The sequence below is a fragment of the Rhinoraja longicauda genome, chromosome 1, assembly GCF_053455715.1.
Source record: "Rhinoraja longicauda isolate Sanriku21f chromosome 1, sRhiLon1.1, whole genome shotgun sequence".
Classification (NCBI taxonomy): Eukaryota; Metazoa; Chordata; class Chondrichthyes; order Rajiformes; family Arhynchobatidae; genus Rhinoraja; species Rhinoraja longicauda.
Genome location: NC_135953.1, coordinates 20,731,437 through 21,014,260, shown reverse-complemented (window position 1 = coordinate 21,014,260; position 282,824 = coordinate 20,731,437). Strand labels below are relative to the sequence as shown.

Below are 282,824 nucleotides of genomic sequence, written 5' to 3'. Positions count from 1 at the left end.
CGTAGAGTCTGTCCTCACCTTCTCCATCGTGGTCTGGTTTGGCTCAGCCACCAAGTACGACATCAGGAGGCTGCAACGAATCGCTCGATCAGCTGAGAAAGTTGTTGGCTGCAACCTTCCCCCCATTGACGAACTGTACACTGCAAAGGCCAGGAAGGGAGCGGGCAAGATCATCTCTGACCCCTCTCACCCTGGCCACGAACTCTTTGAAACGCTTCCCTCTGGAAGGTGACTCCGGACTGTCAAAGCAGCCACAGCCAGACATAAAAGCAGCTTTTTCCAAGAGTAGTAGCTCTACTCAATAACCAAAAGTCTGCAGTCTCTTTTACCTCTGGTTTATTTCACTCACATGTTTAAACTGTAATGTTGTATTCTTAATGTTTTAATGTTTTATGCTTTATTCTTAATTGTTTACTGTATGTTCGTGTTGTTACTTGTGAGCGGAGCACCAAGGCACATTCCTTGTATTTGTATATACTTGGCCAATAAACTTATTCATTCATTCATTCAAAATCATGAAAGATAGAGAGATAGAACAAAGATGATTTGCAAAATAAAACCCAAAAGTGACATTAAAAAATATTTTTGCGTAGCCTGTATTTAGGGTCTGGAATACACTGCCAGGGCCGTACTGGACATGTACAACTGTAGCATTCAAAAAGAAGCAGGATAAATGGAAATAATTCACAAAGAGGGTGGTGGGTTTATGGAACAAGCTGCCAGTGGAAGAAGTTGAGGAAGGTACTATAACAACATTTAAAAGACATTTGATCAGGTATGTTTATAGGACCGGTTTAGAGGGATTTGGGCCAAACATGGACAAGTGAGACTAGTGTAGATGGGGCAGTTTGGTGAGCATAGGCAAGTTGGACTGAAGGGCCTGTTTCCATGCTGTACGACTCCTACTTTCTATCGTCGTGCAGTGGGACTCTGGATTACGCTCAGTATAGACTTGATGGGCTAAATGGCCTTCTGTGCTGTAGCCTAACGTCAATGACAAGACCTAATCTGGAGGTTTAATCAAACACTAACTTCAGTCTGAAGAAGGGTCTTGGCCCGAAACATCACCCATTCCTTCTCTCCAAAGATGCTGCCTGACCCGCTGAGTTACTCCAGCTTTTTGTGTCTATCTTCAGTTAAACCAGCATCTGCAGTTCCTTCCTATACACTAACATTGCCACAATCTGCAACCACCTCCATGCATTCCTTGTGCGTTTATTAGTATAGTGCCCACATTACTAGTCTTGCAATCCATAGAACTAGGTTAATGAGCTGGAAACATGTTCAAATCCCAACACAGCAGCTCGTGATTTATTTCAGTTCATTTAATAAATCTACAATCCAATCCCAGCATTGGATTTTAGTTTAAAAAAACCTTTCCAGTTCTATTTTGTCTTCTTGGAAAAAGAATTCTACAAATAAAAACCTGTAGTTGCAGGAATTCTGAAATAAAAATAGAAATGGTGGAAATACTCAACATTTAGGCCACATCTTTAGGATGAAAACTAAACTAACATTCAAAGTTAACGACTTCTTGGCTGCAGTTGGGGAGTAAGAATATAGATAAACGAATATAGGAGCAGCAAAATGCAGAGCTGAAAGGGTGTGAGGGAGTAACACTCTCTCTGAGGGAGTGAAGTCCTCACTGAGGGAGTGAAGCTCTCACTCAGGAAGTGAGGGAGTGACGTTCTTACTGAGGAGGTGAAGCTCTCACTGAGGAGGTGAAGCTCTCACTGAGTGAAGCTCTCAGGGAGTGAGGGAGCGACACTCTTACTGAAGGAGTGAAGCCTTCACTGAGGGAGTGAAGCTCTCGCTCAGTGAGTGACGCTCATACTGAGCGTGCAAGGGAGTGAACGAGTGAAGCACCTGCTGAGGGAGTGAAGCACTCCCTGAGGAGTGAGGGAGTGACGCTCTTACTGAGGGAGTGAAGCCCTCACTGAGGGAGTGAAGCCCTCACTGAGGGAGTGAAGCACTCCCTGAGGAGTGAGGGAGTGACGCTTTTACTGAGGGAGTGAAGCACTCGCTCAGTGAGTTACGCTCTTACTGAGCGTGTGAGGGAGTGAAGCCCTCGCTGACGGAGTGAGGGAGTGAACAGGGGTGCAGTGCTGCCGGAGTGCCGAGGAATTTAACAGCGGCCGCTCTGGCACCAGTGACAGCTCCGGCACCTAAAAAATTAGCGCTGTAGCACTGGTAGTGAAGCTCTCGCTGAGGGAGTGATGCTCTGAGTGAGCGTGTGAGGCCCTCAGTGTGGGAGTGAGGCCCTCAGTGTGGGAGTGAAGCCCTCGCTGACAGAGTGAGGGAGTGAAGCACTCACTGAGGGAGTGAAGCTCTTGCTCAGGGAGTGACGCTCTGACTGAACGTGTGAGGGAGTGAAGCCCTCGCTGACGGAGTGAGGCCCTCACTGAGGGAGTGAGGCCCTCACTGAGGGAGTGAGGCCCTCAGTGAGGGAGTGAAGCACTCACTGAGGGAGTGAGGCCCTCACTGAGGGAGTGAGGCCCTCACTGAGGGAGTGAGGGAGTGAAGCCCTCACTGAGGGAGTGAGGGAGTGAAGCACTCACTGAGGGAGTGAGGCCCTCACTGAGGGAGTGAGGGAGTGAGGCCCTCACTGAGGGAGTGAGGCCCTCACTGAGGGAGTGAGGGAGTGAAGCACTCACTGAGGGAGTGAGGCCCTCACTGAGGGAGCGAGGGAGTGAGGCCCTCACTGAGGGAGTGAGGCCCTCACTGAGGGAGTGAGGGAGTGAAGCACTCACTGAGGGAGTGAGGCCCTCGCTGACAGAGTGAAACCCCTCCCTGTAGGTGTAATAGAGTGGAGACCATCACAGAGGGTGAAGATGTGCGGATTGCCATCAAGGTACTGGGGAGTGTGGAGCACATCAGGGACTGGAACGTTGCTGAGGCTGGACATGGGTAAAGCCAGGTGTAATGCGTAATTAAATAAAAGGAGCTGCTGGGCTGTGAGTGGGAAGAGGAGGGGAATGGGGGAATGATGCACAGTCCAGGTGGCTGAATCAGTGCTTAATGTTCCACTACAGGAGGGTCTATGTGGAATATCGTTCTGGATCAGGTTTGTGACCGGTTCACACAACACTCAGCTTGTTGGCTAATTTAGCACAGGGTAGGGAGAACTGTTTCAGCAGCTTGATTCTCCCTGGGTACACAGTGGGAACCTGTTTAATCCCCTTTGCCCTGTGCTTCCTGACAAGCGTGCTCACATGAAGAGAAGGCGAGTGACCTCGAACTGTACGTGTAAGACAAAGCAAATAGTGAAGGATGGAGCTCCCTGAGGCAGGCCAATTAGAGAACGTACCCTGGTAGAGGACGCGGTGTGGACAGTATCCAGGAGTGCGAGCGGGAGACACTGTCAAACACAATCAAATCTCATTGCACGCAGGCACTGAAATGAATTGTTTTGCCTATTCATGTTAATTCATGCCTCTACAGAAGAAAAAACCCACAGATCCTGAGTGAAAGCAGAGCCTGGAAGGACGCACTGATTAATAATTCATAACTTTGATTTAAATTCCAGTTTGGAGTTATTAACTTATTCTACATGTTTCAACACTGCTCCCCTGTGCTCGTGTGTATGCAACCGCAGGAGATGCAACACCTGTCCCTTTACCTCCCCCCTCGGCTCTGACCAGGGACCCCGACAGTCCTCTCCGGCGAGGCAGAGATTCACTTGCACCTCCTCCAACCTCATCTACTGTATCTGCTGTTCCAAGTGTGGACTCCTGTATATCGGCGAGACCAAACGTAGACTGTGCGATTGTTCAGACCACCTTGGCCTATGTGATCTCCCGGTTGCCAAACACTTTAATTCCCCTTCCCATTCCTACACTGACCTTTCCGACTTGGACCTTTTCTATTGTAAGAGTGAGGCCAAACGTAAATTGGAGGAACAGCACCACATATGTTGCTTGGGCAGCTTATACCCCAGCGATATGAATATTGATTTTTCTAACTTCAAGTAACCCTTTCTTTCCATCCCTCCCCACCCTAGTTGTCTTACTAGGTTTACTGTCGTCCTGTTGAGTTCCACTGTCAGTATAACTCATTGTCACCGATCCCACGACCAACAATGGACCATTGTGAGCTCCACATATCCTTGATTGTCATTGCTTTTTGAATATCTTCCATTCATTTATCCTAAGTACCATCTATATCTCTCGTTCCCCTTACCCCCGACTCTCAGTCTGAAGAGGGGTCTCTACCCGAAACGTCACCTAGACCTTCTCTCCAGAGATGCTGCCTGACCCGCTGAGTTACTCCAGCTTATTGTGTCTGTCTGCGCTCACAAAGGCAGGTTGACATTCTTTGGGACCTTTAATTTGCATACCCGTCCCTCCCTCCTGTATCTGTAGAACATCAGGTCCCACCTCCCACTCCTCCCCCAGGGCAGCATGGTGGCGCAGGGGTAGAGTTGCTGCCTCACGGCGCTTACAGCACCGGAGACCCCGGTTCAATCCTGACCACGGGTGCTGTCTGTACGGAGTTTGCACGTTCTGCCCGTGACCGCGTGGGTTTTCCCCGAGATCTTCGGTTTCCTCCCACACTCCAGAGACATACAGGTTTGTAGATTAATTGGTCTGGTATAAATGTAAATTGTCCCTAGTGTGTGTAGGATATTGTTAATGTGTGGGGATCTCTGGTCGGTGCGGACTCGGTGGGCCGAAGGGTCTCTTTCCGCGCTGTATCTCTAAACCAAACTAAACCAAGCAAAATGCCTGTGCCCTGGGCCTTCTGCTGACACCCACGAGCTGGTCGGTCGGTGCACACCGTGTGTTAATGAATCCCTCAGAGTTTCCAAATTGAAAGTCAGTTTATGAAATCTGGACAAACTGCCTCAGATATTCTTCTGACGTCTTTCAAACTTCCTCTTCACAACTGCAGCAGCGAAGAGCAATGTAATTATAATTTAATGGATAGAATCTTTCCCGATGACCTGTGTACTCTGGGGCAGCTGGTTGTTGTTGGAGGAAGCACTTGGCGATGGACTTAGGGTGCTACATTGTTGCGAAAAGCACTTACAGATCGCTGTGAAAAGCACTTAGTGACCGAAAATGTTGCGAAAAAAGCACTTATTGAACCTACATTTTTAAAGTAGTATTTATTTATTGCAAGTCACTTAACATACACAGATCAGCATGGGGCCCCTATGCTCGTGGCCCCCTGGGCAAGTGCCCATTTGGCCCATGCGTTAAGACGGCCCTGGGGGCTGGGAAGAAAGCTAGAAGAGAGGAGGGGTTGGGCAAAGCGTGGCAGGTACAAGGTGGACACAGGCTTTTAGTTTACTTTTAAGATACAGCGTGGAAACAGGCCCTTCGGCCCATTGACCAGCAATCCCCGCACATTAACACTACCCGACACACACTAGGGACAATTTATACATTTATACATTTATACCATGCCATTTAACCTACAAACCTGTACATCTTTGGAGTGTGGGAGGAAACCGAAGATCTCGGAGAAACCCCACGCAGGTCACAGGGAGAACGTACAAACTCCGTACAGACAAGCACCCGTATTCAGGATCAAACCCGGGTCTCTGGTGCTGTAAGGCAGCAACTCTACCGCTGTGCCACCGTGCCACCTTGTGCAGGTGAGAGGCAGATTGAACCCATCAAACCTTCTCTTGGCAATCCTCCAGGGCCATACCTTTGTCAGGGTCCTGTCTTAAAATATAGCCAAATTGAACCTTGTTTTGGTTTCATCTTGGCAGTTTCAAGGGCTCTTTAGAACAAGAAGGAGGTGTGCAGAATTGTACACTGCCTTCTCAACCTTGCCCATTCTTTCACTGTATTGGCATCAATCTAGGCTATAAATGAGAAGAAGGGTCCTGAGGAGGAATTTATTTAGCCAGAGGGTGGTACATCTGTGCAGTTCAGTGCCACAAGAAGGTTAGGGTGGCAGGGTGGCACAGCGGTCGAGTTGTTACTTCACTGTGCCCGAGACCCATGCTCAATCCTGACTGTACGGAGGGTGCTGTCTGTACGGAGTTTGTACGTTCTCCCCATCACCGCGTACAGGTTTATTGGTTTGATTGGCTTTGGTAAATTGTCCCCAGTGTGTAGGCAGTGCTAGTGTGCACTGGTCTGTGTGGCCTTAATGGGGGCCTGTTTCCACACTGTATCTCTAATCTAAACTAAACTAAACTAAACTAATCCCAGGTTTTATCTAATTATACAATCGACTGTATGTGCCCAGGTCAGGGAAGGCAAATCAGCTGGAGTTCTTAATTATCATTTAAATTGCCAATTAAAGCAAAAGGAAATGGCTGGCTGACAGAAAAATGTCACGATAAATGGGTCATTTTTGGATTGTTATAATAACCTAGAAGGATGCCTTTAAATCCATTGGGCCTATGCCAGCTCCCAGGGCAGCTTTTCCAGTTGTTCCATTCCCCCACCTCCTTATCTCCCTGTACTTATTTGCAACTTATTCATGCTCACTCTTTGAACTATTAGGTCGCACCAAAGGAATAATTTTCAGTTACTAATTAACGCAGCAGTGCATCTTTGGGATGTGGGAAGTAACCAGAACTCACAGGGAGAATATGCAGACGCGGCACGTGTTGCCTGGTCCCGGCAACTACTATCTACCTCATTGGTGACTCTCGGACTATCTTTGATTGGATTTTACTGGCTTTACTTTGCACTAAATGTTATTCCCTTATCATGTATCTGTACTCTGTAATTGCTCGATTGTCTTTCCGGTGACTGGTTAGCATGCAACAAAAGCTTTTCACTGTACCTCAGTACACGTAACAGTAAGCTAAACTGAACTGAAACTGAACTGTCCAGCTTCAGGTTTCTGGGCACACACATTTCAGAGAACCTCACATGGTCCACCAACACCGCGGGACTAGTCAAGAAAACACAGCAATGGCTGTATTTCCTGAGAACACTGAAAAAGGTCGGTCTGCCCCAACAGCTACTGATGATCTTCTACCGCTGCACCACAGAGAGCATACTGACATACGGCATCTATGTGTGGTATCTCAACTGCATGGCAGCGGATAGGAGAGCTCTTCAGAGGGTCGTCTGCAGAGCGCAGAGGATCATTGGGACACAGCTACCAGGCCTGGAGGACATCTACAACGCACGCTGCCTCAGGAAAGCCGCCAGCATCTACAAGGACTCCACACACCCATGCCACCGTCTGTTTGAACTACTTCCATCTGGCAGACGTTACAAAGCCTTCTACACCCGCACCTCCAGACTAAGAAACAGCTTCACCCCTAGAGCTATAGCTGCTCTGAATCAGACCCGCTGAGAGCCCCCCATGACCTATCTCTGCCCCCCAGGGTCATCTGGCACAACTGACCCTGCATGAACCTTTTTGCACTTTACCTTGTTTCCTTTTTTTCCCCCCTTCTTTTGTTGTTTTTGTTTTTGCCGTGTATTATTTATTTTATAGCATCGATATGGAAGTGGCATTCTTAATCTCGTTGCACTTGTACAATGACAATATTGTATTGGATTGTAAACTCTTTTCCTGAGCAATCCCTTACCCAGCTGTGTAGATGGGGAGATGCTTCCTCCTTCTCATTCTGCCAGTGCCCAGTGTGTGATGCGCACAATTTAGCTTCGGACTGCTTCCCTTTGTCTGCCCCCTTCCCCTGACGATCATCGCAAACTGCAAACAACATCTGGGCAAAGCTTGTTACACCAACACATGAAGTCCCGGGATTATCCTCAATACATTGCACTGGTATCACGTTACACAATGACCTGGAGCGTCACAGAACTCCACAACACGGGCGTAAACAGCTGGACCTCATCCAGAGTCAGAATCCCCAGGCAGAGGTTGAGCACATGACATGCGATCTGTGCTGTTCAACAAAGAATCTTGCAATGCTCTGACACTCGCATTGAATAAATCTCCATCAAAATGCAGTAATTAACTACTTAATCAATCATTAATCCAGCTGTACCCTATCTGTGGTTAAACATAAAACATTTGTTCCGATGCTTTGATGGGACCTGCATTCCAAATGCTATTTTGAATCTGCCTGTCTTACCAACGGACAGAAACTGTTTAATTTATTTCAAGCACTTATAGCAAGTGATTTACTGATTGAATAATAATTTAGATAACGCTCAACTCTAAGTTATTTTTAGAGAGATGCAAAAGGCTGAAGTAATTCAGCCGGTCAGGCATCATCTCTGGAGAAAAGGAATATAGACAATAGACAATAGGTGCAGGAGTAGGAATAGGTAATGTTTCGGATCCTGAAAGATCAGCTATTCCTTTTCTCCAGAGATGCTGCCTGACCCGCTGAGTTACTCCAGCCTTTTGTGTTTATCTTCGGTGTCAATCAGCATCTGCAGTGCCTTCCTATACCACGGCTCTTTTTGTTGTCCAGCTCATACCTACTGTTTATCGGGCAACTGAATCATCTACCACAACCAGAGAGCAGTGCTGAACTACTATCTACCTCTTTGATGACCCTCGGACTATCCTTGATCAGACTTTGCAGGCTTCACCTTGCACTCAGTTGTACAGGGCCCTGGTGAGACCGCACCTGGAGTATTGTGTTCACTTTTGATCTCCTAATTTGGGGAAGGACATTATTGCTATTGAGGGAGTGCAGCGTAGGTTCACCAGGTTAATTCCCGGGATGGCGGTTCTGACGTATGATGAAAGAATGGGTCGACTGGGCTTGTATTTTCTGGAATTTAGGATGAGAGGAGATCTTATAGAAACATTTAAAAATTCTAAGAGGATTGGACAGGGTAAATGTAGGAAAAATGGTCCCGATGTTGGGGGAGTCCAGAACCAAGGGTCACAGTTTAAGAATAAGGGATCGGCCATTTTGGACTGAGATGAAGAAAAACTTTTTTACCCAGAGGGTTGTGAATCTGTGGAATTCCCTGCCACAGAAGGCAGTGGAGGCCTATTCACTGGATTTTTTCAAGAGAGAGTTAGATTTAACTCTTAGTGTGAACAGAATCAAGGGATATGGAGAAAAAGCCGGAATGGGGTACTGATTTTGGATGATAAGCTCTGATCATATTGAATGGCGGTGCTGACTCGAAGGGCCGAGTGGCCTACTCCTGCACCTATTTTCTATGTTTCTACTAAACTTTATTCCCTTATAATGTATCTATACATATGTATCTATACACTGTAAGTGGATCGATTGTAATCATGTATTGTATCATGTATCCGCTGAATGGTCAGCATGCAACAAAAGCTTTTCACTGTACCTCGGTACACATGACAATAAACTAAACTGATGTATTCTGAACTGATGTATTTACACCTGAAATTACCTTAAACACAATTTAAGCACCAAAAACACACAATCTTGTTTATTGTGCCAAAGGCACCTGTACAATTTATCCTTCAGTGCCATCTACAAGTGGGGACGGAACTTACTTTAGTTCTGCATCCAAATCTGTTAGCAGGCAACTGGACATTCCTGGCAACAACCAGTGAGCAGTCCTGCGCTACCTCTTTGGAGACCCTTGGACGATCGTTGAACGGACTTTACTGTACTTTATCTTGCGCTAAATGTTATTCATATTATTATTCCCTTTATCATGTAATCTGTTGGCTGTGGATGGCTCGATTGTATTCACACCGGCCAACATGTCTCAACTACACTAGTCCCACCTGCCCGCGTTTGGCCCATATCCCTCCAAACCTGTCCTATCAATGCACCTGTCTAACTGTTTCTTAAACGTTAGGATAGTCCCTTTCTCAACTACCTCCTCTAGCAGTTCGTACCATACACCCACCACCCTTTGTGTGAAAGGTTACCCCCTCAGATTCCTATTAAATATTTTCCCCTTCATCTTAAACCTCGATTCACCTACTCTGGGCAAGAGACTCTGTGCATCTACCCGATCTATTCCTCTCATGATTCGCATCATAGCAATTATAAGTTCGTAGGATATAGGAGCAGAATTAGGCCATTCGTCCCATCATGTCTACTCTGCCATTTAATCATGGCTGATCTATCTTTCCCTCTCAACCCCATTCTCTTGCCTTCTCCCCATAACCCCTGAAACCCTCACTAATCACTAATTAGTAATTTATCTCTCAATCCTTCTTGTGGTGTGACCACTGCTTACTAAAGATTCACAGCTTTAAAAGAAAATGTTCAAGGACGTGGCTTAGTTTCTACTTTAGTTTAATTTAGAGATACAACGTGGAAACAGGCTCTACTGCCCACTGACCATTGACCACACTAGTTCTATCTGACACACTAGGGACAATTTACAGAAGCCAATTATCCTACAAATCTGCACGAATTTGGAATGTGGGAGGAATCCGGAGCACCCGGAAAAACCCCACATGGTCACAGGGTACAAACTCCATATAAACAGCACCCGTAGTCAGGATCAAACCCGTGCCTCTAGTGTTGTAAGTCTGTGGCCCTACCACTGCGCCACTTGTTAATTGAATTTACGAATAATTGTAGATTTTCATAAAGGGGTTTTTGCAAGTGTGACCAATTTAAGTAAAAACATAGATTTTTCATAAAGGAGCTTTTACTAGTGTGTCCAATTTGTGTTGAATAGATATTGGTTGTATTGACTTGAAACCTGAGTGAGTAGACTGAGAGCAGACTGAGTATGGCAGCATGGAGCCGTGAACAATCTTTGCTCAGATAAGCTCTGAATGGTTTTTTTTATTGGTGGAAATGGAAACTTGGAGTAACGTGGACTTGGCCGGAAGTGGCAGAAGGCAGATGGTTAATGGGGTATTAACCCTTTGTTGCACTCAACCTCTGCTGACTGCAAGATAAAATGCATTTCCAGAATAGGGAATGTTACTGATCCCACCCGAGCTGTTACATAAATGTTTAACAGACCACTTTTAACAGCACAAAAACCTATATTGACATGCACGTGAATGAGGAATTTTAGATTTGCCTTAAAGAGGCGCCTGAACTAAAGGCAAATGAAACTTAATCCTGACCAGCGTGTGGTGACACATTAAAAAAAGTCAAATTAGAGGCAGGACATTTACAGTAAATGGCAGGGCACTGAGGAACGGTGATGAACAGAGGGACCTTGGGATTCAATATTGATTTCTCTCACTTCAGGTAGCCCAGGCATCCCCTCTCTCTCTAACCCTCCCCCACCTAAGTTGCACGAGCTTCTCGTTTTCACCCTACAAATAGCTAACAATGGCCTGCTTCCTTTATCATCGTTACTTTTTTGCATTTCTTTAATTCATTGTTCTTTATCTCTCCACATCATCATCTCTATCTCTCGTTTCCCTTCTCCCTAACCAGTCTGAAGAAGGGTCTCGACCCGAAACGTCACCCATTCTTTCTCTGCAGAGATGCTGCCTGACCCGCTGAGTTACTCCAACGTTTTGTGCCTATCTTGGGGTTCAATCCATTGTTCACTGAAAGTGGCTACACAAGTGGAGAGGACAGTGAAGAAGGCCATGGGAAATAGTGGCGTCAGATACAGTCAGTGCTTTATGCCATTCGGACGGCCACGTTAATGGGCAAGCCTTAAAGGATACTGGAGCGACAGGGTTAATGTAGATGGGCAGTACGGTTGGCAAGCACCTGAAGGACCAGAGGGTCTGTTTCAGTGCTCTCTCAATATCTGAAAGGAGAAAGACAGAGTTTTATGTTTAATGATGGACATTCAGGAGGATGTTTAAATGTGTAGGAAGGAACTGCAGATGCTGGTTGAAACCGAAGATAGACACAAAATACTGGAGTAACTCAGCGGGTCAGGCAGCATCTCTGGAGAGAAGGGATGGATGGGTGATGTTTCGGGTCGAGACCCTTCTTCAGATGGATTCTTATGTTTAAATGGGTTTTCCAGAGATCGGGCCCCTGGCAGCTGAAGGCACAGTCACCTGCAACGGAGTCAAGAGTCAAGGGTTTCATTGTCATTGTCATTGACAACAGAACAATGACATTCTTGCCTGCAGCCGCAAAGCAGGCCCGGAAACACAATACACACAGATGAATTAAATTAAATAAAATACAATAAATACATAACAACACTGATAGTGTAAAAAAACTCGTCCTTAGTGCAACCCCCCCACTCACCCACTTTATGCCCCCTCAACCCCCCTTAGTTGGGGTGGCACGGTGGTGCAGCGGTAGAGTTGCAGCCTTGCAGCGCCAGACACCCGGGTTCGAACCTAACTACGGGAGCTGTCTGTACGGAGTTTGTATGTTCTCCCCGTGACCTGCGTGGGTTTTCTCCGGGTGCACTGGTTTCTCCCCACACTCCAAAGACGTGCAAGTTTGTAGGTTAACTGGCTTCAGTAAAATGGTAAATTGTCCCTAGTGTGTGTAGGTCGGTGCGGGCTCGGTTGGCCGAAGGGGCTGTTTCTGCAGAACAGATTGTTGCAAAATGAAAACATTTGGAATTAAGGAGGTACTAACTGACAAAATTATCACCATTAAACAGTCTGAAAATGGCGGAGTGTCAAAAAATGAAGAGTGTGGTAACAGATTGTAGGATGGCGTTAATCTGGTTGACAAAATGAGCAGGAAGATGGCAGATGAAGTATGCTTGGCACAGAAGAATGGGGACAGACAATATCAACTCATATTTTCATACATCTCTTACAACATAAGTGGCCGTTGAATCTAAGCCAGCTCTGAAAGGAATCCAATTGAATTCCCCCATTTATTTCTCATTGTCGGCACGGTGGCGCAGCGGTAGAGTTGCTGCCTTACAGCGAATGCAGCGCCGGAGACCCGGGTTCGATCCCGACTACGGGTGCCGTCTGTACGGAGTTTGTAAGTCCTCCTCGTGACCTGCGTGGGTTTTCTCCGAGATCTTCGGTTTCCTCCCACACTCCAAAGACGGACAGGTTTGTAGGCTAATTGGATTGGTAAATGTAAAAATTGTCCCTAATGTGTGTAGGATAGTGTTAATGTGCGGGGATCACTGGTAGGCGAGGACTCGGTGGTCCGAAGGGCCTGTTTCCGCGCTGTATCTTTAAACTAATTACCGTACTGTTCCTCATGTGCTCTCAATTGTTAACTGTATGTTTTGTGTTGTCATTTGTGAGCGGAGCACCAAGGCACATTCCTTGTATATGCACATACTTGGCCAATAAACTTATTCATTGTTCATTATTCATTATTATTATCAGTAACCCCTATCTCCCACTGATTTACCTGACAACAGCCCACATTATGGTTATGTTATTCGTTATTCCCTTCATCATGTACCTGTACACTACGGACTGAAGGTATTTATTCACAAAATGCTGGAGTAACTCAGCAGGTCAGGCAGCATCTCAGGAGAGAAGAAATGGGCGAAGTTTCGGGTCGAGACCCTTCTTCAGACTATGGACTGCTCAACTGTAATCATGTATTGTCTTTTCACTGACTGCTTAGCATGCAACTGTACATCGGTACACATGACAATAAACTAAACTACACTAAACTAAACTAAAGTAGTCAATGAACCCATCACATATCATTAGGTTTTGGGAGGAAACCAGAGTATGGAGGGGAATCCAAGTGGTCAGCAGTAGGACAGACAAGGCCCTCACATACAGAACATGATTGAACCCAGGTAGCTGGAGCTATGGGGCAATGGCCCTAACTGCTGTGTTAGTGGGTTGCCCAAGGATAACAGTCGGGTGTTGTGTTGGATGTCTCATCCAGATTATAGAAACCTTGGGGATGCATAAACACAAAAGAATACTGAAGGCACAGGACAAGTTGAAGTGTAGGAAAATAAGTGCAGATGCTGGTACAAATCGAATGTATCACAAAATGCTGGAGTAACTCAGCAGGTCAGGCAGCATCTAGGAGAGAGGGAATGGGTGATGTTTCGGGTCGAGACCCTTCTTCAGACTGAAGAAGGGTCTCGACCCAAAACGTCACCCATTCCTTCTCTCCTAGATACTGCCTGACCTGCTGAGTTACTCCAGCATTTTGTGATACCTTGGACAAGTTGAAGTCATTTTAAGCCATTTTAAGTCTTCTGTTTGAATCCACCCAAGAAGGCATAGACCGACAGTCAGAACATTTTTCCCAGGATGGAAATGTCAAATACTAGAGGGCGTAGCGATAAGGTGAGTGGGGACACGAGAGTAGCGCTTAAGAGGTGTTTGAGTAGGCACGTGGAATGGAGGGATATGGATCATATGCAAGCAGATCAGAGTATGTCCTGGCATCACGCTCGGCACAGACATTGTGGGCCGAAGGGCCAGTTCCTGTGCTGCACTGTTCTATCATCTATGTTCTAAGAATACTGGGTGGGATTGCCGAGGTCAGCGTTTGGTGCACATTCACTGCGGCCATCCCGAAGGGGATACAGCACCGGCTGATGAAACTGAGGAAGGGTCCCGACACGAAACATCATTTTCCTCCAGAGACGCCGCCCGACTTGCTGAGTTACTCCAGCACTTTGTGTCTATCTCAATAGACAATAGACAATAGACAATAGGTGCAGGAGTAGGCCATTCAGCCCTTCGAGCCAGCACCGCCATTCAATGTGATCATGGCTGATCATTCTCAATCAGTACCCCGTTCCTGCCTTCTCCCCATACCCCCTGACTCCGCCATCCTTGGAGAATTGGCCTCCACTGCCTTCTGAGGCAGAGAATTCCACAGATTCACAACTCTCTGACTGAAAAAGTTTTTCCTTATCTCCGTTCTAAATGGCCTACCCCTTATTCTTAAACTGTGGCCCCTTGTTCTGGACTCCCCCAACAATTGTTGTGCTCCCAAAGTGCAAGTGAGTAGGGGACTAGCTCAAGGGATGGGCTGGGCCACCAGATGAGTATGGAATTAGTTGCGTGAGACACAAAAGGTTTTACAGAGTCCGTAAGAGGCTTGTTGTGACATTGAAAGGGTTCCAGAGGAGTGCGGGCGGCACGGTGGCGCAGCGGTAGAGTTGCTGCCTTACAGCGTCAGAGACCCGGGTTCGATCTAGACTAGGGGGTGCCGTCTCTACCGAGCTTGCACGTTCTCCCCGTGACCGCATGGATTTTCCTGGATGCTCCAAATTCTTCCCACACTCCAAAGACGTACAGCTTTGTAGGGTAATTGGTTTCGTTGTAAAGTGTCCCTGGTGTGTGTCGGATAGTGTCAGAGTCTGCGCTGGTCGGCGTGGACTCTGTGGGCCGAAGGGCCTGTTTCCGCGCCGTATCTCTAAAATGAATGAAGATGAATATGGAATTAGTTAGTGAGGCACAAAAGTTGTTACAGAGTTTGTAAGAGGATTGCTGGGACGTCGAAAGAGTTACAGAGGAGTTAACGGGTTGTGGTGGGACCTGCAGTGGCACTTAAGTGTGGTGCTGGGAATGTCAAGGACAGTTTTGTTGAACCACAACACATGGAAATGCTGCGTTTTCACTGCAGTCGAGTGTCCTTGTGACCTAGTTTCTGAAATTGCAAAAGCATATAATTAGCAGCTTTAGTGCCTCTCTTGCATAACTGCTGACAGTCAGGGCGAACAGAACAACCTTCCCTTCCCAAAGTTCAGTGAACTCGGAGCCCTCTCCTGAAGGAGACCGGTGGAGCGGGTCAGATCCTACGCATTGCTCCCGGGCAGGTGTGGGCCCGTTGTAAGCTGCACTTCACGGGTGTGAGAGGCGCCGTCATTGTTCGCCGCTGGTTGCCCGCTGGGCCCCGTGAAGACCCTCCGCATCTGGCGGGGAAGCTGGCAGCGATCAAGCACCAGGCTTGGCCTCTGTGCAAGACAACGCTGTCAGGAAGTAATGGCTGAATGGATGTCATTCAGCAGTCCCCACTGCAGCATTTAAAACTGAGAAGCATTTGTTAGACCCGGAGAATCGAGTGCTGGGGGAGATGCCAACAGTTCCCTTCTGACAATAAATCAGCTCCCAGAACTACCGAGCTAGAATAAAATGGTAACGTTGGAAAGTAGCTGCATGGCATTGGCTGGCTCCCCTCCTTATAACGGCGGCACACTCTGTAACTGATTAGTTGGCGGATGGTATTCACGGGAAGAACTTTGGAGGACGGCTTCACTTCAGTGTGGTTGCTTCTTCCAATTGCTAGGTGGCCGATCACACCACTCTTCTTCAACTCTGATTGCGCTGGGCTGGAGCATGCACTGCACCGGAGCATGCACTGCACTGGAGCATGCGCTGGGCTGGAGCATGCACTGCACTGGAGCATGCACTGCACATGAGCGTGCACTACACTGGAGCATGCGCTGACCTGGAGCATGCACTGACCTGGAGCATGCGCTGGGCTGGAGCAAGCGCTGGGCTGGAGCATGCACTGCACTGGAGCATGCACTGGAGCATGCACTGCACTGGAGCGTGCACTGCACAGGAGCGTGCACTACACTGGAGCATGCACTGACCTGGAGCATGCACTGACCTAGAGCATGCGCTGGGCTGGAGCATGCGCTGGGCTGGAGCATGCACTGCACTGGAGCATGCACTGCACAGGAGCATGCGCTGGGCTGGAGCATGCACTGCACCGGAGCATGCGCTGGGCCTGATCATGCACTGGGCCGGACCATGCACTGGGTGTGGAGCATGCACTGGGGTGGAGCGTGCACTGCACTGGAGCATGCGCTGTGCTGGAGCATGCACTGCACTGGAGCATGCGCTGGGCCTGGCCATGCACTGGGCCGGACCATGCGCTGGGGTGGAGCATGCGCTGTGGTGGAGCATGCGCTGGGGTGGAGCATGCACTGGGGTGGAAACCTAATGAAACCTATCTCCTGAGCAGCTCTGTTGAGGAGGACAAGGTTGTTGTTTTCCCTGGTGCATCCTTAGGTCAACAACCAACTCTTTTGTCTTGCTAACGTTAAGGGCTGGGTAATTGTCCTGACACAATGACACAAGGTTCCCGATCTCCCGGTTGCTAAACACTTTTAACTCCCCCACCCATTCCCACACTGACCTTTCTTGTCCTGGGCCTCCTCCACTGTCAGAGTGAGGCCCAGCACAAATTGGAGGTGCAGCACCTCATATTTTGCTTGGGCAGGTTACAACCCAACGGTATGAGCATTGACTTCTCTAACTTCAAGTAACCACATGGATAGGACAGGTTTGGAGGGATATGGACCAAACGCGGGCAGGTGGGACTAGTGTAACTGGGACATGTTGGCTGGTGTGGGCAAGTTGGGCCAAAGGGCCTGTTTCCACAATGTATCACTCTATGACTATGACTCCAACCCTCGCATTCCCCCTCCCTCCACCCCTCCCCGCTCTAGTTCTCCTACTAGTTTGACTGTCCTGCTGATTAAATTTTACTCTGTTGTCACCTTCCCCTAGCTAGCTTTGATCTATTCTACATTTTCTTTGATCTTCATCCCCTTTGATCTCTCATTTTCATACCTTACCCTTCCTCCATATCTCAATGTCCCCCTCGACTCTCAGCCTGAAGAAGGGTCTCGACCCAAAACGTCACCCATTCCTTCTCTCCATCATTTTGTGTCTATCTTCGGTATACACCAACATCTGCAGTTCCTTTCTAAGCAAATATCAGAAATGGAAGCAGAAATAGGCCACTTGGCCCCTCTTGCTCACTCCAGCATTGAATAAGATTGTGGCTGATCTTTGACTTCAGTCGATCATCCTACACTAACCCCACATCCCATCATTCTGATAAGAGAGCGGTGAGTCTGTGGGATGGGAGAAGGCAATGCCTTTCACTCACTTATTAACTGGAATTGATTTTGGTAAAGTTGCAGAATAGTACCAGCCACAAACTCCAGCCTTCCTCACACAAGGGAACATGAATGCGTATCAACATCACGTAAGCATGGGAGAGGGGAGCTGGTAAACACTGAAAGTACTGGACACAGAGGAAAACGTCCATCAATACTGACTGATAGGAAGAGTGGTCACAGCAGGACATAAACACATGGGATGGGGTAGATTACAGCAGATACACACATGCACATACACACACACACACACATACACGCACTCACATGCACACACACACACATGCACACGCACGCACGCACACGAAGGGGGATATTACAGGACACACACACACATGGGAAGGGGGTGATTAAAGGACCTTTGAGTTGTGAATCTGTGAAATTCTATGCCAAAGAAGGCAGTGGAGGCCAATTCACTGGATGTTTTCAAGAGCGAGTTAGATTTAGCTCTTAGGGCTAAGGGAATCAAGGGATGTGGGGGAAAAAGCCAGAATGGGATACTGATTTTGGATGATCTGCCATGATCATATTGAATGGAGGTGCTGGCTCGAAGAGCCGAATGGCCTACTCCTGCACCTAATTTCTAAGTTTCTATATACCATACTTAGACACAATGAAGCCAAACTTAAGTACTTTCAATGGAGCAAAGGGGAAGATACAGAGTGCAGAATATAGTTCTCAGCATTGTAACACATCCGTTCCATAGACACAGTGCAAAGTCCACAATGGGGTAGAGGTGGATTGGGCAGCACCCTGGCTTATGAAAGGACCGTTCAGAAGGCTGAGCTGGGCATGTGCATTTCCTCTTGTTTATCTTCATTTGAACAGGAGCAGTTTGGTGCACTTTCAACAGGAAGGAACAGATTTACTCCTTCATCCCTCCTGCACAAAGGAAGCTCAACAACTCCGGCCTTAATGAGCTGCAAAGTCTGGACGACTGAAAGCAAATCTGAATCGGAGGCGTGAACATCATTTGTTAGCGTCCCCAGCTCTCCGTCTCTTGCCTAGTTCCTCAGGCCGGTCGGTACCACAGCCTGCGGAAACCCCTCCCTCCCCAGGGGTAGACTTTAACCCTTGCAACCCCAGTCAGGAAATGCTGATGGCTGCCCATCAGCAACAACGATAACGACTTCCATTTGAAGCTGCCGTTAATGCAGCAAACTTACCCAATGATTCAAAGGTGTGTCATCAAAAAGTTGGTTGATCGAAAGACTGGCCCTTTGGCCCATGAGTCCCCATTCACACTGGTTGTATGTTATCCCACTTCCACTTTTTAGATTTTGGACTTTAGAGATATGGCATGGATCCAGGCCCTTTGGCCCACCGAGTCCACGCCGACCAGCGATCACCCCGTATACTAGCACTATCCTACACACTAGGGACAATTTATAATTTTAGCGAAGCTAATCAACCTACAAACCTGCATAGTTTTGGAGTGTGGGAGAGAAACGGGGCAGCTGGAGAAAACCCACGCAGTCACAGGGAGAACGTACAATCACCCTACATACAGCACCTGTAATCAGTATCGGACTTGGTCTCTGGTGCTGTTAGAAACAGAGAAACATAGAAATATAGGTGCAGGAGTAGGCCATTCGGCCCTTCGAGCCAGCGCCGCCAGTCAATGTGCACGGTGGCGCAGCGGTAGAGTTGCTGCCTTACAGCAGATGCAGCACCGGAGACCCAGGTTCGATCCTGACTACGGGCGCCGTCTGTACGGAGTTTGTACGTTCTCCCCGTGACCTGAGTGGGTTTACTCCGAGATCTTCGGTTTCCTCCCACACTCCAAAGATGTACAGGTATGTAGGTTAATTGACTGGGTAAATGTAAAAATTGTCCCTAGTGTGTGTAGGATAGTGTTAGCGTGCGGGGATCGCTGGGCGGCGCGGACTCGGTGGGCCGAAGGGCCTGTTTCCGCGCTGTATCTCTAAATCTAAAAAAATCTAAAATCTGAGCATGGCTGATCATCTAAAATCAGTACCCCGTTCCTGCTTTATCCCCATATCCCTTGATTCCGTTAGCCATAAGAGCTAAATCTTCCCTCTTGAAAACATCCAGTGAATTAGCCTCCACTGCCTTCTGTGGCAGAGAATTTCACAGATTCACAACTCTTTTGGTGAAAAAGTGTTTCCTCATCTCAGTCTTAAACTGACTGCTGGTTCTGGACTCGCCCAACATCGGGAACATTTTTCCTGCATCTAGCCTGTCCAATCCTTTAATAATTTTATATGTTTCTGTAAGATCTCCTCTCATCCTTCTAAATTGCAGTGAATACAAGCCCAGTCGATCCATTCTTTCATCATATGTCAGTCCCGCCATCCCAGGAATTAACCTGGTGAACCTATGCTGCACTCAATAGCAATAATGTCCTTCCTCAAATTAGGAGACCAAAATTGCACATAATACACCAGGTGCGGTCTCACCAGGGCCCTGAACAACTGCAGTAGGACCTTCTTGCTCCTAAACTCAAATCCTCTCGCAATGAAGGCCAACATGCCATTGGCTTTCTTCGCTGGCCTGCTGAACCTGCATGCTTAGATGCCTAGGTTCTAACAAGTCAGACGTGTAATCTGTAGCATGCATTAAGGTTCAAATCCAGGCAGTTCAGTACTTTATATAACTGAATGCATTATTATTACATTTCAGCAAGTTTCCTTTTCAGATTCTCCATGTGCAAATGCCTCCCAAAGTAACTTGTTTTCCTCAGAATAAACCCACAAAGAAATCACCAGCTGAAGGAGTCAGGTCTGACAAACAAAAATCACAAGCATTCAGCTTGGGTTACGCATGTTTGGGATGCAGTTGCATACTTGCGGGGACCACTGTGGGGAAACAAGACCAGACCATTGAAAATTATAACTCATACATCTTCCTCAAGCAAGCAATATTAAAATAAACGTTGCCAAATCTGAGCACCAAATAGGCTGCAGAGAAGCTCAACCCATCCATGCCACTACATTTGTGCCAATTTACCTCAATACACTTCAATGCAGTTTATCCTATCAATAACCTTCTATTGGATTCTATCCAACTTCCTCTTAAATGTATACATTCCAACCTTCGATGTTCGATGTGATAGTTCCACATTTTCATTACTTAATTTCTTCATCGGATTTATCGCCAATGTTATTCAAATAGCTGAGTTTTTGGTTCTTCCGCTGTTGACAACTTTATATCTGTATTTACTTGAAAATAATTTTTGAGTTTTAACAGGGAACGTTGTTTTCCCTTGCAGAGGTATCCAAGTCTCCCGATTTTCCTGCTGGTTGCTGCTTTGATATAAAACAGTTTTTTTTTCCCCCAGCTCTATTTGCCTTGTGTAACAAAACTTGAATAGCAGTGTTTTAAATGCAGTCTCATCAAGGTGACATACAAGCAAATTGTTTCTTTCTAATTCAAGAATGCAGCCCTCTTTAATTCTTCAAACAATTTAAGACTTTGTAATGCTGGGTTACTTCAGTTTATGATTTGTGTACCTAGATTCCACTGTGCCTCTATCTCACATTCCACAGACCACGTGTTAGGCTTCCTCATTCTTCCTACTGAAATGCATAATTTCAATTTTCCACTTAATTTGTTCAGAAATTTGTCCCAAACAAATCTCTTTTTTCTGCTTGCCACCTCAGCTCATTATTGTTCTTTATAAAATGCTGCAACTGTGTTCATTCTGAAATAATAAATAGTGGTTCTTTTTTTGATGATCAAACTTTTAATTTGGGTTTACTGGGCCATTTTAATAAGAATCAGGACAGAAAAAGAACCCAGAGTAATTTTATAATATGGATATACACCAAGGAATGTCTCAAAAACAATGCATTGGAGATAAGCAACAGGACTAATTGCCTAGTTCAGGGTAAAAGGACAAGAAACATTCTCCCATCAATTCCTCCAGGATTCTACATCGGGCATCATTTGCACTGGACAGTATAAGAAAATAACTGCAGATGCTGGTACAAATCGATTTATTCACAAAATGCTGAAGTAACTCAGCAGGACAGGCAGCATCTCGGGAGAGAAGGAATGGGTGACGTTTCGGGTCGAGACCCTTCTTCAGACTGATGTCAGGGGGGCGGGACAAAGGAAGGATATAGGTGGAAATAGGAAGATAGAGGGAGATCTGGGAAGGAGGAGGGGAAGGGAGGGACAGAGGAACTATCTAAAGTTGGAGAAGTCGACGTTCATACCACTGGGCTGCAAGCTGCCCAGGCGAAATATGAGGTGCTGTTCCTCCAATTTCCGGTGGGCCTCACTATGGCACTGGAGGAGGCCCATGACAGAAAGGTCAGACTGGGAATGGGAGAGGGAGTTAAAGTGCTCGGCCACCGGGAGATCAGTTTTGTTAATGCGGGTCGAGCGCAGGTGTTCAGCGAAGCGATCGCCGAGCCTGCGCTTGGTTTCGCCGATGTAAATAAGTTGACATCTAGAGCAGCGGATGCAATAGATGAGGTTGGAGGAGGTGCAGGTGAACCTTTGTCTCACCTGAAAAGACTGTTTGGGTCCTTGGATGGAGTTGAGGGGGGAGGTAAAGGGACAGGTGTTGCATCTCGTGCGGTTGCAGGGGCAAGTGCCCGGGGTTGGGGTGGTTTGGGTAGGAAGGGACGAGTGGACCAGGGAGTTACGGAAGGAACGGTCTCTGCAGAACGCAGAGAAGGGAGGGGATGGGAAGATATGGCCTGTGGTGGGGTCCCGTTGTAGGTGACGGAAATGTTGGTGGATGATATGTTGGATCCGCTGGCTGGTGGGGTGGAAGGTGAGAATGAGGGGGATTCTGTCCTTGTTGCGAGTGGGGGGAGGGGGAGCAAGAGCGGAGCTGCGGGATGTAGAAGAGACCCTAGTGAGAGCCTCATCTATAATGGAGGAGGGGAAGCCCCGTTTCCTGAAGAACGAGGACATCTCGGAAGCCCTAGTGTGAAACACCTCATCCCGGGCGCAGATGTGGCGTAGACGGAGGAATTGGGAGTAGGGGATAGACTTTTTGCAGGGGACCGGGTGGGAAGAAGTGTAGTCCAGATAGCTGTGCGAGTCAGTGGGTTTATAGTAGATCTCCGTCACTAGTCTGTCTCCTGTGATGGAGATGGTGAGGTCCAGAAACGGGAGGGAGATGTCGGAGATAGTCCAGGTATATTTAAGGGCAGGATGGAAATTGAAGGTGAAGTGTATGAAGTCAGTGAGTTCTGCATGGGTGCAAGAGGTAGCACCAATGCAGTCATCGATGTAGCGGAGGTAGAGTTCGGGGATGGGGCCAGTGTACGTCTGGAACAGGGATCGTTCGACGTACCCGACAAAGAGGCAGGCGTAGCTAGGGCCCATGCAAGTTCCCATAGCTACGCCTCTGGTTTGGAGGAAGTGGGAGGAGTCAAAGGAGAATTGGACTGGACAATTGGCGTATCAGCAGCCTGACAGTGGAATGTGGGAACAGAGCAGAGCTGAGCTCCTGGACACAATGCAGACTCCACACAGAGACACCAAGATCAGGAGGTTGTAGCGTTTAATAGCCTGGTGGCAGTAGGGAAGAAGCTGTTCCTGAACCTGAATGTTACAGTTTTCAGGCTCCTGTACCTTCTTCCTGATGGCACAAGTGAAATGAGTGTGTGGCCAGGGTGGTGTGGTTCTCTGATGATGCTGGCTGCCATTTTGAGCAGCGACTCCGGTAAATCCCTTCGATGGTGGGGAGGTCAGAGCCGGTGATGGACTGGGTAGTGTTCACAACGTTTTACAGTCTTTTTCGCTCCTGGGTGTTCAAATTGCCGAACCAGGCCGCGATGCAACCAGTCAATGTGTTCTCTATTGTACACCTGTAGAAGCTCAAGAGAATCCTCTCTGACGTACCGAATATCCGTAATCTTCTCAGGAAGTAGAGTGCTTTATTTATAATTGCATCAGTGTGCTGGGTCCAGGAAAGATCTTTGGAAATATGCACGCCCAGGAATTTGAAGCTTTTGACTCACTCCACCATCGTCCCGTTGATATAAACAGGATTGTGGGTCCTCATCCTTCCTCTTCCAAAGTCCACAATCAGTACATTGGTTTTACTGATATTGAGAGCCAGGTTGTTGTGCTGGCACCATTTGGTCAATCGGTCGATCTCACGTCTATACTCTGACTCATCACCATCTGTAATTCGTCCAACAACGGTGGTGTCGTCAGCGAACTTGAAGATGGAGTTCGCACTGTGACCGGCTACGCAGTCATGAGCATAGAGTGAGTAGAGCAGGGGGCTGAGCATGCAGCCTTGAGGTGCTCCCGTACTGATTGTTAATGAGGATTGTTAATCGGCGAAACCGAACGCAGGCTCAGCAATCACTTCGCTCAACACCTGCGCTCGGTCCGCGTTAACCAATCTGATCTCCCGGTGGCTCAGCACTTCAACTCCCCCTCCCATTCCCAGTCTGACCTTTCTATCATGGGCCTCCTCCAGTGCCATAGTGAGTCCCACCGGAAATTGGAGGAACAGCACCTCATATTTTGCCTGGGCAGCTTGCAGCCCAGCGGTATGAACATCGACTTCTCCAACTTTAGATAGCTCCTCTGTCCCTCTCTTCCCCTCCCCCTTCCAGTTCTCCCACTGTCTTCCTATCTCCACCTATATCCTTCCTTTGTCCCGCCCCCTTGACATCAGTCTGAAGAAGGGTCTCGACCCGAAACTTCGCCCATTCCTTCTCTCCTGAGATGCTGCCTGACCTGCTGAGTTACTCCAACATTTTGTGAATAAATACCTTCGATTTGTACCAGCATCTGCAGTTATTTTCTTATAGTTAATGAGGAAGAGGTGTTTCTGCCAATTTGAACAGACTGTTGTCTGTGGATGAGGAAGTCGAGGATCCAACTGCAGGGGGATGCGCAGAGACCCAGTTCCGTGAGCTTGGTCACCAACATTTTCTTTTTAATTATCAAAAAATGTATTCAATTATTTAAAAAACAATATTTACAATACAATAAAACAAAACAGAACCCAGCACCAGAATACAATGCAAACAAATATACCAAATGAAACTATTATACAATTATATTACAATCCCCATCCAGGCTACATCCAATCCCCCACAATGCCCAGTGGTCCCAGTAATCCTCCAGGGTATGGTAACCAGCTTTTTGCTTTAAAACATTTTTTTTTTTTAAATCAAAAATATTTATTCAAATATTAAAATAATATATACAATACAATAAAACCAAAACAGAACCCACCACCAGAATACAATACAAACAAATATACCAAATGAAACTATAATTACAATCCCCATCCAGGATACATCCAATCCCCCGCGGTGCCCAGCGGTCCCAGAAATCTCCCAGGGTGCCCGTGGGCAGCGCATAGACCCTCTCCAGCACCACCCGGGCACGGACGTAACCTAGAACATTGGTAACCAACGTGGAGGGGATGGTGGTATTGAACGCCGAGCTGTAGTCTATAAACACCAGCCTGACGTAATTGTCCAAGTGGTCCAGTGCAGAGTGGAGAGCCAGTGAGATCGCATCCTCCATTGACCTGTTGTGACATAGAAACATAGAAAAATAGGTGCAGGTGTAGGCCATTCGGCCCTTCAAGCCAGCACCGTCATTCAAAATGATCATGGCTGATCATCTAAAATCAGTACCCTGTTCCTATCCCTTGGTTCCTTCAGCCCTAAGAGCTAAATCTACTCCCTCTTGAAAACTGTGACGGTAGGCGAAATGTAGTGGGTCGAGGTTCTTGTTGAGGTATGAGTTGATATGCACCATAACCAACCTCTCACAGCACTTCATCACCATGGACGCTAGTGCCACTGGTCGATAGTCGTTGAGGCACGTCACCTTACTCTTCTTGGGCCCTCTTGGGTATTATTGATGCCCTCTTAAAGCAGGTGGGCACCTCAGACCTCAGTAATGAGAGGTTGAAAATGTCCACAAAAACCCCCAGCCAGTTGGTCTGCACAGGTTTTGAGAACTCGACCGGGTATACCATCAGGTCCAGGCACTTTCCCAGGGTTCACCCCCTGAAGGATCTTCTCACGTCAGTCTCTTGGGCAGCTTGCAGCCCAGCGGTATGAACATTGACTTCTCCAACTTTAGATAGTTCCTGTGTCCCTCTCTTCCCCTCCCCCTTCCCAGTTCTCCCACTGTCTTCCTGTCTCCACCTATATCCTTCCTTTGTCCCACCCCCCTGACATCAGTCTGAAGAAGGGTCTCGACCCGAAACGTCACCCATTCCTTCTCTCCTGAGATACTGCCTGACCTGCTGAGTTACTCCAGCATTTTGTGAATAAATACCTTCTGACGTCAGTCTCTGTGACTGTGACTGTGACTGTGACACCATCAGGGCGTATGGGGGCTTGGGAAGGCACATCAGTGTTCTCCCTATCAAAGCATGCGTAGAACGCATTGAGCTCGACAGGGAGTGATGCTTCTCTGTCGCTTGAGCTGCCTCCTGGTTATGCCTTGTAGGTTGTGATGGCATTCATGCCCTGCCACAGTTGCTCAACATCCGCCCCATCCTCCAGGTTGGAGCGGAAGTCCCTTTTGGCCTTTTTGATGGCCTTGTCAAGGTCGTTTCTGGACTTCTGCGTCACCAGACCTGAAGACCCGAATGCCCAGGATCCGGTCATCAGTAGAATGCGGATCTCCTGGTTCACCCAAGGCTTCTGGTTCGGAAACACTCGGACAGTTTTGGTAGGAACACAGTCCTCCACAGACAGCACCCGTAGTCGGGATCGAACCCGGATTACTGGTTACCGTGCCACATGTGAAGTGCACCCCAGAACCCTGATGGGTTAATTTATCTGTTTTATATTTTGCACTATTTCCAAAGCAATGTTATTTAAAGTAAATTGCTGTTAAACTGAGAGGGATCGGTGGCACATAGGATTAGCATGGAGCGTCATGTTCAATGAAAATCATGAAGTTTTGCTGGCTTTACACGGGAACAGATAATAAATGCAACTTTGGAGCAACGAGGAACTGCAGATGCTGGTTTACACAAAAAGACACAAAGTGCTGGAGTAACTCAGCGGGTCAGGCGGCATCCCTGGAGACAAAGTGCTGGAGCAGTCTGAAGAAGGGTCCCGACCTGAAATGCCACCTATCCACGTTCTCCAGAGATGCTGCCTGATCCAATCAATCAATAGTCATTTATTTGTCACATACACATAAATGTGCAGTGAAATGAAAAATTACCCGCAGTTCAACAATAAGACCAATAAGAATAATCAATAAAAATGCAATAACACATACAATCATAAACCAACACCAAACAAAACGAAACATCCATCACAGTGAGTCTCCTCCAGTCACCTCCTCACTGTGATGGAAGGCCACAATGTCTTTTCTCTTCCCCTGCCGTCTTCTCCCGCGGTCAGGCTGTTGGAGTTGCCACGTCGGGGCAGTCGGGGCTCCTGACAGCACTTTGTGTCACCTATCCATGTTCTCCAGAGATGCTGCCTGACCCGCTGTGTTACTCCAGCACTTTGTGTCTCTGTCCATGTTCTCCAGAGATGCTGCCTGACCCGCTGTGTTACTCCAGCACTTTGTGTCTCTGTCCATGTTCTCCAGAGATGCTGCCTGACCCACTGCGTTACTCCAGCATCTCGTATCTTTCACAAAAGCAAGTTTGCCAGAATTGCCCACAACCTCAGAAAAAGTTAAACAATAATATTACCTTTGAAGGGGAGGCTTCTGCACATTATTCCCTTGCAATGAAAGCGACGAGAATGCCAATGGGTTCTAGCATTCAAAGGGCTGGTATCCATTCACATTCTTAATGTTGAAGTGAGCAGTTCACATGTAGAGAAAGGAAACAGAATGCAAAACAAATGTACTACTGGAAGACTCAGCGGGTCAAGCAGCATCTGTGGAGGTACAGGGGCACATGGCGTTTTGGGTCATGACCCCGTGTCTGTGGAGTGAGGAGAGCTAGAATAGGGAAGTGAGAGGGAGGGGTGAGAGAAAGGCTGTTGAGTGATAGGTGGATAGACACAAAGGGCAGGAGCAACCCAGCGGGTCAGGCAGCATCCAGGGAGACAAAGGACGGGTGACTCCTCAGGTCTGGACCCCTGGGGGTGGGGTGGGGTGGGGTGGGTGATGGGCAGGTGGAGTCAGGCAGATGGTAGGGGAAGGGGTTTTGTTGAGACAAGGGCTGGCGGGTAATAGGTGAAAGCATAAGAAAAGGATAACATTAGACAGATGGAGCTGGGTAGCGTAGGGGAGAAAAAACGGAAGGGAATAGATGCCCAGACCATCACACAAACCAACCCCCTTGCTATTGACTCCATTTATACCTCAAGCTGCCTCGGCAAGGCCAGCAGCATTATCAAGGACGAGTCGCACCCCGGCCACTCCCTCTTCTCACCTCTCCCATCGGGCAAAAGGTGCAGAAGTGTGAAAACGCACACCTCCAGATTCAGGGACAGTTTCTTCCCAGCTGTTATCAGGCAACTGAATCATCCCACCACAACCAGAGAGCAGCGCTGAACTCCTATCTTCTTCTGGTGACCCTTGGATGACCCTTGATCAGACTTTACTGGTTTTACCTCTTTTGTATGAAAAAGGAACCCACAGGTTCCTATTAAACCTTTCCCTTCTCACCTGAAACCGACACCTTCTAGATCTTTATTCCCCTTACCTGGGGAAAAAAACAATGAACATCCAGCCTATCTGTTCCCTCAAGATTTTCTTTATCTCTATTAGATCATCTCTCAGCCTCCTGGGCACCAAGTAATAAGTATAGCTTGCTCAACCTCTCCTGGAAGGTCAGGCCCTTGAGCCCTGGAAACATCCTCGTAAATCTTCTCTGCACTCTTTCCAGCTTAACGACATCTTTCCTACGGTAGGGCGACCGAAACTGAGCACAATACTCCAAGTGCAACCTCACCAGCACCTTGCACAAATTCTGTCTTATATACAACGACCTGCATCGACAAGGAAACTGAATGTGGTATCTATACCCTGCAAATGGCTCGATTGTAATCATGTATTGTCTTCTCGCTGGGTAGTTAGTACGCAACAAAAGCTTTTCACTGTACCTCGGTGCACATGACAATAAACTAAACTGAATTAAACTGGTTGTGTGCCTCAGGTTTTCTTATGCTTCATAGCGTTGTATTAAAATGGAGTTAAATTGAAAGCACTATATTTCCGTTATTCTCCACTGACCTGTAAAAATGACAACACTTGCAAAAATGACTCGACGTGATTGGAAACAGATCTTAGCAGTGAGTGTTCCAGTTGCATGTCCCAGTAGCAGGGGAAACACATACAGACATGCTGCACAGCTTATGGTTCTTAATAAATACCATTGCAGCTACTGTTTAGCAACATTCAAAATAGCTTGAGGGAATCAATATGAATGAATATACAAGAAAAGTATGCTATATGCACAATGTAAGCTTTAATTACTAGGGCAAGTATTAACCTTCACATCTGTGCGCATGTTGGATAATATCGTGTCTTTTTCAGAAAGTCACACTGGATATGCCTTACCGCAAAGCAGCGCACCATCTGTATATATCAAAAGCTATGTGTAGGAAGGAACTGCAGATGCTGGTTGAAACCGAGGATAGACACAAAGTGCTGGAGTAACTCTGCGGGATCAGGCAGCATCTATGGGCTTCCTTCTTCAGACTGAAGAAGGGTCCCGACCCGAAACGCCACCCATCCTTTTTCTCCAGAGATGCTGCCTGACCTGCTGAGTTACTCCAGCACTTTGTTTATATCACCGGCTGGTTTTCTACCGCCAAAAATGAATTAAAAGGCGACTTTTGTGGAAGAAGGGCCTAACTTCCAGTCATTGCTCATATTTGATTTGCAAAAATAAGTTGCATGTCGCCACAGAGGCAAATAAATCGGACAGTTGCTATTCTGCACCTCCTTCAGGCTTAATTCATTGGCAACCCAGCCTAATTCTGTGGTAAATTAACATGTATATATATAGCAGGGCTGGTGTTTCTGTGGTGCATTAATAAATACCTTATATATATATTTATTTCTCTGTGGCAGAATCTGTAAAACCCTACAAGTTTAGACAGAGGTACATGAAGTATAATCCTTCATCATGAACAAGGGAGGAGCATCATTAAGGCCAATAGTTATGTTGGCCTAAATATAAGGGTGGCACGGTGAAGCAGTGGTAGAGTTGTTGCCTTGCAGCACCAGAGACCCGGGTGTGATCCTGATTGTGGGTGCCATCTGTACGGAGTTTGTACGTTCTCCCCGTGACCTGCGTGGATTTTCTCCGGGATGCTCCGGTTTCCTCCCACACTCCAAAGATGTACAGGTTTGTAGGCTAATTGTAAATTGACCCTACTGTGTGCAGGATAGTGTTAGTGTGCGGGGATTGCTTGTTGGCGTGGATTCGGTGGGCTGAAGGCCTGTTTCCACGTTGTATCCCTAAACTAAAACTAAATAGCAATCGGTGCACTCAATGGGTTCTTAACCTCTGATGGAGTACCTTCACGGTGCATGAAGAGTTCAAACAAATAGTTCGTAGTTATTCAAGGGCTCTTCATAACTGCCCTCAGAGATTTCTGCAAAACATTCAAGTGGTACATCACATAATGAGATCTTTATAGGACAATTGCCTTAAAGTAAGTCTGAGTCTGAGGAAAGGTCTCGACCAAAAACGTCACCTATTCCTTTTTTCCAGAGATGCTGCCTAACTCGATGAGTTACTCCAACGTTTTGTGTTTGTCTTTGCCTGAAAGTAACATCGATTGTTAGACAATAGACAATAGACAATAGGTGCAGGAGGAAGCCATTCAGCCCTTCGAGCCAGTACTGCCATTCAATGTGATCATGGCTGATCATTCTCAATCAGTACCCCGTTCCTGCCTTCTCCCCATACCCCCTGACTCCGCTATCCTTAAGAGCTCTATCTCAAATGATATTACATTTATCCTTCAACTAATGCCAAAGGCAGACCATATTATTATTATCTCATTGCAATTTGGGTGTCAAGGCAGTGCATAAACTAGCTGCCAAGTGAGTTAGTTTACCACAGCTTTGGAACAGTTTTATGATTCATGGTCTTTTTATGTTCATGCTTTCACATGTTCCTTCTTTAGCTGAGCCGAAGCTCGTAGGTGAGACACAGCATCTCCCATTGCTAATTGAATTGCATTGTAGCCCACATTCCTAGAAGTCTCACCACAGGCAGAGAGAATTCCTTCATCAGTAACACGCAGTCAAATAATGAAACAAGCAGTGGCTGTGAAAAACACCGTGTAAATTCAAAAAGACAGATATGCATCGGAGGTGTATACCCTTGTGTTAGTAAATGGTAAGGGTATAGGATGCCCCACAAATCTTTTAAATCTGGTGACCCTTGGACCCCCCCATTTCCCATTCCCCTTATAGAAACATAGAAACATAGAAAATAGGAGCAGGAGTAGGTCATTCGGCCCTTCGAGCCAGCACCGTCATTCAATATGATCATGGCTGATCATCCCCAATCAGTACCCCGTTCCTGCTTTCTCCCCATATCCCTTGATGCTGTTATCCCTAAGAGCCAGCTCTAACTCTCTCTTGAAAACATCATTATTTGTCATTGCTGACAGAATATACATCAATCTTAGGTTTAAAATTAACAATTGATGGATCATCAATTGACATTTCCAAATTCCTGAAAGGCTTGACTTTAACTCTCGGGCTATGCCTGCTGACAGAAATAATATCTTTCCATCCATTCTATCCATTTCTATTAATATCTTGGAAACTGAAATTATACATAACCATCCAAGTTCAAAGGAATACATCTCTGGTTTCTGTATATTCCTTATATTTCATCCTTGGGGTCCAAGTATAATTTATTTGATACCGAGGAAGAGTCTCGACCCGAAACATCTATTCCTTTCCTCTGGAGATGCTACCTGACCTGCTGACTTACTCCAGCACTTTGTGTCTCTCATTTATTTTATCCAATTATTTTATCCAATCTTCCACTGAACATCATATAATTATAGAGTAATTTCGCATGGAAACAGGCCCTTCAGCCTGCTGAGCCTATCTCATCTATCAGGCACCTATTTGCATTAATCCGACTCTAATCCTATTTTATTTTTCACAAATGCCAACCAAGATCTCCCAGATCCTATATTCATCCACACACCAGGGTCAGTTTGCAGCAGCCAATTCACCAACGAGTATAGGATGCCCCACAAGTGCCCGATAAGTGCTCGGAAAACCGGAGCACCTGGAGGAAACCCACACTGTCACAGGGAGAATGTGCAAACTCCGCACAGACAGCACTAAAGCCGGTGTTGTGAGGCAACAACTCAGTTAACTCCTCCACTTTGCTGTTCAAGGTGTCCAGAACTGTTCTTAGAAACAGAAAATAGGTGCAGGAGAGGCCATTCGGCCCTTTGAGCCAGCACCGCCATTCATTGTGATCATGGCTGATCATCCATAATCAGTAACCTGTGCCCAACTTCTCCCCATATCCCTTGATTCCACTAGCCGCCAGAGCTCCATCTAACTCTCTCTTAAATTCATCCAGTGATTTGGCCTTCACTGCCCTCTGAGGCTGAGAATTCCACAAATTCACAACTCTCTGGGTGAAAAGGTTCCTTCTCACCTCAGTTTTAAATGGTTTCCCCTTTATTCGAAGACTGTGGCCACTGGTTCTGGACTCCCTCAACATTGGGAACATTTTTCCTGCATCTAGCTTGTCCAGTCCTTTTATAATTTTATATGTCTCTATATGATCCCCTTTCATCCTTCTAAACTCCAGTGAATACAAGCCTAGTCTTTTCAATCTTTCCTCATATGACAGTCCTGCCATCCCAGGGATCAATCTCGTGAACCTACGCTGCACTGCCTCAATTACAAGGATGTCCTTCCTCAAATTAGGAGACTAAAACTGTACACAATACTCCAGATGTGGTCTTACCAGGGCCCTATACAACTGCAGTAGAACCTCTTTACTCCTATACTGAAATCCTCTCCTTATGAAGACCAACATGCCATTGGCTTTCTTCACTGCCTGCTGTACCTGCACGCCAACTTTCAGTGACTGGTGTACAAGGACACCCAGGTCTCGCTCCACTGTTCTTAGCCTGTTGGCTTCAGATTGACCTCAATGAGAGAGCGTGTGGATGTGGCAGGTCTTCTTTCCCCTCACACTCCAGTTCTCCAGATATTCGGAGACCCAGGTTCAATCCTGACCTCGGGTACTGTCTGTACGGAGTTTGTATGTTCTCTCTGGGACCATGTGGGTTTTCTCCAAGTGCTGTGGTTTCCTCCCACATTCCAACGATGTGCAGGTTTGTAGATTAAATTGTTATTTTTAAATTGTCACATTTTTTAATTGTTCCTAGTGTGTAGGATAGAACTAATGCACGAGTGATCGCCGGTCGGCGTGGACTCGGTGGGCCAAAGAGCCTGTTTCCACGCTGTATCTCTAAAACGAAAGTAAATCTATTACATCCACAACATTATAATGATCCTCTTTCATGAGTCTCTAGGTCATCAATACTTCGAGCTGCTCATTATTTAGAAAGTTTTATTCATCTTGTTTCCAAAGTGGATGGCCTAACCTTTGCTTACATTGAAATCCAGTTGCTGTGGTTCAGCCTATCCTGCCCTTTCCTGACAGCCATATTGTCACAGTGAGGCCCAACGCAAATTGGAGGGACAGCACCTCATATTTCGCTTGGGCAGCTTCTAACCCAGCAGTATGAAATTGATTTCTCTAACTTCAGGTAACACTTGCTTTCCTTCTCTCTCCGTCCCTCCCCCAACCTAGTTCACCGGCTAGTTTCAGTATACTTCTGATTAATTTTACTGATTGTCACCTTCCCCTCAGCTAACAATGAACCATTTTACATCTCCTTGGCCTCATCTGCTTTGATCGGCCATTTTCACACCTTACCCTGCCATATCTCTCGCCTCCCTCTCCCCTGACTCTCAGTCTGAAGAAGGGTCTCGTCCCCCGAAACGTCACCTATTCCTTCTCTCCAGAGATGCTGCCTGTCCCGCTGAGTTACTCCAGCATTTTGTGTCTTTCTTTGGTGTAAACCAGCATCTGCAGTTCCATCCTGCAGCCTATCCACAATTCATTACTCACTCTTTAGAAGTTAATGTCTTCATCCACAGCCTACGGTACTGGTATCCTGAGACCGTTACACCTTGTTTTAGACAAGTGATATGGTGTCTCACTCACTAAGGCATCTGTTAATTTTACACCTTACGGCGATATCTTTGTTCGTCTGAAATTCAGAAAATATTGGCCCATTCTCCTCATTCTTGTAAGATCTTCATTCGTGAAGAATAGCCCAATCGCTGATGCAGAAAATATATATGTGTTTTACAATGTACACTTTCAATAAGACTATCGTCTTTGAGTGTAAAACACGTGCCTGATTTCAGAAACCTGCTTCTGTTAAACCTCCATTCCATAGACAAACAGAAGAGCAAGATTCTGCCTCTCTGAATCTGAGAAGTCTCTGAACAGTCGCTGTTTATTTTTGTTCTCCCTCTAAACACAGTCACTCTCAATACCTGGATATAGTTCTTCAAGCAACACCTGCAATAATCACCCCAAGGTGAAACCTATTCGGTTTAAAAAGGACATGTACTTGGCATATATGGAATTAAAGTTAAATATTTACATATATCACGAAGAAAAATATTTAACACCTTCTGCTTGACCTTTAAACTATGTTTCTTCAGCTTAATCACCCACATTATTTACCAGTCCTGTCACCAAAGGGCATTTCTGTTCACTTGTCAGCTCATTTTTCAGCAAACACGTTTGAAAAGGGGACCCATTGCCACACAGACTAAGTTCATGAATGGCCTCTACACATATCTCCCTTTAAAGTGCAATACCTACGTGATAAGGAAGTCACACATGGAGACAGGAAATGGAGGTCAGAGCATTTCCCAGACAGGGTCAGGGATAGCCACTGGGACACCAGCTTAAAGCTGGCTACGTTACACCTAATCCCATGGGGAGATGATACCTTGGCTTCGAAATGAAAACTTCATCTTGTTAGTTTTCCTTCCTCATCTCCAGAGGTTCCCGATTCTTTGCTGGGGTGAAGTTTGCAGGTCGTCTCCAGTCCTGAGCTTTGACAGTGGCTCGAATTAGTATAGAAACATAGAAACATAGAAAATAGGTGCTTCGAGCCTGCACCGTCATTCAATATGATCATGGCTGATCATCCAAAATCAGTACCCCTTTCCTGCTTATTCCCCATATCCCTTGATCCCGTTAGCCCTAAGAGCCAAATCTAACTCTCTTGAAAACAGTTTAGTTTAGAGATATAGCGTGGAAACAGCCAAGTCCATGCTGACCATTGATCACCCATACACTTGGGACAATTTGCAGAAGCCAATTAACCTACAAACCCCTGTTGGAAGGAACTGCAGATGCTGGTTTACACCGAAGATGGACTCAAAATGCTGGAGTAACTCAGCGGGGCAGGCAACACCTCTAGAGAAAAGGAATAGGTGACCCACAAACCTACATGTCTTTGGAGTGTGGGAGGGAACCGGAGCACCTGGAGAAAACCCACGCAGGTCACAGGGAGAACATGCAAACTCTGTACAGACAGCACCCGTAGTCAGGATTGAACCTGGGTCCCTGGCGCTGCAAAGCAGCAACTCTACCGCTGCGCCATTGTGCTGCCTTAATGGCGGCACGGTGGCGCAGCGGTAGAGTTGCTGCCTTACAGCAAATGCAGCACCGGAGACTCAGGTTCGATCCTGACTACGGGTGCTGTACTGTACGGAGTTTGTACGTTCTCCCCGTGACCTGCGTGGGTTTTCTCTGAGATCTTCGGTTTCCTCCCACACTCCAAAGACGTACAGGTTTGTAGGTTAATTGGCTGGGCAAATGTTTTTTTTTAAATCGTCCCTAGTGGGTGTAGGATAGTGTTAATGTGCGGGGATCGCTGGGTGGCACGGACCCGGTGGGCCGAAGGGCCTGTTTCTGCGCTGTATCTCTAAATCTAAAACTCTTAATTGGGGAGGGAGAGGGAGGGTTTGGGGGGGGGGGAGGGGGGTGAGGGTAGTGGGTGTCCACGTACAACTTGCACACAGAGAAAGATGTGCATTTATATCATCCTAAACTGCATGCAATCTGTGCATGGCGAGCTCTGGGAAAACCGGCTTCAGGAATGTGGGGGGATGGAAAAGTACTGCAGAGGTGGTTTACCAGAATGATGCGCAAGAAGAAACTGCAGATGCTGGTTCATATCGAAGAAAGACACAAAGAGCTGAAGTAACTCAGCGGGTTAGGCAGCATCTCTGGAGAAAAGGAATAGGTGATGTTTTGGGTGAGAAAGTAGCTAGAGGGATTAAAAGGTTCAGAACAAATCAGAGCTGGCACCGATGACCAAGGAAGGGTGGAGCCCAGAATGGTCCATTGTTGGCTGTGGAAGAGGTGATAACAAAGCGATATATGGATGCGCACAGTAGCACTAACAGGATGACTTGGGTTGGGGAGGGGCGGGGAGAGAGGGAATGCAAGGGTTACTTGAAGTTAGAGCATTCAATGTTCATACCGCTGGGGTGTAAGCTGCCCAAGTGACATATGAGGTGCAGTTCCTCCAATTTGCGTGTGGCCTCACTCTGACAATGGAGGAGGCCCAGGGCAGAAAGGTCAGTCAAGGGGATTTAAAATGTTTGGCAAATGATCGGCAAAGGGAGCATTGTAAATGTTAAAGTGGGGAGAAGGATGAACGTAGCAACAGTATTAGTCAGTGGTGCTTTTGGACAGAGTAATGTTGGAGAAAATCACCACTAGCACTTGACCATGTGAATGCAGTCCCAATTTGTAAGGAGCAATATTTAAAAAAAATTTTTTTTTTTTGATGGGCCAATAGAAGATGTCCTCATACTATGTATGCCCTCTTGGCCGAAGAAGGGCCTTGACCTGAAACGTCACCCATTCCTTCTCTCCAGAGATGTTGCCTGTCCCGCTGAGTTACTCCAGTTTTTCGTGTCTTATCTTTGATTTTTCCATCTTGGTAAAGGGTTCTGACTGCCAACTGTATCTACGCCTCCCATATACCTCTATCAGGTCATCCCTCAACCTCCGCCATTCCAGAGAAAACAGTGCAAGTCTGTCCGAACTCTCTCTGTAGCTCATACCCTCCAATCCAGAAATCAACCTGGTAAAGGTGACGTTTTGGGTCTTAATCCTTTCAATCCTTTCGTCACTTATTCCTTTTCTCCGGAGAAGCTGCCTGACCTGCTGGGTTACTCCAAGCATTTTGTGTCCATCTTCGATATAAACCAGATATCTGCAGTTCCTTCCATCACATAATTCTGGTAAACCTCCTCTTCACTCCTCTCCAAAGCATCAAAATCCTTCCTGTGATGGGGTGACCAGAGCCGGGTGCAATACTCCAAATGCAGCACAACCAAAGTCACAGACTCGTACAGCACGGGGAAGCACGATCGGCTTGTTATCAAAACTGAATCTCTTGGATAAAGAGGTGGGAGCAGCATCTGAATAAAGTTGGGAGCGGGACGGAGAAGAGATAGCCGGTGAAGTTTGATACCTTCCCCGAGCCAACAACGATCTATTCAACATTTTCCTTGAACTTCGTCCCCTTTGCCCTCTCATTTTCACACCTAACCTTTCCATATCTGTGTCCCACTCCCCTGACTCAGTCTGAAGAAGGGTCTCGTCCCGAAACGTCACCCATTACTTCTATCGCGAGATGCTGCCTGATTTTGTGTCTATCCCTGGTGAATTATTGTTTTGCATTTAGTTCATAAGTTTATAAATTCATGTCATAGGAGCAGAATTAGGCTATTCAGCCCATCGGGGTAACAGTCCTTTCGGTCCAATTTGTCAATGTCGACCAGTGTCCTATCTGCGGTAGTTCCACTGGCCCTTGTTTGGACCATATCCCTCGAAACCTTTCCTATCCATATACATGTCCAAATATTGTTTATAGTTCCTGCACCATCTACCTACTCTGACAGCTCGTTCAATATTCCCACCACCCTCCATTAACCATTCCTCAGCCTACATGCCCAATTGATCAAGGTACTGCTGTAATTTTTGATAACCTCCTTCGCCACCTACGATACAACCCACGAGTGTCATCTGCAAACTTCCTAATCGTGCCTTGTACGTTCTCATTCAATTCATTGATTATAGATCACAAAGAGCAATGGGCCCTGCACTGATCCCTGAGGCACGCCTCTAGTCCCAGGCCTTCAGTCCAAGAAACCAACCTTCTACCATCACCTTCTGCTTCCTTCCTTGAAGCTAAACCTTCCATCCAGTCGGCAAACTCATCCACGACCTCATGTGATCTAACCTTCCAGAGCAGACTACAATGTCGGACCTTACTCTCCATACACACTCCAAGTCCTATAAAGGTCAGAAGGAATATGAGTAGCATTAGGACATTCGACCCACCACGACCTCTTGACTCTTCTAGGGAATTATGGACTTGGACCCCAAGATCCAATGCTGTTAAGGGTTTTGCCCTTGTATCTTCTTCTTACATTTGACCTCCCAAAGAGCAACACCTCACACTTGCTCGGAATAAACTCCATCTGCCATTTCTCCGCCCATTTCTGTAGCTGATTTATATCATTAGTCCATGACCCCAGCAATCTTGGTGTCATCTGCAAATATACCAACCAACCCGTCTACATTAACGTCCAAGTGATTCGTATCTATATCACAAACAACAGAGGTCCCAGCACAGATCCCTGTGGAACTTCACTGGTCACAGACCACTGGCCTGAATGCAATCCTTTGTCTTCTGTCAGTAAGCCAGTTTTGAGTCTACACGACCAGATTACTGTTAATCCTGTGCATCTTACTCTTCTGGATCAGCCTACCATGGGAGACTTTATCAAATGCTTTACTAAATTCCATGTGGACAACATCCACCACCCTACCCTCATTGATCATCTTTGTCACTTCCTCAAAAAACCCAATCAAGTTAGTAAGACACGACATGCTGTGTACAAAAACCACGCTCTCTCTCCTTAATGAACCCATTTGTCTCCGAATGGCAGTAATGGGATCACAAAGTATCAATAGACAATAGGTGCAGGAGGAGGACATTCGGCCCTTCGAGCCAGCACCGCCATTCAATGTGATCATGGCTGATCATTCTCAATCAGTACCCCGTTCCTGCCTTCTCCCCATACCCCCTGACTCCGCTATCCCTAAGAGCTCTATCTAGCTCTCTCTTGAATGCATTCAGAGAATTGGCCTCCACTGCCTTCTGAGGCAGAGAATTCCACAGATTCACAACTCTCTGACTGAAAAAGGTTTTCCTCATCTCAGTTCTAAATGGCTTACCCCTTATTCTTCAACTGTGGCCCCTTGTTCTGGACCCCCCCCAACATTGGGAACATGTTTCCTGCCTCTAACGTGTCCAACCCCTTAATAATCTTATACGTTTCGATAAGATCTCCTCTCATCCTTCTAAATTCCAGTGTATACAAGCCTAGTCGCTCCAGTCTTTCAACATATGACAGTCCCGCCATTCCGGGAATTAACCTAGTAAACCTACGCTGCATGCCCTCAATAGCAAGAATATCCTTCCTCAAATATCCTGTCCAATAGATCTGCAGAGAGGGGGGAGTGTATTGGTTCCCCACCCACTGATGTGAGGGCTTCAGAATGGATTTGATGTCTTTTAAAAATACAAACCTGCTTCCAACCCGTGTTGAGGGACTGAACTTGTTCCTAAAGTTCATTGGCTGCAATGTACAGTGCTCGTAACCAGTAGTGGCACTGAAGAAAACTAGAAAGCACATCAACAATAAGGAACCGGAAGGAAAGGAATGGCCACTCTTGCATTTTAAAACAATATCTTTTTATTTTTGTGGAATGGAACAGTTCCATGTTAATAACAAAGCTTCGTAAAGGCAGACAGATATTGTTCAGTGCTAGTTATTATTTAATTCCAACAAGACCACCTGTGGCCTTTTACGGGCTTCAGACGGGCAAATTGGCTTAAGGGGTTGTTCCTTGTATTGGGAGCTAACCTCGTGCCACAGTGAGTGTGGACTGAGACAGGCAATGGTCCAATCCAACCTGGAACATAAATCAAGAACCTCGCCTATCGCCAGTATTGCTTGACATCATTAAACCTACAGAAAGTGAACTGAATATCAAATGTTAAGTTCGGTCGAAGCTACATATGTATATTTTGTAAAAAACTCAATAAATTAGATATATATCTAAGTTCTTTTTTTTTGTAAATCATGCAGTTTTCAAATATCGGAAAAGTATTTTTATGCATTAGGTACCTGGAATGTTCACATCAACAGCAATCGGTAAGAAAATAATGAAGTGTCTTCTCATTTTACAAAAATTACACCACTATAAATCTCCTACATCTGTATTAAAGAGTTAACAGATAATTTCAATCTATTAAATTAACTTTTCTACTGTATAAGAGCTTGATGGTCCTAATGAAAGATTAAAGGGGACAAGCAGGATTTTGAGTTGATTTCAATAGGATTCCCCTGCCTTATTTCTTATTTGCATTTTAGCCGCAGAATCCTATTTAAAATCAAAGTGGACTTTATGTTCGATTCTGGATTACAGAGTGTTATTCTGCTTCACAGGCAACTGCCGCCTGCCTACACATTTGGCCGTCTGTTTCAGCTATTTGTGTTTTGGCCGTTCAACAACAAGGGGTTTTACCTCAAATGAGTTCTCTGCGAAATTGCAGGTAACATTTAAATTGCACCAGGTGAGTTGTGCTTGTGGCACAGACCTGCATAAAGAGAAGGGAGCAACCGGCAGGTCACTGGTACATGACACGGGTCCCTTTACTCACGCAAGCTGTTCTTCTGCAAACGTTCACTGCCATTGCACCCTCTCGTGACAGCATTGCAAAACGCCAGCACAACACTGTGAAAGGCTTGGATAGAGTGTGGATACTGTTTCCACTCGTGGGAGAGTCTAGCACTAGAGGTCATAGCCTCAGAATTAAAGGATGTTCTTTTAGGAAGGAGATGAGGAGGAATATCTTTAATCAGAGGGGGTGGTGAATCTGTGGGATTCTTTGCCACAGAAGGCTGTGGAGGCCAAGTCAGCGGATATTTTTAAGGCAGAGATAGATAGATTGTTGATTAGTACGTGTGTCAGAGGTTATGGGGAGAAGGCAGGAGAATGGGGTTAGGAGGGGGAGATAGATCAGCCATGATTGAATGGCGGGGTGGACTTGATGGGTTGAGTGGCCTAATTCTGCTCCTATCACTTATGACCAGTGAACACTGTATTCTGTGTCTTGGTGCCGGTACGCCACGGGAAGGGATAAGAATGAAAGGGATTAAGCTAACCCAATGTGCTTTATAATGTTGTGCGATGTGCTGCTTGAGTGCTCCGCACTTGATTCACAATCTGACGTTTCCCCAGGTGTGACCAGCACCTGAATCCGCCCCTGCTTCGTGGCCGAGCTGGATCATGTCGTCTTGGACACAATCCCAGCCTCAGGCGACCGAAGTTTGTCCTGGTGCGATGGGGCACGGTGTGAGAATGGCACCCCTTAACCCCCCAGCCGCAAAACCCAGCGTTCTTTCACAGGGCCGACACTGTTGGGGCATCTCTGGGCAAGACACCCTTGCTCTCTTGCACTCTCATCAAAGGCAAAGCACAAACCTCCGCTAGTTAAGAAAAGTCAAGATAATTCTCGGATCTGACTACCGAAAAATGGGAGAAAAAAAATCATTGCAATCTAAAATAAGAACAGACAGTGTTCGTTTTACACAATGTTGCTAAATTCTCTTTTCCTCATTAACCTTAATGTCTAATCAATGGGTAATAAATTAAAAATTATAAACATGTATAACCAAATATTAAAGAACCTAGGTAACTAAAGCTGTGTACAGTAATTAGTAAATAAGCTATATACTTATAAATCTCTTAACCAAAATGATATGTTAAAGTCTATGAACAACTTTACAAATATACAATATGCTAATCAGATTGCAAATAATTATTGATTTTTGAACTATTTTACCCCTCGTTCGCTACAGAATGAGTTTTCTTTAATAACATCCGGATTAATACTGAATATCCTAGACTGCAATGATTTTAGCATTTTGCTTCCTCATTCATACTTGTAATTATGTTTTTTTTTTTTTGTTTCCCCCCCCCCCCAATCATAAGTATACAACTGTTTTTTTTAAAAACATTATCATACAATATTCATATTTATATATTTACAACTCTTCTGAAATCTGCAGCTTCACACAAATAAAAGTATTTAAATGCTCTCTTGTAAAGAAAAATAATTGTCTTTTGCGTTACTTTTTCTTATCACGACTTAGGCACAGAATGGTTGCTGTAGCAGGTCACAATACCAGAGGTCAATGGTTATCACCTCCAGACCTCTCTTTTTCTTTTTGCAGAACTTTCCATTTTGGGTTTTCCACATCACAAAGTCTCTTCATGCCAAGCAGTACATTTTTGTTGTTGTTGTTTGTTTTTAGATGAGTACAGCACTTGAGAGATTATAAGGCTCAATAATGGTGGGAAGTTACATTGGGGGAACGAGATCCCGGCAGCTGGTTCAGTGTATTTCCTTCAGTGTGAGTTCTCCATAGTTCATCACTCTGGACTCCTCCCTCTGTTGTCCCGTCTCATGTCCTGACGGCACCGTTGCACTGCTGGTGTTTTGGGAGGCACGGATCATCAGGCAGAGCATCATGGGCAAAGACCGAGTCGTCCCCAGAGGAGCAGGTACTGTGGGTGTCTTGGCAGGCTGGCGAATACTGCTCAAAAGGTGCTGACAGATCAAGGTACTCCTGCAATACAAAGGACATGAAAAACGTTACACCACAATAAAATGTACGGGAGTCAGGGGTTATATGGGGAGAAGGATAGCGGAGTCAGGAGGTATGGGGAGAAGGCAGGAACGGGGTACTGATTGAGAATGATCAGCCATGATCACATTGAATGGCGGTGCTGGCTCGAAGGGCCTCCTCCTGCACCTATTGTCTATTGTCTATTGTCTAGAAGGCAGGAGAATGGGCTTAGGAATGAGAGACAGATCAGCCATGATTGAACGGCGGAGCGGATTTGATGGGCCGAACGGCCTAATTCTACTCCTATCACTTATGACTTTCTGATCTCCGCACCTTGGGAGTGCATGTGGCTTGATCTTTGATTACTTAAATAAAAAAAAACACAAGAGTTTCTTTTTTAAGAACGGGTTTCTCGAGTGCATGCCTCAGAGATAGAAGGTTCAGGGACAGTTTCTTCCCAGCTGTTATCAGGCAACTCAATCATCCTACCGCAACCAGAGAGAAGTCCTGAACTACTATCTACCTCATTGATGACCCTCGGACTACTTGGTCGGACTTTTCTGGCTTTACCTTGCACTAAACGTTATTCCCGTATCAAGTATCTGCACATTGCGAATGGCTCGATTGTAGTCACGTATCGTACTTCCGCTGACCGGTTAGCACAAAAGCAACAAAAGCTTTTCACTGTACCTCGGTACACGTGACAATAAGCTGAACTGAAAATTGAAGGTTGACAAGACAGGACTGCTCCTGAGGTCTAGGAACAAAACCAAGGCTGATACCGCAGCGTGTTACTGAATGTGGACGGTGCATTGTGGAGCCACTACCTTTTGGAGACACCAATACAAAGGCAGTTCCGTGCCCAAAAACATGCGGGTTGCGTAGTTAAATTACCAGACTCTATCATTTAACATCTCAAGGAACGACAGACCTGCACTTTATCTTTTTAATCCAGACACTCTGATATGAGTCTTACCAATTTAGATTAATGATAGTAATTACAGTAGAACAGCCTTTCTCCACCATCAGCGCGAGGAGTGTACCTTTGGACAATGAGTCACACAATGACCACTCTGTGAGTTCTGTAATATATTTTCCGCAGTTTGAACGGCTGCAGTTTGAACGGCGACAATGATTTGCATTGTACAAAATCAGGAAATTGCTTTAAAAAAAATTAAATAAACCCGAAGCAAATCCCCCAAGGTAACCACTTACTTTCCAAATTATAGCAATTAATGGATTCCTTATGAGAACCATAATGTTAAAGAGTTAAGTGTGCTGACTATAGTTCTCACATTTTATTGCTGTGTGTATGGTCTCCTCTCCCCAACGCCACCCCCCCCCATCACATGATAGGGGGCAAGAACATCGTAAAAAGACAGCGCCACTGGCTGCAAACGGCTGCATCTCTTTCCGTGAGATGGCAGTGAAAATCTGACAGCCTTTCAGCTCCGGACTTGGCAACATTCCATCTCGGTTTCTGAGGTCGCAGGTTAACTATCCAGTCGAGGGCAGGTTATTGGGCAGGAGGGACACTGCATAAATCCCGGCGATAATGTTTTATGATCGCTGGCCCGCAGATTTGGTACTGTCGATCATTTTCAATAATTATCTGTCAAGAATTTGAACGGCGCACTAAATCAGCCTGGCCTGTTGAATGCCCCTCTGTGTGGTGCGTGTGTGTGTGTGAGAACCATTTTTTTAAAATTACGATTTACAGTAGACAATGTGTTGGGTGTACTGAGGTGAAAGTCAGTGCACAGATTTAAAACAACTGCAAATGTTGGACATCGACAGACAGGAGCATAAAGCCGGATCTCGGCAGCAGGCCCAAGGATGGCCGCGACAAGGGAAGAGAGATCAAAGTTTGGCTCCGTCTCTGCTCGGGCAGCAGTCAGAGGCTGAGCAACCCCGGCGGTGAGAAAATAACTCACACCCTCCCAAGCCTCTCCATCATCTACAAGGCCAAGCCAGGAGCAGAAGGCAAAGTGCTGGAGGAAGTCAGCAGTTCAGGCAGCATCTCTGGAGGGAATAGACAGTTCATAGTGACAGGAGCAGAATTAGGCCATTCAGCCTATCAATTCTACTCCGCCATTCAACAATGTTGATCTATCTTTCCCTCCGAACCCCATTCTCCTGCCTTCTCCCCTTAACCCGTCACCCGCACTAATCAAGAATTTATCTATCTCTGCCTTAAAAATATCCATTGTCTTGGCCTCCACAACCTTCTGTGGCAATGGGTTCCACAGATTCACCGCCCTCTGACTAAAGAAATGCCTCCTCTTTGCTTTCCTAAAGGGATGTCCTTTAATTATGAGGCTATGACCTCTGGTCCTGGACTCTCCCACTAGCGGAAATATCCTCTCCACATCCACTCTATCCAGGCTTATCACTGCTCGGTAAGTTTCAAAGCTGAGGTCCACATCGGGAGCACCAGATGCGGTAGATGAGGTTAGAGGAGGTGCAGGTGAACCTCTGCCTCAACTGGAAGGACTGGTGGGGTCTCTGGATGGAGGTGAGGGAGGAGGTGCAGGAACAGGCTTTGCATCTCCTGTGGTTGCAGGGGAGAGCACCTGGGGAAGGGGAGCGAACAAAAGAGTTGTGGAGGGAGCAGTCTCCAAGGAAAGAGGAGAAGGGGTGGAGATGGTGGCGACTGGTGGTGGGATCATGTTGAAGGCAGCTGCAATGTCTGAGAATGATGTGTTGGAAGCGGATGCCGGTGAGATGTCAGCAGAATGATGGAATTGTCGTGGCCTGGATGACCACAGCTCCCTAGAAGGGTATCTCCGTCCAGGACAAAGCAGCTAGCTATGGCCCGAACCATTCATCAACTCGACCACTGGTGCACGGTGGCTGTACTGCCTACAATCTGCTAGATGATCACGAGAATGATCCTAGGATTGAGTAGGGGAACATACGATGAGCGTTTGACCGCACTGGGCCTGAGTTTAGAAGGATGAGGGGGGTCCTCATTGAAACGTACTGAATAGTGAAAGACTTGGATAGAGTGGATGTGGAGTGGATGTTTCCACTAGTGGGAGAGTCTAAGACCAGAGGGCATAGTCTCAGAATAAAAGGATGTACCTTTAGGAAGATGGGGAGGGATTTCTTTAGTCAGAGGGTGGTGAATCTGTGGAATTCATTGCCACAGTCGGCTGTCTGTGGGTATTTTTAAGGCGGAGATAGACAGATTCTTCATTACTAAGGGTCTCAGGGGTTATGGGGAGAAGGCAGGAGAATGGGGTGGAGAGGGAAAGATAGATCGGCCATGATTGAATAGACTTGATAGACAATAGGTGCAGGAGTAGGCCATTCGGCCCTTCGAGCCAGCACCACCATTCAATGTGATCATGGCTGATCATTCTCAATCAATACCCCGTTCCTGCCTTCTCCCCATACCTCCTGACTCCGCTATCCTTAAGAGCTCTATCTAGCTCTCTCTTGAAAGCATTCAGAGAGAATTCCACAGATTTACAACTCTCTGACTGAAAAGGTTTTTCCTCACCTCTGTTCTAAATGGCCTACCCCTTATTCTTAAACTGTGGCCCCTGGTTCTGGACTCCCCCAACATTGGGAACATGTTTCCTGCCTCTAATATGTCCAACCCCTTAATAATCTTATATGTTTCGATATCCCCTCTCATCCTTCTAAATTCCAGTGTATACAAGCCTAGTTGCTCCATTCTTTCAACATAGGACAGTCCCGCCATTCCGGGAATTAACCTAGTAAACCTACGCTGCACGCCCTCAAAAGCAAGAATATCCTTCCTCAAATTTGGAGACCAAAACTGCACACAGTACTCCAGGTGCGGTCTCACTAGGGCCCTGTACAACTGTAGAAGGACCTCTTTGCTCTTATACTCAACTCCTCTTGTTATGAAGGCCAACATTCCATTGGCTTTCTTCACTGCCTGCTGTACCTGCATGCTTCCTTTCAGTGACTAATGCACTAAGGCGCCCAGATCTCGTTGTACGTCCCCTTTTCCTAACTTGACACTATTCATCTGCCTTTTTATTCTTACCACCAAAGTGGATAATCTCACACTTATCCACATTAAACTGCATCTGCCATGCATCCGCCCACTCACACAGCCTGTCCAAGTCACCCTGCAACCTCATAGCATCTTCCTCAGTTCACACTGCCACTCAGTTTTGTGTCATCTGCAAATTTGCTAATGTTACTTTTAATACCTTCATCCAAGTCATTAATGTATATTGTAAATAGCTGCGGTCCCAGCACCGAGCCTTGCGGTACCCCACTAGTCACTGCCTGCCATTCTGAAAGGGACACATTTATCCCCACTCTTTGCTTTCTGTCTGCCAACCAATTTTCTATCCATGTCAGTACCCTCCCCCCAATACCATGTGCTCTAATTTTGCACACTAATCTCCTATGTGGGACCTTGTCGAAGGCTTTCTGAAAGTCAAGGTACACTACATCTACCGGCTCTCCCCTGTCCATTTTCCTGGTTACATCCTCAAAGAATTCCAGAAGATTAGTCAAGCATGATTTCCCCTTCGTAAATATATGCTGACTCGGAACGATCCCGTTACTGCTATCCAAATGCTCCGCAATTTTGTCTTTTATAATTGACTCCAGCATCTTCTCCACCACTGATATCAAACTAACTGGTCTATAATTTCCTGTTTTCTCTCTCCCTCCTTTCTTAAAAAGTGGGATAACATTAGCTACCCTCCAATCCACAGGAACTGATCCTGAATCTATAGAACATTGGAAAATGATCACCAATGCGTCCATGATTTCTAGAGCCACATCCTTAAGTACCCTGGGATGCAGACCATCAGGCCCTGAGGATTTATCAGCCTTCAGTCCCATCAGTCTAACCAACACCATTTCCTGCCTAATGTGAATTTCCTTCAGTTCCTCCATCACCCTAGGATCTCTGGCCACTAGAACATCTGGGAGATTGTTTGTATCTTTCTTAGTGAAGACAAATCCAAAGTACCGGTTCAACTCGGCTGCCATTTCCTTGTCCCCGTAATAAATTCCCCTGCTTCTGTCTTCATGATGGGCCGAATGGCCTCATTCTGTTCCTACCACATGAAACGCGCAGACACTGGGCTGTGTCCTAGACCTCCCCACCCAACAGCAGTTGGACAGCAGTGGTGCAGAAAGGTAACTCGGGCTGTTACAGGGGCAATTATGGATGGGGAATGAAAGCTGGCCTTTCTAGCATCAGGATTTAAGGACGTGATGGACGGACGGACCACCAGTTGCTGGAGAGTCAGCGGTGGACATGTAATATGTTTAATAATTTTACAGAACATGGAGGAGTAATTGGAACATGAGATAAAAGGTGAAATATCATAAACAGAATTTTAATAATTACTAGATGGGTGTGCAACCATTGGGTGCAAATCTCTGCTGCGGGCGGTCCTGAGGGAGGAGGGGTGAAGGGAGGGGAAGGTGAGGGGAAGGGGGAGATAAGGGGGGTTGAGGAGGTATGGAGTGGGTGAGGGGAGGAGGGGGGCATGGAGTGGGTGAGGGGAGGTGGGGGGCATGGAGTGGGTGAGGGGAGGAGGGGATTGAGGGGGGTTGGAGTGCATGAGGTGAGGAGGGGGGTTGAGGGTGGATGGAGTGGGTGAGGGGAGGAGGGATGGAGTGGGTGAGGGGAGGAGGGGGGTTGAAGGGGGGGGTGGAGTGGGTGAGGGGAGGAGGGGTTTGAGGTGGGTGAGGGGAGGAAGGGGGTTGATGGGGGATGGAGTGGGTGAGGGGAGGAGGGGGGTTGAAGGGGGGGGGTGGAGTGGGTGAGGGGAGGAGGGGTTTGAGGTGGGTGAGGGGAGGAAGGGGGTTGATGGGGGATGGAGTGGGTGAGGGGAGGAGGGGGGATGGAGTGGGTGAGAGGAGGAGGGGTGCATGGAGTGGGTGAGGGGTTGAGGGGGGATGGAGTGCATGAGGTGAGGAGGGGGGATGGAGTGCATGAGGGGAGGAGGGGGGTTGAGGGGGGATGGAGTGGGTGAGGGGAGGAGGGGGGATGGAGTGGGTGAACAATGAATAGAGAACAAAGGGTGTCACCCTGTGGCCCTTTGGTCCATGCACCATTTTTCATCGGCACTCTCTCTGCAGCTGCAACACTATAACATTTTGTTCTGCACTCTGGTGCAGCAGAGATTTACGAGGATGTTGCCAGGACTCGAGCGGCCTGAGCTACAGACTGAGCAGGCTACGACTCTATTCCTTGCAGCGCCGGAGGATGAGGGGTGATCTTATAATGGTATACAAACTCATGAGAGGAATAGATCGGAAGTAGGGAAATCGAAAGTCAGAAGACATAGGTTTGAAGTGAGGGGGTGGGGAGGGGGGAAGATTTAATAGGAACTTGAGGGGTGACTTTTTCACACAAAGGATGGCGGGTGTATGGAACGAGCTGGCATGGAGGTAGTTGAGGCTGGGATTATCGCAACGTTTAAGAAACATTAAGATAGGTACACGGATAGGATGGATTTAGAGCAAGGGTTCCCTACCTGGGGTAAATTTACCCCCAGGGGGTAAATTTCCCCTACCCAGGAGGTAAATTTGAACAAAATAATAATGTTAAAAACAGTATTTTAAAAATTCCCCTTTGTCGGTTGCTTTATTATGGTAGAAGTGTAAACTCAAATTACTGGACAAAACAGGGTGGGGGTAAATTTACTTTCGAAAGGTTGCCACGGGTAAACGGGACGAAAAAGGTTGGGAACGCCTGATTTAGAGGGATATGGGCCAGACGCAGGCAGGTGGGACTAGTGTAGATGGGACATGTTGGTCGGTGTGAGCAAGTTGGGCTGAAGGGCCCGTTTCCACGCTGTATCACTCTGTGGTATTTTTCCCTTTGCACCACCTGTTTTACGGCTTGATTGTACTCGTCTAGGCTTAAACTCAGGGGTGACCGCGCTTTTGCGGTTGCAGCTCCTAGACTGTGGAACAGCATCCCTCTCCCGATCAGAACTGCCCCCTCCATCGACTCCTTTAAGTCCAGGCTCAAAACATATTTCTACTCCCTAGCGTTTGAGGCTCATTGAGGAGGCGCTGTGAACTGTTTGCGTGCTACTGTATGTTTTCATTTTTTTTTTCTATTGGAACCTAATCAAATGTACAGCACTTTGGTCAACGTGGGTTGTTTTTAAATGTGCTATACAAATAAAATTGACTTGACTTGACTTGACTTATGGAATGAATTGACTGGATAGCAGGCAAACAAAGGTTTCACTGTCACGCGAAACATGTCACAATAATAATAAGCCAAAAATGAACATATACTGATGGACAACATCCAGGTCTTCTCTTACGAGCAGCTCAACGTAGCTTCCCTGTTTCCACAACTGACCATCGCAATTTCAAACTTGCACATATATTCCGGCAATTTCTGAGTCTCCATCAGATGCCATTACACAGAGAGGTTTATACACACTGCAGTGCGGATCAGCTTACAGAGGTGGTGACACAATGTGTGAAGGGGAAGTTGTGCTCCTCTGAACTGTAATAAAACCCTGAGGAGTATTGATTTGTTGGCTGCTTTGCCCCAGTTTCCTGCACCAGGTTTACTGGCCTGGGTGCTATTGTGCTCTGAGGGGCAGTCTGCTGCCGTCTCCCTACAGCACAGGTCACCACAGGTCGATGGCGGCCACTCTCCTGATGTTTCAATGAGTTCATCTGGTGTGCAGCTGGGCTGTGAGTGAGTGATTGAGGCCCGGGTCCTCTCACATTCAAATCCCAGGCTCTGCCGATTCCCTTGGCCCGGCTGGAAGTGCAGGAGCTGGAAACAGAAGCATCCCACCCCTGTCTGGTGTCCTGGGCTGGAGGTTCAACCATAGACACTTGGAGGGGGGGGGGGGCCTAAGGTGGCTCAATGGGTTACTCCTGCTGTTGTAATGATGCTCCGGGACATCCCGAGCAGAAGTGGACCACTGACCAAGTGAGATGGGAGGGCAGCGGTAGAGTTGCTGCCTTACAGCTCCAGAGACCCAGGTTCGATCCCGACTACGGGTGCTGTCTGTACGGTAGTTTGTACGTTCTCCCTGACCGCGTGGGTTTTCTCCTGGTGTTCCGGTTTCCTCCCGCATCCCAACGACGTGCATGACAGGGATGTAATGCTGAGGCTCTATACTGCGCTGGTCAGACCGCGTTTGGAGTATTGTGAGCGATTTTTGGCACCGTATCTGAGGAAGGATGTGCTGACATTGGAGAGGATCCAGAGGAGGTTTACAAGAATGATCCCAGGAATGATTGGGTTAATATACGATCAGCATTTGACGGCACTGGGCCTGTACTCGCTGGAGTTTAGAAGGATGAGAGGGGACCTCATTGAAACGTACCGAATAGTGAAAGACCTTGAGGGAGTGAATGTGGAGAGGATGTTTGCATTAGTGGGAGAGTCTAAGACCAGAGGCCATAGCCTCAGAATAAAAGGACGGACTTACGGAAAGGAGATGAGGAGGAATTTCTTTAATCAGAGGGTGGTAAATCTGTGGAATTCATTGCCTCAGACGGCTGTGGAAGCCAAGTCAATGGATATTTTTAATGCGGAGAATTACAGATTCTTGATTAGTACGGGTGTCAGGGGTTATGGGGTGAATGGGAATGAGAAGGAAAGTTAGATCAGCTATCATTGAATGGCGGCGTTCACTTGATAGGCTGAACGGCCTAATTCTGCCCCTATAACATTAACATGGGGTTTATAGTGTAATTGGCTTCTGTAAATTGTCCCTAGTATGTAGGGTAGAACTAGTGTTCGAGAAATCGTTGGTTGGCTGTTTCCACACTGTGTCTCCAAAACTGAAAAAGATATCAGAACTGGGCAGCACGGTGGCGCGGCGGTAGAGTTGATATCTCAGGGCCAGAGACCTGGGTTCCATCCTGTCTACGGGTGTTGTCTGTACGGAGTTTGTATGTTCTTCCCATGATCGGCATGGGTTTTCTCCGAGATCTTCGGTTTCCTCCCACACTCCATAGACGTACAGGTTTGTAGGATAATTGGCTTGGTATAAGTGTAAATTGTCCCTTGTGTGTGTGTGTGTGTGTGTGTGTGTGTGTGTGTGTGTGTGTGTGTGTGTAGGATAGTGTTAAGGTTCCGGGGATCGCTGGTGGACCTGTTTCCGCGCTGTGTCTCTAAACTAAACTAAAACCTGAGGGTCATTGGGACAGGCGGGTAAACAGGCAGGAAAGAGAGGGATATGAACCTTGTGTAGGCAGATGGGATTAACTGAATTGGGAATAATGGGTGGCACAGACAAGGGGGGCTGAAGGGCCTGTTCCTGTACTGTTTGTTCCATGTTCCGCAGGGGATGTCAGGGAGCACCCATTGACACAGATGGAAGTGGAAATCTGCAACACCACTGGAGGTGCGCTGGAGAGACTGGGCGGAGGATGATGGGCAATCAGCACTGACCTTTGGTAGGCACAAAAAGCTGCAGTATCTCAGCGAATGGGACAGGCAGCGTCTCTGGAGAGAAGCAATGGGTGACGTTTTGGGTCGAGACCCTTTAGTTCCCACTAGGGAATTGACCCCCTAGTCTGAAGAAGGGTCTCGACCCGAAACGCCGCCCATTTCTTCTCTCCAGAGACGCTGCCTGTCCCATTTGCAGCTTTTTGTGTCTATCTTCCGTTTAAACCAGCAGTTCCTTCCTACAGTCCTGACCTTTAAAGAACTCTGAGCAGTGAATTTGTTGGATGAGCACAGATTTATGGAGAGCAGGGGAAGGTTGTGGAGGTGTGTGTTAGAATTACCAAGTTAGTCATAGAGTCGACCCATTTTTAGGTTAATTGACTGGGTTTAATGTAAATTGTCCCTAGCGTGTGTAGGATAGTGTTAATGTGCAGGGATCGCTGGTAGGTGCGGGCTCGGTGGGCCGAAGGGCATGTTTCCGTGCTGCATCTCTAAACTAAACATGAGAACGCAGCTAGGAATATAGAGTATTAGCAGAGTATTATCAGGGGTCTGAGGTGGCTGAATGGGTTGCTCCTGTGCCCGACGTGAGGTTCCGGGACCTAACTAGCAGATGTGAAACCACAACCCCAGTGAGATGTCAACAGCTTCAGGGGACGAGTGATGACAAAAGCAGACAGGAAGCAGAGGAGCACATTTAACGCGGTCGTTTCACTGACGGACCCAAGCTGACCTTGTGAGACTCAGTGGAGAGGAGGTCTAAAGTGCGGCACGGTGGCGCAGCGGTAGAGTTGCTGCCTTACAGCGCCAGAGACCCGGGTTCCATCCTGACTACGGGGGCTGTCTGTATGGAGTTTGTATGTTCTCCCTGTGACCTGCATGAGTTTTCTCTGGCATCTCCGGTTTCCCCCTACACTCCAAAGACATACAGGTTTGTAGGTTAATTGGCTTCGGTAAAAAATGGTAAATTGCCCCCAGTGTGTGTAGGATAGTGTTAGTGTGCGGGGATCGCTGGTCGGCGCCGACTCAGTGGGCCAAAGAGCCTGTTTCTGCGCTGTATCTCTAAACTAAACTGCATTAGAGACAGGAGCCGGCCATTCAATTCCTGCTGCTCTGCCAGTAAGTTACAGCTTCATTTCTGTAGCACCCATGACATGTTTGACTTGCAAGGCTAATCTGACCCGACGTCAGGAGAGATTAGGTCATTGGAACCTCAAGCGCCTGGTGAATGTCACAGCCGGTAGAGCTGCTGCCACACAGCACCAGAGTCCCAGGTTCGATCCTGTCCCCGGGATGATGTCTGTGTGGAGTTTGCATGTTCTCCCTGTGACCACGTGGCTTTCCTTCGGGTGCTTTGGTTTCCTCCCACGTCCCAAAATGTCTGAAGCATGTTTGTGGGTTAATTGGCCTCTGTAATTTGCACCCAAGTGTGTAGGGAGTGGATGCTTCATTGGAGACCTTCAGACTATCTTGACCGACCCTGCGCTCGGTCGGCATTGACTCGGCGATCGCTTCGCTCAACACCTGCGCTCGGTCCGCATTGACCAAACTGATCTCCCGGTGGCCGAGCACTTCAACTCCCCCTCCCATTCCCAGTCTGACCTTTCTGTCATGGGCCTCCTCCAGTGCCATAGTGAGGCCCACCGGAAATTGGAGGAACAGCACCTCATATTTCGCCTGGGCAGCTTGCAGCCCAGTGGTATGAACATCGACCTCCAACTTTAGATAGTTCCTCTGCCCCTCCCGTCCCCTCCTCCTTCCCAGATCTCCCTCTATCTTCCTGTCTCCACCTATATCCTTCCTTTGTCCCGCCCCCCTGACATCAGTCTGAAGAAGGGTCTCGACCCGAAACGTCATCCATTCCTTCTCTCCCGAGATGCTGCCTGACCTGCTGAGTTACTCCAGCATTTTGTGAATAAATACCTTCGATTTGTACCAGCATCTGCAGTTATTTTCTTATATTATTCAGACTATCTTTGATCGGACTTTATGTTGCACTAAACATAATTCACATTATTCCCTTTATCATGTATCTGTACTCTATGAATGGCTCGATTGTAATCATGTACTGTCTTTCCGCTGACTTTTTAGCACGCAGCAAAAGCTTTTCACTGTACCTCGGTACACGTGACAATGAAACGAAACTCAAGCTCAAGTAGATAACATAGAACTAGTGTGAACAGGTGATCAGAGGCTGGCATGGGCCAAGGGCTGTATTTTAGAACAGAAAGTAGAAAAGCGAGGTACAAGGGAGAGAGGTTTTGACAGAACAAATGCCCACAGTTTTTGGATTGTTGCACCTGAGAGCAAGGATGAAGCCTTTAAAATTAGAGTTGGAATTTGAGGAGTCCAGATCGTCTGTGGAAGGGTTCCAGGGGGTTAAAGGGGAATGAAGAGGCGAGACAACAGAGATTTGGGAAAACAAGATCGATAAGAGGGGGGACCGCATTGAAACGTACCGAATAGTGAAAGGCCTGGATAGGGTGTGTGTGGAGAGGATGTTTCCACTAGTGGGAGAGTCCACGACCTCCTACAATCCAAAGACGTACAGGTTTGTAGGTTAATTGGCTTCGGTAAAAAATGGTCCTTAGCGTGTCGGATAGTGTTGGTGTCAGTGTGGACTGGGTGGACTGCAAGGCCTGTTTCCGCGCTGTATTTCTAAAGTAACGTAAAATAAAGTAAAGAACTTTGCCTGTTTTGTCAGTAGCTGAAATCTAAGGAGTACACAGTACTGTGATACATGAGGGATCCGAGTTTGAATCTGAATTGAGGATATTGCAATGTTACCGAATCCTCTAAAATTCACTTTAGTTAATGTCAGCCACCCTCCCAACTCCTTTAAGGTGAACTGACCTCAGTCGACGTCACTGTCAGGACCCTGTCGAGATCCTCGACCAGCTGCTTGAACATTGGCCTCTGTGATGGAATTGCGTGCCAGCACTCTCGCATTATCATATACCTGAAAGAAAGGCCACAAAGCGATAATTAGACCAACAACAATTGTCTTCAGTACCTGCAGTGGAGCAGCTGCTGGGGTTGCTGCCTCACAGTGGCAGGGATTGTAGTTCGACTCTGATCTTGGGTGCTGTCTGTGTGGAGTTTGCACTTTAACCCCTAGGTGCCCATCAAGTCCACTCTGCCATTCAATCATGGCCGAACTATCTGTCCCTCCCAACCCCGTTCTCCTGCCTTCTCCCCATAACCCCTGACACCCGTACTAATCAAGTATTGATATCAGGAAAACCTATTATGAGGAATTGGTATCAGGAACACGTATTATCTGGGACATTTAAACACCATGGACACACCATCATCTCTGTGGGGTTATTAGTCTTTAATGGGTCCTGGTCATTTAAACACCAAACAGATAGTTAGAGACCAAGGGAATCAACAAGGGAAACTCTGTCTGTACCGCTAACCAAGGCGTTCTGTAGGGCGGGGGGGAGAACCAGTCCACGAGAAGGGGAGGGGGGGGGGAAGGGGAGAGCAAGTCATATCACATGGAATGTAGAAGCTTTGGAGAAGTTTGCAGAAGAGGTTTACCAGGATTCTGCAATGCCTCCATTGCTCCATTGGAGAGCATTATCTCGAAGGACAGATTGTTGTTTGTTTAGTCTGAAATGTTGGAGGTTGATAGAAGTATAGAAAATGATGACAGGTATCGAAACGTATAAGATTATCAAGGGGTTGGACACGTTAGAGGCAGGAAACATGTTCCCAATGTTGGGGGAGTCCAGAACCAGGGGCCACAGTTTAAGAATAAGGGGTAGGCCATTTAGAACTGAGATGAGGAAAAACTTTTTCAGTCAGAGTTGTGAATCTGTGGAATTCTCTGCCTCAGAAGGCAGTGGGGGCCAATTCTCTGAATACATTCAAGAGAGAGCTAAATAGAGCTCTTAAGGATAGCGGAGTCAGGGGGTATGGGGAGAAGGCAGGAACGGGGTACTGATTGAGAATGATCAGCCATGATCACATTGAATGGCGGTGCTGGCTCGAAGGGCCGAATGGCCTCCTCCTGCACCTATTGTCTATTGTCTATTGTAGACAGTCAGTACCTTTTTCCACAGGGTCAGATGGGCAAAGTTTAAAGGAAATGTGTGGAGTAATTTTCTTTTTACACAGAGTGGTGGGTGCCTGGAACACGCTGCTACTGGGGGATGGTGGTGCAGGCAGATACGAGTGAAGAGGCTTTTAGATAAACGCATGGATATGCAGTGATCAGAGGGACATGGATCATGTCCAGGCACAGGAGATTAGTTCAACCTGACTTCACGTTTGGCACGCTCATTGTGGGCTGAAGGGCCTGTTCCTGTCCTGCACCTTTCTCTGTTCTATTTGAAATATCTTGCTGAATAATGCTTTCATGTTCCACGTCCTATTCAGTGGTGTACGGGGTAGAGATTACTGTGTGATTTTAAATAAAGCAAAGGAATTGGGTGTGAGGCGCAAGGAGCATCAGCCACCAGTCACAGACTTTAGAGATACGGCGAGGAAACAGGCCCTTCGGCCCATCGAGACCGCGCCGAACAGCGATCACCCCGTCCACTAGCACTATCCTACACACCAGGGACAATTTACATAAGCTAATTTACATAAGCCAATTTACATAAGCCAATCAATTTACATAAGCCAATCAATTTACATAAACCAAACAAACCTGTACGTTTAGTTTAGATTAGAGATACAGCGTGGAAACCCCTATGGGGTTCGCAGGGAGAGATAGAACAGTTAATGCTTGAATGGCAGAGTAGACGTGATGGGCTGAAAGGGCCTAATTCTACTCCTAATCCTTATGAAACAGGCCCTTCGGCTTACCGAGTCTGTACCGACCAGTGATCACCCCGCACACAACCATTGTCCTGCACAGTGGGTACAAGTTACAATTTCCACAAGCCAATTAACCTACAAACCCGTCCGTCTTTGGAGCGTGGAGGGAAACCAGAGCACCCCCCCTTGTTCACAGGGAGAACGTACAACCTCCACACCCGTAGTCAGGATCGAACCCGGGTCCCTGGCGCGGTGAGGAAGCAACTCTGCCGCTGCGCCACCGCGCCGCCCCCATCGAACGTCAGACTGCCTTAGATATCTGCCCACATCAGGCAACGATACGAGGAGGTGGGAGGGTAACGGGGAAGGGGGAGGGGCGTTGCTTACAGCTCGTGCGTGCAGTTGGCGGGCTTGTCCATTCGATGGCCTTCCTTCAGCAACTTGAAGAGCTCTTCCACGGGGATGCCAGGGTAGGGGGACCCCCCCAGCGTGAAGATCTCCCACAGCAGCACACCGTACGACCAGCTGCAAGGCAGGACACAGAACGGAGGGAGACCTCATTCACTGCCGGCCTTTTCAAAAAACCACCCCATTCTCCCGGTGCTGCCACCCGTGTCTAACACAGTTATCAACGGCGTGACTTCATTGAACAAACCCCCCCCCCCCTCTTTCCCCCTTCCCTTCCGGCTGGAAGTAAGTTGCTGATCCTTTCAATTGCAACAGACATCAGCACAGGCCAGCGCTGGAATAAAATGACCAGTTAATCAGGTCGCTGACAGGCCCCTTTATAACCTGCCACTATTCTGCCAATCCTCTGGAGCAGAACTAAATAACTTTGTTTTCTCTCCGCATTCTTTCTCCCTGCCCTGGAAAGTCAGGAAGCGAGTCGGCGTTCCTCCGTCCCCCGGCCCCTCGTTTACAAATATCGGCGCCTGGCAGAGTTGAGGGAGGCGCCGGAAGGAACTGCAGGTGCTGGTTTAAACCGAAGGTGGGCACGAAAGGCCGGGGTAACGCAGCGGGACGGCCAGCATCTCTGGAGAGAAGGAATGGGTGGCGATTCAGGTCGAGACCCTTTTCTTCAGACTCGAGGTAAAGAGTCGAGAGATGGCCACGGCACCGCGAGTCGTACTTACACGTCACTCTGGTGGGTGTAGACCCTGTCGAACAAGGCCTCCGGTGCCATCCACTTCACTGGCAGCCTCCCCTGTGGGCAACAAACAGGAGAAAGGGAACTTCATCCCATCTTCAATGCTCAAAAACCAATCCCAATTACCATCTACAGATCGCACACATCTGGCACCAAACAGTGTTCACATTATTCCCCTTACCATGTATCTGTACACTGTGGATGGCTCGATTGTAATCATGTTTAGTTTAGTGACGAGACACATTGTGGACACAGGCCCCTTCGGCCCACTGAGTCCACACTGACCTATGATCACCTGAACACTAGTTCAATCCTACACACACATACACACACACACACACACACACACACACACACACACACACACAAACACACACACACACACACAGGGACAATTTTACAGAAGCCAATTAACCTGCAAACCTGCACGTCTTTGGAATGTGGGAGGAAACCGGAGCACCCAGAGAAAACCCACGTGGTCACAGGGAGAACGTACAAACTCTGTACAGACAGCACCCGTAGTCTGGATCAAACCCGGGTCTCTGGCGCTGTAAGGCAGCAACTCTACCGCTGCGCCACCGTCCTGCCCCTGCCTTGTTGGGGCGGGTTATGGGATCTCTTTAGCTGGTCATCCTGTGAGTTGGGCTCTGGCTAATTTACTTCTTGAGTTGAGTTGAGTTTAGTTTATTGTCACGTGCACAGAGGTAGTGAAAAGTTTTTTTGTTGCGTGCTAACCAGCCAGCGGGAAGACAACAGATGATTACAATCGAGCCGTCCACAGTGTACAGATACACGATGAAGGGAATAACGTGAATAGCGTTTATTCCCTCATGTTCAGCCTTCGCCAGGAACCCCAGCAGAGAGTGGCGATCGAGGAACGTCACCCCGCCGCTCGATGACCCCCGCCCCCCCTCGTGCACGGTGATCGTAGCCCACGACCCAAATACATTGACTGGAGTTTAGACTGAAGGTCCCCGGAGAGCTGCTCGCACTCTGCTGCGCCCCTCAACCCCCTCCCCACCGCCTGCCCGTGCTGCCCAGACACTTACGTTGGTCGTTTTCTTGTAGTAGTCGATGTTGTGCACGTCCCTGGCCAGGCCAAAGTCGGCAATCTTCATCACGTTGTCCTCGGTCACCAGCACGTTCCTGGCTGCCAGGTCCCGGTGGATGCACTAGCCGGGAACAAAACACACCCGGGACAATTAAACCGGGACAGAGGACGGGTACAAAACACACCGGGACAATTAAACCCCCAAACAGAGGGTGGGTACAAACCCCATCAGGACAATTAAACCGGGACAGAGGACGGGTACAAACCCCACCGGGACAATTATTATTATTTCGTGTCATCACGCAACTGTTTGCCAACAGCGAGCACATTTTAGTGCCACGTCATTAGCCTCTGCAAGATCCTTTACAGTGCATGTGCCATGCAGCATGTCACAGCTCAGGAGATGTTCCATAGTCTGGAGGCCCCGTCCGCACTCGCAGTCTGCCGCATCTTCAGTATATCCCCACTTCAGCATGTTCGCTTTGCTCCTCCCCATGCCTGTCCGCAGTCTGTTGAGACGGTGCCAGGTTATCCACGGTTGGTCGTAAGCTGGTGGGTTGTAACCTTTGAGGCAGTAGCTCTACCAGCTGCACCACTCTGTGTATCACCGTTGGTTAAAGTCTCATTGATCCATCTCCCAGCAGGAGTAACTCAGCGGGTCAGGCAGCATCCCTGGAGAGAAGGAATGGGTGACGTCACCCATTCCTTCTCTCCAGAGATGCTGCCTGACCCGCTGAGTTACTCCAGCGTTTTGTGTCTACCTTTGATGTAAAGCAGCATTTGCATTTCTTCCCTACACATCTGCCAGCAGTGCTGGTGCAGGGATGAAGCGTGCTCACCTTTTGGGAGGCTAGGTACTCCATGCCACGTGCCACCTGGTAGGCACATGACACCAGGTCCTTGAAGGTTAACTGCTCATCGGGCACCTTGCAGGTGTCGAAGGAGTAATCCATGCCCGGGGGTCTCCGGGCTTTCAGGTATTCCCGCAGGTTGCCCTTCGATGCAAATTCCACTATGACGTAGAGTGGACCTGCACAGGAAGGAAAGGCCACAAACTGCGTCACAGGGGGTGTGAGCGGAGGGACAAAGCCCATCGCTGGTCCCAAAACCAGCCAGCCCTCAGGGGCAGGAGACCGGTCGGTGGGCATCAATCAAAGTGTGCTTCTTTGCTGACAGAGAGGATGAAGGGAGGGAACGGCCAGGATTGAAGAGTGGAAAACATTTTAAAAAAACCAAAGCAGATCGCAAGTACGGTTGCAGAAGCCAGACTGGGCCAATTTTCTCCAGCACCCAGATGGATAGCTGATCCGGGGAAATGGGGAGTGGGGGGGTGGGGAGCTGGTGTGTGGGGAGCGGGGGGTGGGGAGCTGGTGTGTGGGGAGCTGGTGTGTGGGGAGCGGCGAGCTGGTGTGTGGGGAGCGGGGAGCTGGTGTGTGGGGAGCGGGGTGGTGGGGAGCTGGTGTGAGGGGAGCGGGGGGTGGGGAGCTGGTGTGTGGGGAGCTGGTGTGTGGGGAGCTGGTGTGTGGGGAGCTGGTGTGTGGGGAGCGGGGAGCTGGTGTGTGGGGAGCGGGGGGTGGGGAGCTGGTGTGTGGGGAGCGGGGGAGTGGGGAGCTGGTGTGTGGGGAGCGAGGGAGTGGGGAGCTGGTGTGTGGGGAGCGGGGGAGTGGGGAGCTGGTGTGTGGGGAGCTGGTGTGTGGGGAGCTGGTGTGTGGGGAGCGGGGAGCTGGTGTGTGGGGAGCGGGGGGTGGGGAGCTGGTGTGTGGGGAGCGGGGGAGTGGGGAGCTGGTGTGTGGGGAGCGAGGGAGTGGGGAGCTGGTGTGTGGAGAGCGGGGGGGGGTGGGGAGCTGGTGTGTGGGGAGCGGGGGGGTGGGGAGCTGGTGTGTGGAGAGCGGGGGGGGGGGGTGGGGAGCTGGTGTGTGGAGAGCGGGGAGCTGGTGTGTGGGGAGCGGGGGGTGGGGAGCTGGTGTGTGGGGAGCGGGGGGTGGGGAGCTGGTGTGTGGGGAGCTGGTGTGTGGGGAGCGGGGGGTGGGGAGCTGGTGTGTGGGGAGCTGGTGTGTGGGGAGCGGGGGGTGGGGAGCTGGTGTGTGGGGAGCGGGGGGGGGTGCTGGTGTGTGGAGAGCGGGGGGGGGGTGGGGAGCTGGTGTGTGGAGAGCGGGGATCTGGTGTGTGGAGAGCGAGGGAGTGGGGAGCTGGTGTGTGGGGAGCGGGGGGGGGGTTGGGGAGCTGGTGTGTGGAGAGCGGGGGGGGGTGGGGAGCTGGTGTGTGGGGAGCTGGTGTGTGGGGAGCGGGGGGGGGTGGGGAGCTGGTGTGTGGAGAGCGGGGGAGTGGGGAGCTGGTGTGTGGGGAGCTGGTGTGTGGGGAGCTGGTGTGTGGGGAGCTGGTGTGTGGGGAGCTGGTGTGTGGGGAGCGGGGGGTGGGGAGCTGGTGTGTGGGGGGTGGGGAGCTGGTGTGTGGGGAGCGGGGGGGTGGGGAGCTGGTGTGTGGAGAGCGGGGGAGTGGGGAGCTGGTGTGTGGGGAGCGGGGGGTGGGGAGCTGGTGTGTGGGGGGTGGGGAGCTGGTGTGTGGGGAGCGGGGGGGTGGGGAGCTGGTGTGTGGAGAGCGGGGGGGGGGGTGGGGAGCTGGTGTGTGGAGAGCGGGGAGCTGGTGTGTGGGGAGCGGGGGGTGGGGAGCTGGTGTGTGGGGAGCGGGGGGTGGGGAGCTGGTGTGTGGGGAGCTGGTGTGTGGGGAGCGGGGGGTGGGGAGCTGGTGTGTGGGGAGCTGGTGTGTGGGGAGCGGGGGGTGGGGAGCTGGTGTGTGGGGAGCGGGGGGGGGTGCTGGTGTGTGGAGAGCGGGGGGGGGGTGGGGAGCTGGTGTGTGGAGAGCGGGGATCTGGTGTGTGGAGAGCGAGGGAGTGGGGAGCTGGTGTGTGGGGAGCGGGGGGGGGGGTTGGGGAGCTGGTGTGTGGAGAGCGGGGGGGGGTGGGGAGCTGGTGTGTGGGGAGCTGGTGTGTGGGGAGCGGGGGGGGGTGGGGAGCTGGTGTGTGGAGAGCGGGGGAGTGGGGAGCTGGTGTGTGGGGAGCTGGTGTGTGGGGAGCTGGTGTGTGGGGAGCTGGTGTGTGGGGAGCTGGTGTGTGGGGAGCTGGTGTGTGGGGAGCGGGGCAGTGGGGAGCGGGGGGTGGGGTGCTGGTGTGTGGGGAGCTGGTGTGTGGGGAGTGGGGAGCTGGTGTGTGGGGAGCTGGTGTGTGGGGAGTGGGGAGCTGGTGTGTGGGGAGCTGGTGTGTGGGGAGTGGGGAGCTGGTGTGTGGGGAGCGGGGGAGTGGGGAGCTGGTGTGTGGAGAGCGGGGGGGGGGGGTGGGGAGCTGGTGTGTGGAGAGCGGGGGGGGGGTGGGGAGCTGGTGTGTGGGGAGCGGGGGAGTGGGGAGCTGGTGTGTGGAGAGCGGGGGAGTGGGGAGCTGGTGTGTGGGGAGCGGGGGTCTGGTGTGTGCAGGTACTGAGGTGTGTGGGGAACTGGTGTTCGGAGAGCTGATGAGTAGGGTGTTGGGAATTTGTGTGGCGTTGGGAGAATGGGATCTAGGATGTGGTGTGGAGGCCTGAGATATGTATAAAAGTATGAAAGGACTGGACAAGCTAGATGCAGGAAAAATGTTCCCAATGTTGGGGGGAGTCCAGAACCAGGGGCCACAGTACAAGAATAAAGGGGAAGCCATTTAAAACTGAGGTGAGAAGAAACTTTTTCACCCAGAGAGTTGTGAATTTGTGGAATTCTCTGCCACAGAGGGCAGTGGAGGCCAATTCACTGGATGAATTTAAAAGAGAGTTAGATAGAGCTCTTGGGGCTAGTGGAATCAAGGTATATGGGGAGAAGGCAGGCACGGGTTACTGATTGTGGATGATCAGCCATGATCACAATGAATGGCGGTGCTGGCTCAAAGGGCCAAATGGCCTCCTCCTGCACCTATTTTCTATGTCTATGTCGATGTCTATACGGGCAGTTGGGGAAAGAGAGTTGGGTTACTGGGAGCAGGGAGCTGGACTGTAGGTCCTGGGCTGGTGGGTGTAGGGAGCTTGGTGGTAACGTGCTTGGGTGGGGTTACTGGGAACTGGGTGCGCAGATACCTTCCGAGACCCGGTCTGCAAATATTGCCCCTCATACTCACCGTCCTGTGTGCAGGCTCCCAGTAAATTAATAATATTTTTATGTTTTCCGATCATCTTCATCATTTCCATTTCTGATACCAGGTCAGACAGGTCTTTGTCAGTGGCGTCGTCTGCAAAGACAAAACATGAAATAAACACAAAAAGCCGGACTGACTCAGCGGGACAGGCAGCATCTCTGGAGAAAAGGCATGGGTGACGTTTCGGGTCGAGACCCTTCTTCAGACCAGTTAGGGAAAAGGGAAACGAGAGATATGAAGATGATGTGGAGAGATGGAAAATATCTCTGCTTAAGGAGCACTGACGTGAGCAGAGAGGGAACGTCACAGGCACAGACGCATTGCTGGACACTACTTGTGGGTTCTAACTTCATAAGTTCTAGGAACAGAATTAGGTCATCAAGTCTACTCCGCCATTCAATCATGGCTGATCCATCTTTCCCTCCCAACCCCATTCTCCTGCCTTCTCCCCATAAGCGTCTTTGAGTATATGAAAAGCGCTATATAAATGTAATGCATTATTATTATTATTATAACCCTGACACCCGTACTGATCAACAATCTGTCAATCCTCCTGTTTGCATGTGGCCTCGCTCTGGCAATGGAGAAGTCTTCTTAGATTATAGTCTAATCTTAAAACCAGTTTACTTGCTTAGCAAAATGGCGGCAAAAACCTGGCCACTCTTGTAAACTGTCTCCGTAAACTATTTCTATACACTTTGTACTTAATCTGGGATTGTGTTTATGTATATTAATACGTCATAAGGTCATAAAGAATAGGAGTAGAATTAGGCCATTCGGCCCATCAAGTCTACTCCGCCATTCAATCATGGCTGATCTACCTCTCCCTCCTGACCCCATTCTCCTGCCTTCTCCCCACAACCTCTGACACCCGTACTGATCAAGAATCTATCTATCTCTGTCATAAAAATATCCACTGACTTGTCCTCCCCAGCCTTCCGTGGTAAACGTCACTGAACTGTATGCAACAAAAGGATTTCACTGTATCTCTGTACTTGTGCCAATAAAGAACCACTGGACCAGATGGTCACTCTTAGGCCTTTAGTGTTTCGGTTTATTATCGATATGTGCATCGAGGTACAGTGAAAAGCTTTTATTTGTGTGCTATCCAGTCAGATACCATATACATAAATATAATCATAACTGTGTGCAGTTTTGGTCTCCAAATTTGAGGAAGGATATTCTTGCTATTGAGGGCGTGCAGCGTAGGTTTACTAGGTTAATTCCCGGAATGGCGGGACTGTCATATGTTGAAAGACTGGAGCGACTAGGTTTGTATACACTGGAATTTAGAAGGATGAGAGGGGATCTTATCGAAACGTATAAGATTATTAAGGGATTGGACATGTTAGAGGCAGGAAACATGTTCCCAATGTTGGGGGAGTCCAGAACCAGGGGCCACAGTTTAAGAATAAGGGGTAGGCCATTTAGAACAGAGATGAGGAAAAACTTTTTCAGTCAGAGAGTTGTGAATCTGTGGAATTCTCTGCCTCAGAGGGCAGTGGAGGCCAATTCTCTGAATACATTCAAGAGAGAGCTAGATAGAGCTCTTAAGGATAGCGGAGTCAGAGGGTATGGGGAGAAGGCAGGAACGGGGTACTGACTGAGAATGATCAGCCATAATCACATTGAATGGCGGTGCTGGCTCGAAGGGCCGAATGGCCTACTCCTGCACCTATTGTCTATTGTCTATTGTCTAAGCCAGATACAAATACAAAGCTAGAGTGAAGAGAAAGATACCGGAGTGGGGATTATAGTTTCTCAGTATATCTCACCTTTCAGCATTTTCACTGCGACAGTGGCTGGCTTGTTTGCTTTGTCTTTCTCGATGCCAATGGCCTCTGCCATTACGACCTGCCCGAAGCACCCCTCGCCCAGGGGTTTCCCCATGGTCAGCCTACGGAAGAGAAAAGATTCATTCAGGACAGATCCGTTTAGCTTTATTGCCACGTGTAACCGAGGTACAGTGAAAAGCTTTTGTTGCGTGCTAACCAGTCGGCGGAAAGACAATACGTATATTACAATCGAGCTGCTCAAAGTGTACAAAGATGCAGGAGAAGGGAATAACGTTTAGTGCAAGATAAAGCCAGAAAAGACTAATCAAAGATAGTCCAAGGATCTCCAATGAGGTTTAGTTTCAGTTTAGAGAGGCAGCGCGGAAACAGGCCCATCGGCCCACCGAGTCCGCACCGACCAGCGATCCACGCACATTAACACTATCCTACACAATCCTACACTATCCTACAGGCAATTTACATTTGTACCAAGCCAATTACCCTACAAACTTGTACGTCTTTGGAGTGTGGGAGAGATCTGAAGATCTCAGAGAAAACCCACGCAGGTCACGGGGAGAACGTACAAACTCCGTACAGACAGCACCCGTAGTCGGGATCGAACCTGGGTCTCCGGTGCTGTTACTGCTACTAGTTGGATAGTAGTTTAGCACTGCTCTCTAGTTGTGGTGGGATGGTTCCGTTGCCTGATAACAGCTGGGAAGGGTTTGAAACAGAGATAGCACCACTGGAGGTTACCTTGGCCGATGGAACTCCCACTTGGGATCGGCAGGGAGCTCCAACTCAGACACGTTGGCCAACATGGGTGAATCACTGGAGGACAGGCGGGCGATTCTCACCAACGGCGTGTTGGAATTCATGGAGGAATTCGACTCCAAGGACACCTGCTTGAATGAAAAATGATTCAAATTTGTTACCGAGCACCATATGTTGCCGCGAAACCTGAATGTAAACAGTTGGGAGATGCAGACAACATCAATGGCTGTCAAACATACTTTGGGGCTTGTTTTCATTCCGGATATTATTCTATTCCTTGCACTGTTACTTGGAATTCTACCAATGCAGGATTCCATCAGGGACAGAGATAAAAGGCCGACGCAGGATGCCAGGATATATTTATTATTTTGCAGAATAACATCGATCATTGTTATTCAGTGCAGATTCAGTCCTTCTGAAACAGTGGCCTCGTGCCCTGGTCATCTCCAGCTGCCAAACATATCAACCAGCAGGCTAGGCTGGGACTGTAAGGAGGGTACTGGTATCATAGAGTCATAGAGTGACACAGTGTGGAAACAGGCCCTTCGGCCCAACTTGCCCATGCGACCAAAGATGTCCCATCTACACTGGTCTCACCTGCCCGTTCCTCTTCATAAACCTTCCCTATCTTCAACGCAAGTGGTATGTTCAGCATGTCATCAATCAGACTGCTGCATCTCTGCCCAACACGGACGGGTGGATGGAGGCAAAGCTGGGCACAGAGGCTTGATAAAGTGGGTAACGTGGACTGTTGCACATCTTCTACTGCCGCAGGTAGCCCTGATGTGGTTACTAAATCCCAGTTGGGGACTGCCTCTCCTTTCATGCTCCCTCTGCTACAATGCAGCGAAACCTCAAGAGCGCAAGTTCATAATTGATCGTAGCAGAATCAGGCCATTCGGCCCATCAAAGTGTCCTCCATCGTTCAGTGATGGCTGATCCATCTTTCCCTCTCAACCCCATTCTCCTGCCTTCTCCCCATTACCCCGACATCCTTAAAAATCAAGAATCCATCTATTTCTGCCTTAAAAATATCCATTGACGGCCTCCACAGCCATCTGTGGCAATGAATTCCACAGATTCACCACCTTCACAGACTAAAGAAATCCCTCCTCATCTCCTTCCTACAAGAACATCCTTTAATTCCGTGGCTATGACCTCTGGTCCTAGACTCCCCCACTAGCGGAAACATCTTCTCCACATCCACTCTATTCAGGCCTTTCACTATTCAGTAAGTTTCAATGAGGTCCCCCCTCATTCTTCTAAACTCCAGAGAGTACAATCCAGTGCAATCAAACGCTCATCACATGTCAATAGGCAATAGACGCAGGAGGAGGCCATTCGGCCCTTCGAGCCAGCACCGCCATTCAATGTGATCATGGCTGATCATTCTCAATCAGTACCCGTTCCTGCCTTCTCCCCATACCCCCTGACTCCGCTATCCTTAAGGGCTCTATCCAGCTCTCTCTTGAATGCATTCAGAGAATTGGCCTCCACTGCCTTCTGAGGCAGAGAATTCCACAGATTCACCACTCTCTGACTGAAAAAGTTTTTCCTCATCTCAGTTCTAAATGGCCTACCCCTTGTTCTTAAACTGTGGCCCCCTGTCAACCCACTCATTCTCAATAATGAAAACAGAAAATGCTGGAAAAAAACTCAGCAGGTCAGGCAATGAGAAACAGTTCATGTGTAATGTCCTTCTGACTCAGTTCACCTTGAAATGGCCCCACGCTACAACACGTTCTGAACTCTTGTATCTACTTTCTGTTACCTGTCTCTTCAGTGGGAACTTGGAGAGTTTCTGCACCGGAGGTGGGTTGAGGGTTTTCTTAGAGGACGTTCGCATTCTGCACATGATCACTATAATAACAGTCAGAATGATAAGGACACAACCCGTCACATAGATGAGGACGTCTGCATAGATTGAGCCAGAGTCATCCTCCTTTACCAAGTCTTCAACTGCAGGGAGAACATGGTGAGAAACAGGTTACAAGACCACGCCATGGACCTTCTGTGCATCAACTCATCGTTGCTCAGGCACAGAAATCTCATTTACTCAGTGTATCATTGCATTGCATTGCATTGCACGCACAATGTGTTTTTTTATTATACAAAATCATATTAATAAAAACAAGAAAAGATAATAACAGCCCGAAATACAATTGCTCCTGTGGTCATGGCCAGAAGGGATTTACTCGAAACATAGTCAAGAGACTTTAAAAACAAACACTCTTCTGGGACAGGTATTTTTTAGCCATCTACTCCCTGCTCTCCTATTTTGGTTTTAATTCCTTGGGATTGTGGAAGAGAGGGTGTGGTTTGCCTGGGGTAAGGGCAGAACACTGGTGCTTGTTATCCCCCAGTCATAGTGGCTTGATTCTGGAGGGCAACATGGCTGCCTTGTCGAACAGACAGACGTCACACAAGGCACGTGGCACAGTGATGGTTGCCTGGAATGGAGGGAGTGGGCCTGAAGGAAAGGGTGGACAGGCTTGGATTGTTTTCTCTGGAAAGGTTGCTTCCACTAATGGAGGGGGAGCAAGGGGGTGAGACTTCATTGAAACTCACCAAATAGTGAAAGGCCTGGATAGAGTGGATGTGGAGAGGATGTTTCCACTAGTGGGAGAGTCTAGGACCAGAGGGCGTAGCCTCAGTATAAAAGGATGTACCTTTAGAAAGGAGATGAGGAGGAATTTCTTTCAGAGGGAAGAAGGATATTCTTGCTATTGAGGGCGTGCAGCGTAGGTTTACTAGGTTAATTCCCGGAACGGCGGGACTGTCGTATGTTGAAAGACTGGAGCAGCTACGCTTGTATACACTGGAATTTAGAAGGATGAGAGGGGATCTTATCGAAACATATTAGATTATTAAGGGGTTGGATACGTTACAGGCAGGAAACATGTTCCCAATGATGGGGGAGTCCAGAACCAGGGGCCACAGTTTAAGAATAAGGGGTAGGCCATTTAGAACGGAGATGAGGAAAAACCCTTTCAGTCAGAGAGTTGTGAATCTGTGGAATTCACTGCCTCAGCAGACAGTGGAGGCCAATTCTCTGAATGCATTCAAGAGAGAGCTAGATAGAGCTCTTAAGGATAGCAGAGTCAGGGAGTATGGGGAGAAGGCAGGAACGGGGTACTGATTGAGAATGATCAGCCATGATCACATTGAATGGTGGTGCTGGCTCGAAGGGCCGAATGACCTCCTCCTGCACCTATTGTCTATTGTCTATTGAATCTGTGGAATTCATTGCCACAGATGGCTGAGGAGGCCAAGTCAATGGATATTTTAAAGGCGGAGATTGATATATTCTTGATTAGTATGGGCGTCACGGGTTATGGAGTGAAGGCAGGAGAATGGGGTTGAGAGTGAAAGGTAGATCAGCCATGATTGAATAGCGTAGTAGACTTGATGGGCCGAATGGCCTAATTCTGCTCCTAAAACTTATGAACTTGTGAAAGCTGGAGGTTGAGGAGAGACCTTATAGAAGTATATAAATTTGTGAGAGGCATAGATTTGGTAGACAGAGTTTTTTTCCCCCGCAGGGCGGAAATGTTAAAGACTAGAAGGCTTAGTTTTAATGTGTGAGAGGCAAAGATTAATGTAGATGGGCAAGGCAAGTTTTTTTTTCACACAGAAGGTAGTGGGAGCCTGGAACGTGATGACTGAGGTGCTGGTGGAGGCAGATGGGATAATGGCGTTTAAGAGGCTTTTAGAAAGGTATAGATATGCAGGAAATGGAGGGATATGGATCACATCTTAGTCAGAGGGTAGTTAATCTGTGGAACGCATTGCCACAGAGGGCTGTGAGGCCAAGTCAGTGGATATTTTTAAGGCAGAGAGAGACATATTCTTGATTAGAACGGGTGTCAAGGGTTATGGGGAGAAGGCAGGAAAATGGGATTAGGAGGCAGAGATCAGCCGCGATTGAACGGCGGGGTGGACTCGATGAGCCGAATGGCCTAATTCTACTCTTCAGACTTGCGAACATGCAGGCAGAGGAGATTATTTTAACCTGACATGTTCAACACTGTGGGCTGAAGGGCCTGTTCCTGTGTTGTGCTGCCCGACATTAATAAACCCGAAGCCTGTTCTATTCTCACATTGAGGGTACGTCACCACATCTGTACCAGAGGCACTGCTGAGCAATGAGGAGGGTCTGATAATAAGTCAGCCCCTCCAATGTGCCAGCTCTCTGCCAGTTCACATTTCGTGGAAACAAGAGAGCAATTACTGAAAGCGAAGGGCTTGTGAACATTACATTATTTCATATATATTACATTATTTAATTACATTATTCTACAACCATCCATAATCCAATTGAAATATTCACCAGGCAGGAGTGGAGAATTGGCTTTATAATGCAATAATCAATTAGCCTTCAATTAATTATTAAGAACAAGCTGACAAAATCATTCCACTTGAGAAGCATGATCTTGATTTTTATCAATTAGTTTGCGTTCAAACAGGAAATGTTCACCATCTGGTCTCTCCCTATATTCAGACATTGGTTTATGTAGAGTTTAAAGGAGAAGCCTTAGTATCGCAACGTTTAAGAAACATTTGGACAGGTTCATGGATAGGGCAGGTTTGGAGGGATATGGGCCGGACGCAGGCAGGTGGGACTCGTGTAGATGGGCCATGTTGGTCGGTGTGGGCAAATTGGGCTGAAGGGCCTGTTTCCACGCTGTTTGAGTCTAAGCCAGGCTGTGGGAGTCAGAGAGTCAAGAGTGCCCTGTGTTGACGGAATGCCAAGTGCACCAGGTGGGGCAATGCTCTCTCCTTCTGCCCTCAGTACCTGGCAATGCCCAGTGTACGTGGCTCAGGGCAGAGCCTGGCCAAGGTCCCGGCTTACAGCCCGAGGCATTGCGTGGGTGGGGTTGCTCAGGTTGGTGGGGATGAACCTGGTTCCCTGAGGGAACCCCTCGACTCAGTCCCCCGATGAACGGACCCAAGGTCGGGGTTGGCGGAATAAAGACAGCGGCAAACTCACAAACAAAAACACAGGTCTTTGTTGGAGCTTTATTTTCCCCTTGTCTCCAATGGGGGATGTTGTTTGTAGCTTGCACCAGGGCCGAGGAACCCAGTCCTACTCCAGTTGAGGCCTGGATAGAGTGGATGTGGAGAGGATGTTTCCCCTAGTGGGGCAGTCTAGAGGCCACCAGAGGCCATGGCTCAGAATTAAAGGATGTCCCTTTAGGAAGGAGATGAGGAGGAATTTCTTCAGTCTGAGGGTGGTGAATCTGTGGAATTCATTGCCACAGAAGGCCGTGGAGACCACGTCATTGGATATTTTTAAGGCAGAGATTGATAGGTTCTAGATTAGTACGGGTGGAAAGGGCTATGGGGAGAAGGCAGGGGAATGGGTTTAGGAGGGAGGGAGAGGTCAGCCACGATTGAATGGCGGAGTAGACGTGATGGGCCGAATGGCCTAATTCTGCTCCTGTCACATGACCTTATGAGGCCAAGTGAGCCAAGGGTGGCGGACGCCTTGACCATTAAGTGAGGGTGGGAAGCAACTGCGTCATTAAGAGGGACATGGGACGTGCTGGTTGGCGTGGGCAAGTCCGCACACTGTACGTGTGGGTCAGAGAGGCCCATGTTGCTGGAACGCCCAAGAGCGCCAGGCAGGCGGGTACGGTCGAACGCGTTTTGGTCGAGGCCGCAGATGGTGAGGCTCCCTGTTTGAAGTCATTGCAATTGAAAGAGCACACAGTCTTCCACCCTTTTCGTGGGAAGAGACGTCAAACAATAATCACAAGAGAGAAGCAGAAGTACCTGGAAAAACGGACAGCCATGCAGAATGATGCGAATACCCAATAGAATTACCAGCCAAGCAGGTATACTCTCCTGCATCCTCAAAAGTAACATTTCGCAAGTACAGAATTTCTATTTCCTTATCCGTTGTGTTAATACCAGCAGTCTACAAAAACAAAACAGAAAGCAAACAGGATAGGAGGAAGTGAAGAGAAGAGGGAACAACCAGGTCCAGGTATTGACCGAAGCACCGCAGTTAAAGTCCCCTGCACACCGCACACCTGAGAGCAAGTAGAAGCACATGTAAGAGGGTCCACCCTTCCTTCTCCAGGGTGGGGAGGGAACGGCACATTGATAAGACATTCCTACCTCCGCAAACCAACACACTGAGTCAAGAGTTCCCTTCACCAGGCTTTCACTCTCTCTGTCCCATCATTAGACATGCAAAAGCAAGAATAGAAGTCTTTGATCCTGAATTTGTTTATTTTTCTATTTAAAAAAAAAAAAAAATGGACCCACAATCGGCCGTGATTGCTTCACGTCAGGCCTGAAGGAGGTGTTGAGAGGAACTGGAGGATTAGGCGGAGAGGAAAAGTGAGGAGGGACAGTTAGGCCCAGGAGCAGTGGAAAGCGTTTTGAGAGCAGAGCAGCCAACTGTTATTCCATCCAGGAGACAGCTGGATATCAGCAAAAAAAAAAAGGGAAAAGCTGGAGGAAGACAGTTCAAAAGACGGAAGGCAATCTCTCGTATTGTGGCCATTTTTTTTTTTTTCCCTCAGCAAAGGGCAACTTTTTTTTTTACAGGCAAAGCAAGTAATGAGGAAAGGTTACCAGTGAGCAACTGGCAGGCTTCAGCAGATTCAGAGTTCAGCAACATAGACAGTACGTTCCCGGCGCCGGTCGGTTTCAAGCCGCCGGGCGGGGCGGGGCTGGTGGGGAGGTTAGAGGTGGTGCACAGCCACTCGAGGCCTGGGACAGAGGCCAGTGTTTTACCTGGTTTGGGTTGGTTGACGTACAGCCAGTGCAGTTTCTCGGCCACGCCAATGAAGTTGGTGGCCCTACACAGATATTCGCCCGCGTCCTGCTCTGTCACATTGTAAAGAATGAGTTTAACGTTTGCTTCAGCGCCCGTACTTACGAACGACTGCGGGAATAGATCACACACAAACAGATCAGTGGGTCAGGTCGGCACCAGAGACAAGGCTGTGGACAACAACAGGCAGCAGCACACACACACCCCTGAACACACACCTCGCAACGGGGCGGAGCGGAGCGGAAGGGACTGAGAATCACACTGTTTAGTTTAGAGATACAGCACGAAAACAGGCCCTTCGGCCCACCCAGTCTGTGCCAACCAGCGATCCCCGCTCTAACCATTGTTTGGGAAGAAACTGCAGATGCTGGTTTATACTGTACTGGATTGTATACTGTTATACATTGTTATACCATACTGTACAGTCTATTATACTGGATACACTGTAAATGGCTCGATTGTAATCATGTATTGTCAATCCGCTGAATGGTTAGCACGCAGCAAAAGCTTTTCACTGTACCTCGGGACATGTGACAATAAACTAAACTGAACTAACTTACGCCGAAGATAAGACACAAAATGTTGGAGCATCTCAGCGGGTCAATCAGCATCTCTGGTAGATAAGAGAATATTTATAGTAGAAAGAGAATATATGGTGAAAGGGAATAGGTGACGTTTCGGGCTGGAACCCTTCTTCAGACTGAAAATAGAGGCGGGGGGGGGGGGGGGGGGGGTGGTTGTTATAAATTGGAGGCGAGAAAAGACCAGAATAACCTGGGCTTCAGAAGGGGTGGAGCTCATAATGGCCCATTGTTGGTTGGGGAAAGTTTGATAATGAGAAGGATACAGAGATGCAAACACTGGATCTGGTAGGATGGATGACTTGGGTGGGTGGGGAAGAGGGACTACAGAAGTAACTTGTAATTAGAGAAACCAACGCTCCCACACTGCTGGGTTGTAAGCAGTAACTCCTACATTCCCTCCCCTCCATTACAGAGCAAGGGGGTCACAGTTTAAGGATAAGGGGGAAGTCTTTTAGGACCGAGATGAGAAAGTTTTTTTTCACACAGAGTGATGAATCTGTGGAATTCTCTCCCACAGAGGGTAGTTGAGGCCAGTTCATTGGCTATATTTAAGAGGGAGTTAGATGTGGCCCTTGCGGCTAAAGGGATCAGGGGGTATGGAGAGAAGGCAGGTACAGGATACTGAGTTGGATGATCAGCCATGATCATATTGAATGGCGGTGCAGGCTCGAAGGGCCGAATGGCCTACTCCTGCACCTATTTTCTATGTTTCTATGTTTCCGGATCTTTCCCAGCACAGCAGTTCAGGCATTTAAAGTGAAGATGTGAAATATTGGCATTGGTGGTTATGGGTTTAGAATACTGTGGTAGAGATTCAGCTTGGTCACCTGTGCACTTAAGTCTCAAACAGCATGGAAACAGGCCCTGTGGTCCAACTTGCCCATGCTGCCCATCCACATTAGTCCCACCTGCCCCATATATCCTTCTAAATCTTTCCTATCCATGTCCCTGTCTAAATGGAGAAGAATATCATAGTGCTCCTTAATCCAGCTCATGAATGGCTCCCAGACACAAGACAACACTATTGGCTTTTAATGCTGAGTTACTCCAGCACTTTGTGTCTTTTTCTTTTTTTGTTGTCAACCAGCACCTGCAGTTCCTTGTTTCTACTGTTGACCTTTGACTCCCCCGTGAAGGTCACAGCTCAGGGGGAACCAGGGACAGGGGAAATAAATAAACCCTGCTCAAGCTCATAGCCTGCAGCCCACTCACAAACAAATAAATAAAATAATCCGTACAGGTACTGATATCAACCCGTTTCATTATTCTTTGTCCTCTCTAGGCTGGAGGGAGCAATGGTGGGGGAGGAGGTGATGCCCAGTCCACCAGTGTGGGGACACTCGGCTGTGGCACTGAAGGAGTGAGCGAGTTACACTCCAGGGCGGCACAGTGGCGCAGTGTTAGAGTTGCTGCCTCACAGCGCCAAAGACCCGGGATCGATCCTGACCACGGGTGCTGTGTGTGCGGAGTTTGTACGTTCTCCCCGTGACCCGCGTGGGTTTTCTCCGGGATCTCCAGTTTCCTCCCACATCCCAAAGACGTACAGGTTTGTAGGTTAATTGGCTTCGGTAAATTTGTAAATTGTCCCTCGTGTGTGTTAATATGCAGGGATTGCCGGTCGGCGTGGACTCAGTGGGCCAAAGGGCCTGTTTCCACCCACACTATATCTCTAAACTAGACTAAACTAAACTGCTGATATGGTTGAAAGTTCATACTGTTCCTTTGTGAACTTTGGCTGCTCCCATTGTTAGATGGGCTGGGCTGGGCTGGTGAAAGGGCAGACATATTTTTGATCATAGTGTAGATTACAACATATTTACTTACAGGATCAATAACCGATCTACACAAAGTATTTCTAATAATCTTTTGGTTTTGCCTTGTTCCTATTTTAAGGCCTCGTGATTCCAAACCAAAAATGTGTGTAAAAACGCTTCCCACTGCCCTTCGCTGAGATGGTGTTGTGGAGGAAACCATGCAGGTGGGAGATCACTCTGCTTTAAATATGAGCCACAGTTCTATTTTTTTCTTTTGCCACCTGCCACCGTTTGTGTTTGCCAGCTGTCCCGTATTAGCCAGGACATCCCGTATATTGGGCTAAATTGGTTTGTCACTTAGGGGACCGCCCTTGTCCCGTATTAGGCCCGGGGGGCACTGTAGGCCCGGACAATGTAGGCCCGGGCGCCGCCTAACGGAGGTTGCATAGCAACCCGCATCCAGGCCCGGGCGGCCGCCATTGGTGGAGCGGGAGCACGTGGCCGCTGGCTGGGTGAAGTCACGTGGGGTGCGGGGCGGTGATGTCACCTTTTGTCCCTTATTTGGGAGTGAGAAAGTTGGCAACCCTACTCACGTACCACCCAGGATCATTGCAGGCCCAAGGCAAGCCCTCCAGGCAAGATCGAACAAGAGTCCATCTTCCAGGCGCACCCTCACCCTTCCTGCCAACTCCCCTCCACCCTGCCTCCACTGCCCTCTCCCTCTTCCCCGCAGGCCTGGCTTCCACTTAGTAATAGTGTGGAAACAGGCCCTTCGGCCCAAATTGCCCACACCAGCCAACATGTCCCAGCTACACTAGTCCCACCTGCCAGCATTTGGTCCATAACCCTCCAAACCTGCCCTATCCATGTATCTGTCTCACTGCTTCTTAAACGATGGGATAGTCCCAGCCTCAACTACCTTTGGCAGCTTGTTCCATACACCCACCACCCTACGTGTGTGAAAAAGTTACCCCTAAGATTATTATTAAATCTCTCCCTCCGAACCCCATTCTCCTGCCTTCTCCCCATGACCTTTGTAGGGACATACAGCACTAAAGCAAGTCCTTTGGCCCACAGACCAATCATTACACCTTTACGGTAATCCTATTTTTATTCTCCCCAGATTCCAGAAGACACCGGAGCAGAATTAGGCCGCTCAGCCCATCGTGGCTGAGACGCAGTGATCCGTGCCACTTGGAAGTTTGTGGTGGCACAGTGGTGCAGCTGGTGGAGTTGCTGCTGCCGCACAGTGCCGAAGGTCCGGGTTCAATCCCGCCTCCACGTGCTGTCTCTGTGGAGTTCCTGGGTTAATTGGCCTAGAAACCCGCAGGTCTGTCGGATGAACCCGGAGGAAACCCACGTGGTCACAGGGAGAATGTGCAAACTCCTCACAGGAAACACCTGAAGTCAGGATCGAACCACTAGTCCCTGGTGCCGTGCGGCAACAGCACTACCAGCTGCGCCACCGTACCGCTGCAAACATCACTGTACGTCTTCTCACAAAGATGCTGCACTTTGAAGCAAGCTTTGACCTAGGGCGGCACGGTAGCGCAGCGGTAGAGTTGCTGCTTTACAGCGAATGCAGCGCCGGAGACTCAGGTTCGATCCTGACTACGGGTGCTGCACTGTAAGGAGTTTGTACGTTCTCCCCGTGACCTGCGTGGGTTTTCTCCGAGATCTTCGGTTTCCTCCCACACTCCAAAGACGTACAGACGTGAAGAAATTCAGAGTGTCGCTGAGGATCCTTCATTGCTTCTACTCTGGGGCTGTAGAGAGCATCCTGTCCGGCAACATTACAGTCTGGTTTGGGAACAGCTCTGCCCAGGACAGGATGGCCCTGCAGAGAGTAGTGCGTTCGGCAGAACGCACCATGGGAACTACACTCGTCCCCCTGCAGGACGTATACATCAGGAGGTGCAGATCCAGAGCAAGCAAGATCATGAGGGACCCCTGCCACCCCAGTAACGGACTGTTCCAGATGCTACGGTCAGGCAAACGCCTCCGCTGTCACGCTGTGAAAACGGAGAGGATGAGACGGAGCTTCTTCCCACAGGCCATCAGGACTGTCAACTTTGATAACCCCAGAGACTAAATTTTTGTCGATACTTTTTGTGCTATGTTTAGTAACTTATTAACTTTATTTATATGCTGTAACTGTAATTATTTTTGTGCACAACCCGCAGGCATTGCCACTTTCATTTCACTGCACATCGAGTATGTGTATGTGACAAATAAATTTGACTTGACTTGACTTGTATGTAGGTTAATTGGCTGGGTAAATGTTAAAAAAAAAAATTTTTTTTAAATTGTCCCTAGTGGGTGTAGGATAGTGTTAATGTGCGGGGATCGCTGGGCGGCACGGACTTGGAGGGCCGAAAAAAGGCCTGTTTCCGGCTGTATATATATGATATATGATATGATATTTACGGAGCTGCTGGATTGATGCTTGAAGAAAACCTTCTTCTAAAATGGCGCCCAACCCAGGCGACTACTTGCGTGCTGGCCACAGAAGCAGATCGCCAATCACATATTACAATTGCCCCACACTTTTAAATCTCCACTCCGACAGCAACATTTCTTACTTTAACTATGATCTTCTTAAAACTCCTCTCAGACACCCTTGGCTTTACCTTGCACCAAGCATCATTCCCTTATCACATATCTATACACTGTAAATGGCCCGATTGTAATCACGCATTGTCTTTCCGCTGACTGGTTAGCACGCAACAAAAGCTTCTGTGGCCAGCAACAAAAGCTTTACACTGTAGCTCGGTACACGTGACAATAAACTAAACTGAACTGAATAATGAACTGCCTGACTTGGGAAAAGGCATCACCTCCTGAATTCCCACAGCATCCCGAACCAGTTTTCCCCGCGTCTCAAGAAACAAACTGATGTTTTATTCTCACAGAAGAAGTTGTCTTCTATTCCTTTTGATGTCTCTTCAAGAGAAAGGTCATTAGTTTCAGTGCAGTGGTGCTTCCCTCTTGATGGAGATGCTGAGGCACCATTGTTTGGTCGGGACTGTTTGGGGAACTCCTCTCTGAGCTCACTGTGCACATTCCATGCACGTTCTGCTCATTGATCCCCCCCCTCACTCCACCCCCACCTCCCTCTCTCCACCTCCTTCATGCCCCATCCCCATTGTCTTCCTTGATCCCGGATTTAAAGCAAACTCGGTAAAAAACAACAGCGGCTGCCTGGAATCCGCTGATGTCAGCAAATCTCCGGGACGCCCAAACAGAAGTGGACAAACAGAGGCTTAAAGTCTTTCCTGTGGGCATGTTTTGCTTCATCAACGGTGTGAGAATCCAGGACCCGGCGTTAGGCTTGCTGTGAGCACAGGGGTGCAGAGGTAGAGTTGCTGCCTTACAGCGCCAGGGACCCGGGTTCGATCCTGACTCAGGGTGCCGTCTGTACGGAGTTTGTACATTCTCCCCGTGACCCGCATGGGTTCCCCCTGGGATTCCCGTTTTTTTCTCCCACACCCCGAAGCCCGACAGGTTCGTAGGTTATAACTGGCCGTGTTAGAATTGTAAATTGTCCCTAGTGTGTGTCGGATAGTGTTAGTGTGCGGGGATCGCTGGTCGGCGCGGACTCGGTGGGCCGAAGGGCCTGTTTCCACGCTGTGTCCCCAGAGTCTAAAGTCTAAATGGACAGCTCTTCTCACTGGGCATGGCAACAAATGTAGTATCCGGTTTCTCCAACAACAGGGTGTATGGTTTAATTTATTCTCACGTGTACCAAGGTACAGTAAAAAGCGTTTTTGTTGCGTGCTGACCAGTCAGCGAAAAGGCGATACGTGATTGAACTGCGTACCGCCGGTCAGTGTAGCGCCCATCTGAGTTCGCACCGACCAATGGTCACCCATACACGAGTTTTATCTTCCACTCCAGGGACAATTTACTGAAGCCAATTAACCTAGTCTTTGGAATGTGGGGGGAAATCGGCGTACCCGGAGAAAACCCACGCAGGTCACGGGGAGAACGTTCAAACCCCGTACATTCAGCACCTGTACTCGGGATTCAATCTGCGTCTCCGGCGCCGTGAGGCGTCGACTCTACCGCTGCGCCATCGTCCCGAAAGCCGCGGTCACCGACTACCTCACACACCAGCGGTCTCACTGCAATCAAACATCACCAGGGGCTCTTTCCCACAAATCTGGCCTATCTTGATTCCCGGCCTCAGGAACTTTCATAGGGATTTACGTGTGGGGTGAGGAGGAGGAGGAGGAGGAGGAACGTGGGGTAGAAGCAAAGGGTTAGAGGAATGGGGTGGGGGTGGCAGGTGGAGTGGGATGTGCGGGATGGGAAACAATGTCTTGGTTTCTTTGCGGCTGCATATTACCATTGAAAACTTTTGACTTTTAGGGCGGCACGGTAGCGCAGCCTTATAGCGCCGGAGTCCCGGGTTCGATCATGACCACGGGTGCTGTCTGTACGGAGTTTGTACGTTCTCCCCGTGACCTGCGTGGGTTTTCTCCGAGATCTTCGGTTTCCTCCCACACTCCAAAGACATGCAGGTATGCAGGTAAATTGGCTTGGTATAAATGTAAAAATTGCCCCTAGTGTATGTAGGATAGTGTTAGTGTGCTGTGTAGGATCGCTGGTCGGCGCGGACCGAGTGGGCTGAAGGGCCTGTTTCCACTCTGTACCTCTAAAACTAAAACCTAAATCAATAAACATTTGCCAGTCACAAGCAGGACTCCCTGCTACTGTCCCAAGTGTCCGTTCCCTGTGCTTGGTGGAGTCTGCACGCACGCACGCACTAGTACGCACTGATGGGGGAGTCCAGAACCAGGAGTCACAGTTTAAAAATAAGGGGTAGGCCATTTAGGACTGAGCTGAGGAAAGACTTTTTCACCCAGAATGTTGTGAATCTGTGGAATTCTCTGCCACAGGAGACAGTGGAGGCCAATTCACTGGATGTTTTCAAGAGAGAGTTAGATTTAGCTCTTAGGGCTAAAGGAATCAAGGGATATGCATTGAAGGCAGGTACTGATTTTAAATGATCTGCTGCGATCATATTGAATGGCGGCGCTGGCTCGATGGGCCGAATGGCCTACTCCTGCACCTATTTTTCCTATGTATCTACCTTTCTGTGCTTATGTCCTACCTGTGTTATAAACACTAGGAACTGCAGATGCTGGTTTGCAAAAACATAGTTATCTGTGTAGATCTGGCTGCAACTGTCAGCAGGGGAAGCCGTACACACATTGCCAGGAGGGGTGGAGGGGGGGAATTAACCCCCCACCCCCACTCCTGCTTATTATTCGCAAGCCGTCCTTGTGTGGTCGGAAGTCAGTGCTTAGTGGGTATAATCCCTGGGGCCTCGGGTTCAGCATGACAATGGCTGCTTCATTCATTCACTCACTCATTCACTAACACTCTGATAGGCATTTCAATTTCAAAGCGTTTGTTGACCTGATAACATCAGCTTTTACTTTAGATGTCAGAGATACAGAGCGAAAATAGAGTGTTTGGCCCACCGAGTCCACGCCGACCAGCGATTGCCCAGTACACCAGCACTACCCTGTACACTAGGGCAATTTACAGAAGCCAATTAACCTGCACATCTTTGGGATGTGAGTGGAAACTGGGGCACCTGGAGAAAACCCACGAGGAGAACCCATGAGGGGGGGAACGTACAAACTCCGTGCAGACAGTACCCGTGGTCAGGATCAAACCTGGGTCTCTGGCGCTGTAAGGCAGCAACTCTACCGCTGCGCCACCGTGCAGCCGACGAGATGGAGACGGGTGGGAGCACAGCCTGCAGCCCCAGTCTATCGTAGAGGGTGCCGTGTCGGTGGGCGTGAGGGAGTTCCACCGAGGCCACGGTGAGACCGTGCCGCTGGTCACGCGATGGTCAGGCCACCGCCCTGCTCCTTACCTTCAGCACGGTGACGTAGGGAGCTCCATCCGGGCCCAACTTGCTCCCGTTAACCTCCACGTGTCTGAGCCACTGGATGTGGGGCTGTGCGTCGCTGAAGACCTTGCAGTGGAATTCCACGTCACTGCCCACCACCACTGACTGGTTTGCGGGCAACCCTGCCTGGAGAATAGGCCGGTGCGGAGAACGTTCTGAAAAACAAAGTAACCAGTTCCTCGGGTTAATCCAAACACACTCCCACTCCCAACACACTCCCACAACAGTGTATAAAATCATGAGAGGAATAGATCGAGTAGATAAACGCACAGTCTCTTGCCCAGAGTAGGGGAATCGAGGTCCAGAGGACATAGGTTCACGGTGAAGGGGAAAAGATTTAATAGGAATCTGAGGGGTAACTTTTTCACACAAAGGATGGTGGATGTATGGAACAAGCTGCCAGAGGAGGTCGTTGAGGTGTGGACTATCCCATCATTTACAGTTAGACAGGTACATGGATAGGACAGGTTTGGAGCGATATGGACCAAGCACAGGCAGGTCGGACTAGTGCAGCTGGGAAATGTTGGTCGGAGTGGGCAAGTTAGGCTGAAGGGCCTGTTTCCACACTGTATCACTCTTTGACTCTATGACCTGTCCCCGGGTTAATCCAAACACAACACTGTTACTCAGAATAAATAATTGAGTGGACAAGGAAGAAGGGGTCGGCCATCTAGGACTGAGATGAGGAAAAACCTTTTCACCCAAAGTGTTATGAATCCGTGGAATTCTCCGCCACAGAAGGCAGTGGAGGCCAATTCACTGGATGTCTTCAAGAGAGAGTTAGAAATAGCTCTTAGGGCTAACGGAATCAAGGGATATGGGGAAAAAGCAGGAACGGGGTACTGATTCTGGATGATCAGCCATGATCATATTGAATGGCGGTGCTGGCTCGAAGGGCCGAATGGCCTACTCCTGCACCTATTTTAAATGTTTCTATGTTTCTAAACACTCTTGTTTCTTGGTCTGACCAACTCCAGGCACTGGTTTCTGCTGCATTGTCAACATAATGCATGCAACCTGCAGCAAAGCCACCGAAGGTCAACTCCGGGAGAATGGCTACACGTTCTTGGCTACACGTTCCCTTTCGGGAGAGATCGGAGAACAACGATCTAGGTTGTAGCTCCAACATTGAGGCTGTCAGAGAAGAGTTTTGTGGATGGTATTAAGCTGGAGTCACGTCTGCCTCCGAGAAATGGCTGGTGTGGACTTTGCACGGGACAGGTCCAATTTCACGCTGGCCATGGTTTCACTCAGAAGTGGTCACCGGTTCAAATTGCAGGGGGTGTAACACCTGTTCCTAGGTCAGCACCATCCAAGGACCAAAACAGTCATCGAGGCATTCAACATGGAAACAGGCCATTTGCCCACCGAGTCCACGCAACCATCGATTACCCATACACACCAGTTCTATGTGTAGGAAGGAACTGCAGATTGTGGATTCAATCGAAGATGGACACAAAATAGTGTAGTAACTCAGTGGGACAGGCAGCATCTTTGAAGAGAAGGAATGGGCGATGTTCAGCGTCGAGACCCTGAATTAGGTCTGATTGTGGTTGATTGTGGACATGATCACAGCCATGATCACAATGAATGGCGGGGCTGGCTCGAAGGACCGAATGGCCTCCTCCTGTACCTATTTTCTTTGACCCGAAACATCATCCATTCCTTCTCTGCAGAGATGTTGCCTGTCCCACTGAGTTACTACAGTATTTTGTGTCTATCTTCCACCCACCTCTGGATGTCCCCCTGAAAATGTTGTGCCTAGGCCGGGTGAGGTGGCCGATCTCAACCTCATTGTGACTTCCGTGCCGATCAAGGCTCTGGAACTCTGGCCCAGCCTGAGCGGGCAGATCCGTTCACAGAGCCGACTTCCACGGGCAACTTTGCCGGCCGGTGTCACCCCCACCCCCCCCCCCACCCCCCCCCCCCCCACCGAGGCCGCGGCCTCTGTTGGTCCGGCAAAAGGGATAAATAGTACGGCAAGACTCTGGAGGCAAAATCGGCAGCGGACCTGTACAACCCACACTTGTTAGGTTCTTGCTCACCGAGCACATCGAGCTGGTATGTGTGGCTGATGCTGCCATACTTGTTCTCCACCACACACGTATAGTTGCCGCGGTCTGAGGGGACCACACTCTCCATCACCAAACTCCACTGCTGGTGTCGCAACTAGAGGGAGGAATCAGACACAAACACAAGCCACGTTATTCACCAGCTGCTGCCAGTCCAGATTCACGGACAGTTTCTTCCCAGCTGTTATCAGGCAACTGAACCATCCTACCAACAACTAGAGAGCCGTCTTGAACTACCGTCTACCTCATTGGTGACCCTCGGATCACCTTTGTTCGGACTTCACTGGCATTAATCTTGCACCAAACATTATTCTTTTATCACAAAATGCTGGGGTAACTCAGCGGGTCAGGCAGCGTCTCAGGAGAGAAGGAATGGGTGACGTTTCGGGTCGAGACCCTTCTTCAGACTGAAGAAGGGACTCGACCCGAACATTCAGACTGAAGAAGGGTCTCGACCCGAAACGTCACCCATTCCTTCTCTCCTGAGATGCTGCCTGACCTGCTGAGTTACTCCAGCATTTTGTAAATAAATACCTTCGATTTGTACCAGCATCTGCAGTTATTTTCTTATATTATTCTTTTATCATGTATCTGTATATCTGTGAATGACTCGATTGGAATCACGTATTGTCTTTCCGCTGACTGGTTAGCACGCAACAAAAAGTTTTCCCTGTACACGTGACAATAAACTAAACTGACCTGATTAGTGCATGCGATGATTCATTAGTAATGAAAGAAATTCACTAAACGGTGAAGCAGGCACTAGAGGTTGGCCGTCTTCCTCCGACCTCCGAGCCATTCCTGGGCTAGTTGTGATGGTTGCCAACACAGTCTTTAATTTGACCGATGATACTACTGCTGCCTGCCAGACTTTCAACAACCATAAGATGAAGTATGGGAAAGAGATCGAGAACCTTGTGCCATGTTTCCACCAGTGGGAGAGTCGAGGATTAGAGGTCATAGCCTCTCAGAATTAAAGGATATTCTTTTACGAAGGAGATGAGGAGAAATTTCTTTAAGTCAGAGGGTGGTGAGTTCTTTGCCACAGAAGGCTGTGGAGACCAAGTCAGTGGATATTGCTAAGGCAGAGATAGATAGATTTTTGATAGTACAGATGTTAGAAGTTATGAGGAGAAGGCAGGAGAATGGGGTTAGGAGGGAGAGATAGATCAGCAACGATTGAATGGCGGAGTAGACTTGATGATCCTATCACTTATGACCTTATGGTGTCAGGAAAACAACGTTAACGTCAGCATGACGAAAGAGTCCGTTGTTGACATAAGGAAACGTGGTCTGAACACAACTCTGTCCGCAATAACGGAGCGGCTGGAGAGATGGTCGGCAGCTTCAAGTTCCTAGGCATCCATATCACCAGCTGCCTAACCTGGTCCCTTCATATGAAGTATGCACATTGGCGTATTTATTCTCTTAGGTAGCTGAGAAGATTTGGCACGTCCACAAGGATTCTCTCGATATTCTGTAGCTGCGCTTTGGAAAGTATTTCAATGATGCATCTCAGCCTGGCATCGCAAACACAAATTGTGTAAGACAAGTGAGATTGCGTAGAACTAGTGTGAACCGCTGATCGATGGTCGGCGTGGACTCGGTGGGCTGAAGGACCTGTTTCCATGCTGTATCTCTAAACTAAACTAAACCGGGTCAGTGTAGACTCGGTGGGCCGAAGGGCCTGTTCCCATGCTGTCTCTAAACTAAACTAGACTTGATTGTACTCGCGTATCATATGATTGGACTGGACAGCATGCAAATAATGTTTGTCGCTGTATTTTGGTACACGTGACAATAATCAACCAATACCAATAGCAAATACTGTATGGGCATGTGCGCAGGAGCAGACTGTTTCTAAGGGCACTCGTTTGTTCTCCTGTGATACCCACTGCATTCAAATAGCTCCGTGGTGTGAGACTGTCAGCTTCGTACATGAACTGGGGCCACTTGGGGAGGGAATGGGTGAATGGCCAACACCTCATAGAGTCAGAGAGCATGGAAACAGGCCCTTCAGCCCAACTTGCTCACATCGACCAACATGTCCCATCCCAGCTGCCTGCGTTTGGCCCATATGCCTCCAAACCTGTCCTAATTGTTTCTTAAACATTGCAATAGTCCCAGCCTCAACTACCTCCTCTGGCAGCTTGTTCCATACACCCACCACCCTTTGTGTGAACAAGTTACCCCCCTCAGATTCCTATTAAATCTTTCCCCCTTCACCTTGAACCTATGTCCTCTGGTCCTTAGATTCCCCTACTCTGAGCAAGAGACTCTGTGCGTCTATCTACCGGATCTATTCCTCTCATGATTTTATACACTGTTGTTGTTGGAGTGTGTTTGGATTAACCCGGGGAACTGGTTCCTTTGTTTTTCAGAACGTTCTCCGCACCGGCCTATTCTCCAGGCAGGGTTGCCCGCAAACCAGTCGGTGGTGGTGGGCAGCGACGTGGAATTCCACTGCAAGGTCTTCAGCGACACACAGCCCCACATCCAGTGGCTCAGACACGTGGAGGTTAACGGGAGCAAGGTGGGCCCGGACGGAGCTCCCTACGTCACCGTGCTGAAGGTAAGGAGCAGGGCGGTGGCCTAACCTCGCGTGACCAGCGGCGTGGTCTCACCGTGGCCTCGGTAGAACTCCCTCACACCCACCGACACCGTAGCCTCGGTGGAACTGACCAGCACCTTATAGAGTGTCAGCATTACATCCCTGTTGCACCCAACCACTCTTGGCCTGGATTTGATTCCCTGGCTTGCCTTGCCTGCCAACACTGCCATAATCAGAAAAGCCTGAAAGAGAAAAAAATGTTTCCAGGTCTGATGGCTATTCCATCCCACCCAGTCAGAAGCGGTTGACTGAAGCAGACAAAACTACAGGCCCATGTTGTATTTTTCTCTGGATGAAGATGTATTTCGGCTCTGGTTTTTCGAGGCAGCGTGAAGTATAGATGAAGTAAATGGTGGGGATTCTGAGGTTAGTTCTGAGTTTAATTTATAGTCACGTGTACCGAGGTACAGTGAAAAGCCTTTGTTGCATGCTAACCAGTCAGTGGAAAGTCAGACAATAGACAATAGGTGCAGGAGGAGGCCATTCGGCCCTTCGAGCCAGCACCGCCACTCAATGTGATCATGGCTGATCACTCTCAATCAGTACCCCGTTCCTGCCTTCTCCCCGTACCCCCTGACTCCGCTATCCTTAAGAGCTCTACCTAGCTCTCTCTTGAATGCGTCACAGGGGTTATGGGGAGGAGGCAGGAGAATGGGTTTAGGAGGGAGAGATAGATCAGTTATGATTGAACGGCGGAGTAGACTTGATGGGCCGAATGGTCTAATTCTGCTCCTATCACTTATGGCCTTATGATTATACATACACCTCAATAGGATCGCCCCCTCATACTCCTGCGCTCCAAGGAATAGAATCCCAGCCTACTCTACCGCGAGGAGCGCACGGCAGCACTAATTTCACAGAGGAAGGGTGCAAGTGAAACATCTGATGTGAACCAGCGTCTGGAAGGAGCAGGGCAACAAAGAGGCGAAACATTCAGAGACTTTTGCTGCAGCGTCTGAGACAATTCCTGGCCAGCGTGGTTGGTAATGGATTAAAGGAGGCGCTGCATTCATGCGGCTAAGCATGCGATGGATGTCACATGGGCTTGAGAGGATTAGAAGATACTGCAGATTGCACAAAGGATTTGAAAGCTGCTTTAAAGTAGGATTTCAGACCAAAAAGCCAACTTGTCACTTCGGGTTTGTGTATAATTCCAAGTTGGAGACAACAGGTTGAGATGAATTGAACAAAAGTAAACGGGCAAACACATGTTTTATGGTTGTTCAGTAGGTTTATGGGAGTCATTAAAGGCAAGTTTAGAAACATATAAAATTCTTGGACAGGCTAGATGCAGGAAAAATGTTCCCGATGTTGGGGGGAGTCCAGAACCAGGGGGTCACAGTTTAAGAATAAGGGGTAGGCCATTTAGGACGGAGATGAGGAAAAAACATTTCACCCAGAGAGTTGTGAATCTGTGGAATTCTCTGCCACAGAAGGCAGTGGAGACCAATTCACTGGATGTTTTCAAGCGAGAGTTAGATTTAGCTCTTAGGGCTAAAGGAATCAAGGGATATGGGGTGAAGGCAGGAACGGGGCACTGATTTTAAATAATCTGCCGCGATCATATTGAATGGCGGTGCTGGCTCGAAGGGCCGAATGGCCTACTCCTGCACCTATTTTTCTATGTATCTACCTTTCTGTGCTTATGTCCTACCTGTGTTATAAACACTAGGAACTGCAGATGCTGGTTTGCAAAATTCACTGGATGTTTTCAAGCGAGAGTTAGATTTAGCTTTTGGGGCTAAATCAAGGGATATGGGGAGAAAGCAGGAACGGGGTACTGATTCTGGATGATCAGCCGTGATCATATTGAATGGCAGTGCTGGCTCGAAGGGCTGAATGGCCTACTCCTGCATCTATTTTCCATGTTTCTATGTTTCTAAGTTGCTTGTAGTTTTAAGCTGCTGTTTTTTGTCAAGAGATTTCAGCTCGCTCTCTATGACTGTGGATGGCCTGTCGGTCCCATGGTGATTCCTGTCTCCCTGTGGATGAAGGGGCAGGGGAGAACATTATGGACAAAGTTTCTGGGAGATAAGGCAAGGAGGCAAGGTCTGATGGAGCCATGGTCTGGTCAGCTTCATCTCCCAGCCTGGTCTCCACTGAACTCTCTTGCTGGGATTCCTTTCAACATAAAGCCCCCACCATCATCCCTCGGCCTGTGCGAGAGGCCTGTACTTGCTGGAGTTTAGAAGCATGAGGGGAAGGGGACCTCATTGAAACTTACCGAACACTGAAAGGCCTGGAATAGAGTGGATGTGGATTCCACCAGTGGGCGAATCTAGGACTAGAGGTCATAGCCTCGGAATTAAAAGACATTCTTTAAGGAAGGAGATGAGGAGAAATTTCTTTAGTCAGAGGGTGGGAAATTTGTGGAATTCATTGCCACAGGAGGCTGTGGAGGCCAGGTCAGTGGATATTTTTAAGGCAGAGATAGATAGATTCTTGATTAGTGCGGGTGTCAGAGGTTATGGGGAGAAGGCAGGAGAATGGGGTTAGGAGGGAGAGATAGATCAGCCATGATTGGATCGCGGATTAGACTTGATGGGCCGAATGGCCTAATTCTACTCCTATTCCTTATGACCTAGTGGGATAGTTTAGCACCTGTGGCCATAGACTCAGAATTAACGGACATACCTTTAGGAAGGAGATGAGGAGGAATGGGGTTGAGAGGGGAAGATAGATCAGGCATGACTGAATGTCGGCGTGGAGTTGATGGGACGAATGGCCTGTTTCTGGTTTCTGCTCCTCGAACCTATGAACGTGTAAGGCCGGTGAGCAGCGACTGTGACCGGACAGGCCAGGGCCGGCGCGGAGATTATGAGGGACCCCTGCCACCCCAGCAACGGACTGTTCCACCTGCTACGATCAGGCAAACGCCTCCGCTGTCACGCTGTGAAAACGGAGAGGATGAGACGGAGTTTCTTCCCACAGGCCATCAGGACTGTCAACTTTTATAACTCCTGAGACTACATTTTTGTCTACACTATAGTAACTTATTAACTTTATTTATATGCTGTAATTGTAATTCTTTTTTGTGCACAATCCGCAGGCATTGCCACTTTCATTTCACTGCACATCGTGTATGTGCGTGTGACAAATAAACTTGACTTGACTTAAGAGTAACCGCTCACCTTGATGCCGCCGATCCGGTGTTCTCCCCGGAACTCCTTGCTGTTCTTCAGCCAGCGGATGGTGGGGGTGGGGTTCCCGGCGGCCGGGCAGCGGAAGCGGACGGTGTTGGCCGCGGGGACCGCGTGTAGCTTCTTCTCCATGCGGTCGGGGCGAGCCCAGTACGGAGCTCCTGCAAACGCCAGGCAGAACAACATTTAACCAGGGACGGACGCATCTCAAACAGCTGCTAACAGCTGGACAACTCAATCATCCTACCACAACCACTGCTGAACTACCGTCTACCTCTTTGATGTCCCTTGATCAGACTTTGCTGGCGTTTACGAGGATGTTGCCAGGCTTGATCTATACGGAGACGTTGAGTCGGCTGGGTCTCCATTCCTTGGAGCGCAGGAGGATGTGGGGTGGCAGTGAGGGAGGGTAGAGGGAGAGGGGTGGGGTGAGGCTGAGGGTAGGGAGAGGGGTGGGGAGGGTGGGGAGAGGGGTGGGGGAGGGTAGGGAGATGGGTGGGGTGGGGCTGAGGGAGGATAGGGAGAGGGGTGGGGGAGGGTGGAGAGAGGGGTGAGGGAGGGTAGGGAGAGGGGTGGCATGCAGGTGAGGGTAGGAGGAGGGGTGGGTGAGGGTAGGGAGAGGGGTGGGGGAGGGTGGGAGGAGAGGGGTGAGGGAGGGTGGAGAGAGGGGTGGGGGAAGGTAGGGAGATGGGTGCGGTGGGGCTGAGGGAGGATAGGGAGAGGGGTGGCATGCAGGTGAGGGTAGGAGGAGGGGTGGGTGAGGGTAGGGAGAGGGGTGGGGCTGAGGGTGAGGGGAGAGGGGTGGGGGAGGGTGGGGAGAGGGGTGGGGGAGGGTGGGGAGAGGGGTGAGGGAGGGTAGGGAGAGGGGTGGGGCTGAGGGTGAGGGGAGAGGGGTGGGGGAGGGTGGGGAGAGGGGTGGGGGAGGGTGGGGAGAGGGGTGAGGGAGGGTAGGGAGAGGGGTGGCATGCAGGTGAGGGTAGGAGGAGGGGTGGGTGAGGGTAGGGAGAGGGGTGGGGGAGGGTGGGAGGAGAGGGGTGAGGGAGGGTGGAGAGAGGGGTGAGGGAGGGGTGGGGCTGAGGGAGGGTAGGGAGAGGGGTGGAGTGGGGGAGAATGTAGGGAGAGGGGTGGGTGAGTGTAGGGCGATGGGTGGGTGAGGGTAGGGAGAGGGGTGAGTGAGGGTAGGGAGAGGGGTGGGTGAGGGTAGGGAGAGGGGTGAGTGAGGGTAGGGAGGGGGGTGAGTGAGGGTAGGGAGAGGGGTGGGTGAGGGTAGGGAGAGGGGTGGGGAGGGTCGCGAGAGGGGTGGGTGAGGGTAGGGAGAGGGGTGGTGTTAGGGCTGAGGGTGAGGGAGGGAGAGGGGTGGGTGAGGGTAGGGAGAGGGGTGGGGCTAAGGGTGACGGAGGGAGAGGGGTGGGGGAGGGTAGGGAGAGGGGTGGGGGAGGGTAGGGAGAGGGGTGGCGTTAGGGCTGAGGGTGAGGGTAGGGAGAGGGGTGGGGGAGGGTAGGCAGGGGGGTGGGGGAGGGTAGAGAGAGGGGTGGGGGAGGGTAGGGAGAGGGGTGGGGGAGGGTAGGGAGAGGGGTGGGGGAGGGTAGGGAGAGGGGTGGGGGAGGGGAGGGAGAGGGGTGGCGTTAGGGCTGAGGGGGAGGGTAGTGAGAGGGGAGGATTCCTGTCTGTCTATGGGCCCGGGCAACGGTTCACGCACTGTCATATATGGCTGTGCTCTGTCACTGCTCACCCAGCATGGAGCAGCAATGTCAGACTAATTTACTTTCCCAGCATCGAGAGCTTAATCAAAGCTCGCTGCTCTGGGGCAACGCGGGGTCACAGCAGTTCTCACTGTTAACCATCACAAGCGAGGCGAACCAATAATGCAAGCCATTTATTTTGCTCTGGCACCCGGCAGATATTGGCTGACAGGTTTGCAGTGAGGGAGACGTTTCTCGGCAGACAGATATGGCCAAGAACATTGTCTCCCTGACCTTAAACGCTGACAAGAGAGCTCACTGACTGCCAACACAACGTGATTTAATTTCTCTGCACAAAACTATTTATGAGGCAGTGGAGGACAAGGTTATGGGCTGTGGGAAAAGACGACATCAGCCTTGGATCGGAGGTATGCTCATGGCGAAATCAAGCACCCACTACGAGCCACAGTCTGCATGTGGATGGGAATGAAGGCAAACCGCCGGAAATAACTCCTTGAACCAACCATTAGTGTTCCCCAGCTCCCAACCTCTGCTTTCAGAGTTCCTCCGCTGAGCAAGGGAAATGGGCGCTGTGGGACATTGTGGGACCGATCTGATGCTGACCGCATCTTGCAGGCTCACCGTGTGCCAAACTCAAAAACTCTTTTAGTTATAGTTTAGTTTGGAGATACAGCGTGGAAACAGGCCCTTCGGCCCACCGAGTCCGCACCGACCAGCGATCCCCGCACATTTTTAACACTATCCTACACACACTAGGGACGATTTACATTTATACCAAGCCAATTAACCTGCATACCCGTACGTCGTTGGAATGTGGGAGGAAACTGAAGATCGCAGGGAGAAAACCCACGCAGGAGAACGTACAGACTCCGTACCGACAACACCCGTAGTCGGGATCGAACCCGGGTCTCCGGCGCTGCAAGGGCTGTAAGGCAACAACTCTACTGCTGCGCCACCGAGGCCACCCTTGTCCTCTCAAAACAAATGGTCATAGAGTCATTCAGCATGGAAACAGGCCCTTCGACCTTGCCGACCAAAATGCCCCATCTACGCTCGTCCCACCTGCCCGCATTTAGCCCATATCCCCCTAAACCTGTCCCATCGATGTACCTGTCCAAATGTCTTTTACATGTTGTTATAGTACCTGCCTCAACTACCTCCTCTGGCAGTTCATTCCATATACCCACCACCCTCCATGTGAAAAAGCTGCCCCTGAGGTTCCTATTAATCAGTGTAGTTTCGAGTTCAAAGATACAACATGGAAACAGGTCTTTCGGCCGACCGAGTCCGCATCAACCAGTGGCCACCCAAGAAAGGAAATTGCCACTGAGAGTAAGTAGTAGCACAATTTATAAACTGTAAGGAATCTCAGAAGCAGGATTTACAATCAGGCAGGGAAGTCTTAGTTAAGTCAGACACCAAATGCTGGAGTGGGTCAGGCAGCATCTCTGGAGAACACGGATAATGTTTCAGATGGGGATAGAAACATAGAAAATAGGTGCAGGAGTAGGCCATTCGGCCCTTCCAGCCTGCACTGCCATTCAATATGATCATGGCTGATCATCCAGCTCAGTATCCTGTACCTGCCTTCTCTCCATACCTCCTGATCCCTTTAGCCACAAGGGCCACATCTAACTCCCTCTTAAATATTGCCAATGAACTGGCCTCAACTACCTTCTGTGGCAGAGAATTCCACAGACTCACCACTCTCTGTGTGAATCACCACTGTGATGGATCCTTAACAGCAGACTGATAATAGGCAGGAGGGGAATTTTAAATCATACTTCTCCATAATCACCACCTGATTAGTTTAGAGATAGAGATACTGTGCGGAAACAAACTCTTCGGCCCACCGCGTCCGTGCCGACCAGCTATCTCCATTACACTACCACTATCCTACATACTAGGGACAATTTACAATTTTTTACCGAAGCCAATTATCCTACAAGCCTGCACGTCCTTGGGGTGTGGGAGGAAACCAGAGCACCTGGGGAAAACCCACATGGTCACAGGGAGAACATACAAACTCTGCACAGACAGCACCCGTAGTCAGGATCGAACCTGGGTCTCACACGCTGTAAGGCAGCAACTCTATCACTGTGCCACTTTGCCGCCCTTAAGTCCCTGCCCCAGATAACCTGGCCAGGACAGTTCACACAGAGGAGCTGTAGTCGTGTACTAGTTGCCTGGAGATGGGAACCACTACTCTCCCTTCCTGAGCCAGGCCTTGCTCCTTCCTGCATATGGGCATTGACCGCCCGGCTGGTATTTCTGGACACCCACCACCAGGCCTGTTGACCGGGTTACAATTCCCTATTGCTAACAGATGTGATGATTATGCAAGTGGGTTAACGTAGAGACCCAGAGAAGTAAACAGCCGAGATTGCAACATCGGAATCAATGGCATTCATAAAATAATGCGTGAATCGCGCAGGCAGCCAACAGTGTTGGAGACACTGTGATGTGAATCCCTGGTGAGTTACTGCAGCAGATTCCACGCATTCCCTTGCAGCGCTCTTTCACATGCAGGCTCCACAGTCAAACTGCCTTCAGGACTCATTCCCCCGCGCCCCCACCCCCCCGGCTCCGCAAGTCCCCCGCCACCCAACGCTAAACCAGCGGCACTCCAGACCTCAGGATCCTCAGTACCGCTGGGCAAAGTGTTGGGCGGGGAGGGCCGCAGGCTGGGGGAGGAGAGCAGGGAAGAGGCCAGGGAAGAGAGGCTGGAGGCTGGGTCCGGGCCTAGGGAGGGGCTGTAGGAAAGGAGCCTTTTGCTTTTGGAGATACAGCGTGGAAACAGGCCCTTCGGCCCACTGAGTCCCTGCCGACCAGCGATCACCCGTTCACAATCATTCTATCCTACACACACCAGGGACAACTTGGTGGCACAGTGGTAGAGTAGCTGCCTAACAATGCCAGAGGGTCTGCTGTAACAAGTGGTGGAGGATTTGGGAATGGAGGCAGAGGGGGGTAGGGGAAGGGGTGAGCGGAAGGGGGTGGAGGGAGGGTGGAGGAGGGAGGGGAAGAGGAAGGGGGGAGAAAGAGGGATGGGGGAGGGGAGGAGAGGGAAGAGGGGAGGGGGTAGAGGGGAGGGGGAGAGAAGAGGGTGCTGCACCAATGCAGGAGAGGTTCCACTTGGTCTATTATGACAATAAAACACTCTTGACTCTCAACTCTCTTTGGGAGGTTCTTAAACTCTTCGCAGCCAATGAAAGCAATGCCGTTCGTGCTCCCACAATGGGAAACAAGGTGGCAGATTTGGACAGAGCGAACAGTGCGAGATTAATGACCAGTTAAACTGTTCCTTTGTACGACTTGTTAAGACATAGGTTTTTGGCCGGGAGTGTTGGAAACATGCCTGTTCCTCTTCACATCCAGGCAAGTGATCAAATGGGACCTCTTCTCTTGTACAGAGTGATGGCCTGTGAATTAGAGCAAACCCTTGCCACAGAACTGAGGGCTTCGGAGAATAAAATAAAGTGCTCAAGGCTTGAGAATCTAATCCACAGTCCTTTCACTTTCAGGCAAGTGAGCCAAGCCCAACACTTAATTAGGATTAACAATGTTTTAATCAACAGAGAGTGAAAGCAGGAGTAAGTTTAAGTTTTTAGTTTTGGAGATACAGCATGTCAACAGGCCAATCGGCCCACCGAATCCGCACCTACCAGCATTCCCCAGACATTAACACTATCCTACACACACGGGGGACAATTTACGCTTATGCCAAGCCAATTAATCTACAAACCTGCACGTCTTTGGAGTGTAGTTGGAAACCGAGGATTTCGGAGAAAACCTACGCAGGTCACGGGGAGAACGTACAAACTCCGTACAGACGGCACCCGTGGTCGGGATTGAACCTGCGTCTCTGGCTCTGCAAGTGTTGTAAGGCAGCAACTCTACCGCTGAGCCATCGTGCCGTGCCGCCCTTGAAGATTGAAGTTTCTGCTCAGAGACTGAAACTGTGCTGAACTAGTTCCCAACGCAAAGTCTACCTTTAAGGAGGTGTGCAGAGTACAGGGAGGGGGGGGGGGGGGGGAGCTTTGTTTGGTTACTGCACAGTGGACCCTCTGTATTAAGTTATTCTCCGCAAGATATAATGTGGAAAACTGAGCCCTGCTGCGTTCCTGAGGGAATCCTTCTCCAGTCAGAAGTCTTTATCATTCCAACAGAAATAGTGAAGAAAGAAATCTTTCATGATGCCCATATCCGTGCTACACACAGAAACAAGAGGAAAACCTCCGCTGATATTTTTTTCTGAATCATTTGCTGATGGAGAACTTTCAGGTTGCCCAAGGAATACATTTTGTTAGCACCACTGAACGATGTAATTGAGTTTTTAGTTTAGTTTAGAGATACAGCACGGAAACATGCCCTTCGGCCCACCGAGTCCGCACCGACCAGCGATCCCCGCACATTAACACTATCCTACACACCCCAGGGACAATTTTACATTTAGACAATAGACACGGCACGGTAGCGCAGCGGTAGAGTTGCTGCTTTACAGCGAATGCAGCGCCGGAGACTCAGGTTCGATCCTGACTACGGGTGCTGCACTGTAAGGAGTTTGTACGTTCTCCCCGTGACCTGCGTGGGTTTTCTCCGAGATCTTCGGTTTCCTCCCACACTCCAAAGACGTACAGGTATGTAGGTTAATTGGCTGGGTAAATGTAAAAATTGTCCCTAGTGGGTGTAGGATAGTGTTAATGTACGGGGATCGCTGGGCGGCACGGACTTGGAGGGCCGAAAAGGCCTGTTTCCGGCTGTATATATATGATATGATATGATATGATAATAGGTGCAGGAGTAGGCCATTCGGCCCTTCGAGCCAGCACCGCCATTCAAAGTGATCATGGCTGATCATTCTCAATCAGTACCCCGTTCCTGCCTTCTCCCCGTACCGCCTGACTCCGCTATCCTTAAGAGCTCTATCTAGCTCTCTCTTGAATGCATTCAGAGAATTGGCCTCCACTGCCTTCTGAGGCTGTGGAGGATTTATACCAAGCCAATTAACCTACAATCCTGTACATCTTTGGAGTATGGGAGGAAACTGAAGATCCTGGAGAAAACCCACGCAGGTTATGAGGAGAATGTACAAACTATGTACAGACAAGCACCCGTGGTCAGGATCAAACCTGGGTCTCTGGCACTGTAAGGCAGCAGCTCTGCTAGCCACCAGTAGCTCTGCTGTCCCATGGTCCCAGTTATGGTTATGGCCACATAACCACAGACATGTTTTATATCACTCTGTGGCACCAAGTGTTATACTACAGGGCGGCACAGTGGCGCAGCGGTAAAGTTGCTGCCTTACAGTGCCGGAGACCCGGGTTCAATCCTGACTACGGGTGCTGTCTGTACAGAGTTAGTACGTTCTCCCAGTGAATCTTGCTATTGAGGTCGTGCAGCGTAGGTTTACTAGGTTAATTCCCGGAATGGCGGGACTTTCATATGTTGAAAGACTGGAGCGACTAGGCTTGTATACGCTGGAATTTAGAAGGATGAGAGGAGATCTTATCGAAACATATAAGATTATTAAGGGGTTGGACACGTTAGAGGCAGGAAACATGTTCCCAATGTTGGGGGAGTCCAGAACAAGGGGCCACAGTTTAAGAATAAGGGGTAGGCCATTTAAAACTGAGATGAGGAAAAACTTTTTCAGTCAGAGAGTTGTGAATCTGTGGAATTCTCTGCCTCAGAAGGCAGTGGAGGCCAATTCTCTGAATGTATTCAAGAGAGTGCTGGATAGAGCTCTTAAGGATAGCGGAGTCAGGGGGTATGGGGAGAAGGGAGGTACGGGGTACTGATTAAGAATGATCAGCCATGATCACATTGAATGGCGGTGCTGGCTCGAAGGGCCGAATGGCCTCCTCCTGCACCTAGTGTCTATTGATCACCTGGGTTTTCTCCGGGTGCTCCGGTTTCCTTCCACATTTCAAAGACGTACGGGTTTGTAAGTTAATTGGCTTCAGTAAAATGATCAATTGTCCCTAATGTGTTTGGATAGTGCAAGTGTACGGGGTGATCGCTGGTCGGCACAGACTCGGTGGGCCGAAGGGCCTGTTTCTTTGCTGCATCTTCAAACCAAACTAAAGTAAGACACTGCTGTATTATTGTGACGACCTTATTATTGGTATAAACAGCATGAACACTGAATTCGCCAACTTTAAGTAACACCACCACTTTCCTCCCTTCCCCTCCCCTCCTTGCAGAATAGTGAAAGGCTTGGATAGAGTGGATGTAGAGGCGATGTTTCCACTAGTGGGAGAGTCTAGGATTAGTGGTCAAAACCTCAGAATTAAAGTAAGTTCTTTTAGGAAGATGAGGAGAAATTTCTTTCGTCAGTGGGTGGTGAATCTGTGGAATTCTTTGCCACAGAAGGCTGTGGAGGCCAAGTCAGTGGATATTTTTCAAGGCAGAGATAGATTGTTGATTAGTATGGATGTCAGAGGTTCTGGGGAGAAGGCAGGAGAATGGGGTTAGGAGGGAGAGATAGATCAGCCATGATTGAATGGCGGCGTAGACTTGATGGGCCGAATGGCCTAATTCTACTCCTATTCCTTATGACCTTATCTGTCCACACCCACTTCTCCCACCCTTCTACTATCCCTCCTCCCCTTCCACCTATATTCCTCCCTCTGGCTTTACATTTCACTCATCCTCTCTCCTTACCCTATACCCCATTGACTCCTTTACATCTCAGGTCTTTATCCACTCATCTGCCAATCAAACCCAACTTCTGTATCCACCTATCACTTACCAGGCTTTGTCCCACTCTCAAATGATTCCCACCTGACTGCCCTCTAATTCAATCAGTCTGAAAAAAGGTCCCTAATTTGAGGAAGGACATTCTTGCTATTGAGGGAGTCCAGGTTAATTCCCGGGACGGCGGGACTGTCATATGATGAAAGAATGGAGCGACTGGGCTTGTATTTACTGGAATTTAGAAGGATGAGAGGGGATCTTTTTGAAACATATAAAATTATTAAGGGATTGGACACGCTAGATGCAGGAAACATGTTCCCGATGTTGGGGGAGTCCAGAACCAAGTTTAAGAATAAGGGGTAGGCCATTTAGAACTGAGATGAGGAAAAACCTTTTCACACAGAGAGTTGTGAATTTGTGGAATTCTCTGCCTCAGAAGGCAGTAGAGGCCGATTCACTGGATGCATTCAAAAGAGAGTCAGATGGAGCTCTTAGGGCTAGCGGAATCATGGGATATGGGGAGATGGCAGGAACGGGGTACTGATTGTGGATGAATAACCATGGTCACATTAAATGGCGGTGCTGGCTCGAAGGGCCTACTCCTGCACCTATTGTCTATGTATCTATGTCCCAAAACGCCATCTGGCTATTCCGAACCTATTGAGTTACTTCGGCACTTTGTGCTTTACTTCAACCTACTGCTTTCCATTAAGGATAGCGGGTTAAATACCCAGTAAATGACCATGTATTAATTTTGGTTAAAAAGACTGGGACCCCGTTTAATAAATTGGTGCCGGCCACCAATTGTCTTGTAAATGGGATCAGGTGCTAATTACATCATGTGTCGGTCGGATGCCTGAGAATGCATGGCCAGATTTAATTAAAGATCAAATAAGCTCTCAATAGTTAAAAGGCGCATTGTTGAAGGTCCACAGGGAACAGGTATAAATGGACTTATTTACTAAAGTGAAGTGATTTTATTTGACTTAAGTCTGATTGCCAGAAAACATAATTGTTTTTCAGTTGAGGGGGAAATATTGAGCACTAGCCAGAGTTTCATTATCACTAACAACAAGGGTGCGTTCTTCTTTTGTTACGTGCGACTACAGAAATAAAAGAACAAAATGAGCTAGATAGATCTCTTAAGGACAGCGGAGTCAGGGTGTATGGGGAGAAGGCAGGAACGGGGTACTGATTGAGAATGATCAGCCATGATCACATTAAATGGTGGTGCTGGCTCGAAGGGCCTACTCCTGCACCTATTGTCTATTGTCTATAAAACTTAAGCATAGAGTCATAGCGTGACAACAGTGTGGAAATAGGCCCTTCAGCCCAACTTACCCGCACCGACCCACATGTCCCATCTACAATAGTCCCACCCGCCTGCGTTTGGCCCATATCCCTCCAAACTTGGCCTATTAATGTACCTGTCCAAATGTCTGATAGCACCTTTCTCAACTACCTCTTCCGGCAGCTCATTCCATACACCCACCACCCTTTATGTGATAAAGTTACCCCGCGGGTTCCAATTAAACCCCCCCAGCCTCACTTTAAAATTTTGTCCTCTGGTTCTCGATTCCCCTACTCTGGGCAAGAGACTCTGTGCGTAGTTGTTTTCATTCAGGAATGCACACCACGAAATCTTTCTGTGAAGGTAACAATTGCTTTTCTGACAAGGAGGTACTTAAGTGAAGATTAATGACGACTGCTGCTCCTTTTGTTTTAGACAATAGACAATAGGTGCAGGAGGAGGCCATTCGGCCCTTCGAGCCAGCACCACCATTCAATGTGATCATGGATGATCCTTCACAATCAGTACCCCGTTCCTGCCTTCTCCCCATACCCCCTGACTCCGCCATCTTTAAGAGCTCCATCCAGCTCTCTCTTTAAAGCATCCAGAGAATTGGCCTCCACTGCCTTCTGAGGCAGAGAATTCCACAGATTTACAACTCTCTGACTGAAAAAGTTTTTCCTCATCTCCGTTCGAAATGGCCTACCCCTTATTCTGAAACAGTGGCCCCTTGTTCTGGACTCCCCCAACATTGGGAACATGTTTCCTGCCTCTAATGTGTCCAATCCCTTAATAATCTTATATGTTTCAATAAGATCCCCTCTTTTATGTAGGAAGGAACCACAGATGCTGGTTTAAACCAAAGATAGACACAAAAAGCTGGAGTAACTCAGTGGGACAGGCAGCGTCTCTGGAGAGAAGGAATAGGTGACGTTTCGGGTCGAGACCCTTCTTCAGACTGGTTAGAAACAAGGGAATCGAGAGATATAGACGATGATGTAGAGAGATAAAGACCAACAAATGAAAGATTTCTGTTTTGGTCTGTCTCTGCGATACAATTTTAAACCATTTTGCATTTGACCCAGAACCGAGTCCACAATTGGGTTTCTTTTTTCCTGCACGCACAAAGAGAAATTTTTGATGTGCATTCAAATGAGGCCTAACAGGCTTAGAGCTGAATGTTTTGTTGGAAGTGGTGGACATATTTGGACTGGATAAGCCATCATCTAATTTCCTAAAGCAACAAATTGGCTCCAATTTGTACTAATCCCTTCTTTAAAATGCCGATATCCTGTGACGGGCCCAATGATGGTCACAGGCCAGATTTGTACACGTCTGCGTTACATTACAGGTAGCAGCAGCAACACATTTCACCCCCCCGTCACACTGCTTTAGATATCAGGCGTCTTGTTACCTTCTTGCCAATCTCCACCCACTTGGTTACCCTCTCCACCGGCTGCACACCGCCTCCACGCTGGCTCTCTACTCCAGCTGTCCAAAAATACAGAGCTCTATGCTTTGTGGTCACCTTCTCCTAGCTAACAATAATCTTAGGAGGAGAGTCATCAAGAGCACCACAGAGGCAGCGGAGAAAGCCTCGAGATGGCTCTGGATCAGGAGAGGAGGTCCATGGGGAGGAAGGAGCGAATGCCACCTGAACATAAGTCGTGGTCTGATCACCCACAGCTGGGTCGCCCTGGCGAGGGTGTCTGATGTTGAAAGACCCGAAACACCCAATGACCCCAGGTTACATCACTGATGATGTGTTCAGGAGCATCAGGATATGTATTTTATCACTCACAGGTGCTCCTCAGCTTACGAGCAGTTCCTTTCCGAAAAACCCATCGGAAACCGAAAATATCGTAAGTGAAAATGCATTTAATACACGCGATCACGTGGCCGGAAGCGATCACATGGCCGGAAGCGATCACATGGCCGGAAGCGATCACATGGCCGGAAGCGATCACATGGCCTGAAGCGATCACATGGCCAGAGCGAGCAGCGGCTCGCTGCCATTTGCACCATCGCAAAGTTGAAATATCGCAAGTCAAAGCATCGTAAGCCGGGGAGCATCTGTATTCCTCATTTTCTTTGCTCCGCATCCTCTTTAATGTCTCGTTCTCATGCCTTACGCTTCCTTATCTCTGTGCCTCCCTCTGCCCTGGCTCTCAGTCTGAAGAAGGGTCACGACCAGAAGTGGTGCCCATTCATTCCTTCTATCCAGAGATGCTGCCTGAGTTACTCCACCATTTTGTGTCTATCCGTCCAAAACTAATCCTCGCTGCACCACTTAGCACAGTTTAGTTTAGAGATGCAGCAAGGAAACGGGTCCTTCGGCCCACCGAGTCCACGCCGACCAGCGATCAGCCGTACACCAGTTCCATGTTATCCCAGTTTTGCCTCCCACACACAAGGGGCAATTTATAGTCCAATTAACCTACACATCTTTGGAGTGTGGAGGGAAATTGGAGCGCCTGGAGAAAATCCACGTGGCCACGGGGAGAACATACAAATTCCGAACAGACAGTACCCAGAGTCAGCATCGAACCCAGATCTCAGTCACTGTAAGGCGGCAACTCTTAACGCTGCGCCTCACCACTGTTTCTTTGTGCTTCAGAAACCATCAGACTTTTAAACACCACGACCTCCAAATAAGCTCCGAACTATATAGACATATATAGACAGGTTTTGTCTTTGCACTATTGATGTTTGTTTTTTACATCCTGAACATTTTTGTTGTTTATTATGGTGTTTACAGAGTACTATGGTTACATATCTGTTGTGCTCCTGCAAGTTAGAATTTCATGGTTATGTTTTGGGACAAATAACAATAAAGAGAGGCATGTTGGCACAGATGCTGCCTTACAGCGCCAGAGACCCAGGGTTCGATCCTGGCTACGGGTGCTGTCTGTACGCCGTTTGTACGTTCTCCCAGTAACCGTGTGGGTTTTCACCGGGTGCTCTGGTTTCCTCCCACACTCCAAAGACGTACAGATTTGTAGGTTAATTGGCTTTGGTAAAGATTGTAAATTGTCCCCAGTGTGTGTCGGATATTGTTAGTGTACGGGGATCGCTGGTTGGCGTGGACCCGGTGGGCTGAAAGGCCCAGTTTCCGTGCTGTATCTCTAAGCTAAACTAAACTAAAGCACTCTTGACTTGACTCTAGCTTGGATTCACTCTGGCAGGCAGCAGGCCAACGCAAGGGTAAGGAACTCCTCATCGCATTTTAATGCCGATTCAGAAGTGGCGTAAACTTCTGGTCCTCCACCCATCCCGTCTCCTCCAGAAAGACACCGACTTAAAGTTCTTGGTGGGCAAACACAGGCCCGGAGCTTGAGTCTCCAGGCGGCCAGCCTCCCTCCGCCTGCCTGTGGAGCGCCACCAACTCGCTGGGACAACTCCCAGGAGGCTCCGTGTGAGGCTAGGCCGGAGCTCCTGGCTAAAACACATGGCGCACCAGTGCTGGCCGCTGCATTCAGCACACTGAAAATTCAAAACAGATTCCGCTGGCCACATCTCGAGCTGCAGCCCTGGAAGCTTTCTCGGTTGCAGGAACAATGCTTCTTTGTAATTACTCGCATGTGATCGCATCTAGCCCCAATTAATCAGTGGGGCTGTTGCTAGGTGGGCCAAAACAAATACTGTAGCAGGGCGACTCCTGCTCTGGATTACCTGCGCGCTGGGCCACACAGGTGGCCATGACGTTACCAGCAAGCTCCTGCATGGTGCCTTATTTGTCTCGTTGTCACCTTCCCCTCCGCCAAGATAGAAAATAGGTGCAGGAGTAGGTCATTCGGCCCTTCGAGACAGCACCACCATTCGATATGATCGTGGCTGATCATCCAAAATCAGTACTTCGTTCCTACTTTTTCTCCATATCCCTTGATTCTGTTAGCCCCAAGAGCTAAATCTAACTCTCTCTTGAAAACGTCTGCCAACTAGTTCTCCATCCATGTCAATACCCTACCCCCAATACCATGTGCTCTAATTTTGCACACTAATCTCTTGTGTGGGCCTTGTCAAAGGCTTTCTGAAAGTCCAGAATGTGCCATTCTACATTTCCTTCATTATAGTCCCCATTTATCTGTGTTTTTACACCTTACACTTCCATATCTCTAAGTCCTTCTGCCCGGACTCTCAGTCTGAAGAAGGGTGTTGACCCGAAACGTCACACATTCCTTCCCTCCAGAGATGCTGGCTGTCCCGTTGAGTTACTCCAGCATTTGTCTATCATCTGCAAACTTGGCCACAAAGCCTTCAATGCCCTCATCCAAATCATTGATACACAACGTAAAGAGCACTGACCCCTGCGGCACTCCGCTAGTCACCAGCAGATGCTGCCTGACTTGCCGAGTTCCTCCAGCACTTTGTGTTTTGCTCAAGATTCCAGCATCAGCAGTTCATTGTCAGAGCGAGTCCCAGCGCAAATTGGAAGAATAGCACCTCCTATTTCACTTGGGCAGCTTACAACCCAACGGTATGAATATTGAATTCTCTAACTTCAAGTAACCCTTGTTTTCCCTCTCTTTCCATCCCTCCGACCAATCTGACTGTCCCCGATTACATTTTATCTCTGCTTTGTTGTTACTTCTCCTAGCTAACGATGATCTATTCTACATTTTCATTAGTCTCCACCCCCCTTTGATGTCTCGTTCTCACACCTTACACTTCCTTATCTCTGTATATCCCCCTCCCCCTCCCCGCAGCCTGAAGAAGGGTGTCGACCCAAAAGTCACCCATTCCTTCTCTCCAGAGATGCTGCCTGTCCCGCTGAGTTACTCCAGCATTTTGTGTCTATCTGCAGTTCCTTGTGTTTCCTCATCTCTCAGCCTTCTCCAGCTCCTCTGCATCGGTTCAAAAGATGATCCTGAAAAAATCCACTCCCTCGATAATATTCTTGCAATAGACAATAGACAATAGGTGCAGGAGGAGGCCATTCGGCCCTTCGAGCCAGCACCACCATTCACTGTGATCATGGCTGATCATTCTCAATCAGTACCCCGTTCCTGCCTTCACCCCATACCCCCTGACTCCGCTATCCTTAAGAGCTCTATCTAGCTCTCTCTTGAATACATTCAGAGAATTGGCCTCCACTGCCTTCTGAGGCAGAGAATTCCACAGATTCACAACTCTCTGATTGAAAAAGTTTTTCCTCATCTCAGTTCTAAATGGCCTACCCCTTATTCTTAAACTGTGGCCCCTGGTTCTGGACTCCCCCAACATTGGGAACATGTTTCCTGCCTCTAACGTGTCCAACCCCTTAATAATCTTAAACGTTTCGATAAGATCTCCTCTCATCCTTCTAAATTCCAGTGTATACAAGCCTAGTCGCTCCAGTCTTTCAACATATGACAGTCCGGCCATTCCGGGAATTAACCTAGTAAACCTACGCTGCACGCCCTCAATAGCAAGAATATCCTTCCTCAAATTTGGAGACCAAAACTGCACACAGTACTCCAGGTGCAGTCTCACCAGGGCCCTGTACAACTGCAGAAGGACCTCTTTGCTCCTAAATGTTATTCCTTTTATCATGTATCTGTACACTGTGGATGGCGTGATTGTAATCATGGATAGTCTTTTCACTGACTGGATAGCACGCAATAAAAATGCTGTTCATCTTTTACCTCAGTACAGATGACAATAATAAACTAGACTAAACTTGGGTGGTGGAATGAGGAGATTTTCACTACATTTCAGTATACTACATACAAACAAAAACATGGTGAATGAAAGATACAAAGTGCTGGAGTAACTCAGCGTGTCAGGCAGCATCTCGTGCAGAGGTGACATTTTTGGTCGATTTGCTTCTTCAGATTCAGATTCAGACTGTTATTCCAACACTTTGTGTCATTTTTTGTCAACCAGCACCTGCAGTTCCTCGTAGCTACAACAAAGCAAGTGACCATCTTCCACTGTATTAAGAATACAGTATTCCACTGTATTAAACACAGTTTAAGAATAAGGGGTAGGCCATTTAGAACGGAGATGAGGAAAAACGTTTTCACTCAGAGAGTTGTAAATCTGTGGAATTCTCTGCCTCAGAAGGCAGTGGAGGCCAATTCTCCGGGTGCTTTCAAGAGAGAGCTAGATAGAGCTCTTAATGATAGCAGAGTCAGGGGGTATGGGGAGAAGGCAGGAACGGGGTACTGATTGTGAGTGATCAGCCATGATCACATTGAATGGAGGTGCTGGCTCGAAGGGCCGAATGGCCTAATCCTGCACCTATTGTCGATTGTCTATTCAGCGGGAAGGGGTTTGCCAGCCAGCTCTCTGCCTGCCTTGCAGATAGGGCAGCATGATTCTTAACGAATGTAGGGGCAGAAAGAGCTTCTATGCGTTGGTACAGTACCTGTATCCTCACTTCCATCATCATCATCATCTTCATCATCACCCGAAGACAAAGAATCTGAAAGACAAATTAAAACTCTTATTAGCGTAACACCAGGGGCAACATGTAAGGTGGAACACTTCAATGTGCCAAGATTTCTTCAACTGCACCAACGAAAGAAGGACGCGAGCAACAGGAGCATGTGAATCCGACTCACCGTCCACTCATTGGCAATGTTGGCTGGCACCCTTCACTGTCGCTGGAACCAAGTCCTGGGACATTCTAGCTAAATGTAGGCGGCACAGAGGTGCATCTGGTAGAGCTGCTGCCTCACAGCGCCAGAGACCCGGGTACGATCCTGACTACAGGTGCCGTCGGTATAAAGTTTGTACGTTCTCACCGTGACCGTGTGGGCTTCCTCCAACACTCCAAAGACGTACAGGTTTGTAGGTTAATTGGCTTTCGGTAAAGACTGTAAATTGTCCCTAGTGTGTGCAGGATAGTGTGCGGGGACTCGGTGGGTTGGAGGGCCTGTTTACAATAGACAATAGGTGCAGGAGGAGGCCATTCAGCCCTTCGAGCCAGCACCACCATTCAATGTGATCATGTCTGATCATTCTCAATCAGTACCCCGTTCCTGCCTTCTCCCCATACCCCCTGACTCCGCTATCCTAAAGAGCTCTATCTAGCTCTCTCTTGAATGCATTCAGAGAATTGGCCTCCACTGCCTTCTGAGGCAGAGAATTCCACAGATTCACAACTCTCTGACTGAAAAAGTTTTTCCTCGTCTCAGTTCTAAATGGCTTACCCCTTATTCTTAAACCGTGGCCCCTTGTTCTGGACTCCCCCAACATTGGGAACATGTTTCCTGCCTCTAACGTGTCCAACCCCTTAATAATCTTATACGTTTCGATAAGATCTCCTCTCATCCTTCTAATTTCCAGTGTATACAAGCCTAGTCGCTCCAGTCTTTCAACGACTCCCTTTCCGCGCTGTATCTCTAAACTAAACATGACATGGTAATAAGGAACTGTTGAAGAGGTTTCTTCCTTGTGCACGGGGCCTCTGATAGGCCTTCAGGGGTCCAGTCAGACTGAGCAGAATTGCCAGCTGTCCATTCCCTCCACAGATGCTGCCTGACCCGCTGAGTTCCTCCAGCACTTCCTGTTCTGCTCAAGATTCCAGCATCTGCAGTTATCCGGGTGTCAATTTATTGCATTAACTTTACTTCAGAAACAGTGCAAAGCTCCCCTCCTGCAGATAAATGGCCTCAGAGTACAGAATGGAGGCGATACAATTGCTGCAGTACTCCCCGACCCAAGTAAAGGCAGTCAAGCACCAAGGCAGTATTTGCCGAACACTTGACCTTTTGTCATGAGCTTCCAAAGTGCTTCATAGCATGGGGATTACTCTTGAACTGTTGGCCAGTCTGGGTACAGTAAGTTCTCACACACAGAGCGATGAACAAAGATACAGTTAATCAGCTCTGACAGAGTAGGTTCATTGTGAAATGTTGGCCAGGAAACTGGGAGAATAGCTTTGCTCTTTGCTAAAGGGTGCCATGGGATCCATTACATTTACTGTACCTCCTCAGTTTAACTCCCTCAGTGGCAGCTTGCATTCGAAGCTTCGTGCTTCTGCAGTGACAGGCTCGGTCAGACCTGCGTCTCAGCTCGTGGGGCGAGAGAGTAATGAAGCACGGAAACTGGACCTTCGCACCAACTCGCCCACGCCAACCAACATGCCCATTTTAGCTCGGGCCATTTGCCCGCATAAGGTTCATACCCCTCCCAGCTTTTCCTGTCCACGTACCTGTCCAAATGTCATTTAAATGTCATTATTGTTTAGTTTAGTTTATTATACTGTCACATGTACCGAGGTACAGTGAAAAGCTCTTTGTGGCCTGCTATCTAGTCTGTAAAAAGACTACTTCATATGATTACAATCAAGCCGTCCACAGTGTACAGATACAGGATAAAGGGAATGAGGTTTAATGCGAGATAAAGTCCGATTAAAGATGGTCCGAGGGTCTCCAAGGATGTAGATGGTAGGTCAGGGTCGCTCTCTAGTTTGTATTGTACCTGCTTCAACTACTTTCTCCGGCAGATCATTCCATATACCCACCATCCTCTGTGGGGAAAGGTTGGCCCATAGGTTCCTTGTAAATCTTTACCCTCTCATCTTAAATCAATGCCTTCCCTTTCCCTTTCCCCATCCCTTTCCCCTTCCCCTTCGCTGGGAAAAAGCCTGCGCGCACTCATTTTTTAAGCGCTCTAATGATTATGCACACCTCTACAAAGTTACTCCTCAGTCTCTTCCGCTCCAAGGAATCAACTCCCAGCCTGCCCAACCTCTCCTTAGCACTCTGCCCCTCGAGTCCTGGCAACATTCTTATAAATCTTCTTTGCATTCATTTCAGATTAATGAAGTCTTTTCTATCGCAAGGTAACCAAGTGTACACAATACTCCAAATATGACCTCAAGAACATCTTGTGTAATCACAACATATCGTTCCAAGTCTTGTATTCAATGCCTCAACTAAAGAAGGCGTGCATGCTATAAGCCTTCTTCTCCACCCTGTCTACCTGAGATGCCACTTTCAGGGAACTATGTACTTGTACTCTAAGTCTGATGAAGGGTCTCGACCCGAAACGTCACCCATTCCTTCTCTCCAGAGATGCTGCCTGTCCCGCTGAGTTACTCCAGCATTTTGTGTCTACTTGCACTCTGGGATCCCTTTGTTCTGCAACACTTTCCAGGATCTGACTGTTCACTGTGAAGGCCCTGCCCCGGTTTGATTTTGCAAAATGCAACACTAAATCTAAACTGAACTCCATTTGCCATTCCTCAGCCCACTTACCCCATTGATCAAGATCCCGCTGTAATTTCTGACACTAGCTCAAAGATCTTCTCCTTTGACCATTACTCATGGGATTTGGCCATCAGTGACTTGGTCCACATTTATTGCTCAAACCTAACTTGGCATAATGTTCGGCACGGATACTGTGGACTGAAGGGCCTGTTCCCTTGCTGTACTAATCTATGTTTAACAAGGGGATGGTGAGCTGCTTTCTTGAATTCCAAAGTTCTCTTGGAGATGAAACCTCCAACAGTACTGTTGTGAAGGAGTACCATGACTTGGACCTGTTCAAGATGGCACTGGAGCTAGGTGACTCTCTGCATGCTGGTCCCAGGAGAGGATGTGGCACCATCCATTACAATCGCTCCACTCTTTTAAATCCTTATTTCAACACCAGCATTGCTTAACCCTGCACGAAGAACAGTCTGAAGAAGGATGTCGACCCAAAATGTCACCCATTTCTTCTCTCCAGAGATGTTGCCAGTCCCGTTGAGTTACTCCAGCATTTTGTGTCTGTCTGCGATTTAAACCAGCATCTGCAGTTCTTTCCTACACATTTCCTAACCCTCTATCCTTTATATCTTCTCCGTGGATTGTCACCATGTCGTGGTGGAGAAGCTTGTGTGGTCCTGAGATCCTGAGATCGATGCCGTCTGGAGCTACGTTCCTGGTAGGGTCACCCATGGCGGTAAGGTCGAGGGGGAGGTCCCTGACAAAGAGCAATCCAACCAAGACCTCAACGGTGGAACAGGCGGAGGATGATGGCTGTCTTTAGTGTAGCGTCACAACGGCTGGGAAGGCGGATGAGGGCTGCAGCAGAAAAGGGTCCCCGGTCGTCTTGGATTCCATGCCACTGGATCCTGATCCAGATCTGTCGAGGACCGTGTGGTGGCTGTCTGTGCACCAGTCTCCCCACGTTAAACAAAGTCACGCACAGGCGTCCTAAAAGGACAGTCATACTTGCTTCGAGTGACCGCTGATGATCCTTTATATCTGTACACTGCAGACGGCTCGACTGCAATCATGTTGCGTCTTTTCTTTGAATGGATAGCACGCGATCTAAACCTTTTCGCTGTAGCTCGGTACAGGCGACAATAATAAACCAGGCAGTGGTGATGAAAGAATGGCGATGCTTTTCCAGGTCAGGATGGTTTGTCAGGCGGAGAGTGAACCTGTAAATGTTGTTGTTCCCGCACGCCTGCACACCTGTGGCAGAGCTCACAGTTATGAGGGAGGACCTGCAGTCCGTTCTGTACACCAGCCACGGAGGGAATGAATGACTAGACCTCTGTGACTTGGTCCTTTTTTCTGCAAGAGTTTTCAAGAGAGAGTTGGACACAGCTCTTAGGGCTAACGGAATCAAGGGATATGAAGAGAAAGCAGGAACGGGGTACTGATTTTAGACAATCAGCCATGATCATATTGAATGGCGGTGCTGGCTCTGCCGAATGGCTTACTCCTGCTCCTATTTTCTATGTTTCTATGGAGGGGAAAGATTGAAAAGACTAGGCTTGTATTCACTGGAGTTTAGAAGGATGAGAGGGGATCTTATAGAGACATATACAATTATAAAAGGACTGGACAAGCTAGATACAGGAAAAATGTTCCCAATGTTGGGGGAGTCCAGAACCAGGAGCCACACTCTTAGAATAAAGGGGAGGCCATTTAAAACTGAGGTGAGAAGGAACTTTTTCACCCAGAGAGTTGTGAATTTGTGGAATTCTCTGCCACAGAGGGCAGTGGAGGCCAAATCACTGGATGAATTTAAGAGAGAGTTAGATAGAACTTTGGAGTGTGGAAGAAAACTGCAGCACCAGGAGAAAACCCCATGCAGTCACAGGGAGAACGTGCAAACTCCATACAGACAGCACCCATAGTCAGGGTCGAACCTGGTTCTCTGGTGTTGTGAGGCAGCAACTCTGCCGCTGCGCCACCGTGCCACCCCATGATTAGGGATGCCTGGCAACCCTTATTGGAACCGAATGGCAGCCGGGGGTCTTTGTCAGGCCCCACACAGCTACTTACTGAAGAGAGGCCCAGATAATTGAATCAGAAATACAAGTTTGCATCCCATCCCAGTGACTGGGGAATTCAAATACAGCAAATTCAATAAATTAAGAATAAAAAGTCAGTAAAAATGACAATTGAAAATAACCATCTGGTCTATTAATGCTCTTCAGGAAAGGAAATCCTCCATCCTTACCCAGTCTATCCTCCATGTGACACCACATCCACTCAATGAAATGGCCTAATAAGCGACCAAACTTAGAGGAGATTGGAGATTAGCAGTGACAATAGCTTCCTACGACCGAATAAGTAAAGAACAACATTCTAGATTTCTGGAATTCCTAAAAGGACACAAAGTGCTGGAGTAATCCAGAAAGTCAGGCAGCATCTCTGGAGAACATGGATAGGTGGTGTTTCTTCTGTACATTTACATGGACCGTAAAGTGGGTGAAATATCTTTCACACAGAAAGCTCGCTTTCATCAGCCACTTGATCAAAACCAGAAATCACCACCTGAGAGATATTGCCTGACCTGCCAAGGTACTCCAGCATTTTGTGTCCCAAATGCTCCCAATGGCCCGGTAGCATAAAAGGGTACATCTGCCCACTTAACCATGAATAATAACAAAATCATTTGAAAATTATATACCACTTTCAACTTCAGGGTGTTTTCAAATAATTCACAGCCAATGAATCATCCTTGAAATGTAGACAATATCTCCAACTAGACAGCAGTCCGTGAGTTCTGCAGTGCAGCACAGCCCAGATAACATGGAAACTTCCTTCCAATGGGCCACAAACCCCCAACATTGGACGCACAAGCAAATCTGTGACCGACTGGATGTTGACTCCATCTTTCGAATTAATGCAGTTACCTTTGTTGCTTTATATCGAGGCCGATTCTATTTCCGATCCTTCCTGGCTCACAGGCTTGCTGATCTTAGAAACATAGAAAATAGGTGCAGGAGTAGGCCATTCGGCCCTTCGAGCCTGCACCTCCATTCAATATGATCATGGCTGATCATCCAACTCAGTATCCCGTACCTGCCTTCTCTCCATACCCCCTGATCCCTTTAGCCACAAGGGCCACATCTAACTCCCTCTTAAATATAGCCAATGAACTGGCCTCAACTACCCTCTGTGGCAGAGAATTCCACAGATTCACCGCTCTGTGTGAAAAAAAACGTTCTCATCTCGGTCCTAAAAGACTTCCCCCTTATCCTTAAACTGTGACCCCTTGTTCTGGACTTCCCCAACATCGGGAACAATCTTCCTGCATCTAGCCTGTCCAACCCCTTAAGAATTTTGTAAGTTTCTATAAGATCCCCCCTCAATCTTCTAAATTCCAGCGAGTACAAGCCATCTTCCTTGCAAGTTCATAAGATATAATAATAATAATAATAATAATGCATTTTATTTATATAGCGCTTTTCATATACTCAAAGACGCTTTACAGAGATTTAGAGAACATAGGGAAATGAATAAATAGATAAATAAGTAAATAAGTAAACGAACAGAGAAAGGAGACAGAAGGTGAGGTGACCTTCAGTGGTTGAAGGCAGTACTGAACAGGTGAGACTTCAGCCATTGAATCTATTCTGCCATTCAATCATGGCAGATCTATCTTTCCCTCTCAACCCCTGACACCCTTAATAATCAATAATCTGTCAAACTCCGCTTTAAAACTACCCAATGACTTGGCCTCCACAACTGTCTCTGGCAATGAATTCCACAGATTCACCACCCTCTGACGAAATAAATTCCTCCTCGTCTCCTTTTTAAAGGTACGCCTTTTAATTTTGAGGCTATCCCCTCTGGTCCAAGACACTCCCACTAGTGGAAACATCCTCTCCACATCCACTCTATCCAGGCCTTTCACTAAATTCGGTAAGTTTCAATGAGGTCCCTGCTCATCCTTCTAAGTTCCAGCGAGTACAGGCCCAGTGCTGTCAAACGCTCATCATACGTTGCACCATGCCTTGAGGTTGTGATAAAGCATATTGACTGTATTTGCCTGACAGGTGTACATTTAAATGGAGCGTAAAGTGGGTGAAATATCTTTCACACAGAGAGCTCTCTTTCATCAGCCACTTGATCAAAACCAGAAATCACCACGGATGCAATGCATAGTGCTTCAATTCAAAACAGCTGCTGGAATCACTTAGCAAGTCAAGATGCAGCGTAACATAGTGCAGCAGGGTTTATGTTTGGGCCCTTGTTCTGAGGAGTACGTTGCTTGAAACCTGGTGGTAATGGAGAGAGGCGGTATTGAACCCACTCACATCGATCTGCCTGCAGATTTTAGTTTAGATTTAGAGATACAGCGCGGAAACAGGACCATCGGCCCACCGGGTCTGCACCGCACAGCGATCTCTGCACATTAACGCTACCCTAAAACACACTAGAGACAATTTACATTTATACCAAACCCAATTAACCTACAAACCTGTACGCCTTTGGAGCGTGGGAGGAAACCAAAGATCTCGGAGAAAACCCACGCAGGTCATGGGGAGAACGATTAAAAAAAACTCCGTACAGACAGCTCCCGTAGTCGGGATCGAACCCGGGTCTCTGGCGCAGTGAGTCGGCAGCTCTAACGCGGGCGGTGCCACCGTGCCGGCCTACGATCTGAGGGGAGGTACGATCTGCCGAAGGAGGGGTCAGGAAAAGGGGATGTTTCGCCAAGTGAATCGGGGAAGCGAGGATTTGGGAAGGAAGGGGAGGAAACAAAACCTGGGAAGGAGAGGAACGTGGTGTCGGACGGGAGCTGTCAGATCTGGGAAAGGGGGCAAGGTATTCAGGAGGGCGTTTGATTCACACGTGATCCAGAAATCAGAATTACGAGCAAGCCCTAATTTGCTCCAGCGGGATTCCAAATAAAGGATTAATCAGAGCACATAAAACACCAGTGGCCCAGCTGCTTCCAATATTCACACACCACAGTTAATTACTTTTCAATCAGTCATCAACAATTGGAGACGCAGGGCTCCTCCAAACACGTTGTATAAACTGATCATTGGAGCACTTGGTCAGGAGAAGCAAGTCATCACCCTCAGATCTGTCGTACTGGTACAGTAGGAAACATGTTCCCAATGTTGGGGGAGTCCAGAACCAGGGGCCACAGTTTCAGAATAAGGGGTAGGCCATTTAGAACGGAGATGAGGAAAAACTTTTTCAGTCAGAGAGTTGTAAATCTGTGGAATTCTCTGCCTCAGAAGGCAGTGGAGGCCAGTTCTCTGAATGCATTCAAGAGAGAGCTAGATAGAGCTCTTAAGGATAGTGGAGTCAGGGGGTATGGGGAGAAGGCAGGGACGGGGTACTGATTGACAATGATCAGCCATGATCACATTGAAGAAGGGTCTCGACCCGAAACGTCACCCATTCCTTCTCTCCTGAGATGCTGCCTGACCAGCTGAGTTACTCCAACATTTTGTGAATAAATAGCCATGATCACATTGAATGGTGGTGCTGGCTCGAGGGGCCGGATGGCCTACTCCTGCACCTATTGTATATTGATTCCCGGTGCTTTAACAGCGAGGCACACTGGCAAGCAGTCAGCACTCTCACTGGATGGAGTGGTACGCCTTGCTGCCACTGCCCCTGTGACCGACAGGCTGGTGGTACCTCCGGCCTGTGGAATTCTCTGCCACAGAAGGCAGTGGAGGCCAATTCACTGGATGTTTTCAAGAGGGAGTTAGATTTAGCTCAAGGGATGTGGGGGAAAAAAGCAGGAACGGGGTTCCTGATTTTAGATGATCAGCCATGATCGTATTGAATGGCAGTGCTGGCTCGAAGGGCCGAATGGCCTACTCCTGCACCAATTTTCTCTGTCACATCCAATTCTGTTATCCGGCAACTGAACCCACCTTTCACCAGGTTTGGGGGACAGTTTCTTCCCAGCTGTTATCAGGCAACTGAACCATCCTACCACAACCAGAGAGCAGTCCTGAACTATTATCTACCTCATTGATGAACTTCGGACTATCCTTGCTCAGACTTTGCTGGCTTTAACATGCACTAAACGTTATTCTCTTATCATGTATCTATACACAGTAAATGGATCGATTGTTATCATGTATTGTCTTTCTGCTGACTGGTAAGCATGCAACAAAAGCTTTTCACTGTATCTCGGTACACGTGACAAAACGAAAGGACGCCACCTTATAAAATAAAAAGTGGCCCTCACGTAGCGTCTACCTCACTGGACTATCTTTAATCGGACTTGACAGGACATTATCTTGCACTAAACTTTATTCCCTTCATCCTGTATCTGCACACTGTGTCTGTCTTGATTGTAATCATGTACAGTCTTTCCACTGACTGGATAGTAGGCAACAAAATGCTTTTCAAGGTACTTCAGCACATATGTTTTGTTTAGTTTAGTTTAGAGATACAGAGTGGAAACAGGCCCTTCCATCTGCTGCGTCCGCACTGACCAGTGATCCCCGCACACTAACACTGCCCAACACACACTAGGGACGATTTTCAATTTTTACCGAGCCAAGTAGCCTACAAACCTGTACGTCTTTGGAGTGTGGGAGTAAACCGGAGCACCCGGAGAAAACCCACGCAGGTCACGGGGAGAACGTACAAACTCCATACAGACAGCACCCATAGTCAGGATCGAACCCGGGTCTCTGGCGCTGTAAGGCAGCAACTCTACCGGCTGTTACTCCAACAATTTGAGTCCTTTCGTTTTTCTTTCCTTGCAGCTCAAACCTTAGGCTCAGGGTGGTGTACGAAACTCTTTGTGATTTGTCCAAATTAACTCCCTAGAAGTCAAATGTCTCCCTTGTCCCTCACTGACTATCATCAATGCAGAATTTCTTATCACGCTGGAATGAAGCTATTTGGTTACAATAGGAATTCCTAGCTTGCATACTACAAATTCCTAAAGATATCCTCTTAAGCCCAATGAAGCCCGCATTGATTCCTTACAATCTAATATCGCTCAATGTATTTGTCCACAGATTTGTTATATTAGTCTGGAATGTCCTTGTTCTCTGCTGGCGTAGCTCAGTGGCTTTAAATTAGGGAGATCGATCGCATAGTGTCCCCAATGCGTGCTATTGTTAGATGCCGTCAGATTTGGGCAGATTACATCTTCGTTCGGGCGGTGCAGCGATAGAGTTGCTGCCTTACAGCGCCAGAGAGCCGGGTTCGAACCCCACTACGGGTGCTGTCTGTACGGAGTTTGCACGTTCTCCCCGTGACCTATGTGGGTTTTCTCCGAGAACTTCGGTTTCCTCGCACACTCCGAAGACGTACAGGTTTGTAGGTTAATTGGCTTGGTGTGAAAATGTAAATCGTCCCCAGTCTGTGTAGGAATAGTGTTATGTGCAGGGATCGTTGGTCGGCGCGGACACGGCATCATTCTGTCAACACTCAATCGTAACGAATGGTCACCATGTACACGGGCTACAGCAAGACAAAGGGGAACCAGCACGGACTCAGTAAAGAATACCAATTGGCTTGGTAAAATTGTAAATTGTCCCTCGTGTGTGTAGGGCAGTGTTAGTGTACATGGATCGCTGGTCAGCGTGGACTCGGTGGCCTAAAGGGCCTGTTTCAACGCTGTGTCTTTACCAATTCCACTTGAATCTCAGTGATACAAAGCCCTAAACGGGCTTGCCCCCCCCCCCATATCAAAAATCTTCTAACCCACCACCCTATCTCCAGGTCCCTCAGGTCGGCCGACTTGGGGCTACTGACTATCCCGCGGTCTAGGCTTAAGCTCAGGGGTGACCGCGCTTTTGCGGTTGCAGCTCCTAGACTGTGGAACAGCATCCCTCTCCCCATCAGAACTGCCCCCTCCATCACCTCCTTTAAGTCCAGGCTCAAAACCTATTTGTATTCCCTAGCGTTTGAGGCCCTCTGAGGGGGTGCTGTGAACTGTTTATGTATGTGCTGTTATGTTTGTGTGCCATTGTATGTTCGTTCTTAGTACCTGAACTGATGTACAGCACTTTGGTCAACGTGGGTTGTTTTTAAATGTGCTATACAAATAAAATTGACTTGACTTGACACCAGTTCTTCCCACTGTCCCGTCAGGAGAACCTTTCTTGATGATTCAACTGGTTAAGACCATGACCAGTTCACGTTCACAAGTTATACGAGTAGAATTAGGCCATTCGGCCCATCACATCCACTCTGCCATTTAATCATGGCTGATCTCTGCCTCCTCATCCCATGTGCCTACCTTCTTCCCATAATCCTTGGCAACGGTTCTAATCAAGAATTTGCCTTTCTCTGACTTAAAAATATGCACTGACTTAGCCTCCACAGCCCTCTGTGGCAATGAGTTCCAAAGATTAACTACCCTCTGACTAAAGAAGTTCCTCCTCACCTCCTTTCTAAAAGAGCACCCTGTAATTCTGAGGCTATGACCTCTGGTCCTACACTCTCCCACCAGTGGAGACATCCTTTCCACATCCACTCTTATCTATGCTTTTGACCATTCTGTAATTTTCAATGAGGTTCCCCCTCAACCTTCTAAACTCCAGAATCAGAATTCAGAATTACCTTTATTTGTCATCCAAAAAACAAGTCTTTTGGGCGAGATTTCGTCACCCACAGTCCAACAATAAGAGCAATAAAATAAGCAAATTACACAACCCCAACCAACACAAAACACACCAAAAAAAAGAAATATCCATCACAGTGAGTCTCCTCCAGTCACCTCCTCACTGTGATGGAAGGCCAGAATGTCATTTTTCTTCCCCTGCCGTCTTCTCTCGCGGTCAGGCTGTTGAGGTTGCCACGTTCCAGGCCGCGCCGGACGGTGAAAGGTCCGCAGCGGGCCAACCCAAGCCCCGCGATCCGGTGCGGACCAGCGAGGCAAGGCCCAGTGCTGTCAAATGCTCATCATATGCTAACCCACTCATTCCTGGAATCATTCTTGTAAACCTCCTCTGGCCCCTCTAGAGCCAGTACATCCTTCCTCAGATATGGGACTATTCTCTATGTTTCTATTTGCAGAAGTGTGCTTTCCATGGTGCATGTGTAAATGTTTGTAAGGGTCATTGGAATCGTGCCAAGTTTCCTCAGTTTTCCGAGGGAGTAGAGGGGTCGGTGTGCCAACTTGGCTGTTGTTTCAATGTGGCAGGTCCACGACGGTTCATTGGCAATATTTACGCCAAGGAACTTGAAGTTCTCAACCATTTTCACCTTTTGGCACCATTGGCGCTGATTGGGGCAAGTTCTCCACCACCTTTCTTGAGGTCAATAACTAGTTCCTTTGCCTAGCTGCCATTGACAGAGGTGGTTGTCCTGACACCATGTTACTGAGTTCGGTATCTCCTACCTGTACTCTGCCTTGTCATTGTTCGTGATCCGGCTCATCACAGTGATGTCATCTGCAAACTTGTAGATGGAGTTAGAGCCTAACTGGACGACACAGTTGTGAGTGTCCAGGGAGTAGAGTTGGGAGAATGCATTCTGCAGGGCGCCAGTGTTGAGAAGTAATGTGGAGGTGTTGTTGTCAGCCACGGTCCATGGCGGCTGAACTCATGGCCCGGTAGATCGGGGCTTCAGGGGAGAGCCCGCCAAGCCGGTTCCCCGCGGCCGAATGGAAGACCCACTGGATGACGGGCTGCAGGAGAAGGCCCCCGTGTGGGGCCCCTGCTCGCTTGGAACCAGTGGACCGCAGGCCTGGGAGGGGGAGGCCGCCGTGCCGGCCCCTGCTCGTCCCCAGAAGACCAGAGACCGGGAGGACGGAGCCTGCGACGACGGACGCGGCGGGGGAGGAACGAGGCCGGTGGGAGAGGAGAGGGAACCGGGGTCTGGCCGACCGCGCCCTCGTGGTCGGCTGCGGGAGGCACCCCCGAGGAACAAAGGTGGACGGGGGGAGGAGAGGGACGCGGCGTCCAAGGAAGGTGACGGCTGGAGGCCCCGCAGAAGCCTGGGACTCGCCTGGAACTGGCACCGCTCATAAGAACAGGAGCGTAGACTTTGTAAATGGAGTCAAAACATGGCGCTTCTTGCACGCGGGCACAGTAGACTATTTCTGTGCGGTTGCTAATCGGTGGGAAGGCAATACCCCACTGGACTGTTTGTAAGGAAAATAATTTCACTGTGTCAGCACTTTTTGCACATGTGACTATAAATGCACCATTGAACCACTGGGTCCTTGAAACAACGGCCCGATATTTAACCGCTTCAGCACTTTCACTCGGGACTCTCTAAACTATCTGTCACCACTACACAAGGTTTTTTTAGATTTAGAGATACAGCGCGGAAACAGGCCCTTCGGCCCACCGAGTCCGCGCCGCCCAGCGATCCCCGCACATTAACACTATCCTACACACACTAGGGACAATTTTTACATTTTAACCAGTCAATTAACCTACATACCTGCACGTCTTTGGAGTGTGGGAGGAAACCGAAGATCTCGGAGAAAACCAACGCAGGTCACGGGGAGAACGTACAAACTCCGTAGTCAGGATCGAACCCGAGTCTCCGGCGCTGCATTCGCTGTAAGGCAGCAACTCTACCGCTGCGCCACCGTGCCGCACGTCAGCCAACTCTCCACAGCATTGTTCACAGACATCATAATGAAGGCATTTAGCGACCGCAAGTGACAATCAACACTCACCTGCAACCTTGATGGTGAAGTTGCTGAGAATCTCGTTGGTCCCCCAGAGCTTGCAGGAGTAGACTCCGGAATCATCGTAGGAAACGTTGATGATCTTCAGCCACTTCTGGCCGACTTGGGTCGTGTTGTTGGGCAGGATTCTGAGCCCGTCTTTCAACCACACCAGTGCCAGCGAGGAGCCAAGGGAATTGCAGGACAAGTCCAGGGTGTCTCCATTGCCAAGTACGATCTCCTCCACAACAGTTGGCTGGCTTCCCAATGTGACCGTTCCTGAGGAAAAAAACAATGACACTTTAAAAGCTTGTCTTTCAGACATTAAGTTCTCGGAGCAAAATTAGGCCATTCGGCCCATCAAGTCTACTCCGCCATTCGATCATGGCTGATCTATCTTTCCCTCTCAACCCCATTCTCCTGCCTTCTCCCCATATCCCCTGACACTTGTACTAATCAAGAATCTGTCAATCTTCGCCTTAAAAATAACCACTGACGGCCTCCACAGTCTTCTGTGGCAATGGATCCAACGAGTTACAATTCTGAAGTCCCTTTCATTAACCATTAGTCACTTACAAACACTCTAACCCACACCACCTACACAATGAGTGTCGGAAGGAACTGCAGATGCTGATTAACACACAAGATCGACACAAAAAGCTGGAGTAACTCAGCGGGGGGTCAGGCAGCATCTCTGGAGAGAAGGAATAGGTGACGTTTCGGGTCGCTGAGTTACTCCAGCTTTGTGTGTCGACCCTGCACTATGACATGAGCTGACTGATGCTTCACTCTTTGATGGCTACATCCAGCCACAGCTCTTGGCTGCCCTGCGGGCTGCAATGATGCCCCACGATCTACGCCGCATCACCTGGCTGGTAGTTGCAGCCCTTTGGACTCAAGAATGAGTTGGCCAATTTTATCCGTACACCGCGGATGACTAATTTATATACTGCTGATGGCTCTAATGTAATCACGTATTCCCCTCTAAACCTTTCCGATCCATGTACCTGCCAAATGTCTTTTAAATGTTGTTGTACTACCTGCCCCAACTATCACCTCTGGCAGCTCGTTCCGTACACCCACCATCTATCTGCACCCCACGCCAGCGTCTGCGGAATTAGTGAAACGTTTGCCAATCCTAATTGAACAACAGTGGGGTTAGCCTGAGAGATTTGGCTTGGCCGAGGAGATTGGCTTCATTTTAAATGAATGTTAATTCGCTTCAACAGTCCAGGAGGCCGGTCGGTCGGTGCACACCTCATGAATCTGGAAGGCCACTGGTCTCTATTTTCCTAATGCTCTGTTATTGTACACCGTGGCAAGAGACTGCACATTGCTGCTAGACAGGTCTCGAGTGGACACCGACCGACCAGATCAAGCAAAGGCAAGCACCTCACTTGTGAAGGGAAGCCACCACATTGATTGGCACCAGTGCGCACAACTTTAATTCGGGGCTAATATGCAAGTGTGCCGCAAGAGTGGAGGGGAAGTGGGGCGATAGTAAGAGGCAAGGAAGAAGCTTAGGCCATTATATGAGCTTTAGTAACACTAAACAGTTTGAAGGAAAACAGCTAAAAGCACATCTATCAACATGCAATCACCGAGCTGTATATTTTGGCCAACATGTCCCTACAATCCAACAACTCAGGAATACGCCTAGACAAAGGAAAACAAATAAAACAGAGAGGTGACATAAAGCAGCCTTTCATTCCAGCACAATTTCCCCACACATAGCAAACACAGTGTCGTTGCATTTTGTATGTATTTTCCTAACAGTAGTAAGTGCCGTCTTGAAAGGGCGCAATTCTGTTCGGTGAGGTATGCTCAAATATTTTTTATTTACCAGAATACCAGTGCATAAGAAAAACTATTTTAATTTCGAACGAGTTCTCTTAATCCGGGCACACAGCTGAAACAGCCCGGCAGGCTGTTCATTAGTCATTCCAGTGTTCATTAGTCATTCTAACAGCGATCGGCAGCAGCAGCAGCCCGAGCGTTTGACAGCATTGGGCCTCGACTCATGGAGTTTAGAAGGTTGAGAGAGGACCTCATTGAAACTTACAGAATAATGAAAGGCATAGATAGAGTGGATGTGGAGAGGACGTTTCCACTGGTGGGAGAGTCCAGGACCACAGGCCTCAGAACTAAGGGGCGCTCTTTTAGAAAGGAGGTGAGGAGGAACGTCTTTAGTCAGAGGGTAGTTAATCTGTGGAACTCATTGCCACAGAGGGCTGTGGAGGTCATCAGTGGATATTTTTAAGGCAGAGGTAGACAAATTCTTGATTAGAACGGGTGTCAAGGGTTATGGGGAGAAGGCAGGAAAATGGGATTAGGAGGCAGAGACCAGCCATGATTGAATGACGGAGTAGACTCGATGGGCCGAATGGCCTAATTCTACTCCTATAACTTGTGAACTTGTGAGAAAGCACAAACGATTCTGACTCGCACCATCCAAGCGTGTACAATCACACACAGGAGAAAGGAGGGAGTTTATGTAGGATGGAACTGCAGATGCTGGTTTACACCGAAGATAGACACAGAATGCTGGGGTAACTCAGCGGGACAGGCAGCATCTCAGGAGAGAAGGAATGGGTGCTGCTTCGTGTCGAGACCCTTCTCCAGACAAGCAGGGAGCTGCTGATCGGCCCAGGACCAGAGCCTTAACTCACAGGGGCCACATTTTCCTTGTGCCCATTCCAGTTTCTTCAGCTGTTTGGGTGTACAGTGTGTACTTTCTGCTTGTTTTGTTCTGTACATACAAAGGTTCATTGATTCATAACCTCACCACACCCCCAACCCCTTCACCAGCACCGTCCACCCACTCCCTTCAACCCTGACTTTGATAAATGCAATTGTCACGTTAGCCAGAGAACTCCAGGACTAAGATAGACACAAAAAGGTTAGAGTAACTCAGCGGGTCAGGCAGCATCCCTGGAGAAAAGGAATAGGTGACGATTCGGGTCGAGACCCGAAATATCACCTATTCCTTTCTCTCCAGAGCTGCTGCCTGACCCGCAGTGACTCCAGCATTTTGTGTCTATCTTTGGTGGAAACCAGCATCTGCAGTTCCTTCCTACACATAAGTGAAAATACATAAGTTCGTACGTTCTAGGAGTAGAATTAGGTCATTCGGCCCATCAAGTTTACTCTGTCATTCAATCATGGCTGACCTATCTTTCCCTCTCAATCCCGTTCTCCGCCCTTCTCCGAACCATAGCCCCCAACACCCATATTAATCAAGAACTTGTCAATCTCCAACTTACAAATATCCATTGACGGCCTCCACAACCGTCTACGGCAATGGATTCCACTGATTCACCACCCTCTGACTTAGGAAATTCCTTCTCATCGCCATTTCTAAAGATATATTATTTTATTCTGAGGCTATGGCCTCTGGACCTAGACTCCCCCCCCCCCCCCCCCCCCCCCCCCCCCCCAGTGGCAACATCCTCTCCACGTCAAACCTGGGTCTCCGGCGCTGCGAGCACGGTCAGGCGGCAACAAAGATACTAGAGGAACAAGATAGACCACTCGACCCTAAAAACCGTAGTACGTCAAGGCGCCATTTTAGTAGGCAGAAACATTTAAAAAGTAAAATAACAAAATTCTGTGAATTGAGATATATTCTGCATTTTAACGGTATAATCACACATACTGTTCCCCCAAAACACTGATTACACTGCGAGAGGCATAGCGAACGCCAGGTTTTGCCTACTAAAATGGCTCCTTTGCGTACTACACTTCAGTACAGGCGATTTCAACGGAGTGGTCCATCTTGTTCCTCTAGTATCTTTGGGCAGTAACTCCACTGCCGCGCCACCGTGCCAGCTGCTTGCTGTCCACTGGGCGCAGCTGTGCGCGTCAGATAGGCACAGCTGTTGAGCTGGGGAGAAGGGAGATTATCTGCACCTGTGGAAAACGTCCTGTCACATGAAGCACGACCTCCCAGCGGACGAAGGGGATAACGGAATACAACGCGGTAGTGAAGATGCAGCCTCCACGGGCACTGGAGGTCAAGGTGACAGACCACATCTGGAGTATTGTGAGAACTTTGGGCCCCATATGAGAAGGGATTTCTTCAGTCAGAGGGTGGTGAATCTGTGGGATTCATTGTCACAGATGACTGTGGGAGCCAAGTCAGTGGATATCTTTACAGCAGAGATTGACAGATTCTTGATCAGTACGCGTGAAAGGTTTTATGGGGAGAAGGCAGGAGAATGGGGTTAGGAGGGTGAGATAGATCAGCCACGACTGAATGGTGGAGAGGACTTGATGGGCCGAATGGCCTAATTCTGCTCCTACAACTTTTGAACATATCTGAGGAAGGATCTGCTGGCGTTGGAGAGGGTCCAGAGGAGGTTTACGAGAATGATCCCAGGAATGTGTGGATTAACATATGATGAGCGTTTGACGTCACTGGGCCTGTGCTCGCTGGAGTTTAGAAGGATGGGGGGGGGACCTCACTGAAACTTACAGAATAGTGAAAGGCCTGGATAGAGTGGATGGGGAGAGGATGTTTCCACTAGTGGGAGAGTCTAGAACTAGTGGCCAAAGGCTCAGAATAAAAGGACCTAACGTTAGAAAGGCCAAGCCAGTGGATGTTTTTAAGGCAGAGATTGACAGATTCTTGATTAGTACAGGTGTCAGGGGTTATGGGGAGAAGGCAGGAGAATGGGGATGGGAGGGAGAGATAGATCAGCCACGACTGAATGGCGGAGTAGACTTGATGGGCCGAATGGCATAATTCTGATCCTATAACTTCTGAACATGACGGCCAGGCTGGCAGCTGGGTTCTCAGACATGCCAAGGCAGAGAGGCTCCAAGGCTTGGACAATCCGTGTTACGCTGGGGTTGGGGAAATACAACATGGAACAGTGCATCACAGCAACAGGCCCTTCGGCCCTCAATGCCTGTGCCGAACATGATGCCAAAACTAATTCTTATCTACCTGCATATAATCCATTCTCTTCCATTCCCTGCATGTCCAAATTAACTGGCAGAGTTACAACAAAGGCTTGCAGTGCCACTCCAGTCTGAGGTGCAGAGTGGAAACCTGACCTGGCAATGCGGGGACTCTGGGCAGAAGGTAGCAAAGCTGCCACTTGTTCCAAAGCCCTGTTGAATGAAGCCTGATGGCGGTGACATACAGAGCTGAGCGCACCCACTCAGAGCCTACAGCACACTTGTCTTTCACATGCGATGCTTTGAAAGGCCGTCAAACACTGAGGCACCAAATGCACTTTACAGTGGCAGGGGGCATCCATTTGAGACCGCTGTGCAGGCACTTCAAGCATCCAGTCACACCCCATCCACCCTCTATCTCCGTCACCCTCTCCATATCTGTGTCCACTTTAGGGAGAAAGCCAGATTCCACCGACGGTGAAGAGAAGTGCTCACATTTCCCGATAGCGCTGAGTGCTGCAGACTTTGAACTCTAGCATTTACATGGAGTCGTAGACAGATCACAGTGCAGGAACAGGTCCTTCAGCCCACCAAGTGTGCGCCGACCATCAAACACCCATTTACACAAATCACACATTAATCCTATTTTCAATTCTCTTAATGATGGTATGTCAAACCAGGGCAGGACTTACACAGTGAAGGCTACAGCCCTGGAGAGGGTTGCAGATCAGAGAGGGAGGATCAGATCAGACCTGGGAAGTACAGGCGCCCGGTTCCCTAACATTGCCGAGTCAGGTGGACAGTTTAGTCCAGTTTAGTTTATTGTCACGTGTACCGAGGGGCAGCGAAAAGCTTTTGTTGAGTGCTAACCAGTCAGCGGAAAGACAATACGTGATTACAATTGAGCCGTCCACTGTGTACAGATGCATGATAAAGGGAACAACGTTTAGTGCAGGATCAAGTCCAGTAAGGTCCAGTTAGGGATAGTGCCAGGGTCTCCAGTGAAGTAGACCCTGGCTATTGCTATTGAGGGCGTGCAGCGAAGGTTTACTAGGTTAATTCCCGGAATGGCGGGACTATCATATGTTGAAAGACTGGATCGACTAGGCTTGTATACACTGGAATTTAGAAGGATGAGAGGAGATCTTATCGAAATGTATAAGATTATTAAGGGGTTGGACACGTTAGAGGCAGGAAACATGTTCCCAATGTTGGGGGAGTCCAGAACAAGGGGCCACAGTTTACGAATAAGGGGTAGGCCATTTAGAACAGAGATGAGGGAAAACTTTTTCAGTTAGAGAGTTGTGAATCTGTGGAATTCTTTGCCTCAGAAGCCAGTGGAGGCCAATTCTCTGAATGCATTCAAGAGAGAGCTAGATAGAGTTCTTAAGGATAGCAGAGTCAGGGGGTATGGGGAGAAGGCAGGAACGGGGTACTGATTGAGAATGATCAGCCATGATCACATTGAATGGCGGTGCTGGCTCGAAGGGCCGAATGGCCTCCTCCTGCACCTATTGTCTATTGTAGACGGTAGCTCTAGGCTGCTCTCTAGTTGTTGATAGAGGTGAGGTGAAGATGGCGTTCGGCACACTTGCCTTCATTGGGAATGGCATTGAGTACAAAGGTTGGAACATCATGATGGAGCTGTGCAAGCTGTTGGTGAAACCACACTTGGAGCACAGTGCACAGTTTTGGTCGCCCAGCTAAAGGAAGGATGTGGCGGCTCCCAAGGGTCGGGCCATACCACTACCGACCCCTCGGCATGGGAATGGACCAGTCCAGGGGGGCGGTCCGGTACTACATATATAAGGACAAGGTTTTGGGCGCAAAGCCATTCCGGCAGACTCGACTCGTCTGATAACCGTGTAATAAACCATAACGCCCCCCCAAAATACCCGGCTCTTTGCCTTTATTTCGGGCCTCTCTCGACGCGCCACATTGGTGACCCCGACGTGATCTGAACACGCAGCCTTCTTGGGGTTGTTTGTGTCTAATCTCCTAATGGCAGTGAATTACCAGGTAAACCAAAATCACTGCAGCAATCATCACATCCTGGTTCAAGAAACGCTCACAGAGGGAAGGAGGTTCTGATCCTATGGCACTGATCCCAATGCCCCAGAGCTACAGGCTGCTTCATTGTCCGAGCAGGTGTGCAAACTGTGGCAGCAGGTTGACTGGACACTGTGGCAGATGAAAGGCGTAGATAGGGTGGATGTGAAAAGGATGTTTCCACTGGTGGGAGAGTCCAGGACCACAGGTCACAGCCTCAGAATTAAAGGGCGCTCTGTTAGAAAGGTGAGGAGGAACTTCTTTAGTCAGAGGAAGGTTAATCTGTGGAACTCATTGCCACAGAGGGCTGTGGAGGTCATCAGTGGATATTTTGTAAGGCAGAGATGGACAAATTCTTGATTAGAACGGGTGTCAAAAGTTATGGGAAGGCAGGAAAATGGGATTAGGAGGCAGAGATCAGCCATGTTTGAATGGCGGACGGAGTAGGCTCGATGGGCCGAATGGCCTAATTCTACTATAACATGAACTTGAGGGAAAGCACAAACGATTCTGACTCGCACCATCCAAGCGCGTACAATCACACACACACACAGGGGAAAGCAGGAGGTGAGGAGGAGCTTCTTTAGTCTGAGGGTAAAGTGGAGGCCAAGTCCAGACTTCACTGGACTTTATCTTGCACTAAACTTCATTCCCTTTATCCTGGATCTGTACATTGTGGATGGCTCGATTGTAATCACTGACAGTCTTTCCGCTGACCGGCCAACACGGCACAAACAAGTTTTTCACTGTACTTCGGTGCGCGTGGCAATAAACAAAACTAAAATTAAACTAAATACCAAAGAGAAATTGAAGGGAAAAATCAAAGGAAAGATTTGACCTTGACTTAGATATTTCAGAGAGCCACACATGCACCTCATAAGCTGTCCACAGTGAGACAGATAATCACGAGACACTCTGGCTAATGAAACATGAGGTTAAGTACAGACGCTGGTTTTCGCTTCCATGTTCCTAGTAAATTTGCTCTTGCATTGCCTCCCCCCTCCTCCGATTTATGTTCCTGAGGTGCTTATGTTGTTACATCACATTCTGTGGCCCACCACCCACACTCCACTCCACAAATGAACCACAAGTCTATGCTGACCATCAAGCACTGGTCCCACACTGATCCCATTTTTATTCATCCCACATTCCCATCAGCTACTCCCAGGTTTGTTTTTATTATTTCTTTTGGAGATACAGGATGGAAACAGGCCCTTCAGCCCACGCCGACCATCAACATACAGTAGTTCTGTGTTATTCCATTTTTGCATCCTACACACTAGGGGTGATTTGCAGAAGCCAATTAACCTACAAACCTGCACATCTTGAGCGTGGCACGGTGGCACAGCGGTAGAGTTGTTGCTGGAGACCCAGTGCTGGAGACCCAGGTTCGATCCTGACTACGGGTGCTGTCTGTACGGAGTTTGTATGTTCTCCCCGTGGGTTTTCTCCGAGATCTTCGGTTTCCTCCCACACTCCAAAGACGTACAGGCTTGCAGGTTAATTGGCTTGGTGTAGGTGTAAATTGTCCCTAGTGTGTGTAGGATAGTGTTAATATGCGGGGATCGCTGGTCGGCGCGGACTCGGTGGGCCGAAGGGCCGGTTTCCGCGCTGTATCTCTAAACTAAACTAAACGAAATCTTCGGAATGCGCGAGAAATCCCACGGGAAGAACTGCAAACTCCACACAGTCAGCATCTGGGGTCAGGATCGAACCAAAGGCTGTGGCTCTCACACGCAGCCTAGTGCCAATTCATCTACCAACTCACACATCTTTGAGATTTGGGAGAAAACCGTGGCACCATGAGGAAACCCAAGCAACCAGTGTGAACGTGCAAACGCCACATAGACAGCATCCAAGGTGAGGATCGAACCGGAGTCTCTGGCGCGGTGAGACAGTAATGTTACTAGCAGAACCACTATGCAGTCCAATCCCAGCAGTGTTGATACCAATGGGGGTTTTTTCCCGTCTGTTCTTGAATTCCTGCTATCGGCACCTTTGAGTTCATCGTGGGCAAAACACAATCCTCTCAAAAGAAAAGGACGTACTTCCACAGCACCCTACACAGCCTCCGGCCCTTGCAAAAGAAGCACTTTCAAAAGTGTGGGCACTGCAAGAAAGCTGCAAATGTGATACCGAAGACAGACACAACGTTCTGTCGTAACCCAGTGGGTCAGGCAGCATCCCTGGAGAAAAAGGAATAGGCGACAATAGACAATAGGTGCAGGAGGAGGCCATTCGGCCCTTCGAGCCAGCACCGCCATTCAATGTGATCATGGCTGATCATTCTCTATCAGTACCCCGTTCCTGCCTTCTCCCCATACCCCCTGACTCCACTTTCCTTAAGAGCTCTATCTAGCTCTCTCTTGAATGCCTTCAGAGAATTGGCCTCCACTGCCTTCTGAGGCAGAGAATTCCACAGATTCACAACTCTCTGACTGAAAATGTTTTTCCTCATCTCCGTTCTAAATGGCCTACCTCTTATTCTAAAAACTGAGGCCCCTGGTTCTGGACTCCCCCAACATTGGGAACATGTTTCCTGCCTCTAACGTGTCCAACCCCTTAATAATCTTATACGTTTCGATAAGATCCCCTCTCATCTTTCTGGTCGGGACCCTTCTTCAGACCCGACCCTCAACGTCACCAATCCGTTTTCTCGGTGCTGCCTGACCTGCTGAGTTACTCCAGCACCGTGTGTCTATCTTCGGTATAAACCAGCATCTGCAGTTCCTTTCTAGACAGCGAATGATACATCCTGCACAACAACTGCTGGGCAAAATAAACATATCACGGCTCCACTGGGTGACATCCAGCTGGAGTGAGACGCTGGATCTCGTCTCTGTTGTGTGGTTACCAGGCAGTCTGCAGCCTTTCCCTGGAAATGCACTCAACCGAAATAGCTTCAGCTTCAGACGGGATTTTTATATTTTAGTTACCAAAACCCACTAAAGACTCCAGCGCCAACTGTTAAATGGTTAGATACAACCTCCCAATTGTTCAATGCTGGTGAATCTGGTGTTTAACTGACACCAATCAGAATAACAGGATTTAGTCTAGTTTAGTTCAGTTTATTGTCACGTGTACCGAGGCACGGTGAAAAGCTTTGGTTTAGTTTTAGTTTTTAAGTTTAAGTTTAGTTTATTGTCACGTACGGTGAAAAACCTTCGTTACGTGCAAACCAGTCAGCGGAAAGACAACATATGGATACAATCGAGCCATTCACAGTACATGATAAGGGAATAACGTTTAGTGCAAGATAATCCAGTGAAGTCCTATCAAAGATAGTCTGAGGGTCTCCAATGAGGTAGATTGTAGTTCAGGACTGCTCTCTAAGTTCATAAGTGATAGGAGCAGAATTAGGCCATTCGGCCCATGAAGTCTACTCCGTCATTCAATCATGGCTGATCTATCTCTCCCTCCTAACCCCATTCTCCTGCCTTCTCCCCATAACCTCCGACACCTCGGTACTAATCAAGAATCTATCTATCTCTGCCTTAAAAATGTCCACTGACTGACTTGGCCTCCACAGCCTTCTGTGGCAAAGAATTCCACAGATTCACCACCCTCGAGTGAAGCCTGTGGCTCAGACACCACGAGACGCCGGCATCCATTCTGGATCTCACTGCCAACGAAAGGGAAAGTCTGACTCATCTGTCGCGTGTGTGGATGCCAGGCGGGGAGAGAGTTCACCATCCAGCACAGAAAACAGATCAGGTTCCAGCAGGTTTGGTTGCCTCCAAAGGGCACTGCTGAGGAATACTGCAAGATTGTGCATTAGTGTGGTGCGTTTTAACGCGGCACAAGGTTCCAATGCAGGCAAGAGACGAGCCAGCTGCAATTCCTCCTCTGTGAGGAATTCAATCTCACTGTGGGCTCTATCAACTTCACCAACACTTCTTTCCAAGCCTTTGAGCGTCCACACAAGCCCACCATCCTAATTTAGTTCAGTTTAGTTATATAGGGTAGAAACGGGCCCTTCGGCCCACCGGGTACGCGCCGACCAGCGGTCGATCACTCTAGTTCAATCCTACCCACTAGGGACAATTTACAGGACAATTAACCCACAAACCTGCACGTCTTTGGGATGTGGGAGGAAACCGGGGCACCCGCAGAAAACCCACGCCGTCACAGGGAGCATCCCATCCAAACTCCGTACTGACAAGCGCCTGTAATCAGGATCAAACCTGGGTCACTGGCGCTGTAAGGCAGCAACTCCGCCACCGTGCCGCCTCCAAAACTGATAAGAACAGGTACTACACTGGATCTTAGCCAACCATCTACTTGTACTCATCCCCAATCATTGTCCCCATCATTCCCCCTAGATTCCACCACTCACCTCCACACTGGGGGCAACTTACAATCGCCAATTAACCTGCAAACCTTTTGTGTAGTGGGAAGGAAACTGGAGCACGCAGAGGAAACACACAGCGTCATTGATGGAAGAACATGCAAACTCCACACAGGCAGCGCCAGAGGTCAGAACAGAATCCAGGCGACTGGAGTTGTGAGTAGGAAGGAACTACAGAGGCTGGTTTACACAGAAGACAAGACACAAAAGTACTGGAGAAACTCAGCGGGGCAGGCAGCACCTTTGGAGAAAAGGAATTGGTGACGTTTTGGGCCGAGACCTGTCTTCAGACTATATGTGTGTGTATATATATATATGTGTGTGTGTGTGCGTGCGTGCGTGCGTGCGTGTGTGTATGTATATATATAAATGTGTGTGTGTATAACTTTCTTTTGGTTTATTATACTGTTCTCAGAGTACTATGTTTGCATACTCTGCTGTGCTGCTGCAAGTAAGAATTTCAATGTTCTGTCTGGGACACATGTCAATAAAACACTCTTGACTTAACAGGGATGGCATTGCAGAAGAACTCCATGCCCACAATCTTTTTCCCCGCGTCAATGAAATACAGCACATGCACGTAACCCCCCTCTTTGTCGGTCAGTGCGAGAGGTTGCAGGGACTCTGGCAATCGGTGCTGAGGCAGTACCATCTCCGAGGACCAGAGGATCAAAGTATCAACCCAGAGATGTTGTTGCCATTCTCTGGCCACCCCACAGACTGGGGTCTGGGGCAGAGGCACATGAGGCCTGTGCGGCCTCAATGAACGCCGTACAATATTGGAAAACCCACGACAAAGCAGAGGGTTAAACTCCTGTTTCGCAGATGCACAGAATCCAAATCCTGTCCCATTCACTGCTTTGTGATTTTAACAGCCCCTGCCTAATCTGTGTTTAATGGAGGCGCACCCGGATGTAAATAACTCAAACAATGCCTTTAATCTAACAGTGTGCAACAAAAACTTCATTGGAAATGAGGGAGGGGAGGAAGCTAATCTCACTATAGATACATAAAAAACAACTCTATAACATCCAGTGAGACTCAGGGGAGGTGTGGAAGCCAATCTCACTATAGTAGATACATAAAAACCAACTCTATAACATCCAGTGGGACTCGGGGAGGGGAGGGGGGAGCAAGAAAGTGAAGGTTAACTGAATGCAGACAGCTCTGCTGATTGGCGCAGTATTAAAACAGCCCACTGCTCTAGTTTAGCTTTGCTTATTGTCTATGCGCCAGGGTGATATGCGATTCCTCCTTCTTCACATAAAGCTCACAAAGTGTATGCAGATGTAATGGTAAATGCAATGATAAAAATACGACAATCAGTGCAAAGCAGCAGAATCAAGCAAGATTCTAGTTCAAAACTCCTAGCTGTCGCAATTAAAAAAAATAATCACAGAACAACAATGGACTAACCAAATGTGGAGTCAAGAGGCAGCACCGTCGGGGAAGGGATGAGAAAGAGTCGATTAGAACAGGAGTCTGAAGAAGATGTCCTTAAGATAGACACCAAAAGCTGCAGTAACTCAGCGGGTCAGGCAGCAACTCTGGAGAAAGGGAATGGGGGATCATTTGGGTCGAGTCCCTTCTCTCCAGAGATGCTGCCTGTCACGCTGAGTTACTCCAGCTTTTTGTGTCTATCTTCGGTTGAAACCAGCAGCTACAGCCCCTTCCTATGTGAAGCTGTTCTTAAGTCTGGGCATTTGAGCTTTCAAGCTCCTGCATCTTCTCCCAGGAGGGAGAAAAGGGAGGGGCCGGGGTGGCAGGCATCCTTGACGATACTTCCAGCCTTCCCGACGCAACATCCCGTGATGATAAGGTCATAGGTTGTCGGAGCTGAATTAGGCCATTCGGCCCATCAAGTCTACTCCACCGTTCAAACATGTCTGATCCATCTTTCTCTCTCAACCCCATTCTCCTGCCGTCTTCCTGCACTCCTCGACACCCTTACTAATCAAGAACTTATCAATCTCCACCTTAAAGATATCCATTGACTTAGGCTCCACAGCCTTCTGTGAATGCCACAGATTCACCGCCCTCTGACTCAGGAAATTCAATAGACAATAGACAATAGGTGCAGGAGGAGGCCATTCGGCCCTTCGAGCCAGCACCGCCATTCAATGTGATCATGGCTGATCATTCTCAATCAGTACCCCGTTCCTGCCTTCTCCCCATACCCCCTGACTCTGCCATCCTTTAGAGCTCTATCTAGCTCTCTCTTGAATGCATTCAGAGAATTGGCCTCCACTGCCCTCTGAGGGGGATTTTCAATTCCCCCTCATCTCCTTTTCTAAAGGTACATCCTTTTATTCTGAGACTATGGACTCTGGTCCTAGACTCTTCCACACGTGGAGACATCCTCTCCACATCCACTCTATCCAGACCTTTCACTATTTGGTACGTTTCAATGAGGTCCTACCTCACCCTTCTAAGCTCCAGCGAGTACAGGCCCAGTGCCGTCAAAGGCAAAGGCGGACTGGATGGAAGTGGTGAGCCCAAGTGGGACTGGGCTGTGTTCACCACTCTCTGTATATTCAGGCAGTCAAGAGTAAATGGCATCCTGACACAAATGGCATCCTGAGAAAAATTACCCGCAGTTCAACAATAAGACCAATAAGAATAATCAATAAAAATGCAATAACACATACAATCATAACCTAACAACAACCAAAAGAAACATCCATCATAGTGAGTCTCCTCCAGTCACCTCCTCACTGTGATGGAAGGCCAGAATGTCTTTCACTCTATGACTCTCTAGGGGCTTCATAGTAACATCTCACTTGCTGTGTACCTCTTTGGCATAGCCACCACATTAGAGCACTTGCTTTTAGATGAATCGTAGTCAGGGTGTCACTGAGACTCAGCAATAAAGGGGTTAACGCTTTGACATTTGTACAAGGTCACACAAGCCCCAATTTCCCCTTTACCTGCCCCCTCCCCTACGCCCTACGTCCAGTCTGAAGAAAGGTCCCGACCTGAAACGCTACCCATCCTTTTACTCCAGGGACGCTGCCTGACCCGCTGAATTAGTCCAGCACTTTGTGCGTCAACCTCTAATATTTGGCCTGCACCCTGGCGATGTTTAGACACACAGCACCCACTGACAACATTTTGCAAATAGCACAGCTCTGGAATTAATTTAGCAATTGAGTTAAGCAGCATCATTTGAACTTCCTTATGACTTCCGAAAGGAAGTGACCTTTCCAGTGAGAGTCATTTCCTGTGTGGCGGGTGTTGCTGTTTTCGAGCATTCTTTTCCGCAGGAATGTGACGAATCTCCCAGGACACATGCCTATTTGACGTTAAAACTTCATGGATGTAGTTACACCAGCTTTGAGATGAATACTAACAGAAGCTACATGCCAAAGTATTCCCCTTCTTCCCGCCTTCAATATTTTGTTCCCTCAAATTCACCGCATTCATTGACAACTCCGAATTTAGTTTAGTTTAGAGATACAGCGCTGAGACAGGCCCTTCGGTCATCCGAGCCCACGCCGACCAGCGATTCCCACACACCAACACTATCCTACACACACTAGGGACAATTCACAATTAAGCCAAGCCAATTTACCTACAAACCTGTACGTTTTTGGAGCGTGGGAGGAAACCGGAGCACCTGGAGAAAACCCACGCGGTCACAGGGAGAACGTACAAACTCCGTACGGACAGCACCCGTAGTCAGGATCAAACCCGGGTCTCTGGCGCTGTAAGGCAGCAACTCTACTGCTGCGTCACCGTGCCGCCCAAAGTTGCCCTGAAGGCTGTCAAGGGTTATGGGGAGAAGGCAGGAAAATGGGATTAGGGGGCAGAGATCAGCCATGACTGAATGGCGAAGTAGACTCGAAGGGCTGAATGGCCTAACTCTACTCCTATAACTTGTGAACTTGTAAATGTCAGCCTTGGAGTGTGGGTCTGGAATTAGAAGTAGTCTGGTCCAGCCTGTGGGAGCAGCACGTTTAAGTCCCTACGGTAAACTGGTAAGGCAGCTGGGTTTTACACCAGTCCAGCACCGCATTTATTTTAGTCTGGTGTCTGACACAAATCCAAATTAACACAACTTTTGGATGGCCAGTTCAATCCCAGAACCAATGAGGCACCACAAACCTCGACAGCTAATGTAGTCCTTACTTGTTCACTGTGCAACATTTTAACCAGAACTGACACAGTAAAAATTATTTCTAGGTGCAATCTCACTGATTATAAAACTGCACCAGCCACTTTGAGTGTGATTCCCATTAAGGTACCTGACCTATTTGTATCATTGTAGACACAAAATGCTGGAGTAACTCAGCGGGTCAGGCAACATCTCTGGTGAAAAGGAATAGGGGACCTTTTAGGGGCGAAACTCTTATTTGTGTCATTGGTAGACAACTAATAGTTTAGTTTTGTTTTGTTTCGGTTGGAGATACAGCGTGGAAACAAGTCCTTCGGCCCACCTAGCCCACGCCGATCAACAATCACCCACACACTAGTTCTATGTTACCCCACTTTCACATCCTACACCCAAGGGGCAATTTATGGAAGCCAATTATCTGCACGTCTTTGGAATGTGGGAGGAAACCAGAGCACCCGGAGAAAACCCACACGGTCACAGCGCCCATAGCCAGTCTCTGGCGCCGTAAGACAGCAACTCCACCGCTGCCCCACAGGGCCATTTGTTGACAATACTATTCATGTAACTTTTTTTCCTGCACCGACCGATGTAAATTGGAAATCAAAACTTCAAACTGCGGCCATCAAAGAAAATGTTTCACGTGAATTAGATGGTTGCTTCATTGGAAATTTAAAGGGAGTCTCTACCACCATCAGGCAACCTGAGGCACAGCCTCGGAACTGACGCCAGGCTGTTTAAATGCCTTCCAAACTCCAGAGTGTTTCTGCCAACACACAGTTTTTGCTGGTGGGTTTAGCTGTTGAGATGCTCATTTAATGGATGCCTCCTCACCCCTGGTGACTCTGTATTCTGCAAGCTTCATTATGACCGCTACTTGGCCGCACGGCAGCGCAGCGTTAGAGCTGCTGCCTTACAATGCCAGAGGCCCGGGGTCGGGGTTATGGGCGCTTGTCTGTACGGAGTTTGTACGTTCTCCCAGTGACCGCGTGGGTTTTCTCCGGGTGCTCCAGTTTCCTCCCACATTCCAAAAACGTGCAAGTTTGTAGGTTAATTGGCTTCTGTAAATTGTTGGAGAGAACTAGTGTGCATGGCTCCATAAATTCATAAATGATAGGAGCAGAATCAGGCCATTCGGCCCATCAAGTCTACTCCGCCATTCAATCCTGGCTGATCTATCTTTCCCTCTTAACCCCATTCTCCTGCCTTCTCCCCATAACCCCTGACACTCGTACTAATCAAGAATCTATCAAAAATATCCATTGACTTGGCCTCCACAGCCTTCTGTGGCAATGAAATCCACTTGCTTGCTAGACGGCACAGACTTGGTGGGCCAAAGAGCCTGTTTCTACACTGTATCCATAAACCTAAACTACACTAAACCTGTGGTGTGACAAGTGAATGGGCTAGCCCTGGCACAGCTGGATTCAGCCTTACTCTACAACATCTGTAAATCTCTGATCTGAAGCACTTGGATCCAAATCTGATAATTAGCCACCTCCCTCTACAATGGTGGCTGACCATGTCCTTTGACAGCTGGATTGGCCTGGACCAATGAAAATTACAGCTGCCTGACTCTGGCAGCTGGAGCTACCTTACCACACATCTGGATTTCAGTAATTCCACAACAGCTGTAATCAGTTTAATCCAAAACAGCTTGGGGTCAGCTAACTTTGCATTAAGCCAAAAGAATCATTTTCTGCTCTGGTTACGATGGTTTGGTTTTAATTATCAACCAGGGACAGCGGCAGCTTATAGAATGGAGACACCTTGTTGAAAAGGCAGCTTAAACATAGGAAACTGTCCCACCCGCTTTAATCAGACACAGATGGATGATGAACTCAGGAACGGGAGAACACCATACATTTACATAGAGACATAGAAAATAGGTGCAGGAGGAGGCCATTTGGCCCTTCGAGCCAGCACAGCCATTCATTGTGATCATGGCTGATCATCCACAATCAGTAACCTGTGCCTGCCTTCTCCCCATATCCCTTGATTCCACTAGCCCCAAGAGCTCTATCTAACTTTTTTAAATTCATCCAGTGAATTGGCTTCCACTGCCTTCTGTGGCAGAGAATTCCACAAATTCACAACTCTCTGGGTGAAAAGGTTTCTTCTCACCTCAGTTTTAAATGGCCTCTCCTTTATTCTTAGACTGTGTCCCCTGGTTCTGGACTCCCCCAACATTGGGAACATTTTTCCTACATCTAGCTTGTCCAGTCCTTTTATAATTTTATACGTCTCTATAAGATCCCCTCTCATCCTTCTAAACTCCAGTGAATACAAGCCTAGTCTTTCCAATCTTTCCTCATATGACAGTCCCTCCATCCCAGGGATTAACCTCGTGAACCTACGCTGCACTGCCTCAATAGCAAGGACGTCCTTCCTCAAATTAGGAGACCAAAACTGCACACAATACTCCAGATGTTGTCTCACCAGGGCCCTATACAACTGCAGAAGGACTTCTTTGCTCCAGTACTCAAATCTTCTCGTTATGAAGGCCAACATGCCATTTAGGGAACAATGGTGATTCTGTGAGGGAAGTCAACAGCTAGAACATTTTAGGGCGGATATTCCAGAGTCTAGGTAACAACACCGGTGGCACGGTGCAGCCTTAGAACGCAAGAGACCCGGATTCGATCCTGACCACGGGTGCTTGTCTTTATGGAATTTGTACGTTCTCCCTGTGACCGCGTGGGTTTTCTCCGGGTGCTCCGGTTTCCTCCCACACTCCAAAAACATGCAAGTTTGTAGGTTAATTAGCTTCGGCAAAAATTGTAAATGGTCCCTAGTGTGTGTAGGATAGTGTGAATGTGTGGAGATTGCTGGTCGGTGAGGACTCGGTGAGCCGAAGGGCCCATTTCCAGGCTGTATCTCTAAACTAAACTCAACTAAACTGCAGTCCTGCCAAAGGTGCTCGCATAACGCTGTTGGGTTGGGAGTTTCGGGATGCAGTCTCTGTGACTCTGAAGGAACACTAGGAACAGCATTCCTCGTGAGCACAGTGTGTGAATCCGGAGCGTGGAAACAGGTCCTTTGGCACAACTTTCCCAGGCTGACCAACATGCCCCATCCTCACTAGTCCCCCCCTCATGCCTGCATTTTGCCCATATGCCTCTAAACCTGCCCTATCCATGTACCTGTCTAAATGTTTCTTATATGTTGCGGTAGTACCTGCATCAACTACCTCCACCGGCAGCTCGTTCCACACACCTGCTGCCCTTTGCATTAAAAAAGTTGCCCCTCAGGTTCCTATTAAACCTTCCCCCCCTCATCTTAAACCTATGACTTCTGGTTCTTAATTCCCCCACTCTGGGCAAAAGACTTTTCGCTCAAATGCCTAATTTAATGCCCGCTTTCCATACTGTTAGATATAGTGAATTGTTAGCCATAAATACTTCCTGTATAAAGAAGAATTTTCCTCCTTCCTCCCCTTGCATCTTTCACCACATATTTTAAACCCGTGCCCCTAGTCCTTGAACAAACAAATGCACTAATTAAGAGCAGGAGTAGGCCATTCAGCCCATCAAACTAGCTTTGCCATTTAACAAGATCATGGCCGATCTGATCAACTCCACCATCCCGTCTATTTGTGGTAACTCTTCACCCTCAATATTATCTGGAATCTACTGACCCTTGTCTTAAAAATATTCAAAGATTGCGCTTCCACTAAACATTTGAGGAAGAACGCCTTAAAGATTCATGACACTCTGAGTGAAAAAATTACCTCATCTCTATCTTAAATGGCAAGCCCTTATTCTAAACTGATGTTTTCAAGAGAGAGTTAGATAAAGCTCTTGGGGCTAACGGAATCAAGGGATATGGAGAAAAAGCAGGAACGGGGGGTACTGATTTCAGATGATCAGCCATGATCATATTGAATGGTGGTGCTGGCTCAATGGGGCCGAATGGCTACTCCTGCACCTGTTTTCTATGGTTCTATGTTAAACGTGACCTTGCCCTTGGACCACAGCCACTTTGTCATGGTCCTTCGAGAATCTTTTATATTTCAATTAAGTCACTTCTCATTCTTCTAAAGTACAGCATAAATGCTTTAACAATCTGGTGGTTTCATGGTCTTCATTCCTGAGATTAGTTGTTTATTTTTTAATAAGTTCCAGATCATTAACTGAATTTAAATTCCACAGATGCCACAGAAGGATTTGAACTCAGATTTCTGCATTACTGGTCCTCTGTGTTACTTCAGAGTAACTTGTGCACAACCACCATGGTTCTGAAACATCGGGACTAATGAGAACAGCTTCACTTTTCAAGTCTGAAGAAGGGTCTCGACCCGAAACGTCACCCATTCCTTCTCTCCCGAGATGCTGCCTGACCTGCTGAATTACTCCAGCATCTTGTGAATAAATAACTTTTCAAGTAACCCTTGCTTTCCCTCTCTCCCCATCCCTCCCCGATTCCTAGTTCTCTGACCAGTCTGACTGTCCTCCTGATTAAATTTTACATTGTATGCCTCTTTGTCACCTTCCCCTTGCTAACAATGATCTATTCTACATTTTCCTTGAACTTCGCCCCTTTGATCTCTTGTTTTCACACCTTACCCTTCCATATCTCTTGTATCCCTCTCCCCTGACTCTCAGTCTGAAGAAAGGTTTCGACCCAAAATGTCACCCATTCCTTCTATCCAGAGATGCTGCCTGTCCTGCTGAGTTACTCCAGCATTTTGTGTCTATCTTCAGTGTAAACCGCATCTGCAGTTCCATCCTACTCATTTCCTCTTCCGAAACATTGAAACATAGAAAATAGGTGCAGGAGTAGACCATTTGGCCCTTCGAGCCAGTACCGCCATTCAATATGATCATGGCTAATCTCCAAAATCAGTACCCCGTTTCTGCTTTCACCCCACATCCCTTGATTCCGTTAGCCCTAAGAGCTAAATCTAACTCTGTCTTGAATACAGCATAAACCAGTCATGACCGTGTATACCTTCTTTAAAAATCTACTTTGATGTAAAGGGCAGCAGACAGAATTGTCTCACAAAACGCCAATGGATAGAAGCTTGGCTTCTCATGTTTGATAGTGTGTGTGAGAGTGTATGTGTGTGAGTGTTTGATTGAGTGTGTGTGTGAGTGTGAACGTGTATGTGTGGGTGACTGTGTGTGTGCGTGTGTGTGTATTTGATTGAGTGTGTGTGAGTGAAAGTGTTTGATAGCGTGTGTGAGAGTGTATGTGTGTGAAAGTATGTGTATGTGTGTGTGAATGTGTGTGTGTGTGTGAGAGAGTTTGACAGTGTGTGTGTGTGTGAGAGATATGTGTGCGAGTATGTGAGGGTGTGTGTGTGTGTGTGTGTGTGTGTGTGTGAGGGAGTGTGTGTGTGTGAGGATGTGTGTGTGTTAGGGAGCGTGTGTGTGTGTGAGGGAGCGTGTGTGTGTATGTGTGGATGTGTGTGTGTGTTTGTGTATGTGTGTATGAGTGTGTGTGAGGGAGTGTGTGTGAGTTGTGTGTGTGTGAGGGAGTGTGTATGTGTGTATGAGTGTGTGTGTGTGTGTGAGTTGTGTGTGTGTGAGGGAGTGTGTGTGTGTGAGAGGGAGTGTGTGTGTGTGAGGGAGTGTATGTGTGTGTGTGTGTGAGTTGAGTGTGTGTGAGGGAGTGTGTGTGTGAGGGAGTGTGTGTGTGAGGGAGTGTGAGTGTGAGGTTGTGTGTGTGTGTGAGGGTGTGTGTTTGTGGGTGTGGAGTGTGTGTGTGAGGGAGTGTGTGTGTGTGTATGAGTGTGTGTGTATGAGTGTGTGTGAGGGAGCGTGTGTGTGAGGGAGTGTGTGTGAGGGAGTGTGTGTGAGGGAGCGTGTGTGTGAGGGAGTGTGTGTGAGGGAGTGTGTGTGAGGGAGTGTGTGTGAGGGAGCGTGTGTGAGGGAGCGTGTGTGTGAGGGCATGTGAGTGTGAGGGAGTGTGTGTACGCGAATGTTTGAGTGTGCGTATATGCATGCATGAGAGTGCATGTGTGCGTGCAAGAGTGTGCGAGTGAGTGTTCAAGAGAGGTGTGCTAGTGCGAGAAAGTGTGCGTGTGAGAGTGCATGTGTGTGTGTAGAGTGGTATACAGGCGAGCATGCACGCGCATGTGTGTGTGTGTGTGTGTGTGTGTGAGGGAGCGTGTGTGTGTGTGTGAGGGAGCATGTGTGTGTGTGTGTGTGTGCGTGTGCGTGCGTGCGTGGGAGTGTGTGGGAGTATGTGCGTGTGCAGATCTGTGTCTATGTGTCTGCAGCAGTCTCTCTTGAGAGGAACTCCTGCCCACACATGCGAAACCTCAGCCGCAGTCTGCATGCAGCACAATCAGCTCGCATTCAGCACCAGGACTCCAAGGTTCTTGGCGGGCAGAACCCGCGGCTCCAGCCCTAATCAGCGCAGTCTTTATATCCACCTCCATCGGCGGCTATTTGGGAGCTCCATAAATCAGCCCATTTAACTGCAGAGAATAAGTTGTGCTGTGTTCCGTTTGGAAGATGTTTTCACTGCGGCTTTCTTGCCGATAAAAAACCCCAACCTAGGTAACGATTTATGGCATTAAATTAAGCTGGGGGCACACAGTGGAGGGAAGTCAGCGTTGGTGAGGGGGGACATTTTGGGGGTGAGGAGGGACATTTTGGGGGCAAGAAAGGAGGCTAAGCCCGAGGAAAGGGGGGCATCTTGCCAAGGACATCCATCCCTTATCCTTCCGTGCGGATGGTGAGGAGATGAGGGAGGTGGGCGAGCAGAAAGGGGAGCTCTGGGCTGGAGTGCTAGCTCTGGTTGCCTCGACAACCTGTTATCCGCTGCTGGGAGCGAGGGGGTGGGAGGCAAAGCAATGCTGGTGGTTTAGAATCCATCAGGCCCCACTTTGTAACAACCACTGCCACTTAAAGCAAGCATGGAGTCATAGAGCCAGACTGCGTGGAAACAGGCCCTTCAGCCCAACTTGCCCACACAGGCCAAGCAGTAAAGGTCCAGCACGTTTAATCAGACCATCTAAATGGCCTGATTTGTAGGAAAAAAATCTGCAGATGTTGGTTTAAATCGAAGGTAGGCACAAAATGCTGGGATAACTCAGCAGGTCAGGCAGCATCTCAGGAGAGAATGAATGGGTGACGTTTCGGGTCGAGACCCTTCTTCAGACAGATGTCAGGGGGGGGAGGGACAAAGATATGATGTAGTCGGAGACAGGAAGACTAGTAGGAGAACTGGGATGGGGGAGGGGATAGAGAGGGGAGGCAGGGACTACCTGAAGTGGGGGAAGTCAATGTTCAAACCGCTGGGGTGTAAACTGCGAAATATGAGGTGCTGTTCCTCCAACTTGCACTGGGCCTCACTCTTGACAATGGAGGAGACCCAGGACAGAAAGGTCAGATTGCGAATGGGAGGGGGATTCTTAGTCTCTGACTATGGGATGCGTGTTGGGGATGTAAATGCCACTTAGATTAGTTTGTCAGAGGATTTATAAGGAAAATTATTTTTAAACCATTCACATTCCTTTTCCCATTGGAATCAAATTGTTAACAGCCTGATGGAAATTGCAGAAAGATTTAATCAGCGGAGATAATGAGCAGCGATAAATATTACCGGTTCTTCTCATGTTGATTCCAACTTTCTACATTTCTGTAGCAGTGTTAATGTACCAGTTCATTGTGTGATGCTTCACAGGAACCTCAAAATAAAATGTGAAATCAGAAAGGGTGTCAGGGGTTGTGGGGAGAAGGCAGGAGAATGGGGTTGGGAGGGCAAAACAGGTCAGCCATGATTGGATGGCAGAGTAGGCTTGATGGGCCAAATGGCCTAAGTCTTCTCCTAGAATTTAAGAACCAAGCATGGAGAGATTAGATCAGATGACCAGACGTTTAAGGGGGGTTTCAGCAGAAGGGTTAGCGGTGATTCCACAATGGGGCATTTCTCAGATGAACATCTAGCTGGCAGTGGTGGGGAGGTTTAAACAGAGAAGCATAAAACAGCCGTGATCATAGGAAACCTCATGGTGTGCGGAACCAAGATTATAAGGGAGTAGGGGAGGTCATAGCCTCAGATTGAAAGGCCGTACCTTTAGGAAGGAGATGAGGAGGATTTTTTTCAGTCAGAGGGTGATGACTCTATGGAGTTCATTGCCACAGAAGGCTGTGGAGGCCAAGTCAATGGATATTTTTACGGCGGAGATTGATATTCTTGATCAGTACGGGTGTCAGAGGTTATGGGGAGAAGGCAGGAGAATGGGGTTACGAGGGAGAGATAGATCAGCCATAATTCAATGGCGGAGTAGACTTGATGGGCCGAATGGCCTAATTCTGCGCCTATCACTCATGAACTTCACACGATGGATTGCTCAGCAGAAACACCGGTTTCATTACAAAGGATGAAAGGTTCGTATGTGAGCCAGCATCCTGGACTGCCTTACCAAGTAACGTCGAGGGAGTACAATACCTTCAACACAAAGATGACTGCAATTCAAGAAAAGACCTTCCCCAACATCATACACACCATAAACACTGAACTTGTTTACAATGCCTAGGTGCACAGATCAATCATTTAAAAGAACGTGTGAGTGCAAGAATCATAAACATTCTGGCTCTTGTGCAGGAAGCAACTGCAGATGTTGGTTTACACCGAAGACAGACGCAAAATGCAGGAGTAACTCAGCGGGTCAGGCAGCATCTCTGGAGAAAAGGAATAGGTGGCGTTTCATAGAAACATAGAAAATAGGTGCAGGAGTAGGCCATTCGGCCCTTCGAGCCTGCACCGCCATTCAATATGATCATGGCTGATCATCCAACTCAGTATCCCGTACCTGCCTTCTCTCCATACCCCCTGATCCCTTTAGCCACAAGGGCCACATCTAACTCCCTCTTAAATATAGCCAATGAACTGGCCTCAACTACCTTCTGTGGCAGAGAATTCCACAGATTCACCACTCTCTGTGTGAAAAAAAACGTTCTCATCACGGTCCTAAAAGACTTCCCCCTTATCCTTAAACTGTGACCCATTGTTCTGGACTTCCCCAACATCGGGAACAATCTTCCTGCATCTAGCCTGTCCAACCCCTTAAGAATTTTGTACGTTTCTATAAGATCCCCCCTCAATCTTCTAAATTCCAGCGAGTCACAGCCCTTCATCAGTCCACAACTTCGAATCCGCAGTCTGAAGAAGGGTCCCGAGCCAAAAGGCAATACGGGGACAAAAGATGAGGTACGACGGTAAGCTAGCCAATAATATAAAGGAGGATAGTAAAAGCTTCTTCAGGTATGTGAAGAGGAAAAAAATAGTCAAGGCAAATGTGGGTCCCTTGAAGACAGAAGTGGGGGAATTTATTACGGGGAACAAGGAAATGGCAGACGAGATGAACTGGTACTTTGGATCTGTCTTCACTAAGGAAGATACAAACAATCTCCCAGATGTTCTAGTGGCAGAGATCCTGGGGTGACGGAGGAACTGAAGGAAATTCACATTAGGCAGGAAATGGTGTTGGGTAGACTGATGGGACTGAAGACTGATAAATCCCTAGGGCCTGATGGTCTGCATCCCAGGGTACTTAAGGAGGTGGCTCTAGAAATCATGGACGCATTGGTGATCATTTTCCAAAGTTCTATAGATTCAGGATGAGTTCCTGTGGATTGGAGGGTAGCTAATGTTATCCCATTTTTTAAGAAAGGAGGGAGAGAGTAAACGGGAAATTATAGACCAGTTAGTCTGACATCAGTGGTGGGAAAGATGCTGGAGTAAATTATAAAAGACAAAATTGCGGAGCATTTGGATAGCAGTAACAGGATCGTTCCGAGTCAGCATGGGTTTACGAAGGGGGAATCATGCTTGACTAATCTTCTGGAATTTTTTGAGGATGTAACTAGGAAAATGGGCAGGGGAGAGCCGGTGGATGTAGTGTACCTTGACTTTCAGAAAGCCTTCGACAAGGTCCCACATAGGAGATTAGTGTGCAAAATTAGAGCACATGGTATTGGGGGTAGGGTATTGACATGGATAGAAAATTGGCTGGCAGATAGAAAGCAAAGAGTGGGGATAAATGGGTCCCTTTCAGAATGACAGGCAGTGACTAGTGGGGTATCGCAAGGCTCGGTGCTGGGACCGCAGCTATTTACAATATACATTAATAACTTGGATGAAGGGATTAAAAGTAACTTTAGCAAATTTGCAGATGACACAAAGCTGGGTGGTAGTGTGCACTGTGAGGAAGATGCTATGAGGTTGCAGGGTGACTTGGACAGGCTGTTTGAGTGGGCTGATGCATGGCAGATGCAGTTTAATGTGGATAAGTGTGAGGTTATCCACTTTGGTGGTAAGAATAGGAAGGCAGATTATTATCTGAATGGTGTCAAGTTAGGAAATGAGGACGTACAACGAGATCTGGGTGTCCTCCTAGTGCATCAGTCACTGAAAGGAAGCATGCAGGTACAGCAGGCATTGAAGAAAGCCAATGGAATGTTGGCCTTCATAACAAGAGGACTTGAGTATAGGAACAAAGAGGTCCTTCTATAGTTGTACAGGGCCCTAGTGAGACCGCACCTGGAGTACTGTGTGCAGTTTTGGTCTCTAAATTTGAGGAAGGATATTCTTGCTATTGAGGGCGTGCAGCATAGGTTTACTAGGTTGATTCCCGGAATGGCGGGACTGTCAAATGTTGAAAGACTGGAGCGACTAGACTTGTATACATTGGAATTTAGAAGGATGAGAGGGGATCTTATTGAAACATATAAGATTGCTAAGGGGTTGGACACGTTAGAGGCAGGAAACATGTTCCCAATGTTGGGGGGAGTCCAGAACCAGGGGTCACAGTTTAAGAATAAGGGGTAGGCCATTTAGAACAGAGATGAGGAAAACCTTTTTCAGTCAGAGAGTTGTAAATCTGTGGAATTCTCTGCCTCAGAAGGCAGTGGAGGCCAACTCTCTGAATGCTTTCAAGAGAGAGCTAGATAGAGCTCTTAAGGATAGCGGAGTCAGGGGGTATGGGGAGAAGGCAGGAACGGGGTACTGATTGAGAATGATCAGCCATGATCACATTGAAAGGTGGTGCTGGCTCGAAGGGCCGATTGGCCTCCTCCTGCACCTATTGTCCATTGTCTATTGTCTAAAACGTCACCTATTCTTTTCCTCCGGAGATGCTGTCCGACCCGCTGAGTTACTCCAGCATTCTGTGTCTACATTCTGACTCTTCTTACCATCCCCTCCCCCCCACCCCCCACCATGCACGGATAAACTGAAGATAAACTAAATTCATGGTGATACTCACTTGGTGGAGTGCGCGTGCTGGTCTTCGCTTCGGGCTCGGAGATGCGGAGCCTGGCTGCTGGGATGCTGGCGGCGGTGGCGACGCAGACCCAGAGCGCGTACCACAGGGAGGTCATTCCTCCGCAGCTGCTGCCCGCCCGACTGCCAACGCCCTGCCCAGCCCTGGACATCATCTGCGCGCCTCCCTCGCAGTCATGGGCGCAGTGCTGGCACTGCCCACCTCCGTCGCTCTGTGCCCTGCAGGAGAAAAGGAGACGTCAGCACAACAACCAGGTCTGCATCACTCAACTTGCAAAGCGGTTCTTTTAGTTTCATTTAGTTTAGAGATACAGCGCGGAAACAGGCCCTTCAGGCCACCGCGTCCGCACCGACCAGCGATCCCCGCACATTAACACTATCCTACACACACTAGGTACAACTTACACATACACCAAGCCAATTAAAACCTACAAACCTGTGCGTCTTTGGAGTGTGGGAGGAAACTGAAGATCTCAGAGAAAACCACGCAGGTCACGGGGAGAACGTACAAACCCCCTACAGACAGCACCCGTAGTCAGAATCAAACCCGGGTCTCTGGCGCTGCATTCGCTGTAAGGCAACAACTCTACAGCTGCGCCACCACGATCGCACAACTAATTAATCCTTTGATTAATTCTTGATTAGTAAGGGGGAATTTCGTATGTCAGAGGGTGGTGAATCTGTGGAAATCATTGCCACAAACTGCTGTGGAGGCCAAGTCAATCGGTATTTTTAAACCAGAGATTGCTAGGTTCTTGATTAGTACAGGTGTTAGGGGTTATGGGGGGGGAAGGCAGGATAATGGGGTTGAGAGGGAAAGGTAGATAGGCCATGTTTGAATGGCAGAGTAGACTCGATGGGCCGAATGGCCTATCCCTAAGGGGGTCGCTGGTCGGCAATGGACTCGGTGGGCTGAAAGGCCTATTTCCACGCTATATCTAAACTAAACCAAGCATTAGAAAATTAACTGATATAGATATAGAAAAAAGATTGACAGACTTAAACTTGAACAATGTGACTGAGGTATTAATAATGGAATATAAAGATGTGGAAGATATATTAAATGGTTATTTTGGATTGGTCTTTACAGTGAAGACATTAAAAATGTCCCTGTAATATTAGATAATCAGAGGGCTACAGACAGTGAAGAATTTGATATGAATTCGACCATTTAAGTAAAGCGCTACAGTAAACCAAAGGCCCACAGGTCTCCTTGATCTGTTCTACATTTTTCATAACCTTCGTCATCTTTGATCTCTCATTTTCACACCTTACCCCTCCATATCTCTTGTTTCCCTCTCCCCTGACTCTCAGTCCGAAGAAGGTTCTCGGCCCGAAACGTCAGCCATTCCTTCTATCCAGAGGTGCTGGCTGACCCGCTGAGTTACTCCAGCATTTTGTGTCTATCTCCTTGAACTGGTGGTCTAGATCCTTTGACCTCCGCGGAAGTGACTGCAGTGGTCGTGAGGTTACGGTTGTAATCTAGGAAAATCCCCAGAATTCTGGAGAGGTCTTTGAGGATTGGGAACGTGCAATTGTAACACTGCTATTGAAGAAACGAGGGAGACAGAAAGCAGAAAACTCTAGAGCAATTAGCCGAGCGCCTGTCATTGGGAAATTGCAGGAACCCATTATTAAGGAGATAATAACGGGATATTTAGAAAACCACATGGCGATCAAGCAGAATCAACGTGGTTTATGAAAGGGAAATTTAGGCGGTTTCTTTGAAGATGTAACGCACAGGATGGATAACGGAGATTTAATGCAATTGGATTTCCAGAAGGCGCTCAAAAAAGTGGCGCATTAAAGGTTACTGCACAAAGATTAGAGTACACAAGGTGAGCCAATATATTTGCTGGGCACGGTAGTAGCTAATGAAAAGAAATGAGAGAATGAATAAAATGGCTCGTTTCCGGATTGATAATCAATAACTGGCTAGGTTCATTATTTACTCTCTATATTGATGACATGAATCAAGGGATTGAGTGTACTGCAACCAATTTGCTGATTTTACAAAGATAGGAGGGCCAGAAATATTTGGAGAAGGATACGAGGCCTACTGGGGAAGTAGATAGGATAAAGCGAGTGGGCAAGAAGTTAGCAAATACAGTACAATGTGGGAAAATATGGGGTTGTCCTCTTCGCAAACAAGTATAAAGAAGCAATTTTTTTATTTAAACAGAGTGAGACTGCCATACGTAGGCGCACGGAACTGCCATTGTTGGTTAATCTTATCGAAATGTATAAGATTATTAAGGGGTTGGACACGTTAGAGGCGGAAACATGTTCCCAATGTTGGGGGAGTCCAAAACAAGGGGCCACAGTTTAAGAATAAGGGATAGGCCATTTAGAACTGAGATGAGGAAAAACGTTTTCAGTCAGAGTTGTAAATCTGTGGAATTCTCTGCTTCAGAAGGCAGTGGAGGCCAATTCTCTGAATGCATTCAAGAGAGAGCTAGATAGACCTCTTAAGGATAGTGGAGTCAGGGGGTATGGGGAGAAGGCAGGAACGGGGTACTGATTGAGAATGATCAGCCATGATCACATTGAATGGCGGTGCTGGCTCGAAGGGCTGAATGGCCTCCTCCTGCACCTATTGTCTATTGTCTATTTACAAAAAAAGACATAAGGTGCTGGAGTAATTCAGCAGGTCAGGCAGCATCTCTGGAAAACGCCCCGACCCAAAACATCGTGGGTCTCCAGAGATGCTGCCTGCCCTACTGAGTCACTCCATATTGGTTGTGATTAATTGTCATGTTGTCAATTGTCAACAACAGAACAATGAAATTCTTACTTGCAGTAGTGGAACAGGCCTGAAGCACAATTCGCGCAAATATAATAAATCAAACAAACATCAATAAATTAATTACCACAGCCTTGCGTGGTAATGAACTCCACAGATTCACCACCCTCCGACTCGAGAAATTCCTCCACAATTCCTTTCTAAAGGTACGTCCGTTTATTCTGAGGCCATGGCCTTTGGTCCAAGACTCCCCCACTAGTGGAAACATCTTCTTCACATCCACTATATCCAGGCCTTTCCCGATTCGGTAAGTTTCAATGAGGTGTCCCTCCCCCCGCTCATCCTAGGAATTATGGAAGTAATGCAGGAAGAAGGAATCTGTGGGGAGGGCGAAATCTTACAAATAATGCATCTGCAGCAAAACCCAGGGTGTGCATTCCATTTCCATTCGAACCATTAAGAAATGAGGCACTCCATACAAGTCTCTGACAACGGGCTGCAGCCCCCTACACTGTTCAACACCTCATCAGCAGGTGTTGCCTTCAAGGCAAGGGCTTCTGCCTTTCAACCTCAACAATGGCAGGCTGCTAAGAATGGCTGGAGGCAAGCAAGACTTGAATGAATAAACTTTTCTGGAATACCGCCTGACAAAGGCATGATTGATGACACTTTAGACCTGCAACCCTCAGAGGTTAGGTTAGGCAAATTTGCCGTTGTGGAATTCACAAATTCCTACCCAAAAATAGGGATAAAATTCACTCTCATGAAACTTATGTGAAAAAGTTGTACATCGACAATTGACAAAAGGGGCAGTACGATGGCGCAGCGGTAGAGTTGCTGCCTTACAGCGCCAGATTCCCGGGTTCGATCCTGACTACGGGTACTGTCCGTACGGAGTTTGTACGCTCTTCCCGTGACCGTGTGGGTTTTCCCCGGATGCTCCGGTTTCCTCCCACATTCCAAATAGGCTAATTGGCTACCGTAAAGATTGTAAAAGTGCACGGGGCAATCGTTGGTCGGCGATGTTTCCTGTTTCCGTGCTGTTTCTCTAAACTAAACTAAATAGCAGTAAGTGAGCTCGATGGGTTCTTAATTTCTATTAGAATACCTTCATGACACATGAAGGAGTTCATACGAATAAACTAAAATGTACTTTTCTTCAACTCGTGTTTATTGATGGGCGTGCTGATACCGCAGATTTTGTCTTACGGAAAACCATGGGGAATGCGGAGCCAGTTTTCGGGAAATGTAGACCACTCCCCACCCACCCCCCCCCCCCCCCCCTCCTGTAAAGCGGGATCTGCCTGTAAAGGTTTGCACACCAAAGAGTCTCTTTCAGTCAACTTCCCTCAAGACTCCTTTTGCACTTCAAAGCTCCTGCCCGTGGAAGGAATGTGCACCCTAGGCTGAGTGTCAGCAGGATCAGTGGAGCTCGCCTGCATAACAAGATCGGCAACTCACCCTCGGGCTCTGTGGTAACGACACCAGGGTGGGGGTGCTCTCCACGCACTAGCCTTTGACATACCACAGCCACTAATGGACACGGGGACACACAGACATGGACACTTTCTCACTCGACAGGAGTGAGGTGAAGCAGAATTGACCAGGGCACTCCTCTCAACTATAATCGACCTCTTTGGTGATCCTTGGACTATCCCATGATCGGACTTTGCTGGCTTTACCTTGCACTGAACGTTATTCCCTTATATCTCCATACACTGTAACTGGGTCGATTGTAATCAAGTCTTGCCTTTCCGTTGACTGGTTAGCACGCAACAACAGCTTTTCACTGTACCTCGGTACACGTGACAATAAACTAAACCGAAACTGACTGCTGGTTGAAGTAGTGCGAGGATTATTTAAGAAGAGTCTCAATAGACAATAGGTGCAGGAGTAGGCCATTCGGCCCTTCGAGTCAGCACCGCCATTCAATGTGATCATGGCTGATCATTCTCAATCAGTACCCCGTTCCTGCCTTCTCCCCATACCCCCTGACTCCACTATCCTTAAGAGCTCTATCCAGCTCTCTCTTGAATGCATTCAGAGAATTGGCCTCCACTGCCTTCTGAGGCAGAGAATCCCGAAAAGACCTCGACCCGAAACGTCATCCATTCCTTCTCTCCAGAGATGCTACCTGTAACTGCTGAGTTACTCCAGCATTTTGTGTCTGTCTGAGGATTATTTAGTGGTACACTGTAGGTTTCGGTTTACTATTGCCACGTGCACCGAGGTACAGGGAAAAGCTCTGACAATCACGAAGTGCTGGGGTAACTCAACAGGCCAGGCAGCTTCCCTGGAGAACATGGAAAGGTGCTGTCCCGGCCCGGAAAGTCACCTGTCCATTTTCTCCACAGATGCTGCCTGACCCCCTGAGTTACACCAGTACTTTGTGTCTGTCTTTTGCCACAAACTAACATCTGCAGTTGCTCCTTAATGAGAAATTGTCATTCTAGGGAGCACCTTCACTGTTATCAATCCAATTCAAATCGAGAATCGACATGTGGGGGTGGGAAAGAGAATTTTGGGGAGGGGGGGAAATCTTAAATATTGTATCTTCAACAATACCCAAGCTGTGCCCTCGTGACCTTATTACAGCGAAAACCTTTGTTTTGCATGCAATCCAAACAGATCAGATATACCATACATAGACATACAAACAACTCAAATACAATAGATAAAGGAAAGGGGAAGATACAGAATGCAGAATACAGTTCTCAGCATTGTAGTGCATCAATTCCAAAGATAGAGAGAGCAAGGTACGCCAACCACTATCCTTTTGCTTAGTTCAGTTTAGTTTATCATCACTTGTATCGAGGTACAGTGAAAAGCTTTTGTTGCGTGCTAACCGGTCAGCGGAAAGACAATACGTAATTACAATCGGGCCTTCCACAGTGTACGGACACATGATATGTTCCCGATGTTGGGGGAGTCCAGAACCAGGGGCACAGTTGAAGAATAAGGGGTAGGCCATTTCGGACTGAGATGAGGAAAAACTTGTTCACCCAGAGAGTTGTGAATCTGTGGAATTCTCTGCCACAGAAGGCAGTGGAGGCCAATTCACTGGATGCTTTCAAGAGAGAAAGATATAGCTCCTAGGGCTAACAGAATCAAGGGATATGGGGAAAAAGCAGGAATGGGGTACTGATTTTGGATGATCATATTGAATGGTGGTGCTGGCTTGAAGGGCTGAATGGCCTACTCTTGCACCTTTCTATCTTTCTATGATAGATTTTAAAAGGTGGAGCGATGGTAATGCGTGATTGCTGATCCACTTCAGTGACTAGCACTCAAAAGAGTCGCCTGGGTTGGGCGCCATCTTGGATCAAAAGTAAACTTGATATCAAAAGCAGAAATAGCTAAGCTGGTCACTGCCATCTCTGAGACAGTCCTGGTTCAGACTTGCCACCATTATTTCCTGTACAACACCTCAAGCTACAATTCATCCAGTGTGCACTTTAAAATTATCCATGCAGTGTGCACTTAAAATTATACTCCTTTTAGTATTGCGATCGCTCGTCATTTTTTGGCTCCTTTTTTTTTCTGGTGCATAATCTGAGAGCGACTGATATTTTTTAGCAAACGTGCTCAGTTTTCTAACAGCAACTGTTCCTAAATTGTTGCAGTTCACTGTAACCTAGTGTACAGTACACAAAGTTCTGTCTCCACGTTAATAAGATACCAGATGAGGTTTTCAATGTAGCCTGATTAAGAGTGAACCAGTGGAGCGAATCTGGGGAATTGTGGCCATGTCTTGAAGAACCGTTAACAGGAGAGACGTCTAAACCACAGAGACCTTGAGCCGGGACATGTGGTGCTCATTTGTATGTGGTTCGAAGGGGAGAAGAAAAATAATGTTACACTCGAAGATAGACACAAAATGCTGGAGTAACTCAGCGGGGGACAGGCAGTACCTCTAGAGAGTTCTTCAGAGTGAAGGGTCTCGACCCGAAACATCGCCCTTTCCTTCTCTCCAGAGATGCTGCCTGTCCCGCTGAGTTACTCCAGCATTTTCATTTTTTTTTCTTCCATATTTCAGATACAGCGCGGAAACGGGCCTTTTCGGCCCACCAAGTCCGCGCCGCCCAGCGATCCCCGCACATTAACACTATCCTGCACACACTAGGGACAATTTTTACATTTACCCAGTCAATTAACCTACATACCTGTACGTCTTTGGAGTGTGGGAGAAAACATGAAGATCTCGGAGAAAACCCACGCAGGTCACGGGGAGAACGTACAAACTCCTTACAGTGCAGCACCCGTAGTCAGGATCGAACCTGAGTCTCCGGCGCTGCATTCGCTGTAAAGCAGCAACTCTACCGTTGCGCCACCGTGCCGCCCAGCGTGTCTATCTTCGATTTAAACCAGCATCTGCAGTTCTTTCGGACACAAGAATGTTACACTGTTTAGTTTGGGAGAAGTTCATCTCTGTACCCTGCAGGGGGCATGTTGGTCGAGGTGGGAAAGTCGGGCCGAAGGGCCTGCTTTCACGCTGTGTAACTCTAAGGCTCTATGCCGAGTGCTTGGCGTTGGGTGCTCATCCAGAGAGCAGAAGGCTCTCAGGTTTGATCGCTGGTCAGCATAAAGCTTTCAGCAGATCGGTTAGCCCAAGCATTGGAGGTCAGTGCATCAGCAATTAGGAGGCGTGGACTCCAGATCCTGAGATTCAAGTGGAAATTTAACTCTCATAGGGAAAGATGGTGATTGGAGCAGAATTAGGCCATTCGGCCCATCGACTCTACGCCGCCATTCAATAATGGCTAATCTATCTTTCCCTCTCAACCCACTGTCTTCCTGTCTCCACCTACATTCTTCCTTTGTCCCGCCCCCCCCCCCCCCCGACATCAGTCTGAAGAAGGGTCTCGACCCGAAACATCACCCATTCCTTCTCTCCCGAGATGCTGCCTGACCTGCTGAGTTACTCCAACATTTTGTGAATAAATACCTTCGATTTGTACCAGCATCTGCAGTTATTTTCTTACACCATTCTCCTGCTTTCTCCCCAAAACCTGATACCCGTACAAATCAAGAATATCTAAAGAAGGGTCTCGACCCGAAACGTCACCCATTCCTTCTCTCCCGACCTGCTGAGTTACTCCAGCATTTTGTGAATAAATCAAGAATATCTATCTATCTTGGCCTTAAAAATATCCATTGACTTGGCCTCCACAGCCTTCTGTGGCAATGAATACCACAGATCCACCACCCTCTGACTAAAGAAATACCTCCTCGTCCCTTTCCGAAAGGAAAGTCCTTTCATTCTGAGGCTACGACTTCTGATCCTAGACTCTCCCACTAGTGGAAACATCCTCTCAACATCCACTCTATCCAGGGCTTTCACTGAAGTTGTTTGAAGTCATCTATCAAGGCCACACAATTTCAATGCAGGAGTTCTTCAGAACAGGTCCAACGACTTGCAGTTGCTTCATCGATGACCTTCCTCCCACAGGAGAATCAGAAGAGGGATCGTGCGCTGAGAGTTGCATAGCGTTCAAATTACCTGGCATTCCATAGCAAAGTAACCAGTCATGGCCTGCACTGCGTCAGTGACGTTCAGACAAGGCTAATGGGCAGTGAAGACATCCGCCCACAAAGTCCCAACTACACATGCTCCCCGACGTACGATGCTTTGACTTACGATATCTCGACTTTACGATGGTGTAATAGCTGGGCAACGGCAGCGAGCCGCAGCGAGCCTCCGGCCACGTGACCCGGTGTATTAAACGCATTTCGACTTACGATATTTTCGGTTTACAATGGATTGATCGGAACAATAGACAATAGGTGCAGGAGTAGACCATTCGGCACCACCATTCAATGTGATCATGGCTGATCATTCACAATCAGTACCCTGTTCCTGTCTTCTCCCCATACCCCCTGACTCCGCTATCCTTAAGAGCTCTATCTAGCTCTCTCTTGAAAGCATCCAGAGAATTGGCCTCCACTGCCTTCTGAGGCAGAGAATTCCACAGATTCACAACTCTCTGACTGAAAAAGTTTTTCCTCATCTCCGTTCTAAATGGCCTACCCCTTATTCTTAAACTGTGGCCCCTGGTTCTGGACTCCCCCAACATTGGGAACGTGTTTCCTCCCTCTAACGTGTCCAATCCCTTAATAATCTTATATGTTTCAATAAGATCCCCTCTCATCCATCTAAATTCCAGTGTATACAAGCCTAGTCGCTCCAGCCTTTCAACATACGACAGTCCCGCCATTCCGGGAATTAACCTAGTGAACCTATGCTGCACGCCCTCAATAGCAAGAATATCCTTCCTCAAATTTGGAGACCAAAACTGCACACGGTACTCCAGGTGCGGTCTCACTAGGGCCCTGTACAACTGCAGAAGGACCTCTTTGCTCCTATACTCAACTCCTCTTGTTATGAAGGCCAACATTCCATTGGCTTTCGTTCCCATTGGGGAAGTTGAGGAGCACCTGTATATAAGACGCGTGTAGAGTACTGTGTGTAGGAAAGAACTGCAGATGCTGGCATTGTGTTCAGTTCTGGGCACCGTGTTACAGGAAAGATGTTGTCAAGTTGGAAGGGGTACAGAGCAGAGAAGAATTACCAGGGTGTTGCCAGGACTCGAGGGTCTGAGCTACATGTAGAGGTTGAGCAGGCTGGGACTCTATTCCTTGGAGCGCAGCAGGATGAGGGGGTGATCTATTAGAGGTCTATAAAATCATGAGAAGAAATTCATCGGGTAGACCCTGTGCCACCTCATTAATTTCCAGACATTTGAAGTCTTTCCTTCATCCCGTCACCAGCTTCTTGAAACAAAGGTTTTGCTTCAGATTAAAATAAATGATTTTAAGAAAAGCCACATCCCAAAATGTGAGACCAGCCAGGAGGTGGAAACAAAGGCGATGGATGGCTAGAGTTCTCCTCCCCTTGTGTCCAGATATGGGCTTAACTGTGGGGTTGGACAGTCGTAAGATCATAATAGCAGGATTAGCCCATTCGGCCCATCAATTCTACTCCGCCATTCAATCATGGCTGATCTATCTCTCCCTCCTAACCCCATTCTCCTGCCTTCTCCCCATAACCTCTGACACCTGTACTAATCAAGAATCTATCTATCTCTGACTTAAAAATATCCACTGACTTGGCCTCCACAGCCTTCTGTGGCAAAGGATTCCACAGATTCACCACCCTCTGACTAAAGAAACTTCTCCTCGTCTCCTTCCTAAAAGAACGTCCTTTCATTCTGACAGTGGCAGATGGGGATAGGCCACAGGCCAGGTATGTGGTCAGGCGGGCAGATGGCAGGGCCAGGAGTGACCCAGAGACTGCGGGTGTAGTCCAGAGGGGAGGCGAGTTCCTGGGAATTGGGCAGACATCCCAGGAGTGTCCCGGAGACTCCAGGAGTGGTCCAGAGGAGGACGAAGACCTTGGAAATGCCCCAGAAATATCAGGTGTGGCCCCAAGAATCCAGATGTGGACTGTGGAGGGATCAGGGCTGAGGGAGGGAGGAGAAGCCACCCCTGGATTTGGAGAGGTCAGAATATCCAACGCACTGTGGAATCTATCATTTCCGCCAACATCGCACCATCGGACGGGCATTGGTGTTGTGGGGGTTTGGTGAATCTGCTGTTCTTGCAGCTCAGAGAGCCTGGGGAAGGGTCCCGACCCAAAACATCACCTATCCTTTCTCCTCCAGAGATGCTGCCTTTCCCGCTTAGTTACTCCAGCACTGTGTGCCTGTTGGATTTGAAAGACTTGGAAACCGGAAATGTTGCGATTAGACCAACCCCAACAGCTATTGACAGCAGACTGTGCCTTCTCAAGCGTGGAATCAGAAGTAGGGCGTGTGTGTGAGTGAGGGAGTGAGTGAGTGAGTGAGAGAGAGAGAGAGGGAGTGAGAGAGGGAGAGAGAGAGAGAGAGAGAAAGAGTGAGAGAGTGAGTGAGAGGGAGAGAGAGAGAGTGGGAGAAAGAGTGAGAGAGAAAGAGTGAGAGAGAGAGAGAGTATGAGAGAGAGAGCGTGAGAGAAAGAGTGAGGGTGAAAGAGTGAGAGAGAAAGAGTGAGAGAGAGAGAGAGTATGAGAGAGAGAGCGTGAGAGAAAGAGTGAGGGTGAAAGAGTGAGAGAGAAAGAGTGAGAAAGAGAGAGAGAGAGTATGAGAGAGAGAGCGTGAGAGAAAGAGTGAGGGTGAAAGAGTGAGGGTGAAAGAGTGAGAGAGAAAGAGTGAGAGAGAGAGAGAGAGAGTATGAGAGAGAGAGCGTGAGAGAAAGAGTGAGGGTGAAAGAGTGAGGGTGAAAGAGTGAGAGAGAAAGAGTGAGAGAGAGAGAGAGAGAGAGAGAGGAAGAGTGAGAAAGAGTGAGTGAGAAAGAGTGAGTGAGAAAGAGTGAGAGAGAAAGAGGGAGGGTGAAAGAGTGAGGGAGAAAGAGTGAGTGAGAAAGAGTGAGGGAGAAAGAGTGAGTGAGAAAGAGTGAGGGAGGCAGGGAGGGGGGAATCAAGCAGTAACCAGCCCAGTGGGAGTGGGAAGGTGCTGGTTTATTCTTCCCCAGTAATCTGCCTATTTGGCATCAGATTCACTGCAGGTTGCAACCAGTTTGATCCAAAACCTTGCCTTTCACAATTTGTGAATCCGGGAATAATTCACAATGGCGATGAGTGATTACTTTCAAGATACAGCGCAGAAACAGACCCATCGGCCTACCGAGTCCACGCCAACTAGCGATCCCCGTGCACTAAGCACTATCCTACACATTAGGGACAATTTTACAAATTTCAACCGAAACCAAATAACCTACAAACCTGGACGTCTTTGAAGTGTGGGAGTAAACTCCCTTGTGCCCTTATGGCTAAAGGGATCAGGGGATATGGAGAGAAGGCAGGTACAGGATACTGATTGAGAATGATCAGCCATGTTGAATGGCGGTCGGTGCAGGCTTGAAGGGCCTACTCCTGCACCTATTTTCTATGTTTCTATGAAACCCGAGCACCTGGGGAAAGCCCACGAGGGTCACGGGGAGAACGTACAAACTCCGAATATTGACGGCGCCCACAGTCAGGATGGAACCCGGGTCTCTGGCGCTGTAAGGCAGCAAGTCTACCCCGCTGTGCCACCCCCTGAAAATAAATAGATTAACGGAGTGCTGAGGACTTGTTGGGGAAACACTGTGAAGGTTGTAACAGTAGCAGTATCTCTCTGCGTGAAGGTTTAAACAGTGGCCGTATCTCTCTGCGTGAAGGTTTAAACAGTGGCCGTATCTCTCTGCGTGAAGAAATTGTTCATTGAAGGCTCGGCAGAGAGCTGAGTGTTTCAGAATCGAGGTGTGGTTTGTGCTGGTAAGTGAGGTTAGTGGTGGACTCAGCACCCTGAGGCTAGGGAAGGATGAACAAAGTTTAATGCTCATCACCCGATCACTAAGCAGTTACACTTGTCGGTTAATATGCATGTGGGCATGCTAAACTGTGACATGTGTGGGAAGGAACTGCAGATGCTGGTTTAAACCGAAGACAGACACAAAAAGCTGGAGTAACTCAGCGGGACAGGCAGCATCTCTGGAGAGAAGGAATGGGTGACGTAATGGGTCGAGTCTTTAAAAGGGTCATAATTTGATGGGTTGTGATATGTCTTGTGTGCCCTCATCATCAATCCCAACAAATGGCCTGCCCCCCAGCATTTCTGGTTTCCTCATCAAACAACTACCTGTCGGGTGTAGTTGGAAAAAGCAGGAACGGGGTACTGTTTGTGGATGATGAGCCGTGATCATATTGAATGGCGGTACTGGCTAGAAGGGCCGAATGGCCTACTCCTGCACCTATTTTTTTATGTTTCTAAATTTACAATTAGAATTGTAATACTTAAAATACCACTACTCCACAAGATAGACACAAAGTGCTGGAGTAACGCAGCGTCACAGGAGAAAATGGATAGGTGACGTTTCGGGTCAAGACCCTTAGGGCTGATTGTATAGTAAGAGGAGCAGGGAAGATTTTCCTTTCCCGCTCCCTCTACCACTATCAGTCTGAAGAAGGGTGCTGACCTGAAACGCCATTTTCTCCGGAGATGCTGCCTGACCTGCTGAGTTACTACAACACGCGGTGCCTATCTTTGGTATAAACCAGCATCTGCAATTACTTCTTATTACTCCACAAAGCACCTCACAGGAGCTTAATCACACAGCACTCTTGACAGAGAGAGCTTGGGGTTCAAGTTCATAGGTCCCTGACAATAGCAGTACAAGTAGATCAAATGGTAAAGAAGGCTTGTAGTATGCCTGCCTTCATCGTTCAGGGTATTGTATAGGATGTGTGGGAAAGATCTGCAGATGCTGGTTTAAATTGAAGGCAGACACAAAATGTTGGAGTAACTCAGTGGGACAGGCAGCATCTCCGGAGAGAAGGAATGGGTGACGCTTCGGGTCGAGACCCTTCTTCAGTCTGAAGGGTCTCTGGAATTCCTTCTCCTCAGAGATGCTGCCTGTCCCTCTGAGTTACTCCAGCGATCCCCCGTACACTAACACTATCCCACACACACTGGGGACAATTTTTACAGTTTTACCAAGGCAATTAACCTACAAACCAGTTCTTATTTGGAGTGACCTGTACTTATTTGGAGTGTGGGATGAAACCAGAGCACCCGGAGAAAACCCACGCGGGTCACGGGGAGAACGTACAAACTCTGTACAGACAGCACCCGTAGTCAGGATCGAACCCGGGTCTCTGGCGCTGTAAAGCAGGAACTCTACCGCTGCGCCACCTGTGCTGTCCTGTTGTATGTTTTATCTGAATATTTATAGCAACACCCCATTGAGTATAAGGGTCAGGGAGTCACGTTGCAGTTGTGTAAAACATTGATAAGGCCGCATTTGGAGTAATGTGTGCAGTTCTGGTGGCCCACTCTTTCTTTCTTTCTTTCTCTTTTTCTTTTTCTTTTTCTTTTTCTTTTTCTTTTTCTTTTTTTATCTCTCTCTCTCTCTCTCTCTCTCTCTCTCTCTCTCTCTCTCTCTCTCTCTCTCTCTCTCTCTCTCTCTCTCTCTCTCTCTCTCTCTCTCTCTCTCTCTCTCGCTCTCTCGCTCTCTCGCTCTCTCGCTCTCTCTCTCTCTCTCTCTCTCTCTCTCTCTCTCTCTCTCTCTCTCTCTCTCTCTCTCTCTCTCTCTCTCTCTCTCTCTCTCTCTCTCTCTCTCTCTCTCTCTCTCTCTCTCTCTCTCTCTCCCTCCCCTTCCCAGTTCTCCGACCAGTCTTACCGTCTCCGACTACATTTTATCTCTGTTTGCTTTGTTGTTACCTTCTCCCGGCCAACAATGTTCTATTCTACATTTTCCAGGATCTCCATTCCCTTTGTCCTATTTTCATGCCCAACACTTCCTTATCTATGCATCTCCCTCTCCCCTGACATCAGTCTGAAGAAGGGTCTCGACCCGAAACGTCACCCATTCCTTCTCTCCTGAGATGCTGCTTGTCCCACTGAGTTACTCCAGCATGTCGTGTCTACCTCTGGTTTAAACCAGCATCTGCTGTTCCTTCCTACACAGGATATGTATATCTATGTATCGAACTAAGGTTGACTCAGCTCACTGTCATTAAAAGCAAACAAAAACCCCTGTGCCCCAGTTGGCACTTACTCAGAGAATAAATGATCCCAATCTGCACATCAAAGATCCCTCTGCTGCATGTGAAACATGGCCTTTGCATTTCTGTGAAGAAGGCCACACAGCCTTCGGTCGCTGTGTCTTGTGGGAGTGGAGCAGAGGGCCCTGCCTCCCTCCCCCAGCAAGAAGCACTATCTGTCTTGCCTTGTTCTGGCCATCTGCTCGTTTCAGTGACCTGGCCTGTCGCTGTCAAGGCTCCTTTATCCCTCTTACCCCGGCACCTACACTCAAAGTCAGTGACATGCCTTCTTTGTCCTGGGGTTTCCGGCCGTGATCGCCACTACAGACTACTTCAGAGCAGAGATCTGGCAATTAAATGAGAATGACAAGAACTCTCTTCCAGGAACTTCCAGCCAAACACTATTACATTCGGACATTCGGCCAATCGAGTCTACTCCGCCATTCAATCATTTTTTTTTAGATTTAGATTTAGAGATACAGCGCAGAAACAGGCCCTTCGGCCCACCGGGTCCGCGCCGCCCAGCGATCCCCGCACACTAACACTATCCTACACCCACTAGGGACAATTTTCTTTTTTTTACATTTGCCCAGCCAATTAACCTGTACGTCTTTGGAGTGTGGGAGGAAACCGAAGATCTTGGAGAAAACCCACACAGGTCACGGGGAGAACGTACAAACTCCGTACAGACGGCACCCGTAGTCAGGATTGAACCTGAATCTCCGGCGCTGGATTCGCTGTAAGGCAGCAACACTACCGCTGCGACACCGTGCCGCCATTCAATCATGACAGATCTCTGCCTCCTAATCCCATTTTCCTGCCTTCTCCCCATAACCCTTGACACCCGTTCTAATCAAAGAATTATACTTTACAGGAATTCCAGGAATTCAGGAATGGCTGGGTTAGCATATAATGACACCTGTTCTAATCAAGAATTATATTATATTATATTATACTTTCCAGGAATTCCAGGAATTCAGGAATGACGGGGATAGTGTATAATGAGCGCTTGACAGCATTGGGCCTCTCCTCGCTGGAGTTTAGATGGTTAAGGGGGGACCTCATTGAAACTTACAGAATAACGAAAGGCATAGATAGTGTGGATGTGGAAAGGATGTTTCCACTGGTGGGAGAGTCTCGGACCAGAGGTCATAGCCTCAGAATTAAAGGGCACCCTTTTAGAAAGGAGGTGAGGAGGAACTTCTTTAGTCAGAGGATCGTTAATCTGTGGAACTCATTGCCACAGAGGGCTGTCAGTGGATATTTTTAAGGCAGAGATAGACAAATTCTTGATTAGAACGGGTGTCAATGGCTATGGGGAGAAGGCAGGAAAATGGGATTAGGAGGCAGAGATCTGTCATGATTGAATGGCGGAGTAGACTCGATGAGCCGAACGACCTAATTCTACCCCCATAACTTGTGAACTTTATTTTACTTTAGAGATACAGCGTGGAAACAGTCCCATCGGCCCACCAAGTCCGCGCCGACCAGATTGTCCCGTACACTAGTATACTACTGCCGTACACTACACACCAGCGACAATTTACAGTTTTTACAGTAGCCAACTAACCTACATCTTTGGAGTGTGGGAGGAAAGAAGAAAACCCGTGCAAGTCAGAGGGAAAAAGTATAAACTCTGCACAGGCAGCACCCGTAGTCAGGATCGAACCCGGGTCTCTGCGCTGTAAGGCAGCAACTCTACCGCTGCGCCACTGTGCTTCAAGGTTCCTTTCCCAAAACCACCTGCAGGACGTCTTATCTAAAAAGCCCAGTTACCGTATCCTCCCACAGCAGGTATTTGAAATACCTTCTGTATGGTTTCATCAACAGCAATGTAGATTACACAAGGTTTTTTTGTTTTAAAAACTTCGTATTGAATGTAATCTGATCTTTATAGCCACAGATACAATCCCCTGGATTCACAGCATGAGATTATTACCAATTAACAACCCCAGGCGAAAAACTCTCCTAATCTAAACAGACTTTTGTGTCAAGTGGGTTTCACAGAGTCTCTTAAGTGTTCTAGTCGAGCGGATTAGTTTAATAGCTGATGCAAAGTTTAAATATTGGCATTTAATGTAAAGCAACTATCACCGAGTGTCACTGGAACGCCCAGAGCCACATGGCAAACCCTGGAGTGGAATTGAGATGATGAGGGGGAATTATGAGCTGGAATAATGGTGTGTGTGTGTGTGGTGTGTGACTGTGTGTTTGTCTGTGTCTGAGAGAGAGAAAAAGAAAAAGAGGGAGAGGAGAGAAAGGAGAGAAAACCTGAGAGAGAAAGAGAGAAAGTGTGAGATAAAAAGTTTGAGAGAGAGAGAGAGAGAGAGAGACAGAGAGAGAGCGGGGAGAGAGAGGGGGGAGAGAGAGGGAGAGAAAGTGTGTGTGTGTGTAGGGAATGTTGGTGATCCCAAGGAAACGTGTCCCTCCAGAACCAGCCCCAGATATTCTGCGGCTCTGAAGTTGGTGAATGAACTAATTGCCGACCAGCAGTTGTTCACTGGGTGATATCTTCCACAAACATTGGAGGAACCTCTGTTACCTCACTGAAAGGGCCATTCTCCATTTATAAAAGTGAGATCACAAGCTTGAAATGGTTTTCCAAACTGGAATATGGAACACTAAGTCTAGCCGACAGTGGTGCCAATGTGATCGGCCTTTAGTGGCCAGTCCGCAGTGACTCTCAATGCACACTGCGGGGGGCTTGGGTTTCCACAACTTGAGCCACTGAGGTACACTTCACTCTTTGAAACTCCTCTGCCTTTTGAAGCATTTCTAAAAGCAGAATCTAGCTCGACCTCCGTGATTAACAATAACCTGACGCTGTCCCACGATGGTGAAGATTTATCGCCATCCTGCTCATCCAAGCCTTTACAGGCGGTGGCTAAATATTAGCCGCGGTGGTGAGCCTCTGCCAATTGGCTAATTTTTAAACCCAAAATACCACAATACATTACCCTGCTGTTAAATAAAATCACCCGGTGAAGCTGCCTCCACTGAAGGCTTTCGGCTTCCAGAGATAACTCCAGAATCACTCCGATACTTTCCAAGGACGCCACACAGATAAACTTAAACTTCATGATATGTTTTAGATTGGACTTTTAGACGGGCAGATGGAAGTGCAGGGAAGAGAGGGAAATGCATCATGTACAGGCAGATGACAATAGGCAATAGACAATAGACAATAGGTGCAGGAGGAGGCCATTCGGTCCTTCGAGCCAGCACCGCCATTCAATGTGATCATTGCTGATCATTCTCAATCAGTACCCCGTTCCTGCCTTCTCCCCATACCCCCTGACTCCGCTATCCTTAAGATCTCTACCTAGCTCTCTCTTGAATGCATTCAGAGAATTGGCCTCCACTGCCTTCTGAGGCAGAGAATTCCACAGATTCACAACTCTCTGACTGAAAAAGCTTTTCCTCATCTCAGTTCTAAATGGCCTACCCCTTATTCTTAAACTGTGGCCCCTTGTTCTGGACTCCCCCAACATTGGGAACATGTTTCCTGCCTCTAACGTGTCCAACCCCTTAATAATCTTATATGTTTTGATAAGATCTCCTCTCATCCTTCTAAATTCCAGTGTATACAAGCCTAGTTGCTCCAGTCTTTCAACATACGACAGTCCCGCCATTCCGGGAATTAACCTAGTAAACCTACGCTGCACGCCCTCAATAGCAAGAATATCCTTCCTCAAATTTGGAGACCAGTTTAACTTTGCATCATGTTCAGCTGTACTTTTCTACGTTCTATGATATGGTGAGTCCCACATAAAAATCTGCGAGCTCTTTACATATGGGAGAGGAAGATATCTCCTTTCAGTGACAAGAGAAGAAGGCAGTGGCCAGACCGAGCACAAGATTAGAGATTGAGTTTAGTTTATTGTCACGTGTACCAAGGTACAGTAAGAAGCCTATGTCACGTGCTAACCAGTGCTAACCTGAGAGATGGGGTTTTGAAAAGACATGGACAAATAAACTTCCAATTGTGATTTGGCAAAGAGCCAGAGTGACACGAGAAATAGCCTTCACTGAGAGGTTGTCACGACCTGTAATCTGGTGGAAGAAGAGTCGATTGTTGCTTCTAAAAGAGATCAATGCGGGGGAGGATTAAAAATCTATTTACAGGGCTTCGGGGAACGAGCTGGGGAATGGAACTAACTGGATTGGCCCAGCAGGGAGCAACACTGGTTTGATGGGCCGAATGGTCTCGTTCCATGCTGTGAGGATTCTTGCGTTCCATTAGCACCTTATGACACGTTTGGCCATTTCAATCCACCTCAGTCTCAATGCACTCAATGCACCGCAATAAAACGTCACCCATTCCTTTTCTCCAGAGATGCTGCCTGCCTGGGTATGGGGAGAAGGCAGGAACGGGGTACTGATTGAGAATGATCAGCCATGATCACATTGAATGGCGGTGCTGGCTCGAAGGGCCGAATGCCCTCCTCCTGCACCTATTGTCTATTGACCCGCTGAGTTACTCCAGCATATTGTGTCTATCTTTTGGTATAAGCCAGCATCTGCAGGTCTTTGTTTCTGCACTGAATACAAAATGTATTCACTGTTTTAATGGGGGCAAACATGCCCGTTGATTTAGTCATCAAGATGTCACTGAAATGAGACGATTGTTCGGCTAAATTGTGTTTGGTAGTGGTTTGAAAGAATGTTTGTGACCATGGCATCAGGGCAGCCCGTCTAGTTAGGATCTTTATGTTACCCCCATCCTCGTGAGCGGTAACAAAGCCACACAAAGGCGGCACGGTGACGCAGCGGTAGAGTTGTTGCCTTACTGCGCCAGAGAGCCTGGTTTGATCCTGACTATGGTTGCTGTCTGTGTGGAGTTTGTACGTGTACGAAGGAACTGCAGATGCTGGTTTAAACCGAAGATAGACACAAAATGCTGGTGTATCTCAGCAGGATAGGCAGCATCTCTGGAGATCCCATTCCTTCTCTCCAGAGATGCTGCCTGTCCCGCTGAGTTACTTCAGCATTTTGTGTCTTTCTGGAGTTTGTACGTTCACCCTGCGACCTGCGAGGGTTTTCTCTGGGTGCTCCGGTTTCCTTCCACACTCCAGAGACGTACAGGATTGTAGGTTAATTGGCTTGGTGTCATTGTAAATTGTCCCTCGTGTGGGTAGGATAGTGTTAGTGTGTGGGGATCGCTGGTCGGCACGGACTCGGTGGGCTGAAGGGCCTGTTTCCGCGCTGTATCTCAAAATAAAACTAAACTCTGAAGGGCAGGGTGAACTGGGGGAGAACGTGCGAGCATTGGATCCCCCTGAATAAGTCCATTTGTAAAAGACTGGATGGATTCAATGTTAAGTAAATAGCCAGAAGATGAAAGATTTAAAGACTGAGCCCCACGCAATTTTTCTCTCCAAATCAGTGCGGTTGGTAGCAAGCCAATAGATGAAAAGAAAGCCCAGAGAGAGAGGAAAAAAAACAAAGATCTTCCAAGACCAGAACTGAAAATAAATCGCATTCTGACGTATCGCATAACCTTACACGGAGCAGAGATACAACCTTGTATCAGCTTTGTAATAAAAATGTCACGAACTTGGAATTGAGATTTGGTTTGAGTTCTAATCAACAAGCAGGCGAAAATGCCCAGAAGAAAAGAATTTCTTTGCAATATTCCCTTTTGAATCTTCCCTCATCCACTGCACTAGGAATTGCTTCCTCGTTGGAGGAAGGGTTCCAACAGCAGAGGCCTTTGGTGTGTTGCAGAAGCAATTATTCTTCACACAGTGAGCTGAGGGGGGGAAACACTTTGATGTCGGCTGCAGCCTTATCTAATGCTGACGTGCATTAGATCATTGCCGAAAGTGAGAAATGTTACAGGGCACAGTGAACGAGCCATGGTTGCTCGTGTGTCACTGATCGTAGACCTGTTGAGATAAGACCACTTGCTACCAAAGACATAAAACGCCTGAGTAATTCAGTGGGTCAGGCAGCATCTCCGGCTGCCAATGTGTGGCATTACTTGGTTGCAAGTTTCCATTAGTTCAATTCAGTTAGTTATGAGTTCAGGTGTCAGGGGTTATGGGGAGAAGGCAGGAGAATGGGGTTAGGAGGGAGAGATAAATCAGCCATGATTGAATGGCGGAGTAGACTTGATGGGCCAAATGGGCTAATTCTAATCCTATCACTTATGACCTTATGAGTTCAGCTTAGTTTCTGGTCACGTGTACCGAGGTACAGTGAAAAACTTTTGTTACTTTTATGCTAGCCAGTCAGCGGATAGACAACGCACGATGCAAGGTAAAGCCAGTAAAGTCAGATCAAAGATAGTCCGAGGGTCACCAATGAGGTAGATGGTAGTTCAGGACTGCTCTCTAGTTGTGCTCTCTACACCCTCCAGCAGGGGTCGCTAGACAGCTATCAGGAAATGGGAACTCAAAGGCTGCAGATAGATGCAGGTAACCTTTAAAGGGCGCTACATAAATGCATGTTTCTGTTATTGGGCTTCTCCTTCTTTAGCCCAGGAACATTTAGGTTGTGACGCCTGCTATCACAGGCAGCCCTGATGGAGAATACAAACCAGTAATGGAACCCAGGGCAGCTGCAAGCTTCCGCTACATTCAAGTCATTGGGAAATGTTTTTATAGTTCTCACATTTTAATTACGCTATTTGATGAGAATTCAACAAATCATTCCACACGCATGGTTACATAATTGTAAAATTGACTTAAACGATCAAGAAAATGTAAAATTGTCAAAAGGTAAACTGCCAAACCGGATTGACAATTAGCATCATCAGATAATGGTACTGTCCAACCTAAGGGCGTGGACTGATACATCTAGAACAGAACAGCACTGGTGGAACAGGCCCTTCAGCCCACAATGCCTGTGGCAAACAGGGTACCAACAGGGTACCTAATTTTCTCTGCCTGTATGTGATCCATGTCCATCAATTCATTGCCTATCCAAAAGCCTCTTCAATGCCACTATCGTATCTTCCTCCACCACCACCTCTGGCACCCCAGGCAGATGGTGGGTGGGTGCCTGGACCTGTATGATCTTAAATGATTCTTGTGTGTGAGAGGGCAACTATGCCAATATACCAAAAGTAGACACAAAATGCTGGAGTAACTCAGCGGGTCAGGCAGCATCTCAGGAGGGAAGGAATGGGTGACGTTTCGGGTCGAGACCCTTCTTCGGACTGCCAATATACCACTTCCATGTGCAAAGGTCCTTCAGTGGCTGGCTATTAAGTGCTCCTGGACTTCCCATGATCCACAATGGGTCTAAATTTCACATGTTTTCCCCCTATTGCTAGCTCACTTCCATGTTGAAACTGCCAAATCAATGCACACTGCCTCTCATCCGTATTAAATTATTTTCTTCCTGCCTCACCTCTACTGGGTATTGATCCACAGCTCGGCGAAGGTACCATTATTACAAGTGCCTGAAGGCAGTGCAGTGAGATGGCATCCTAGCTAAACCCAATCTAACATCCACTTAATATCCAAACACACATGCTTCCCTACCCCTGCCCCCCTCTTCCCCACACCCTGACCCCTCCACGGCACTAGAAAAAGCAAGATCGACTCAAAATACTGGAGTAACTCAGTGGGACAGGCAGCATCTCTGGAGGGAAGGAATGGGCGACATTTTGGGTCGAGACCCTTCTTCAGACTGAGTTCCTCCAGCATCTGCAGTTCCTTCCTACACACTCATCAGGACAGCAAGCCATTTTGCCCATCCCCTCCCATCAATGTCCCCAGCCAGTATCAGCTAACTCAGTGAAATCCAGGGGCTCGTCCCAAGCCTTTACAGATCTGGGCACATCTGAAACGTGTTTGGTACTGCGTTTACTCAGTACAATGAGGGAGACTCAAGGGCAAAGACTGCACAGATGTGGTCGTCCCTCTGCCACATAGATGCGCCTGAAGGAATCACACCCCGATGTGTGATTCAAGGAGAAACATGGGAATTGCCATAATGTAAGATCGCTTTTGAGGTACCAGTGTTCTCTCTCTGTGTCCCTTTGTTATCACCTCTACCCCAGCCAACAATGGGCCATTGTGGGCTCCACCCTTCCTCGGTCACCTGTTGCCGGCCCAGATTTGTTCTGGCCTTTTCCTACCTCCAGTTCCCTCCCCTTCACTCTCATTCTGAAGAAGGGTCCTGACCCGAAATCCTATTCCTCCATCCTTTTTCTCCAGAGATGCTGCCTGACCCGCTGAGCTACTCTGGCACTTTGTGTCTATCCTCCTATCTTCACCGGATGCTCCTGCTGTTGGGATGATGTGTCGGGGCTCTCTGAGGCCTCTCGTGCTGTGTTGACATGGCCACCAATCACATCCATGTGTCGCTGAGCACCAACAGGCTATCTATCCCACGAGCGCGTATATCAGACTCGGCCCCTTTCGTCCACCATTTAAACACACAATCGCCCAAAAGGTCGACACTACCCTGTGACACAGGAATGACGGGTGCCCGACATCTGATAAAGCAGAGGGATCAACAGTATTCACAGCAGCTCGCTACAGCACCGGGTGAGATTGGCTGGCGTACTACGTAACAGTCAGGGGAATTCAGTGAGTGGCTTTGAAAATTGAGAAAAGGAAGATGTGACTGTTGACGGTTAAATTCTAAGCCAGATTAACCAACCCACCAAGGGATAAATTGGGTTCCAATATCTAAAGGGGCTGCACTTCTCACCCACCATCCTCATCTTTGGACACCCTGTGCGTAGGTGAGAGGGTAGGGCCCAAGATGTCCTTGTTGGGTTGCTCCTGGGCCTGGCCAAGCTGGCCATCCGCGACTCACGGCGCCAGGCGGAAGAGGGCTCTGGCCGAGCCAGCTGCCTACCCCTTTCCCGGGGTTACATCCGCGCCCGGGTGGTGTTGGAGAGGGACTACGCGCTGTCCACGGGCACCCTGGGGGATTTCCGGGACCACTGGGCACCGCGGGGGATTGGATGCATCCTTGACAAGGATTGTAACATAGTTGTATAGTGGTTTATTTAGTATATTTGTTTGTCTTGTATTATGGTGGTGGCTTCTGTTTTGTTTCAAGGTATTGTAAATATTATTTCTAATAATTGAATAACATTTTTTATTAAATAAAAAAGGGATAATTGGAATATGGTAATAACTAAACTCACTTGGCCATCTTCACATACAGAATTTCCTTCTGGCATCTTTGTTTAGTTCTGTTCTGGCTTCCCTCTCCTACTGTACGCATGTTACATATTAACCCTTTCAGGAATAATGGAGGTAATGCAAACCAAGATTGAACTGGCTATGTAGAAACAAGGAACTGCAGATGCTGGTTTGCACAAAAGGACACAGAGTGCCGGAGTAACTCAGCGGGTCTGCGGGAAGTTACTGCCTGACCCGTTGAGTTACTCCAGCACTTTCTGTCCTTTTGCACAGAGTATTCTTTTGTTCCATAAAGCCCACAATAAAGGATGTTGGCGGTTGCCATATATTTTCTTCCAATGGTCATCCACTGTTTATACTGAAAAAAACATTCACAAAGTGACAAACCATATTGCAAATACTTATCGGAAAAAAAAGCTAAGATCCCTTTCAGATAGACACTAAATGCTGGAGTAACTCAGCCGCGAGCGGTCAGGCAGCATCTCTGGATAGAATACCTTTCACCATACATCGTTAGATTTTCTCTCAATAAAACTCGTTATCCAGCCTCTGGAAGGCTGCCTTCAGCTAACTGTACACTAACAAGGGTCGTTTTCTTTTCTGGAGGTGCGTCACTCTACGATTCTGTGATACCTCAGCCACTTTCCACACACACACACACACACACACTGTGTAAGCTGTTAACCGGTTAATTATTCATTTACCAGCTCAGCTCAAAGCAGCACATGCCATTAATCTCGGCTGCCCCAAACTGTCGCGTTTTTGTGACTACCGTGGCAGTATTTTTCTTCCACACACATGCCTTTTTTTTTCCTGCTTACACTGCACAACATTCACTTCCCTGTACTGCCCGTAAATGTGTACAATATTGTAGAAAGAGTCTCACAGGAGTGTACTGTACATCAGGAAGAATGGCATTCTGTGTAATCAAAAGGTTGAATACTACACTGGGGAGTTAAAATATGCTGAGCAGAGTAAATAGGTCTCCTCCAACACTGAGCTGCCTTTTTACCAGTTGCTTAACATATATTTTCCAGCACATAATGCATGAATGATGCCGCTTTTGAAATTTTAACAAGATATATTGGTGCAAACGAAAAAAAAAACCAGAATATTTTAGCATCAATTGGCAGGTCAGTGAAAATACTAGCCCCTAGAGTATTTAAAATACTCTATATTTTCCACTTGATTTTCACAGTTCTGCTGTTCATTTTGTATTCTTTGTATCTTTTCATTGAAATATTTAAACTGCGTGTTTAAAATTCAATGAAAGGAACAGTGAACATCACATACCATATTAAATCCAAACGCGTACACTGAAATCTCTGCTTCCATGTACCTACCCCTTTTCCAGGTATTTAAGGTGATTTATTTATTGAGCATCTGCAGCGGTTGCAACATCTGCATTTTCTCTTGCTTTGCAACAAATGGAAGTGCTGAAAGCGTGCAGATTCCGTCCTCCCCTCCAGTCTGCCCGCGGTGAGACATCGCCAAGTGCTCGCTTTTGAAGTTAACTTGCAGTCCCACTACCCCGGGGCTGGTTGGACCGAGGGCTCTCTCTCTCTCTCTCTCTCTCTGTGCGTTCGCCAGCAGCACAGCAATGGGTGACTATTAGACTATGCTGCCTATTGCTATTTGGGGCACAAAGTTACACATGACGTTCAAAGCAGCGGGTTTTCCTAGCGCACAGTTTTGCCCAGCACAGGACTGTTAATATATCCCTCATCCCTCATCTACAAGGGCTCAGGCAGCCGAAAGGGCGTTTAACTTCATCATTGCCGTGGGGGGAGGGAGGAAGAGACTCAGCCAAAATGTTTGCTGATTTCCATGCATCTAATGGTTTAATGCCATTGGCGGGATATCCAGGGATTTGGAAACGCTTATTTTTTTAATAAACATAATCAGTTTGCAATAGATTCCCCCAAACGGGTGCATTCATTAAAGGGCAAAGAGGCCGACGATAAGCAAGTGTCCTTTGCAAATACTGGGATTCCGTCCATCCCTTTTATCGTATTCAGTTGTTCCTCTCCCTCTCTCCCCCTCTATCTCTCTCTCTCGCTCTCTCTCTCTCCCTCCCTCTCTCTCTATATATAATTTTATCTCTCTCTCTATCTCTCTCTCTCCCTCTCTCTATCTATCGCTCTCTCTATATCTCTCTCTTTCTCTCTCTATATATACATATATATATATATCTATATCTCTCTCTATCTCCATCTCTCTATATATCTCTCTCCCTCTCTCTCTCTATATATATATATATATCTATCTCTATATATATCTCTCTCTATATATCTCTCTCTATATATCTCTCTCTCTCTCTCTCTCGCTCTCTCTCTATCTCTCCATCTCTCTCTCACCGTCTATATCTCTCGTTTCTCTTTCCCCCGACTCTCAGTCTGCAGAAGGGTCTTGGCCAGAAACGTTACTCTCCAGAGATGCTGCCTGATCCGCTGAGTTACTACTCCAGCATTTTGTGTCGTAGAAACATAGAAAATAGGTGCAGGAGGAGGCCATTCGGCCCTTCATTGTGATCATGGCTGATCATCCACAATCAGTACCCTGTGCCTGCCTTCTCCCCATACCCCTTGATTCCACCAGCCCCTAGAGCTCTATCTAACTTCGGTGTAAACCAGCATCTGCAGTTTATTTCCCACACACTTCTTTTCTTTCTGTCCACCACTGCCTGCCAGCCTGCCTGCCTGCGACTTTAAAAAATGATCAACCGCTTGGCACAATGTTGCAGCTGGAAGGGCAAAGCAAACGCGACTAACATTTTGCCAAGTGTCCGTGGTATTTGCTGAGGGAATGCAAAACGATATGACCATTAACGAGATTCCCAGAATGTTTCTTCCCTTTTGCTCACTCACAATGTTACATCCGTATCAACCCTGCAAGTCGGTGATGTTAGAGTTGGTCTAACTCAAGATAACCAAAACGTTAGGCACAAAATGCTGGAGCAACTCAGCGGGACATCCTGAAGAAGGGTGTCCACCCGAAACGTCACCCATTCCTTCCCTCTTGAGATGCTGCCTGACCCGCTCTGAGTTACTCCAGCTTTTTGTGATACCTTCGATTTGTACCAGCATCTGCAGTTATTATCCTACTACAACGTTCTTGTGTCTATCTTCAGTGTAAACCAGCATCTATCTGCGGCTCCTTCTTCCTACACGGCTCAGATGACCAGTTGTTTGGATGGTCCAACGTGACGGGCAGACACACTCAATGCTGCAAGCTATTCATTCGGTGGGAAGGCAAGCCCTGGTGGCAAAGTCAGATTCACTTAGTGCCTCAGACAGCCACAGAATGCTGGAGCAACTCAGCGGGTCAGGCAGCATCTCTGGAGTAAATGGAATAGGTCGAGACCCTTCTTCAGACTGGGAGCCAGGGGGAGAGGGAAACGAGAGATACAGACTGTGAAGGTAGACACAAGATATCTCTCTGGAGTAAATGGAATAGGTCGAGACCCTTCTTCAAAACATCACCCATTCCTTCTCCCCATAGATGCTGCCTGCCTGACCCGCTGAGTTACTCCAGCATTTTGTGTCTACCTTCGATTTGAACCAGCATCTGCAGTTATTTTCCTGCACAGTGATGTGGAGTGGGGTATGTAAAACCCGACAGGGCAAGACATGTCTCACATTGTCAGGGGTCGCAGGAGTCACAGAGGGTCACTTTCAGTTGAAAAATGTTTTTTTGTTTGCAAAAAAAAACCCCAAAACTGGAAATTGTCAGTGGGTTTTGCAGTCTCCAGTGCGGACTGACTGCCTCCTTCCTCCCACGTTCAGCAAACACATCAAGTTGGGCACGGATCATGCGAGAGCCGCTCACACATTGAAGTTAATCATTGCCCAGTTAAGTGCTTGTTGTGCGCGGCGCTGGGCAGTCACACTCTGCCTGCCAAGGTGTCCGGGTTTGTTTGCGTGGCAGAGAGGTGCATGGATGGGGTGACTCCAACAAAATAAATAACTTGCATGGGGCGACTCGGGGGGGGGGGGGGAGGAAAAAAATGCCCATTGCTGCTGTCCAGTCTAAAATAAAACACCGGCTCTCCGATTACTGAAGGGCTTGGATCAAATGGAGGAAGGAAAAAAAAATGATGCACACTTACAAAGTTTCGACCGCCGGTGGTAACTTTATATTCCAGGGCCTTTGCTGAACTATTTTTTTTTCCTGCCTGTTGGTTTGCAACCAGTGGGATTCAGCTGGGTCTAGGGAACTCGACCCATTAGAACACGATTTGTGTGTGTGTGTGTGTGTGTGTGAGTGAGTGTGTGAGTGAGTGTGTGTGAGTGTGTGTGAGAGAGTGAGTGTGTGAGTGAGAGAGTGTGTGTGTGTGTGAGATAGTGAGTGTATGTGAGTGTGTGTGAGTGTGTGTGTGAGAGAGTGTGAGTGTGTGTGAGTGAGAGTGAGTGAGTGAGTGTGAGTGTGTGTGTGTGTGTGTGTGAGAGTGTGTGTGAGAGAGTGTGAGTGTGTGTGTGTGAGAGAGTGAGTGTGTGAGAGTGAGTGTGTGTGTGAGTGAGTGTGTGTGAGAGTGAGTGTGTGTGAGTGTGTGTGAGAGAGTGAGTGTGTGAGTGAGTGAGTGTGTGTGAGAGAGAGCTATATAACTCATATAACATATATAGAAGAGCTATATAACTCATAACATATATAGAGCTGTATAACATTTATGTACACACACCGAAACACACACACAGTGAGTGCCCTCCTCGCCTTAGTTTGAGGGACCCTGAACATCTATTTCTGCTTTTTTTTGCAATCTCCCCTCTTTCCCACCGGGTGCAGGAAACGTGCTGTAATTTCACAGCTCCCCAACCTCCTCCACACGCCTGTCTCCCTATATTATACCTCCCTAATTGGCTGATGGCTCCCACCTCAAGGAAACACTTCACACAGATCCTTGTCCCAATGTAAAGCAAACGGCAGATCTTTTGCATCGCACCCCACCACTACCCCCCACCCCACCACTACCCCATCACCCCACCACCCCATCACCCCACCACACTACCCCCCAACCTCCTTTGCTAAAAGCTAAACCGGACAGAGAGAGAAAGAAAAAGTGAGAATTTAAAAAAATAACTTTTTTACTGACCGGTTCTCTCGAAAAAGAAGAAGTAGGGGGGGAAAATAAAACTTGTCCTGAAGTTTTTTTTGAAAGTGCCAATTCCGACTCGCTCCCTCAGCAATGCCTTCCTTGCTTGGGTCCCTCGCTGTAGAGTTGCAGGGGAGGTGGGGGTGTGATGTTCCTCCAGCGGTTTCAAAAGGCGATGGAAAAAAAAAGCAGGGGGCTTGCTCGGAATATTCAAGTCATTTGTAAATCCAGCGTGAAAAACCCAGAAATGAAAAACTGGCGGCTGATAGTCAACGACTGCAGAAACTGCAACTCTCCTGAAATTCAGTTTCTACAGTGGGTGCCTGCAGTAAACAATCCTGACCTGGGCTTCTGCTTACCAGTTCATGCACCTTTTCTTTACCATTTTGATTGGGGGGGTTGGTTGGTCTAGTTTTGCATTCACTCTACTTGGTTTCTTCACTCAGGGTTCTCGGTTTTGGTTTTTGTTTGAGCAGAAAGAATCCTCCCCGTTTGTTGCCCAGTGCTGTTTCTTGTCTTCAGGGTGAGTGTCTGTCTGTCTGATCCTGGGCAGTCGCGATTAGCAGGAGTATATTTCTTCCAGGGTCTGTAGAATGGGTGCAGAAGTGTCCAGAGGTGCTGCTTTGGCTCGGTCGCTCCCGTGTGTTGTTTCAGTTTGCTGACTGTGTGCTGTGCTGTGTGTGTGTGTGAAGGTTTGGCTCCCAATATCTGAACTGCCAGCGAAGAGCCAGTGGCAGAACTGGAGTGTGTGTGAGAGAGAGAGAGGGAGGGAGGGAGGGAGGGAGGGAGAGAGAGAGAGAAAATTAAGGGCGATCAGATTTCAGTCTCCAGTTCTCTCAGCAATGACGCTCAGTGAGCAGTGTTGTGGGAGGGGAAAGCGATTCAACCCACCAACTACATACATACAGTGTAGTGCCCAGCTCCTCCTTCTGTGGCTGCCTGTCGGAGCTGCTCGCTACTTGAGAACAACTGATACAATCACTAACACACTATCTTTCCTCCAAAAGAAAGTTACACTTTGTCCAGTGTCTCCCCAGTAATCTCTATCGCGCAGATTCCAATCGCAAAAGTAACGTGGCTTCTAGTTAAATTGTATCAGCAAAACGTTGGTTTAAGAGAAACACTCGACAAAACACCCCAGGAATATTTGCCAGACTTGTTCAAAAGTCCACGCAGAGAACCTGGAATGTATATATATATAATCTAGTAAAAGTGGCAGTGTTACGAAAGTTTCACTGAACTAAAAGCTTCCAAGACCAGTGGACCTTGCAATGGGGCCAGGGTTTCCACCCTGATTGCGGTCAAAATCCACTCGAAATTGCACCCAATGCTTCACAGTTCAAGGCTCCGCTAAGATTCATCTATCTACTACACGTTAGTTAATGCGGCCGCCAACCAGTGCCCGACCACAAACCGTTTCAGTCCCTTCTCTGTATTTAAGAATGGCTACAAACCGGCTCCAAGCACCAGCAATCAAGTAGTTTCCATTAAAGTCTGGATAAATCTTTTGTTTGTTTTTATGTCCTGTTTTGTTTGCTCTGTAAAGCGTCTTTGAGTTTCCTGAAAAGCGCTATATAAATTAAATGCATTATTATTATTATTATTATTATTATTGTGATGGATGTTTCTTTTTTTGTGTGTTTTTGGGGTTGTGTAATTTGCCTATTTTAATGCTTTATTGTGTAATCTGCCTATTTTAGTGCTTTTATTGTTGGACTGTGGGTGACTGAATTTCGTCCAAAAAACATTTTTGGATGACAAATAAAGCTATCTTGAATCTCTTGAATTATTAAAGTGGCAGCAACTCGACTTCACACCATCTGAAATGAACAGACTATCAACCAGAGTAAAATACCTCCCATTCCTTTTCTCCCGAGATGCTGCCTGACCTGCTGAGTTACTCCAGCATTTTGTGAATAAATACTATCAACCAGTCTGAAGAAGGGTCTCGACCCGAAACGTCACCCATTCCTTCTCTCCTGAGATGCTGCCTGACCTGCTGAGTTACTCCAGCATTTTGTGGAATAAATACCTTCGATTTGTACCAGCATCTGCAGTTATTTTCTTACACTAACAACCACACAACTCTACAGGGTTGGACTGGACTTGATTCTGTTAGGACACTTCACTGAAAACTGGTTCCAGCGTGTCTTTTTACTTACGTTTAAAATTCCCTGGCTGTTGTATTTCTGGGCGAATGGCAACAATATTACTGTCTGCATGAATGTAAAACTGCCCCCTGGGGCTTCAGGAGTCCCTGCTCCAGTTTAGGTTGCAAGAATATGCACGGATTTCGAGCAGATTGATAATTGCATTAACAATTATAATTTGGAATTAGCTTTCCAGTTTAACCGAAAGGGTGTTGACCAGCGACAGAAATTGTGTTGCAACCACCTTCGGTTAAAAAATACTGCTGCTGCCAAAATATATATAGCAACCAGCGTAGTCAGTGTGTGTCGATCATGTGTCCCACACCCATTCTGAACACAATATCTACTAATGCCACTCGTGTGGATGCAACTCCTGATGTGTCACCGCTGATGACTCTCTTCTCCCAAAGTGCTTGTTCAAGAAACATCTGCTGAAACCACAGGGGGTTTTGATCCCACACTGACCCCGTCCCCCTGTTCCTGCAGCCCACCCGCTGATAACACATCAGTTGATATCATACCTGCTGATGTGGTGTCCATTGTATGGTATCATGTCTTCCACCATAGAATTTTTGTGTCTACCTTCGATAGAAAAAAAGTTCACAGGTTCTAGAAACATAAACGTATAAAATAGATGCAGGAGGAGGCCATTTGGTCCTTCGAGCCAGCACCGCCATTCATTGTGATCATGGCTGATCATCCACAATCAGTAACCCGTGCCTGCCTTCTCCCCATACCCCTAGATTCCACTAGCCCCTAGAGCTCTATCTAAGAGCAGAATGATGCCATTCGGCCCCATCAAGTCTACTCCACCATTCAATCATGGCTAATCTCTCCCTCTCAACTCCATTCTTCTGCCTTCTCCCCATGACCCCTAACACCCATACTCATCCAAATCTATCAATCTCACCATAAAAATATCCATTAACAAATGGATTGTCAAATCCATTAACAAATGGATTGTCAAATCCATTGACAAAAAGCCAGGCGTTTATACATCCCTTCCTAGACATCCCACCTGAAGTGACAAACCCCCCACAGACTATGATGTGACATGATTAAAAATATATAATTAAGGCTGATGAAGTTTTGGTCACCATGCTATAAGATGTTGTCAAGCTGGAAAGGGCGCAGAAAAGATTTACGAGGATGTTGCCAAGACCCGAGGGTCTGAGCTAAAGGGAGAGGTTGAGCAGGCTAGGACTTTATTCCTTGGAGAGCAGGAGGATAAGGGGTGATCTTACAGAGGTGTACAAAATCATGAGAGGAATAGATCGGGTAGATGGACAGGGTCTTTTGCCCGTAGGGGAATCGAGGACCAGAGGACATAGGTTGAAGGTGATGGGGAAAGATTTAATAGTTACGTTATAGGAATAGGGTAACATTATTTACACAAAGGGTGTATAGAACGAGCTGACGGAGGAGATAGTTGAGGCAGGTACCATCGCAACGTTTAGGAAACATTTAGACAGATACGTGGATAGGGCAGGTTTAGAGAGATATAGGCCAAACGCAGGTAGGTGGGACTGGTGTAGGTGGGGCATGTTGGTTGGTGTGGGCAAGTTAGGCCAAAGGACTAGCCAAGGAGGGAGTTCTCTTCCAGCCTATTCAACCAAAAAATGGTGCACATATACAGTAAAACTCGGTGTGGAAGGGAGGGAACAAAAGCCCGTGATGTTTTAAACAACTTCAAGATTTTATTTTAACACTTTGCCAAAGAATACCACTTTTAAAAAAAAGAGCTTTAGGTGAACATTGCAGATTTTTAAAATTGCATTCCAGATTCCTGAGGTAATGAAGGACAAGAAATTACAGAGCGTTGAATCATATCTGTCATGGGCATTGTTTCACAGAACATGGGAAATAGAACAGAACAGCACAGGTACAGGCCCTTCAGCCCACAACGTCTATGCCCAACATGATGCCAAGAGAAACTGAGCTCTTTGCCTGCAGATGGTCCATATCTCTCCATTCCTTCCATACCTATATGCCTTTCTACAAGCCTCGTAAATGTTGTTATCGTATCTGCCCCCCGGCACCACGTTCCAGGCACCTACCACCCTCCTTGCCCCGCACATCTTCTTTAAACTTTGCCCCCTCTCGCCTTAAAGCTATGCCCTCTAGTCCTGGACGTTTCCACCCTGAGAAAAAGGTTCTGACTGCCTTCCCTATTTATACTTCTCATAATTTTATACACTTCTATCAGGGATCATGAATCATTAAAGCAATAAATAATTAATATCAATTAAAATGCGGCACGGTGGCGCAACGGTGGAGTTGCTGCCTAACGGCATCGGAAACCTGGGTTCGATCCTGACTTCAGGTGCTGTAAGTACGATCTGTTGTGCATTCTCCCCGTGACCACGTGGGTTTTCTCCGGGCACTCCGGTTCCTTCCCGCAACTCCAGAGGCGTACAGGGTTTGTGGGTTAATTGACTTCGGTAAAGATTGTAAATGGTCCCTAGTGGGAAGGACAGTGCTAGTGTGTGGGGATCGCTGGTCGGCGCCGACTCGATGGGCCGAAGGGCCTGTCTCTCCAAATTAAACTGGTCATACTAATGCCACAGTAATGAAATTGTATTAAAATAGTCTGATGAACTGTGAATACATTCCTTGATCCGTAAGTGTTAAAAGTGGTGGTCGTACCCAGGATGAATAAGAGACAGTTTTGAAATTATCCATCATCGATCCAAGTTGGGAGCTTGACACAAAATGCTGGAGTAACTCAGCGGGTCAGGCAGCATCTCAGGAGAGAAGGAATGGGTGATGTTTCGGGTTGAGACCCTTCTTTACTTTCTGCCATGTACTTTGACACACGAATGACCCTCGTGCCATGATAGTTGACCCGAAACGTCACCCATTCCTTCTCTCCCGAGATGCTGCCTGACCCGCTGAGTTACTCCAGCATTTTGTGTCTACCTTCGATTTGAACCAGCATCTGCAGTTATTTTCCTACACAAGTTAGGAGCTTGATATGCAACTGGAGAATTCACCCGGCAGAGTGTAGCCACGATGTGCAATGGTCAAAACATCTCGGGGCAAAAACAGATTGCAAATGACAGTTCACTGTTCCTCAAAATTAATGCAGATGGCCCCTGCGACCACGCAAATCAAACACTCCTCCACCAAGCTTGTCTCCAACATCAGGCTAAGGAGGAAAGGCATTCAAGCCACTGCCATCGTTCAAACAGCTCATTCCTCTTCTCACTAAAATAAAGTCGTTTCAGTGAGAGGATCGAGACCCAATCTAACCTCGACAAGAAAATTAACGGACAATTAAAAAAATAAAACCAGATAGCGCTGTTTTTTTGGGGGGGGGGAGGAAGAATGGGGGGTGGGGGGGGGGGGGAGGGAAAAAAATGAATGAATGCGTTTTAATTTGCCTGTACTTTTTCTTTGTCTGAGCACACAATGGGTAAAGCCTAATTAGCCAGACTACTGTGAGCAGACAGTGCCACTGCCTGCAGATGAAGGGGGTGCGTGAGATGGCAATACCATCAACAGAGAGGGACTGAGAGGCGAGAGTGTCACAAACAGCTTGGCATGAAAACCCCGAGCTGCCATCGAATGACAGCTTTACAGGCTCGCCGACAATGAAGAGAGGCTTTGCATTAATGGACAGATTGATGAGCCTAATTCAGGCCGCTCCGCTTCTCTGACCCCCCCCCGCCCCCCCCCCCGCAGCTCCACCGAGCATTGGCCCTAGTCTTTCTTTCCCCCCCCCTTCCACATTATTCCAGCGGCCTGAATAAACTTATCAGCCACAGTAACTCCATTCTGAGGACTGAGGAACACCTTTGTGACACTCGCTGAAGAAAGGCGCTACTTTGCAAGACAAAGGGTCCCCATAATCTCCTCATTGTCCCTCATTAGGATGGCAGAAGCTGCCTAATTGGAAAGTTATAAGATCCAACTAATACTCCTTAAATTAACCTGCTGAGTAATAAAGAAATCTCTCTCAACCCAAATACATATGTGACAGGGTTAACACATACCCTTTGTTTGTAAACTCCACACATCCCCTCTCCTCTCCTCCCCTCTCCACCCCTGCTTTCTCCCTGCCTGAAGACGGGCGGTTGAATTTTTAGGAGGTGTTTTTACATTGCTGGGGCACTGCGGGTGACTCATGAGTATAAATTAAGTGGCCTCCACCGGATCCGGGGCGCAGGACAAAAAAGGACAAAATTGTCTTTTGCTTGTCGTGCGATGAATTAAACGGGAGATCGCACCCTGCTTTGTGTCTATTTTTTTCGGAGCCAAACCTACGACAGGCACATTGCACGGCAAAGTGCACAAATGGAAGTCAATTAGCCTGCTTTCCTTCGATTACCATGGCCCTAGAATGCCAGGCAACACGTTTTTACAATCCAATATAACAGTCCGATTTTAACACGTCAGGCACATAACAGCATCATTCCCTCTCATAGCCGTGCCGATCCATCGGCCTAGATTACATTCTGATATCCGGGAGTGCGGTGTGAACCCGGGACGTTAAGAATCAGAATTAAAGGGCATCCAAATTTGAGGAAGGACATTCTTGCTTTTGAGGGCGTGCAGCGTAGGTTCACCAGGTTAATTCCCAGGATGGCGGGACTGTCGTATGTTGAAAGACTGGAGCGACTGGGCTTGTAAACACTGGAATTTAGAAGGGTGAGAGGGGATCTTATCGAAACATAAGATTATTAAGGGACTGGACACGCTAGAGGCAGGAAACATGTTCCCCATGTTGGGGGAGTCCAGAACCAGATGGCCACAGTTTAAGAATAAGTGGTAGGCCATTTAGAATGGAGGTGAGGAAAAATGTTTTCACTCAGAGAGTTGTGAAGCTGTGAAACTCTCTGCCTCAGAAGGCAGTGGAGTCCAATTCCCTGGATGCTTTCAAGAGAGAGTTAAATAGAGCTCTTAATGATAGCGGAGTCAGGGGGTATGTGGAGAGGGCAGGAACGGGGTACTGATTGTGGATGATCAGCCATGATCACGGTGAATGGCGGTGCTGGCTCGAAGGGCCAAATGGCCTACTCCTGCACCTATTGTCTATTTTCTATTGCCATGCTTTTAGGAAGGAGATGAGGAGAAATCTCTTTAGTCAGAGGGTGGTGAACCTGTGGAATTCTTTGCAACAGAAGGCCGTGGAGGGGAGGCCAGGTCAGTGGATATTTTTAAGGCAGAGATAGATAGATAGATTCTTGATTAGTACAGGTGTCAGAGGTTATGGGGAGAAGGCAGGAGAATGGGGTTAGGAGGGAGAGATAGATCAAACATGATTTAATACAGAAAAGTGTGAGGTGTTGCATTTTGGGACGTCAAACAAAAGCAGGACCTACACAGTAAATGTTAGGCCTCTGGGTAGTGTTGTAGAGCAGAGGGATCCAGAAGTACAGGTGCTTGGTTCCTTGAAGGTCGAGTCGCACGTAGATAGGGTGGTCAAAAAGGCACTTTGGCCTTCATCAGTCAGAATATTGAGTATAGAAGTTGGGAGGTCATGTTGCAGTTGTATAAGACGTTGGCAAGACCGCATTTAAAATATTGTGTTCAGTTCTGGGCACCATGTTATAGGAAATTATTCACAAAATGCTGGAGTAACTCAGCAGGTCAGGCAGCATCTCAGGAGAGAAGGAATGGGTGACGTTTCGGGTCGAGACCCTTCTTCAGACTGAAGATATTGTCAAGCTTGAAAGGGTTCAGAAAAGATTTATGAGGATGTTGCCAGGACTAGAGGGTGTGATCTATAGGGAGAGATTGAGTGGGTTGGGTCTCTATTCCATGGAGCGCAGGAGGATGAGGGGAGATCTTATAGAGGTGTACAAAATCATGAGAGGAATAGATCGGGTAGATGCACAGAGTCTTTTGCCCAGAGTAGGGGAATCGAGGACCAGAGCACATAGATTCAAGGCGAAGGGGAAAAGATTTAATAGGAATCCGAGGGGTAACTTTTTCACACGAAGGGCGATGGGTGTATGGAACAAGCTGCCAGAGGAGGTAGTTGAGGCTGGGACGATCCCATCGTTTAAGAAGCAATTAGACAGGTATATGGATAGGACAGGTTTGGAGGGATATGGACCAAGCGCTGGCAAGTGGGACTAGTGTAGCTGGGACATTGTTGGCCGTTGTGGGCAAGTTGGGCCAATGGGCCTGTTTCCACACTGTATCACTCTATGACTCCACGTCTATGGTTGAATGGCAGAGTTGACTTGACGGGCCAAATGGCCTAATTCTACTCCTATTCCTTTTGACCTTATGACGTTCATGATTCAGGGGGAAGGGGCTCCCAATGAGGTCAAGCTGACCTGCAAGCTTCTTGAAACCTCTCGGCTGATGTCTCAAAATTAATTCAGCAACAAATCTTCAGGCTCAATTGCCAGGATTTGTCCTGAATGCCTGTCATAGATAGATACAGAGAGAGTTGGCAGAATGGCACAGCGGTAGCGTTGCTGCCTTACAGAGGCAGAGACCCGAGTTCGATCCTGACCACAGGTGCTGTCTGTTCGGAGTTTGCACGTTCTCCCCGTGACTGCCTGGGTTTTCTCCGGGTGTTCTGGTTTCCTCCCACAATCCAAAGACATACAGGTTATTTGGCTTCGGTAAAAATTGTAAATCGTCCCAGGTGTGTAGGATAGTGGTAGTGTATGGAGGGAGGTTGGGGGGGGGGGGGGGGGGGGGAGAGAAAGGGGGAAAATCGCAGGTCGGCGCAGTCATGGTGGGCAAGGGTCTGTATCTCTAAACTAAAATAAACTGGACGTGCAGGTTTGTAGCTTAATTGTCTTCTGTAAATTGTTCCTAGCCTGTAGGATAGAACGAGTGTATGGCGATTGTTGGTCGGCACAGACTCGGTAGGCTAAAAGGACTGTTTCCATGCTGGATCTCTAAACTAAATGCAGGCCCTTTGGCACACCGAGTTCATGGTGACCATGAAACACCTAGTCACATAATCTACCCCATCTATTCCGCTCATGATCTCAGTAAGATCACCCCTCGTGCTTCAAGGAATAGAGTCCCAGCCTGCTCAACTTCTCCCTGTAGCTCGGGCCCTCGAGTCCTGGCAACATCCTCGTAAATCTTCTCTTCACCCTTACTCCAACACGGAGGTACTTTTGTAAACCAGCATCTGCAGTCCCTTGTTTCTTTTAGTTTAGCTTAGTGATAAAGAGTGGAAACAGGCCCTTCGGCCCACCAGGTCTGCGCTGACCAATGATCACCCGTACACTAGTTCTATCCTACGTACTAGGGACAATTTACAGAAGCCAATTAATCTACAAACTTGCACGTCTTTGGAATGAGAGAGGAAACCAGAGCACCTGGAGAAAACCCACTAGGTCACAGGGAGAACGTACACACCGGTAGTCAGAAACGAACTTCAGGTCTACGAGAATGATCGGGTTAACATATGATGATCATTTTACGACACTGGGGTTGTACTCGTTGGAGTTTAGAAGGATGAGGGGGTCTTATAGTGAAAGGCCAGGATAGAGTGGATGTGGAGAGGATGTTCCCACTAATGCGAGAGTCTAGGACCAGAGGCCATCGGCTCAAAATAAAAGGACGTACCTTGAGAAAGGAGATGAGGAGGAATTTCTTCAGTCAGAGGATGGTGGATCTGTGGAATTCATTGCCACAGAAGGCTGTGGAGGCCAAGTCAATGGATATTTTTAAAGTGGAGATTGATAGATTCTTAATTTGTAAGGGTGACAAGGGCTATGGGGAGCATGCAGGAAAATGGGTTTTAGAGGGAAAGATAGATCACCATGATTGAATGGCAGAGTGGACTAGATGGGCCAAATGCTCCTAGAACGTATAAACTCGCAGTCAGGATCGAACTTGTGACTCCATTGCATTGTTGGCAATTGAGCTAAGACAAGGGTGGGGGAGGGGGAGGGAGGGAGATGGGTTGTCCTATGGAAGGGCTGGGGGGTGTTTTTGAGGTGAATGCTGGATCCTTGATGATGACGTGGCGGATCACAAATGGAATTATCTCTGAGGTGCAATGCAAATGGACAGCATCGAGCAAGTGTCTTTGATGGAGAAGATCTGTTGAACTGGTTGAGCAGGTTCGATCCGCTTACCCAGTGAGTTTCCAGTGCAGCAGGTTTAAATGAGCAAGCAGCCCTGACAGAAAGCAGCAACCCACTGACATTCGTCAAACAAAATGTTGGGCTTGCATTTATGAAATTCCTTGGGAGTTTCACAGAGCACAACTGCGTTAAAAGAAGGCTTAGCACCACACGACTAGTTAAAAAGACCAGATGCTGGTTGACCAAAGAAATACTCAAAATGGTGGGGTAACTCAGCATCTCTGGAGAACAGGGGTGGGTGACGTTTCAGGTCAGGACCCTTGTTCAGACTGATTGCAGGTGAGGGGGGGGGGGGGGTGGGAGAGAATGCTGGAAGAAAGGAGGGGTAGGGAAAAGTGAACACAGGTGAGGGGGGGTATTGATAGGCAGATGGTTAGACAATGTCCAGAGGTGAAACTCAAGATTTCAAGATATAACTCAACATAGACACAAAGTGCTGGGGTAAACTCAGCGGGTCAGGCAGCATCTCTGGAGAACATGGATAGGTGACGTTTCGGGTGGGGACCCTTCTTCAGACCAATGAAAAGCTTGGGCAGCTGACAGCTCAGTGGTATGAATATTGATTTCTCTCACTTCAGGCAGCCCCGGCATCCCCTCTCTCTCTATCCCTCCCCCACCCAAGTCGCACCAGCTTCTCGTTTTCATCCAACAAACTGCTACCAATGGTCTGTTTCCTTTATAATTGTTGCTTTATTGCATACCTTTTATTCATTGTTCTTTATCTCTCCACATCATCGTCTATATCTCTCGTTTCCTTTATCCTTAACCAGTCTGAAGAAGGGTCTCGACCCGAAACGTCACCCATGCCTTCTCTCCAGAGATGCTGCCTGTCCCGCTGAGTTACTCCAGCATTTTGTGTGTATCACCATTTTAAGTAACTCTGCTGACTGGATAAAATATTACAATGTTGCACAACATTAAACAAAAAGAGTAAATGGAATGTGCTATAGGATACCAAATGGAACAACATCCATTTGTTTGGAAAATCTGAAAGATAGACACAAAATGCTGGAGTAACTCAGCGGGTCAGGCAGGGAGGGAGAGAGAAAACGGGTAATTATAGACCAGTTAGTCTGACATCAGTGGTGGGGAAGATGCTGGAGTCAATTATAAAAGACGAAATTGCTGAGCATTTGGATAGCGGTAACGGGATCATTCCGAGTCAGCATGGATTTACGAAGGGGAAATCATGCTTGACAAATCTACTGGAATTTTTTGAGGATGTAACTAGGAAAATTGACAGGGGTGGTGTACCTCGACTTTCAGAAAGCCTTCGACAAGGTCCCACATAGGAGATTAGTGGGCAAAATTAGAGCACATGGTATTGGGGGTAGGGTACTGACATGGATAGAAAATTGGTTGACAGACAGAAAGCAAAGAGTGAGGATAAATGGGTCCCTTTCGGAATGGCAGGCAGTGACCAGTGGAGTACCGCAAGGTTCGGTGCTGGGACCCCAACTATTTACGATATACATTAATGACTTAGATGAAGGGATTAAAAGTACCATTAGCAAATTTGCAGATGATACTAAGCTGGGGGGTAGTGTGAATTGTGTGGAAGATGCAATAAGGCTGCAGGGTGACTTGGACAGGTTGTGTGAGTGGGCGGATACATGGCAGATGCAGTTTAATGTAGATAAGTGTGAGGTTATTCACTTTGGAAGTAAGAATAGAAAGGCAGATTATTACCTGAATGGTGTCAAGTTAGGAAGAGGGGATGTTCAACGAGATCTGGGTGTCCTAGTGCATCAGTCACTGAAAGGAAGCATGCAGGTACAGCAGGCAGTGAAGAAAGCCAATGGAATGTTGGCCTTCGTAACAAGAGGAGTTGAGTATAGGAGCAAAGAGGTCCTTCTACAGTTGTACCGGGCCCTGGTGAGACCGCACCTGGAGTACTGTGTGCAGTTTTGGTCTCCAAATTTGAGGAAGGATATTCTTGCTATTGAGGGCGTGCAGCGTAGGTTCACTAGGTTAATTCCCGGAATGGCGGGACTGTCGTATGTTGAGAGGCTGGAGCAATTAGGCTTGTATACACTGGAATTTAGAAGGATGAGGGGGGATCTTATTGAAACATGTAAGATAATTAGGGGATTGGACACATTAGAGGCAGGAAACATGTTCCCAATGTTGGGAGAGTCCAGAACAAGGGGCCACAGTTTAAGAATAAGGGGTAGGCCATTTAGAACGGAGATGAGGAAGAACTTTTTCAGTCAGAGAGTGGTGAAGGTGTGGAATTCTCTGCCTCAGAAGGCAGTGGAGGCCAGTTCGTTGGATGCTTTCAAGAGAGAGCTGGATAGAGCTCTTAAGGATAGCGGAGTGAGGGGGTATGGGGAGAAGGCAGGAACGGGGTACTGATTGAGAGTGATCAGCCATGATCGCATTGAATGGCGGTGCTGGCTCGAAGGGCTGAATGGCCTACTCCTGCACCTATTGTCTATTGTCTATCTCTGGAGAGAAAGGGTGGGTGACCTTTTGGACCGAGACCCTTCGTCAGACTGAGGAAGTCTCAGATAGTCTGCCAGTCCAGCCTCAACAAAATCGTGACTGTGGTTGATTTGTGGAGTTTTATTGTTTATCCTCTCTTAAGTAAGGAGACAAAAACTGTACACAGTACTCCGGGTGTGACCTGTGTGATTGCAGATGTTTCTCTATTTTTAAACCCCACTCCTTAGCAATAAATGCCAATATACCACCTGTCGTCTTAATTACTTGCTACACCTGAAAGCTAATGTTTGCATTTAGTGCATAAGAACACCTATATCTCTGTACTCTGTACTCCACTCAGTTGCAACTTTTCTTCATTTCGGTCAGCTTATTGTCACGTGTACCCTAAGTGTAGCGAAAAGCTTTCTGTCGCGTGCAAACCAGTCAGCGGAAAGACAATACATGATTACAATCGGACCATTTACAGTATTACGTAGGATAAGATAATAATCTACCCGCTTTAACTTCTCTTACCCAAGTGCATGATCTCACACTTCCCTACATTCCCTTGCACCAGGTTTGATCCTCTCGCCCGTCACCCCATCTGGATTCAGTTGCCGACTGCAAATACCCTCACAGCAGCAACTTTTCGTATTCATCAGCAAACATCAACACCATGACCTCAACGCCTCTGCTCCACCTCCTTTACCACTAAACCATTTGTAATGAGTTAATGACGGACTGTGTGGATGGTTCAGTTTAGTTTATTGGCATGTGTACCGAGGTGGAGTGACCAAGCTCTTGCTGCGTGCTAACCAGTCAGCAGAAAGACCGTACATGATCACGATCGAGGCGTTTACAGGATGGGATGGGAACTGGAGACAGAGCGAGCTGGAAATCAGGTCATAGCTTGAGTCACCACTTTCGGAAACAGGATCACAGTCGGGTGGGAAAACTCGAGGGCGCAAGATAAAGCAAAAATCCTGGAATTGAGATACAACAGCGCCCAACTCTTTTGCAGCCTCGGTGACTCACTTTGGCCATCAATACAGCTGCCCGACACATTCACTTTCTAACATTGGGCAGGGGCTCGCTCTGGTGAGTGTCCTTCACTTGAAAGGGAGATTTTTTTTTATCACCTTAAACAAAAGGCTCCACTGTCGCCCTTCTGTGAAGGCAGCTCCTTTGCCTTCAAACCCTGCTCCTGCAGAGAGAGGCCTTGGCAATAAAAAATAACCTCCAGGCCATTTCCATCACTAACCAAACTCTCAGAGAGCATTTCGGAGCTCAGCGGAGAGAAGCTGTAGGTTAGTTCCCCCGCTCCCTCAACCAGAGAGCATTGCTGAACTACTACAGTCAGAGAGTCACAGTGTGGAGACAGGCCCTTCGGCCCAACTTGCCCACACAAGTCCCAGCTACACTAGTCCCACCTACACTAGTCCCACCTGCCTGTGCTTGGTCCATATCCCTCCAAACCTGTCCTATCCATGTACCTGTCTAACTGTTTCTTAAACGTTGGGATAGTCCCAGCCTCAACTACCTCCTCTGGCAGCTCGTTCCATACACCCACCACCCTTTGCGTGAAAAAGATACCCCTCAGATTCCTATTAAATTTTTTCTCCTTCACCTTGACACATTTTCCTCTGGTCCTCGATTCCCCTACACTGGGCAAGAGACTCTGTGCATCTACCCAATCTACTCCTCTCATGATTTTATACACCTACTATCTACCTCATTGGTGACCCTCGGACTATCCTCGATCGGACTTTGCTGGCTTTACCTGGCGCTAAACGTTATTTGCTCATCATGTATTTGTACACTGTAAATGGCTTGATTGTAATCATGTATTGTCTTTCTGCTGGCTGGTTAGCACGCAACAAAAAGCTTTTCATTGTACTGCAATACACCAAATAATATAAACTAAACTGAACAGCCCTGCCAAAGGATAGTATTAATGTGCTGGTCAGCACAGACTCGATGGGACAAAGGGCCTGTTTCCACGCTGTGTCTCTAAACTAAACAAAACATGACACGAATGAATAGAGGTATAGCTTTGGAAAAGATTTTTTGCACAGTACTTGTTTTATATGGGAGTTTTTTTCTGAATAAAGTTTATTTTTATTTTTTATTTTTAAGTTGCTGTCTCCTGTGTCCCCTTTTGTGATAGAAAAGTTAAATGATTCGATCGTGCTTTATTTGTCACACATGCAAGTGCGCAGTGAAATTCTGCCGCCATGTTTTGGTGCCATTTCCAAAGTTGCCGTAAGTTCTAGGAGCAGAATTAAGGCCATTCAGCCCATCAACTCTACTCCGCCATTCAATCATGACTGATCTATCTTTCCCTCTCAACCCCATTCTCCTGTTGCTCAAGCTGCTTTTAAATCAAACAATGAAGCTTGTGAAAGGTAAACACGTGATGTGTGTTGGTCCCTGACCACACGCACTTAGTGAGAACACCAGCTCCTATTCCTCCTGGAGGGCAGATTGGATCAGTTTGTACAGCCCTAGTGCTGGAGGAACTCAGCGGGTCTGGCAGCATCTGTGGAAGGAATGGACAGACGGCATTTCGGGTCGGGAGCCTTTATGGTGGCACATTGGCATTGCGGTAGAGCTGCTGCCTTACAGCGCCAGAGACCCGAGTTCGATTCTGACTACGGGTGCTGTCTGTACGGAGTTTGTACGTTCTCCCCGTGACCTGCGTGGGTTTTCTCAGAGATCTTCGGTTTCCTCCCACACTCAAAAGACGTACAGGTGTGCAGGTTAGTTGGCTTGGTATAAATGTAAAATTATCCCTAGTGTTGTAGGGTAGTGTTAGTGTGCGGGGATCGCTGGTCGGTGCGGGCTTGGTGGGTCAAAAGGCCTGTTACCGCGCTGTATCTCTAAACTAAACTAAACCCTTCTCCAGACTCGTTAAGGCAGCCAGCATCATCAAAGACCCATACCACCCTGGCTATGCTCTCATCTCACTCCTGCCATTGGGATGAAGGTATAGGAGTCTGAAAATCCTGACCTCCGAGTTCAAAAACAGCCTCTTCCCGACAACCATGAGATCTTGAACACTACATACACCAACTAAACTATGAACTACAAAATCTCTCGGTTGCACTAAGGACTCTGGGCGTTTTACGCTAATTTGGGGCTTTTTAATTTATTGAACATAATTTTGTCCATAATGTTATCTCTGAGTACCGTGTTTACAGAGCTGTTAGGTGGCTGCAAGTAAGGATTTCATTGTTCTGATTCGGTACATATGACAATTGAACACGTGTAGGAAGGAACTTCACGCAATGGGAGGGAGGTGTCGGAGATAGTCCAGGTGAATTTGACGGCAGGGTGGAAGTGCTTTACAGCGAATGCAGTGCCGGAGACTCAGGTTCGATCCTGACTACGGGTGCTGCACTGTAAGGAGTTTGTACGTTCTCCCCGTGACCTGCGTGGGTTTTCTCCGAGATCTTCGGTTTCCTCCCACACTCCAAAGACGTGCAAGTTTGTAGGTTAATTGGCTGGGTAAATGTAAAAATTGTCCCTAGTGGGTGTAGGATAGTGTTAATGTGCGGGGATCGCTGGGCGGCACGGACTTGGAGGGCCGAAAAGGCCTGTTTCCGGCTGTATATATATGATATGATGATAATACTTTTTCCCGGTCAATGCAACACAACAGATTGACCATACAGTTGTGAAAGTTAAATAGTGCAAAAAACATTGTATCAAAAAATAAAAAATATATAATCACACATATTTTCTGACCGAAAAAAAATAAAGGTGTAGGCAGAAGCCAAAGCTTATTATGCCGACCCTTAATACTTAACAAAATATAACACATCTATTTTTCACATGTGTTCTTACCCTCATTTTTTCAAATATATAATTACCCGTGAGTGGATTACCTGCTCTCCCTCACTGAAAACATACCTTGGATACAGTCAGGAAGTGTTCTTTCTTTTGCTCTAAACATTATTTCTAGAGTTTTAAAGTCTACTAGGTCCATAAATTTCAGGGCATATGATTTCATAAATAATGGGTTGGTTGGGTCATTATAACCAGCCTTATTGACAATTCTTATGGCTTTTTTTGCAATATAAAGATTGAATTAGTGCTAGTTTTGTAAGTGTTACCCCCATACTTCTACACAGTATGTAATATATGGAATAATGAGTGAGCAATATAGTGGTGAATTCAAGAAAGCGGAGGGAGGTGTAAGCGCAGTTTAGTTTAGTTTAGTTAAGAGATACAGTGTGGAAACAGGCCCTTCGGCCCATCGAATCCGTGCTGACCAGCGATCCCCGCACAATTTCACTATCCTACCCACGCCTAGGGACAATTTACAATTTTACCAAGCCAATTAAACCTACAGACCTGTAGGTGTTTGGAGTGTGGGAGGAACCCGGAGAAAACCCTGTGCAGGTCACGGGGAGAATGTACAAACTCCCAACAGCCAAGCACCTGTAGTCAGGATGGAACCCGGGTATCTGGCGCTGTAAGGCAGCAACTCTACCGCTGCGCCACCGTGCCGCCTTTGACTTGACTGCTGACACTGTTGGCAGTAGAGTTCCACTCAATGCGAGCCTGGATTCTGTGTTGGAATTACTGGAGTGGGTCACCGACTGACTTAAAGGCAATAGGCTACCAAGGCTGGACACAAAATGCTGGAGTACCTCAGCCTATAAATCAGAACGCGACCCACTCCAGCTACCAAGGTTGACATGATTAGCTGACATAATTAAGGAGCTATTGCCTGGTGCAGCACCACAAGGGGCAGGGGGTTGAGTTGACCTCCTTGGTTTATCTAATTGGAGCATCTCTGGTCCTGGAGCCTGGCTCTTCTACACTGGCTAGGTTGCATTTTCATGCGTTTTCGCACAAAAGGATCCTCTTTTGTCTCATAATCTCGAGCTGCTAATGATGCCTAATGATGGCTTCAGCCTCCGCCAGTAACCCCCTCCCAGTGCAGCTATTTCACTTGATAAGCTGCTGATCGGGAGATGTAAGCGCGGCCATAGGAATGTTCACCTGACCCACTCACAAACATTCTTATCCGGGACGTCTGCAAGAAAAGGGGTGATGTTTCGGGACTTTCAGTCTGAAGAAGGGTCTCGAACCAACACATTACCCATTCCTTCTCTCCAGATATGCTGCCTGTCCCGCTGAGTTACAGCTACACCTGAATTCTTGCTATTGAGGGTCTGCAGCATAGGTTTACTAGGTTAATTCCCGGAATGGCGGGACTGTCATATGTTGAAAGACTGGAGCGACTAGGCTTGTAGACACTGGAATTTAGAAGGATGAGAGGAGATCTTATCGAAACGTATAAGATTATTAAGGGGTTGGACACGTTAGAGGCAGGAAACATGTTCCCAATGTTGGGGGAGTCCAGAACAAGGGGCCACAGTTTAAGAATAAGGGGCAGGCCATTTAGAACGGAGATGAGGAAAAACGTCTTCAGTCAGAGAGTTGTAAATCTGTGGAATTCTCTGCCTCAGAAGGCAGTGGAGGCCAATTCTCTGAATGCATTCAAGAGAGAGTTAGATAGAGCTCTTAAGGATAGCGGAGTCAGGGGGTATGGGGAGAAGGCAGGAACGGGGTACTGATTGAGAATGATCAGCCATGATCACATTGAATGGTGGTGCTGGCTCAAAGGGCCAAATGGCCTATTCCTGTGGGAGGGATGGAGGGAGGGAGGGAGGGAGGGAGGGAGGGAGGGAGGGAGGGAGGGAGGGGGAGTGGGTGAGGAGAGGGTGCTGCACCAATGCAGGAGAGGTAACGCTCCTTTCTTTACAAAGTTCAATTCCTGTTTATCCAAAGATTAAAATCCTGACAGCAAGGGAGCATTTCATTAAACCTGAGGGCCCGGGTTAGTTTAGTGACAGAAAGAGAATGAGATGCAACTGTGAATTCAATTTTTTTTTTCAAAAGACAAAATGCAGGAAATACCCAACAGGTTTTTTGGCATCTGTGAAAAGAAAAAGAGAACCTACTAACTGTAAGCACTGGCACAGATTATGAGTCTACGTCTACGTCTAAAATATTAACCAGCATCTAATTCTTTTTAGCTTCCACTGGGGCTGCTAGATATTCCTAGCATCGTTCAGTTTATTTTCTTGATGTTTTAAGCTCTTATCAACATCTGACACTTTCATTTCTTCAACGGTGGGACTTAACTTTGGACAGTCTTAACTTAGTGGAATTTCTCCCTCTGTCTTCCCCTCTCTCACCTTCTTCCTCTCTCTCTACCCTCTCTCTCTACCTTTTCTCTCTACCCTCTCTCTCTACCCTCTCTCTCTACCCTCTCTCTCTACCCTCTCTCTCTCGCTACCCCCTCTCTCTCTCTCTACCCTCTCGCCCTCTCTACCATCTCTCCCTCTCTACCATCTCTCCCTCTCTCTCTCTACCCTCTCCCTCTCTACCCTCTCTCTCTCTACTCTCTCTACCCTCTCTCTCTCTCTCTCTACCCTCTCTCTACCCTCTCTCTCTCTCTACCCTCTCTCCCTCTCTACCATCTCTCCCTCTCTACCCTCTCCACCCTCTCTCTCTCTCTACCCTCTCTCTCTACCCTCTCTCTCTCTACCCTCTCTCTCTCTCTACCCTCTCTCTACCCTCTCTCTCTCTCCACCCTCTCTCTCTCTCTCTACCCTCTCTCTCTCTACCCTCTCTCTCTCTCTCTCTCTCTACCCTCTCTCTCTCTACCCTCTCTCTCTCTACCCTCTCTCACTACCCTCTCTCACTACCCTCTCTCACACTACCCCCTCTCTACCCTCTCTCTCTCTCTACCCCCTCTCTCTCTCTCTCTCTCTCTCTCTCTCTACCCTCTCTCTCTCTACCCTCTCTCTCTCTACCCTCTCCCTCTCTACCCTCTCTCTCTACCCTCTCTCTCTCTACCCTCTCTCTCTCTCTCTACCCTCTCTCTCTCTACCCTCTCTCTCTCTCTACCCTCTCTCTCTCTCTCTCTACCCTCTCTCTCTCTCTCTCTCTACCCTCTCTCCCTCTCTACCATCTCTCCCTCTCTACCCCCTCTCTCTCTACCCTCTCTCTCTACCCTCTCTCTCTCTCTCTCCCCCCTCTCCATCTCTCCCCCCCCCCCCTCCCCGTCACTCTCTCTCTTCTCCCCCTCCATCTCTCTCCCCCCCCCCCCTCTCTCTCTCGGTTCTGTGTGTGTGCCTGTACCATTGTCAGCCAGCTCCTGGGCTGTGTGATGTGGTTTGGATGGATTGGTAACATCTTAATCAGCATGCTCTGCTGCCCCAGCCACAGAATGGCAGCTCTGAGGCTGGCAGTGTTTGGCCTGTGACTGGGGGGGGGGGGGGGGGGGGGGGGGGGGGGGTGGGGTGCTGGGCGTTGTGTGGGTTCCACCTTCTGCTGGCAGGGTCGGATCCACACGCTAACAGAAACACAGCGAGTATTTCTTTTCTCTCTCTGCTGTCACTGGTCGTTCGGGTTTTCTCTTGGTTTATTGTTGGGCATAAATCATTCACACTTGTGCGGGTTTATGACATCTGCAAACACTGGGGATCTGGCCACTTAGACTTTCCAATGGCCGGCGCAGATTGCAAGGTAGAAGGTAATTTCCTGCCATTCCGGGGAGAGTGAAAACAGGCAACGTCAGGCAGTTCCACTGATACCAGTCGCAGTCTGTTCTTGCTGCAATCTGTTACCATTATAGACAATAGACAATAGGTGCAGGAGGAGGCCATTCGGCCCGTCGAACCAGCACCGCCATTCAATGTGATCATGGCTGATCATTCTCATTCAGTACCCCGTTCCTGCCTTCTCCCCATACCCCCTGACTCCGCTATCCTTAAGAGCTCTATCCAGCTCTCTCTTGAATGCATTCAGAGAATTGGCCTCCACTGCCTTCTGAGGCAGAGAATTCCACAGATTTACAACTCTCTGACTGAATTTTTTTTCCTCATTTCCATTCTAAATGGCCTACCCCTTATTCTTAAACTGTGGCCCCTGGTTCTGGACTCCCCCAACATTGGGAACATGTTTTCTGCCTCTAACGTGTCCAACCCCTTAATAATCTTATACGTTTCAATAAGATCCCCTCTCATCCTTCTAAATTCCAGTGTATACAAGCCTAGTCGCTCCAGTCTTTCAACATACGACAGTCCCGCCATTCCGGGAATTAACCTAGTAAACCTACGCTGCACGCCCTCAGTAGCAAGAATATCCGTCCTCAAATATGGAGAATTCTCTGCCTCAGAAGGCAGTGGAGGCCAATTCTCTGAATGCATTCAAGAGAGAGCTGGATAGAGCTCTTAAGGATAGCGGAGTCAGGGGGTATGGGGAGAAGACAGGAATGGGGTACTGATTGAGAATGATCAGCCATGATCACATTGAATGGCGATGCTGGCTCGAAGGGCCGAATGGCCTCCTCCTGCACCTATTGTCTATTGTCTATTGTACAATGCCCTTGTAAATTCTCATCCAAATCATTGATTATAGATGTCAAACAATAATGGGCGCAGCACCGATCCCTGAGGCACCCCGCGAGTCACAGGCCAAAATGTAGAAACCAGTTCTTCAGACTGAAAGCCTGATCCAGGAGGAACGAGCTGACTTGATAGAGCTCTTAATGATAGCGGAGTCAGGGGGTATGGGGAGAAGGCAGGAACGGGGTACTGATTGCGAATGATCAGTCATGATCACATTGAATGGCGGTGCTGGCTCGAAGGGCCGAATGGCCTCCTCCTGCACCTATTGTCTAGTGACGATAGAGAATTGGCTTCATGGATAGAAGCAGGAGGTGGTGGTGTAAGTTTATTTTAGAGGTTTGTGATGAGCAGACACACAGTGCTGGAGTAACTCAGCGGGTCAGGCAGCATTTCCGGAGAACATGGATAGGTAACGTTTCGGAACAACTCTGAAGAAGGATTCCAACCTGAAACGTCACCTATCCATGTTCTCCAGAGATGCTGCCTGACCCACTGAGTTACTCCAGCACTCTGTGAAACGTCACCTATTCATGTTCTCCAGAGATGCTGCCTGACCCACTGAGTTATCCCACCACTCTGTGTACACTGGTCACAGACCTCCGGTCTGAAATATGAACTTATACCACCGCCTCCCGCTTCCTTCCATGAAGCCAATTCTCCATCAATTCAGCTCGCTCTCCCCGGGTCAGGGTTTCAGTCTGTAGAAGCTTCCCGACCCAAAACGGTACCCATCTTCTTTTTCCAGAGATGCTGCCTGACGGCCTGGCACGGTGGCGCAGTGGCAGAGTTGCTGCTCCACAGCGCCAGAGACTCAGGTTCGATCCTGACTACGGGTGCTGTCTGTACGGAGTTTGTACGTTCTCTCCATGACCTGCGTGGGTTTTCGCCGAGATCTTCGGTTTCCTCCCACACTCCAAAGACGTACAGGTTTGTAGGTTAATTGGCTGGGTATGAATGTATATCGTAGGTTAGTGTAAATATGTGGGAATCGCTGGTCGGTGCGGATTCGGTGGGCCGAAAGGCCTGTATCCACGCTGTATCTCTTAAATAAACTAAACCCGCTGAGTTACTCCAGCACTTTGCGTCTATCTTCGGTTTAAACCAGCATCTGCAGTTCCTTCCGACACATGTGTAGGAAGGAACTGCAAACTGCAGATGCTGGTTTAAACCGAAGATAGACACTGAAAATACTGGAGTAACTCAACGGGACGGGCAGTGTCTCTTGAGAGAAGGTTTGGGTGATGTTTTGGGTGGAGACCCTACTTCAGACTCCTTCCTACATATTCTCCCAGGATCCCGTTTGATCTAGCCTTCCAGAGGAGCCGACCGTGCAGAACCTTATCAAAGGTCTTGCTGCTGTGCTCACGTGTACCTGCCCTTTCAATCAGGGTCACTGGATAGCAATCAGGAGCAGAAGCACTGGTTAATTTTTCCTCCCTTCTGACGTGGCCCTGGGCATTACATCCCGATTGCAACTCCCAGTGATTACACCAGAAAATACCTCGAGAGACAAGAGTGTTTTATTGTCATACCAGCACCAAACATGGGGTCTTCAAAATAGCCTGAAGAAAATTCCAGAAGAGGTGACAAAAAAATAATAAATTACGGCACGAAGATTCATTTACCAGAAAACCGTTGTAAAATTGCAAAAGAGAAACCTCCCTATGGAAATGGCAATGCTCTCTCTGTTCCAAGGACACAAAATAAGGAAAATCGGACTTAAATGGGAAGATTTCACAGCGGTAACAAGAACAGGGAACCCTGTGTGTAACACTTTTCTTTTAAAGACAACTGATGAAGTTGACAAATCTGTAAAAATAAAAAGGCACACAAGACCCTTGACTACATAAATGCCCAGCGTTAAAACACAAATGTATGTATTCAATGTGCGTGGCAAGGAACTGCAGATGCTGGTTTATATCAAAGACAGACACAAAGTGCAGGGGTAACTCAGCAGGTCAGGCATCATCTCTGGAGAAAATGGATCAGGTGACGTTTCAGGTCGGAAGGGTCTCGACCCGAAACTTCACCCATCCTTTTTTTCCTCCAGAGATGCTGCCTGACCCGCTGTTATTCCAGCACTTTGCGTCTATCTCCAGGGTGTTTATTTAATGCCTCCATTTCAGGCCACACCAAAGTGCTTGATTGCCGCCGGATACTGCTGTTCTATGTCGACCATGCATTCTTCTAACTGGGCAAAAACACAAAGTGCTGCAGTAACTCAGCGGGTCAGGCCGCATCTGTGTAAGAAATGAAAAGGCGACCTTGTGGGTCGGAACCCTTCCTCAGAATGCACCCGTGCAGAACTCGATGACTTCATCAACTTTACTACTGACGCCCTGCCCTCAAATTCACTTGGACTATCTCTGACACTTCAATATCAATAGTCAATAGTCAATTTATTTGCCACATACACATAAATGTGCAGTGAAATGAAAAATGACCCGCAGTTCAACAATAAGACCAATAAAAATAAGCAATAAAAATATGCAATAACACATACAATCATAAACCAACACCAAACAAAAGAAACATCCATCACAGTGAGTCTCCTCCAGTCACCTCCTCACTGTGATGGAAGGCCAGAATGTCTTTTTCTCTTCCCCTGCCGTCTTCTCCCGATCCCTGTCTCCATCACAGGGGACAGAACATCGCAAATGCGCATTGTATGGGTGATTGTTGGTCGGCAGGGACTCATCGGGCCGAAGGGCCTGTTTCCACGCTGTTTCTCCAAACTATACAGTGTTTGTGCGATTCCCATGTCGACATAATGGGAGATATAATTTTTTCATTTAGTGCCAGCTTTCACAGTCAAACAGCATGGAAACAGACCTATCAGCCCAACTTGTCCATGCCGACCAAGATACCCCATCTAAGCTAATCCCGTTTACCCGCTTTTGGCCCAGGTCCCTCTAAACCTTTCCTATCCATGTACCACGTTGAAATTCTATTTGGTTTTAGTTGACAGACAGCATACTTTACATAACTATCTTTAACAAAACAGCCCTGCTTTGCTGCTTAGGGAGGGGGAGATTGCCATGAGATGGTAGAATCATAAGTCTGCAAAGTGAAATATTAACAGCTGTGTAACTAAGTCATTTCGAAAACGAGTGACTCCTGCTAATACCGTGTCAAAAATATCCCGAACTGCCAACTAATCAGTAACTAAAGTGGCACTAATGACAGCCACAAAGCATTGCTTCCAAAATTGAAACGCTGGCAACAAAAGGCAAACTGTCTGCGACTGACGAGGGTCTCAGATTAATCAGATAACTGCAGGACAGGGCAGCCCCCCCCTCCTCCCCACCGTAAATTACATGGGGGAAGCCTCTCTTCTTTGCATTTTTAAGTCGGGAGACAAAAGGCCTACCTCTCCCAGGGAAGCCCTCGCCGGAGGATTAAAGCTGCCATTGTTGGCTAAACATAAATTAGACGTCCTTTACAAACCCACCCCACCCTCTCAGCTGGGACCCTGACCCTCGGGGGCTGCTGGCCTGGTCGGTCCCCACCACTGGATGAAGAGGAACTGGGGGAGGAAACCCTCCCCTAATTCCCATTTACTGGTGCCCTCCCCTAATTCCCCATTTACTGGTGCCCTCCCCCTAATTCCCCATTTACTGGTGCCCTCCCTCAATTCCCCATTTACTGGTCCCCTCCCCTAATTCCCATTTACTGGTGCCCTCCCCTAATTCCTCATTTACTGGTGCCCTCCCCCCAATTCCCCATTTACCAGTGCCCTCCCCTAATTCCCCATGTACTGGTGCCCTCCCCTAATTCCCCATGTACTGGTGCCCTCCCCTAATTCCCCATTTACAGTAGAGTTGTGGCCCTAACAGTGCCAGAGATTAGTGCGGGTGTCAGGGGTTAAGGAGAGGAGGCAGGAGAATGGGGTTATGAGATAGATCAGCCACGATTGAATGGCGTAGAGTTGATAGGCCGAATGGCCTCATTCTACTATCAGAGAGAGTTAGATTGAGCTCAGGGCTAATGGAATTAAGGGATATGGGGAGAAAGCAGGAACGGGGTACTGATTTTGGATGATCAGCCATGATCATATTGAATGGCGGTGCTGGCTCAAAGGGCCGAATAGCCTACTCCTGCACCTATTTTCTGTCTCTATGTTTCTAAGAGCTCAGGCCCCAGTTCCAGAGGCAGATGGAATTTTGGGCACTTTATCAGCATCTCCGAAAGGGAATTGTCTGAAGGGACCAGGATCCAACAAAGCAAATAGACGCCGAGCGACACGACATGGCATGGAGGCAAAACTTGCAGCTTTTGTCCGTGCAAAGCCTCTGTCTGTGCAAAGTCACACCAAGGTGACCCTCGTTTAAGAACGATGTGTGATGGGGAAAATTCCCATCCTCCACTAGAGGGCAGCTCAGTCAACCAGCTGCCTGACAACACCCAGCTGCACTTTGACGGGCGTTAGACCATTAATTAGTTCAGTTTTAGAGATACAGCGCGGAAACAGGCCCTTCGGCCCACCGAGTCCGTGCCGACCAGCGATCCCTGCACACTAACACCATCCTACACACAAATTACAATCTTTACCGAAGCCAATTAACCCAACAAACAACCCCTGTACATCTTTGGAGAACTGCAGTTGTGAAGGCCTGGGTAGAGTGGATGTGGGGAGGGTATTTCCACTAATTGGCGAGTCTAGGACCAGAGGCCATAGCTTCAGAATTAAAGGACTTTCCTTTAGCAAGAAGACGAGGAGGAATTCCTTTAGTCAGAGGTGAATCTGTGGTATGGAGAGAAGGCAGGTACAGGTTACTGAGCTGGATGATCAGCCATGATCATATTGAATGGCGGTGCAGGCTCGAAGGGCCGAATGGCCTACTCCTGCACCTATTTTCTGTTTCTATGTGGAATTCATTGCCACAGAGGGCCGTGGATATTTTTAAGCTGGAGATTGACAGATTGTTGATTAGTACGGGTGTCTGGGGTTATGAGGGAGAGATAGATCAGCCATGATTGAAAGACAGAGTAGGCTTGATGGGCCAAATGGACTAATTCTGCTCCCATAAACCTATGAATCATGAACTTTACTGTGGCACGGACGAGCTCAATGCTTGAATGGAGCACTGATCCATTCTCACGGCCCACACCGTCCTTCACCAAGAATATAACGGCTTTTGTCAGAGTGCACGAGATAATCACGGGAACACATTTTTCAGCAATCATTGGCAGCTCATTTTATCTTCTGCATTCTTTCGAAGGACTAGACTTTATTTAATCTTATCCAGTTGTTGGGTAAACATGCAGGCAGCCAACAATGGGAATGTAGTCAGGGGGAACGTTAAGCTCCAGCTATTGCGGTATTGTTTCAGTGAAATACCAAGCTACTCTAATCCAGGTATTATTGTGAAGACCGGACCATTGCAGCGGAAAGGTCAACTGAAGTCAGCTCATAGTCACAGGTTCACAAGTTATAGGAGTAGAATTAGGCCATTCGGCCCATTGTGACTACTCCGCCATTCAATCAAGGCTGATCTCTGCCTCTTAACCCCATTTTCCTGCCTTCTCCCCATAACATAGAAAATAGATGCAGGAGTAGGCCATTCGGCTTTCGAGCCAGCCATTCAATATGATCATGGCTGATCATCCAGAATCAGTACCCCGTTCCTGCTTTCTCCCCATATCCCTTGATTCCGTTAGCCCTAAGAGCTATGTCGAACTCTCTCTTGCATACACCCAAAAACCCTTGACACCCATTCTAATCAAGAATTTGTCTATCTATATAGTCTTAAATATATCCACAGGTCTTGGCCTCCACAGACCACTGTGCCATTGAGTTCCATAGATTAACTACCCTCTGACTAAAGAAGTTCCTCCTCACCTCCTTTCTAAAAGAGCACCCTATAATTCTGAGGCTAACACCTCTAGTCCTGGACTCTCCCACCAGTGGAAACATCCACTCTATCTATGCCTTTCTACCCTAGTCCTATACACATCTGCACTGCTTAGATGCCAGGCACTGCTGTGGATTTCATTTAATTATGAAATGTTGGATCTAATATATTTTTCCAAATTTGAGGAAGGATATTCTTGCTATTGAGGGCTTGCAGCGTAGGTTTACTAGGTTAATTCCCGGAATGGCGGGACTGTCATATGTTGAAAGACTGGAGCGACTAAGCTTGTATACACTGGAATTTAGAAGGATGAGAGGGGATTTTATCGAAACATATAAGATTATTAAGGGGTTGGACACGTTAGAGGCAGGAAACATGTTCCCAATGTTGGGGAAGTCCAGAACAAGGGGCCACAGTTTAAGAATAAGGGGTAGGCCATTTAGAACGGAGATGAGGAAAAAAGAATTCAGTCAGAGAATTGTAAATCTGTGGAATTCTCTGCCTCAGAAGGCAGTGGAGGCCAATTCTCTGAATGCATTCAAGAGAGAACTAGGTAGAGCTCTTAAGAATAGCGGAGTCAGGGGGCATGGGGAGAAGGCAGGAACGGGGTACTGATTGAGAATGATCAGCCATTTCCAGAGGTGAGACGAGAGTCAATGCCCTTAAAAATAATCATCGCGTGGGACCGCGAGGGACCGCTAGACATCCTGTTATCAACAGGAGTGCACACGAGAGCCAGAATCATACCTTGCAGAAAGGAAGACGGTTGTCTTGGTTAGTGGCCCATTATCCCAGCCCCAGGACTCCAGGATGGCGTCCTAGTCCTAAGCATATTCACCTACTTCATCAATCAACTTTCTTCCTTAGAGTCGTAGAGTCATACAGCGTAGAAACAGGCCCTTCGGCCCAGCTTTACCCATGCAGACCAAGATGCCCCATCTACACTAGTCCCACCTGCCTGCGTTTGGCCCATATCCCTGAAAACCTTTCCTATCCACATACCTGTCCAAATGTCTTTTAAATGTTGTTTACTGTAATTTCTGCCTCATCTACCTCCTCTGGCAACTCATTCCATACACACACCGCCCTCGGTGTGAAAATGTTACCGCTCAGATTCCTATTAAATCTTTTCCCTCTCACCTTAAACCTATACAAAATCATGAGAGGAATAGATCGGGTAGATGCACAGAGTCTTTTACCCAGAGTAGGGGAATCAAGGACCAGAGGACATAGGTTCAAGATGAAGGGGAAAAGATTTAATTGGAATCCGAGAGGGTAACCTTTTCACACAAAGGGTGGTGGGTGTATGGAACAAGCTGCCAGAGGAGGTAGTTGAGGCTGGGACTGTCCCATTGTTTAAGAAGCAGTTGGACAGGTACATGGATAGGACAGGGTTGGAGGGTTATGGACCAAGCGCAGGCAGGTGGGACTAGGGTAGCTGGGATATGTTAGCCGGTGTGGGCCGAAGGGCCTGTTTCCACACTGTATCACTCTATGATCTATGACTCTATGTCCTCTGGTCCTTGATTCTCCTACTCTGGGTAAAAGACCCTGTGCCCAAAGCCTATCTATTCATGATCTTATACACCTCTATATCATCTCTCATCCTCCTGTGCGCAAAGGAATACAGTCCTAGACTGCCATCCACTCCCGACAGCTCAGGCCCTCAAGTCTTAAACCTCTGCACTATTTTCAGCTTACCAACATCTTTCCTTCTTGATGTGGGGGCATTTCCTGCTTCTTTTACTTATTACATAAAGTCTACATTTACATCTTTATACATCAGACAAGGAATCGGTGGAATTGATTTATTCACAGATAAGGAGATTCAAACGTTATGGGCTTTTAAACAGTTCATGATACTTGAAGGCTTATGGCGAGCGTAAAGTTGGATGAAATTAAAACCAGGGCGGCACAGTGGCACAGCGGTAAAGCTGCTGCCTTTCAGCACCCAGAGACCCGGGTTTGATCTCGATTACGGGTGCTGTCTGTAGGGAGCCTGTACGTTCTCCCTGAGACTGCGTGGGACACACTAGGGACGATTTGTAATTTTTTACCGAAGCCAATTAACTTACAAACCTGTCCGTCTTTGGAGTGTGGGAGGAAACCAGAGCACCCGGAGAAAACCCACGCAATCAGTGAAAGAAGGTACAAACTCCGTACAGACAACACCCGTGGTCAGGATGGAGCCCGGGTCTCTGGCGCTGTAAGGCAGCAACTCTACCGCTACGCCACCGTTCTGCCCTCATTGTAGTCTCTCTCCATTCACATGATAATCTGCTTTTCCACTCCTCTGACTGAAGTCCATGACCCAATCTCTCTGTATGCCCTTGTAGGACCTCACCATCCTCTCACAACACGCCCTGCCACCTATTTCTGCGTCACCAACAGGCACTTCCACCCTCTGTTCATTCCCTCCTGCAGGTCATTAAAGTAAATAGTTCTTGATTGGAACGGGTGCCAAGGGTTATGGGGAGAAGGCAGGAATATTGGATTAGATTTTTTAGATTTAGAGATACAGCGCGGAAACAGGCCCTTCGGCCCACCGAATCCGTGCCGCCCAGCGATCCCTTCACACTAACAATATCCTACACACACTAGGGACAATTTTTACATTTACCCAGTCAATTAACCTACATACCTGTACGTCTTTGGAGTGTGGGAGGAAACTGAAGATCTCGGAGAAAACCCACGCTGGTCATGGGGAGAACGTACAAACTCCGTACAGACGGCGCCCGTAGTCAGGATCGAACCCGAGTCTCCGGCGCTACATTCGCTGTAAGGCAGCAACTCTACCGCTGCGCCACCGTGCCGCCCAGGAGGCAGAGATCAGCCATGATTGAATGACGGAGTAGACTCGATAGGCCGAATGGCCTAATTCCACTCCTATAACTTAAGAACTTGTGAAACAGCAAACAATTGAAGGCTAAGATCGATCCCTGGTGTACTCTACGACCTACATCCCTCTTGCTTGAACAGGACCCATTTATCCCAGCTCTGTTTTTGTAAGTGACAGCCAGTATTCAACCCACGTTTATACACTAATATACAGGGAAATGGGCCAAAGCACAGGCAAAAGGGACGAGCTTAAATGGGGCATCGTTGTCAGCATGGATGTGTTTAGGCCAAAGGACTTCTTTCGGCGATGTATGACTATCACACTTTTCCCCAAATACCTTACTATTAATTGAGGCACCAGTCTCTCAAGAAGGGAAAAGCTGCCCGATAATCTGTCCGAATGAAGGCCCTGGCTCGAAATGTCACCTGTCCATGTTCTCCAGAAATGGTGCCTGGCCTTCTGAGTTACTCCAGCACTTTGTGCCCTGCTGAGCACTCAGCTCTGGTCACCTTACAGCCACATCTCTGGTACGGCCAGTAGATCAAGAGCAAAGAGTGTTTTATTGTCAAATGTCCCAGATAGAACAATGAAATTCTTACTTGCAGCAGCACAACAGAATATGTAATGGAATATTTCAATTTTAGACAGTTCCTCTGTCCCTCTCTTCCCCTCCTCCTTCCCAGATCTCCCTCTATCTTCCTGTCTCCACCTATATCCTTCCTTTGTCCCGCCCTCCTGACATCAGTCTGAAGAAGGGTCTCGACCCGAAACGTCACCCATTCCTTCTCTCCCGAGATGCTGCCTGACCTGCTGAGTTACTCCAACATTTTGTGAATAAACAGAATATGTAAAGATAGTACACTATAAATAATACAATAACAAGAAAAAAAAAAGTTCAGTGTGTAGACACACATACATTTGTGTGTGCGTATGTGTGCGTGTGTGTGTGTGTGCGTGTGTGTATGTGTGTACACACAATTAACTTTTTTCAGTGTATGTATACACACACACACACTGAAAAATGGTCAGTGTATGTATACATACACATATGTGCGCACACAAAAAAACAAACAGTAATAGTGCAATAATAACAATAATAGTCTACGTAGTTCAGAGCTTCTTTGAGGTTGCAGTGTTAAATAGCCGATTGGCTGTAGGGAAAAAGCTGTTCCTGAACTTGGACGTTAGTTTTCAGGCTCCTGTACCTTCTTCCCGATGGCAGGGGTGAACGCTAGATCATACTCACTCATATGTTGCTATTGGTGCTACCAAATCATCTTTCGTACTGCAAATGTGGTGCAGATTTAGGTACAGACCGTTAAGCTCTAATATTTGAAAGTTGTTTAGCAACTCTGGGCTGCATGCTTTAGTTTGCTTTATTCTGCCACTGCCGACACTCTTTGCTTGCCGATTTCCCTCACACTATCCTGGGCCATCTCTCTATCATTTCCTCTTGATTTAAGCGAGAGTTGAACCACTTATCCTTGAAATTCAAATGGTTTTACCGTCACCTAATCCATCACCATCAACATCCCAGGTCATCAGAAACTCAAGTGGACAAGCCACATGCATAGTGTGCTGCTACAAGACTGCAGCAAGTGACTTTACCTCTTGACAGCCCCTAAGCCTTTCCGTCATCAGCAAGGCAAAAGGTCAGGAGCGGGACAGAATACCCACTCGTTTGGACGAGTGCAGAATCCCCAACAACGTGCAAGAAGCTCGCCACCAGCCAGGATAAGACAAAATGTGCGGGGAGGAACTGCAGATGCTGGTTTAAAATCGAAGATAGACACCAAATGCTGGAGTAACTCAGCGGGACAGGCAGCATCTGGAGAGACGTTTCGGTGACGTTTCGGGTCGAGTCTCGACCCGAAACGTCACCCAGTCCTTCTCTCCAGAGATGCTACCTGACCCACTCTGAGTTACTCCAGCATCTTGTGTCGACCAGCCAGGGTAATAGACAATAGACAATAGGTGCAGGAGGAGGCCATTCGGCCCTTCGAGCCAGCACCACCATTCAATGTGATCATGGCTGATCATTCTCAATCAGTACCCCGTTCCTGCCCCCTCCCCATACCCCCTGACTCCGCTTTCCTTAAGAGCTCTATCTAGCTCTCTCTTAAAAGCATTCAGAGAATTGGCCTCCACTGCCTTCTGAGGAAGAGAATTCCACAGATTCACAACTCTCTGACTGAAAAAGTTTTTCTCATCTCAGTTCTAAATGGCCTACCCCTTATTCTTAAACTGTGGCCCCTTGTAAAGCAGCCCACTTGACTGGTAGCTCCTCTGCCACTCATTCAATCCCACCAGCACATTGTTGCCACAGTGGCTACAGTCCATCGCATATTCTGCAGTTACTTGGGCTGGCTGCCCCAACTGCACCTCCCACAACCAGGCGCCACGGTGGCGCAGCGGTAGAGTTGCTGCCTGACAGCCCCAGCCACCCGGGTGCTGTCTGTCTGGAGTTTGTACGTTCTCCCCGTGACCTGCGTGGGTTTTCTCCGAGATCTTCGGTTTCCCCCCACACTCAAAGACCAACAGGTTTGTAGGTTAATTGGCTTGGTAGAAGTGTAGCAGGAACAGGGTACTGATTGTGGATGATCAGCCATGATCAGGGTGAATGGCGGTGCTGGCCTGAAGGGCCGAGTGGCCTACTCCTGCACCTATTGTCTGTTATTGTCCAAATTGTCCCTAGTGTGTGTAGGATGGTGTTAATGTGTGGAGAACGCTGGTCGGTGCGGACTTGGCAGGACTCAAAGGGCCTGTTTCCGCACTGTATGTCTAAACTAAACTGAGACATTTAACACCAAGAAGGACTAAGTGGGGTAGGGCCGAAGATGTCCTTGTTGGGTTGCTCCTGGGCCTGGCCAAACTGGCCATCCGCGACTCACGGCGCCAGGCGGAAGAGGGCTCTGCCCGAGCCAGCTGCCTACCCCTTTTCCGGGATAACATCCGCGCCTGGGTGGTGTTGGAGAGGGACTACGCGCTGTCCACGGGCACCCTGGAGGATTTCCAGGACCGCTGGGCACCGCGGGGGATTGGATGTATCCTGGATGGGGATTGTAACATAATTGTATAATAGTTTCAATTGGTATATTTGTTTGTATAGTATTCTGGTGGTGGGTTCTGTTTTGGTTTTATTGTATTGTATATATTATTTTAATATTTGAATAAATATTTTTGATAAAAGAAGAAAAAAAAGAAGAAAAAAAAGAAGGACTAAGTGAAAGGGGAACACCATTGCCCGAAGGTCAATCTTCCTGTTGCACACCCACACACCACCCTGACTTGGAGACACATCACTGTTACTGAGTCTACATCCTGAAACTCCCTCTCCAAGAGTATTGTGGAGTAGGGACCAGCAGAATGTCAGAGCAGTTTAGGACAGCGACTCATCACGCCCTCTCAGTGGTAACGAAGGTATTGGCCTAACGTTGGCCTCGCCACAGATGTCCAGTATTAAAAGAGAAAATGAATTAAATAACCAAAGGAGCAGCTTGCACATGTTTGCAGGGGTTAATTCTAAGAATTTTACCACAAGAATGAATGGCGAGGATGTTGCCAGGACTCGAGTGCCTGAGTTGTAGGGAGAGGTTGAGTAGGCTGGGACCTCTATTCCTTGGAGCGCAGGAGGACGAGGGTTGATCTTATAGAGGTGTATAAAATCACGAGGGGAATAGATCGGGCAGACACACAGTCTTTTGCCCAGAGTAACAGAATCGAGAAGCAGAGGACATGGGTTTAAGGTGAGGGGGGAAAAGATTTAATCGAAAACTGCAGGGTAACTTTTTTTTAACGCAAAGGATGGTGGGTGTATGGAACAAGTTGCCAGATGAGGTAGTTAAGGCAGGTATTATCGCAACGTTTAAGAAGCATTTAGATAGGTATGTGGAGAGGACAGGTTTAGAAGGATATGGGCCAAATGTAGTCAGGTGGGACTAGTGTAGATGGGGCATGTCGGTCGGCATGGGCAACTTCCACTCAATCCATTCTCTTCATTGATGCTGCCTGACCCACAGTGACTCCAGCACTATGTGTTTTTCGCAGTACGAGTGGAACGAGGTTTAATTGCAGTTTCCCTCAGAACGCAAACACACTCTGCCACACAATGCACTCAAAGTTTAAAGCATTAAAGCATGAAAAGAAATACAACTAATGGTGGTAGCCGTGGACTGGCAGAGTTGCTGCCTTACAGCGCCAGAGATCCGGGTTCAATCCCAAGCTCGGGTGCTGTCTGTACGGAGTTTGCACGTTCTCCCCTTGACCGCGTGGATTTTCTCCAGGTGTTTCAGGGAGAGGTTGAGTAGGCTTGGACCTCTATTCCTTATTCCTTTCTTATTCCTTTCTTATCGAAACATATAATATAAGATTATTGAGGGGTTGGACACATTAGAGGCAGGAAACATGTTCCCAATGTTGGGGGAGTCCAGAACAAGGGGCCACAGTTTAAGAATAAGGGGTAGGCCATTTAGAACGGAGATGAGGAAAATCTTTTTCAGTCAGAGAGTTGTAAATCTGTGGAATTCTCTGCCTCAGAAGGCAGTGGAGGCCAATTCTCTGAATGCATTCAAGAGAGAGCTAGATAGAGCTATTAAGGATAGCGGAGTCAGGAGGTATGGGGAGAAGGCAGGAACGGGGTACTGATTGAGAATGATCAGCCATGATCACATTGAATGGCGGTGCTGGCTCGAAGGGCCGAATGGCCTCCTCCTGCACCTATTGTCTATTGTTTCTCCAGTTTCATCCCACATTCCGAAGAGGAAGACAGGCTTGAAGGTTAATTGGCTTCGGTAAATATTGTAAATTGACCCTAGTGAGTAGGATAGCGCTAGCGTACGGGGTGTTCGTCGGTCGGCGCGGACTCGGTGGGCCTAAGGGCCTGTTTCTGCGCTGCATCTCCAAAGTCTAAAGCAAAGTCTAATCATAGCCACCTCAGTGTCGATGGTGTGATTCTTACCATCGCAGCCTTTAGTAATCACTGCTACCCATTTCAGAAGACAAATGCCCAATGCACTCAATTACTTTGACCTAGTTTTCGAAGGTTTCAAAGGTCTTTTATTGTCACATGTACCAATTAATGTACAGTGATATTCGAATTACCGTACAGCCATCTCTTTATCTGCAGTGGATTATTTCCTCGACCTACAGAGGTCTGTGCCCCAGTCGTGACACATCGTCTGCTGATGGGGTCTACAGCGGTACCCAGACTTGAGATCTATTTTTAAGCTAAACAACCTACAGTTTTTAAAGACATAATAATTGAGTACAATTTCACCCCAGGCACAACTCATGTGAAACTCTGTCACAAATAACTACTCCAAAAGAGAGCCTGTTATGTCACCTCCACCCATTGGGAAGATGCGACAAGGGTCTGAACACAGTAACGTCCAGGTTCAGGAGCAGCTTGTTCCCAACGACCATCAGGCTATTAAATAACACTAGACCAAGCGGACCCGTTGGGCCCAAACCTCTCCTGCATTGGTGCGGCACCCTCTTCTCCCCCCCCATCCCCGTCCCCCTCCCCCCCCTCATCCTCCCCTCCCCCCACCTCCCCCCCTTCATCCTCCCCTCCCCCCACCTCCCCCCCTTCATCCTCCCCTCCCCCCACCTCCCCCCCTTCATCCTTCCCTACCCCTCCCCCCACCTCCCCCGTCCCCCTCCCTCCCTCATCCTCCCCCTCACCCCACCTCCCCCATCCCCTCCCCCCCTCGCTCCCTCATCCTCCCCTCCCCCCACCCCGTCCCCTCCCCCTCCATCCCCCTTATCCTCCCTCCTCCCCCCTCCCTCCCTCCCTCCCTCTCTCCCGAGGAGATAGATTTAAACTTTAAAATGTGAATTACTTAAAAAATATAACACCGATTTCAATGAAACTTCTTCCATTGGCACCAAAGGGACGACGGTGAGTAAGGTGGGCCTACAATTGTCACGCTATCGTGTACTGCTTTGGCTGTAGTTCAGGAACAAACAAACAAACAAACGAGAGTTTTAGTATATAGAAGATGGATGATGGCTGCTTGCATGGACTTGGAGTCTCCTGGGGAGCAGAAATATCAAAGCTGGCGGATTTAATCTCCTGCAAGAAACAAAACAAATGCTGGAGGTGAACACAAACTGCTGGAGGGTCTCAGTGGGTCGGGCAGCACCTGGTGAGGAAATAGACAAGTACTTTCCACTAGTGGGAGAGTCTATGACGAGAGGTCATAGCCTCGGAATTAAAGGACATTCTTTTAGGAAGGAGATGAGGAGAAATTTCTTTAGTCAGAGGGTGGTGAGTCTGTGGAATTCTTTGCCACAGAAGGCTGTGGAGGCCAAGTCAGTGGATATTTTTAATGCAGAGATAGATAGATTCTTGATTTGTAAAGGTGTGAAAGGTTATAGGGAGAATGGGGTTAGACAATAGACAATAGGTGCAGGAGGAGGCCATTCGGCCCTTCGAGCCAGCACCGCCATTCAATGTGATCATGGCTGATCATTCTCAATCAGTACCCCGTTCCTGCCTTCTCCCCATACCCCCTGACTCCGCTATCCTTAAGAGCTCTATCCAGCTCTCTCTTGAATGCATTCAGAGAATTGGCCTCCACTGCCTTCTGAGGCAGAGAATTCCACAGATTCACAACTTTCTGACTGAAAAAGTTTTTCCTCATCTCAGTTCTAAATGGCCTACCCCTTATTCTTAAACTGTGGGCCCTTGTTCTGGACTCCCCCAACATTGGGAACATGTTTCCTGCCTCTAACGTGTCCAACCCCTTAATAATCTTATACGTTTTGATAAGATCTCCTCTCATCCTTCTAAATTCCAGTGTATACAAGCCCAGTCTTTCAACATATGATAGTCCCGCCATTCTGGGAATTAACCTAGTAAACCTACGCTGCACGCCCTGAATAGCAAGAGGGAGAGATAGATCAACCATGATTGAATGGCGGAGTAGACTTGATGGGCCAAATGGCCTAATTCTGCTACTATCACTAATGACCTTATGACTTGATCCCATCACAGGTACTGACCTCCTCACCATAGAAGGGATCGACCGGAGTTGCTGCCTCAAAAAGACAGCCAGCATCATCAGAGACCCACAGCACCCTGGCCACGCTCTAATTTCACCCCTGCGATTGGGAAGAAAGCAAAGGAACCTGAAAACTGTAGTGTCCGCGTTCAAGGGGCAGCTTCTTCCCAACAACCGTCAGGCTATTAAACACTGCAACCTCAAAATTAAACTCTGAACTACATAGACGGCTGTGGAGGTCAAATCAGTGGATATGTTTAAGACAGAGATGGACAAATTCTTGATTAGAACAGGTGTCAAGGGTTATGCGGAGAAGGCAGGAAAGTGGGATGAGGAGGCAGAGATCAGCCATGATTGAATGGCAGAGTGGACGCGATGGGCTGAATGGCCTAATTCTACTCATATAACTTGTGAACGTGAACTGATCATGGTCTTAACCAGTTGAATCATCAAGAAAGTTTCTCCTGACGGGACAGTGGGAAGAACTGGTGTCAAGTGAAGTCAATTTTATTTGTATAGCACATTTAAAAACAACCCACGTTGACCAAAGTGCTGTACATCAGTTCAGGTACTAAGAACGAACATACAATGGCACACAAACATAACAGCACATACATAAACAGTTCACAGCACCCCCTCAGAGGGCCTCAAACGCTAGGGGGTAGAAATAGGTTTTGAGCCTGGACTTAAAGGAGGTGATGGAGGGGGCAGTTCTGATGGGGAGTAGACTCAATGGGCCGAATGGCCTAATTCTACTCCTTTAACCTGTGAACTTGTGACTTGGGTAGGCATTGTTTTTGCCTTTGCACTATTATTGTTTGTTTTGTTATATATATACTGAACTTCATTTTTTGCAGTTTATTATGGTGTTTACATACGAGTACTATGTTTACATATCTGTCGCGCTGTCGCAAGTAAGAATGTCATTGTTCCGGTTCAGGACATGTGACTATTAAACACTCCTGACCTGCTGAGTTCTTCCAGCAGATTGTTTGCTGATCAGATAAGTATACGAAAGAGAAAGCAAGGAACGGAAGATGCCACGAGGATGTCAGTGATGAACTCATCGAGAGAGTTTAGTTTATTGTCACGTGTACTGAGGTAAAGTGAAAAGCTTTTGTTACGTGCTATGCAGTCAGCAGAAAGACAATACATGATTACAATCGATCCATTCCACATTGTATAGATACATAAGGGAATAGCCTTTAGTGCAAGGTAAAGCCAGCAAAGTCCAATCAAGGATAGTCCGAGGATCACCAATGAGGTAGATAGTAGTTCGGGACTGCTCTCTGGTTGTGGGAGGATGATTCAGTTGCCTGATAACAGCTGGGAAGAAACTGTCCCTGAATCTGGAGGTGTGCGGTTTCACACTTCTATACCTTTTGCCCGATGGGAGAGGGGAGAAGAGGGAGTGGCCGGGGTGCGACTCGTCCTTGTTTATGCTGCTGGCCATGCCGAGGCAGCGCGAGGTATAAATAGAGTCAATAGAAGGGAGGTTGGTTTGTGCGATGGTGTGGGCTGCGTCCACAATTCGACGAGCCAGGATGGTGTCTCCAATCGTGAACTCAGAACGTGCATGGACCATTGCCACAGAAGGCTGTGGAGGCCAAGTCAATGGATATTTTGTAAAGCAGAGATTGATAAGAATCTTGATTAGTACAGGTGTCAGGGGCTATGGGGAGAAGATAGAATGGGGTTGAGGGAAAGATAGATCAGCCATGATTGAATGGCAGTTCTAAATGGCCTACCCCTTATTCTTAAACTGTGGCCCCTTGTTCTGGACTCCCCCAACATTGGGAACATGTTTCCTGCCTCTAACGTGTCCAACCCCTTAATAATCTTATATGTTGAAGATAGACACAAAATGCTGGAGCAACTCAGCGGGACGGGCATCATCTCTGGAGAGAAGGAATGGGTGACTTTTTGGGTCGAGACCCTTCTTCAGACTGACTCATTATGTCAATGATGAAGTGGAAATGGTCGAGAACTTCAAGTTCCTGGATGTCATCATCATCAAAGTTTGATCTGCTCCAACCACACCAGGGTTGTGGACAACAACATACACCTTCAATTCCTCAGTATATGTCACATACAGTCTTCAATTCCTCAGAAGACTGAAGAAATCTGGCATGTCTCCAATTAACCTTTGCCAATTTGCAAAGATGCACCGTACAAAGCATCCTATCTGGATGCATCACAGCTAGGTGTGGCAACTACTCTGCCCAAGACCACAAGAAATTTCAGAGCATTGCAGACACAGCCCAGTCCATCACACAAACCAGCAAACCCCCCTCCCCCATGTACACCACACTGACTTGGGGAAAGCAGCCAACATAATCAAAGACTATTCACAACCTAGTCATGCCCTCTTCTCTCTCCAGTTGGGCTATTCCCTGCTATTATCAGACTCTCGTTTGAACCTCCCATATGTTTTATTTAGTTTAGTTTAGAGATACAGAGTGGAAACACACCCTTTGGCCCACCGAGTCCGCACCGACCAGTGATCACCCGTACTCCAGTTCTATTCTACACACTAGGAACAGTTTACAGAGGGCAATTAGCCTACAAAGCTGCACGTCTCGAATGTGGGAGGAAGCCGGAGCACCTGGAGGAAACCCACTCGGTCTCAGGGAGAACATGCAAACTCCGTACAGACAGCATCCGTAGTCAGAATCGAACCCGGGTCTCTGGTGCTCTACTGTAGCAACTCTACCACTGTGCCGCCCTATTCTAAGGGACGTATTCCCCGATCTTCCAGTCTACCCCACTGCGCCCCTTGCACATTTTTTAAAATCTGTATTTTGCTGAGGCTGCAACATTATATCTGCACTCTGTTTCCTTTCTCTTTTTGCACTACCTTGTACTCAAGAGTATGCCATGCTATGCTCTGGTACAGCATGGTATGATTGTACTCATACCAGACTGGGCGATCGTTTCGTTGAACACCTTCGCTCAGTCCACCTGAACCTACCTGATCTCCCAGTTGCTAAACACTTTAATTCTCATCCTTGGTCTCCTCCATTGTCAGAGTGAGGCTAAACATACATTGGAGGAACAGCATCTCATATTTCGCTTGGGCAGCTTACAGTCCAGTGGTATGAATATTGATTTCTCTCACTTCAAGTAGCCCCGGCATCCCCTCTCTCTCTCTCTCTATCCCTCCCCCACCCAAGTCACACCAGCTTCTCGTTTTCACTCAACAAACAGCTAACAGTGACCTGTTTCCTTTATCATTGTCACCTTTTTTGCATATCTTTCATTCACTGTTCTTTATCTCTCCACATAATCGTCTATATCTCTGCTTTCCCTTATCCCTAACTAGTTTGAAGGGTCTCCACCCGAAACATCACCCATTCCTTCTCTCCAGAGATGCTGCCTGTCCCGCTGAGTTACTCCAGCATTTTGTGTCAATGCTGTACGATCTGCCTGGAGAGAATGCGACTTTCCCCACTGTGTATCAGTAGTTCAGTTTAGTTTAGAGATACAGCGCAGAAACAGGCCCTTTGGCCCACCAAGACCGCACCGACCAGCAATCCCCGCACATTAACACTACCCTATACACACTAGGGACAATTTTACATTTATACCAAGCCAGTTAACCAACAAACCTGCAAGTCTTTGGAATGTGGGGAGAATTAACGAACTCCATACAGACAGCTCCTGTGGTCAGGATGGAGCGGTCTCTGGCTCTACAAGACAGTAGCTCCACTACTACGCCACCATGCCGCCCACGTCACAATAATAAGACAAGAACCCAAGGGGCAATTTTCACACAGAGGGTGGTAGATATATGGAACGAGCTGCCAGAGGAGGTAGTTGGAACAGATACTATATCAACATTTAAAAAACTATTTTGGGGTGGCACGGCGGTAGAGTTGCTGCCTTACAGCGCCAGAGACCCGGGTTCGATCCTGACTATGGGTGCTGTCTGTAGGGACTTTGTACATTCTCTCTGCGACCGCATGGGTTTTCTCCGGGTGCTCCGGTTTCTTCCCACATTCCAAAGACGTGCAGGTTTGTAGGTTAATTGGCTTCGGTAAAGATTGTGAATTATCCTTAGTGTGTAGAATAGTGCTAGTGTATGGGGATTGTTGGTCTCAGTGGGCCAAAGGGCCTGTTTCCGCACTGTATCTCCAAACTAAACTAAACATTTGGACAGGTAGATGGATAATAATAATAATGATAATAATAATGCATTACATTTATATAGCGCTTTTCAAACACTCAAAGACGCTTTACAGGGATTACTAGAACATAGAGAAGAAAATAAATAGATAAATAAGTAAACGGACAGAAAAAGGAGACAGAAGGTGAGGTGACGGTCAGTGGTTGAAGGCAGTGCTGAACAGGTGAGACTTCAGTGATATTTTGAATGTGGTGAGTGAGGAGGTTTATAAGTTGAGTTGAGGAGGATAAGAAAGGGTTAGCGGGATCTGGGCCAAACACAAGCAGGTGGGACCAGTGTAGTTGGGCCATCTTCGTCAGCATGGGCAAGTTGGGCTGAAGGGCCTGTTTCCATGCTGTACGAATCTAATGACAATATCAGAGCACAGGTGTGTTGGGCTGAATGGCTTGTTCCCGAGTTATAAACCCTGCTTAGTTCTATTCAAAGAAGCAAAGTCAGCTTTTACCAGGTGTTAAGAAGTAGTTAGGTCAGGCTTCATGTTCCACTCAATTAAAGGCAGTATCCCATTGCCTCATAAAATGGATGAGCTTCCTAGCAGAATCTGGGTCATAAGTAATTACTTCAGGATCAGGACTGGGAAGAAAATCAAATGTGTTCCTTTTTTTTTAAATATAGCCTCTCCAGTGACAAGTTAGGTCCTTCGGTTTTTTAAATATTATAATGCAACAAAAGGTCAAACTCACTTCTACTATTTGGTGTGGCTCTGTTGTAATTAATGTTATTCTTTGGAGAGGATTGCACTGCTGAACTACCTCAGAGATAGGCTATATTATTTCCAGTGTTCAATGGTATGGTAATTCTCTGTCCCCTTAATCAATTAGTATGAAAAGTGACGTGCATTATTTTGTTACGAAAAAAATGTCAAACTGTTATTTATCTGTATGGATTGTTATTTATTGACTGCCTAATACTCAAGTTAAACCCTTCAACAGGTCAACAATGCAACAACACATCACTTTAACTTTGTTGCCATGGTTATACGGCAGCTCAGAGATCTGTTAGACCTTTCATTTGGTCTTTCGTTTTTGCCCTTCACAGTGGAGAGATATTACAGAATGCAAGCACAATAAATAAGAGTCAAAGAGATTATAAACGGCCATCAAGCAGCATGCTAAGAAGAAAAGTGGAAGTTAGTCAGTAACTTAAAGATAATTCAGTTTTCTGCATTTCCTCTCTAACTCACTCCTGAACACACACCACACACACTCACAGATACTTACATTCTCGTTCATTAACTTTTATCTAGTTTATCAGCGTATCTTGTAAAATGCCAGTGCTTCTGACAGGGTTTGAGTACAAGAGTAAGAATCTTATTGCAACAATACAAGAACACGACCACAGGCTGGCCTCAGTCAGTGTAGATGAGGAGCGACATTGCTCCTCAACACATGTGCACCTAAAGGTATAAGAAAATAACTGCAGATGCTGGTACAAATCGATTTATTTACAAAATGCTGGAGTAACTCAGCAGGTCAGGCAGCATCTCGGGAGAGAAGGAATGGGTGACGCTTCGGGTCGAGACCCTTCTAAGGTAGCATGCTAAGCACCCCACCCCAATCTCTTTATCCCCAAGAGTTTGTGGCTAAACACAGCTGCGATGAAATCTATAAATTTACAAATGGCGCTACAGTTGTTGGCTCAACCACAGGGGGAAGGGGGGAGGGGGATGGGGGAAGGGGGGAAGGGGAATGGGGGAAGGGGGGAGGGAGGACCAAATGGCCTACTTCTGCTCCTAAGACTGATGAAGGTGCACAGGCAAATGGGACTTGCTTAGATGGGGCATTTCGATCGGCATGGATGAACAACATACAACAATACAACGTAGGAACAATGCTTGGGCCTAACATGATGCCTAGTTAAGTTGATCCCATCTGCCTGTACATGATCCACATCCCTCTATTCCTTGCACTTCCATGAGTTGGGCTAAAAGGCCTGTTTTCGCACGGTATGACTTCAGTTTAGTTTATTATTGCCACATGTACGGAAGTACAATGAAAAGATTTTATCTACGACATTTTGCCTGGCCGAGTAGTCCAGAACTGGGGTTCACGGTGTCAAAACAAGGACTTGGTCATCTGTGTCTGAGATAAGGAGAACTTGTCTCACTCGGAGGGAGATGAGCATGTGTACTGGAAGGCAGTGGAGGCTCCATTATTCCTAGCATTCAAAGCAGAGCTAGATGCATGTCTGAATACTGAAGGAATCAAGGGAGTTGGGAAGCTGGCAAGGTAATGGTGATGAGGTGGAAGGTCAATCATCCATCTTGGTGCATGCCAGGATAGACTTGATGGGCCAAATGGCCTACTCTTGCTCCAATGTCTTATGTCATCACACAAAACAACCTCCCTTCTTATACTAAATTATACAATTTATACTTCACGCTGCCTCGGCAAGGACAGCAGCATAATCAAGGACCAGTCGCACCCCGGCCACTCCCTCTTCTCCCATCAGGCAGAAGGTACACAAGTGTGAAAACACACACCACCAGATTCAGGGACAGTTTCTTCCCAGCTGTTATCAGGCAACTGAATCAGCCTACCACAACCAGAGAGCAGCGCTGAACTACTATCTACCTCATCGGTGACTCTCAGACTATCCTTGATCAGACTTTACTGGCTTTGTCTTGCACTAAACGTTGTTCCCTTTACCATGTACCTGTACACTGTAAATGGCTCGATTGCAATTATGTGTATAGTCTTTCCGCTGACTGGTTAGCGTGCAACAAAAGCTTTTCACTGTACCTCGGTACACGTGACAATAAGCTAAACTGAACTAAAGCCTTCTCATGTGCATTCACTCCCACACGATACTGGGGCACTCGTCCACGCACCCAACAAAGTAGCAAGTTCCTAGCAATTGTATCACGAGATTTAAACGCACATTCTTTCAGCAGAAGCACCTGTTCTACTGTTGTACAATGATGTTTAATTACTCTCGGAATATCGCTTTCTTTTAACAAGCAGTCACGACTACACACACAGTTTTCAGACAAGGCAGGGTATCAGCAATACAAAAATGCGCGAACATTACATGCAAAAGATAATTTTGATACAAGTTAGGCTGTTGGAGAGGGATTGGGTTTCACCGAATCCTACCTCAGTCCCTGCTCTGTGTGGTCTGAAATTGACTCATAGGTGCTAATCCCCCAGGGAATTCAGGAGTCAAGTGAGGGTAACCCGACTCTGGCAATTAAACCTTCCCTTTCCCCTTCCCCAGCTCGGCATTCGCTGGCTGATCCAGCCCACACGGGGAACTCACTAGCTCACTCACTCACAGTCAGTCAGTCAGTCAGTCGCTTGCAGTGTTGTGACTGCAGGATGGGCTGGGCTCCTATACATACATACATATCATATCATATCATATCATATCATATCATATCATATCATATCATATCATATCATATCATATATATACAGCCGGAAACAGGCCTTTTCGGCCCTCCAAGTGCGTGCCGCCCAGCGATCCCCGTACATTAACACTACACCTCCCAGCTTGTGCAAGGGTCGCAAGTGGGGAGAAGCTGGGGGTGTTTAAATGTTGCATTCAATGCACCTTGTTGCCTGCCCCGAATGAACACGGGTTCTCTTTCGTTTCAAAACCGGGAGACGGCGACTGTTACATTTCTCCCACCACCTATCACTTTGCAACGCACTTTGCAAAGAAGGGAATCGGTGCCCGTTGATTGCATTCACCCCTCTCGCAAGCTGCATTAATGCAGATAAGATAATCTACTGGCAGCAAAAAATAAGACCTTCTTTTTAAAAAATAGTAACAAATACCAACTGGTTGCTGCAAGTGCCAACTCGCTGATAATGCTTTGGGGGTTTTAAAAAATAATTCTGCCCTTTTTTCCACTTCCTCCTACTGGTGTTGCTGGTAGACAGAGACTCGTGGACCATCACATGTACTAACCTCCCCCACCATTGAAGGGAGGGATTCACAGGAGGCACTGCCTCAAAAAACGCAGCCAACAGAGTCACAGAGTGATACAGTGTGGAAACAGGCCCTTCGACCCAACTTGCCCACACCTGCCAACATGTCTCAGCTACACTAGTCCCACCTGCCTGCGCTTGGCCCATATCCCTCGAAACCTGTCCTATCCATGTACCTGTCCAACTGTTTCTTAAACGTTGGGATAGTCCCAGCCTCAACTACCTCATTTGGCAGCTTGTTCCATACACCCACCACCCTTTGTGTGGAAAAGTTACCCCGTGGATTTTCCCCTTCACCTTGAACCGATGTCCTCGGTTCTCCTAATCTGGGCAAGAGACGCTGTGCATCATCTAAGAACTACACCACCCTGGCCACGCTCTCATTTCACTCCTACCATCGGAATGAAAGTTACAGGAGCCTGATAATTGTGAGCACCAGGTTCAAGAACAGCTTCTTCCCTGCAAATGTAAAAAAAAACCCATTTGGTCAGGTTACTGGATAGGATAGTCTTAGAGGGATATGGGCGAAACACAGGCAGACAGGTGGGACTAGTGTAGATGGGGCATGTTAATCGGTGTGGGCATGTTGGGTTGAAGGGCCTGTTTCCATGCTGTATCACTCTAACCATCAGGCCCTTAAACACCACACAACACTAACCTCAGCAACTATGATCTTCGATGGACTGTGTCTTTGGTTGCACTATGGACTTCCATCATAAGTTCTAGGAGCAGAATTAGACCATTCGGCCAATCAAGTCTACTCCGCCATTCAATCATGGCTGATCTGTCTTTCCCTCTCAACCCCATTCTCCTGCCTTCCCTCCATTACCCCGACACTTACTAATCAAGAATCTGGCAATCTCCGCCTTAAAAATATCCATTGACTTGGCCTCCACAGCCGTCTGTGGCAATGAATTCCACAGATTCACCACCCTCTGACTAAAGAAATTCCTCATCATCTCCTTTCTAAAGGCACATTTATTTTGAGGCGATGGCCCTTGGTCCAAGACTCTCCCACTAGTGGAAACATTCTCTCCACATTCACTCTATCCAATATAAATCAACCAGATGCATGGATAACATTTAAAATGGATGGGAGAGCATGCAGGCAGCAGAAGATCCCTATCGTAAAAGATGCCATCGAAATGCATATTCTTTCGTTTAATCTAATAAAGTTGCATTTAACGTGGCACAACGCTTGTAAATATATGGATCCTCCCCTTCTTGAGTTTACAAGCACCTGTAGGTTATAAAAGCTCAAAACCTCTCAGCTCTAAAGTGTGTCCTTGCGAGACTCTAGAACATCTTTGCCTCAAATACTCATGAAACGTTCAAAAAGCCCTGAAGATTTACTTTACGGTCCTCAGTTAACTTCTTTAAGTTTATCGAGGGTTGACGACGTTAGCATCATTTTCATTTTGTTTCCTGACTTTCTAGGACATCCCCCTCAAAAGGTTAATAAAGGCACTGCACAAGTAAGGTTCAATGATGCGTTGTTGCCACGTGTACCTAGGTACAGTGAAACGCTTTGTTTTGCATACAACCTGGTAAAATTATGGAGTAGATCTCACCCAGGCAGTACCCAGGTATCGCCACGTTTTGGCACCGACAAAGTTATAAAAGTTCATCAAACAGTCCTGCCTTCCCCACCCCACCCTGGGTCCCCTTCATTCTTGTTGCGTACAGTTTTGGTCTCCTAATCTGAGGAAAGACATTCTTTCCATAGAGGGAGTACAGAGAAGGTTCACCAGATTGATTCCTGGGATGGCAGGACTTTCATATGAAGAAAGACTGGATAGACTCGGCTTGTACTCGCTGGAATTTAGAAGATTGAGGGGGTATCTTATAGAAACTTACAAAATTCTTAAGGGGTTGGACAGGCTAGATGCAGGAAGATTGTTCCCGATGTTGGGGAAGTCCAGAACAAGGGGTCACAGTTTAAGGATAAGGGGGAAGTCTTTTAGGACCGAGATGAGAACGTTTTTTTTCACACAGAGAGTGGTGAATCTGTGGAATTCTCTGCCACAGAAGGTAGTTGAGGCCAGTTCATTGGCTATATTTAAGAGAGAGTTAGATGTGGCCCTTGTGGCTAAAGGGATCAGGGGGTATGGAGAGAAGGCAGGTACGGGATACTGAGTTGGATGATCAACCATGATCATATTGAATGGCGGTGCAGGCACGAAGGGCCGAATGGCCTACTCCTGCACCTATTTTCTATGTTTCTATGTTTCTATGAAAAGTGTAATTACTCCAGCTTGCAAAGGCAATCACAGACCCGGCTTGTAATCAGTTTGCAATGTATAAACACCATCCGACACCACCGCCAGGCCCTTTATTCTTTCAACTTACGAAGTTTTGTTTAGTTTGCTTTAGAGACATAGCAGGGAAACAGGCCCTTGGGTCCATTGAGTCCACGGTGACCATTGATCACCCCTTCACACTAGTTCTATGTGTTATCCCACTTTCAAATCCACTCCCCCACACACTAGGGCAATTCACAGAGGCCAATTAACCTACAAACCCGCACGTCTTTGGGATGTGGGAGGAAACCACTGCACCCGGAGGAAACCCACACGGTCACAAGGAGAACTTGCAAACTCCTACCTCTCTAGGACTATCTATATAGGAGTCATAGAGTGATACATTGTGGAAATAGGCCCTTCTGCCCAACTTGCCCACACCGGCCAACATGTCCCAGTTACACTAGTCCCACCTGCCTACGTTTGGTCCATATCCTTCCAAACCTGTCATATCCATGTACCTGTCTAACTGTTTCTTGGACGTTGGGATAGTCCCAGCCTCAACTACCTCCTCTGGCTGCTTGTTCCATACATCCACCACCCTTTGTGTGAAAACGTTATCGCTCAGATTCCTATTAAATCTTTTCCCCTTCACCTTAAACCTATGTCCTCTAGTCCTCTGGGCAGGAGACTCTGTGCATCTGCCCGATCTATTCCTGTCGTGGTTTTATGCACATATAACATGAGTTTGCACGGTTTCTCCGTCTTCCCCGTCATACCCATCTCAGCACTACTTTTATTCTTTCATCGGATGGGGATATCAGAGATGAGGTAGACATCAGTAACCGTTATTTGAGTTGGATGGGTTGGCAGCCACTGTAAAGCAGAGATAGGATTCCACCACATCAGTGGGTTTGGAGTCACAAGCAGGCCTGAACCCAAGATGCATGCCTGATTTCCCTGACTGAAGGATCTTAGCAAATCAGGTAGGTTTTTGCAACTTGTGTAGGAAGAGACCTGGTTTCGAACCTGACTCTGGGTGCTGTCTGCATTGAGTTTGTACATTCTCCCCGTGACCTGTGTGGGTTTTCACCGAAATTGTAGGTTTCCTCCCACACTCAAAAGACGGTCAGGTTTGTCGGTTAGTTGGCTTGGCATAAATGTTTTCTCCAGGTGCTCCAGTTTTTCCCCACACTCCAAACACGTGCAGGTTTGTAGGTTAATTGGCTTCGGTAACATTGTAAATAGTCGCTAGTGTGTCGGATAGTGCTAGCGTGTGGCATGATTGCTGGTCAGTGCGGACTCGGTGGGCCAAAGGGCCTGTTTCTGCGCTGTATCTCTAAAGTCAATGATTAAACTGTGCTTTTTGCAATGCCTTTTGTTGGAGATTGTTTTGGAATTATATTTCCAGTGGTCATGAAGTTAAGAAAGAAAGAAAGGCATCTGCTTACATAGTGCCTTTAATTTCCCTTTCAAAGTATTTTATAATCAACAAAACATTTTTGAAATGTGGTAAGTATTATAATGTTGGAAATGAGGAGCTGATTTTCACACAGTAAGGACCACACAGAACATTGTGACAATGAGCGATAATAAAAGATGTTGATTGAGTTAAATGTTAAGCAAGATACGGGGGAAAAATACCCTTGTTCTTCAAAATGGTGCCATTGTCAATTTTATGTCGACCTGAGAGAGCATTCGTGACCTCAGTTCAACAATGCATCCGAAACATGGAAAATAGAAGATAGAACAGTACAATGCAGGGTCAGGCCCTTTGGCCCACAATGTCCTCTCTAGACATGATGCCAAGTTATACTCATCTCTGTCTGCACCTGATACATATTCTTCCATCCTCTGCATATACATGTATCTGTTCAAAAGCCTCCAAAATGCAACTACTGCATCTTATAGAATAATATATAGCAAATAGGTACAGGAGGAGGCCATTTGGCCCTTCGAGCCAACACCGCCATTCATTGTGATCATGGCTGATCATCAACAATCAGTAACCCGTACCTGCCTTCTCCCCATATCCCTTGATTCCGCTAGTCCCTTGAGCCCTATCTAACTCTCTTTTAAATTCATCGAGTGAATTGGCCTCTACTGCCTGCTGTGTCAGAGAATTCCACAAATTCACAATTCTTTGGGTGAAAAAGTTTTATCTCATCTCTGTTTTAAATGGCCTCCCCTTTATTCTTAGACTGTGGCCCGTAGTTCTGGATTCCACCAACATTGGGAACATTTTTCCTGCATCTAGCTTATCCAGTCCTTTTATAATTTTATACGTTTCTATAAGATCCCCTCTCATCCTTCTAAATTCCAGTGAATACAAGCCCAGTCTTTCCAATCTTTCCTCATGTGACAGTCCCGCCATCCCGGGGATTAACCTCGTGAACCTACGCTGCACTGCCTCAATAACAAGGATGTCCTTCCTCAATCTTGTTCCACCACCACCTCTGGAAGCCTGTTTCAGACACCCACTACTCTCTAAGAAGTGCAGAGGATGTTTCCATTAGTGGGAGAGTCAAGGATCAGGCGGCACAGCCTCAGAATAAAAGGACATACCTTTAGAAAGGAGACGAGGAGGAATTTCTGTAGCCAGGTGGTGAATCTGTGCAATTCATTGCCACAGACAGTTGTGGAAGCCAAGTCTTTGGGACCTTTTAAAGCAGAGATTGACAGGTTTTTGATTAGTAAGGGCGTAAAAGGTTACGGGGAGAACGCAGGAAAATGGTGTAGAGAGGTGGAAAGATAGATCAGCCATGACTGGATGACGGAGCGGACCTGATGGATCGAATGGCCTAATTCTGCTCCTACATCTTATGAACTTATAAAAAAACTTGTCCTGCACATCTCCTTTAAACTTTGCCCCTCTCACCTTAAAGCTTTGCCCTCTAGTCTTTGATATTTCCACCCTGGGGGAAAAAAGTTCTGACTACCGACTCTATGCATGCCTCTTATATTTTATATACTTCTGTCAGGTCTCCCCTTAGCCTCTGAAGCTCCAGAGAAAAAAGTCTAAGTTTCTCCACCCTCTCCACCATCCTCTCCATTTAGCTGATACCCTCTGACCCAGACAGTATTATGGTAAACGTCTTCTGCACCCTTTCCAAAGCCTTCACATCCTTTCCAAGAGCTTTGATGGCGGATCACTCCCTTGGTACTGCACTGTAAAGGCAAGGATTTTGTGCGCTGGTCTCTCAAATGAACACAGAACGTACCTGAATGGTTGTGAATGCTTTGGGGCACCTTATGCTTGGAACATTTACAGAACAAATGCAAGTTATTTATTTCTTTGCAATAGACAATAGACAATAGGTGCAGGAGGAGGCCATTTGGCCCTTCGAGCCAGCACCGCCATTCAATGTGATCATGGCTGATCATTCTCAATCAGTACCCCGTTCCTGCCTTCTCCCCATACCCCCTGACTCCGCTATCCTTAAGAGCTCTATCCAGCTCTCTCTTGACTGCATTCAGAGAATTGGCCTCCACTGCCTTCTGAGGCAGAGAATTCCACAGATTCACAACTCTCTGACTGAAAAAGTTTTTCCTCATCTCAGTTCTAAATGGCCTACCCTTTATTCTTAAACTGTGGCCCCACTTTACAGCTTGTTTTTCTTTTTAAAATAGAATTTTCACAAATTATATTTCCTTGAGGTTTAAATTTTTAAAAATCTCACGACGCTTCCGAACATTTATTTAGTTTAGTTTAGTTTTGAGATACAGCACAGAAACAGGCCCTTCGGCCCACCGAGCCCGCGCCGACCAGCGATCCCTGCACTCTAGTGCTATCCTACATACACGGGGGACAATTTACGATTTTACCGAAGGCAATTAACCTATAAACCTGTATGTCTTTGGAAAGTGGGAGGAATCCAGAGATCGAGGAGAAAACCCACGCAGGTCACGGGGAGAACGTGCAAACTCCGGAACACACAGCACCCGTAGTCAGGATCAAACCGGGTCTCTGGCGCTGTAAGGCAGCAACTCTACCGCTGTGCCACCAGTTTTGTTATCTTTACTTGTTTGTTATCTTTACGCAAATTTTTAATCTTTACTTTCCTCAAAGAATGTAGTGAATCGTTTTAGACAATAGACAAAAGAAAATAGGTGCAGGAGTAGGCCATTCGGCCCTTCGAGCCAGCACCGCCATTCAATGTGATCATGGCTGATCATTCTCAATCAGTACCCCGTTCCTGCCTTCTCCCCATACCCCCTGACTCCGCTATCCTTAAGAGCTCTATCTAGCTCTCTCTTGAATGCATTCAGAGAATTGGCCTCCACTGCCTTCTGAGGCAGAGAATTCCACAGATTCACAACTCTCTGACTGAAAAGGTTTTTCCTCATCTCCGTTCTAAATGGCCTACCCCTTATTCTTAACCTTTTCTCGAACCATTGACATTTATCAAGTCAACTCCTGGGTAGGGAGTTCCAGAATATGACCCAATAACAAGGAAGGAATGCCAATATATGTCCAAACAGGTAAGGAGTGTGTGACTTAGAACCTTGGAGATCATTGGTCTTCCAATTCTTGCGCTTCTCGTGGCCTTCCATCTGGTTGAGGTTAAAGTTTTGAAAGGTTTTAGTTTAGTTTAGTTTGGTTTAGTTTAGAGATACAGCACGGAAACAGGTCATTCGGCCCACCGAGTCCACACCGACCATTGTTCACTCGTTCACACTAGTTCTATGTTATCTCACTTTATCATCCACTCCCTACACACTAAGGGCAATTTACAGAGGCCAATTAACCTACAAACCTGCACGTCTTTAGGATGTGGGAGAAAACATGAGCACCCAGAGGAAACCCACGCTGGTCACAGGGGTAATGTGCAAACTCCACACAGTCAGCACCCGAGGTCAGGACCGAACCCTGGTCTCTGACGCTCTGACGCAAAAGCTCTACCAGTTTCGCCACTAGGCTGCCCTTTCATCCAAGAAGCTTTTTGGTTATCTCGTCGGTACTTTCACATGGGAATCAGAACTGATGTAGTTTGCTCTTGAATGTAAAACTGTGCTGAAATAAATGGCCCCTATGACCATCCCTGATAATGTAGAAGCCCCAAGAAACACACCTGGGTCGGACAGTTTAGCGGGCACTGAGCAAAAGCTGAGCCTCACTAATAAAGGACTGTCACAACTCTGAATGGAAACATTTGAAAAGAAGGAACAGGAAGTCCTGCAATTACAGAATTCTTGCAACTTAATTTATGGATGTGTCAAAGACTTCATTGCATTTAAAGCAAAGAAGAAAAAAAAGCAGTGCTTACAGTGATTCCAAAAGAGCAACAGGAAATGTGAACAGAAATGGAACAGGATTAATTTTCCTTCTCGCCATGGATGCTGCCAGTCCCGCTGAGTTACTCCAGCATTTGGTCTCTACCTTCGATTTAAACCAGCATCTGCAGTTCTTTCCTGCAGGATTTATTTTTTAGCGGGGACATGGATATATTATTTCAGCCCAGCAAATATTAAATATTCACTTTTTTAACTTCATCTTGGTTATTTTTCAGCGTTTTGGAATCTCCTGTTATGTTGCCTTTCCAACCGAAAATAATTTTCACGGATGAGATAGATGTCGCAGAAGCACAAATCAAGCAGTGTGCAAGCAAGCCACAGCCCTCTCCTGCAGCATTTCTGCCACAAGGTAAAATTTGTGAATCAATAACTTTTGTTTCACTGTGCTATCAACTGAACTCTTCAATGTTACATTGTACTTGTTCCCCGTTCATCGGTGGCGCAATGGGAGAGTTGCTGCCCACAGCGGTTCGATCCTGACCACGGGCGCTGTCTGTATGGAGTTTGTACATTCTCCCCATGACCACATGAATCTTTCCCGGATGCTCTGATTTCCTCCCACATTTGAAAGGCGTATAGGTTTGTAGCTTAATTTGGTTTCGGTAAAAATTGTAAATTGACCCTAGTATGTCGGAAAGTGTACAGGGATCGCTGGTTGGCACGGACTCAGTGGGCCGAAGGGCCTGTTTCTACGCCGTATCTCTAAACTAAACTATGCTGAACCCTTCTTCTTACCCCTCCCTGGTTAAATTTGGAGGGCAGAATGGATTATTTAGATTGAGAATACTTTTTAAAGTGAAAAATGTCAACCAAACAACATTTTATATGTAAGGTTCCAGTAAGTTTAAAAATGACTCAAGATCAGTGCTACAAACAGAGTTTTGATGAAACACCCCACCAAAATAACAATGTTCTCCTTTTAGACGTTGGTTAATGCAAGATGGGGAAGTATTTTCCATGATAAAAACTTTTAAACAAGAAGTTGGAAGCTGTGCATGCAATAGCTATGTTTTTAAAGAGAAAGGTCAGATTCAGGTGATGATAGAGTAGTGTATCAAACCTGTGGTTCAAATCAATGGTGGCAGAACATAAATAACACCAGGAATTCACCAGTAGATTTTTCACATATTAATTATATTTGTTTAAAAAAAAATCATTATAATTCAAAAATAAAGTAAAACCAAAGGACATGAGTGATAGGAGCAGAATTAGGCCATTCGGCCCACCAAGTCTACTCCGCCATTCAATCATGGCTGATCTATCTCTCCCCCTAACCCCATTCTCCTGCCTTCTCCCTATAACCCCTGACAAGTGTTTTGCTACAGTAGTTTCAAATATTTTGCTACTTAGAGAATTCAAACTTTAGTTACCAAAAATAGTTACCTATTTTTTAGTTTAATCTGGGGATTTGTTTTAGTAACATAATGTGCCCCTCTCATTATTTGCCCATTAAATGCCGGTGTAGCATTGTAGTGTAGGTAGACTGTTCCACCTCTGTAAACCTTGCAAAGATGCACACCAGTGCATCCACTTACATTGTATTTAATTATCCAGTCAATATCTACAAAATAAACCACAACACTTTTAATGCAACTAATGAACCAGAACACTTTTCCCATTAACACATGTAAAAAGAAAAATCATTGGTTTAATGATAAATGGTACAACTCCAACCCTGTGAGACTGAAGTTTTACCTAAGATTAAATTAATTTAAATCTTTCTTGGACTGGAGAGACTGATTTTTGCAACATCATTGAGGAAGCTGAACATCATCGTGAACATCATTAAATCCTCCAAACTGCAACTGGGTACATTCTGTACCAAAACTAATTTAGGGGCGATCTCTGATTTCTATCATCTCAGTTATTGAATCATAGAAATTCAGTGCATGGGGAAAAGTCATTTAGCTCAGATAGATAGCTGGAGAGATACAGCGTGGAAACAGGTCATCTTGGCCCATGCTGACCCACAAACCACTCACTTAGAACACAGAACACAGTACTGCACAGGAACACATCCTCGTTATGGGGAGAAGGCAGGAGAATGGGGTTAGGAGGGAGGAATAGATCAGCCACGATTGAATGGTGGAATAGACTTGATGGGCCGAATGGCCTAATTCTACTCCTATTCCTTATGACCTTATGATCCCTCACCCCACACTGTCTGTGCCGAACATGATGCCAACATAAACTAATCTCATCTGCCTCCATTCCCTGCAAATCCATGTGTCTATTTAACAGCCTTTTGAACACCACCACATGCCAGTCCACTAATCCCACCCTAATGTAATCTAATTTTATTCTTCCATTTTGCTATCAATTCCCCCCAGATTCTGCCAGTCACCTGCACACACTACAGGCAATTTACAGCGACCAATTAACTTACCAACAATAAGATGGACACAAATACTGGAGTAATTCAGCGGGACAGGCAGCATCTCTGTGTAGAAGGAATGGGTGACTTTTCAGGTCGAGACCCTTCTTCAGACAAACACCATGCCTTTGGGATGTGGGGGAAACCGGAGGACCAGTCAATGACCAGTCTCACCCTTGTCATCTCCCTTCCCCCATTTGGCAGGAGGGACAGAAAACACGGATATTTTGAAAAGACATAACTCCTGATTCAAGGACAGTTTCTTCCCAGATGTTATCGGGCAACTGAACCGTCCTCTCACCAGTGCGGTCTTGACTTCCCATCACCCTCACTGGAGACATTTGAACTATTTTTAATCAGGCTTTATCTTGTGCTAAATGTTGTAACCTTTATCCTTTACCTGTGCACTGTGGACAGCTTGATTGCAATGATGTGTAGTCTTTTCTTCGACTGGATAGCACGCAAACAAAAGCTTTTCACTGTGCCTCAGGGCATGTAACAAGAACAAACCAAACTAAACTAGACCAGAAGTAAACCCACATGGTCACAGGGAGAATGTGCAAACAGCACCCGAGATCAGGATTGAATATGGTTTAGATTTTATTTTTATTTTTAGAGATACAGCGCGGAAACAGGCCCTTCGGCCCACCGAGTCCGTGCCACCCAGTGATCCCCGCACATTAACACTATCCTACACACACTAGGGACAATTTTTACATTTACCCAGCCAATTAACCTACATACCTGCACGTCTTTGGAGTGTGGGAGGAAACCGAAGATCTCGGGGAAAACCCACGCAGGTCACGGGGAGAACGTACAAACTCCGTACAGACGGCGCCCGTAGTCAGGATCGAACCTGAGTCTCCGGCGCTGCATTCGCTGTAAGGCAGCAACTTTACCGCTGCGCCACCGTGCCGCACGTACCGCCATGGTGAGGCAGAGGCTCCACAAACTGCGATACCGTGCCGCCACGCCTGCTCTAAACATGCCGGCTTCTGGGGGGTTACTACGCACTTCTTGGGATACTGGAGTAATTTGGTGGCTCAGGCAGCGTCTCTGGAGAACATGGATAGGTGACGTTTTGGGTCTTCAGACTGATGGTGGGGGGAGGGGGTTGGGTGGGGGGAGGAAGCTGGAAGAGAGCAGGGCGGGTTTGTGATCAATGAGTGGTTTGTCGTTTGAGTGTAGGTACGGACTAAAACGGAGGCCAGCATTCACCTCTGTCTCTCTAGTGTCTGACTTCCTGACCAGAGAATTCTGAGTCAGAAGATGGGCCATCAGGTCATAAGGTCATAGAAACATAGGAAGTAGGTGCAGGAGTAGGCCATTCGGCCCTTCGAGCCAGCACCGCCATTCAATTTGATCATGGCTGATCATCCAAAATCAGTACCCCGTTCCTGCTTTCTCCTCATATCCCTTGATTCTGTTAGCCCTAAGAGCTATATCTAACTTGCTCTAGAAAACATCCAGTGAATTGGCCTCCACTGCCTTCTGAGGCGGAGAATTCCACAGATTTACAACCCACAGATTCCAGATCTCTAAACCTTTCCTATCCATGTACCACATTGAAATTCTATTTGGTTTTAGTTGAGAGGCAGCATGCTTCACATAACTATATTGAAAAACAAAATTAGGCCACTCTGCCATTCAATCATGGCTGACCTATCTCTCCCTCCTAACCCCATTCTCCTGTCTTCTCCCCATAACCCCTGACACCCATACTAATCAACAATATATCTGTCTGTTTTAAAAATATTCATTGACTTGGACTCCACACCCTTCTGTGGTAAAAAAATTCCACAGTGTCCCGACATCTATGGGTGACACCTGTCCATGCTTTCTAGAGAAGCTGCCTGACTCACTGAGTTACTCCAGCACTTTGTGTCATTTAAAAAAAAACTAGGATCTGCAGTTCCTTTTTGCCTCTATTACTTAATGTGTTCTCACTGTGACATTGCTGTAAACACTGCAGCCAATTTGCACATAGATGTTCCAAGAGAAGGCACGATGATCAAGATTTGATAATTTGTTTTATTTTAAGTGAAGGATAAATATTAGGTGAGACACCAAGGATAACTCAACTTTTTTTCTTTTGATATATGGAATCATTTACATTAGGGCGGCACTGTGGTGCGGCAGTAAAGTTGTTGCCTTAGAGCGCCAGAGACCCAGGTTTGATCCTGACTACGGGTGCTGTCTATACGGAGTTTGTACGTTCACCCTGTGACCACCTACAGGTATGTTTTCACCGGGTGCTCCGGTTTCCTCCCACACTCCAAAGACTTACAGGTTTGTACGCTAATTGGCTTGGTAAACTTGTAAATTGTCCCTAGTGTGTGTAGGATAGTGTTAGTGTGCGGGGATCGCTGGTCGGTGCCGGCTCGGTGGGCCAAAGGGCCTGTTGCCGCGTTGTATCTCTAAACTAAACTCAACCATTGTCCATTGAGAAGACATTTCATTTATTAATGAGGCCACAAAGAACTGCAGATGCTGGAATCTTGAGCAACAACAAAGTGCCGAGGTAAGGCACAAAATGCTGGAGTAACTCAGCGGGACAGGCAGCATCTCTGGGGAGAAGGAATAGGTGACGTTTCGGGTCGAGACCCTGCTTCAAACGTTGTGTACTGACCCGGTGAGGTCTGCTATGTGGTTGTACCGGGCTGTCTGCAAAACAAAGCAGTTCACTATACCTAGGTACATGTGCCGATAGGGTATCTGAATCTTTGAAGAGTATTACCTGGTACAAAGTAAATTTACAGAAGGCTCTGCTTATAATTGACTTTAGAAAAACCAGTGGAGATTACGACCCACTCTACATCAATGGGGTCTGTGTGGAAAGGGTACCAGCTTTCAGGTTCCTGGGTACGCACATCGCAGAGGATCTTACCTGGTCTACCAACACCATCACCACAGTAAAGAAGGCACAGCAGAGACTCCACTTCCTGAGGATCCTCAGGAAAACCAACCTGCAGGAGAAGCTCATGTTGTCCTTCTATCGCTGCTCCATCGAGAGTGTGCTGGCATACTGTATAACCACATGGTATGCCAGCTGCTCAGAAAAGGACAGGAAGGCCCTTCAGAGGGTCATCACGACGGCCCAGAAGATCATCGGCTGCTCACTGCCCTCCCTGGAGCACCTGTTCAGCCTACGCTGCCTCAGTAGAGCAGGCAAAATAATAAAAGATCCATCCCACCCCGGCCACCGTCTGTTTGTTCATCTGCCCTCTGGTCGACGTTTCAGGTCGATCAAATCCCGAACAAACAGACTTAAGAACAGTTTTTACCCCAGGGCCATACGAGAACTGAACACTACCTTTGCACTAGGCAACACCGTTAAAAAATCTTGTACTTAATATAATTGTATTTAATTGTATTTATGTATTTATTTGTTTTTGCATTTATTGCATATATGTTTGTACGCACCGTCAGGATTGGCTATTTTTAAATTTCGTTGTACTCGTTGCAATGACAATAAATGAATATTATTATTATTATTATTATTATTATTATTAAGTGTCAAATGGGTCAGGAGGACACATTATTGGCAACAATGCTGAATACAAGATTCAACTGCTGGTTTAGCCACTAAGGCAGGCGTAAGTTACTGATTGTGAATGATCAGCCATGATCACAATGAATGGCAGTGCTGGCTTGAAGGGCCAAATGGCCTCCTCCTGCACCTATCTTCTATGTTTCTAAACAAAAATCAGATTCATTTCTGGTTTCTGGAGGGAGAGAAAGATTGCATTTTGCAATGATCTCTGCCAAAGATTTTCTCCTATCCCCTCACACGTTTGACATGGCTGATTATTATCATAAGTCATGAGGTCATTAGGAATAGGAATAGAATTAGGCTATTCGGCCCATCAAGTCTTCCCCGCCATTCAATCATGGCTGATCTATCTCTCCCTCCTAACTCCTACAAATTACGCGCGTCATTGATCTCTCTTGCACAACGGTTTATAACCCTTTGTCACCTTCTCATCGTGCCCAGCACTTGGGAATAATTCCCTTTGGAAATGCGGGAATGAGATGTATCAGCTCCTACCCCAACAGACATGGAGCGTTGCGTATTCATCCAGGGCAGTCTTTAGACTTTAGAGATACTGCCCGGAAACGGACCCTTTGGCCCACCGAGTCCGCACCGACCAGCGATCACCCCGTACACTAACACTATCTTACACACGAGGGACAATTTACAATTTTACTGTTGCCAATCAACCTACAAACCTGTACGTCTTTGGAACGTGGGAGGAAACCGGAGCACCCGGGGGAAACCCCCACGGGTCACGGGGAGAACGTACAAACTCCGTACAGACAGCACCCGTGGTCAGGATCGAACCTGGGACCCAGGCGCTGTAAGGCAGCCACTCTGCCGCTGCGCCACCGCGCCACCCTCATGACCAATTGATTGCATTTTGCTGTTTTCAAATCTTGCGCCTATTAAACCAAACAGAATTATGTTGGGAGTTTTTATTTGTCTTCCAGGAGCTCATTTACGTTAATGAAGCATCTGGAAAGTATTTGTTTTTTATGATTGCCTGGCCTTTGTGTAATACTGTAGCTACACGCTGTAAATGTCCCGTGTCACATTTCCTTTGCTGCATGTGGATCTTAAAAATGATCCCCGGCAGTGTAAGGCCTTGCAGTGTAGTGTTTCACACACCTACAACATGGACTTAAACACTAGCACTTTGTGCTCTCCACCACACAAAGCCCTGCTAGTTAAATATATTAGGAGAAAACGCTATGCTACTATATTATTTATGCTTATACCTCTGGGGGAAGCTTTACACTCGTCAAAACATTTAATTCATGGCACGGGCCATGTCACGGTAAAGGCTTTTGTAGTAGTACTGTTCAGTAGACACTGGAGTAGTCAGTATAATGTCTTTCTGGGCCCCCGGGCAGGTTTTGCAATTCTCTCTGGAGCACTCTATTAAACTCTACAAGGATTTCTCCACCAAAGAACGTTGGGACGTTCACAACGCCCAGTCAAGTTATGCTTTACCAGACCGCTCTTTCACTATTTTTCCTGCTAATATAGATTTTGTTTTTGGTTTCGTTCAGTTTAGAGATACAGCGCGGAAACAGGCCCTTCGTCCCACCGGGTCCGCGCCGACCAGCGATCCCCCGCACACCAGCACTATCCAACACACACTAGGGACAAGTTTCACTGCACATCGTGTATGTGTATGTGACAAATAAATTTGACTTGACTTACAATCTTTACTGAAGTCAACAAACCTGTACGTCTTTGGAGTGTGGGAGGAAATCAGAGCAGGCCACAGGGACAACGTACATACTCTGTACAGACGGCACCCGTGGTCAGGATCGCACCCGGGTCTCTGGCGCTATAAGGTAGCACCTCTACTGGTGCGCCACTATGCCACCCCTGGACCATGGAACCGCCCATTGATTTTTAAAAAATAGTCCAAAGGCCACAGACATTTTAATTGTAGGCAGAAGAAGGTAAAATCTAGAGCCAAAAACAAAGTGCTGGAGGAACTCAGTGGGTCAGGCAATTTGAGACAACAGTCACCAACTTCTACAGATGCGCTGTAGAAAGCATTTCATCGGGATGCATCACAGCTTGGTCTGGGAACAGCTCCATCCAAGACCGCAAGAAACTGCAGAGAATTATGGCGGCAGATCAGACCATCACGCAAGCCAACCTCCCTTCCATTGACTCCATTTACACCTCACGCCGCCTCGGCAAGTCCAGCAGCATAATCAAGGATCAGTTTCACCCCGGTCACTCCCACTTCTCCCCTCTACCATCTGGCAAGAGGTAAAGAAGCCTGAAAACGCACACCTCCAGATTCAGGGACAGTTTCTTCCCAGGTGTTATCAGGCAACTAATCCACTCTATCCTGAGATACTATCTACCTCATTGGAACCACTTGGACTATCGTTAATCAGACATTAATGAACTTTATCTTGCACCAGACGTTAATTCCCTTTATCATGTATCTGTACACTGTGGGCAGCTTGATTGTATCGTGTATTGTCTTTCCGCTGACTGGTTAGCATGGAACAAAAGCTTTTCACTGTACCTCGGTACACGTGACAATAAACTAAACTAATCTGTGGCAGGAATGGGCAAGAGACGTTTCAGGTCGGGATCTTTCTTCAGACTGATTCAGGCATTTTAATTGTAATGCTTACATTCAACAAAACACACAATGAAGTGGTGTACCATAAAGGGAGGTCGGAAGAGACTAGAAAGAGTAAAACATGGGTTTGTAGAGATTGATCTCCAGTTGTTACATCAAGGAAAGTAGCTGATAAAGCACTGAATGGATGAAACTAGACAGGAATATTCAGGGTGGATAATAGAACTTGGGACAGTCACAGTCTCTTAGGATATCAAAATGAGAATGAGAATCTTAGAGGGGTATTGCTCTATTAGAAGCATCAAGCCATTTGTCAGAGACATTACAGGTGGATGGGTATGTGGAACGAGCTACCGGAGGAGGTAGTTGACGCAGGTACTACCATAACTACTTGGGCAGGTACATGGATAAGATAGGATTGGAGGGTTATGGCCCAAGTGCGGGCAGGTGTAGATCGGGCATGTTGGTCGGCATGGGCAAGTTGGGCTGAAGAGCCTGTTTCTGTGCTATATATATCTCTCTCTATGATTAAAAAACACTAACTCAATGGCTCAGGCAACATCTCTGAAGGACATGGATAAGAGATGTTTCGGGTTGGGACCCTGAAACATTGTATATCTATATCCTCCAGAGCTGCTGCCTGACCCAATGAGTTACTCCAGCACTTTGTGTTGTTTTTTGTAAACCAACATCTGCAGTTCCCTGTGTCTCCACAGTAACATGGAAGAAAGGCACAAAGAGCTGGAGTAGCTCAATGTGTGAGGCAGCATCTCCGGAGAACATGGACAGGTGGCGTTTCGGGTTGAAACCCTACTTCAGTGCAGAAGGTGGAGAAGGGGGATCTTATAGAAACTTACAAATTTCTTAAGGGGTTGGACAGGCTAGATGCAGGAAGATTGTTCCCGATGTTGGGGAAGTCCAGAACAAGGGGTCACAGTTTAAGGATAAGGGGGAAGCCCTTTAGGACCGAGATGAGAAAGTTTTTTTTCACGCAGAGTGGTGAATCTGTGGAATTCTCTGCCACAGAAGGTAGTTGAGGCCAGTTCATTGGCTATATTTAAGAGGGAGTTAGATGTGGCCCTTGTGGCTAAAGGGATCAGGGGGTATGGAGAGAAGGCAGGTACGGGATACTGAGTTGGATGATCAGCCATGATCATATTGATCATGCTCGAAGGGCCAAATGGCCTACTCCTGCACCTATTTTCTATGTTTCTATGTTTCTATGAAGTAAAGTTCAGGTCCATGGCAGGTTGGGTGAGCGAGGGCAGGAGCGGAGAGAGAGATAGAGTGAGGTTTTGCTGGAGCAGAGAGAGAGTGAGGGTTTGATGGAGCGGAGAGAGATAGAGTGAGGGTTTGCTGGTGTGGAGAGTGTATAGCACGGAGCCAGGAAGGAGAACTGTTGCGAGTGCAGGTAAATTGAATGCAGGTACCTGTAATCCTGGTTGGCCCCTAACTGGAACCAGAGTCACGACGCGCAAGGAATGTTTTCCAGAGATGCTGCCTGACCCATCGAGTTACTTCAGCACTTTGTAACTTTTTTTCGCAAACCATCATCTGCAGTTCCTTGTGTCTCCATAGTAATATTGATATATAGAAATGTAGAAAATAGGTGCAGGAGTAGGCCTTTCGGCCCTTCGAGCCTGCACCCCGCCATTCAATATGATCATGGCTGATCATCCGGAATCAATACCCCGTTCCTGCTTTCTCACCATATCCCTTGATTACATTAACCCGAAGAGCCACATCCAACTCTCTCTTGAATACATCCAGTGAATCGGCCTCCACTGCCTTCTGTGGAAGAGAATTGCACAGAATGACAACTCTCCGGGTGAAGATGTTTTTCCTCATCTCAGTCCTAAATGGCCTACCCCTTATTCTTAAACTGTGACCCCTGGTTCTGGGCTCCCCCAACATCAGGACCATTTTTTTCTGCATCTGGCCTGTCCAACCCTTTACATGCATAATTCCCCAATGCATGGTAGACAGGGTTGACAATGAGAGTCTTGCAGGATTGGGCTTTATGATGAAAATTCCTGTATGGTGAAGAACAGATGATGACTAAAAGGAGCATAGGTCACCCAGCAACTCATCAGTGAAGATGCACTGATTCTTCAGCAGAGCATTCAATAAGAACGAGGGGCGATCTTATAAAGGTGTTAAAATCATGAGAGGAATAGATTGGGTAGGCGCACAGAGTCCCTTGTCCAGAGTAGGGGAATCGAGAACTAGAGGGTATCGGTTTAAGGAAAGATTTAACAGGAATCTGAGGGGTAACTTTTTCACACAAAGGCTGATGGGTGTGTGGAACAAGCTGCCAGAGGAGGCGGTCGGAGCAGGGACTATCACAACGTTTAAGAAACATTGAGACTGGTACATGGATAGGGCAGGTTTAGAGGGATATGGGTCAAACGTGGAGAGTGTAGATGGTACTTGTTGGTCGGCGTGGACAGGTTGGACTGAACGGTCTGTGTCCTATGACACTGTCAACCTCACCTGCAGCCCAAATACTCCAACGATAAACAGCTGAGAAGGGAGGGGAACTAATCAAGGACACGGAGTTAATTATCCTTTGCTTTGATGAATTTTTCTCTGCCTAATGGGTGCGTCCTTGCCTCCCACCAACTGGACCAGCTCCTCTGCTACCCCAGGCTGACAAAGAGGTGAAAATGCCAAAGAAGCTGAAATGATGACTATAATGGCTGAGCAGGTGTGATCTGGCTTTTCCCCGATTCAAGGAGATCACTGCGACCTTGTGATCCAGGTTTACGGCACGGTGGTGCAGCGGTAGAGTTGCTGCCCTACAGCGAATGCAGCGCTGGAGACCCGGGTTCGATCCCGACCACGGGTGCTGTCTGTACGGAGTTTGTACGTTCTCCCCGTGACCTGCATGGGTTTTCTCCGAGATCTTCGGTTTCCTCCCACACTCCAAAGACGTACAGGTTTGTAGGTTAATTGACTGGGTAATATGTTAAAAAAAAATTGTCTCTAATGTGTGTAGGATATTGTTAATGTGCGGGGATTGCTGGGTGGTGCGGACTCGGTGGGCCGAAGGGCCTGTTTCCGCGATGTATCTCTAAATCTAAAAATCTAAAAAATCCAGTGACCTCGAAAGGACACAAAGTGCTGGAGTAACTCAGCAAGTCAGACATCGTCTCTGGAGAACATGGACAGGTGACGTTTGTGGGTTTAGACCCTTCTTCAGCCCTTCTTAATGCTTGTGACAATGTCATTCTTAAATACAGATGTGTCACACCAAACTCATCTTCTCAGCGAATCTAATCCCAAAGTCGATTGCCGTGAGCCCAGCGTATTGAGGCTGTATTGTACCAGGAACCAGCAGAGCGCATTGCCATTAAACTAAATAACCCAGATTGTTAGACTCTTACAAATTTAAGTACTGTTCACCTGACCATGGTCGTTCAGAGCAAGTAAGTTAGCTTAGAGACACAGAGAGTCACAGAGGGCATACAGTGTGGAAACAGGGCCTTCGGCCCAACTTGTCCAGACTGACCGACATGTCCCATCTACACTAGTCCCAGCATAAAATCTCCAGCGAGGACGTTATAGCTACGAAGGAAAGGTTTTAGGTACTGGACTGGTTCTACTGCAGCAGAGGTGGGAGAAATGCAGATTTTATTTTAAGTTATGGAGAGTTTCCATGAAGGGAACAGTGAAAGATTGTTTCCTCTGTTTGAGAGTCAGTGCAGTGGCATGTTGGGAGTCTTGGGAATCGGGAATGAAAGTTTGTTTGATAGCTGGAGGGACCTTGGGCTGAGCACTTGCAAGAGACCAAGGTGGGTTGGACAGGTGTCACCGTGACTTACATTATGGTTAAACACGATTTCCAACTTTCTCAGGTATCTATATCAGTGTCTGTGACTCCATTATGCAGGAATGTTCCTGTAATCTAGAGTTAGAAGTAATTATTTTTATTGGCGAGCACCTCGTAGGTTTCCAGACCGCAAGTGCCTAAAGCTGTGAATGAAGCACCCATCCATTCTAAATGAATACACTCACAGAACGGCTTCATAGTTACAGCAACACGATCAGACTCTGTAATCTTTGTGGTCATATTCAGGTCTGCCTGGTAACTTTAGACAGAAGATTTGTTGTGCAACTCAAAGCCTGCAATCAAATTTAAAACCACAAACCCCTCAAGCTGGCCTGCTTCAGATTTGCTTATGTATCTCAATTGTTTTATCAAATGCAGCCGTTTATAATGCTTGAAAGGCCTATCCCCTTTCCTGCAATCTTTCAGCACAGTCTGAGGCCATTCAGCCCATTGCTCCAGTTGTTAGCCCAAGTACAAACCTATCCAATGACATGTATTCTCATTGCTCTTGCAATATACCACTGAAATTGTTTCCTTATCCACTATATATATATCCAATTGCTTGTTAAAATTAAAATTATTAAAATAATTATTGAATTATTTCTCACTTTGCATTCAGGCCAGAGGTAGTTGAGGAAGGTACTAAACGTTTGAAAGACATTTGGACAGGTACGTGGATAGTTTAGATTTTTTTTTAGATTTAGAGATACAACGCAGAAACAGGCCCTTTGGCCCACCGGGTCCGCGCCGCCCAGCGATCCCCGCAAATTAACATGATCCTACACCCACTAGGGACAATTTTTACATTTGGCCAGCCAATTAACCTACAAACCTGTACGTCTTTGGAGTGTGGGAGGAAACCGAAGATCTCGGAGAAAACCCACACAGGTCACGGGGAGAACGTGCAAACTCCATACAGTGCAGCACCCGTAGTCAGGATCGAACCTGAGTCTCCGACGCTACATAGAAACATAGAAAATAGGTGCAGGAGTAGGCCATTTGGCCCTTCGAGCCTGCACCGCCACTCAATGTGATCATGGCTGATCATTCAGCTCAGTAGCCTGTACCTGCCTTCTCTCCATACCCCCTGATCCCTTTAGCAAAAAGGGCCACATCTAACTCCCTCTTAAATATAGCCAATGAACTGGCCTCAACTACCTTCTGTGGCAGAGAATTCCACAGACTCACCACTCGCTGTAAGGCAGCAACTCTACCGCTGCGCCACCGTGCCGCCCAGTTTAGTTTAGTTTAGTTTAGTTTAGTTTAGTTTAGACAATAGACAATAGACAATAGGTGCAGGAGTAGGCCATTCGGCCCTTCGAGCCAGCACCGCCATTCAATGTGATCATGGTTGATCATTCTCAATCAGTACCCCGTTCCTGCCTTCTCCCCATACCCCCTGACTCCGCTATCCTTCAGAGCTCTATCTAACTCTCTCTTGAATGTATTCAGAGAATTGGCCTCCACTGCCCTCTGAGGCAGAGAATTCCACAGATTCACAACTCTCTGACTAAAAAAGTTTTTCCTCATCTCTGTTCTAAATGGCCTACCCCTTATTCTTAAACTGTGGCCCCTGGTTCTGGACTCCCCCAACATTGGGAACATGTTTCCTGCCTCTAACATGTCCAACCCCTTAATAATCTTATACGTTTTGATAAGATCCCCTCTCATCCTCCTAAATTCCAGTGTATACAAACCTAGTCGCTCCAGTCTTTCAACAAATGAGTGTCACGCCATTCCGGGAATTAACCTAGTAAACCTACGCTGCACGCCCTCAATAGCAATAGTTTAGTTTATTATTGCCACGTGCACTGAGGTACAGTGAAATACGTTTTTGTTCAGTCATTGAAAAGACTATACATGATTACAATGTGTATGAGGGAACTGCAGATGCTGGTTTAAACCGAAGATAGACTCAAAAAGCTGGAGTAACTCAGCAGGACAGGCAGCATCTCTGGAGAGAAGCAATGGATGACGTTTAGGGTCGAGACTTTTCTTCAGACCGTGTCTCGACGCGAAACATTACCCATTCCTTCTCTCCAGAGATGCTGCCTGTCCCGCTGAGTTACTCCAGCTTTTTGTGTCTATACATGATTACAATCAAGTTGTCCACAGTGTACAGATAGGGGATAAAGGGAATAACATCTAGTGCAAGATAAAGTCAAGTAATGTTCGATTAAAGATAGTCCCAAGGTCTCCAATGAGATAGATGGTAGGTCATGACCGTTCTCTAGTTGGTGATTGAATGGTTCATTGCTTGATGATCGCTGGGATGAAACTGTCACTGAATCTGGAAGCGTGCGTTTTCACACTACTATACCTCTTGCCTGATGGGAGAGGGGAGAAGAGGGAATGACCAGGGTGAGACTCATCCTTGATTATGCTGCTGGCTTTGCCGGGGCAGAGTGAAATGTAGATGGAGTCAATGGAAGAAACGTTGGTTTGCGTGATGGTCTGGGCGACGTTCACAGCTCTCTGCAATTTCTTGGGGTCCTGGATGGAGCTGTTCCCAAACCATGCTGTGAAGCAGCCCAATCAAATGCTTTCTATGGTGCATCTGTAGAAGTTGGTGAGAGTTGACGTGGACCCGCCGAACCTCCTTAGCCTTCGAAGGAAGTAGAGGTGTAGGAGTGATTTCTTGGCCATTGCTTCAATATGGCAGGTCCAGGACAAGTTGCTGCTGTGTGGAAGGCCAAACACAGGCAGGTGGGACTAGCATAGATGGGGTATCTTGGCTGGCATGGGCATGTTGGGCTGAATGGCCTGTTTCCATGCTGTGTGACTCTGAGAATCTATTTTGCCCTTGAGCCCTGAGCTTATTTAGTATATAAGAAAATAACTGCAGATGCTGGTACAAATCGATTTATTCACAAAATGCTGAAGTAACTCAGCAGGTCAGGCAGCATCTCGGGAGAGAAGGAATGGGTGACGTTTCGGGTCGAGACCCTTCTTCAGACTGATGTCGGGGGTGGGACAAAGGAAGGATATAGGTGGAGACAGGAAGATAGAGGGAGATCTGGGAAGGAGGAGGGGAAGGGAGGGACAGAGGAGCTATCTGAAGTTGGAGAAGTCGACGTTCATACCACAGGGCCGCAAACTGCCCAGGCGAAATATGAGGTGCTGCTCCTCCAATTTCCGGCGGGCCTCACTATGGCACTGGAGGAGGCCCATGACAGAGAGGTCAGACTGGGAATGGGAGGGAGAGTTAAAGTGCTGGGCCACCGGGAGATCAGTTGCGTTAATGTGGACCGAGCGCAGGTGTTCAGCGAAGCGATCGCCGAGCCTGCGCTTGGTTTCGCCGATATAGATAAGTTGACATCTAGAGCAGCGGATGCAATAGATGAGGTTGGAGGAGGTGCAGGTGAACCTCTGTCTCACCTGGAAAGAATGTTTGGGTCCTTTGATGGAGTTGAGGGGGGAGGTAAAGGGACAGGTGTTGCATCTCGTGCGGTTGCAAGGGAAAGTGCCCGGGGTTAGGGTGGTTTGGGTAGGAAGGGACGAGTGGACCAGGGAGTTGCGGAGGGAACGGTCTCTGAGGAAACAGGCTTATCCGCCCACTGAGTCCACGCCGACCAGCGATCTCTGTACCCGAACACTATCCTACACACTAGGGAACAACTTACAATTTACCTCAGCCGATTAACCTACATACCTGTACATCTTTGGAGTGTGGGAGGAAACCGGAGCACCCTGGGAAAACCCATGCGGTCACGGGGAGAACGAACAAACTCCGAACAGGCAGCACCCTGAATCAGGATCGAACCCGGGTCTCTGGCGCTGTGAGGCAGCAACTCTACCGCTGCGCCACCGTGCCGCTGGCCTAATTTTCCAGGCCTTTCCACCAAGGTCATGCCACCGATCAATACTTCAAGCAAAGGAGGTTGGGCAACAGTCTATAAAACTGCTTGAAATCTGCATGCAACTATGCTTGGAAAAAATGTAATGGAAATGTGCATGTAGCATATTTGACATTTATTACCAGCAGGTGAAAAAGAATGAGCTGCCGGCTGATTCTGTGTGGGTGTTCCTGGCTTCACAATTTAAATCACAAGGATTCAAGTTTAGTTTAGTTTAGTTTCGAGATACAGCGTGGAAACAGGCCCTTCGGCCCACCCAGTCCGCACCGAACAGCGATCCCCGCACACTAATACTATCCTACACACACCAGGGACAATTTACAATTTTACCAAGCTGATTAACCTACAAACCTGTACGACTTTGGAGTGCGGGAGGAAACCTGAGATTTCGGAGAAAACCCACGCAGGTCATGGGGAGAACGTACAAACTCCGTACAGACAGCTCCGGTAGTCAGGATCGAACCCGTGTCTCTAGCGCTCTAAGGCTGCAACTCTACCGCTGTGCCACTGTTGCCGCCCTTGGCACAATGGCACAGCTTTGAGAGATGCTGCCTAACAGCGCCACAGACCCGGGTTTGATCCTGACTGTCTGTGTGGAGCTCTTATGTTCTCCCTGTGCCCCTGCTTTCCATGGTTTCTCTCTGGTTGCTCCTGTTTCCTCCCACATCCCAAAGGCGTGCTGTTTTGTAGGTTAATTGGCCACTGTACAGTTGTGAGTTAGGAGTGGATATGAAAGTTGGATTACAGTGTGGAGGGAGTAAATGTGAAAGTAGGATAACGTAGAACCAGTATGAAAGGCTGATCAAAGGCGAGCGTGGACTTGGTGGGCCAAAGGGACTGTTTCCATGCTCTATCTTTCAATCAATCAGGATCCCAAGCTATTTGTGGATGTAGCCAAGTCCATCACACAGTCCGGCCTCACCTCACGGTGGTGCAGTGGTAGAGTTGCTGCCTTACAACCTCAGAGACCCGGGTTTCATCCTGACTATGGGTGCTGAATGTACGGAGTTTATACGTTCTCCCCGTGAACTGTGTGGGTTTTCCCCGGGTGCTCCGGTTTCCTTCCACGCTACAAAGATGCACAGGTTTGTAGGCCAATTGGCTTCGGTAAAAATTGTAAACTGTCCCTACTGTGTAGGATAGTGCTAGTGGACAGGGTCAGCATGGTCTCGGTGGGCCGAACGGCCTGTTTCCCCTCTGCATCTCGAAGGTCTAAAGATGGCCAAGGGCAATAATATCCTGCAAACGCAATTTCCTTCAAAGCACACGTCATTTTACTTCGACATTTATGCATGTTCCTGTGGTGGGTGGATGTTGCTTGCAAGACCAATGTCCATCTTTAGAGTAGATGGTCTTGAGCCACCTTCCTGGACTACTACAGTTGGACAGGACAAGAGTGCCTTGAGACTTTGCCTCAGCTAGAGAATCTTTCCACATCATGTTGGTGAATGACTTGGAGGGGAGTGGGAACTAGCTGGTAGCGGTGATCCCGTATCACTGTAACACTTGTTCTCGATGTTGGAGATTGATGGTTTGGGAGACGGCAGAAAGGCTTTAGTGCCATGTGCCCTGCAAATGGTGTTTAAGAGCAACAGCAAGTTATGGATGGAGGGACTGCTCAGGGCAGTGGAAAATATGACATCATGTGGAAATTCAACTCCCCAGTTCTCATTTAAACATAATTGTTCTCAGAAGTGACCACAGAAAGAATAGTGAATCTGGAAAAGGAAAGTGTGTGGAAAATGCAGATGTTAGTTTATGATACGAATCAATGCAATAGAACTTTATTCATCTCCGGAGGGAAATTGATCCACCAACAGTCATAACACACAACAAGGTACAAGGAAACTTGAAATTAAAATTAAATTAAAAGTGAAAAAAAGAAAGAAAAAGTGCACAGGGCCTTCACCGGAATGAACAAACAAACAAACACAGGCCTATCCCCTTAGGCAGAGGATTCTAAAACGTACCGAAGATAGACAAAATATGCTGCAGTAACTCAGCGGGTCAGGCAGCATCTCAGGAGAAAAAGGACCGGTGACGAGGAAAAGAAAAAGCAGAATTAGGCTCTGCGATATCTTCAGCCCCCTCAGGATTCATCGTATCACATTGGTGGTAAATTAATTTGCCTCCAGTTACAGTTGCAATTTAGTTTATTGTCACGTGTACCGACCGAGGTACAGTGAAAAGCTTTTGTTGTGTGCTAACCAGTCAGTGGAAAGACAACACATGATTACAATCAGGCGATTTACAGTGCACAGATACTTGATAAGGGGTTAATGTTTAGTGCAAGGTAAAGCCAGCAAAGGCCGAACAAGGACAGTCCGAGGGTCTCCAATGAGGTAGATAGTAGTTCAGAACTGCTCCATGGTTGTGGTAGGATGATTTCAGTTATGGAGTCAAAGCATCACAGAGTGATACAGTGTGGAAACAGGCCCTTCGGCCCAACTTGCCCACACCGGCCAACGTCCCAGTTACATTTGGTCCAAATCCCTCCAAACCTGTCCTATTAATGTACCTGTCTAACTGTTTCTTAAATGTTGGGATAGTCCCGGCCTCAACTACCTCCTCTGGCAGCTTGTTCCATTCCCCTACCACCCTTTGTGTGAAAAAGTTACCCCAGTTACCCCCAAAAATCACTGTTATCAGTTGCCTGTTACCAGTTACCAGTTTAAACCGAAGATAGACGCAAAAAGCTGGAGTAACTCAATGGGACAGGCAGTATCTCTGGGGAGAAGGAATGGGTGATGTTTCGGGTCGAGACCCCTTCTTCAGACTCTGACGTTTTGGGTCGAGACCCTTCTTCAATAGACAATAGACAATAGGTGCAGGAGGAGGCCATTCGGCCCTTCGAGCCAACACTGCCATTCAATGTGATCATGGCTGATCATTCTCAATCAGTACCCCGTTCCTGCCTTCTCCCCGTACCCCCTGACTCCGCTATCCTTAAGAGCTCTATCCAGCTCTCTCTTGAATGCATTCAGAGAATTGGCCTCCACTGCCTTCTGAGGCAGAGAATTCCACTCTGAGGCAGAGAATTCCACATCTGAAGAAGGGCAGAGAATTCCAGTTCAGAATCTGAAGAAGGGTCTTGACCCAAAAACCATCACCCATTCCTTCTCTCCAGAGATGCTGCCTGTCCCGCTGAGTTACTCCAGCTTTTTGTGTCTATCTTGGGAAGAAACTGTCCCTGGATCCGGAGGTGTGCATTTGGACACTTCTATACCTTTTGCCTGATGGGAGAGGGGAGACGAGGCAGTGGCCAGGGTGCGATCTAACAGTCACTTTAAATATTGCCGTCGATTGTTCTGAACTTCAGCAAACCATTCTGTGGCAAGGTTGCAACACCAGAAGGCTAATGTGTTTATGGTGCTCGGATGCCCCACCTCCCCAGTCATTAAGCAAATGATGATTGGATTTGCTTACAAGTCAATTAAACCAAATGGACCTAATCTACCTTGCTGTGCAAATGGGATTTCAATTGCTTATCTCTGCAGGAGACCCAAATAAACCATGCATCAACAATAAACAGCGGAATAATGACAAGTGAGGACTTACTTATGTAGGAAGGAACTGCAGGTGTTGGTTTAAACCGAAGATAGACACAAAATGCTGGAGTAACTCAGCGGGACAGGCAGCATCTCTGGAGGGAAGGAATGGGTGACGTTTTGGGTCTTCAGACCGAAGAAGGGTCTCGACCCGAAACGTCACCCATTCCTTCTCTCCAGTGATGCTGCCTGTCCCGCTGAGTTACTCCAGCATTTTGTGTCTATCTTCAGTGCAGGCTACTTGTTCCTTGCCGTCAAAAGGAAGGCATGAAATTATTGGAAGTCGCCTCCTTTTGTAAATGACAAACCAAGGGCAGAAGGGGGGTTGACTGCGTAAGTGAGCAGTGCGTTGTTTGTACCTGTATTTAGAAGCTGTGCTAGCAGCTTTGGAATGTGTTCTTGCCAGTGGTTCCTGACACCTGCCTGGAATGTTGGCACAACTCCAAAACGATCCAGCTGAAGGCTGGGGCCTTATTGCTTGGCCTGTTTGTGCAGTTTGAAACATTTTACCTCCTGTCACCAAACCAATTATTCAAAGCCGAGAAGCAAAGACTCTGTGTCAGCTCAATTTCTTCCACCTCAGACAAAATAAAGCCTCTGGGTGTCTAATGTGGTCAATTTGCAAGATACATACCAATGTGGGAGACTGTTCAACACACTCAGGCCACCCATGTACCGCACGTTTAGCTTAGTTCAGTTTAATTTTGGGATACAGAGTGGAAACAGGCCCTTCAGCCCACCGAGTCCGTGCCGGCCAGCGATCCCCCGCACACTAACGCTATCCTACACACACAAGGGACAATTTACAATTTACACAAGCCAATTAACCTACAGACCTGCACGTCTTTGGAGTGTGGGAGTAAACCGGTGCACCCGGAGAAAAACCAGGCCAGTCATGGGGAGAACGTGCAAACTCCTTACAGACAGAACCCACAGTCAGGATCGAACCCGGGTCTCTGGTGCTGTAAGGCCGCAACTCTACCGCTGTGCCACCGTGCTGCCCTAATGCTCCCTAATACTGGGGAGGTATGTATCTAACATATTGTCCTTCACTTCACCAGACTAGTCTGGGTCTGTCTCATTTTCCATTGAATGATTTGTGTTTCTCACTGAACAGCGTTTAAGGAAGTATTTCTCTAAAATAACACGATTAAAGGAATGACTACAGCAAGAGGAGGGTTGTGGCCAATGAGGGATAAATATGTTGGTGTATACCTGGAGGCCTAAGACACTGCTGGAGTACTAAGGCGGTATAATGGGCTGCACAGTGGCACAGTTATTAGAGTGACCTCAACTTGACCCAGACCTCCATGCTGTCTATGCAACTCTGCATGTTCTCCCCGTGATCATACGATTTTCCTACAGGTGATAGACTCAAAATGCTTGAGTAACTCAGCGGGTCAGGCAACATCTCTGAAGAAAAGGAACAGGCGAGGTTTCGGGTTGAGACATTTCTTCAGACTGAGAGTCAGAGGAGAGGGAAGGTGAAACATGAAAAGGCACAGAACAGATCAAAGGCAGCACCGATGACCCAGGAAATGTCTTAAGGTCATAAGGTCATAAGGAATAGGAATAGAATTAAGCCATTCAGCCCAACTCTGCTATTCAATCATGGCTGATCTATCTCTCCCTCCTAACCCCATTCTCCTGCCTTCTCCACATAACCTCTGACACCTGTACTAATCAATATCTCTTCCTTAAAAATATCCACTGACTTGGCCTCCACATCGGGTTGCCAACTATCTCACTCCCAAATACGGGACAAGGTGACGTCACTGCCCCGCACCCCATGTGATCTCACCCAGCCAGTGGCCATATGCTCCTGCTCCACCAATGGCCGCCGCCCAGGCCGGGAGGTGGGTTGCTATGCAACCTCCGTTTGGCAAACACACTCGGCTCCCCCTTCCCGAACACACTCCGTTAGCCTACACGGTCCCAGCCTACAGTGGCCTGCTGTAGGGGAGCAGGGCCGCATGCTACGCAACCTCCATTAGGCGAACACACTCGGCCCCGCTCCCCGAACACACTCTTTTAGCCTACACTGTCCTGGCCGACAGCGCCCCGTGGGCCGAATATGGAACAAGGGCGGTCGCTTACGGGACAAACCAATTTAGCCCAAAATATGGGATGTCCCGGCTAATACGGGACAGTTGGCAACCCTAGCTCCACAGCCATCTGTGGCAAAGAATTCCACAGATTCACCACCTTCTGACCAAAAAAAGCTCTCCTCGTCTCCTTCCTAAAAGAACATCTTTTAATTTTGAAGTTATGACTTCTAGTCCTAGACTCTCCCACTAGTGCAAACATTTTCTCTACATCCACTCTATCCAAGCCTTTCACTATTCTGTATGTTTCAATGAGGTCCCCCCTCATTCTTCTAAACTCCAGCGAGTGCAGGCCCAGTGCCAACAAACGCTCATCATAGGTTAACCTACTCATTCCTGGGATCATTCTTGTAAACCTCCTATGGACCCTCTCCAGAGCCAGCACATCCTTCCTCAGATATGGTGCCAAAATTGCATACAATATTCCAAATGCGGCCTTACCAGTGCCTTACAAAGCCTCAACATTACATCCCTGTTTTTGTATACCAGCGCTCTTGAAATAAATGCTAGCACTGAGTTTGCTTTCTTTACTATTGATTTCTTTAGGTGACGCCCACAATGGTCCATTGTTGGCTGTGGAAGAGGTGACAACGAAGGGATATGAACAGTGAAACTACCAGGACACCTAGGGTGAGGGAGGGATGGAGAGAGAGGGTTACTTGAAGTTAGTGAAATCAATATTCATACCGCTGGGGTGTAAGCTGCCCAAGCAAAATATGAGGTGCTGTTCCTCCAATTTGCGTGTGGCCTCACTCTGACAATGGAGGAGGCGCAGGACAGAAAGGTCAGTACAGAAATGGGAAGTGGAGTTCAAATGTTTGGCAACCGGGATGTCACGTAGGCCAAGGCGAGCTTTTCTGGTTTTCTTCGACATCCCAAAAACATGGCCCGAATGACCACACCATCCAGGCCCTCTTCTCACTGCCACCATCAGATAGGAGGTACAGAGGCCTGGAGCCTCATACCACCCGGTCCAGCAACTCTACTTTCCTACAACTATTAGGTTCTTGAACCAATCTGCATAACCCTAATCCTACCTCAACCACAGAATACTCCAGTCCACTTTTTGCATTATACTGGACTTTTTTAAAATTATTATGTTTTTGTTATCTCCTTTCTTTTAGAAATGTGTATGTAATTTATGTATAACGCGTGTGGAATTTATTTTTGCCGGGTGTGTCTGAGTTTCTTGTTTATGAGGATGTTGCCAGGACTGGAGGACTTGAGCTAGAGGGAACTGCTGGGTAGGCCCAGGATTCTATTCCTTGGAGCGCAGGAGGCTAAGGGGTGAATGTATAGAGGTGTGTAAAATGATCAAGGGAATTGATAGGGTGAATGCACAGTCTTTCCAGAACGAGGGGACATCGGTTAAAGGTGAGAGGGGAAAGATTTAATAGAGGTTAATAGAATTTATAGGGGCAACATTTTTGCTCAGAGGCTGGTGGGTACATGGAGTAAGTCTTTGACGAGTCCAGAGAGAAGGTCGGTGAAGGAAATATAACCATGGATATTCAAAGAGTGTTTGATATAGTCCGACACGAGGTTGGATAGTGGAATTCATGCTTATGGAATTAAAAGAGCACTAACAATATAAATAGAAACTTCGCTTAAAGTTAGAAAGCTGATGCGACAGCGTGTTCGCCCGCGCCGGATCGGGGGGCTTGGGTCAGCCCACCGCGGACATTTCACCGTCGGCGCGGCCTGAAATAGGCTGTGGGATTTTTCTCTGCTCGGCGGGGGCTTCAATGTCGGGAGACACGACCGCCCCGACGTGCAGCAGCAGTGGCGGCGTCTTCGCCAGCCCGGATCGCTGCGGACCTTTCACCGTCCGGCGCGGCCTGGAACGTGGCAACCTCAACAGCCTGACCGCGGGAGAAGACGGCAGGGGAAAATAAATGATATCCTGGCCTTCCATCACAGTGAGGAGGGGACTGGAGGAGACTCACTGTGATGGATGTTTCTTTTTTTTTGTGTGTTTTGTGTTGGTTGGGGTTGTGTAATTTGCTTATTTTATTGCTCTTATTGTTGGACTGTGGGTGACGAAATCTCGTCCAAAAGACTTGTTTTTTGGATGACAAATAAAGATATCCTGAATCCTGAATCCTGAATATGGTGGCTTTTCACATTGTAGAACTGCAGACAATGGTATGTATGCCCCAATTACCAGTGTTGGAATCACTGAGTTTTACGTTATGTGTCCATGATCTAAGTCGTGGAGGTAAAATCCTCAAATGTACAGATTGGGAAGTGTGGTTAGCAGTGAGAAGGATAGTCACCACGACTGCAATAAATTAGTTTCGTTTAGTTTGGAGATACAGCGTGGAAACAGGCCCTTCGGCCCACTGAGACCGTGCTGACCAGCGATCACGCTTCCACTAGTTCTAGTACCACAATGCTAGGGACAATTTGCAGAAGCCAATTAACCTACAAACCTGGATGTCTTTGGAATTTTTGGAGGAAACCGGAACATCCGGAGAAAACCCACGCAGTCACAGGGAGAATGTAGAAACTCCATACAGATTGCACCTGTAAGGCAGGATTGAACCCGGGTCCCTGGCGCTGTACGGCAGCAACTCTACCGCAGCGCCACCGTGGCGCCCGTTTTGGTGCACAGGATGTATTTTCATACAGAGAGCTGACAAACTACAGAGAGGGGAGAAAATCATTCAAATTCAACGTGCAATTCTAAAGAGCATGCAGGGATATGGGTGGAATAAAAACAGAAAATACTGAAACACTCAGCAGGTCAGGCAGCTTCTGTGGAAAGGGAAACTGTTCACAGGTTCAGGCCTGGGATTCAATTCAATTCAGAACTGGGAAAGACTGCAAAATCTCCTCAAGGTGGGCCCACTTTGAAGCGGTTCCCCTCCCCTTTCCGACGGGAGTCCTCCAGCATTTATTGTCCATCTTTGAGGGAAAGTCAAATTGGTTTGCAGTGGGAGAGAAGATGGGAGGAGAGATGCGGAGAACAAAGGGGCAGGGCGCAGCCAGATGGATTAATAGCGGTGGTTACACGCATGTTAAACCTCTTTGTGTGATGTTCTGGTAAATGGTGAGGGCGTGGAGCATGCCCCAATGGGCCAGACTACATGAGTAGAGTAGGGAAAACTGAGCAAAATGATGAAACCAGAAATGGCCAGTTCTGATACAGGCAGAGTGAAGACACTAAGTGCTGGAGGGAAACTTCCAACCCGAAAGGTCACCTATCCGTGTTCTCCAGAGATGCTGCCTTACCCGCTAAGTTACTCCAGCACTTTGCGTCTTTTGTAAACCAACATCTGCAGCTCCTAGTCACTACAGTCAGTGAGATTGAGTTACCTAAAGTTAAACCAGAGGGACGTCCTTGAAAGTGGAAGAGCACGTGGAGAGAATTGGTGCTTAAACACCATGGTGGGCTGAGGAGTTGCAGAAGATATAGGTTTAAGGTGAAGGGGAAAAAATTAACTAGGAATCTGAGCGGTAACGCTTTCACACAAAGGGTGGTGGGTGTACAGAAAGGGTGGTAGATGTATGGAACGAGCTGCTGGAGGAGGTAGGTGAGGCAGGTACTATCGCAATGTTTAAGGAACATTTGGACAGGTGCATGGATAGGACAGGTTTAGAGGGATATGGGCCAAACTCAGGCAGGTGGAACTAGTGTAGATGGGCCATGTTGGTCGGTGTGGGCAAGTTGGGCCGAAGGGCCTGCCTTCCGCGCTGTATGACTCCATGACTCTATGACAACCGACCAGAGTTTTCAAAGTGACTGGAGCAAAATTCCGCAGATAGAGGAGATCCAAAACAGAAAAAGTGAGGAGCTTGCATGGACTCGATGGGTCGAATGGCCTCCACAATACTGTAACAATTCTATGATTATGATTCTATAAAGACTTGTCAATGTAGATTTCATTATTTTTTTTCCTAATCAGATGTGCAGCACTTTGGTCAACGTGGGTTGTTTTTAAAAAGTAAATGCTGGATGTATTCAGCAGTTCAGTCGGGTCCATGGGACAGAAGCAGTGCCAATGCTATTCCTCTCCCTGTGGATGAGTGCCTCTAGGATACTCTTTTTGTCTTTTATGAAAGGAAATTGGGTAGACACAGATAGAATGGATGGCAGGATGGTGGGGGTAGGATGGAACTAATGGAGCACTGAATGAGGAGCTTGCATGGACTCGATGGGTCGAATGGCCTCCACAATACTGTAACAATTCTATGATTATGATTCTATAAAGACTTGTCAATGTAGATTTCTTTTTTTTTTCTTCCTAATCAGATGTGCAACACTTTGGTCAACGTGGGTTGTTTTTAAATGTGCTATACAAATAAAATTGACTTGACTTGACTTGACTTGACTTTAAATTGTCTAATCATGAACTGGGGAGATGAGTGGTGATCTAATTGGCTTGTTTGAAATGATTAAATAATTTTATGATTAAATAATAAGGGATGGCGCAGCGGTAGAGTTGCTGCCTTACAGCGCTTGCAACGCTGGAGACCCAGGTTCCATCCCGACCACGGGTGCTGTCTACACAGTTTGTACGTTCTCCCCGTGACCTGCGTGGGTTTTTTCCCCGAGATCTTCGGTTTCCTCCCACGTTCCAAAGACGTACAGGTTTGTAGGTTAATTGGTTTGGTGTTTGTGTAAATTGTCCCTAGTGTGTGTAGGATAGTGTTAAGTTGCGGGGATCGCGGGTCAGCGCGGACTCGGTGGGTTGAAGGGCTTGTTTCCACACTGTAACTAAACTAAACTAAACTGATGGATACAAGGAACCCGAATCCACAGTATCAAAAGAGGCTTTTAGATAGGCACATGATATGGATCATGTTCAGGCAGAGGACATTTAGTTCAATTTAACATCATGTTCAGCATGGACAATGTGGGCCGAAGGGCCTGCTCCTGTGCAGTTCTGTTCTATGTTCAATATGGAGGATATAATATCTAAGCAACCCTTTTAGAAACATAGAAACATAGAAAATAGGTGTAGGAGTAGGCCATTCGACCCTTCGAGCCAGCACCGCCATTCAATATGATCATGGCTGATCATCCAACTCAGTATCCCGTACCTGCCTTCTCTCCATACCCCCTGATCCCTTTAGCCACAAGGGCCACATCTAACTCCCTCTTAAATATAGCCAATGAACTGGCCTCAACTGCCTTCTGTGGCAGAGAATTCCACAGATTCACCACTCTCTGTGTGAAAATAAACGTTCTCATCTCGGTCCTAAAAGACTTCCCCCTTATCCTTAAACTGTGACCCCTTGTTCTGGACTTCCCCAACATCGGGAACAATCCTCCTGCATCTAGCCTGTCCAACCCCTTAAGAATTTTGTAAGTTTCTATAAGATCCCTCCTCAATCTTCTAAATTCCAGCGAGTACAAGCCGAGTCTATCCAGTCTTTCTTCATATGAAAGTCCTGCCATCCCAGGAATCAATCTGGTGAACCTTCTCTGTACTCCCTCTATGGCAAGAATGTCTTTCCTCAGATTAGGAGACCAAAACTGTACGCAAAACTCCAGGTGTGATCTCACCAATGCCCTGTATAACTGCAGCAGAACCTCCCTGCTCCAATACTCAAATCCCCTCGCTATGAATGCCAACATACCTTCAGCTGAAAAAGTCTGAAGAAGGGTCCCGACCCAAAACGTCACCGATCCCTGTGGTCCAGAGATGCTCCCTGACCCTCTGAGTTATTCCAGCACTTAGTGTCCTTTTTTTAAAAACCTCTGTAGTTCGAAAATAGTCAAGTCAAGTCAAGTCAATTTTATTTGTATAGCACATTTAAAAACAACCCACGTTGACCAAAGTGCTGCACATCTGATTAGGAAAAAAAAAAAAGAAACAACATACAGTGGACACAAAGTGCTGGAGTATCTCAGTGGGTCAGGCAGCATCTCTGGAGAAAAAGGATGGATGTCGTTTTGGGTCGAGACCCTTCCTCGGACTGACCTGACCCCGAAATGTCACCCATCCTTTTTCTGCAGAGATGCCGCCTGACCCGATGAGATCTATCTTCGGTATAAACCAACATCTGCAGTTCCATGTTTCCACAACCCTGTTCAGTGTTGCATGAAGTTTAGCAGAAATCCAGAATTCTCTTTGAAAGGGATTTTCTTGCTGTGTCAATTGAAAGGTAGATAGATCAGTTAAGGGTATCGGGATATGTTGCATAAAACATTGCACTGAAATTGAAGTATAGGTCAGCCATGATATAAGTAAATGGCAGAATAAGTTATTGGGGCAGCACCGTCCCTTGTTCCATTCTCTCAAGGGTCCCATTGAAATAAAACTGCGAGTTGGTGCTACATTTTGTATGAATTCTGTGTTGGTTTTAATTATGGTTGAGACGAGTGATAATTAGAGAACAAAAGACATTTAAGGAGCAAAATTGAATTGCTGTTCTCTCTGTTTACGGTAAATAGCAAACATTAAACTCGCAACATGCAATTTACTTCACCGTCAAAGGGCTTTGAATCTGTTGCTGCCTAAAGAGCCAGAATGATAAATCCCGCTTCCCAGTTCTCAGTCCACAGACTCATAGACAGGGATCTCTCAATTGCTCATCCGGATGCCTGAGAAGCAAGTCAACTGCAGAACCCAAAAAGCTGAAATAAAATCAAAATGTTTAGTTAGTTTAGTTTAGTTTAGTATAGTTTATTGTCACCTGTGCCGAGGTACAGTGAAAAGCTTTTGCTGTGTGCTCACCAGTCAGCAGAAAGACAATACATGATTACAATCGATCCGTTTACAGTGTATAGATACATGATAAGGGAATAACGTTCAGTGCAAGGTAAAGCCAGCAAACTCCGATCAAGGATAGTCCGAGGGTCACCAAAGAGGTAGATATCATATCATATCATATATATACAGCCGGAAACAGGCCTTTTCGGCCCTCCAAGTCCGTGCCGCCCAGCGATCCCCGTACATTAACACTATCCTACACCCACTAGGGACAATTTTTACATTTTACATTTACCCAGCCAATTAACCTACATACCTGTACGTCTTTGGAGTGTGGGAGGAAACCGAAGATCTCGGAGAAAACCCACGCAGGTCACGGGGAGAACGTACAAACTCCTTACAGTGCAGCACCCGTAGTCAGGATTGAACCTGAGTCTCCGGCGCTGCATTCGCTGTAAAGCAGCAACTCTACCGCTGCGCTACCGTGCCGCGGTAGTTCAGAGGAGTGCACAATGAGTTATTGTTCTCTGCAATAACCTTTCACAGAGCATGTTATCAGATGCTTTCTGTAAATCTCAATGTAGTACATCCACCACTTCCCCTGTATCCATACCACATGATGCTTGGTGCTCCTTCTACAAGCTTCAATAAAGTGGTCAAACACAAATTCCCTTTCACCAAATGTGTAGCAGGGAACTGCAGATGCTGGTTAACACCAAAGATAGACACAAAATATATTGCTTAGGCAGCTTACAACCCAGCAGTATGAACATTGACCTCTTTAGCTTCAGGTAACCCTTGCTTTCCCTCTCTTTCTGTCCTTCTCCCAGTTCTCTTTTTCTGTTCTTCTCCTAGTTCTCCGACCAGTCTGACTGTCCTCCTGATTAAATTTGATCATTGTATGCCTCCTTTTCACCTTTCTCCAGCTAACAATGATCTATTCTACATTTTCCTTGAACTACGTCCCCTTTGATCTCTCGTTTTCACACCTTACCCTTCCATTTCTCGTGTCTCCCTCTCCCCTGACTCTCAGTCTGAAGAAGGGTCTCAACCCGAAACGTCACCCATTCCTTCTGTCCAGAGATGCTGCCTGTCCCGCTGAGTTACTCCAGCATTTTGTGTCTATCTTCCCTTTCACAAAACCATATTAACTTTATTGATTACCTTGATTTTTTTCTACGTCCCCAGTTATAAACCATTTAATGACAACTTCTAACATTTTCTTCATGACAGATATTAGATTAGCTTTATGATTTCTTATTCCTCTCCCTTTTTGAAGCAGTCTACAACTTTCTTTTTCACTTTCTTTTTCAACCACATTGGAGTTTTGGTATCATCTGCACATTTCTTAATTTTACCTCCTACGTTAAGTCTGACTCAGAGATATTTATCACTAAGTCTTTTGATACCGCACTTTATTCAGCGTTCCATCAATTAGAACGTCCACCTTTGCCCCAAGCTAATTTTGGATCCATTTTACGAAGTTAATTACCATCAGATCAGTCAATAGCATTTACTTGTCGTGTAGGAAAGAACTGCAGATGCTGGTTTACACCAAAGACAGACACAAAATGCTGGAGTAACTCAGCAGAACCGGCAGCACCTCTGGAGAGAAGGAATGGATGACGTTCCGGGTCGTGACCCTTCTTCAGACTGAGAGTCAAGGGAGAGGGAGACACATGAGATCCTTGAACACGCATCCCCTTTGATCTCTCGCTTTCACACCTTACAATTCCTTATCTCTGTGTCTCAGTGACTCTCAGTCTGAAGAAGGGTCTCACCCGAAACCTCACCCATTCCTTCTATCCAGAGATGCTGCCTGTCCCGCTGAGTTACTCCAGCATTTTGTGTCTATCTTCGGCATTTGCTAGTTCATGACCTCTGTGATCATCCAGTGACGGCTCAGAGATCTGTTCTTTATTTGTTTATTCGTGGGGCGTGGAAGTCAATAAACAAGTTCAGCAATTATCCTCTTCGTCCGTAATTGCTTGTAAACAGAATGGCTTGTTAGGCCATTTCAAAGAAGTTAAGAGTTAAATTCATTGATGTAACTTTGGAGTCAGACATAGGTGAGACTAGGTTAAGATATGGATCCAGATGCACAGAGTCTCTTGCCCAGAGTAGGGGAATCGAGGACCATAGGTTCAAGGTGAAGGGGAAAGGATTTAATAGGAATCTGAGGGGTAACTATTTCACACAAAGGGTGGTGGGTGTATGAAACAAGCTGCCGGAGGAGGTAGTTGAGCCTGGGGCTATCCCATCATTTAAGAAATAGTTAGACAGGTACATGGATAAGACAAGTTTGGAGGGGTATGGACCAAACGCAGGCAGGTGGGACTAGTGCAGCAGGGACATGTTGGCCGGAGTGGGCAATTGGGTCGAAGGGCCTGTTTCCACACTGTATCACTCTACGATTCTATGACTTTATCACCTAACAGTGTGTGGTTCCAGTATATTGGGCGGCAAAGTGGCACAGCAGTGGAGTTGCTGCCTTACAGCGCCAGAGACCCGGGCTACATCCTGACCATTTTTTTTTAAATATAAAAGTTTTATTCCAATGAAAACCATACAAACATACTAAGCAAAATGTGATCAAACAAAAGCCGCCTGTATCGGCAGTTTACAAAATGAACAATTATCACATTAAAATCCCGCCATCTCTGTCAACAATACATTCGACCCCCCGCGGCGACCAGCGTTCCCGGAAGGCCTCCAGAGTCCCCTTGGACACCGCGTGTTCCCTCTCCAGGGACACGCGGGCACGGACGTAGGCCCGGAACAGGGGTAGGCAGCCGACCTCTGTGAGGCCGTCGACTGCCCGCTGCCTGGACCCGCGGATGGCCATCTCGGCCAGGCCCAGGAGCAGACCGACAGGGAGACCCCCTCCTCCCTCCCGACCCTCCCCCCTCTGTACCGGGTGCCCAAAAATTAAAAGCGTAGGGCTAAATATCCTGACCATGGGTGCTGTCTGTATGGAGTTTATACATTTCCGTGTGACTGCGTGGATTTTCTCCGGGTGCTCCAGTTTCCTCAAACATTCCAAAGACATGCAGGTTTGTAGGTCAATTGACTTCTGTACCTTGTCCCTAGTCTGTTGGAGAGAACTAGCGTACAGGTGATCGCTGGGCGGCGTGGACTCGGTGGGCCGAAGGGCCTGTTTCCACGCTGTATCTCTAAACCAGACTATGCAGCCTGGGGAAACATCCTTGTTGCTTCCACCTTCTTTAGCATTGAAAGAATTGTGTATGTTTCCAGAAAATCCCTTCTTGTTAAACATAGAAACATAGAAAATAGGTGCAGGAGGAGGCCATTCGGCCCTTCGAGCCAGCACCACCATTCATTGTGATCATGGCTGATCGTCCCCAATCAATACCCTGTGCCTGCCTTCTCCCCATATCCCTTGATTCCACTAGCCCTTAGAGCTCTATCTAACTCTCTCTTAAATCCATCCAGTGATTTGGCTTCCACTGCCCTCTGTGGCAGAGAATTCCACAAATTCACAACTCTCCGGGTGAAAAAGTTTTTTCTCACCTCAGTTTTATTTTAAATGGCCTCCCCTTTATTCTAAGACTGTGGCCCCTGGTTCTGGACTCGCCCAACATTGGGAACATTTTTCCTGCATCTAGCTTGTCCAGTCCTTTTATAATTTTATATGTTTCTGTAAGAAGGATGAGAGGAGATCTTATCGAAACGTATAAGATTTTTAAGGGGTTGGACACGTTAGAGGCAGGAAACATGTTCCCAATGTTGGGGGAGTCCAGAACAAGGGGCCACAGTTTAAGAATAAGGGGTAGGCCATTTAGAACTGAGATGAGGAAAAACTTTTTCAGTCAGAGAGTTGTGAATCTGTGGAATTCTCTGCCTCAGAAGGTAGTGGAGGCCAGTTCTCTGAATGCATTCAAGAGAGAGCTGGATAGACCTCTTAAGGATAGCGGAGTCGAAGGGTCGAATGGCCTCCTCCTGCACCTATTGTCTATTGTCTAAGATCCCCTCTCATCCTTCTAAACTCCAGTGAATACAAGCCTTCTGAACTCTGGAGAATGTAGCCCTGACATACTTAATCTCTTGTCACACAGCAAAGCTGCTGTTCCAGAAACCCATGCTGCACTTTCTCTAAGGCAAATATATATACATTTTTAAATGAGTCAAAGTTGAAGACAATACTCCAGCTGCAGTCTATGTAATTTCAGCAAGACCCCTTCCCTTGTTTCCTCAAGTATCAAGAGCAACAGGCAAGAGTAACCGACCCTGCAATGCCGCCAGTTCATCGGGCCTTTATGGCCGGCTGCACTTAAAGCAACCTGGCTTTTGAAAATGGCGCTGAAACCTGGCGACTCATCTATATTGCCTCAGTGGACTACTTAGGTTTAGTTTAGTTTAGTTTAGAGAGATACAGCGTGGAAACAGGCCCTTTGGCCCACCGAGTCCGCACCGACCAGCAATCCCCGTACTCACGCACCATCCTACACACACCAGGGACAATTTACAATTTTTACCAAGCCAATTAACCTACAAACCTGTACGTCTTTGGTGGTATGGGGAGAAGGCAGGAACGGGGTACTGATTGAGAATGATCAGGCATGATCACATTGAATGACGGTGCTGGCACCTATTTGTCTATTGTCCATTGTCTATTGAGTGTGGGAGGAAACCTGAGCTCCCGGAGAAAACCTACGCAGGTCAAGGGGAGAACGTACAAACTCCGTACAGACAGCACCCGAGGTCAGGATCGAACCCGGGTCTCTGGCGCTGTAAGGCAGCAACTCTACTGCTGATCCGCCCATTCTATACGTCTCTACACTCTACACTTCTGTACACTTCTATACTATACACCTAATCTGGGATTGTGTTTATGTAACGTGATAATTGACTGAACTGTACGCAAAAAAGAATTTCACCGTAGCTCGATACATGTGATAATAAAGAACCGTTGAACTATTAAACCGTTGATAACATTAACAGCACGATAAACTTAATGAGTGATCATGGGAAAGCAAGGTTGAGATTGCTTGAGATTATAGTTTGAGATTATACCAATTATGCGTCTGCCGAATGCACAAGGGTTGGGTAAAGTATGGTATTAGGCCAAATATATATTTGTGGTTCCCACATTTAAAAATTGCTGTTTATGAATCTCAAACCTGACCTTGGGGCTAGGTGACTACGTAAGCCCAGGTTACATGAAACCAGGAAACATTCCTCAGCGGCAGGCTGTGTGAAACAGCACACAGCCTGATGCGATTGGAATAGCCCCCAACCTCACCCAAGCATAAACAAATGTCGCAGAAAAATAAACACCACGAGCAGCCAGAGTTACATGAGCCCCATCCAGACCTCCGTGTTTATGCGAGCAACTCTGGAGCTATTGCAAAGGTATCTTCACCTCCAGACTTCGCTCTGGGTTACAATGCTTGCATGCACCTCAAACGTATAACATTATAAGTGATCTGAGAAGATTCACCTCTACTCCATTGCGGACATTGGACTTTGTCTACATAACTGGTGCGCGATGATGCGGGGAACTATATTCTGCACTCTGTGTCTTCCCCTTTGTTCGATCTATTGTACTTGAGTTTGACTTGATTGTATTTATGTATGGTATTATCTGATCTGACTAGATAACATGAAAATCTCAAGAATTAGAGGGCTTGGGTTTAAGGCGAGAGGGGAAAGATTTACTAGGAACTCGAGGTCAACAGTCACACAGAGTGGTAAGTGTATATGAAACCAACTGCCAGAAGTGGTTGAGGCATGTACAATAACAACAGTTATAAGGTCATAAGTGATAGGAGCAGAATTAGGCCATTCAGCCCATTAAGTCTACTCCATTCAATCATGGCTGACCTATCTCTTCCCCCCGAACCCCATTCTCCTGCCTTCTCCCCATAACCCCTGACACCCGTACTAATCAAGAATCTATCTATCTCTGCCTTAAAAATATCTATTGACGGCTTCCACGGCCTTCTGTGGCAATGAATTCCACAGATTCACCACCCTCTGACTAAAGAAATTCCTCCTCATCTCCTTCCTAAAGGAACGTCCTTTTATTCTGAGGCTATGACCTCTGGTCCTAGACTCTCCTGCTAGTGGAAACATCCTCTCCACATCCACTCCATCCAGGCCTTTCACCATTCGCCACTATCTAATCCTATTTGACTTAGTGTCCTGCTCCTTCTTATCCAGATCTCTGCTCCATGTGTGTGTGTGTGTAACTTTTAAATGCCATCTGCAGGTATCAGACCGCCGCTGAGTGTCTAGCACCTTCAGGAGTACCGGTGAGATAAACAGAAGAATTTAGACACTTGTTTAGGGGCATTTAGTGGGCAGTACAGTGGCACAGCTACTGGAGCAGCTGCCTCACGGCGCCAGAGATCCGGGTTCGATCCTGACCTCGGGTGCTGTCTGTGTGGAGTTTGCACGTTTTCCCCGTGACCGCGTGATTTTTCTCCGGGTGCTACATTTCCCCCCCTCATCTCAAAGACGTGTGCATTTGTAGGTTAATTGGCCTTTGAAAATTGACCCTAGTGTGCAGGGAGTGGATATGAATGTGGGATAACATAGAACTAGCGTGAATGGGTGATCAATGGTCGACATGGGCCCGGTGGGCTTCCATGCTGCATTTCTGAAAAAAACTATTGTTAAAGGATACCAGATGTGACAGGACAAGTAACATCTGGACCTCAACAGATGCTGCCTGGGGGGGGGGGGAGGCAGACATGATAGTGGCATTTAAGAAGCTTTTATTCACATGGATGAACAGCGAATGGAGGGATATGGATGACGTGCAGGCACAGGAGATTAGTTTAACCCGGCATCAATACCATGGGCCAAAGGGCCTGTATCTATGCTGTTCTGTTCTGTGTGTGTATGTATAAATAAGATGTTGAAGGGGACACGGGATAGGTTTAGGTTTATGATTGTCACTTACCTAGGTGCAGTGAAGAGCTCTGAATTGCATGTTGTCCAAACAGATCAGATATACCATGTGTAATATAAGAAAATAACTGCAGATGCTGGTACAAATTGAAGGTATTTATTCACAAAGTGCTGGAGTAACTCAGCAGGTCAGGCAGCATCTCGGGAGAGAAGGAATGGGTGACGTTTCGGGTCGAGACCCTTCTTCAGGCTGATGTCAGGGGGGCGGGACAAAGGAAGGATATAGGTGGAGATAGGAAGATAGAGGGAGATCTGGGAAGGAGGAGGGGAAGAGAGGGACAGAGGAACTATCTAAAGTTGGAGAAGTCGATGTTCATGCCACTGTATACATGTGTAGATACAATCAGTTCAAAGTCAAGTACAAGAGGTAGATCAAAGGGGAAGATCTGTTGGACGTCTCAATGTCATATTCCTGTTCTCACCTCATGCCCCTTGATGCCTGAAACACTTGGAAAATCTACTTTATCCTTCCCAAATATACCCAGCACCCGTCGTCTAGGTTTTTGCTCCCCGTTGTGCTTCCTGAAAACGTGAGAATGCAGAGAATGTGAGAAACCAGAAAAGGCGTTCACTTCATGGATTAATAAAATTAATTTGTTCAGTTTCGAACTTGGTGGAAACCTTGCAGGAACCTGCAGAGAGTGTCACTGACACTAGGATCATTTGGGCGGGGAACAATTTCCTTGCCACGGTTGCCTCTGGAGAAGAAACCTGCCTAAAAATAGAGCTGTTGTTCATGAGAACATTGCAGTTTGCTCACATTCCTCCAGCTACCTATGATTTTCAAAACCAATTCAGAAGAAGCTGGAAAAACTAGTTACACCTGTATAAGATGTTCCAGAACAAAGATTGGTTTCTACCGTGCCTGTGGGCCAACTTAGTAAGATATTTTTTATGGCACAGGTCCGAACTCTAAGGTTAGTGACTCTCAAAGGGTTGATCTAAGGGCCTGTCCCAGTTACGCGATTTTTAAGGCGACTGCCGGCCACTGTCAAAGTCGTAGCAGATCGCCAAAATTTTCATTTACCCTACGACAATGACCACGACAATGCCGAGTCAGGTCGATACAAGTTACTTTTTTTGTGAAACTAGCACCTGGCTAAGAGATGACACCGTCTTCGGAAACATCGTGAAATTCCCACGCTTACCTGACCGTCAAACTGTCGCCTCCAATCTACCTGTCAAATGTCCTGACGGTAAATAAATTGGTTAAAACTATCCTCTGGTATCTTCAAATGCCTTTTCTTAATTTAATATTACGTGCTTCTAAATGTATCTGCGCCAACCTAGCAAACCTGGGGACAGCATGCGACAGCGCCCGCAATAAGCTACGATAGCTGGTGACAAGCCAGCTGTTGCTGAGAAATTTCTATCTGGAAATTTTTTCCGTGACGCGCCGAGATCCGCTACGATTGATTGAAGACTCCTCACGATCATGCCCGCAACACCCCGGCGAACGTTCGGCAACAGCCTAGTCGCCGGCAGTCACCTTAAAATTGCCTAAGTGGGACAGGCCCTTTATACACACAACTGCTGTGAATTTTTTCACTGATCGTCAAAAGTACAGCATCTTTCCCTGACTCTCAGTCTGAAGAAGGGTCTCGACCCGAAATGCCACCTATTCCTTTTTTCCAGAGATTCTGTCTGATCCGCTGAGTTACTCTAGCGTTTTGTGTCAATCTACAACATCTTTCATATTGATTTCAGGTCTTGCAAATTGCTTCACCGTCTATTAACTATTTTTGAAATATAGTCACTCTTTGAAACGCAGCAGCCAATTTGCTAACAACAATGTGATAATAAACCAGGTGATTTGTCAGTGTTGAATAATGGTCAGGACAATGGCCATTGTGCTGATTCGTCAGGGATTATGGGGAGAAGGGAGGAAAATGGGGTTAGGAGGGAGAGATAGATCGGCCATAATTGAATGGCGGCGTAGACTTAATGGGCCGAATGGCCTAATTCTGCTCCTATCACTTATGACCTTATGAGGTTATCCACTTTGGCGGCAAGAACAGGAAAGCAGAGTATTACCTGAATGGTGGCCAATTAGGAAAAGGGGATATGCAACATGAACTGGGTGTCATGGTGCACCAGTCATTGAAAGCAAGCGTGCAGGTGCAGCAGGCAGTGAAGAAAGCGAATGGTATGTTAGCATTCATAGCAAGAGGATTTGAGTATAGGAGCAGGGAGGTTCTGCTGCAGTTGTACAGGGCATTGGTGAGACCACACCTGGAGTATTGTGTACAGTTTTGGTCTCCTAATCTGAGGAAAGACATTCTAGCCTTAGGGGGAGTACAGAGAAGGTTCACCAGATTGATCCCTGGGATGGCAGGACTTTCATATGAAGAAAGACTGGATAGACTAGGCTTATACTTGCTGGAATTTAGAAGACTGAGGGGGGATCTTATTGAAACATATAAAATTCTTAAGTGGTTGGAGAAGCTGGATGCGGGAAGATTGTTCCCGATGTTGGGGAAGTCCAGAACCAGGGGTCACAGCTTAAGGATAAGGGGGAAGTCTTTTAGGACCGAGATGAGAAAACATTTCTTCACACAGAGAGTGGTGAGTCTGTGGAATTCTCTGCCACAGAAGGTAGTTGAGGCCAGTTCATTGGCTATATTTAAGAGGGAGTTAGATGTGGCCCTTGTGGCTAAAGGGATCAGGGGGTATGGAGAGAAGGCAGGTACAGGTTACTGAGCTGGATGATCAGCCATGATCATATTGAACGGTGGTGCAGGCTCGAAGGGCCGAATGGCCTACTCCTGCACCTATTTTCTATGTTTCTATGTTTCTATGAGAGTGGACAGTTTTAACACCGCCAATAAAAGCAGAAACTACTGGAAATTAGTAGCAGGTCAGGTAGTATCTGTGGAATGAAAGACAAAGGTAATGCTTCACGTTTGTAACCCTTTCCACTAGAACACTACACAAGTACAGGTGTCAGGGGTTTATGGGGAAAAGGCAGGAGAATGGGGTTGAGAGGGAAAGATAGATCAGCCATGATTGAATGGCATGGTAGACTTGATGGTCCAAATGGCCTAATTCTGTTCCTATCACTTGTGAACTGGAAAAGGGAAAATAATTGTTAGTATCCTGACGCAGAAGAGGTTGGAGACAGATAAGAGGAACAAAGGAAATATCTTTGAGGGGGTGAGATCACATAGGTTGGTGTTGCAATTTGAATGAGATTATATCTCTTTGTCAGGGTACTGCATTTGGAATAGCAGGGCTGTGGGACATGCACAGCAGGTCGGGCTATAGAAGGGAGAGAGATTTGGCATTTATGTCAACAAAAGCACAGCATTCCACCAGTGGTGCGATGGAGCTTCAGCTTAGACCTTTGAGTTCCAAATCGGCACGGTGGCGCAGCGATAGATTTGCTGCCTGGTTCGATCCTGACTGCGGGTGCAGTCTGTACGGAATTTGTACGTTCTCCCTGTGACCCGCGTGGGTTTACTCCAGGTGCTCCAGTTTCCTCCCACACTCCAAAAACGTACAGGTTTATAGGTTAATTGGCTTCGGTAAAAATTGTAAATTGGCCCATGTGTGTAAAGGATAGTATTAGCGAAGAGCCTGTTTCTGCATTGCATCTCTAAACTAAACTAAATAAACTAGAATGGGACATTTAGCCATAGTCTTCTAACTCAGAATCAAGATTTTGGTTTAGTTGAGTTTAGAGATACAGTGTAGAAACAGGCCCTTCGGCCCACTGAGTCTGTGATGACCAGCAATAACTGGTACACGAATTCTATTCGACACAGTCGGAAAAATTTACAGAAGCCAATTAACCTACAAATCTGCATGTCTTGGGAATGTGGGAGGAAACTGGAGCACCCGGAGAAAACCCAGGCAGCCACTGGGAGAACGTACAAACTCCGTACAGCCAGCACCCGTTGTCAGGATGGAACCCGGGTCTCCGGCGCTGTAAGGCAGCAACGCTACCATGCCCAGAGACACCACTGATGCCATTAACGTGAAGATTGAGGTTCGAGCTCTCTGATTCAGTTGTAGAGTGAGTGGGTGTTCAGAGTCTATTAAGGAGCAGAAAGTGGTGACCAATGTGTACCTTTTCAAGACTAACCTCTCTCTTGCGATTGTTCACGTTTTTCTTAAAGGGAAAACAGTGAACAACAAATCTATTGAAAGTCAGCGACTCTGAATGCGCTCCATTATCCCAGCTGACTACTTGTATTTAGCTCCAGCCAAAATAGACTCAGACAAAAATAACTCCCATTGTTTTCAAAGTCCTTGAATCAAGCCAAGAGTCTCTTTGCTCTTCGTGTTGGGGGCATTAGTGTAACATGGCCGGCGACAAGGTATTTGAAGTGAACTACTTTCCACCAGTTACCGCCCCTTAATAGAATGAATGAAAATTTCCACTGGGCTTCAGTCTAGACACTCTCTCCAGCCACCTTTATACATCTCGGCCCAGTATCACCAGGCACATGTGGTCAGGTAAATTTGAGCTAGCTCTTTCCTTGGGTGTGGCTGCCATTTAGTTTCAAAGTGGGTGGAGAAGTAGCGCTAGGGGGAAGAGAGCTCGTAAGAGTCTGTTCTGCCCAGACTTTAGACTTTAGGGAAATAGGAGCAAAGAGGTCCTTCTACAGTTGTACCGGGCCCTGGTGAGACCGCACCTGGAGTACTGTGTGCAGTTTTGGTCTCCAAATTTGAGGAAGGATATTCTTGCTATGGAGGGCGTGCAGCGTAGGTTCACTAGGTTAATTCCCGGAATGGCGGGACTGTCGTATGTTGAAAGGCTGGAGCGATTGGGCTTGTATACACTGGAATTTAGAAGGATGAGGGGGGATCTTATTGAAACATATAAGATAATTAGGGGATTGGACACATTAGAGGCAGATAACATGTTCCCAATGTTGGGGGAGTCCAGAACAAGGGGCCACAGTTTAAGAATAAGGGGTAGGCCATTTAGAACGGAGATGAGGAAGAACTTTTTCAGTCAGAGGGTGGTGAAGGTGTGGAATTCTCTGCCTCAGAAGGCAGTGGAGGCCAGTTCGTTGGATGCTTTCAAGAGAGAGCTGGATAGAGCTCTTAAGGATAGCGGAGTGAGGGGGTATGGGGAGAAGGCAGGAACGGGGTACTGATTGAGAGTGATCAGCCATGATCGCATTGAATGGCGGTGCTGGCTCGAAGGGCTGAATGGCCTACTCCTGCACCTATTGTCTATTGTCTATTGAAACAACAAGGAAATAGGCCCTTCGGTCCACCGAGTCCGTACTGACCGGCGATCGCCCCATACACTAGCACTATCCTACACATTAGGGACAATTTACAGTTTTACAGAAACCAATTAACCTGCAAACACCGGCACGTCTTTGGAGTGTGGGAGGAAACCGGAGCAGGCGGGGAAAACCCACGCTGCCACAGGGAGAGCATTACAAACTCCGTATAGACAGCACCCGGAGTCAGGATCGAAACAGGGTCTCTGGCGCTGTAAGGCACCACTGTGCCATCCCTGTACTTCAGTTGAGATTGTAATACCTTGCCTATGTTTACCATTCAGCATTATTTACAGTAGGTGATCTTTAATGTGAGCAGCACCATGACTGAGGGAGGGGGGGGGGAAATAATTTTATGTAGTTGCAAAGGGAAAATGATGTCCCAAAGGTTCAAACCCTGCACAGCTGATAAAATTGCAGGGAAAATATTATCCCTTGATTTCCAAACTAGGAATAATACTCAAGTTTAAGTGTTGAAGCCATTGATAACTCTTTTACCTGGGCAGCACAATGGTGGAGTGGTAGTGTTGCTGCTTTACAGTGGTAGGGACCCAGGTTCAATAACGCTATTCCCATATCATGTATCGAAACATGGTAAATGGCTCGATTGTAATCATGTATTGTCTTTCTGCTGACCGGTTAGCACGCAACAAAAGCTTTTCACTGTACCTCGGTACACGTGACAATAAACTAAACTGAACTGAACTGAACAGAATTGTCCCCAGTGTGTGGGATAGAACTAGTGTTTAGGAGGGTACTGCAGATGCTGGTTTACACTGAAGACAGACACAAAGTGCTGGAGTAGCTCAGCGGGGCAGGCAGCATCTCTGGATAGAAGGAACGGGTGACGTTTCGTGTCGAGACCCTTCTCCAGACCTCTACAGTCTCGTGTATGGGTGATCGTTGGTCAGTGCCCGGACTTTCTCTGCTGCATCTCTAAAACTAAGACTATCTGAGGCCAAAGAGACTAATCCTGTCAGAACTCCCCTGTTATCTGGAAGAGATTTATTAATGGCAAAGGGCATCTTACCGATATACGCACTAAGCAATGGCTTTCCCACTAAGTAAGGAGGCACTTTTGCTTCTGCAGTTTGTAAAATAATCATGTTTATAATGCCCTGAATGATTAAGGCAGATGACATATAAACATATAAGATTATTAAGGGGTTGGACACGTTAGAGGCAGGAAACATGTTCCCAATGTTGGGGGGAGTCCAGAACAAGGGGCCCACAGTTTAAGAATAAGGGGTAGGCCATTTAGAACAGAGATGAGGAGAAACTTTGTCAGAGAGTTGTAAATCTGTGGAATCCTCTGCCTCAGAAAGCAGTGGAGGCCAATTCTCTGAATGCATTCAAGAGAGAGCTCGATAGACCTCTTAAGGATAGCGGAGTCAGGGGGTATGGGGAGAAGGCAGGAACGGGGTGCTGATTGAGAATGGTCAGCCATGATCACATTGAATGGTGGTGCTGGCTCGAAGGGCAGAATGGCCTACTCCTGCACCTATTGTCTATTGACATTCCCTCTCAGCAGAAGCTGAAGGTATTGTGTGGTGGTCTACGCTGTTAATACAGCTGTTCGCTGATACAAATGCATGGAGCACCTCCCCTTGTGTTAATATACCTGATAGGACTGTGTAGTTCATTCCTTGTGGTGTTTTACTATATCTGATAGGATTGATTGCTAAATTCTGTGCAGAGTTTAGATATCAGATAAGACAACACTGTATACCTTCACTAAAGTTTGCACTAAATAACATACCCCTTTGTCCTGTACCTGCACACTGAGGGCAGCTTGATTGCAATCATGTATTGGCTTTTCGTTGACTGGGCCGCGGGCACCAAAAAAAGCTCTTCACTGCACATGGCTACACGTGACAATAATAAACTAAACTAAAATAAACGGAACTATTCCTGGAGCTGTTAATATATCAGACTGTGCTACATAGTGCACGCATTCTCTGTGGTGTTAATATATCAGATAGGACAGGAGGGCACATTCCCATTGGTATCATCAGATTGCAAAACTTTGCATATCCCCTGATCTGTCCATAAATCAGAAAGGACTGCAGGTGCAAGTTTATCAGATAGCACTATAGTCTTGGAATAACAGGGCAATAGACAATAGACAATAGGTGCAGGAGGAGGCCATTCGGCCCTTCGAGCCAACACCACCATTCAATTTTAATCATGGCTGATCATTCACAATCAGTACCCCGTTCCTGCTTTCTCCCCATACCCCCTAACTCCACTATCCTTAAGAGCTCTATCTAGCTCTCTCTTGAATGCATTCAGAGAATTGGCCTCCACTGCCTTCTGAGGTAGAGAATTCTACAGATTTACAACTCTCTGACTGAAAAAGTTTTTCGGCACAGTTTTTTTTTAAATCAAAAAATGTATTCAATTATTTAAAAACAATATTTACAATACAATAAAACAAATCAGAACCCACCCACCAGAATACAATACAAACAAATATAGCAAATGAATCTATTAAACAATTATATTACAATCCCCATCCAGGATGCATCCAATCCCCCGTGGTGCCCAACGGTTCCAGAAATCCCCCAGGGTGCCCGTGGACAGCGCGTAGTCCCTCTCAAACTCCACCCGGGCGTGGACGTAACCCCGGAAAAGGGGCAGGCAGCTGGCTCGGGCAGTGTCCTCTTCCGCCTGGCGCCGTGACTCGCGGATAGCCAGCTTGGCCAGGCCCAGGAGCAACCCAACCAGGACATCTTCAGCCCTCCCCTCTCTTCTACGCACAGGGTGTCCAAAGATGAGGATGGTGGGTGAGAAGTGCAGCCAGAAGGCAAGGAGCAGCCCCTTTAGATATTGGAACAGGGGCTGCAACCTCACACACTCCATGTACACGTGGTACACAGACTCACACACTCCATGTACACGTGGTACACAGACTCACACACTCCATGTACACATGGTACACAGACTCGTCCAGCCCGCAACAGTGGCAGGCGGCTGGCGAGTCTGTGAACCGCGAGAGAAACAGGTTGCAGGGGACTCCTCGGTGCAATACCCTCCACCCCAGGTCCCCGATGGAGAGGGGCAGAATCCCTGCGTAGAGGGACCCCCACCGGGGAGCCCCCTCGCGACCGGAAGGCAACACCGACCGCCACTTAGTGTCCGGACGGTGGACCAGGGCAGGGAAGTGCAGGGTGTGGAGGAGGAGCCCGCCAGGGCAGCACAGTGGCGTAGCGGTAGAGTTGCTGCCTTACAGCGCCAGAGACCCGGGCTGGATCCTGACTATGGATACTGTCTGTACGGAGTTAGTACGTTCTCTCTGTGACCCTGTGGGTTTTCCGCTGGAGCTCCAGGTTCCTCCCACACCCCAAAGTCGTACAGGTTTGCAGATGAGCTGGCTTCGGTAAAATTGTAAATTGTCCCCAGTGTGTAGGATAGTGCTGGTGTGGTGGGTGATAGCAGCTCGGCTTGGACTCGATGGGCCGAAGGGGCTGATTCCATGCTGTATCTCTAAAGTCTAAAGTGTAAATCAGGTAGACTGTTGCACATTGATAGTGTTGTAGATGTATCAGACTGAGGTATGGAGTGCTATCCCTCTGTTGTTAATGCAACCACGATATAAAGTGGCAGATGATTGACTTGCATGCACTAAGCCACAAACAACATTGGTCATTGTGTTCCTGTCTTATAGTTCATGTTTATGTAGTTGCATAGGAAAACTGATGTCCCATAGGTTCAAAGACTGCACAGCTGTATAGTTGCAGGACAGTATTTTCCCTTGATTTGCAAAACCAGGAGCATTGCTCGATACTAACATTTGGAGCCATTTCATATCTCTTCAAACTCTGAGGCTGACGACACTAATTCAATCAGAACACGCTTGATATCTGGAAGAGACTAATAACTGACCAAATACACCTGATCTCCAAACACCCTGATCTATATACACACTAGGCAGTGTCCATATAAGAAAGGATACTCTGTAGATTCCAAACTATCCTTTGATCCCACAATATCTTTAGGGTGACACAGTGGCGCAGCAGCAGAGCTGTTGCTTTACAGCGCCAGGGTCCCGGGTTCGATCCTGACTACAGGTGCTGTCTGTATGGAGTTTGTATGTTCCTCCCATGACCACGTGGGTTTTCTCTATGTGCTCCATGTGTTGGGGGAGTCCAGAACCAGGGGCCACAGTTTAAGAATAAGGGGTAAGCCATTTAGAATGGAGACGAGGAAAAACTTTTTCAGTCAGAGAGTTGTAAATCTGTGGAATTCTCTGCCTCAGAAGGCAGTGGAGGCCGATTCTCTGAATGCATTCAAGAGAGAGCTGGATAGAGCTCTTAAGGATAGCGGAGTCAGGGGGTATGGGGAGAAGGCAGGAACGGGGCACTGATTGAGAATGATCAGCCATGATCACATTGAATGGTGGTGCTGGCTCGAAGGGCCAAATGGCCTCCTCCTGCACCTATTGTCTATTGTCTATTGCTCCGGTTTCCTCCCACACTCCAAAGACGTACAGTTATGTAGGTTAATTGGCTTTGGTAAAATTGTAACGTCCCTACGGTGTGGAATAATGCAAGTGTACGGGGTGATTGCTGGTCAGTGTGGACTTGGTGGGCCGAAGGGCCGGTTTCCATGCTGTACCTCTAAAGTCTAAAGATCTGGCTTCTCTGAGGGACCCTCAGTTGCTGATTATATTCAAAACAGAGATGAATGTTTTGTTGGCTAAGGAAATTGAGGAATGTGGGATTAGTGCACAAAAACGGTAAACAAATAACCTTAATCTTGTCAAATGGCAGAGCAGTCATGATGGGACAAATTGCCTTCTCCTGCTGTTATGTTTCATGTTGTTATGTTCTAGTGGTACATTATATCACAGACTGAATGGCGCTTCCACCAGAATGTTAATATATCATTTAAGACAGCAGAGTTGTATTCCTTGTCGTGTTACTATTGCAGATTGGACTTCATGTTCCCAACTATGTTGTATCAGAATGGACTGTCTAGTCCCTTTCCTGTGGTTTCAATATATCAGATAGGACTTAGTGATAACATACAACTGAAGGAAGAGGACAACCAGTCCATTCTTTATCTGATTCCATCTCTTTCAAACCCCTTGGATGTATGCCTTCAACCATGTGTATCTCATTCATTTTAGTTCTATTAATTACTTTAATACCAATTTTTAAAAATAAAAGCTACTTCCTTTGAGCTTCTCATTCTCTCTCGACCTATAGTTCTCTGCTATTTCCAGAAATGCTTCCCGTGCTGTTTTCCAAGAAGACGGATATTTGATTCCTCTGGCATTTCTTTATCCCCCATTATAATTTCTCCTGTTTCAGTCTGTTTAGACTTTAGAGACTCAGCGCGGAAACTGGCCCTTCGGCTCACCGAGTTCGCGCCAACCAATGATGCCGATACAGTCGCACTATCCAACATGTTAGGCACAATTTACAACTTTTACCAAAGTCAATTAACCTACAAACCTGTACATCTTCGGAGTGTGGGAGGAAACCGGAGCACCCGGAGAAAACCCGTGCGGTCACAGGGAGAACGTACTAATTCCGTACAGACAGCGTTCGTAGTCAGGATCGAACCTGCATCTCTGGCGTTGTAAGAGCAGCAACTCTACCGCGTGCCATTGTGCTGCTTTATTAAGGATCACATTTACTAGCTAACTTTTTCCTCTATACAATATGACTTTATGACGGTTGGCAGATCAATTTCCCTCCTGGGATACCACCCTCCAGGGCAGCACGGTGGCGCAATAGACAATACACAATAGACAATAGACAATACACAATAGGTGCAGGAGGAGGCCATTCGGCCCTTCGAGCCAGCACCGCCATTCAATGTGATCATGGCTGATCATTCACAATCAGTACCCCATTCCTGCCTTCTCACCATAACCCCTGACTCCGCTATCTTTAAGAGCTCTATCTAGCTCTCTCTTGAAAGCATCCAGAGAATTGGCCTCCGCTGCCTTCTGAGGCAGAGAATTCCACAGATTTGCAACTTTCTGACTGAAAAAGAGTTGCTGCCTTACAGTGCTTACAGCGCCAGTAGACCCGGGTTCGATCCTGACTGTGGGTGCTGTCTGTATGGAGTTTGTATGTTCTCCCCGTGATCTGCGTGTGTTTTCTCTGAGATCTTTGGTTTCCTCCCACACTCCAAAGACGTACAGGTTTATAGGTGAATTGGCTTCGGTAAAATTGTAAATTGTTCCTAGTGCGTGTAGGATGGTGGAAGTGTGAGAGGATCGCTGGTCGGTGCGGACTCGGTGGACCGAAGGGCCTGTTCCCGCGCTGTATCTCCAAACAAAAAATAAATAAAGTTCTACCGTATCGTATTGAATCGTATGGTATCGTTATCATATCGTATTGTATGGTATATCTCCAGGAGCTTCTACAGTGTGTCTCTATGGCTCATGCTAGCCTCCCCTCTCTGGAGCCTTCCTTCCCCTTTACTGAATTGTGAAACTTTCACTACTTCTCAGGCTTTCTACTATCGGCAACGTGATTAGCCTTTTCTTTTGATCCCAAAGTATGTTTAGGATCCAGGTTTTAAGACATCACTCCATTAAGCGGTGGGGCCCAAAGCACGTTTCCAGCTTTCTTCATCCTTCTCCAGTCAGACTGAAGAAGGGTCCCAACCCGAAATGCCACCTATCCATGTCCTCCAGAGATACTGCCTAACCCGCTGAGTTACTCCAACATTTTGTGTCTATTTAAAATATCTTTAAGCACCCTTGATGGCCATAGTTGCAACCGTTTGTTTGCCTTACTTACAATAATTCTTTATCATATCATATATCATATATCATATATATTCAGCCGGAAACAGGCCTTCTCGGCCCACCAAGTCGGTGCCGCCCAGTGATCCCCGTACATTAACACTATCCTACACCCACTAGGGACAATTTTTACATTTACCAAGCCAATTAACCTACATACCTGTACGTCTTTGGAGTGTGGGAGGAAACCGAAGATCTCGGAGAAAACCCACGCAGGTCACGGGGAGAACGTACAAACTCCTTACAGTGCAGCACCCGTAGTCAGGATCGAACCTGAGTCTCCGGCGCTGCATTCGCTGTAAAGCAGCAACTCTACCGCTGCGCTACCGTATTGAAATACAATACAATACAATACAATAGAATACAATACATCTTTATTGTCATTGTACAGGGGTACAACGAGATTGGGAATGCGCCTCCCATACGATGCAATTAGCTAATCAGTATTAATTTAAACAACCCAATGAAACAAATGAGAACAGTTTTAAAACAGAATAAAGTGCAAGTAGATCTGTGCCGGTTCACTGTGCAATGTGACCATCCGGCTCAGCAGGACCGGTTCATAACAGCTATGGCCCTGGGGATGAAGCTGTTCCTGAGTCTGGAGGTGCGGGCGTAGAAGGCCTTGTATCGTCTGCCTGATGGTAGAAGTTCAAATAGACTGTTGCAGGGGTGTGAAGAGTCTTTGTGGATGCTGGTGGCTTTTCTGAGGCATCATGTGTTGTAGATGCCCTCCAAGGCTGGTAGCTGTGTTCCGATAGTCCTCTGAGCTCTATGGACTACCCGCTGAAGAGCTTTCCTCTCTGCCAATGTTCACTATTGGTTGCCAACACCTCTTAATATAGTTTGCCAATCTACCCGAGCCAACTCACACATCATACCTTTACAGTTCTCTTCATCCAGATTTAATGTTCTGCTACCAAACTAAACAAATTCATTTCTAATTTTGATATACATTTCTGTTATACTATAGAACATAGAACAGTGCAACACAGGAACTGGCTCTCGGTACACAAGTATTATAAGAAGATAACTGCAGATGCTGGTACAAATCAAAGGTATTTATTCACAAAATGCTGGAGTAACTCAGCAGGTCAGGCAGCATCTCGGGAGAGAAGGAATGGGTGACGTTTCGGGACGAGACCCTTCTTCAGTACACAATGTCCATGCCGAACATAATGCCAATTTAAACTTAATATAACCTCCTCTGCATCCACGTGATCCATATCCCTACGTTCCTGGCATATCCATGTGCCTTTTAAATGCCACAACCATATATGCCTCCACCACCACCCCTGGCAGTGCGTACGAGGCACCCATCATTCTCGGTGTAAAACCTTGCCCCACACATCTTCCTTTAACTCAGCTCCTCTCACCAGTAAACAATTCCCCTTTGTCCAACCTCATAAATAATGCAGGCAGCACTCTGACAAACCTCCTCCGCACCCTCTCCAAAGCCACCACATCCTTCCTGTAATGGGGTGACCAGAACTTCACACAATACTCCAAACGCAGCCTATTTAAAGTCCCAAGTAGCAACATGACTTCCTGACTCTTATACTCAATGGCCTGACCGACAAAAGACAGAAGGGTCTCGACCCGAAATGTCACCCATTTCTTCTCTCCTGAGATGCTGCCTGATCTGCTGAGTTACTCCAGCATTTTGTGAAATAAATACATTCGATTTGTACCAGCATCTGCAGTTATTTTCTTACACAAGCATACCTTACACTTTATCCACTTCCTACTGTTTGCTATAATCTGATAACTGTTTGCTATAATCTGCTTAAGTATCAGAATATCAAGTAAAGCCTTTTCATTACACAATGCTGGGTCTTAACATACTTTGTACATACACACTTCATGAATTTGCCTTGGATAGTATTGTTATTAATTTGCTTTGTCCATCAATGAAACTATCCTTTTTACACACCGTTTATTTCACAAGTGATAATATGCCCTTGATTATCCATGCTGATTGATGTTTTCAACTTCCTATTTTTACCCTTTTCCATTTTTAGCTTGACCCAAAGTGATCCTGTTTTTTTAAATTTTGGACTTCCCCTGGTCATGCCCTTTGCCCAGTTTTTTAAGATCACGGTCACAGCACTTCCGTTAGTTTAAATTTAGTTTCTAGTTTAGTTCAGTTTAGTTTATTGTCCCATGTACAGTGAAAAGCTTTTGTTGCGTGCTATCCAGCCAGCGGAAAGACAATACATGATTACAATCGAGCCATTTACAGTGTTAAGGGTATTAACGCCTAGTGCAAGACAAAGCCAGTAATATCGGATGAAAGATAGTTCGACTGTCACCAGTGAGGTAGATAGTAGTTCATGACTGCTCTCTAGTTGTGGTAGGATGGTTCAGTTGCCTGATAAAATTTTGGCCTGCAGGTAAATGATTAACAGTTACAGTTACAGTTCAGTTTATTGCCACGTGTACTGAGGTACAGTGAAAAGCTTTTATTGCATGTTAATGGTCTGTCCCACTTTTAAGGCGACTGCCGGTGACTAGGCTGTCACCAACAGTTCGCTGGGGTGTTGCGCGCATGATCGTGAGGAATCTTCCAAAAATCGTAGTGGATCTCGGCGCATCGCTGAGAAATCATCCGGTTTGAAATTTCTCGGTGACAGCTGGCTTATCGCCAGGTATCGTTGCTTATTGCGGGCATTGTCGCATGCTGTCCCCAGGTTTGCTAGGTTCTCTTAGATGCATTTAGAAGCACATAATATTAAAATAAGTAAAGTCATTCAAAATACCATAAAATGCTTGTGTTTAACCAATTTATTTACCGTCAGGACATTTGACAGGTAGATTGGAGGCGACAGTTTGACGGTCAGGTAAGCGTGGGAATTTTTGCGATGTTTATGGCCATCAGCCATTACATTTAAAGTGGGCTCCAAACCCAGATATGCAACCCACAAACCAGATATGCATCTCCCGTACATTTTCAAAGAATGCCCACACACTTTTCACAAAAATCCACTTAACCACTTTTAAATTTATTTTTAATACAGCTATTAGTAAACTGGAAGTAAATCCAGTTTATGCCTTGTTACAGTGAAGCTTGGTATTCAAGTAATCCGGGCAAGATGTTTTATTTCAAAACTCTCAAGTACTTACCGACTTGTCAGTGATTTCAGCGAAAATCAGGTCGCCAGAGAAGCATTGACAGCGTGAAAATTCTGCGATGTTTCCGAAGACGGTGTAATCTCGACCTGACTCGGCATTGTCGTGGTCATTGTCGTCGGTAAAAGAAAATTTTGCCGATCTGCTACAACTTTGACAGTCGCCGGCAGTCGCCAAAAAAATTGCCTAAGTGGGACAGGCCCTTTATCCAGTCAGCGGAAAGACAATACATGATTACAAATGAGCCATTTACAGTGTATAGGTACATGAACATTTTACCTGTCTCCTCTTCGAGTTACTTATCTATTTCCATGTGGCTTCTCTTTCATTTACTAAATTTCCCTTCACCAAATTCCCAGCATTGATAAACATTTACTTTAACCTGTTCACTGCCGAGTTTATTTTTTACACAATATTGGCCATGACCCAGATATACTCGGGAGTGGCACTGAACAGGTTAAAGCCTCATCCTCTACAATTCCTCCTGCATGAACATAGTAGATAGATCAGCAGAGTGCGATCCTTGTGGTGTCAATATTATCAGATAGGGTTGCACAGTGCATTCATTGTGGATTTAATGTATCAGATGCAGTTGTTTGGTGCATTCCTGTAGTGTTTATCTATAAGATAGGATTATATGGTTAATTCTGTGGGAGCGATCTATTTGATAACATTGTGCGGTGCATTCCGTGGTGTTTATACATCAGAAAGAGTTTTGGCACATTCTGTGCTATTTATATATCAGATTGTCTGTACCGTGTAATCTGTTTTGTTAACATATCAGATGGGACAGCATCTTGCATTCCATGTTATATGGGACTGTATGAAGCAGTCCTTGTGCTGTTGTTATTTCAGATGGGACTACATGCATTCTCTGTGGTGCTGATATCTATGGAAGGATGTCATGGCAGTAATCACGTTGTTAACATCTACCTATCCTAGATCGATCTATCAGTTTAGTTTATTGTCACGTGTACCGAGGTACAGGTACAGTAAAAAGCTTCCGTTGCGTGCTAACCAGTCAACGGAAGGACAATACAGGTGCCCCACGGCTTACGATGCTTCGACTTAACGATATTTCGACTTTGCGATGGTGCAAACGGCAGTGACCCGTAGCGAGCCACAGTGCGCTTCCGGCCACGTGATCAGGCGCATTAAATGCATTTCGGCTCACAATATTTCCGGTTTGCGATGGGTTTCTTGGAACGGAACCCCATCGTAAGCTGAGGAGCACCTGTACGTGATTACAGTTGAGCCATTCACAGTGTATGGATACATTATAAGGGAATAACATTTAGTGCAAGGTAAAGCCAGCAAAGTCCGATCAAAGATAGTCCGAGGGTCACCAATGAGGTAGATAGTAGTTTAGGACTGCTCTCTCGTTGTCATAGGATGGTTCAGTTGCCTGAGAACATTTTGCCCCACAGGTAAATGATTAACATTTTACCTGTGTCTTCATCAGGTTACTTATCTATTCCCATTTGCCATCTCTTTAATTTACTGAATTTCCCTTCACCAAATTCCCAGCATTGCTAAATATTTAGTTTAACCTGTTCACTGCCGAGTTCTTTTTTTTGGTATTAATGTATCAGAGAAGAAACCCTTAACATATCCGAGGAGAAAGTGTGAGAAGAAATTCTCGATAGTATCAATATATTAGAGAGCATTATATGGGGTATTCCTTGGGATGTTAATATATCAAATAGCAAAGTGCAGTTTATTCTATGCAGTATTAATGTCACAGATGGAGCAGTTTGTTTTAGGGGAGGGGGGTAGATAGTAGTTCAGGACTGCTCTCTGGTTGTGGTAGGATGATTCAGTTGCCTGTTAACAGCAGGGAAGAAACCGTCCCTGAATCTGGAGATGTGCCTTTTCACACTTTTGCCTGATGGGAAAGGGGAGAAGAGGGAGAGGCCAGGGTGCGACTCGTCCTTGATGACTATGCTGGCCTTGCCGAGGCGGCGCGAGGTTTAAAAATGGAGTCAATGGAAGGGAGGTTGGTTTGTGTGATGGTCTGGGCCGCGTCCACAATTCGCTGCGATTTCTTGTGGTCTTGGATGCAGCTGTTCCAAAACCAAGCTGTGATCTAGGATAGGTCGACCAGATCTAAACCAGCATCTGCAGTTCTTTCTTACACATCTGAGGATAGGTCGATGGGCCCAATCCTGTGGATCTGTATAGGATTGAACAGTGCATTCCCTCAGGCATCATGACACCAGGTAGTAGTGCCGGCTGCATTTATTGTGGTGTTAACATATCAGATGGGGCAGCTGGGTTTATTCCCTATACGGCTAATATGTATGAGAGAACCACCGGTACTAGCCATGGTGTTTTTAAGCCTTCACACTGTACACCCCACATTGTTAGTATGCTTGAGAGGGCACCATTGTTCAAATCTTAGGGTGCTAATACATCAAATGAGAGAGCAGAATCTATGGTAGTAATATCTCAGATAGCATAGCATGGTTCAATGGTTCAATGTTTCAATGGTTCAATTGTGCTTTATTGTCACATGTACAAATGCACAGTGAAATTATTTTCTTACAAACAGTGTAATAGAGTTCTCCTTACCTAAGCACAACCCCGCCGATTAGCTAAGTGTACTGAAATAGTCCACTGAGACTGCATGTTACAGGCAGGAAACATGTTCCCAATGTTGGGGGAGTCCAGAACCAGGGGCCACAGTTTAAGAATAAGGGGTAGGCCATTTAGAATGGAGATGAGGGAAAACTTTTTCAGTCAGAGAGTTGTAAATCTGTGTAATTCTCTGCCTCAGAAGGCAGTGGAGGCCAATTCTCTGAATGCATTCAAGAGAGAGCTGGATAGAGCTCTTAAGGATAGCGGAGTCAGGGGGTATGGGGAGAAGGCAGGAACGGGGTACTGATTGAGAATGATCAGCCATGATCACATTGAATGGTGGTGCTGGCTCGAAGGGCCGAATGGCCTATTGTCACCTATTGTCTATTGTCTATTGTCTATTGCTATGTTTTGGCGCCATTTTCAAAGTCCAGTCCACGCTCTAGTTCTTATGAGCGGTGCCTGATCTAGGCAAGCCCCTGGCTGCTGCAGGGCCTCCAGCCAATTTATAAGAGTCAACATCTTGAACAACGGATACAGTAGATGAGGTTGGAGGAGGTGCACGTGAACCTCTGCCTAACTTGAAAGGACTGTCAGAGTCAGGCAGGAAGTATAGGGACATGTGTTGCATCACCTACGGTTGCAGGGGAAAGTAACAAATGGTTGCAGGAGAAGGCTAGACCAAACGTAGACCAGGCGATTGTTTCGTTGAACACCTTCGCTCAGTCCGCCTGGACCTACCCGATCTTCCGGTTGCTAAACACTTTAAATCCCCCTCACGTTCCCACACTGACCTTCCTATCCTAGGCCTCTTCCATTGTCAGAGTGAGGCTAAACGCAAATTGGTGGAACAACATCTCATATTTCGCTTGGGTAGCTTACAGCCCAGTGGTATCAATACTGATTTCTCTCACTTCAAGTAATCTCAGTATTCCCTCTCTCTCCATCCCTCCCCCACCCAAGTCACACCAGCTTTCGTTCTCACCTAGTTACAGCTAAAAATAGCCTGTTTCCTTTATCATTGCATATCCTTCATTCATTTGTTCTATATCTCTCTATATCTCTCCATCGTCTATATCTCCCTTTTCCCTTTCTCGTGACTTTTAGTCTGAAGATGGGTCACGACACGAAACGTCACCCGTTCCTTCTCTCCAGAGATTCTGCCTGTCCCGCTGAGTTATTCCCGCTTTTTGTCTATCTTCGGTTTAAACCAGCATCTGCAGTTCCTTCCTACACAGATAGCATAGGGGGGAGTGGGTGTACCCCTCGTTGTATTAATATGCAGGATAGCACAGTGTGGTCTCTTCCCTGTAGTATTACTACATCGGATAGGGCCTATAATATATCAGATGTGTCACAGAAAACAACATGGTACCCTGTGGTATTAACATTACTTCTGCTCCATGTTTATTATTGTCACGTATATTGAGATATAGTGAAAAACATTCCAGCAAATCATACCAAATATGAGTACATCAGGTGGTGCACAAGAGAAAATAAACTAAGCACGAGAGGAGCAATAAAATAAGCATAAGAGAAAATAAGCTGGGAAAATGCTGGGAACTAGAGGCCGGTGAGTTTAACATCTGTAGTTGGAAAGTTACTGGAGAGTATTCTGAGGGATAGGTTATACAGGCATTAGGATGGGCAAGGGCTGATTAGGGATAGTACGTGGGAGGTCGTGTCTCACAAATCTGATTGAGTGTTTTTGAAGACGTGACCAAAAAGGCTGATGAGGGCAGAGCTGTAGATGTTGTGTACATGGACTTCAGTAAGGCATTTGACAAGGTGCCACATGGTAGGCTGCTCTGGAAGGTTAGATATCATGGGATCCAAGGAGAGATAGCTGAATGGATAGCAAATTGGCTCCATGGAAGGAAGCAGAGTGTGATGGTGGAAGGTTGCTTCTCGGACAGGAGGCCTGTGACTAGTGGTGTGCCTCAGGGTTCGGTGCTGGGCCCGTTACTGTTTGTCATCTACATCAATGATTTAGATTAGAACATACAGGGCAAGATTAGCAAGTTTGCTGATGATACAAAAGTGAGTGGTTTTGCAGATAGTGAAGATGGTTGTGAAAAATTGCAGTAGGATATGGATCGATTGGCCAGGTGGGTGGAGGAATGGTTGATGGAATTTAATATAGAGAAGTGTGAGGTGTTGCATTTTGGGATGTCAAACAAGGGCAAGACCTGCACAGTAAATGGTAGGCCTCTGGGTAGTGTTGCAGAGCAGAGGGATGTAGGAGTACAGGTGCATGGTTCCTTGAAGGTCGAATCGCAGGTAGATAAGGTGGTCAAAAAGGTCTTTGGCACATTGCCCTTCATCAGTCAGAGTATTGAGTATAGAAGTTGGGACGTCATGTTGCAATTGTATAAGACGTTGGTGAGACCACATTTAGAATATAGTGTTTAGTTCTGGGCACCATGTTATAGGAAATATATTGCCAAGCTTGACAGGGTTCAGAAAAGATTTACAAGGATGTTGCCAAGACCAGAGTGGATGAGCTCTAGGGAGAGACTAGAGTGTATGAGCTCCAGGGAGAGGTTGAGTAGGCCGGGTCTCTACTCCTTGGAGCGCAGGAGGATGAGGGGTGATCTTATAGAGGTGTATAAATCATGAAATGAATAGCTCGGGTAGATCCAGAGTAAGGGAATCGAGGACCTAGGTTCAAGGTGAAGGGGAAAAGATTTAATAGGAATCTGTGGATAACTTTTTTAACACAGAAGGTGGTGGGTGTATGGAACAAACTGCCAGAGGAGGTAGTTGAGACTGGGACGATCCCATCATTTAAGAAACAGTTAAACAAGTACATGGATAGGACAGGTTTGGAGGGATATGGGCCAAGCGCAGGCAGGTGGGACTAGTGTAGCTGGGACATGTTGGCCGGTGTGGGCAAGTTGGGCCTGTTTCCACACTGTATCACTTTATGTGATTCGAGTCTCTATGACTCTATGACTCTAAACAGAGTGCAGATTATAGAATTACAGCTACGAGAAAATGCAGATTAAAAAAGTGCAAGTGCTGCAACAAGGTAGGTTGGAAGGTTGAGAATTCACCCTTCCCATTTGAGAGATCTGTACACTGGGAAGAAGCTTTTCCTGAATCAGGCGGTGGGTACCTCCAAGCTTTTGTATATTCTCCCCTACAGAAGAGGAGAGGAGAGAATGATGGGGGTGTGAATAGTCCTTGGTTGTGTTGGCTGCTCTCCTGAGCCAGTGTGGTGTGGATGGAGTCGATGAGGCGGCAGGGATGGGGTGATGTCTCCACCATCTGCCACCCATTAAAGCTCGAGAGAAGTAGATTCTATTTCGCTCTGTTATTTCCCTTTTGTCTATAAATATCAGGGAAAAAGCAACAGGGTAGAAACGTGGACTAGTTTCAGAGAAACATAGAAACATAGAAAATAGGTGCAGGAGTAGGCCATTCGGCCCTTCGAGCCAGCACTACCATTCAATGTGATCATGGCTGATCATTCTCAATCAGTACCCCGTTCCTGCCTTCTCCCCATACCCCCTGACTCCGCTATCCTTAAGAGCTCTGTCCAGCTCTCTTTTGAATGCATTCAGAGAACTGGCCTCCACTGCCTTCTGAGGCAGAGAATTCCACAGATTTACAACTTTCTGACTGAAAAAGGTTTTCCTCATCTCTGTTCTAAATGGCCTACCCCTTATTCTTAAACTGTGGCCCCTGGTTCTGGACTCCCCCAACATTGGGAACATGTTTCCTGCCTCTATCAGGGATGGGGTGCAGCCGGGTTGTGCGATGGACTGGACTGCATTCATTATGCTCTGCAATTTCTTGCACACTTGGGCAGAGTAGTTGCCACACCAAGCATTTACGAAGGGGAAATCATGCTTGACTAATCGTCTGGAATTTTTTGAGGATGTAACTACGAAAATGGACAGGGGAGAGCCGGTGGATGTAGTGTACCTTGACTTTCAGAAAGCCTTCGACAAGGTCCCACATAGGAGATTAGTGTGCAAAATTAGAGCACATGGTTTTGGGGGTAAGGTACTGACATGGATAGAAAATTGGTTGGCAGACAGAAAGCAGAGAGTGGGGATAAATGGGTCCCTTTCAGAATGGCAGGCAGTGACTAGTGGGGTACCGCAAGGCTCGGTGCTGGGACAGCAGCTATTTACAATATACATTGATGACTTGGATGAAGGGATTAAAAGTAACATTAGCAAATTTGCAGATGACACAAAGCTGGGTGGCAGTGTGAACTGCGAGGAAGTTGCTATGAGGTTACAGGGTGACTTGGACAGGCTGTGTGAGTGGGCGGATGCATGGCAGATGCAGTTTAATGTGGATAAGTGTGAGGTTATCCACTTTGGTGGTAAGAATAGGAAGGCAGATTTTTATCTGAATGGTGTCAAGTTAGGAAAAGGGGGTGT

The 282,824-nt window shown here is 47.4% G+C and overlaps 1 protein-coding gene across 5 annotated transcripts; it reads right to left on the bottom strand.

Annotated features, from left to right (window-relative positions):
• Positions 1-39,369: 39,369 nt before the first annotated feature.
• Positions 39,370-173,607, bottom strand: LOC144601983 (fibroblast growth factor receptor 3-like). 5 transcript variants are annotated; one of them, XM_078414697.1, is made up of 18 exons: positions 172,860-173,607; positions 144,341-144,576; positions 117,719-117,988; positions 104,280-104,336; positions 88,229-88,398; positions 82,460-82,583; positions 80,379-80,569; positions 72,111-72,261; positions 67,135-67,322; positions 65,346-65,494; positions 64,590-64,711; positions 62,797-62,907; positions 59,501-59,691; positions 58,660-58,782; positions 57,597-57,667; positions 56,851-56,988; positions 54,550-54,655; positions 39,370-42,311 (listed from the first exon to the last, which is right to left on the bottom strand). In XM_078414697.1, exons 2-18 carry the CDS (start codon positions 144,510-144,512, stop codon positions 42,147-42,149), a joined length of 2,499 nt encoding a protein of 832 aa, XP_078270823.1. In that variant the 5' UTR covers positions 144,513-144,576; positions 172,860-173,607; the 3' UTR covers positions 39,370-42,146. The 5 variants fall into 5 exon arrangements, with proteins under 5 accessions (XP_078270823.1, XP_078270976.1, XP_078271054.1 ...); XM_078414850.1 differs by having other exon boundaries at positions 65,346-65,491; XM_078414928.1 differs by lacking the exon at positions 72,111-72,261 and adding an exon at positions 71,139-71,283.
• Positions 173,608-282,824: the final 109,217 nt, after the last annotated feature.

What these genes read in the sequence shown, in the direction of transcription:
- LOC144601983 (XM_078414697.1), bottom strand. Translation starts at nt 144,512, where the DNA reads ATGATGTCCAGGGCTGGGCAGGGCGTTGGCAGTCGGGCGGGCAGCAGC. An exon ending in ATACCAGCTCGATGTGCTCG is followed by an intron (nt 80,570 to 82,459) that starts GTGAGCAAGAAC and finishes TTTGTTTTTCAG; the next exon opens with AACGTTCTCCGCACCGGCCT. An exon ending in GCCAACTGCACGCACGAGCT is followed by an intron (nt 54,656 to 56,850) that starts GTAAGCAACGCC and finishes CCTTTCTTTCAG; the next exon opens with GTATATGATAATGCGAGAGT.